At 42.2% G+C, this 282,948-nt stretch overlaps 14 protein-coding genes across 23 annotated transcripts; 5 read left to right on the forward strand and 9 right to left on the reverse strand.

Annotated features, from left to right (window-relative positions):
- Window positions 1-44,116: 44,116 nt before the first annotated feature.
- On the reverse strand, window positions 44,117-47,036 carry LOC132325767 (acrosin-like). The gene is made up of 5 exons (XM_059843340.1): window positions 46,966-47,036; window positions 46,001-46,243; window positions 45,425-45,690; window positions 45,018-45,163; window positions 44,117-44,533 (listed from the first exon to the last, which is right to left on the reverse strand). Exons 1-5 carry the CDS (start codon window positions 47,034-47,036, stop codon window positions 44,117-44,119), a joined length of 1,143 nt encoding a protein of 380 aa, XP_059699323.1.
- Window positions 47,037-59,198: 12,162 nt separating this feature from the next.
- Window positions 59,199-61,359, reverse strand: LOC132324385 (acrosin-like). The gene is made up of 5 exons (XM_059840430.1): window positions 61,289-61,359; window positions 60,768-61,010; window positions 60,200-60,465; window positions 59,854-59,999; window positions 59,199-59,369 (listed from the first exon to the last, which is right to left on the reverse strand). The coding sequence occupies exons 1-5, from the start codon at window positions 61,357-61,359 to the stop codon at window positions 59,199-59,201; spliced, it is 897 nt and encodes a 298-aa protein (XP_059696413.1).
- A 7,779-nt stretch (window positions 61,360-69,138) lies between these two features.
- On the reverse strand, window positions 69,139-71,488 carry LOC132325768 (acrosin-like). The gene is made up of 5 exons (XM_059843341.1): window positions 71,418-71,488; window positions 70,917-71,138; window positions 70,333-70,604; window positions 69,921-70,066; window positions 69,139-69,466 (listed from the first exon to the last, which is right to left on the reverse strand). The coding sequence occupies exons 1-5, from the start codon at window positions 71,486-71,488 to the stop codon at window positions 69,293-69,295; spliced, it is 885 nt and encodes a 294-aa protein (XP_059699324.1). The 3' UTR covers window positions 69,139-69,292.
- Window positions 71,489-72,608: 1,120 nt separating this feature from the next.
- On the forward strand, window positions 72,609-75,016 carry LOC132325769 (acrosin-like). Its single transcript, XM_059843342.1, has 5 exons — window positions 72,609-72,679; window positions 72,959-73,180; window positions 73,506-73,771; window positions 74,040-74,185; window positions 74,637-75,016. The coding sequence occupies exons 1-5, from the start codon at window positions 72,609-72,611 to the stop codon at window positions 74,820-74,822; spliced, it is 891 nt and encodes a 296-aa protein (XP_059699325.1). The 3' UTR covers window positions 74,823-75,016.
- A 4,902-nt stretch (window positions 75,017-79,918) lies between these two features.
- Window positions 79,919-87,063, reverse strand: LOC132324656 (acrosin-like). The gene is made up of 6 exons (XM_059841006.1): window positions 86,695-87,063; window positions 86,487-86,588; window positions 83,357-83,572; window positions 82,777-83,042; window positions 82,356-82,501; window positions 79,919-81,913 (listed from the first exon to the last, which is right to left on the reverse strand). Exons 2-6 carry the CDS (start codon window positions 86,516-86,518, stop codon window positions 81,728-81,730), a joined length of 846 nt encoding a protein of 281 aa, XP_059696989.1. The 5' UTR covers window positions 86,519-86,588; window positions 86,695-87,063; the 3' UTR covers window positions 79,919-81,727.
- Window positions 87,064-87,115: 52 nt separating this feature from the next.
- RAB3GAP2 (RAB3 GTPase activating non-catalytic protein subunit 2) lies at window positions 87,116-130,154 on the forward strand. 7 transcript variants are annotated; one of them, XM_059841019.1, is made up of 36 exons: window positions 87,440-87,526; window positions 96,147-96,211; window positions 96,971-97,116; window positions 99,416-99,539; window positions 101,058-101,139; window positions 103,024-103,071; window positions 103,175-103,250; window positions 103,396-103,497; window positions 104,550-104,649; window positions 106,276-106,374; window positions 107,196-107,344; window positions 108,276-108,355; window positions 108,460-108,549; window positions 109,597-109,736; window positions 110,332-110,548; window positions 110,855-110,998; window positions 111,255-111,337; window positions 111,652-111,716; window positions 112,111-112,201; window positions 113,959-114,086; window positions 114,803-115,016; window positions 117,280-117,377; window positions 117,793-117,898; window positions 118,821-118,981; window positions 120,736-120,952; window positions 121,312-121,485; window positions 121,604-121,710; window positions 122,674-122,740; window positions 123,383-123,453; window positions 124,762-124,797; window positions 125,345-125,419; window positions 125,631-125,849; window positions 126,936-127,025; window positions 127,114-127,332; window positions 127,861-128,019; window positions 128,296-130,154. In XM_059841019.1, exons 4-36 carry the CDS (start codon window positions 99,500-99,502, stop codon window positions 128,440-128,442), a joined length of 3,894 nt encoding a protein of 1,297 aa, XP_059697002.1. In that variant the 5' UTR covers window positions 87,440-87,526; window positions 96,147-96,211; window positions 96,971-97,116; window positions 99,416-99,499; the 3' UTR covers window positions 128,443-130,154. The 7 variants fall into 7 exon arrangements, with proteins under 7 accessions (XP_059696999.1, XP_059696997.1, XP_059697000.1 ...); XM_059841020.1 differs by having other exon boundaries at window positions 96,971-97,046; XM_059841016.1 differs by lacking the exons at window positions 87,440-87,526; window positions 96,971-97,116 and adding an exon at window positions 87,116-87,288 and having other exon boundaries at window positions 96,144-96,211; window positions 128,279-130,154.
- A 189-nt stretch (window positions 130,155-130,343) lies between these two features.
- Window positions 130,344-156,994, reverse strand: IARS2 (isoleucyl-tRNA synthetase 2, mitochondrial). The gene is made up of 23 exons (XM_059841021.1): window positions 156,761-156,994; window positions 156,207-156,329; window positions 155,219-155,375; window positions 154,097-154,245; window positions 153,957-154,006; window positions 153,751-153,860; window positions 153,575-153,665; window positions 153,089-153,204; window positions 151,845-152,014; window positions 150,978-151,068; window positions 150,634-150,785; window positions 149,534-149,694; window positions 142,103-142,205; window positions 141,395-141,488; window positions 136,012-136,120; window positions 135,135-135,237; window positions 134,051-134,176; window positions 133,547-133,678; window positions 132,867-132,973; window positions 131,913-132,058; window positions 131,568-131,758; window positions 130,845-130,989; window positions 130,344-130,732 (listed from the first exon to the last, which is right to left on the reverse strand). Exons 1-23 carry the CDS (start codon window positions 156,962-156,964, stop codon window positions 130,578-130,580), a joined length of 2,985 nt encoding a protein of 994 aa, XP_059697004.1. The 5' UTR covers window positions 156,965-156,994; the 3' UTR covers window positions 130,344-130,577.
- Window positions 156,995-157,194: 200 nt separating this feature from the next.
- Window positions 157,195-168,755, forward strand: BPNT1 (3'(2'), 5'-bisphosphate nucleotidase 1). Of its 2 annotated transcripts, XM_059841022.1 has the most exons (9): window positions 157,195-157,329; window positions 160,467-160,591; window positions 162,677-162,781; window positions 163,043-163,150; window positions 163,667-163,715; window positions 164,711-164,802; window positions 165,772-165,969; window positions 166,866-166,971; window positions 168,136-168,755. In XM_059841022.1, exons 2-9 carry the CDS (start codon window positions 160,475-160,477, stop codon window positions 168,282-168,284), a joined length of 924 nt encoding a protein of 307 aa, XP_059697005.1. In that variant the 5' UTR covers window positions 157,195-157,329; window positions 160,467-160,474; the 3' UTR covers window positions 168,285-168,755. The 2 variants fall into 2 exon arrangements, with proteins under 2 accessions (XP_059697005.1, XP_059697006.1); XM_059841023.1 differs by lacking the exon at window positions 162,677-162,781.
- A 3,165-nt stretch (window positions 168,756-171,920) lies between these two features.
- EPRS1 (glutamyl-prolyl-tRNA synthetase 1) lies at window positions 171,921-209,616 on the forward strand. Of its 3 annotated transcripts, XM_059841011.1 has the most exons (34): window positions 171,921-172,070; window positions 174,377-174,461; window positions 178,908-179,007; window positions 180,850-181,006; window positions 181,731-181,870; window positions 182,536-182,636; window positions 183,903-184,029; window positions 184,228-184,420; window positions 184,797-184,968; window positions 185,482-185,715; window positions 186,765-186,849; window positions 187,189-187,248; window positions 189,662-189,772; window positions 191,292-191,428; window positions 192,115-192,322; window positions 192,753-192,865; window positions 193,492-193,609; window positions 193,716-194,090; window positions 194,947-195,177; window positions 195,852-196,100; window positions 196,674-196,904; window positions 197,241-197,506; window positions 198,509-198,560; window positions 199,410-199,619; window positions 199,751-199,823; window positions 200,589-200,668; window positions 200,999-201,100; window positions 201,660-201,815; window positions 201,936-202,133; window positions 202,490-202,663; window positions 204,916-205,076; window positions 206,538-206,616; window positions 208,902-208,966; window positions 209,241-209,616. In XM_059841011.1, exons 1-34 carry the CDS (start codon window positions 172,025-172,027, stop codon window positions 209,389-209,391), a joined length of 5,040 nt encoding a protein of 1,679 aa, XP_059696994.1. In that variant the 5' UTR covers window positions 171,921-172,024; the 3' UTR covers window positions 209,392-209,616. The 3 variants fall into 3 exon arrangements, with proteins under 3 accessions (XP_059696994.1, XP_059696995.1, XP_059696996.1); XM_059841012.1 differs by lacking the exon at window positions 194,947-195,177; XM_059841013.1 differs by lacking the exons at window positions 194,947-195,177; window positions 195,852-196,100 and having other exon boundaries at window positions 171,922-172,070.
- Window positions 209,617-227,036: 17,420 nt separating this feature from the next.
- Window positions 227,037-237,404, forward strand: SLC30A10 (solute carrier family 30 member 10). Its single transcript, XM_059841007.1, has 4 exons — window positions 227,037-227,572; window positions 228,024-228,107; window positions 231,551-231,787; window positions 232,514-237,404. The coding sequence occupies exons 1-4, from the start codon at window positions 227,059-227,061 to the stop codon at window positions 232,978-232,980; spliced, it is 1,302 nt and encodes a 433-aa protein (XP_059696990.1). The 5' UTR covers window positions 227,037-227,058; the 3' UTR covers window positions 232,981-237,404.
- A 20,026-nt stretch (window positions 237,405-257,430) lies between these two features.
- LOC132325771 (acrosin-like) lies at window positions 257,431-260,300 on the reverse strand. The gene is made up of 7 exons (XM_059843343.1): window positions 260,230-260,300; window positions 259,708-259,950; window positions 259,128-259,393; window positions 258,713-258,858; window positions 257,976-258,237; window positions 257,749-257,894; window positions 257,431-257,550 (listed from the first exon to the last, which is right to left on the reverse strand). The coding sequence occupies exons 1-7, from the start codon at window positions 260,298-260,300 to the stop codon at window positions 257,431-257,433; spliced, it is 1,254 nt and encodes a 417-aa protein (XP_059699326.1).
- A 4,863-nt stretch (window positions 260,301-265,163) lies between these two features.
- LOC132324386 (acrosin-like) lies at window positions 265,164-267,325 on the reverse strand. The gene is made up of 5 exons (XM_059840431.1): window positions 267,255-267,325; window positions 266,733-266,975; window positions 266,166-266,431; window positions 265,820-265,965; window positions 265,164-265,334 (listed from the first exon to the last, which is right to left on the reverse strand). Exons 1-5 carry the CDS (start codon window positions 267,323-267,325, stop codon window positions 265,164-265,166), a joined length of 897 nt encoding a protein of 298 aa, XP_059696414.1.
- Window positions 267,326-272,072: 4,747 nt separating this feature from the next.
- LOC132324387 (acrosin-like) lies at window positions 272,073-274,261 on the reverse strand. Its single transcript, XM_059840432.1, has 5 exons — window positions 274,191-274,261; window positions 273,669-273,911; window positions 273,142-273,407; window positions 272,735-272,880; window positions 272,073-272,258 (listed from the first exon to the last, which is right to left on the reverse strand). The coding sequence occupies exons 1-5, from the start codon at window positions 274,259-274,261 to the stop codon at window positions 272,073-272,075; spliced, it is 912 nt and encodes a 303-aa protein (XP_059696415.1).
- Window positions 274,262-279,007: 4,746 nt separating this feature from the next.
- On the reverse strand, window positions 279,008-281,196 carry LOC132324388 (acrosin-like). The gene is made up of 5 exons (XM_059840433.1): window positions 281,126-281,196; window positions 280,604-280,846; window positions 280,077-280,342; window positions 279,670-279,815; window positions 279,008-279,193 (listed from the first exon to the last, which is right to left on the reverse strand). Exons 1-5 carry the CDS (start codon window positions 281,194-281,196, stop codon window positions 279,008-279,010), a joined length of 912 nt encoding a protein of 303 aa, XP_059696416.1.
- Window positions 281,197-282,948: the final 1,752 nt, after the last annotated feature.

Consider the following 282,948-nt stretch of genomic DNA (forward strand, 5'->3'; position numbering starts at 1 on the left):
CAGTGTTTTCAGGATGTTGCTGTTGAGGCCTGACTATAACAAGGTTTCCTAACTTAAGTCAGCAAACCAGGTGAGCAGCCTTCTGCAAGTCTTCTCCTCCCTGGCTGCCTGCATTTATCAACATTCTAAGTCAGGAAATGCATCCAGGATGCATCACTGATTTCAGACTGTTCTTTGTGCTGTCAGTTCTGCAGTTAGTCACTTAGAAAGATGGACAAGTCTGTGCAGTGGGCAGCCACCTCACATCACCTCAACCACCCTCAGGGCCAGCTCTGGCTTATTTTTCCACACATTGGATGCTCTGAGGCAGATATTCTCCATTCTGCTAATGTCTGCTCAGGGGAGACATAAAAACTCCCTGGTACAGGAGGCAGGGGGAGGAAATAGAGCAAGGCAAGCCCCCAAATCCAATATTAGTTTCTGATTGCAGCTTATTTTTCTCCTTTACCCATGACAGTGTCACCGTGCCACTTTCAGCTCTTTGAGTTCTAAGTCCACTGAGATCAATATGCAACAAATGTGGCCATGGGAGGACACATTCATGATAGGACAGGGAGAGGACAGTGAAAACAGCCTATTCACTATTGCACTTGGGGATTTGCCTCCAGAAACTAAGGTTCTTCCAGGATCCCTCTAGAAAGGAATTTGCAGCCACTGGGCACATACTCTTTCTGTCAATAATTTATTGTATATTGCCAATGAGGCAATGCAGCCTTTTCTTCATGTACAATGAGCTACTACCCAGGCAGATAAAGCCACACATGGCGTATTGTAAATGTGATCTTTAAACCCCCAACTTCTTCTGTGTTACTGAATCACCATCAGAGGAATCTTTCTTCTGTTGAACAGGGACTTGGATATGGGAAAATTTTCTATGGGGAAATCCCATATGCCATAAATAATTATCATATGCCATAAAGTGATAATGAACCTGATTATCTTCTAAATAGAGTCATAAAGAATATTTTCCATTTTGTTAGTAATAATCCACCTGTTTAGTTTGGGACATTAACAGGCAAAATTTTAGCAATAGCTTTTCACGCACCAATGCTTTCCTTCAAGTGAAAGGGGGAAAAAAATCCCTGGACTGGAGAGGCACACTGACTGGAACACAACTGCAGTAGCTAGACCAACATGAAAAACAGATTTTTTTGGGGGTTGGTTTTCTTTTTTCACAAAATTGTCTGTGGGACTAGCTCCACTGTAGATGTATTTCTGAAGATGACAGCCTCTGCTTTGCATCTGTTACATACAGAGCTGAACACGGGCTGTGCAGTTTTGAAACTGGATTTCCAGTTCATCAGAGTTCAAGGAACACTTGGGATTCTTTTGGCTTGGTTTCCATAGCTCATTAAATTGAGTAAAATCCTAGCTGTCTTGATGTCAATGGCACAAATCTCACTGATTTCAGTGGGGCAAGATTGTCACCTCTTTTATTTTAGAGGTCAACTACAGAAAAAACACTCCACAACAGCTCTGATTCTGACTATACAGTAATTTTATCTTCTTTGTTCATGCGCATCCTTGTCATGCTTTCAATTTACTGGTTCTATCAATTTCCCTCACTACATATTTATAAATGTTTCCCTGCCTGCCTTTCTGCAGTTCTGTGATCCAGCCAAGGGGTGTGATCTTCAAATCTAAGAGACAGAAAGACCTCTAGGAAGTAAATAAGCAGAAAATGCTGATAACTTTCTGGCACTTAAATTCCAGTTCCCAATGGGGTCACAAAACAGATTCCATTTATTTTAATTGTCTCTACATCAGTTCTTTTTAGTGCCTGAGAAGTACTGGACACCATCAGACAAGACATGCCAAAAGTGTTTGTCAGAAAAAATTGGCAATAATCTTCTATTTAGCTATAATATTCTACTTTTTTTTTTCTATAATCAGGAAATCTTCCTCAAATATTCTTACCCATATATGGTATGAATTCCTTGCCTTTATTCAGGAATTTCCTTTTCAATTTCTCTCTCTCTCTCTCTTTTCCTTTTTCTTTTTTTTTTTTTATAAAGGCAGCCTATACTGGGAAAACATGAAAAATTTCTTGAGTGTAATCTGGTCTCTTGCATTCTTATCTGATAAGCTGATGGCTCTGTGAGCCTCAGGCACTGGGAGAACATCATCACATTTATAGGGTTTTAAAGATGGCTCCTATAGTTACTACAAACATAGCATGTTACACCAATATTTTGCATAGAGTGGAGGGTTCTGCCAAGGCTCCTCGGTGTGCTTTCTCACAGCTGTGCTGCTGTCAGCCCAGAGACAATGCCTGCAGTGAGGAGTCCAGTATCCCCACAGATGCTCAGCTGACTCGAGGCTGGACCTCAGCCAAACGGCTTCTGAGCTGTTTCCATGGGCTGTGTTCTAATGCATGTTGCCTGCATTCACACAGCTTTTTCTAATGGGAGGAGGATTTGCAGAAGAGCTGCTGGGCTGGCTCAGAATCCTTTCTGAAAGCACATAAAGCAGAGAGATCCCCTGTGCAGAACTAACATTGTATTATTTTCTGTGACAGCTGTGAGTTCACACATATTGTCCTTTGTTACTTTGTTAGCTAAAACATCATCAAACTGTGTGGCATTTAAATACACCAAGCCACGCAGGTTTGTAGTACCCTCCTTGTTGACTGCTGTGTTGATGTAGCTGTGACCTTGTCTGATGGGATGGTGTGGTATTTTGGGAAGACGGCCCCTTCTGTGCCCCTTCATTTTGCGCCTGTTGGTTTCTCTGGCAGTACACCTTGGGATGGCCACCACAAAGTACAGAGTACTTGGAAATCAACATCCCTGCTTCTTCTTGAGTATTGATGATGATGAGGAAACTGAGTGAGTACTTGAGCAGAGCATTAATCTGTCACAGCTCTGATCAGTGCAACAGCACTTTGGGTGCAGTGGTGGGTGCATCAGGGAGCAGATACTATCCTGGGGCCACCAACCTCTGTTGCCAGAGGTCCCACTCCTGTCTGCATCAGTATCAGGTTCCCACACAGAGTTTCTCTCCAGATCCGGTTTTGCAATGACTGTTCAGCTGTGGATGTTGCTGTGCCACAGTCATTTGTGTTTTATGTCATGCTGCTGTATCACTTAATAGGACACAGCAATGCAAAGGGGTTTATTTGTAGCACTGCATTTCAAACAGTTTAGAAAAGGTCCTTTCTGACAAATGGGCTTTCTCAGGTATCTGCACCAGCTGACACATTAATGCTTTGATTGCTTACAATAGCATAAAAAATAAGATGACCACACAAAATTAAATCACATGCCCTGAGTCAAAGGTTCCTGCTTTGGTGCAGAGGTAATTTATGCAAACCGAAATTCCTTTCATGCCCTTCATGCAAGGACATCACCAGTGAAAATGGTTACTCTGAGTGGATTTTGACATATGTCAGTTCAGAGCTTAATACCATAATAGGAAAAACCACCTTGCCTGATGCTTCTCTTCTTTCTAAAACTTTTCATCATGCTAATTGTACAGAAGAAAACAGTGGTCTAATTCTGAACTATGGGTATGCAGAGTGCTGTGAATATTCTCCAGAATAGCTGAGCTCAGCAGCAATGCCTGTGTAAAAGCTGATGGTTCTTAGCATTGTCAGTTTTTCACGCTAATTGTCTGATGGCTTTTGCACATTTGTGAGTGTACGAGAAAGATGCTGAAGGACTGTGGGGATCAGGAGGTCAAGAGATCCTCTGGACATGTGTAAGCCAAAGAAAATATGCTGGCAGGCTGCGTCGTGTGGTCAGGGACACAAGATCAGGGAGGCATTATGCTCCCATTTGGAGACCAGAAAATAGTTGGGGGTAAGGAATGTCATGTTACCAAGATTATTTGTTTGCATTAACATTTGGAGTTAACAGCATGGAAGGATATTATGCTTTCAATAGGTGGTACTCCAATGAAATTGGCAGCTGGGTGGCACCAGAATAAGTTTATTTTTTCATAAGCAATTACAGAAAATAAACACAATACCAGAGGAATCGCATTGTTTCCTGAATAGCAAGCCCCTCCTGAACTGACCTTTTGGTAATGAGGCAGGTAAGCAACAAAGCAAGGAGACTGGAAGGTAATTGGATACAAATCAGGACCTCCACTGGAAAAGGGATCTGCAAAGAGCACACCACAGCTTAAGACTGACCAGTGTCAGTAATGCCTTTGTTCTCCTCCATCTTCTGGTGATGAGATTGCACACTGCGTGCTGTGGGGTGGCCCTCCAATCACCCCTGAATGTGTATCTTCTCCCGAGTGCAGTTCTCCGGGGTGCAGTCATTAGAGCCAATCACAAAGGAAGTTAATCCATGACATTCCTCCCCTCAATGCCTGTGTCAGGGCTCTTTCCAGGGCAATGAGCTCCATTTCAGTCCTTTGAGGATTCTCTGGGATATGCTTTAGGGCCTTCTCTTGGATTAGGTCCAGTAGTTGTTGGAACAAATCTCTCTCTTGCTCCTTTTTCTTTTTGAAGTACATATTGGTCATTCTGTCTGTGTGCACTACTTACTGCTTCAGGGGAGTTGTGGAATCAGAAAGCCTAAGACAGATTTTAGAAAAGAGGAAAGGGTTTCAAGATATACTTTCTTAAAATCAGTCCTCATGCTAAATGAAACAAAACTGCTCCCTCAACACTGGCCCATTTGAGTTCATGCTCTGGAGTCTAGGCGAGGCAGCAGAGTGTAATCCAGATTGCTTTCGCTTGCTGTCAGTCTTCATGTAGCAATCATGAGATGCTCTGGAGCATGGCAAGATGGGGGGAAAATTAGCTGGATGGGGTGGTGCTCTGGTGTCACATATAAATAGAGCACATCACTTGGGAGGTTGGCAATCCCACTGTACCCCTAGTTCTGTTTGAACAGGAGCGTGTTACAGCCTTGGGGATCAGAAAGAGCTTTGTAAGAGCCCTGTGCAAGAGAAAGGACTTTGTCACAGCATTGGCAGAGTGGGTTCTTCAGTATTCCTCTCTGTGCTGGGTCCATGTGCCATTTTCAGCCCTGCTGGTTTGTGCAGCACTGGCTGCTCTCATAAATCTCCTGACTGAATCCTAATTCATACACAAGATCAAAGGAGCTTGCAGAGAGGTTTATGCTGTTTGTTTGGTTGTCTTCAGTGCCTGTGCTGCAGCCTGGGGCATTTTGCAAATACACAACCACCATGGAACATTCAGAGCCTCTGCCTGCAATACCTGCAATAAGGTGGTCCAGCTACTCCTTTGCTAATTAATTCACCTGGAGATCTCCAGCTTTGCCTTGGTAGGGGGGCCAGTGTGGTGTGTTTGTTATTCCCTATTTGTCTTGAAAGTGTTCTCTAAAGGTGTCTGCATTCTGGGGCTTCTTCTGGGAGAGATTGCAAAGGTCTGTACAAGTGCCAGGGAAACTTTCTCTCTCAGAAAAAGCACACAGTGCAGGTAACTACTCCTCTTTAAAATTTTGAGTAGTAGTAGCAAGTTCACTCATAATGTTCCAGCCTGGGGTCTTCATAGACCCCAAAACTAGCCTCATATGAAGTGCTGACCCCAAACCTTCTGGCTTCTAATCTAAGTCTAGCCTGGGAACCTTGGCAAGTCCCAGCACTAAGCTCAGCTTGCCAACACACAGCACAGAGCTGCATGGCATGAGGTGGCAGGGACCATGGCCTGTATTTGAGCCCTCAAGCTGCAGCAAGAGTTGTAGGAAGCAGAGATATGGAGAATGTGGTTTTAAGTACCACATTCTGCAAGACCATTAAGATTTCCTTTCTTTTGCTAAGTTGCTCCTGACAGTAACCTTCTTAGAAACCTTGCATGCTACATCTGCTTGCTATTCCAATGGTTTTCATCTTATGTCTAAAAACTGACTTCAAAGACATCTTGACACAATTAAGCCTTGCTCCTTAGCACCATTGCAGGACTGCAATCTAAGAAATTAAGACAAATATAGGCAGTTACTGATAAAGGTGAGCAACATATCAGTCTTTTAAATACACCACTGGCTGACTTCACATTCCAGAGAGTCCACACAAATCATTCCCTGCATAATGTGGTGAATCATTTGCCCATCCCAATGTTTTGTTAGAACAACAGTTCTACCAGTCATCTGATTTGTCAGACAACTGGATGATGTCAGATTTCTCCTCTATGTCTCATTTTGTGCCCCAAGGCTGAGAAAATGGATTGATTTTAAATGGGACCTCTCGTGCCAAATTTCCTAAGAACTTCAAATGAATACTCTCACTCAGTCATGACAAAAGCCTTCTCAGATTCCAATAACATGTCCATGGTCTGCGTGCACCTCTTTGGTTTGAATAACAAAGAACCTCTACTCATAAAGGGATCTTTCAAGAAACTTTGTGTAAATCAATCACTGACAACTGCACAGTCAGTCTTCTTGGTCATGTCAGTTTTTAATTAAAAAGTTGCGCTAACAAACGATGACAGACACAAGCAGCACAGCTTTCTTCAGAAAGTCCAAATATGCCTAAAGGTGAGTACACAGGACAGGTTACTGTTCTGCTCACGGCATAACAGCCGAAAATGACCTACCACATAGTAACAAAAACCAAACTTTAAAAGATAGATTTCTGATTTGTGTATGCCCAAAATGTGCTTTCTAACATTTTGCCCTAATCCAGGCGTGTATGTAGCCCCAGAATAAAGAAGGTGTCTGGGTTTACCCTGCATCCTTTGATGACATGACATCATTCCCTCACCAGTGGCAGCTTACAAGGAGTCTGAAAATGATAGCTCTGTGTTTCCATCCATATATTTCCATCTCCTAAAAAGAACTTGGTTGTCTGGATTTTAAATTAATTAATTTTAAATTAATTAATGTGGAAGAAGAAAATCTCTGTTCCAAAGCTATCCAGCACTAAGTGTCTTTCCCTTCACTTCACCACCTCCTGGTGATTTCAACCACTGCATGAGACTTATTGACATACATCCTTACAGGATGCCAGCAGATGCTCATGCAAAAATAGTGAAGACCCAGAACTGGCAATCCAGATGATATGAGGTGAAAGGAAAGCAAGGCAATACTTTTTTAGAGGGTTTAGTCTACTCAGGATGACTTTCAACATCATAGAGTGGGCAAGAGAGAGAGAGAAAGAACAACTCCATTTAAAAGTATTTATTTTGAGACAGATAACCTTAAAAACAGAGAGAAGAAACCTGCTGGTTTTGGGCTTGTGAAATCTTCTGTTCATAGATCTGTATGAAACCTATGTAGTTTTCTGGTTGGTCAGGAAGCACAGATTAAGAAAAATGGACCTGATTCACAAGAAAATTTGAGGCTCATTTGGAGATTTCTTTATCTTTGACCCCAAATACAAAAGTTTGCATTTTTATCATTCAGTCAGCCAACTGCAGATTGCCTAAGACATAGGGACTTATTGAGGATTTATAGAAGTCTTTTCAAAAGACTTTTGTTTCTACACTATCAAGTAATTCTGGCTGCAACTTCAGATTTCCCCACTGGTTTTGTTTTTGTTTTACATAGCATAGCCTGGGAATAAAGTAACACAGAGAGAGTAGAACAACAATAAAAAAGGACCATTTCTCTTAACTTTGTCTGAGAATATTACATAGCCTTTTGTTTCTCACTTTTTATGGTGCCTCATCTGCATTTTTAGTTAGGGCTCATTTCTGCCTGTGTGTCCGGTACTATTGATGACTGCAGTTATGTGGCATTTTAGTCTCTGAGCCCTTTTTTCCTTGTGTTCTGAGTAAACAAAGTAGATCATGAGTAAAATGTAGTCTCCATCTCCCAATAAATTATTTTTCCCCTCTTTAGAGAGCCAGTACCTTCCCATAAATTATTTTCCTGAGGTTTGCATTACTGCTTTAAAAACCCAAAAGTAACTCTTTGGCTTGACCTGTAGCTTCTAGACTTTTCTGTAACTTCTATAATTAAGAGTAAAGGATAGTACTGTGGTCAAGGTATCGCATTTGGAAGCAAAGAGTAGGGAAACAATCCCCTAAAAGTTATTCCAGTCCTCCTTTGGCAGAGAGCTATAAGGCTTGTTTTCAAAACTGGCTTCTGATTTTTGTTGTTTGGTTTTGCTTGTCCAGTTGGAGGCCTGGCCTTTAATGCCTCCAGCTCAACGAGAAGTCAGTGGGACCTACAGTATCTGCCATGTGTTAATCAAGGTCAAGGTGCTCCCAGAGCAACCAGGAGTGGCATATTCCCAAATTAGAAGCTATGCTTGAAAGTCAGGGTTTTAATCTCTTGTGATAATTCAGAATACCTAATTTAGGTGGCAGGGGACTTAACTGACTCCATAAGGAGCCTAAGACTCCTATGTGCCAAGCCAGAAGCTTAAAGGTTGGCAGAGTGAATGTGTAATCCCCTGTGAATTGGGATGCTGGCCCATCACACCAGGCCACTTTGAGGCTTTTGAAGTGCTCAGAGCCTCTCAGGTGCCCATCAAAGACAACACATGGTAAAAGCAGAGTAGGGTACTGATGAGCCCTCAGTAGGACTGGCTGCAGGCACAGAGCTATCAATTCCCCCCCAGAAAAATCTCTTCAGTAGGGTCCTGTTTAAATATATCCAGAAATCACACCAGCATCCATGCCTTTACAGCAGGGATAAGGAATGATGGTGGGTAGCCAAGCAGAAGGTTAAAATATTAATATTAGGAGCTTAATTCTCATTCTTTTTTTATACTCATTCAAACCAAGAACACCTATTCTAAAACTGATAGTTTTGCCTCAGTGAAATTCCTTCAGTGAAAATGAAAAGTGGGCTCTGACTGATAGAGACTCCTCAGTTTCAGGTGCTATTAGGTAGGCAATAAGTATTGACAGCAAGAAAAAGCTTAAGTCCATTTTTATCCTCATAATCACTTATTACATGTTCTAGTGAGTTTGATGTCACATCGGGATATCATCCAAGACTAATAATAATTATAATACTATCACATGAAGGCTGGCTTTTACCCTTACCAGAGCCCAGCACAGCAGCATGGAGAAAAGAGAGGATAAAGGAGAAAGAGACCCTTAGCTTTTCCCTGTCCAGGCACAGGCGCTCAAGAAAAAACTCACTGTCTTCTGCAACACATACATGCTTTGGATGATGGACAATGAAAAGAATAATGTTAACACCAGCAGACATAACTCTGCCAAATCCTCTCCTGATGTGGGATTTACAAGAGTTATCATGGACTGGGGAAAAGTTTCAAAGGGCTTCTTCATTGCTATGGCCTGGGGCCAGGGGAATAAACCTTCTAAATCCCTTTACCTCAGGCTATTTGTTCTAACTGTGAACACAGAGCAGAATTGGACTTACCAGTCTGTCCCCTCCAGAGGATCCCCAAAGTCTCTTCTTACAGCACCTAAAGAAAATCAGCTGCTTCTGGAGATGAAAAGATTAGAGCTGAATTTGCCACTACCCAAAGTACATTGTGTAACACTGTAAAGGAAAAAGGATGGGCCAATGTCAGGGGAAATTTGTGCTCCTGTAGAAGCTGGACCAGGAGAGAGAAGCCAGAAACTGATTTCCCAAACATCATGTGAAACTCTGAGACCAGACTAGAGAGATCTATTTAAAAAAACTTAACAGATAATCTGAGCAATTAAAAAGGGGATTTTTTTTGTTTGTTTTGTTTCTCTGAAGTCTCTGGTCTGAGGCGAACACCCCATCCACTCTTTTGAAAGTCCCAGCCTTCCTTTTTAAAAATTATTTCTATTTCTCAGCAGATGGTTATTACTTTCTCTGAGTCAGACATCATCTCAAGATCAGGTAGGAGAGTTAAACACTGAACCTTCTTCTTCCTAAAAGGTAGGTATGGGTACTGCAGACTATGTGCAGTTGTACTGGGGCAACAAATGGGAAATTCCTCAAGATGGTGTTCCATATGGGAACACTACCATTGCCATCAGGACTTCTTCGAGGAGTCCAGCCTCAACAGAGTATCTCTATTCTTTTTTTCTCTCCAGTCCCTCATTTCACTGAATGCAAGAGGCTGCTGGATCCTCAAAGCTGGTAGATCTCAGCACATAATGTTTTTGCTTTCTAGTGGAGAAGTTCTAAGCTTGTACAATCTTTACGTCCCCGACAGGTTGACACAGTTGTGGTTTGCAAATGAAAGAAGGATAGAAACTTTCATTCTTTGCTGTCGCTAGTCACGAGGCTATGGCACAGTCAACCTGTTTTGATTGTGCTCTGTAGTGGGACAGAGGGACTCAGACACTGATTGGTTTACTGTGGAATACACTGAAGCCCCATTTTTTTCTCCCGCTTTATTCATTTTCCCAGCCTTTTCTTTCCACAACAACCAGAGCTGCCATTATATTTTGCCTAAAGAGAAAACCCCAGCCAGTCATGAAGCAGACAAGTGCTGGGAGTGGCCATATGCTGCTGTCAGCTTTAGTGCATATCCTTTTCATTGGTGTTAAAGCTTGGGATCACATGGAGCTGATCATCACAGGTTGAGGGCAGGGTAGGAATGTGCATGGGCAATCACAGTACTTATCCCTCAGTCAGTGGGAACACAAAGCCCATCCCAGTCATTCAATGTCCTGCCTTTGGATCACTTAATTAGGACCTGCTTTTGTATGATTCTGAGTACATCTAAACTCCAGGTAACTTCAAGGAAGCTAAGGGCATGGTTTCCAAGCACTGAGCACGAAAGAATAACGAGAAAACCTACCCCTGACCAGGTCTCATTGCTCAGTTTGTTCCTTGCTCAGAAGTGAGCCTCAGAGCAGGTTGTCTTCTCTTACATGGTAAGACCGGTGATGAAAAAGGTTTTTGCTGCAGATTCCACCCTGACCAGCTCCTTCCTGGAATCACTCCTGAAAATGAATTTACAGCTTCAAGACTACACCTGTACAGGAGATGCCTGTGGCAGTCAGTAGGGAATGTGCCTAATTAAATATGAGCAGATTTTCAAAGATTGCTTCATCCAAGAAGAAAAAGCTAAATAATTATATGGAACAAGATGATTACCTGGAACAAGATGATAAAACTCCTAATGTTCCTGTTTATGATATGACTTTTAAACTTCTCTGTTAAAGCTGGGATGCAATGCATTATCGTTTATTGTCTAATAATGCAAGAAATAATGCTGCTGGTACTCTGTGAGAATTGTGCTTTTCTTCCAAATAAAATTCCACTTGGAACTGACCCATCCAAGTAACTCTCACAAGTTTTCCTGGCTTATCCTCACCTGGCAGGAAGGAAGACAGGAAGGGAGAATTATGCTTTTGCAACATATATCAAATACATCTGACCTGGGAACTTTGGTAGGTCTTGAAGGAATGGTTGCATCTTTACAGAAAGGAAAAAAAACTCAAAGCACATTTCTATGGGATGACAAATTGCAGTGAGAAGGTAGATTTGTGACCCTGTGCAACCTCTTTTGTGGGATGAAAATGTGCTGATGCCATGGCCCCAGCTACCCCTCTCTCCTGGATTTTGTTATAAAATGGAGAGCTTTGCCACTGTGTGTGCCTGGTCAAAAGCTGCGGGAGATCTTTTGTTCCTTATTAGCCGGGAGTGTGATCGCAGGGTGTGCCCAGTCCATACATCCAGCCCCTACACAAGCAAACCCAGCAGTTAAAATGTTGATATTCAGGATGATTTAACTCCTCTGACCTCCCCATGGCTGAGTTCCAAGCTCTGTGCAGGCTCCGCTCTGATCTCCACCCTGCCTGTATACATTTTTATTTATATCCACTTTTTTTTCCTACCTTTCTCTATTTCTGTTAAAAAAATGTGGAATTCTAGGGAATAAAATAGCAGCTCATGAGAGGTGCCAATGCCTTATACCATGAGTATAGCTCAGTACAAGTGCTGTCTAAACTCAGCCTCAGTACTCACTGTATTTCACTGATGACCCTTTACAAGACATTAAATTACTGCTCGTCTCAAAAGCAACCCTTCCTCCTCCTTGAGGATGTCTCTCACATCTTCCCTAAAGAGATTTATAATCACCTCTGCAGCTTGGCTTCAAAAATGTCAAAGTATTTTGGCAACTGCTGCTATAACTGGTCTTCATGCTGCAGCTCCACACCCCTGTGAAACTTTCCCTGAAATCAATCTTGACAATGGGGACCAGCTCCACTGGGGTTTTAATGCACCACTTAGTTCTTTGAAAATTTTTAAATTTCTGTTAGACTGTTTACACCTTTACAGCTAAGTATGAGTTGAAAAGTCCTCTTGGGTTAGGACTTATGGTTTGACTTGGGATGGTATTTCAGGATTGGGACCTGCATTTCTATATGGCCTTTAGTGTGTCTGCCTAAAATTTCCTGCATGCAGGGATCCTGGAACCTCTGTGTTACAGGGCTGAGCAGCCCAATTCAAGTTAAAAAACTTTGAATAATAATGTCTCTGGTTTAGTTGCTGTTTGTTTTTAACCATTTGTGCAATTCTTAAAGCCAGTTGGCAGGATTAATTGGTTTACAATAATATATTAATTAATATCATAAAATCCTTTTGAAGGAAGGAAGAGCTAATTAACTACAAAGCATTAATACTCCAACTGGGAGAGAACCCAAGGGAAAAAGTCTACAGCGTAATTAATACAGAATACATTTTTTTCTTCCTGCCCTACAATCTCCCCCTAGTCCCAGACACTAATGACTTTCATTTGGCTTTCTGAAAGGTTTTCTGCTCTCTATCAACCTATCCCATGCTTAAAAATATCCAGAGATAATTTGTATTTTTTTTCTTTCTTGACCTTTTTTTTTCTGGCAATTCCCTCACTGCAAGGTATGAATTCAACTCTTGCCCTTGTTCCTCTGAAGTGCTTGTGAGACAGGTTCTTTCTGATATGGCCATGCTGGTTAAGATCCAATCTCCAGCAGTCAGTAACACAGGCACAGCAGGAGAACAGGGCAGCAACCCTTTCCATTCCATACTTTCTCTTCTTACTGCACATCCCACATTTTTCCTGTGAATGTCAGATGACTCACTGATTTATTACAGTCTTTTTAAAAAATCTAGTTGGCAGTCAATCTGCTTCAAACCACACTACATTTTATTTATTTGCTGTTCTCTAGTAATTCTCAAAAAAACCCAAAGCTAAACAAAATTACAAATTAAGGAGGGAAAATACCTAACAAATATGTGCTTGTTTCTGTAAAATTCCAACTGAAAGCATACTGCCCTGCTTTTTGTGCTTGGACTTCAACCACTTGCACAGAAATGCTTGTGAAAGTGCCCCCAAGTGAGAAGTTGGGCAAGGGCACACGATGAATTGCCCTAATAAAAACATATAGTGAAAATAGTTACAATCTCATTTAAAAAATACCTCCCTGCTAGAGTCTGGGTTGAGTCTGGGCTGATGGTATCCGGGAAATAAATGTTTACAAATGTCTAAACCAGAATTTATAAACATGCGACAGCAGCTTCAGTGAACTAGCCATCAAATCCTAAAATCTTTGTCCATATGAAAATGCTTGAACTACTTCAGTACAACTGAAAGAGTAAAACAAATAGACCAATAAAAAACAACTGTAGAACTGAAGCATTTCCATAGCATATGGCTTATTCCCTGGCAAGAAGCATCTGCAGCAATGATTATGCCTAATTATTCAATTTAAGAAAAAAAAAATTTAAAAAAGCCCAGGACTCCAATTTACACAGTTCTTAGGAGTTATGGCACAGTTAGTACAAACCATATGCCCGAGTCAGGTCTAAGTCCAACATGGGAAATACAGCTGTGTGGTATTGCTTAGGAGAGCTCTGTGTCATTAAGGAGTCTGCTCCTTCAAAGGAAAGGTTAAATCAAGCTCCCTAATCTCTGGATGAATAATCTCATTATTTTCCTGAGAAAACATCTCACCTAGCAAATACAGTGGAGTCTTGCCCAGACATGTTTTCTATAGGTGGGAATTGGTAATACGTGGATGAGGGCGTGGAATGGCCCTTCTTGGTGAAGTCTCTCTCCATTAATCATTGCATGTTTCATACTCGACAAAAAGTGTTGATGGAACAGGTTTAAACACACTTTTGTGTTAGAACAAAACCCATGTCACACCAGCTCAGCTAACATTGGGTATTGTGTTTGTAGTTGCCTGGTGTGATGCAATGGAAAATTGTGAATAAAATTCTGATGCGCTTTCAACTCCTGTGAGCTTTATCTGTAGGCAAGAGGGTGTCACAGAAACAGAGCAGCTCCCCAGGTCTTGCCACAGACACCTCCCTGGGACAGGGGGAGGAGAGGAAGACTGAGATTACTGTTGTGATAGGTGGTTTTTCCCACTAAAGAGAGTTTGGTTTTGAGAGATTTGCATCTTTATTTTGTTCAAGGGTTGAATTTCCTTTATCACCTTCTGTAAGTCTGTTTAATCCACATGGGCTGAATACACCTGCCAGTTTATAGAGCCAGACAATGCATTGTGATGCCTTTAACTGGCACTTCACATAGCAAAAGGTTCCTGCCACCTCTTTTGAGAAGTTCTAATACCTTCATTAATTGTTTCATGCTTAGTAATTGTTTCATGTTTGTTAGTTGTGTCACCCTCGTTCTTTTGGTAATTGTTTTCATGCTGAGAATAAAAATCTGGCAGCTTTGAAATCTGGCAGGAAGCAAGTGATCAGCACAGTAAATACCTCATTTTTCTTCTGTGAATTTCTCTTCCGGTGTTGCCACAACAGAAATGATTGAAAATTTGCCATTTCCCGACTCCTGGAGGAACTGCTGAAAGAAAAGGTATTGGCAGCACATCACATTGTAGCTGATAGCAAATATTCTCAAGAGAAGGATCCACCCACCACCAAGGCAGCTGTAAAAACCAGTGTGGCACTGGCAGTGCTTGGAAACTGCTGGAGCAGATGGAGAAGCAGGTCTGGGAAGCAGGAGCAAGTCCAAGCTTCTCTGGCCATCACCTGGTGGTGTTCCATGTCTGAAAGATGCACAGGATCCTCCAAGCTATTTCCTCCCCCCATCCTCTCCCACATTATTCCTTACCACATCCCTTGGGTGACCTGGAATAGGGTTTTCCTGGGTATACCCTACAAACTGCAGACTCTCCTGCTTGATAACGTGTCCTCATTCTCTTTTAGAGATTCTAGCCTATTCTGTGAGTCAAAAAATAAAACAACTCAAAACCCCAACTACCCCCAGCCCAGCCCCAAGTTTCGTTTCTCACCTGTTTTACCCAGGGTTGACTGGTTGTTGCCTGAGGGAAAAGCATTGCAATCAGGCACTCACCACTTATCCTGGCTGTCAGCCCAACCAGCAAGTCACCCTCAGCAGCCTCGGGAGAGAGCTAGGATAGGTTTGGGACTGGTGCCAGCTTTCCCAGCTAGGGCCTGGGAGGTGGAAATAGCCATGTTTGTTGAAGTAGCTGAGGGTCCCCTCCACTGGGATGAGCAAGTGTCTGCACTAGATAAGGAGTATTCACGGCTCACTGGGATGTTTGCACCTCCCATCTCAAGCTGCCTTCACACACAACTCACGAGGTGCTGCTCTGCTCTCTGACAGAAGGAAGGCAGCCCTTGGAAATGCCTTTGCAATGTAAATTCTCAGGGGAACAGTTTCAAAAACCAAACCTTTGACAAATCCTTACAACACTATTATTACCACACACCATCACCAGCAAATTATTTTACTGGAGTCCTTACAAAGTGGAAATACAAGATGGGCAGAAACACATTGAAAACAAAGCAAATCAGTGTCATAACAGGGTTCATCCAGACCTTTGGTGGTGGAAATGGAGGAGAGCCCATGCTCAGCTACGAGTGTTACAAAAGCCATTGCTCACTTTTCCTTCACATCTCGCCTCCTGGGCTTTTCCAGCTTGTCAAGTTTAGTGCAGGTGCATGCTCAGTAGCTGTGCCTGGAGCATGTTCAGTTAAACATTCAAACTGAAAAATATTTTTGCAAAAACTTCTTGCCATATTCACACAATTCCAGGGCCATTTTTCTCTATTTATTACAGGTAGAAAACCCTGTTGTGTATAACGTTTAATATAGTTTTTAAAATGTGGGGTTTAAACCTAAGGAAGCAAGTAACATCTTCTGCTTCTCTTGCCTTTTTTTTGGGGTCTGCATGAGTCAAGTTTGAATGTATGGCCAAAAAAATAATGCAGATTCATGAGTCAAAGGTAATATCTCTGACTTACTGGCACAAAACACCTTTTCCCTGCACATAGTCTACACTGTTTCAATCATTTGGCTCATTCCTTTTTAGCAGCTTCCAAAAGTGATAAAATGTATACTGCTACAATATACATTTTGGATGCACATTTTTGAGGCCTTAAGACCATGAAGTCATGTCTGTGTGTGTCATTCTTTCCATTAGTGATGAAACTGAGGTGCTGAGTTTATTCCTGAATCCAGATGGGTATTTGGGGCCTGTTTTTTCATCTGGATATATGATCAGATGCCTTTCCTGAGTGAACACATTTCTATATATCTATTGTTTGAGTATTCAGAGAAAAATATAGTCAGCTTTGTGTTACTACTGAATGTGACAAACAGTATTTCTTCTCATGCTGAGGCTAAAATAAGGTGGAACTGTAGTGACTGAACAATAAGTGAATAATTTTCACAATCTTCTGAAAATTTTAGTCTGTTATACGTCTTTTGTTTATTTTTTGTTTGGGAAAGAAAGTGCTGTCTAGACTCATCCCTATTGATGATTAACTGTTCAAGGGGAAACACACAGCAGGCATGGATACAAAGATTTGGATGGGGAAATTACTACATGTTTGCACACTGTATCCTGCTGGATAATTCTTTCCTTTGGGGATATGCCTAAGTACAGACTGCTATACGGTGCTACAAAGTCACACTGAAGTTGATATTTAGGAGTGTTGAGACTGCCCAGGCTCTGTGAGAGTCTGGGCAGCCTCTTGGGGCTTGTCCTTGAGGCAAAAGTTGCTGTTCCTGAAGGCAAGAAAATAAATGCACAAAGTATTTTCTCTGTTTGCTGTATACAGGCCAGCTAAGCTTCCTTTGCCTCGAGCTCCAAGGTTTGTTCCTTGTGCAGAGCGCTAGTTTTGACAGCTATCAATTTCAGTGTCACAGTAAAGAACAAATTGGGTATCCAGAATGGTCACAGTGGATTTTACATGCACCCCTGGCAGGCAGCACACAGGCCTTACAGTGAACATGGCAATAATGTCTGTAAAACGGGCATAATAATCCTTAATTGTCTCCAGCGTGGGAAGCTTAATTAGGAATTTCAAATCATCTTGAGCTCCTCGGAGGGATGGCACATATGCTGATACAGTGAGTAATTTGGCACAAATGCCTTATCACACCTACAACTCTATTACCATGTGAATATGCCAGGGCAAATAGAGCAACAAATGTCCCAAATGCTGTGGAGATAAACAGCTCTGGAATTGCCTGAAGACCTCTAGCAGGAAACAGGTATACACCTTCTGTGCAGAGGCTCTATTATAACACATACTGATATATCAGCAACCACAACTTTTCATCCCTATAGAAAAAGACATCCATAACCACATTCTTTCTGGCAGCACAGAGATACACCTACAGTTCAAAACCTTCTGGGACCCCTTGGGGACAAAGTCACAGCCACAGCTTACTGGCAATGCACAAAAGCTCTGTCTATAGTGTGCAGACTTTCTGGCAACACAGCTGCATTCCCAGAGCCTGGCTTCCTACGAGCAGTGATATACCAATCAGACCACATCCCTTAAGGCAGAGAGATGATACAGAAACACCTCACATTGCAAAGCGAGATGCCTTTGAAAAACATTTTAAAACCAAAAAACCCCCACACTAGATAACAGGGGCTTTATTGTTACTTAAGTGCCTACAATGTCAAAGCTATCTGGGCGTGAAGTGGATGCTCAGTGTTAATAAAATACATTCCAACTGAACAGTTTGTGTGTTCTGCTGAGCTGTACAAACCACAAGAGCTCTCTGCTCTCATGGTTTGTGTTCCCACCATGAACCCCAAATAATGAAAGCACTGACCCAGCAATCAGCATTTTGAGTGCAGGCCCTGAGATTGCTCAGCTGGGTGTAGTTTCTCTCTCTAGAAGAGAGCATGTAATGCAATTAATCCAGCTAGTGGTACAGTGTGTTAGGGGCTGGCCACTCTTCTGTATGAACAGAACAGCTGACATTCTAGTATTTCCTTACTTCTGAGCACTTGACTATCAAAGCTTATGGTGTTCTTTGACACAGGGAAGAAAAAAAGTAAGGGGGGAGTTATTTAATATTATACAGCAGATCCAGATTTGTTATTATTTAGGATTATAGCTAGAATGAAATACTGTGGGATTTACTTTAATCTCCACAAGGGACTAGGTCTGTTTGGAAATGTCAGCATGTATTCCCACATGGCTGATCTACTGGGAATCACTTAGACCCAGAGCTTTTTTTTTGTGGTGGTTGTGCTCATGTTATGCTCAGGGACTATTCAAAATGGGGTCTCCATTTCCAGATGTGTTGCTGGCTGTAGCTGAGTGAGGTGTTAGAAACATAAAGGAGTTTTCTGTTACCGTGTGGCTTCTGCTTTCAGCTGGGAGGGCAGCCAGGAGAGCTGGAGGTAAGTGGCTGCCAGACTGCTTTTTATCATCTTGCTCAGTCCAGGGCAGCCGTGCCACTCCCCCAGCACCACGTCCTTCAAGGATTCCAGGAATGGACAGAGCAGGACATCTCTGCAACTTTCACATTGTCAGAGGAGGAGGAGAGTGGAGCCAGAACTCTCTGTGCAAAGAAGAAAATTATCAGAAGTCATTTTTACAGCCTGATAAGTAATAAATCAAAATCACTTGTATTTTTTCTATCATGCAGCAATAAAAGGTGCCCATTACCCAGTCGGATGTGATACAGGAGGGCCCTGGATAAAGCTAGGTTAGTATTTGGAGTTGCCTGCTCAGAATTGCCTCCAGCAGCTCTCCCCGAGTGGCTCTGCCTTCACTCCAGCTCATTGCTATAGTCCAGCGGTCGACTGGCTGCACTGCACGGGTTGGTGAGTGCCTTCACTCTGCCTTCAGGTGTGGGTCTGTGTGTAAGGATGGTAGGCACTTGCAGATGATGCCCATTCACCTTCCCCTGTGGGTTGAAAGGCAGGAAAAAAGCTCAATCCATAGGCATTGAACAACCATAGTGGCAGTAGGATTGTCCCATGGAGCCTCCAGCATTGGAGACAGAATTATGAAGACCTGTGTGGGTCAGACTCAAAGGTGCTGCTTCCCTCAAGAGCCTGAGTTGGCATATATGGCTGGAAACATGAGATAAGCCCCTTCTGAGAATATCTGACAGGTCTGGAGAATGGCACTTGGCAGAGCTGCTTGCGTCACTGTAGTTTGCAGAGAGGTGCTACAACGATGGAAATAGGGATGGATGAAAGGAGATGGGTGCGCTGATTCATTCCATCCCACCACCTTCTCTTGGGCCTTTAGTCAGCTGTTTGCTGCACCGTAGTTTGGTGGTGGGAATGACAGCATTCTGTAGAGAAGCTGGTAAACTGCACTGTTCTGCTGTATGATAAGGCACTCTCAACGGTGTTTATAAAAAGAAAATATAGTCCATATATTTATGGAAAACTTGTAAAAGAAGTTGCCAGCACAGCTTGTACTTAATGGCAGTGAGCACCAAAATGGACAATAAAAATAATAGTTAAAAAAAACATAAAGGCTTATATCTTGGACAGGAAATTGAAAATGAAATATTTCCAGTTTGTTGGGTTATTCCTAAGTACAGTAGGACATGCTAAGCTGTGTCAGGCTCCATTCCTACTTCAAAGTTTACTTTGATCTTCCTTTATTTACATTAGCCTTTGCCACAGAATTCACAAAGAGTTTTCAATGACTGTTCCAAGTCATATATTACTCTCTGCTAAGACAAGTTTTAAGTCAGTATTGTGATGGTGCACATTATCTGGTGTAACAACAATACCCCCAGCAGTATGAAGCGTTACACTTATTCCTTTAGTACACACACACACCAGAATTTATACAACCTCCATGGTGGCTGCACATAGTTAGGAATGGGGTCTAATAAACCCTCCCCAAAGTTCTGTGAATGTTCTCTTACAGACCCAAACCTCATTCTCAGCATGCTTTTTCACAGAATGTGCTCCCTGAGGATGGTACATTGTGGTACGTAATGGTCCATGAGCAAACTCACAGGAACACAAACAATTGCAAGAGGACAAGCAGCCAAGGAAGCGTCAAGCCAGGCAACAAGTGTGGTGCCAGGAAGTGACTCTGCATCTCACCCATATGAACAGGGTTTTTACCTGTTTTGCTTAGGTATAAGCAATTTGCATGTTTGAGTACAACAGAAAATCCAGCCCAAAGCATAAAGTCTCTTCTGCATCTGGTAGCACTCCCTTGCCTGGTGCCACAGACCTGGGCAGGCAGAATGGTGGCTGGCTTGGTCATTCCCATGGAAATCACAAGGAGATGTGGCATCTCCATATTTCTGGACATCTCAAGGATGAGGCAGGAAGTGTCACAGCATTAGTTCCTGACTATTTAGGAAGTATCGTAACAATAGCTTTGTAACAAGTGTCATGATAAATTCCTTAGCATGCTAAATCCTAGATTTTTCCCCTCCCATTGGCTTTTTTAGGTAATTGGAAGGATGACATAGTGGAGAGACTGGTGAGATGATCAAAGCATCAGACCAAGAGTTTAATTTTTACTGAGGCCACCTTAGGCTCCTGTAGAGCCAGGGAATCGTAAACCAAGCAGATATTCCAGCAGTGACAGAAAGTGTGAGAACACTGTGAATAGCTTTGAATGCAGATCTTACTCTGTAATTTACACTAGTCAGAAGGCTACAATAACCATATCACTCACAGAGGGTGGGGAGTATGAATATTCCACCACATTTTCCAGAAGCCAGACAGCTGGTACAGAAGACATTATGCAAACACTAAGCTTCTTACTCCCATTAAGAATCTGTTACAATTCAAGTAATGTTCCAAACTTGAATGTGCTTAAGAAAACATATAATTCTTAAGATTAGAAATTTAGTTTTATTTATGTAGCAATCTACCATGTTTCCACTGCCTTTTAGAATAACAATAAGAAACCAAGTAATGCATTCTGCCATCCACACTGAGGGGTAAAGGGAGGAAAACCAACCTCACACCCTGCAACACCTGCACTGCAGACTGCCTGGGAAAAGAAATTTTTTATTTACCATAATGCCATTTTAGGAACATTTGTATTCTTACCAGTATTTCTGGTTGCAGTAAGTCTAAATGATACTGCATTTACATAATAGATCTTTTAAAACAAAACAAAAAGTTGCATTAATTAGTGAAAAATTACCAAATAGTAATAAATCAGTAATAAGTAGCTATGGCAAAATATTTCAATGGTTGTATTTGAAAATAGATCTGGAATTACTAGTTTGGGAGCTTCTGAGTTTTCTGTTGACTGGGTTGTTTAAAAAGGAATGTTAATCACTAAGTAATTCTCATTTGATACTATGCGGTGTGTGCAAATCGTGAAAGGAATGGACAGACAATCAGAAATCCAGGAATTTATATGTGACAGTGGACTCAGTTCAATTTTTTATGATTTTCTTGAATTTTCTGTCCTAATTTTTCTGTCTTTCAGTTTGAGAAAATAATGTGTTCTTATCTTAATAAAACATTCTGAGGTTCTCATATACAGTTTTATTCATAAATACAAACCATTGTAACTTCACATATAGAAAATACAGTCAATATTTGCATTGAATACTGACCATTGGGTTTTAATCTTCCCTCTGTAACATCACTAGCACTGTCCTGGGAGCACTGCTGACTATAAACAAAAGGTCACACCTTTTCTGCTTTCCTCATACACCTTGGTGGATGACATGGAGCTTGGGGAAAAAGCCCTATGGCAGTGAAGAGGTGTAAAACTGAAGTAGAGGAAGAGATGAGTGCCATATTCCAAAGCAGAAGTAAAAGTGGAACTGGACCACTTATTCTATTTGCCTCTGAAACCACTCATCTCCACCATCAAAGAAAAAAAATAGATGGGGGGATGCTGGATATTAAAAATCCATGTCTGCTGTGTTGTGCTGGGTCAGCTGGTTATACAATCAGGAGAGCACCTGGAAATAGGGCCTGTAGGAGGTATTGTCTGTGGGAAAGGAGACTGCAAATTCTGTGGAGCACAGAAGCACCACAGATTAATGACAGGCTATGCTCCTCAAGTTCAGATAGGAACATAAACACTCTGAACTTCAAGACTCCAGATTTGGATGATTTCCATTATAAAATACAAAGAGCTTTTTCAGAATCCAAATCAAACTCCATCAAGTTCATAAGAGTATGAATGAGAAGGTTTTTATACTGCAGGGTGTAATCTGCAGTCATGTTAAGTATTTGTAGGCCCATCAATCTCACCAATAATCTGACCTAAAAGTTTTAGCATTCTATTTTTTTCCTAAATATTTGTTTAGGAAATATTAGCAACATTGTCAGTGATGGACTGTAAATGTCAGAAATGGTTCATTAACCTCCCAATGTGTCTTGGTTTGGAAAGACAGGTGTCTGCTAAGGAAGGGAGGAGCCTCCCCTGAAATGGAGAATGCAAACCCTCCCCATCCCTCTGAATTGCTATGAATTTTAAATTAAGGGGCTTTCAGGCAAAAAATATGGGAGCAGGAAATAACAGTTCTTTAATAGGGAAGAAAAATAAAGGCATAAAATAAACAATGCAATACACTAAAACAACACTGACAGAGTCAGAACTCAACCTGACACCCTGTTGGTCAGGGTCTTGGTAGCAGACCAGTTGGAAAAGTGGCTGCAGTCCTCCTGGAGTGTCAGGTGTGCTTCTGTTGGAGCGGGGGGGTGGGGGGTGGGGGGGGTGGTCCTGTAGAAAAGGATGTATTCTTCCTCCAAAGACCCAGTGGAAGAAGAGGCAACTGCTGTTCTCTCCAGCAGAGAAAGCCATGTTGGTGTTCCAGAATCTCCAGCTTATATCTGGGTAGCAATGCTTGGCTCCTCCCTCTGGGTGGAGCATCTCACTATGGGATGTTATAGTTCTTATCAGCCATGCAGTGACATTCAATAGCTTGTTATCAGCAGATGTGCCCTGCTGAGGGAGGAGTGATTATGATCACTCAGGGAAAGAGATAAGGAGAATTGCCCACTTGACAAAAGACAGCTGCCATACAGATGGTAATGGAATACATCTTGCCTTGCAATCTGGAACACAATGGCACAGATTTCATTTTAGAAATGCATTAATGGAAAAAAAATAATGGCCATATAGCTCCATTCATGAATGCATTACAACCCGTAATAGGCAGGTAATCTTTTTTCCAAGATGCCTTTTTCTAGAGTTTTTATAAAATTGTATGAAATTATATAGCTCCTGTTTGTATATTTTTTTCCTCTTTCAAAACAAAAAAGCATCATAATTGCCATGAAAATTGCACTGTGCTGTCAGGTCTCCATCCTGGGCTGCTGTGACCAACAGGGGATCTTGGAAAACACTATTAGTCTGGAAGGCTCTTCCATAGAATGACAAAAGCTTTGCTGACCTGCCATGAAAGCATCTTGGGATGCACAAGTGCAAAGCAAAATGAGTGATGTTTTCAGAAAAGTGTAAAACAGGAAACCCTGTTATCCAGCATGTGTGGGATGCCCGCCTGTTTGTGTATCCCCCTGCAGCCAGCCAGTGCTGATTTTCAAAGTAAACTTCCTGCTGTGGAAAGGTTTAGTCAGGGAACATAAAAAGGCAATAAATAAAAACCTTCGAGGACCTGTGTCAATGAAATGATCAGCACCATCTTGTGGCATTAGCATTTATTCAACCAATTGGTCTTTTCTACTGTGGAGACTTCTTAACTCTTGTGCTTTTCTCACCTGAAACGACTGATCATTATAAAACAAGAGTACAGACACAGCTTCACTGACAAAAAGGTGTTGGACTTGCTGAAGTGGTTCTAGAGGAAACTACAAAAATGCACAGCGGGCTGGAGCACCTCTCCTATGAAGACAGGCCAAGAGAGTTGGGGTTGTTCAGCCTGGAGAAGAGAAGGCCCGGGGGAGACCTTGGAGAGAGTGCTAAACATTGGAACAAGTTGCCCAGAGAGGTGGTAGATGCCCTGGACACGTTCAAGACTGGGCTGGACAGGGCTCTGGGCAACCTATTCTCTTTGAGCAAGTCCCTGCTCATTTCAGGATGACTTTTAAAGGTCCCATCCAACCCAAACTATTCCATGATTCTGTGAGTAGAAATAGGCTGGGGAATAATTCTCCTTCTGATAGCCTGGCCAACATTCCTTTCTTTGTAAGCTGAGATGAACTTGGTGCCAGCTATTGCTGAAATAGAGCCGCTGCCACATTTGCTTACATAGCTGGTGCATGACCAGGATCTAAGTCATTGTTTGTAGAGTGCTGTGCAAGATGCTCTGCATAATTGTGTGTAGAAACCCACACCATGCTCTCAGATAAGTTTATAAAATACTCCCATACAGCTCCACGGCTTCAGCCCTGAGTTAAATTGGGTCAAAAAACGGAAAGAGTAATTTCCAGGAAGTCTTCCATTTTCTGGACTGGTTCTTCTTTGTCTTTGCTCAAACAACAAAACAACCCAGCTGAATTGCCTGGTGTTCTCCACATCTGTGTGTGAACTAAATTCCTCTATGAGGTGCTTGGTTCACAGATAAGATTTTATCCAGCTGAGAGGGAACTCTGAAAGCTCATGTTATAATTTCTTGCAAGCTGAAGTTTCTCTGTTTCTTCTAGTGCTTCTTAGCCTGGAATTTACAAGCCTGTACTTAGGAATAAGGTTTTAGTTCACTTATTCTTTGGCCTCTGCTGAGACTGATAAAACATTCCAACATTAAACAGCACCTGGCAGGGGAGCTGTTTGTTTAGTTTTCATATGGTTGCAGTATCATTACCAGATTAATTTCAGAAGTCATTGAATTCTTTGGTCTCCACACAAAAGCAATGTACATGGGTGTAGCTCCACAGACATAAAACCTCTTGAGGATCTGGCCAGAATTTTTTAGTAGTGGTCATAGCTCTGCTGCAAATATGCTAATACATAAGGCTCATATGTATAAGCTTTTTCTAATAAGTACCCGTGTACTTCTTGAACCTTAAGCTTTGAATTTTAAAGCTCATGCAATTCATTATTATGAAACCTTAAGTGGAAAAACAAAAAAAAAAAAATAAACCTAAGAACCAACAAAAAAAACCCCAAATAAATGAAAATACCCAAATAAAATGAAAATAAATAAAATTAAATATACTCAGCTTTTTTTTTTATAAAACAAAGTTAATAGCTATTGAATCTCAGATATAGTTGATATTTAGTTTAACTCTCATTCTACTACCTGTTTAAGTGAAACAAGGCTGTACTTTATTCAAGCCTGTAGGTACAGTAATTCCTTCCTTGCCTTCCACAATAAATCAGGCAAAAGAGAGCTCTGAAATAAGACACATGTGATGCATGATTTGTAGTCAGTGACCACTGAAAGGTATTTTAAATCACAGAGAAAGTGGATAAATTACTTTTCCAGAAAAATGGAAATTTAGTTGGGAATATATTTTAACCACAGGGGTGCCAGGAAGACTTCTCCATGCTTCTGTAAAAAATTGCTTAACAAACAGATGTCTGATCTCCAGATGAAGAGATTACAGAATAAATAGCAGATTTGTCCTTCTAACTGCAGCTTAGTGAATCATAGGTAATATGTCAAACTTGATGCACATCAATAAATTGACTTAATGTGTAAGTTGATGGGTGGGTTGTTTAGTTTTGGTATTTGTCAAATGGAATTTCAATCTGTCAGTAATAAAGTACCACAAAATACAGCAATGGAATACATTGATTTGCATGGAAAAATAAGGAAATTATCAAAATTCAGCATGGACAAAAACAGTGAACTGCTTTGGGCTAAAAGAGCAGACTGTAGCTTTATTAATTTATACAAGATAACTAAATGAATTCATACTCAGAAAAAAAAGGCTAAAACTACAATTTAAAATGTAATAGTGATAGATAACCTAAGTGAAGGAAAAAGTAATTATTTTATTTGCAAAAATGTTAAAGAAAGGTACATTATTCAGTAGTTAATAGTTGACAGAAATGCCTCTGAATGCTTAAACATGTTTTTAAATGCTTGAATGCCTGTGAATGCTTGAATATGTTTTTAAAGAGAAAATTTCTCTCACTGTTGCCTGTCAGGAAGTCTGATGAATGAAGACTCGATTTTTTAATGCAGGATTGCTGAAAATTAATTTTTTGTATAGTGCTACAGAGCAGCTACATTTACCTTTATAAATTACAATAAAGACATAGTATTGGCTTTGACAACAAATTTCTGTAATGCTGCTTCATACCCATCATCTGCCTGAGCCTGCAATTGTGCACTAAGGAGGTTTTCTCTGAGAATAGAAATGCACCTTTTCTGTGGCGCAGGGATGCCTCTCTGCTCTTCCTGGGATCAATGCTTGTCCCAGGATACTTTTGAAAGAGGCAATTATGTATAATTTGAAAAAGGCCCACACGACCTTACAACCAGTCTTAACAGAAAATGGATATGTTTGCTTCCTGTGACATTGAAAAGATTAACAGCTGATATTGAATCCTACCCCCTGCTATTAATCCACTGGGCAAGTAAACCTCCGAGTGAGCGCTGGCAGCTCACTCCAGAAATTATTCTGTTGTTGCCCTCTGTGCCTTAAATAATTTTCAGTATCAGTAACCATGGTGTGTGGCATGCCCACACTTCTGCAGGACACCCCCCTGTGGGATAGGGCAGCTCCTGCCTTCACTGGGTGCAGAATTGGCATTGGTCACAGGACTGTCCATGGCAGGCTGCAGCCAGTTTAATTTCCTTAACCTGGGGGGGAAAAAACTGTTTTAAAGTGCTTTTCTTTTGGTTTTCACATCCCTGATCTAGCAGGTGGCTGCTTGAGGTGCTGCAATGAATGTGAGAGTTACTTTCTCCTCACCAGTAAGGGGACTTGAGCTCTCCCTACCCTGTTCCCCAAAAGCAGGAGAGGACCCTCAGCCCCTCCTGGCAGTCTGAGCAGTGTGGCACTCTTGTATTTGGGATGCTACAAAATCATTTCTTGATAGTATCTCATGGAAATCTTAGTGGTATCATAAATGTTACCATGTAGGAACTTGCTGATGGTGGAGTATTCCTGTGGTAATCTTCAAGTGGAAATTTGCTGATGGGGTAATTCTGTTGTCACATTTTTCTTGTAGGAGTTTGTTGGTGGTGGAGGGCTCCTGTGGGAGTATTCCAGCAGGAATTTGTTGATGGTAGAGCACCACTGTAGAAGGACTTCTGGATTTATTTTGATGTGCAGCATTGGAGAGCAAAACAGTGGTTTGGCATGAGTTTGTGGAAACAAGAATCCTGTGGGTACAGCGCAGACAGCAGACCAGAGGTTTTCTGTGCAGGAGGGGAGAGTTAATGAAGGTGCTTCTCCAAAAGTGAAGAGAGGTGAAGCAAAGCTCTCTGCTTCAGCCCCTTCTGCCAGGGCTGAGAAAGGCTACATGGAGCTGAAGTGTTTCCCCAGTTTGAGGAAAAATCTCTTTCCGAGATGTAACTTCTATTAAACAGGCAATTAACTTCTCTCTGTATGGAGCAGATTTGGATAGAAGTGGCACTGTGTAACTTTATTTCAAGAGAGAATTTCAAAACATATTGAAGTTCATTTCAAGAGAGATCGCTCTAAATTATCAAAAAAATTGCTTCTTATAGTGCTGTTATGATACACTTAAATAAAGTTCAGAAAGACTCTGGACTTAATTAAAGAAGACGAAAGGCAACACAACTGTCAGCTTTGTAGTGAAAATGAAATAAAACCTACTTTTCCATGGAGGGGTTTTTTATAGTAATGCCTTGCAAACTAATTTATTTTGAATAATAGAGACTCAAAGTTCAAAGAAAATCTCACTTAAACCCAAGAAAAACCAAACAAAGCTGGCGTTAAACCTAAATTACATTCACCTAAGAGAAGGGTGGGGGCTTGAAACTGGGAGTGGAGAATGTTAGAGTCAAGAGGGAATTCTCTTTGGAAGAGGGAAGCTGTGCTTTTTGGAGGGATTGGGATGTGGTTTAGGTAATAAAAGAGCAACACTCAAGGCTTGCCTCCTCTTTAGGAGTGGAGGCAGTGCAATTGTAGAGGTGGTAAGAAAGAAGGAGTATAAGGGCAGTCTCCTCTTCAGGAGAGGTGAGGTTTGTGGTTCAGAACAAGTGCAGGTGGAGTGAAAATTAATGTTTAGAAAAAGGTAGAGACATGTTTGTCAGTCCAGGCCTGCTGAGCCAGCTGCCCACTCCCTTTGCATAGTGACCTGATCTGGAACCAGGACAGTGTAAAACAGTATATCTGTGCTGAGGAGCTTGCCTCATGAAGAGAAATGCTTGTATAGGCTAGTTAAATGAAAAAGTTCTCATGCATTTAGGAGTTGCTTGAGCAGAGACTTTCTCCTATGTGGCAGAAACAGTAAAACATCCCTGAAGTTAGGAGGGTTGCACAGTTGTATGCCAGGTTCCCTTGTGCTTGAAGTGCCTGTTGGCAACAGCTCAATTGTTAAGAGGCATGGGAGGCATTGAGAGCTCTAGAAAACTCATATGTTTGTAGTCTTTGCGGGTAGCTGGGACATGAGCTACACGAGTATGTGGAGAACATGCAGGATTGGACACTTAGAGCAAAACCCTAAATGATAAGAAAATTGCACTTAGTTCAAAAGATGTGTTCTGGACTCCAAAGGAAAACACTGTTCTCAATTGGAATACTGGTGCAAGTTTACTTCCGTGCTTGGCCAGGACCTCTCTGGTTTTCTTAAGTTAGTCTATTTGCAGTGGGTTTCTTTTCCTCCCTTTTGTTCATCCACCAAAAGAAACAGAGAAAGGAAATCTCCTCTGTAGGAGCTGGTGGTGGGTGGTGTTGGAGCAGCTCCTGTCTCCCTGGGAAGGGGAATAAGTGCAGCTGTGTGATCTTAGTACGCCTGCATTGAACCTTTTAATCTTCCCCTTGTGAAAATAAAAGCCCAGCCTTCCACCTCTAAGGATCATAAGTAAAACTATGCTTGATTTCTGGAGGGATTATGGGGTAATACCTGGAACAGCCTTGTACAGAGGCAAAAGAGCATTGTCGTCTCTGTTGCTCTTCTGACTCTAGATGAAAAGTGTTTTTCAGCCTTTGCTTGCAAGGGTACAGCCTCTGCTCCCTGGGTTAAAGGAATGTGCTTCATCTACTGGTTTACATTTGTGTGCTGAAGGCTTTTATTCTGCTGGTGGTCTGTAAAACTCAGTGTCTCTCATTTTAATCTGGTGTAATGACTTGACATTTGAGTCACATTCCTCCCATCTGCAGCCATAGAAGTCTCTTCCTGGCAGGAGAGAGTTGGCAGCAAAATGCAAACAGGTTCATTCCCTTGGCTCCAAAATGTAGTCAAGTAGGACAAAGTAGTTACAAAATGAAAGAGTAAAGTTTTAGAGGTCTCCTATAACTAATTATTTCCAGCTACAGCCTGCTCCTATGGTGACACTGGGAAAAGTTAAAGTTAATTAGAGGATATTTTGGCTGTCTGCTCAAATTATATTCCTCCATTTAGTTAGGTCAGGGCATCCAAACAATAAAAATGCCTTCTAAAAGTCGTGATGAATGGCTCTTTTATGGTCATGGCATTCATTTTTCAGAAATTACTTGAGCACATTTTGTGGTGAGAGGTGTAGGTGGACGCCTCTGGAGGGAGCAGCCTCAGAGCAGGACCCACTCTTTCTCCTGAACCAATGAGCTCCTGCTCCCAAGAGCAGTTACATCTTCCAGGCTTTCATTCCGTACTACCTGTGATGTACAACCAAGCCTAAAACACCTCACAGAGAGTTTTGTCTGGGGAAGAATCATCCCTGCGTCTGCTGCAGCCCTCCCATGCTTGCAACAGCAGGTGTGTGGCAACTTAGATTGCATGGAGTAAGGCTTCCTCTGGAGGAGGATCAGGCACAAAGCAATGGATGTTTCTTTCTTTTCTGTTTATTTAATATGACTCTTATATTCCTATCATTCTGAAACTGAAGCATCCATGCTGTTGTTTTGTATGATTCTGCTTCCTGAAAGTCTGCTGTGTTCTACAAATGCCCACAGGCACCTGCACATGTCTCCAAAGCTTTCTGTTTGTGTGTCCACTGGCTAAAAAGCATTAAAACAAATTATTGCTATCTACTCTTTCTCAGAAGGTGGATTTTTACCACCTTCTCAGGAGGTAAGTACCAGCAGTGGTATTCACATCTGGATGCAGCTCTATACACTACGAAAATCCAAGGGTATTTGTATCTGTATGGCAAGTTGAAGCTCTTATTTGAGAAAGCATCACTGTTAATTCCCCACCGGCAAGCTGGTCTCAGTGAACCTCCTGCAGAATTATTCCAGAACAGTCTCAGACTCTACAGAGAAACTGGTACAAAGAAACCTTCTCTCTCTTCTCTCTTCTCTCTTCTCTCTTCTCTCTTCTCTCTTCTCTCTTCTCTCTTCTCTCTTCTCTCTTCTCTCTTCTCTCTTCTCTCTTCTCTTCTCTCTTCTCTCTTCTCTCTTCTCTCTTCTCTCTTCTCTCTTCCCCCTCCCCTCCCCTCCCCTCCCCTCCCCTCCCCTCCCCTCCCCTCCCCTCCCCTCCCCTCCCCTCCCCTCCCCTCCCCTCCCCTCCCCTCCCCTCCCCTCCCCTCCCCTACTGGTTTAAACAAAGCCAAAACAATCTCACCAAAATCCAAAAAACAAACCAGCCAGCACATTGGCATTTTCTCTTCAGCTTTCTGATGAAACAAATTGCTTCTGCTATTAGTACAGAGCTGTTTCGGCAGTTGTGAACTAATTTCTTTAATAACACTATATGCATACCAAAAATACATCTCAGTTGTTGCTGTCACTGACCTTGGTGTAATACCTGTGCATCAGGAAACAAAGAAATGGATTAAGAAAGGACTTAAAAAATAGGAGACTGGGAAAAAGGAATGAGTTCTTAAATTACCAGGTCAGGCAGAAATGCTTAAGAGAAAAATAAGACACATAGTGAAGTAATTAATAATTCCTTTAACTGGTTAGAATAAAACTGGTACAGTGGCCTGGTTCTTCAGGATACTGGCATATTTAACCATATGATATTCAGTTTTAATGGGCTGTCTTATTAACCATCTGCAGAAATGTCAGAAAAGGAATGAGGGCAGGGCTAGATTACAATTCACTGAGCCTGAGCATTATCTTCATTCAACAGAAGAGCAGACAATTTCACCATCCTGGCCAATGTTAACCTCATAGTACTTTCCCCATTAGAAAACTTCTCCCAGCCCATTCTCTTTACAGACCATACTTTCCTTTGGCAGCCCCTTTGCAGACCCACTCCAACTGCAGCTCTAGGCTTACACTCAACCCAAACCTGAATCCTACCACTAAAAATAACCATAATCTCAGGATTATCCTTCCACACATGGCAATGGTAATGCCAAGTGGTCATTGCCCAGGAAAAAGGCTTTTACAACCCAGGTCTCTCCATAGCACACACTTGCCTATAGGTGCTCTTTTCTAGCCCCACTGCAGCTGCAGCTGTCTGGGCTCTCTCTTTCTCTTAGCCCCAGACATAACCTTTACTTAGGCTGAGCCTGTAAGAAATGCCTCCAGTTACTGTTCAGATGAAAAATTTCTCAAGGCACAATCCTCTCTGCAGACTACACTTCAGTAACATCCCTTGTGACAGGATTTTATTAAATATTGGCTTTATGAGTGGATGTTGCCCCTGCAAACCCGTGACTTTCTTCATTTCCTGTATTTATAAGGAAACAAATTCAGTATGTTTAATCGGGCTGATATTTTTGGGCAGGATTTCCAAGAGAAGCAGTTACCTTCAAATGAGGTAACTGTAGAAGGTTTCTTCTTTGGGCAAATCACTAATTATTTGTATAGCAGAAAGCTTTTGAATAATTCCTCCAAAGCAATAGCAATCAATGAAGTACAAAATCACTAAGAAACAATATCTGTCTTCAAAATAGACTCACCAGGAAAGAAGAGAAGGAAATTACTCTTGAACACACACATTTCTATTGAATATTTAGTGATGATGAGCAATTTCTAGGCAGTGTTTGCATTAATAAAACAACACAAATATCCCCAAAATCTGATGAAATAAGATTCTGAACTTAAAGGGCTAGATATGGAATAATGAAGAGGTTCACTACGTTATGTAAGTTCTTTTACACTGGTCTGCCCATGCAGATCAGCAGAAACTCTCTCCTCAATACATTTGTGTGAAAGCCCCTGAGTAGGAATAACCTGTGGGGCACAGCAAGATCATCTGAACTGCTGGAACTACTCCCTATGGCCTTGGGTTGCAAGAGCCCACATGAGGTTATCAAATACACACCTGTACTAAAATGGATTACTCCTTTGCCATAGTTTCTTTGCTGAACTAATACTGCTGGGCACAGATTTTCAAAGGTTTGCATCTACTTTCTCCAAATTAAAAACATGGCCTGCACAAAGCAAAGTTTTCTATTAGTTCCTTGTTGAATTTTCTTTCTCTTCCACAAAAACAAGGAAAAGTAGTCCAACAGTCCAATATACTCCTTTTATATAACTTTTTCATCAGCAAGATGCCCCATAGCCCACAAGAGGTACTAATTTATTTATTTAAATAAATCCAGAAATGAGTAATAGGGGGCTAAGTAAAGCCCTTCTGATTGGAAACGTTCTCCTTTAGCTGCAGATTGGAATTTCTAAAGAAATTACACTGAAACAAGACATTTTATTTCATCAGTCAATAAGATTTATTTATGCACGTCTTTCAAAATTTAATGAGACCGAAATTTTAAATCTCTGCACTACTAAAAGGACTTTTATCTTCATTGTCTGGAAGAAAAAAAAATTATTAATTTGTTAAAATAGCAAGTTAGAGCTTGACTTTTCTGCTATTTTAAGTGGAGTGTTTACCACTAAGAAGTTATTGTGCAATAACAAATCTCTTGAGATTTTAATACAACTCAGACTTATTTAAACTCTCACTCTTGCTCTCTCTTAAGCTGTTTAGTGTTGTAGCTGTTTCTAGAGGACAAGAAGCCAGAAAGGAATAAAGCATTGGTCTTTATATGCATGATTTTGGCTGCAATACCAGTAACTCCTTCCATTTTTTAAGAGGCAGGGGAGATGCTCCTGGCCTTGCCAACAAAGTACTGCTGTGGCCAGAGGAGAATGTACAGGGTCTGTGACTTCCCCACCAGCTTTGAGAAGCACCTTCCAAAGTGGCCCAGGCACTCTGTTATCTTCATACAGGCTTGGTCCTGCTTCTCCTCAAATCAGTGGGAATTTCTGAGGTCTATTGAAAAGGAATCAGGACCTGTGAGGTTTTGGGTCAATGCAGGTTCAACACAGTGATGTTCTTTTTAAAACAATGTAGAACTCAAGCACTTTAAAAGGTAAACAACTGGATTCAGAAAAGTCAAAATTAAAGCTCTGTACACAGCTTCCATTCTATTTTACACGTGTGCATTGCAATATGGCCTATACAATGATGTTCTGCTTTCTCCAGAGATGTACAGGACAGATGGAGAATATGGCAGGAAAGTGTTTGGGATGATTTGGTTTCTGTAGAATCTGTCTTACTTCACACATAAAAGTTGGTTGGCAGAGGATCAGTCATGAGATACGGGAAGAAATGTGCTGGCAGGTCTTAGCTATGATCTTACTTGTGGCATTTCCAGGTATCTCATGTTTGTTTATTTAGGTAAAGTAATAACAAGAAAACGCAGATTGATCTTGATGCTGTTCCCTTCATCATTTTTTAAAGCACATTTACCTCTATTCCACTGCTGTGGAATGAGAGCAGTGACTCTTGGCTTCATTTATTAGATTTCTTGGACTGTTGAGTTCAAGCAGTCAGTAAACAATTAAGCTGTTCCCTTTTTTCTGCATGCCACTTTTAGACAGAGAACTTATACTTTCCCAGAGAGTTTCTGTTTTGAAGACTTGGGTCTGAACTTTCTGATGCTTATACTAAAAATCCAGAGGAACCAGTTAAATGCCATTTTTCTAGAGTGATAGTTATAGGTATCAGAGTTAAGCATAAAGACAGTTTTTCTTTGGAAATCACTGTAGTCACATGGACAAAAATTAAATTGAAGTAAATTTCCTGTACTGTAGAACTGAATCTGCAGGACTTAGCTGCCCAAAGATCCTAGGCCAGGACATATAGGTCTGATTAATATTTTAATTAACTGTTAAATTAGCACCATTGAAAGAGTTGAAATTTAAAAGGCTTCCAGAAACCTAAGCCAATTTTTTGATTGTTTCCTTGCTTTCTCCCCACAACTAAGGTAACAGATGTATGATGAGAGCTGAAGTAGGAGAAGGTCATGGAGGTATCCTGCTAAAGAGAGTAAAAGCACCGTATTGATGGAATACCTGCAAGCTTTAAAAACACATATTCAGTAAGCTTAAGTAGTTTTATCAGAATTTTATCACAGAATTCAGTGATGTCCACTGACAGGATAAGGAGCAGTGGCCATAAACTAAAGCACAAGAAGTTCCACCTTGGCATGAGGAAGAACTCTACATTGATAGTAGCAGAGCACCGGAACAGGCTGCCTGGGAAGATCATGAGGTCTCTCTCTCTGGGGACATTCAGACCCCACTTGGACACATTCTTGTGTCACCTGCTCCAGGTGAGTTGCCCCCCTGCCTCAACAGGGGGGTTGGACTGGATGATCTCCAGAAGACCCTTCCAACCCTAAGGATTCTGTGATTCCATGAATACAGTATGTTTCTAAAAATTATAATAGGTCTAGAGTTCAGCACTACAGTTTTCTAAAAATCTCACTTCCAAATGTTAGAAACATCAGATGATTTGATGTGGCAGCAGCTCTCTGGCCACAGAGAGCAATGCACAACTTTCCCAGGCATTGTCCAGGGAAAGGCTGTGAGAAGATCAGAGAAAAGAATGAGAAACAATTCTTATCTTCACTTGCTGCACCTGTTGTTGTTCTCATGTGGAATGTGTTACGGAGATTTGTTTACCAAAGGTGGTTTCTTAATTGGCCAATGGTGATGGTGTTTAGATTGAAGGACCACTGCCCTGTCTGTAAGGGCAATGGGTTTCTTAATAAGTATAGTAGAATAAAGTGATTGATCAGCCTTCTGAGAAGCATGGAGTCAATGCTAGTTATTACCCAGCTGAGGGCCTGCTGCAACAATTTGAAGACATGCTTGGTAGGACTATTGCTGACATTAGCAGACAGATAAATTTTAGACTAATTGCCATCCCAAGGATGGTTGTAAAATTGTTCAAATTCTGACAAAAGCCTGAGTTGAGAAAGTTAGGACATGGAAAATATTAACCTGAAAAATGAAAACCTCAAACATTCCGAGGCAGCCAGACACAGAAATTAAAAGGAGTCTTGGCAACATCTCTTGGCCATTGCAAATGCCTCAGAGCCCCGGCAGAACTAAGTCATGGTGTCCACAGACCTAACTTAGGATATCTACTGCCCTCTAACAGCAAAATATAGGAATCACAAATTTTGGTAGTGAACTGGAAAACACAGGACCAGCTCCTGCTCTGAGCTGCACCCCCTCTTCTCTCCTGTACTTGCACAAATGTGCGGTGCTTCTGTTTTACTACAGCTTTAGCAACAACCTGTACATGGCTTTTGCCTTTCACACACTCTCCTCTGATTTTAATCAGCCCTCAGGAACAATAAGTAGATAGAAGGACGATAAGTAGATGCACAGCTTGGAGTCTCTCCCCAGTACCACATTTTAAACCAAAACCAGCTGTTCCAGAGAACAAAGGGTCTTTTGGGTTGTTTTTTTGTATCCCCTCCCTCAGTAGCTGTGGCTCCTGCACACAAAGTTGGACTGCTACTATGAGAATTGAAGCCGTTATTGTTTAAAAAAAACCAAAAACCTCCAAACTAAAATTCAAGGGCATGTTCATCTTCCTGAACCTGTGAAAAACAGTGTAGAGGCTAAGGTAGTAAGGCTAATGTCTGTACCACAGAACTCAGGATATCTTCTCCCTAAAATGGTGTGGATAATGTATAAAAAGAATTTATACAATTTCTGAGATGAGCATGTGAAGAGGGGCTGTGTTAGCTGCTCAATTTGCTTCCACTTTATGATTGCAATACTCTGATTCTTGAAAGGGTGAGAGCATAAATAGAAACAGGAAACAAAGTTTTCTTCCTGAAACCTATACAAGTACAGTAGCATAAAAAGGAAGTTAGTTTTTTTATGGTTTGAAATTAGTATAATAGGTGTATTCAGCCAGGATCCCCTTGAAATGTTTGTTTAAAATGCCAATTTAGAAAGCCATTTATGTAAGTACTGTAATTGCACTCTTGCTCTGCATGGTAAACACATGGTGTTCTGAGCAGGCAGTTTGAAAGAGTGAAGAGAACCTCTTTCCCTGCCAAGCTAATTTCTTTTGAGACTCTATTTTTCATGCTGTGTAGTTTTTCAGATCTGAAGGAGAAGTCTAGCTAAAATAATGACCAGCAAGACTGTCATCCAGTATTTCAGTTCCAGTTTTAGAAACTAAGCAGCTAATGCTAATGGGATTAAATGTTAGCCCACTGGCACATTTGGTGATTGTGACACTGGCCAATCTAACAAGCCCATGGCACTATGAAGGTAAATAAATTACATAGAGCTTAAAGTTAGCAGCTGCTCTGTCCTCCTCCTTTATCTAGACATTGTTTATTCCTCTCAGGAGGCACAAATCATGCCATTTTCATAGCTATAGCTGAGATCTGGATCCCTAACCATGTCACCCAGCTCAGCAGTACACAGCTGCTTGCTTTGTGCATGCAGTGCATCATCTCAGAGGTATTTATGGATGTTCTCTTTCCTTGTGTCAATGAGAGAATGACTGGTCCCTCTGCTTCTCTGGAGTTATACGCAGAAATAAGAAAAGTTAGCAAAATCCTGCAGAAACGAACAGATGAGTAATATCTTACCTGACATTAATTCTCCATTATTCTAATTGGAGATTTAAAAGACAAATTACCATTTGTTTAGCATTTGAGGAAAAAAAAAACCACGTTCACAGATCTTTATGTACACCTTCATAAATGGCACTCTGATTTTGCTATGATTCATTACCTCAGTTAGGTGGGAGGGTGATAAAAAAAGCACTTCAGCAGAAATATTATGCCTGAAGGCTTAATCCAATTTACAAGTCCAGTCACACTGACCACATCCACCAGTATTTAAAATAACAGGTAGTGTCAATTGCATTTCTGCTCTGGCGATGAACAATCACTGCCATGATCAAAGAGCCAAGAGGACTAGGAAAACCTTTTCCTTTCTAAAATATCCATCATTTCATGAAAGGAAATGAAATTTTGAGATTTCATCTAATTCCCAATCCTTCCCTTCCATTTCAATTTTTGATATTTCATTTCTTTCAATGAAATCCTTTCATGATTTTCCAGGAGCTCTAGATTTGTAACTTTCTCTGCATGTGTGGATAAGCCTCTTGCTACCTGAATAAAAGGTAGGAATAAAACCTCTTCTGAGGGTGAGAAATCCAGTTGTTTCCCTCTATAGGGTTTTTCCTCCACATGAAGAAAAGGAAATAATTTAGAGATTGATGCAGAAACATGAAAGACAAATTACAGACAACCTTGTGTGTCTGTGTATATCTCTAGGATTTGCTTCTCTCAGTTTTACTTGTGATCTCCTCTCTTTTCCTGCACCTAAATGTGTGAAATAATAACTTGAATGTGCCAAGGAAAGAAGAGTAGTTCACAAGGTGCAGTTTTGTAAAAAGGTTTTGGGTACTACCACTTTCCTCAGCTGGAAAGGGCAGTGTGGCTTGCAAGCAACAAATTTTGTGGTTCTCAAAAAATCACTGAGGTGCCCTGCTGAGGTGCAGTGCTGAGGACTTCTGTTCTTAAGCTGTGGACAAAAACCAAATATAATTCCTGGCTGTGCAGCTTTCTCTGGCACAGATGAAATGGGGATTTCTCCCTGTGTGTACAAAAACTTGTCTAATGACTGCTGAATATTTATTTCAGACAAAAATGTGAAAAGGCACTGTATAAAAGTATTTGTACAGGATCTGCTTCTTACTCTGTCACAGCCTACTTACCTCTGTGTGGAGTGGATCTGCAATCACAAGTATTTTCATATACTGTTCAGTTCATGTGAAAGCTACTGCAGAAAATAACTATATTCAGCTCTTACAAGTCACTAACTAGAGTCACCTTTTTGGCTGATAGCTGATGGAGAATTCCATTTTCATCATGACCACAGAAAACCAGCCATGTCAAGCTGTCTTGCACACCCCTGTGGTTTGGCAGCTCTGGCCCCCTTGCTGCTTTGCACTCCAGTGTAGATTTCCCTACAAGCCTTTGTGGGTGGCAATTTTCTCTCTAATCAGCTGTTACATTAGATGTTTTTTGTTACATTGTTCATAAAACTTTTGCACAAAGCCTATATTGTACGCACAAACTTTAGGGAAACATTTCCCCAATTTCTTATGAATGCCTGGGTAGAGATTGGATAGAGACTGGTCCACTTTTTTTCTTGTAACAATCACTGACAGGTGATATGACCTATATGACCATATTAACTATCACAGCATGATTTTTGTTAATTAACCACTCTTTATTATGCAGTATACTTTACTTCCCTCTTTAAAAAAAAAAAAAACAAGAGAAAAATACCCACCTAATCAAAATTGAGCAAAACTCCCATGTCAAGTAACGAGTCACAGATCAGAAACATATTGAAGAGATGGTAGAAGAAAAATTCTAGATCAAAAATTATTCATACAAACAATTCAACATGTTCTCAGAAATGAGGTCAGGTTTGTAAATAATTGGTGAACTGAACAACTAAGTGAAAATTTAACTGGGTAAGATTTTTGCAAAGAATGCTCTGACTACTGGAAGGTATCCCATTAGATCCACTACTCATGCTGAATTTCTCAGCCCTAATCCCCCAGATGGCACTCTGAACTCATTCTCTGAGATGGCAGATTTGCTCTGTTGACATTCAGGTTTTCTCTCATTAAGGATCATAAAGATCAGGCATCCTTTCTTTTCTAAACCTCTCCCTGATATTTCTCTCAGATCAGTGACATCAAGGTCTTACTGAAATGAATAAAGAATTTGAAAATATGAACTTTGCTTTGATTGGTACCATGGTAGCAAAGCAGGAATGATTCTGCATCCACGGATATGGCAGCTGCATTCCTAACCAAAACCAAAACAGAGGTCCCTACATTTTAAGCACGTCTCTAGAAAAGTCTAGCTTACATACTGAAAATCCATATTTATTGAAACAACCACTCTGTTCAAAAAAAGTAATTCAGAAATATGACTTATGTAAGAAAGCCATCCAGACAGACTCTATCACTGAATAAGCCTATGAGATTTATATATTTTGCCTTATTTAACACTCTAGGTAGTCTCTGAGAGATGTCTGAAGACATATTTGCAAATTTCTAGAAATATATTGTAGACCTCTAAAAGCAGGGAAGAAACAGAACAAGTGACTGGCTGATACCTACTACAAGCAAAGCTGCACTGGTGCAAAGCAACTACCCTTATTTATTTCTCTCAGCTTTTCTTTCAGTGCTCTGAACACCAGGAGACAGTGATAAGTTGGTCCAGATTCACTCACATTTTAATTACAACAAGCAGTTCTTGGCCTGTAAATTTTCCAGTCAAAATATGCAATATTTGAATGCTCATTCATATTGATTTGTCATAACTGGACCAAAATGTCAGTGGGATACACATATGCTACATGACTGGTGGAGCTGGAACCAATAGAATCACATTTATAGTACAGGGGTTTTTTTGGACAATGTTCTTCAATATTTGCATGCTTTTTTTCCTGAGAGTGCTTCACCCTGTGAAACAGGTTTCTGAAATATTAATGAAAAGTTAACATTAATGAGAATAAATACTATTGCAATGAATTAAGGACAAAACATTAATATGCTCAGAAAAACTTGCATAGTTTTTGCTTGGCCTTCATATCTCTAGAATAAAAATGTAAGATATCAAGCCAAATAGCCAATGCACTTTTTCATTGAATGCTATGATTCAGATTCTCAGGCCCCGGAATTCAAGCAATACAAAAGCATGGGATTTGGCCATGTTTAATTATCACAGAACATCTTATTGGAAGAAGAATTCTCTATGAGCTATCAGCATGAATGCTGAGTGACATCCTTAGGGTTACAAAAAATATATGGTGAGTCCTCAATCACTACACAGTCACCTGAGGTGGCTGCAACCTTGACGTCTCTGAAACAAGCATGACTTAAGAAGTCAATGGAGGTAAAAATTTCCCAGGACAAAAAATTGAACAAACAATTTCCAGCCCATTTCTTTCCATGTTCTTTATCTCCCATTAAAGGTGGCTGTGAGGCTGTGTTTAAGTCAGGACCAGTGAGAGACTGAGGTGAAAGGTTTGGTGGCAGCACTTTTTATTCACTTGTTTCTGATATTTTCCTTGAAGACCCCTGGATTGGAGCTTTGCAGTGTTAGATGATGTATAACCATACAGGCAGCACTTGCCCTGAAGAACTCTCATTCTTTATGTATTTCTTCCATTTAGGGCACATACATCATTTCCTCTTTGCTTTCAAAATTCCCTCCTCCATTTGGATACTCTCTGTTCTCTAGTGCAAACCACAGCTGTCTTTTATTTTACCTTTTTTCCTTTCTCCTGCCTGTTCTTCAGCTGTACCTTGAATTCACCAAAACTAATCTAGTTAATTCTTCATTTTCAAATCAGGCCGTGGTGCATGGTCCACAGCTGCTTAGCAACAGCTCCCTTTTGTGTGCAGGGATAAGGACACACAAGGAGGCCAGCCTGGAAGTCTAATCCACCAAGGTGAGTAAAAACAGGAACAAGACAGGTTGTTTCCCTCAGGGCTTTGGTGCTGCACATCCTACTGCTACACACTGGCAGAAATGTCAGAGGGGCAGGATTTGCTTTCATTACTAGAAATGGCTTTTCAAATAAAAAATCATGTCTCAGCACACAATAGGAATCAAGTATGCACAACTCTGGTATGTTCTGGATGCATGTATGGGTGATCCAAAACTATTCCTTAATTAAGCATTAGGCGTGGTTTACAATTACTCAAATCCCAGCACTCACAACTTCACCTAAGCCTGAAATGTACCAAGGAGTAATGTGTGTAAGTTTATTACACAGAATTTAGAGGACTAAGTGTTGCAATCTCAAACCAGGGGGTCTGGCATTTCAAGACAGATATGAGCGATTTATAGTATGGATCTCTCCCCAGACGGACTTCCAAAAATGCAGAGGAAACTGTGGGAAGTAAAAATGCTGTGGGCTTTTACCATCCTCTATAAGTATGTGCATGTGGGAATGTACCTTGTCTCTCTGTTAAAACTCTGTTTACATCACATTCTTGGGTGAAAATCAAGAAATGCAAATGATAGGGCTCTGAGGGAACGGCATTAATAACAAATATTCAATGATTTTAAAAGATCCAGGTTATCTTAAAAATCTTATTACTTCAAAAACATAAACCTGTAAGATGACTTTAGAATTCAGGTTATCTAGAGATTGGGTTAAAATATTCTTGTAACTGAAGGCCAGGATAGTAAACACTCCAGAGGGCTTTGTGAAAATCTCAAGAATAGTCAAATTGAGACACTAGTCTTCATGCCTTCCACACTGCCTCAAGTTGCAAAGAATTAATTTGGAACAAGGCGCAGCCAGAATTTTGTTAAGCCTTACAGGCTGTTGTAGATTAATTTCAGCTGGACATACCTGCAATGGTCCTAAGTATGTAGCGAGGAGAAAAGGTTACTTAAATCCAGACTTAATCCAGCTCAGAATGATCAAATGAGACATGTTGTCTGGCCCATCCCATCTTCACCCTTCTCTTGCCTTTGCTGTGAGTCAGAACACCCTGTCTAGGTACAAAATGGAAGGAATTTTTCCAGTATGTCGTTTTTTCTCCAAAATAAAGGTTTAGAATTCTTTTTCTATATGCAAGAAGTGCAATATATAGGAAAAGATAACTATCAGGTGCATCTTTCCATCCTCTGTTCTCCAAATACAGGAATCCTCATGCTCATAGTCCTGCCCCCATTCTGCCTGGTGCTCATGTATGAGCTTGCAACAAAGAATTCAATGCCTTGCCAGCTAAGTCTGTCACAGGTACCCGAAGAGAGAATACTTTGCAACAACTATTTTTACATATTTAGATACATATTTATGCTTTGTATACAGTACTTGCTCTCTCCCCATGAGAAATAGCCACATTACTCAGAAGGCATTAATGCATGTATTTGATAAGGTGATTGTATCAATTTGACATGATGGTGTAGATGTGTCTGTTGTAACTGTTACTAAATTGCTGGTTTAATTTTTACTTATTATCCAAGACCAAATGTGGAACTCTGCATTTGACAGTATATTCACACTCATTTATTAATGAATGACAGCTGGAGATCATAAGTGCTGATGAAGAAGGCAGAGTTTTGCTCAATGTCACTCCACAGATCTTAGAATCATGGTTTGGATTGGAAGGGATCTTAAGGATCATCCAGTTCCTATAGGCAAGAATATCTTGCACTAGACCCAGTTATTTAGAGCCTGTCATTGAACTCTTTGAGGGATGGGGAATCCACAGCTGCTCTGGGCAACCCATGCCAGTGCCTCAGTACCCTCACAATCAAGATTTCTTTCCTATTATCCCATCTGAAGCTATCCTCTGTCACTGTAAAGCCATTGCCTCTTCTATCAGAACCTCCCCTTGTAAGAAGGCTCTCTGCTGCTTTCTTTAGGCCCCTCTTCTTGCAGGATGAGGCTGTGCAGCCCCTGCAGAATTTTGCTGGTACCTTGCTCTCTGCAGCCTTTTTTCTGCAAGATTCTTCTCAAAACAGAATCACTCTGGAAGAGGGCTCCTTCAGGAAGCTTGTGTGTGCTTGGGTCAGGAGCCAATCCAGTCACAGCCACAGTGGGTGAGCAGTGAAGTGCCCAAGCTGCATCATTCTTCCTGCAGAAGTGCAGTGAAATTCAGATGCAGCACAGTCTGTGCTGGTGCCATCCGCTAGAGAAATGTCCTCTGGCGGGCTCCATGCCCTTGCTGCCAGTGAGTTCTATTGCTGTTTTGGGCTCGATCTAATGAGGGCACATGTGGCACCCTCATGCCAGGGTGGCCAGTGACATACAGTAATTGAATGCTGTACACAGAGGAGGATACTTCTGCTCTAATCCACAGGCCATTGTCCATGCCATTGTGCTGTGGGAAATTAAGGGCAAAAGAGTTTCTTTCCCATCCTGTGGTGATTATCTAAGCCCTCAGGCAAACCAGCACACCAAGCTGCAGTCTGTGTCTCTGCAGCTGGCTCTTTGATTGCTACTTCTCTCCACTGGCCATGTTTATACAGCCCTCTCATCTTCCTCAACTCCTCCCTTTCTCTGCTCTCATCTTCTCCCAAATATGGAGCCAAGCCCAGGCATCATTTCCCCTGGCTCACAGGTTGGCCATGCCTGTGAACAGCCTTGGTGTTGCAGGGGGCATTGGCCCACTCACCTTGGCCTTCCACGGAATTCCTGGTGTCCTCTCCTACTGTTCCTGCCAGGTTCCTCTCCCCAGAATGACCCCAGCTCTTCCTTTGGGTATCTGTGAAGTGTGACCACCTCAAACATCAATCCCCCTTTGCTGCCTGTGAAATCTGGCTCTGCCTTGGGGCACTGGCACTCCAGTCAGGAGCCAGGAGTTTCCTTTGTCATGCTTGGGAGTTTCCCAGATCTGTTCCCTTAGCCCAGGCTCTCACAGGTCCTAATCAGCAGCCCATGTGCATTTGAGCATCCCCCCCAAGGTGTCTGCTTTTTTCCTATGCTCTTGCTAGGCTTGATGTACCAGGTTCCTCCAGCCCATGGCGGCTCAGAGCACTCTCCTCTCTGACCAGGCACTTTGGAGCTCTTTGGAGCCACTCTGTCCCTTTGTGTCCAGCAGGTCTGGCCTCTGGCTCATTCTGCAGGTGCCAACCATGGAAGTCCTTGCTTTGCCCAGGAGTCAGAATTCAGTCAAAAAGATGGTTCCCTGTGACCATAGGCAACTTTACTTCATTCAGATAAGTCAACTGTGGTGTCTGAGTGCACAGAGGAAAGGAGTGTGGTCAGGACAGAGCAGGTTTTTGACCCTGAGGTTGCCTTTGGATCAGCAGGCATTGCCCCAGCAGGAAATAGTTGTGGTGCACTGCAATGTGCCCCGGACCATGGCTGTCCTGCTGCTCAAGATGTGTTCTGACCAAAGGTCTTCTGGAGGAGTTCCTTCACTTGAGTAAAGAATTCCAGCAGAATCTTGATGGAAAATGGGCATTTACCTTTGACAAATGTTGGTACTGGAATTGGTTTTGGAGAGGGGGTTGGTCTTGGCCATATCTTCTGAGAGGATTGTGGGGTGGGAATATACTGACTCCAGGGGTGTGAAGTAATTAGAAAATGACTACATGCCCGAGATGTTGGAGAGGAACTTCCATCTGGGCTCAGGTTCATGTGGAATAGGATCCAGTCATAGAAGTACTGAGTGGAGATGTAAATTCCAGGATGCCTTGCTCTGGCACAGCCTCTTCCCCAGCTGGTTATTCCAATGACCCACCAGTAGTCACTGTTTTTCTCTTGGCACATGAGAGGACCACCGCTGTCACCCTGCAGCAGAACACAGAGGAGTAAGGTGGTGTTGGTGGCACCAGCCAGCACTGGGGCTGTCTCCTTCTCTCTCACAGCCCCTGCCAGAGCTGTATTCTGGGCAGAGAAAAGCTCTGCTCAGAGGCTGGAGCCTCCAGAAGCTTGGCTGTGTATAGCATGGGGGCCTATAGGGTAGGGCTCTCTTTGTCCTATCTGCACAGCACTCCTGGATGTGCAGAAGATGGAACTTTGGCACCTGGACCTCTGCACTGCCAGGAGCGCTAGCTGGGCTAGCTGGGCTTTCTGGGCTTTTGGCACAAGGGGAGCCCTGGGCAGGCAGGTGTGGGTGGGGAGTGTGTGGGAAGCCCCCACAGCAGTCGGGGGGGAGCTGGGGCCGGGAGGGTCAATGAGTGGCCAGGCAAAGCAGGGCCTGGGCTGTGTTGGGCTGGTGCTTCCCTGGCTGCTGGTGCTGCTGGGGGCTGAGTGGCTTGTGGCACGCTCCTACCTGGCAGGTGTCGATGGTGCCCTGTGGGTAACCAGCACACAAGTTGTGGGTGTGGATTTTCCCTCCGTACCAGCCACTGCTGTTGCAGAGCTGGACATCGATGAGCTGGACCTTGGCCTCCTGCAGCTGATCAGTTGATTTTTGAGCTGTGAGCAAGAGAAATGAATGACCCCTAGCAACTCCTTCCCAGTTCTCCTCCCATGGCTGTCTTGTGGGGGATCCATGGCTTGGCTGTGCCTCTGCAGAGGAACTGGAACTGCTGCCAGCCTTTGGGAAGCAGGCCAGGCCCATCTCTGCAGAGGTGTACGTCCTGCAGCCTGACTCCAGCTTTAGCCTCTGCTATGGGGAAGCCCAAGACCTCTCCCCTGTCTGCTGAGTTGGCCCAGGAGTCACCCTTGGGGACTCACCTCTTGCAGTGGTGGCACCCCAGCCAGCCACCCAGCAGTTGATGAGCTCTGACAGTCTCAGTGTGGTGTCGGGCACACAGGCCAGCTGGATGTAGGGACTGCACTGGACAGGATGGTCCAATTCCATCAGGGCAATATCATAGCTCATGTCATCATGGTTGTAGTACTGGTGTATCAGCACCTGCTTGACATGGCGCACTTGGGCCCCATGGCCCGGCTTAGTCAACTGGGTGGCCCCGATTACCACATACAACATGCTGATTTCCCTAGAAGGCATGGAGAGAGAGATGAGAGAGCAGAGACATGTGCCACAGCAGCCCAGCAGTTGCCAGACCTTGGCTTGGCAAGGCAGAGAGGGAGCAGTGCTCTGGCAGGTATGAGTGCCCTCGCACACCTTAGGCTGGGGGAATGTCAAGCTGGAGGCTGCTAGGAAGCCTTGGCAGGAACCCAGGCTTATCCTGAGCAGTGTGACAGCCTGGCTGCCTGAGAGGAAAGGGCATGGGAGTAGCAGGTGATGTTGCTGACAGGGCACCTGCTGGTGTTGTGGGGATGTCCCCATTCCCTGCTCCTCCTTACGTGACCTCATCGAAGCAGTGGGCTGCTGTGAGGACCCACTGTGTGCTGATGAGGGACCCTCCACACAGATGCTTCAGGCGTGGTATCCAGGGGTGCTGGATGCTGACGATCCAGGGCCAGGCCCCTAGCTTGGCACCTGTGCCACCCACGACGCGTATCATGCCGGAGTCATAAGCCACGTTGCCGTAGGAATTATTTGTGGGGTGATAGACAGATGGCACAGCTCGGAGTCCACAGGTCCCTCTGCAAGCAGAAAGTTGTTTCCATGCTGCTTCAAGGCCTGCTGTGGCTCAGGCTGAAGCTCAGCCCTCTGCCCTCTCCACAAGGGCTTGCACACACAGCAGGCCAGGGAAGCCCATGGGGTGTGTGTCTGTCCGTGCCAGCACCTGGCTGCTGGCAAGGAACTGAGGCTTCCCATGGTGGGATCTTGTCCTACTGATGTTTTTCCCTCAGATGCTTTTACGGACTGTTTTGACCTCAGACGATGACAGACAGTATGCTGAGAAGGGGCACCTGACCAAGCCACACTGGGAACCATGGGATCATGGGAGTTAGTAGCATGCTTCCTATATTGCGTCAAGCTTCCAGTTTTCCTTCCCCTTTGGTCAAGACATTTTCTTTATCAGGTCATATCTTGAGTTCGCCTTTCTGACTGGACATTGTGCCCCTACATCTGGCTGCATCTGCCCCACCAAAGGAGTCTTTGGAACCTAGCCTCTGTACCTGTGTGATGTTTGTTATTTTCACTGTTAAAGTTCTTTATTTTCTGGATTGTTGCATTGTTCCCATCCCTTCTTATTCAGCCAGCTCCTCCCAGCCAATCCAGGGGAATCACAGCGAGCTTCTACGCTCATCCCCCATGGTGGGTGGGAAGCTGTGGCCTGGCCATGGGGGACAGGCGCGTCCCCTCCAGGGAAGGCCGCAAGTGTTGCCATGGCTCCCTCCCAGGGCCTGGGGCCACTTACCCACAGGTGTACTGGATGCTCTGTGCCAGCCCGGCCACGGTCAGCAGGATGAGGAGGCCGAGACAATTCATGGCTGCCAGAGGCACGTGTCAGCTGCAAGCACTGAGAGCTCCGTGCAGCAGCACAGCCACAGCCGCAGTGCCTGCAACAGCAGCGCTGCCCGTGGTGCCCTCGGCCCCGGGGCTGATGTCACAGAGAGGTGGGTTCCATGTTCTGGGCGCTGTGGGGTTCTGTGGCACAGGCCCCACTGGGAGAAGAGCTGCATGGAATTAGTGAGCCATGGAATGGTTTGGCCTGGAAGGAACCTTGAAGATCACATAGCTACAACCTGCTACCATGGGCAGGGAGTGCTGGCTTGCACTAGACCCACAGTGTTCACAGCTTGGCTCAGAAGCTGTCCTTGAACACTTTGAGGAATGGGACATTGAAGTACTGAGTCCTGATCAACAGGCCCTGACCAAGGCCAGAAGAACAGCCTTGACCAAGAGCTAGACTCTGGATGAGTCTACCAACCAGATGTTCACTCACTGGCAAAACATGGATTTACCTTTCCATACTTAGGGACTGGACAAGGTCCTATCTCGCCTTGTTTGGGTGGTTTAGGAACACAAACAGCTTCCTTGATTCCACCTGAAGCCCTCCAAGGCCTTGGGGGAATCCCAGTAGCAGACTGAAACAACATGTTTCTGCACTAGAAGTTTTGGTACATTGTTTATTCAATGATATAAAAACGGGAACCTCTCACAGACAGTCAGAAACCTCACACCCTGTAGGGGAAGGTACCTGCAGGATTTCCCAGTTGCTGTCAGTGGTTCCCCAGTCCTTCACTATGACAGTGGCTTCCCCCCAGTTGATGGGTAGGTCTGGGTGATGGTCAAGGATTAGGGTAACTTGTGATATGCCTTTCTTCATCACTGTAGGCAGTTGTTTATGGTAATGATTACATGCATTGCATAGTTTATCCTTTTGCAATTCTTTGTTAATGATTTGATGTCCTGCTTACTTATCCTTTTGCAATTCTTTGCTGGTTTGAATTTTGTAAATTACATTTGTTCATGAGGTTGGTGTCTGTGTCTTCTGTGCTGATCCTGCCTACATGAAAAACAGGCATCCACACCTGCTCTGGGTAAGCCACGCCAGTATATCAGCAAGAATTCCTCAAATTCCTCGCAGTCAAGAATTCCTTCACATGATCTCAGTTGAAGCTGCCCGCTGTTCCTGTAAAGCCATTGTCCCTTGTCCTTTTAGAACCTCCCCTTGTAAGAAGGCTCTCTGCTGCTTTCTTTAGGCCCCTCTTCTTGCAGGATGAGGCTGTGCAGTCCCCAGGGCAGGCAGCGGCTGAGGAATCCATTTGGGGCAGGGAGCAGCTGGGTGTGCAGCTGGAGTGCCAGCTGCAGACTGAGCTCTGGCTGGCAGCAGCCTGGGACCAGAGGCTGCGCACCCTTTGCATGACAGTGGGCACAGGGAGCAGGCCAGGGTAACGGACACTTATTGGAGTTTGAAATTTTTTCCCCCTCTCCTTTTCTTTTCTCTCAGGGAATTTGCTCCCATTTGTTGCCTAAGAGATGGGAACAACAGATACTTAAGAGAGGCAAAAGATACAGCCAAGGAGGAGTGGGAAGGGTGCAGTTTGCTACTGTCTCTGAGCAGTGAAGTTCTCTTGGGAAGTGCTGAGATACTGTGAGATTTTGGCTGGGGTTGAGGCTAGGCTCAGCTCGTCACTCTCACTCTCAGGGCTGGAGGGGAACAGTCCTGTTTGCTGCTGCTGTGGGGTAAATTTGCTGCCATAGTGGAATTCTGTACTGAACTGCTTTTCTCCTTTCTGTGGGTGAGCTTCTGCTCGCAAGAGTGTCTGTTGAACCGGGACCTTTCCAACACCCAGCCTCACTGGGAAGGTGATCCTGACTCCTTCCCCCTTCCCAGAAGGCATCTCCCAGAAGCTCGTGGCTGCTGCTTGCAGTAGCCTGGCAGCCACTGCCGAGCTGTGCTGTTTTATGCCAATGATTTAGGCTTTTCTACTACACATTAACCTGACACTCCGTGCCTGCCCAAACACTGAGCGGCTTCTAGCATGGCTCTGGAATCTTTGCTACACTTTGTTTGTCACTCCAGGATAAGCCTGCCACTCCTGTTCCAGTCTGTTTCTCCAAGGTTCCTGCTGCAGTCCATTCAGCTTTTCGAGTGGCACTGAGACTGGCTGCTTCCTGTGAGCTTCCAAAGGAAGCCCCTTCTCCACCTCTTTTGCCATTACCGTGTGAAGCAATGTGGCTGAGCTCATGCCAAAGCGCCCCCTGCAGCCGTGGGGGAATAATCGCACCCACCCTGCCTGGCCAGGAGCCACCAGCGCCCCTGCTGGCCGTGACTGGAACTGCAGTGAAAGGGTAGCACCTGCGGCCGAGATAAGGCTGAGACTGGGTTTCTGTTTCTGTTCTGTTTGTTGTTGCTGCTGTTGTTGTTCCTTGTTTGCCTTGTTAAACATACTAGTAAAGAACTGTTATTCCTGTTCTCATATCCCTGCCTGAAAACCCAGTAATTTCAAAGTTATAATAATTTGGAGAGAAGGAGCTCACATTTTCCATTCCAAAGGAGGTTCCCGCCTTCCTTGGCAGACACCTGTCTTTTAAACCAGGACAACACTGAGAGCTTCAGCAGGAGCCGGTGGCTCTTTATGGAATGAGACATCTGCAACTCTGCTGACAGAACCTCAGAGTGGAATGGGTACAGAAACCTGCTCTGAGTGGGTGAGAGTGGCATGGGTGGGTAATCGAACAGCGTACCTGGCAGCTCATGGGAGCAATCCTTGTCTCTGGAATGGTCACACAGGGGAGTTTCTTCAGCATTATGGTAGCCCGGATGGGAATGTAGAGGAGTACCTCTGGAGCCTCCCTCCTCCAAATACACAGCTTCTGGGATTTTCAGAGCAGGAAGGAGACAGAGGAGTAGTGTTATAACTCCATGTGCAGAGTCTGTGTAAATTATAAGGGTGCATTTGAGCCTCTCTATTGTTGAGAAATTTGATGTAGATTTGGTGAAATCATGGGTAGTGGATGGAGAAGGCATGCACAGCATGATCAGCCTAAGGTGGCCTCAGAGGAGTTGTGGAGGCCTCCATAATTTCTGAGGTGGAGAGGCTCAAGTCTCTGCCTGAAACTTTTGGAGACAGGCACAGGGAGAGCTTTGTGTCCCTTGTGCCACAAAATGAGCGCTAAAGCACACACAGAAGGGGGTGGAAACTCCTTCTTGGTGTTATAGATAGATAATGAGATAATTGGCTCTTGCAGTTAAGGAATTAATATCATGTGACTATTAAGACAAGCTTTACTGATGTATAGTTATGTAATTGTAGTTTAGATGTCCTCTGTTCTCCCCACAGTTCACTTCCCCCCCCCCCCCCCCCCCCAACTCTGCATTGTTACTATCAGACAACCTAGGGTGTCTTAGACAAGTAGAAAGAAGGCGTGTACATGTGCCCATTACCTTGGGCAGTTGGGAGTGGAAAAGCTTGTTGCTAAGGGGCCATGGCATGATAACACCTGACCCTCCAATCAAGTTACAAGAAAGCAGTCTCCACCAATAAACAGCAAAGAAGAGCTGTCTGACAGACTTTGGGAGGGGCCAGGGTTGGCTGATGCAACCCCCCCCCCCCCCCAAGAGTATAAAAGACTGAGCATCCATCTTGAAGAGGAAGCGGCCACGTGGGAGACAGCCACAAAGGCAGTTCCCAGCACTGCAGCTTTTTCCTTATTTAGTCCTTTTGTTGTATTTTTGTTAAGGTTTAGTAAACCACCTACAATTTTTCAAGTGAGCAGTTATCTCTTGCTTTGGCATGCAAAAAGGGGTTTCACATGCCTTGAAGTGTTTATGATGGGAAATATCCCTGGTTTAGATGAGGAGATGTCTGTGGCTGAGGTTATACAGAACTGTGAGAAATTGTTTGGACACTAGAATTTTGCCAAGACAGTGCAATAAGGTTGTTCCAGGATGATTGGGCAACTCTAAGATGGTCTGCTCACTGGACAGGGTAATGGCCAACTTCAGCTCTGAGTTACACTCTTGCACTCAGTGTCTTTAGTGAGCAGGCAGCTTCTGACATCAGGAAATATTTGAAGAAGCTTAAGCCGGGGTGGGAGGGACCAGTACTGATATGGGGTGGTTGTTCTGAAACAGAGTGAAAATTTAACAGGGTAAAAATCCATTTTGGATTTAGGTGAAATGTGCCATTTTGAATTACTTGGTCTGTAGCTTGCTTGCATAGATGAAATATGTTGTTTAGTCTCTTAACTCTGTGCTGTGCTTAAGACTGCCTGCTCTCGCAAAAAGCCTGTGCTTGCAAAGCTGTCTCAGCCAAGGAAAAGGAATGCGAATTTTCAAGCTGGAAAGAAAGTTAAGGGGGTGCCCCTTGAACTTTGAAACAAAGACGAGAGCCAAAGCTGAAGCTGCAGGAGATGGACAGGATGACCCGGGAGTTCTTTCTGTACAAGGACTGGTAAAAAAAACTAGCTGCAAGTGTAATGCAAAACCATGTAAAATGAATATGCATGAACCTATTGAGAACCTATGTGCATATATACAAGTAAGGGGTATTAAAAAAAAGGTTCGGAATTCTCAGGGGTGCACACAGCCTTTAGGGGGAACAATCCCCACACGTGTCCAGTGCAGTAATAAACATACCAGCTTTACAATTTTTACAAGTTGTGGAGTTAGTTTTTTTTCCGGAAATCATTTTGGCGAGCCAGCCAGAAGGCCATCTCTGTCCTCACAGGGGTGGAGTGGGGGTGGGCCTCCTAGGTGCACCCTGAGATTTTCCCTGGAGGAGCTCCGCTCTATCTTGGCTTGCCTCCTGCCAGGACAGGCCTGCTGGTGTGCAGATAAATGGTATGTATATCAAAGGGTCCCCGGGGAGAGAGAGATAGGGCTGCTGGTAAGTTGCTCAGTGACATCTGAGTGCACAGCCTTGTCTCTGTGCTTGCAGGTAGCCATCGGCTGAGAGCACAGTTTGTGGCGGAGATCCCTTAGTTGATGGAGTGATAGGGGGACTGGGGATGGGTGCATTGTTCGATAGAGTGACCACTAGCTACTGTGGAGGTGGGTCAAGTGAACCCGAACTTTGTGTGTTTGTGGTGCCTGGGCTTTGTGGTTAATGTTAATGTGTTTGTAACTGTGTGAGTGCATGATGTATGAGAAAATGAGTGAGGGTACCATGGTGTGCGGGGGAGAAGTTCTACCTGCATCTGAGGTGTCTGGGTGAGGCCCAGGGCACTGGCTGGGGCAGGCTGTGAGGGCAGGGAGCACCCTGCAGAGAAGTGGAACAAGTGGAGAAATGTGGGTGAGGACATTTATTGTGTTTAAAGGTGGTGATTTTTGTAGACTGTGCACATTTTAACCATGGCTAGACTAACTCCGGGGGTTCCTCTGCTCCAGTGGCTTGGACTTGATCCCTGGGAGTTTGTGAATCCAGTAAATCACTGGATCCAGTTAATAACTTTACTGTGTGCTGTTATTTTGATTGTGTCCAGAGTGTGTGAAGACCAGAAGAAGCTAATGTGGGTAGAGGCTGAAGTGTTGTATGCTGTGTTGTGTTGAGAAAAGTGGGCACTTTGAGACATATCCCTTTTTCCCAGTGAGTTTATGTGGTTCTTCCCTGGCATTGTGGTAATTTGATTCTTGGGATTGTATGGTTGTGTTTGTGGAGATTTTAGGATTTTGTTTGCAATAAGTGTAGCATTTTACACAGAAAAACTACAGTATGGTGATTTATGTTTAACTGTAGTAAAACGAACTAAAGGATTCCAGGAATTCCCCTCCCACAGCAACTTAAGCCCTTACTCTTGTGAATTTGAGATACTTTGAGATACTGGGGGGGGGGGGGGCGGGAAGGAAGGAGGAAGGTCTGTGTTTGTGGGCATATCAGAGTTTTTGCTGCATTAGGCACAGCCTTTTGTAAGGCAGCAAAGTGAGTGTCAGTGGAAGATTGAAGATTGCATTGTGCAGGAAGAGAACTGGATAAGACAGATTTTGTAAAGCAGAGTTTAGGTGGAGGAGACCAAGACAGGCTCTTTGTCATTTGTGTTATTTTAAGGAAACAAAGGCTACTCAGAGAGATATAAGAATTTTAGTAGCAACCGGTCACAAGAAGCAAAGAAGTAATAGGGTGTTTGAATTATTAGAAAAGAGAATTTCAAGTACTTTAAGAAACCCGGCACAAATAATTAAAGCTGAGTGTGCTCAGCCTATTTTTCTACCCCAAGACTTTGAATTAAGGCAACGAGTTTAGATGGAGTAGAAGGATGGGGACTAAGAAAATGGAATTTTTAGTAGACAGGGGGGCAACATACTCAGTGTTAAATAAAGCCTTGATGTCTATAACAGATGATTATGTTATGGTAAGGGGGCAACTGGCCAATCTGAAAAAGCATACTTTGCAAACCATCAAAATATTCATAGGTTTTTGCATACGTCCAACTTTCCAAAGGCCATTTTAGGTAGGGATTTGTTGGAGCAGCTGGAAGCAAAGATCACATTTAAAGATGGGGAGGTTATTTTGGAGGCAAAGGATCAACAATATGTGGACATACTAAACTTAATTTTAACAATTAGTGAAACTGAAATTGAAAATATGGATGAAATTAACAAGAAAATAATGGATCTGGAGTTTCCTGGGGTATGGGCCTCTAACATACCAAGGAGGGCAGAGAATGCACCTCCTGTGCAAGTTAAGGAAAACAACCAGTTAGGGTCAGGCAGCAAAAGCCTGATCTGCACCTGGTGGTGGCAAACCTTGCTAACATGTTTGACACCTGAACTAACCTGGTTTACCATTTTAGATCTGAAAGATGCCTTCTTTTGCCTCCCTATCCACGAAGCCAGCCAGAAAATTTTTGCATTTTTTTGCATTCCTAGGGCTTTAGGAAAAGCCCTAAATGTGGGCACAAAACCCAGTTCACATGGACTGTGTTGCTTCAAGGCTTTAAAAATTCCCCCACTCTGTTTGGGAAACAACTTGCAAAAGATCTAGAGTCCTGGGAAGCTCCACAGGAAGAAGGAAGGCTATTGCAGTACGTGGATGATCTTCTAGTAGCCACTCTGATGAGGGAAGCATGTATGGCCTGGACAGTAAGCCTTTTGAATTTCCTAGGGCTCCAAGGATACAGAGTATCAAAGAAAAAGGCACAGGTAGCCAAACAGAAAGTAATCTACCTGGGGTATGAGGTCAGTGCTGGGCAATGGACTTTAGGGCAGACTCTCAAGGAAGCCATATGCCAAACCCCAAAACCCCAAATGACAAAGGAACTCTGAACCTTCTTAGGTGTGGCAGGGTGGTGCTGGCTGTGGGTTTATAACTACGGACTGCTCATCAGACACCTCTATGCTCTTATGCCAATGGAAACAGAGATCTCCAGTGGACAAAGGAAGCCACATGGGCCTTTCACCAGCTAAAGAGTGCCCTCATGTCAGCTCCAGCTTTGGTTCTTCCAGATGTAAGTAAACCATTCTTTCTTTTTTCCCATGAAAAACAGGGACTTGTCCTGGGAATATTGGCTCAGGACTTGGGTCCATACCGGAGGGCAGTTGCTTACTTCTCCAAGCAACTAGATGCGACGGCCAAAGGATAGCCAGGTTGCCTCAGAGCTGTAGCAGCAGTCATGCTGAATGTTCAAGAAACATGCAAGTTTACCCTGGGACAGAAAATGACTGTACTAGTATCCCACACATTGTCCCCAGTACTGGAAGTAAAGGCGGCCACTAGCTTTCACCATAGAGGTTCCTGAAATAGCAGGCCATCATGGTAGAACAAGATGATGTGGAGATAGTGGTGACTAATATTGTCAACCCAGCTTCTTTCTCAGTGGAAATCAAGGAGAAGAAGTATACCACGATTGCCTGGAGACTATTGAAGCTACTTATTCCAGCCTCCCAGACTTAAAGGACACTCCTTGGGATGATGCAGAGACCTGGTTCACTGATGGGAGTAGTTACACTGATAGTGGAAAGTGACATGCTGGATATGCAGTCACTACCTGCAGAGAAGTAATAGAATCTGGACCCTTACCAACAGGCACCTCTGCACAGAAGGCCAAGATAATTGCACTGACCTGAGCCTTGAAAATGGCAAAAGGAAAGAGAATAAACATCTATACAGATGTTTATTCGAGGTATGCATTTGGAGCATGCACATGGAGCCATCTGGAGAGAGAAGGGACTGCTAACCTTGCAAGGAAAGAACATCAAACATGCACAAGAGATAATCCATCTGCTGGAAGCAGTTCAGCTGCCTGAAAAGGTAGCAATTATGCATATTAAGGCACACCAGAGAGGGAGCTCAGAATTGGAGGAAGGAAATGGACTGGAGGATAGAGATGCAAAGGAAGCAGTGGAAGGTGAGGTAATTATTGAAGGAGGTCTAATTCCAGATGGACAATTTTCCCTTGAAGGTAAGCCAGAATATAATAAGAAACACAGAAAACTAATCAAAGATCAAAAAGGGACATAAAACCAAGAGGGGTGGGCTACCATTGAAGGGAAGCTGGTAATCACTTCCTATTTGTTGTGGTCACTAGTAAGGGAGGAGCACCAGAAAACACACTGGGGAGTAAAAGCCCTGAACAACTATTTGATTGAAAAAATTGTTGCCAGGAATATATGTGCCACTATTGCTCAAGTGACCCGACAGTGCGATCTTTGCCTCCAGACTAACCCCAAGAACACCCCCAGACCAAAACTTGTTCAGACTGGGAGGGACTTGGGCCTGGACAGCAGTGGCATATTGACTTTTCAGAATTCCCAGAGAAAGGGGGGTATTGGTATTTATTAGTATTGACAGATACATTTTCAGGGTGGCCAGAAGCATTCCCCACCAGAACTATCCAGGCTCAAGAGCTGACCAGGGTATTATTACAAGAAATAATGGCACGCTTCAGAGTTCCAGCCACAATATCCTCAGATAGAGGACCACATTTCATTTCCAGAATAGTGCAACAGATACTAATCTGTATCCACCAGTAGCCACCTGGAAATAGATTGGAAATTTCATACTCCATACCCTCCCCAACTGAGCAGCCAGGTGGAGAAAATGAATAATTTGATTAAGCAGCAAGACTGGAGCAGGAAATTAATCTACCCTGCCCCCACTGGCACTGATGTGAATTTGAACTAAACCTAGAGCCAAAGAAAGGCTGAGTCCCTTTGAAATGCTTTATGGAAGACCATATGGAATACAAAAGGGGATGTCCACCCACATTGGGGAGGTAACATTAGCTAACTATATGGTGGCTTTAAGTAAACAGCTCAGATAAATTGAAAAACATGTGGCTGGAACTCGGAACAGGGAGCTATATGGACCAGTACATAAAATGCAGCCTGGGTATTATGCTGTAAGTCTCTTACAGAAAAGACTTTGGACCCACAGTGAGAAGGACCATTCCAAGTGCTTCTCACCACCTTCACCGCAATCAAGATCAAGGAGCAGAATGCCTGGATCCACCACTCTCAAGTGAAGAACGCCCCAGAAGCCCCTTGGAAAGTGACAGCAGGAGACAATGAACTGAGACTAAAACTTACTTGGGCAAAATGAATATATTGTGGCTGGGGGTAGTGTAATTTCATTTACAGATTTTTTTGGTGTATAATTGTAATTGGAGTTTGGGATTAGAGAATACCTCTATCCAAAATGATGCTGAATGGCCTTAGTCTCTGGCTTTTAATCAGTATACTGGATCCATGGCAGAACCTTCTGGGATAAAATATTTAAACCTATCCACTATAGTAATCCATGGGAATCAGATATATGAGGAGCAGGAGTGGCAGGAACAGGAACTGTGGACACTTAAAGGATCAGAGGAGAAGAAATAAGGGTAGGATGCTGGGTGGTCAATAGGACCACTCATGAGAGACCAAATCAAATTAGTGTTTCAGCCTCTCCTGTATACAGGCACTGGGAGGTTTGTGATAGCCCAAGTAAATCAGACTGTTTGTGTAATTTCACATTAATACAGCCTGTAGAAGTGATTTTCTTTGGGCTCATGATGCTATTGGGCTCTCATTTAAATTTAAAATAGAGGTCTTCCCTTCTACAACGGCAAGATGTCTTACAACTCGCTCCAGTACTCAAGCAGTTCAGACCCAAACCAAGCTTGAACCTAAAATACATGAAATAGACCCATACGTAGTGAGGAATATGAGTCAACAGCAACTGTTATTCAATCCAGAGTTATCTCTCAAATGTGTTGAATTGCTAATGCAAATTAACATCTCAGAAATCCAACCAGCCTGCTCCTCTTTCCTAAGGACATCCTTTGAGGGCTGGGCAACATGGTTACAGAGACAAGTACACCTCAGGAGCAGAGTAAGAAGGGATCTAACTGGGATATTAGGGGCAGGATTGGGAGTTTTAAATGGAATTGATACAAAAATACTGATGAACAAGCTGGCCACTGCAGCAGATGGTCTAGCAAAATTAAAACAGCCCCTACAGTCATCTCTATTGGCATTAGGAACTAGCCAGTGGCAGATTTCAAAAATAATGCCAAAGTGGGAAAAGGCCAGGGACCAAGACAACAAGTTAATAGTAGAAGTGCTTAGTACGGTTCAAGATAATGTGTCTTTAGCTTTCAGTTGTATACAAGCACAGCTATGGATGTAGGCAACAGCAGCTTTGATCATATGGGAAAGGGGTGAAGGTGATTTTTCCAGCTGAAATTTGAAAGATTGTCTGGGATAATGATTTTGAAAGAAAGTCTCAATCCTGGTGGACTATGGTAAATTTTACCTATGATCCTGCTTCTAATATGGCCATTGCATTTGTGCTTACTATATGTAATGCCACTGTTTATGTTATCCACCCCATCATTGCACTAGGATTAAACAATGAAAAAAACTGTACTCTACGCCTCAGAACATAGGGTGTGGTCGTGAAAGGTGAATGAAAAGCAGCAAACAGTAAACTTAGAATCTTGTGCTGCTAGGGAACAACTAGGATTCATTTGTGAAAGCAACACTATTAATGCTCAAGATGTGATTCTTGGCATTGAACAAAGTATTTGCAACTTTGAGATTCATCCAGTCATCTTGTCTTCACCTGGAAAAGACAGCTGAAAACTGCCTCAACAAGCCTACCCCATGGCATTCCAGGAGCTTCTACCATTCCCCCCCTCCCCAACCAACAGTATCAAAGTGTGATTGAAAAAGGGAAAAATATTGGTGCAAATTTGTAGAGTTTGTAGATGATTTGTTAATTAGTGAGTTGAGATAAGAAAGTTCTTTCCCATCCTGTGGTGATTATCTACAGCCCTCAGGCAAACCAGCACACCAAGCTGCAGTCTGTGTCTCTGCAGCTGGCTCTTTGATTGCTACTTCTGTCCATTGGCTACGCTTATACAGCCCTCTCATCTTCCTCAACTCCTCCCTTTCTCTGCTCTCATCTTCTCCCAAATATGGAGCCAAGCCCAGGCATCATTTCCACTGGCTCACAGGTTGGCCATGCCTGTGAACAGCCTTGGTGTTGCAGGGGGCATTGGCCCACTCACCTTGGCCTTCCATGGCATTCCTGGTGTCCTCTCCTACTGTTCCTGCCAGGTTCCTCTCCCCAGAATGACCCCAGCTCTTCCTTTGGGTATCTGTGAAGTGTGACCACCTCAAACATCAATCCCCCTTTGCTGCCTGTGAAATCTGGCTCTGCCTTGGGGCACTGGCACTCCAGTCAGGAGCCAGGAGTTTCCCTTGTCATGCTTGGGAGTTTCCCAGATCTGTTCCCTTAGCCCAGGCTCTCACCAGGCCCTAATCAGCAGCCCATGTGCATTTGAGCATCCCCCCCCAAGGTGTCTGCTTTTTTCCTATGCTCTTCCTAGGCTTGATGTACCAGGTTCCTCCAGCCCATGGAGGCTCAGGGCCCTCTCCTCTCTGACCAGGCACTTTGGAGCTCTTTGCAGCCACTCTGTCCCTTTGTGCCCCCAGGCTCATTCTGCAGGTGCTGAGCATGGCACTTCTTGTCTTACCCAGGAGTAAGACAATTGCACTGAAAAGATGGTTCTCTGTGAACAAAGGTAACTTTATTTCAACAACTAAATCAACTCCAGTGTGTGTGTGCATGCACAGAGGAGAGGAGTGTGGTCAGGACAGAGCAGGTTTTTGACCCTGAGGCTGCCTTTGGATCAGCAGGCATTGCCCCAGCAGGAAACAGTTGTGGTGCACTGTAGCCTGCCCTGGATCCTGCCTGTCCTGCTACTCAAGGAGCACTTTTAACTGTTTATACGCATGTTGTAATCAATCCAGTCATAGAAGTGCTGAACGGAGGTGTAGACTCCAGGCTGCCTTGGTCTGGCACAGCCTTCCCCAAAGCTGGTTAGTCCAATGACCCACCAGTACTCAGCATTGTTGTCCTGGCACATGAGAGGACCACCGCTGTCACCCTGCAGCAGAACACAGAGGAGTAAGGTGGTGTTGGTGGCACCAGCCAGCACTGGGCCTGTCTCCTTCTCTCTCACAGCCCCTGCCAGAGCTGTATTCTGGGCAGAGAAAAGCTCTGCTCAGAGGCTGGAGCCTCCAGAAGCTTGGCTGTGTATAGCATGGGGGCCTATAGGGTAGGGCTCTCTTTGTCCTATCTGCACAGCACGCCTGGATGTGCAGAAGATGGAACTTTGGCACCTGGACCTCTGCACTGCCAGGAGCGCTAGCTGGGCTAGCTGGGCTTTCTGGGCTTTTGGCACAAGGGGAGCCCTGGGCAGGCAGGTGTGGGTGGGGAGTGTGTGGGAAGCCCCCACAGCAGTCGGGGGGGAGCTGGGGCCAGAAGGGTCAATGAGTGGCCAGGCAAAGCAGGGCCTGGGCTGTGTTGGGCTGGTGCTTCCCTGGCTGCTGGTGCTGCTGGGGGCTGAGTGGCTTGTGGCACGCTCCTACCTTGCAGGTGTCGATGGTGCCCTGTGGGTAACCAGCACACAAGTTGTAGGGATGGACTTCTCCTGCATACCAGTCACTGCTGTTGCAGAGCTGGAGATCGATGAGCCGGACCTTGGCCTGCTGAAGGCGATCAGCTGAATCTAGACCTGTGAGCAGAGAAAGGAATAAGCTCCCAGCAGCCCCATGCGGGTTCTGCTTCCCTGTCCGGAAAATCCCTTTCCCTAGGGCCAGGCCCATCTGTGCAGGGGGATATGTTCTGCAGCCTGGCTTTGGTCTCTGCTGTGGGGAAGCCCAAAACCTATCCCCAGTGTGCTGAGCTGGCCCAGAAGTCGCTCTTGGAACTCACTTCTTGCAGTAGTGGCACCCCAGCCAGCCACCCAGCAGTTTTTCAAGTCTGAGACTCTTAGGGTGGGCTCAGCCAGGCAGGCCAGCTGGACGTAGGAGCTGCACAGGACAGGACGGTCCAATTGCATCAGGGCAATGTCGTAGCTGTAGTCCTTACGCTTGTAGTTGCGGTGTACCACCACCTTCTTGGCATTGCGCACTTGTACCCCAGGGCCTGGCTGAGTCAACTGGGTGGCCCCAATCAACACATACACCATGCTGATGTTACTGGAAAGGAGATGGAGAGAGGGATGAGAGGGAGTCACAGCAGCCCAGCAGTTGCCAGACCTTGGCTTGGAAAGGCAGAGAGGGAGCAGTGCTCTGGCAGGTGTGAGTGCCCTTGCACGTCTTAGGCTGGGGGAATGTCAAGCTGGAGGCTGCTAGGAAGCCTTGGCAGGAGCCCAGGCTTCTCCTGAGCAGTGTGACAGCCTGGCTGCCTGAGAGGAAAGGGCATGGGAGTAGCAGGTGATGCTGCTGACAGGGCACCTGCTGGTGTTGTGGGGATGTCCCCATTCCCTGCTCCTCCTTACTCAAACTTGTCGAAGCAGTGGGCTGCTGTGAGGACCCAGTCTGCAGTGATGAGGGACCCTCCACACCAATGTCCAAGGCCTGGAACCCATGGGTGCTGGATGCTGACGATCCAGGGCCATTCTGCTTCTGCGGCACCCATGCCACCCACGATGCGTGTTGTGCTGGAGTCATAAGCCACGTTGCCGTAGGAATAAGTCATGGGGCTGTTGAGAGGTGGCGGAAATCGGAGCCCACAGCTCCCTCTGCAAGCAGAAAGTTGTTTCCATGCTGCTTCAAGGCCTGCTGTGGCTCAGGCTGAAGCTCAGCCCTCTGCCCTCTCCACAAGGGCTTGCACACACAGCAGGCCAGGGAAGCCCATGGGTGTGCGTCTGTCCGTGCCAGCACCTGGCTGCTGGCAAGGAACTGAGGCTTCCCATGGTGGGTGGGAAGCTGTGGCCTGGCCATGGGGGACAGGCGCGTCCCCTCCAGGGAAGGCCGCAAGTGTTGCCATGGCTCCCTCCCAGGGCCTGGGGCCACTTACCCACAGGAGTACTGGATGCTCTGTGCCAGCCCGGCCACGGTCAGCAGGATGAGGAGGCCGAGCCAATTCATGGCTGCCAGAGGCACGTGTCAGCTGCAAGCACTGAGAGCTCCGTGCAGCAGCACAGCCACAGCCGCAGTGCCTGCAACAGCAGCGCTGCCCGTGGTGCCCTCGGCCCCGGGGCTGATGTCACAGAGAGGTGGGTTCCATGTTCTGGGCGCTGTGGGGTTCGGTGGCACAGGCCCCACTGGGGGAGGGGCAACATGGAATCAGTGAGCCATGGAATGGTTTGGCCTGGAAGGGACTTTGGATATCATCTGACTGTGATCCATTGCCTTGGGCATGGAGGAACAGCTTGCATGGAGAAGGTTGCTCAGAGCCTGGCTCAGAAGCTGTCCTTGAACACTTTGAGTAATGGGGCATTGAAGTACTACGTCCTGATCAACAGGCCCTGACCAAGGCAGGAACAACAGCTCTTGACCAAAAGTTGATCTCTAGATTGACCTTCCAACCAAATCTTATCTATCTCTGCTCACTGGCAAAACACGGATTTTCTGTTCCCTTTTTAGAAGCTGGACAAGGCAACATCTGACCTCCTTTTGGGGTGTAGGATCACAGACAACTCCCTTGGCTCCTCCTGAAGCCCTCCAAGGCCTTGGGAGCATCCCAATAGGAGAACAAAACCAGATGTTCCTGCTCTAGAAGTTATGGTGGGTTGTTTATTCAACAGTATAAAAAGAGGGCCCTCTCCCAGTGCAGTCAGAAACCTTGTTGCCTGTCGGGGGAGGCACCTGCAGAATTTCCTACTTGCAAGGATTGGTTCCCCAGTATTGTGATAGTGGCTTCCCCAGCTGAATGGGTAGACCTGGATGATGGTAAAGTATTAGGGTAACTTGTGATGTGTATTTCTTCATCATTGTAGGCAGTCTTTTATAGTAATGATTAGATGCGTTGCTTAGCTTATCTTTTTTGTAATTCTTTGCAGTTTTGGATTAGAGTAAATTACACTTATTCCTGAAGTTGGTATCTGTGTCTTCTCTACTGACCCTGACTATGGGAAAAGCAGGATTCCACACTGCCCTGGGCATCCTATGCCTGTGCCTCAGTGCCTTGGAGTAATTTATTATGACAGTATATTCAAAATTATCTTTCCAGAAATTGTTACTGTGTCTTCAATCCCAGGACCTTGAGTGTGTGAGGCAGGGGGGATGGAGTGTTTTTGTTCTGCATGGGTGTTTTTTAAAAGCTCCCTGCCCAGGCCTTTCAGGCCTCTGTATGGCATGATTTTATTGTGGCTGCCTTGGTTTTTTCCTACGCAAAAGTTTTCCTTTCCTTGTCTCGGAGAATCTGCAGTAGCATTTTTGGGCTGCCTTGAGGGAAATTGAGCAGCTGCTTGTCCGAGACCAGGGACATCACACTGGCAGGAGCGAAGCTTTCCTGCTCCAACCCAAACCACTGTGAACTGTGCCAACCTGTGGAAAGAACACACCAAATGGCTCCAGCCCAGCTATTTCACCTGCCATGACTGTTCTGCTGTTCTTTGCTGGGGGGAGGAGGCCAGCGTCAGATGAGCCACGAGGCCTTCATCTGCTGCTGGGCCTTCGTCTGCTCCATGAGGCTCCTGCCTTCCAAAGCAGGAGAAGTTGATGCCATCTTTTAGCATGTATCATGAATGGGTATTCTCCAGCATTTTGGGTCTCCTTTAGTTCTGGTGGGGTGGTGAGGTCTAACACTTTGATATGTACAAGTTAGTTACTTTTTATTTGTCCTGACTGTTGGCATTTGGTTTGTAAACAAAAATGTTGGGGTTTTGTTGGTTTTTTTCACTTTCATTTATTAGTATTCATTCCTTACCAGTGGAATGGGATTCTTGCAGTCTAAAGGAGATAACCCATATGGTTCTCTTCTAAATTGTCTCAGAATGAGACAAAATTTCTTGCCCAACTTAAGAATGCAAGAGAAAGTGAAAAATTAAAAAAAATAACACTCTTGTCTGAAAGACTTTGTACTGGGTACAACAGTCAATGTTTACCATGCTGCCTGTTCAATAACGGCTTCATGGAACCTAGGCATGTGTGCTTATCCATATATATTGGCAATCCTGGCCCTGGTATATATCTTCTTCATATCAGGGAGGCGAATCAGAATTGCTGTGTTGATATGCTCTGTGCTAATAATTTATGGAAAGACATCAGAGGTAATGAGAGTTATTAGGGAAGTGTAGTCACTGCTCTTTTCCTGTGCTGGCCTGGGCAGTCTTTTTTGGGGATTTATGAACAATTACACTCAGTCTGTTGGGGGAAAAGTAGGGGATGATTTTTCCCAGCCTTTTACCTCCTTCTTCCTCTTCAGATCTGGCACATCATCTTTTTAGAATATTCCAGTCCCTCTGGATGTTAAAGATACCATATTTTCTTTTTTAAAATTCTGCTAGCTCTCCTCCATAAGATCTACAGCACATTTAGAACCAGGGTTGTTATTTCCAGAGAGGTTGTCCACACATCTGCTCCAGTGGTAGAAAATCTTGAGTGGTGTGGGATGTGGGAGGACATAGGCCAAATCCTGAATCAATTCTCTGTCCCCGTAGTTTGGAACTTTCCCCCTGAATAAATTCAGAATCCAGCTGAGGTGGGGAAATACCTGAAAGAAAATTGTAATGACAGCTCTAAAGAGAAGAAGCTCATTGCAATGTGCTGGGCCCTGGTTAATGCTTATCACACACTGCTAGACACTGTAGGACAGCAAATACAGCCAGAGGGGCAGGAGGATGAATCAGCAGACACCCCAGGCGCTCTGGCTGCAGCTAAGCCAGATGGGGAGCCTAAGTCAACAGCAATTACCCCTGTCCAGAGAAGAAAACACAAAACCAAATCCATTCACCCAGTGGATGATGATGGGAAGTCAGGACCCTCACAGCCAGTAGAGGAATTGGAACCAGAAATAATCACCAAGTCTCCATCCTTATAAAGCCTTCACAATCTGAGAAAATATCTCAGCCAATGGCTTGATGAGTCTATATTATGTTGGTTGGTCCAAATCTGGGACACTGCAGGCTTTGATACAATTTTGGATGGTATTGAAGTGAGGCATTTGGGACCTCTGTCATGTGATGTGGGTATTGACCAGGGTATTGCAAGAAGGCCTAAACCTCTTGGCCTCTGGAAATAGCTCTTAACAAGTATGAAAGAAAGATACCTTCACCCAGATCTTCAGCTGCAGCAAGGCCTCTGGAAAGCCATGGAGCAAGGAATCTGACCCTTGAGAAAACTGGCTGTGCTAGAGGTCCTTTTCTCAGATGATGACCAAACCACTAAGAGTCCAGACATCATAAAATGTATGGCAGTGATGTGGCTCAAACTTGGACAAATCTGGCCACCCATGTACACCCCTGTCATAGCAATGCTGCAGTGGAAGGAGAGGGACGAGACAGTAGTGCTGTGTCAAAGAGGCTCTGGTATTATGAAGACACTGGCCCAACAGAAGCAAAAATCTCAGCTGTGGAAACAGACCTGCAGCATGTATACAGAAAATGGAAGACAGAACTGAAGAGACCCATCAGAAACTCAGGAAGGAGATTAAAGAGGACCTTCTCTAAGCCTCTTCAGTACAGTGCAGGTGCCCTCTTATCTGATGCAGATGACCCCAGCTAAGGAGAGGGGGCACATCCCACGAGCTGACCTGTGGTTCTTCCTGTGTGAGCATGGGGAAGATATGAGGTGGGATGGAAAACTCATTTCTGTCTGGCAGCACAGGTGTGTAAACTAAAGGAGAAAACTACTAACAAGAGAGTTCCACCATTAGGAATGCAGCTACATCTTCCGGTAGCTGAGCTGCCAGGTATAACAGAAGGGAGAATGATATGTCATTCCCCTTGAAGGAACCTCTGGAATGTTCAGAATGGAAGAGTCAGTGGTAGCCAGGACAAGAGAGGCCCTGGCCTCCAGCCAGGTAAATGCTGGGGAAAATTGGGTCTTTTGGACTGTGTGGATCCAATGCCCTAGCACAACTGAACCACAAAGATACAAGGCTTTGGTTGACATTGATGCACAATGTACTTTAATACTACTGGGACATGTGGGGGTAGAACCTGTTTCTATTCTTGGGTCAACATGGGAGTCGCAGCAGTTGACTCTGTTGGGAGTTGAGGTACACTTGACTGGAAAGGAGTGGAGTAAACACCCTACTGTGACTGGTCCAGAGGTCCCATGTATTCCGGGAGTAGATTTTCTCAGGAGTGGTTATTTCAAAGACCCTAAAGGACTCAGGTGGGCTTTTGGAATACCTACTGTGAAGACAGAGGGCATTAGACACCTTGCCTGGTGTCTCAGAGTACCCTTCTGCAGCAGGAAAGTAGAACAGCAGGTACCAATGGCCACCACTACAGTACATCATCAGCAACACCACACAAACTGAGACTCTGGGATTCCCACACATAATATGATCCATGGGCTGGAGAGCCAGGGAGTGGTCAGTAAGACCCATTCATTCTTCACCAGTCTCATTTGGCCTGTGTGAAAGTCTGATGGGGAATGGAGATTAACTGTGGACTATTGTCACCTAACTGAATTTACACCATCACTGAGCGCTGCCGTGCTGGACATGCTGGAGCTCTAGTACAAGCTGAAGTCCGAGGCAGTGAAGTGGTATGCCACTATTGACATTGCCAATGCATTTTTCTCCATTCCTCTGGCAGCAGAGTGCAGGCCCCAGTTTGACTTCACCTGGAGGGGTGTGCAGGACACCTGGAACCAACTGCCCCAGGGGTGGAAACACAGCCCCACCATCTCCCATGGCCTGATCCAGGTTGCACTGGAGAAGAGTGAGGCTCCAGAACATCTGCAGAACATCAATGACATCATTGTATGAGGGAACATGGCAGAGGAGGTTTATAAGAAAGGAGAGAGAACAATCCAGTCTTCTGAAAGCAGATTTTGCTATCAAATGAAGTAAATTCAAGGGGCCTGCCCAGGAAATTAATTTCCTAAGGGTGAAGTGGCAAGATGGATGCAGACAGATGCCAAGAGAAATGATTAATAAGATAAGTGCTATGTCCCCACTGACCAGCAAGAAAGAAACACAAGCTTTCCTAGGCACCATGGGCTTTTGGAGAATGCACATCCTGAAATACAGCCAGATTGTTAGACCTCTCAACCTCATGGCACGAAAGAAAAATTATTTTGACTGGGGCTGTGAGCAACATCAAGCTTTTGAGAAGATCAAGCATGAGATTGTCCATGCAGTAGCACTTGGGCCTGTCAGGACAGGACAGGATGTGAAGAATATGCTCTACACTACGGCTGCAGAGAATGGTCCTTCCTGGAGCCTCTGGCAGAAGCGATCTGGGAAGACTTGGGGCTGACCTCTTGGGTTTTGGAGTCATGCATACAGAATCTGAGCTACACCCCAACTGAGGAAGAGATTCTTGTAGCTTATGAAAGGGTTTAAGATGCTTCAGAAGTGACTGGCACTGAAGCACAGCTCCACCTGGTACCCTGACCACCAGTGCTGGGCTGGATATTTAAAGGAAAGATCCCGGCAATACATCATGCCACAGATGCTACCCGGAGTAAATGGGTCCCCCTCATCACGGTGAGCTCAAATAGGAAACCCAAATCGACCTGGGATCTTGGCACATCATCACAAACTGGTCCAAAGGCGAGAACTTTTGATTATCATCAGAAGAGGAAGAACAGGTGACATGTGCTGAGGAAGCCCCACCATATAACCAGCTACCTGAAAGTGAAGGATGGTACATCCTCTTCACTGACGGATCTTGCTGTATTGTAGGGACCTGTAGGAAATGGAAGGGAGCTGTATGGAGCCCTATGTTGTGAGTTGTGGAAGCTACTGAAGGACGAGGTGGATCCAGTCAGATTGCAGAGTTGAAAATTGTCCAGCTGGCTTTGGACATTGCTGTTTAAGAGAAATTGCCAACACTCTACCTTTACACTGACTGGTGGGTGGTAGCAAACACTCTGGGGATGGCTGGAAAGGTGGAAAAAGGCCAAACAGGTCAAAGGCAGTGTAGAGGAAAACCAAGTTTGGGCTGCTAAAGAATGGCAAGACATCGGTGCCTGGGTAGAGAAGCTGACCGTTAAAGTCTGTCATGTAGATATCCCTGTGCTGAAGAGTCAGGCAACAAAGAACAGGTGGATCAAGCTACAAAATCAAGGTGTTACAGATAAATTTGCATTGGCACCACAAGGGGAAGTTGTTCCTAGCTAAATAGGCTCATGATGCCTCAGGTCAGCAGGGCAGAGAGGCTACCTAAGAGTGGGCACAAGACTGAGAGGAGGATTTAACCCTGGACGGTCCTCCAGATTATCCATGATTGTGAGATGTGCTTATAGGACAAGTGACAGAGGGTAGCTTTGTACACATCTTCCCAGAGGAGTTGCAGGATGCCCTATCATTTATTTTTTTTCCCCAACATGAATATTCTGGGTGTTAGGAAAATTAATCCACAAACATCAGAAGTTTATGTCCAAAAAGGAGACAGAGCAGTCCTTTTACTTTATTCAAATAAAGGGAGAGGCCATGCAGCATTCCCATGGGATCTGTTAAATTTTTGAAGGACACAGCATTATTTTTATCCTAACGTCCTGGCCACATTTCCCTTCTCTCTTTCTGCATTGACTGAGGTACTTGAGAGGTACATACTTCCTGATTCACCTGATACCAAAGATTTCCCTCTAATGTATAACCCTCCCTTTTAATTTTTAATTCTTATGGAATTTAGGGGTTTTTCTTCCCCATTGTTTCTTTTATCTTTCAATGATTAATTTTATCAGCAAACCTAAAGTTTATTTGTAAAAGCAAATATCTTTCTCCATTCATCAATCAGTGGAATCCTTCCCATTGTTTCTTTTATCTCCCAGTGCTAGTTTTATCTACCAGCAGACCCACAGCTTGTTTGTAGAGGCAAATCCGCTATTCCTTTCATGCGGCTGAATAAATGGATATAAAATCTTGGGATGAATTTGTACAGAATGTAGATGATTTGTTAATTAGAAATTTAGATAAGAAAGTTCTTTCCCATCCTGTGGTGATTATCTACAGCCCTCAGGCAAACCAGCACACCAAGCTGCAGTCTGTGTCTCTGCAGCTGGCTCTTTGATTGCTACTTCTGTCCATTGGCTACGCTTATACAGCCCTCTCATCTTCCTCAATTCCTCCCTTTCTCTGCTCTCATCTTCTCCCAAATATGGAGCCAAGCCCAGGCATCATTTCCCCTGGCTCACAGGTTGGCCATGCCTGTGAACAGCCTTGGTGTTGCAGGGGGCATTGGCCCACTCACCTTGGCCTTCCACGGAATTCCTGGTGTCCTCTCCTACTGTTCCTGCCAGGTTCCTCTCCCCAGAATGACCCCAGCTCTTCCTTTGGGTATCTGTGAAGTGTGACCACCTCAAACATCAATCCTCCTTTGCTGCCTGTGAAATCTGGCTCTGCCTTAGGGCACTGGCACTCCAGTCAGGAGCCAGGAGTTTCCCTTGTCATGCTTGGGAGTTTCCCAGATCTGTTCCCTTAGCCCAGGCTCTCACCAGGCCCTAATCAGCAGCCCATGTGCATTTGAGCATCCCCCCCAAGGTGTCTGCTTTTTTCCTATGCTCTTCCTAGGCTTGATGTACCAGGTTCCTCCAGCCCATGGTGGCTCAGGGCCCTCTCCTCTCTGACCAGGCACTTTGGAGCTCTTTGCAGCCACTCTGTCCCTTTGTGCCCCCAGGCTCATTCTGCAGGTGCTGAGCATGGCACTTCTTGTCTTACCCAGGAGTAAGACAATTGCACTGAAAAGATGGTTCTCTGTGAACAAAGGTAACTTTATTTCAACAACTAAATCAACTCCAGTGTGTGTGTGTGCACAGAGGAGAGGAGTGTGGTCAGGACAGAGCAGGGTTTTGACCCTGAGGCTGCCTTTGGATCAGCAGGCATTGCTCCAGCAGGAAACACTCGCTGTGCACTGCAGCATGCCTTTGAGGCTGCCCATCCTAGTGGTCAAAAAGCACTTTAAACATTTTTTGTGCTTATGTGGGCCAGAATCCAGTCATAGAAGTGCTGAACAGAGGTGTAGACTCCGGGCCGCCTTGCTCTACCACAGCTTTTTCCCCAGCTGGTCACTCCAACAACCCACCAGTAATCAGCATGGTTGTCTTGGCACATGAGAGGACCACCACTGTCACCCTGCAGCAGAACAGAGAGGATTCAGGCGATGTTGGGTGGCCCCTGTCAGCACTGGGGCTGTCTCCTTCTCTCTCACAGCCCTTGCCAGAACTGTATTCAGGTGCCTGAGCCTCCAGAAGCTGGCTGTGAATGGCTTGGGGTCCTGTAAATTAGCACTCTCTCTGTCCTCTCTGCACAGGACTCCTGGATGTGCAGAAGATGGAACTTTGGCACCTGGACCTCTACACTGCAAAGAGCACTAGCTGGGCTTTCTGGGCTTTTGGCACAAGGGGAGCCCTGGGCAGGCAGGTGTGGATAGGGAGTGTGTGGGAAGCCCCCACAGCAGCTGGGGGGAGAGCTGGGGCCAGAAGGGTCAATGAGTGGCCAGGCAAAGCAGGGCCTGGGCTGTGTTGGGCTGGTGCTTCCCTGGCTGCTGGTGCTGCTGGGGGCTGAGTGGCTTGTGGCACACTCCTACCTGGCAGGTGTCAATCAGGCCCTGTGGGTAACCAGCACACACATTGTGGGTGTGTATTTTCCCTGAGTACCAGAAGGTGCCATTGCACAGCTGGATATTGATAGGGCGTACCATGGCCTCCTGCAGGTGATCCCTCGGGGTTTTATCTGTAAGCACAAAAAGAAACATCCCCTATCAGCTCCTTCCCAGTTCTTCTTCCTTGTCTGTGAGGGATCTCCTTCTGTAGGGCATGGCTATGCCTCTACAGAGGCACTGGGTGCTGTGACCCTGCTGCCTGCCTTTGGGGAGCAGGCCAGGCCCATCTCTGTTGAGGTGTATGTCCTGCTTCCTGGCTTTGGCCTCTGCTATGGGGAAGCCCAAACCATCTCCTCAGTGGCCTGAGCAGGCTCTGGAGTCCCTCTTGGGAACTCACCTTTTGCATTGGTGGCACCCCAGCCAGCAATCCAGCAGTTATGCTCCTCTGACACTGAAAACCCTAAGATAGCGTCGGCCACACAGGCTAGCTGGATGTAAGGGCTGCACTGGACAGGCTTGCTCAGTTCCAGCAAGGCAATGTCATTGCTCATGTCACGTCTCTGATAGTTTTCATGACGCAGTAACTTCTTAATTTGACGGACTTGTGCCCCAGGGCCCGGCTGAGTCAACTGGGTGGCCCCAATCAACACATACACCATGCTGGTGTTACTGGAAGGAAGATGGAAAGAGGGCTGAGAGGGAGCAGAGACGTGCCACAGCAGCCCAGCAGTTGCCAGAACTCTGCTTGGAAAGGCAGAGAGGGAGCAGTGCTCTGGCAGGTATGAGTGCCCTCGCACACCTTAGGCTGGGGGAATGTCAAGCTGGAGGCTGCTAGGAAGCCTTGTCAGGAACCCAGGCTTCTCCTGAGCAGTGTGACAGCCTGGCTGCCTGAGAGGAAAGGGCATGGGAGTAGCAGGTGATGCTGCTGACAGGGCACCTGCTGGTGTTGTGGGGATGTCCCCATTCCCTGCCCTTTCTTACAAAATGAGGTCAAAGCAGTGGGCTGCTGTGAGGACCCACTCTGCACTAATGAGAGACCCTCCACAGAAATGCTTTGTGCCTGGTATCTTCGGATGCTGGATGCTGACAATCCAGGGCCAGGCCCCTGGCTTGGCATCTGCACCACCAACGATACGTGTTGTGCCGTCGTCACGACTCTTGTACCCAGAGTGAGACACCATGGGTCGGAGGCCACAAGTCCATCTGCAAGCAGAAAGTTGTTTCCATGCTGCTTCATGGCCTGCTGTGGCTCAGGCTGAAGCTCAGCCCTCTGCCCTCTCCACAAGGGCTTGTACACACAGCAGGCCAGGGAAGCCCATGGGGTGTGCGTCTGTCCGTGCCAGCACCTGGCTGCTGGCAAGGAACTGAGGCTTCCCATGGTGGGTGGGAAGCTGTGGCCTGGCCATGGGGGACAGGCGCGTCCCCTCCAGGGAAGGCTGTAAGTGTTGCCATGGCTCCCTCCCAGGGCCTGGGGCCACTTACCCACAGGTGTACTGGATGCTCTGTGCCAGCCCGGCCACGGTCAGCAGGACGAGGAGGCCGAGCCAATTCATGGCTGCCAGAGGCACGTGTCAGCTGCAAGCACTGAGAGCTCCGTGCAGCACCACAGCCACAGCCGCAGTGCCTGCAACAGCAGCGCTGCCCGTGGTGCCCTCGGCCCCGGGGCTGATGTCATGGAGGGTTGGGTTCTGTATTCTGCTCCAGCTCCCTGCCCCAAATGGATTCCTCAGCCGCTGCCTGCCCCAGGAACTGCACAGCCTCATCCTGCAAGAAGAGGGGCCAGAAGAAAGCAGCAGAGAGCCTTCTTACAAGGGCATGTCCTAAAAGGACAAGGGACAATGGCTTCACAGTGACAGAGGGTATTGGTAATCACATATCCTCTGTACAGAGACAGACATAGCTCTCTCCGAGGATTTTCCTGGGAAGCTGTGAGAAAGCTCAGAGGAAAGAATGAGAAACAATTCTCCTCTTCACTTGCTACACCTGTTGTTGTGCACATGTGGAATGTGTTTTGGAGATTTGTTTACCAAAGGGTGATTTTTTTAAATTGGACTCTGGTGGTGGTGTTTTGGATGCATTGACCAATTGGATCCACATGTGTGTTATGACAGTCTGGCAAGGGTGATGGGTTTTTCCTAATAGTATAGAATAGTACTGTATAATAAAGCAATTGATCAGCCTTCTGAAATCATGGAGTCAATGCTCATTATTCCTGCGTTGGGGACGTCATGCTACAATAAGGATAGCTTCAGCTGGGATCATAGGAAGGAAATCTTGATTGTGACAGTACTGAGGCAAAGGCATGGGTCGTGCAAAGCACCTGTGGATCCCCCATTCCTCAAAGTGTTCAAGAATAACTTCTGAGCCAGGCTCTGGACAACTGGTTCTAGTGAAGGCCATCCCTCTGTGCCCAAGGCAAGGAGGTTGGACCTAAATGGTCACCAAGGTCCCTTCCATCCCAAACCATTCCATGGCTCACTGATTCCATGTTGCCCCTCCCCCAGTGGGTCCCCATGCCACAGAACCCCACAGTGCCCAGAATACAGAACCCCCTGCTCTGTGACATCAGCCCTGGGGAACCACAGCAACGCTGCTGTTGCAGGCACTGCGGCTGTGGCTGTGCTGCTGCACGGAGCTCTCAGTGCTTGCAGCTGACACGTGCCTCTGGCAGCCATGAATTGGCTCGGCCTCCTCGTCCTGCTGACCGTGGCCGGGCTGGCACACGGGACATGGGACAACTGTGGGTAAGTGGCCCCAGGCCCTGGGAGGGAGCCATGGCAACACTTACAGCCTTCCCTGGAGGGAACATGCCTGTTCCCCATGGCCAGGCCACAGCTTCCCACCCACCATGGGAAGTCTCAGTTCCTTGCCAGCAGCCAGGTGCTGGCACGGACAGACACACACCCCATGGGCTTCCCTGGCCTGCTGTGTGTGCAAGCCCTTGTGGAGAGGGCAGAGGGCTGAGCTTCAGCCTGAGCCACAGTAGGCCTTGAAGCAGCATGGAAACAACTTTCTGCTTGCAGAGGGATATGTGGGCTCCGACCCATGGTGTATGAGTATGAGTACATGGATCATGACAACAGCACAACACGCGTCGTTGGTGGTGCAGATGCCAAGCCAGGGGCCTGGCCCTGGATCGTCAGCCTTAAGCATCCTGCGATACCAGGCACAAGACACCTGTGCGGAGGGTCTCTCATCACTGCAGAGTGGGTCCTCACAGCAGCCCACTGCTTTGACAAGATCAAGTAAGGAGGAGCAGGGAATGGGGACATCCCCACAACACCAGCAGGTGCCCTGTCAGCAGCATCACCTGCTACTCCCATGCCCTTTCCTCTCAGGCAGCCAGGCTGTCACACTGCTCAGGAGAAGCCTGGGTTCCTGACAAGGCTTCCTCGCAGACTCCAGCTTGACATTCCCCCAGCCTAAGATGTGCGAGGGCACTCACACCTGCCAGAGCACTGTTCCCTCTCTGCCTTTCCAAGCAGAGATCTGGCCACTGCTGGGCTGGTACATGACTGCGCTTGCACATGTCTCTGCTCCCTCTCAGCCCTCTCTCCATCTGCTTTCCAGGAAAATTGGCATGGTGTATCTAGTGATTGGGGCCACTCAGTTGACTAAGCCAGGACCTGGAGCACAACTGCGACGGATTAAGAAGTTAATACGTCATGAGCACTATAATCCAAGTGACAAAAGTAACGACATTGCCTTGCTAGAACTGAGCAAGCCTGTTGACTGCAGCCCCTATGTCCAGCTGGCCTGTGTGGCTGACCCCGCCCTAAGCCTGTCAGAGCTGCAGAACTGCTGGGTGGCTGGCTGGGGTGCCACTGCTGCAAGAGGTGAGTTCCTAAGAGGGACTCCAGAGGCAGCTCAGCCGACTGAGGAGGTGGCTTGGGCTTCCCCATAGCAGAGGCCAAAACCAGGAAGCAGGACGTACACCTCTACAGAGATGGGCCTGGCCTGCTCCCCAAAGGCAGGCAGCACGGTCACAGCACCTCTGTGCCTCTGAAGAGGCAAAGCCAAACCATAGGAAAGGGGATCCCCCTAAAGCAGTAGAGCAGAATTGGCAAGGAGCTACAGGGGGATCATTCCTTTCTCTGCTCACAGCTCAAAACTCAAGTGATGTCCTGCAGGAGGCCAAGGTCCAGCTCATCGATGTCCAGCTCTGCAACAGCAGTGGCTGGTACGCAGGGAAAATCCACACCCACAATGTGTGTGCTGGTTACCCACAGGGCCGCATTGACACCTGCCAGGTAGGAGTGTACTATGAGCCCAGCAGCAGCACCAGCAGCCGAGACAGCACACCCCAACACAGCCCAGGCCCTGCTTTGCCTGGCCACTCATTCACCCTTCTGGCCCCAGCTCCCCCCCGACTTCTGTGGGGGCTTCCCACACACTCCCCACCCACACCTGCCTGCCCAGGGCTCCCCTTATGGCAGAAAGCCCAGCTAGCCCAGCTAATGCTCCTGGTAGCCCAGAAGTCCAGGTGCCAATTGTCCATCCTCTTCCAGAAGAGAAGCAGAAGCCCTATGCAGAGAGGACAGGGAGAGCCCTAAACTACAGGACCCCAAGCTACTTCCATTTCGATTCTGGAGGGTCAAGTGCCTCTGTACAGCTTTGGCAGGGGCTGTGAGAGAGAAGAAGACAGCCCCAGTGCTGACAGGGGCCACCAACACCACCTTACTCCTCTGTGTTCTGCTGCAGGGTGACAGCGGTGGTCCTCTCATGTGCCAGGAGGAAAACAGTGACTTCTTCTGGATTGTTGGAGTGACCAGCTGGGGAAGAGGCTGTGCCAGAGCAAAGCGGCCTGGAATTTACATCTCCACTCAGTACTTCTATGACTGGATTCTGGCCCAGATGGGGCTGAGCCCATTTGGAAGTGCTTCCTGAACAGCAGAGTGGGCAGCATCAAGGGCATACTGCAGTGCAGAGCAAGTGTTTACTGCTGGAGCAATGCCTTCTGATCCAAAGGCAGCCTCAGGGTCAAAACCCTGCTCTGTCCTGACCACACTCCTCTCCTCTGTGCATGCAGACCCTGGAGATGACTTAGGTGTTGAAGTAAAGCTGCCAATCATCCCAGGGAATCATCTTTTTGACTGAATTCTGACTCCTGGGCAAAGCAAGGACTTCCACGGTCAGCACCTGCAGAATGAGCCTGGGGGCACAAAGGGACAGAGTGGCTGCAAGGAGCTCCAAAGTGCCTGGTCAGAGAGGAGAGGGCCCTGAGCCTCCATGGGCTGGAGGAACCTGGTACATCAAGCCTAGCAAGAGCATAGGAAAAAAGCAGATAGCTTGGGGGGGATGCTCAAATGCACATGGGCTGCTGATTAGGGCCTGGTGAGAGCCTGGGCTAAGGGAACAGATCTGGGAAACTCCCAAGCATGACAAGGGAAACTCCTGGCTCCTGACTGGAGTGCCAGTGTCCTAAGGCAGAGCTCCCTTCACAGGCAGCAAAGGGGGATTGATGTTTGAGGTGGTCACACTTCACAGATACCCAAAGGAAGAGCTGGGGTCATTCTGGGGAGAGGAACCTGGCAGGAACAGTAGGAGAGAACACCAGGAATGCCATGGAAGGCCAAGGTGAGTGGGCCAATGCCCCCTGCAACACCAAGGCTGTTCACAGGCATGGCCAACCTGTGAGCCAGGGGAAATGATGCCTGGGCTTGGCTCCATATTTGGGAGAAGATGAGAGCAGAGAAAGGGAGGGGTCGAGGAAGATGAGAGGGCTGTATAAACATGGCCAGTGGAGAGAAGGAGCAATCAAAGAGCCAGCTGCAGAGACACAAATTGCAGCTTGGTGTGCTGGTTTGCCTGAGTTTTGCATATCACCACCACAGGATGGGCAAGAAATTTCTTTTCTTCACTTGCTAATTAACAAATCATCTATAAACTGTACAAATTTGCACCCTAATTTTAAACTCTTTCAATCAAATTTTGAAACTGGGAGCTGCAGAGGGAGAATGGTAGTGGATCTTGGGATGCCTTGGGGAAGACATGTGCCAAGTACATTCTCTTGGCTTCCAGGCCAATGGAGTTCTGTTTCACAGCGGGTAGCACTCTTCCATTTGTGTTAATCAAGATGGGCTGTGCTGAGAACAGCCATTCCACATCTGCACTGGTCCCTGCCATCCTGACTTAAGTCAGGGGCTGCTGGCTCACTAAAGACATTAAGTGCAAGAGTGTCACTCAAGGCTGCAGAAGGCCATTACTCTGCCCAGTGAGGAGACCATCTTAGAGTCACCCAATCGCTCTAGCACAACTTTACTGTGCTGTCTTGGTAAAATTCTGCTGCCCATAAGAATTTCTGCCAGTGTTGCACAAGCTCAGCCACAGGTGTCCTCTGAACTACAACAAGAATGTTATAAATGATCAGCCAGAAATCCAAATTAATAAATGCAAAAGTTTTTATTTTCACTACCAAAATACAGTCCTCAAAAAGCCATAGCCAAAGAGACAGTGTCGAACTCGGAATCGGTGCTGGGTGAACCTAGATCCAACCTCTATCACATCAGATCTCCCTCTGTTCAAGAATGTCATTTCCAGCAGGGCTCTTTTATACAGTTTTTTATGCCTGAGGCAGAGGTGCCCCGATTTCTTTTGTAACCCCACATATGTATGAAGATTTCTTTCACTGTGCAGGACAGGACAATTGCTGTTTCCTGAATAGTGGCAAGCGCTGATCATGTCAGGGGAAGTACTCAGATGTATGTTACTTGGCGACTTTGATTATCTTAATTGATGGTATCTACCAAGCAAGGATCACCCTTGGGTGTTCCCCGATGGCTCCAGAGGAAGCCCATCTCATGCTGCCACATTCTTTTATTAGTAAACAAGGCATTGTTCTCCTGCTGCCACCAGGAGTTTTCATAATTCCAGTGTAGTCATCTGTCTCCGGGCTGCTCCTAGTCAGAGGCTCGTTGGATTTTACAATTTTTATTTTATACATTCTCCCCTTAAGCATGAATTACTTTCTAATATATATTACAATAATATTTTCCGTCATGTCAAAAACCACAAGGGATGTGAAACTCCTTTTTCATGCCAAAAAGGGAATTCCACCCCCTTCTGTGTGTGCCATGGGGCCCTAGCACCCCAGCACAAGGGACACAAGGCTCTCCTTGTGTCTGTCTCAAAAACTCTTTGAGCAGAAAATCAAGTGTCCTAGCAGAGACTCAAGGCCCCCCACCTCACACTTTATGGGGGCCTCCACAACTCCTCTGTGGCCGCCTTACGCTGATCATGCTGTCCCCACCTTCTCCACCCTCCACCAGTGATTTCATCAAATCTGCACCAAATGCCACAACAACAGAGAGGCTCAAATGAACTCTTATAATTTACACAGAGACTGCGCATGGAATTGTAACACTCCCCATTTGGCTCCTTCCTGCTCTAAAGATCCCAGGTGAACTCACTTGCTGCCAACAGTTGCAGATTTCGAGGAGCAAGGCTCCAAGGGTACTTCTCTATGGTCCCATCTGGGCTGCCAGAGTGCTGAGGAAACTCCCCTGTGTGACCATTCCAGAGGCACAGGTGGCTCCAACAAGCCTGTGGTTGCCCTGTTTAATTCCCTACCCACACCACTCTCACCCAGTCAGAGCAGGTTTCCATACCCATTCAGCCTCAGGATGCCCCCAGCAGACTCACAGATGTCACGTTCCATAAAGAGCCACCAGCTCCTGCTGCAGCGCTCAGTGTCCATTCAAATCTTGGCCAATGCCACAGCTCCCTGTGCCCTCTCTTATGCAAAGCATGGGCAGTTCACAGCCTCTGGTCCCAGGCTGCTGCCAGCCAGAGCTCAATCTGTGGCCTATGTTAAGGGGGCCCGCTGGGGGAGGGGCAATATCAAACCAAGGAGCCAGAGAATCGTTTGGGTTGGAAGGAAGCTTGTAGATCATCTAGCTCCAAACCTCTGCCATGGGCAGGGAGGGATGGGGAGGGTCTTGCACTAGACCCAGTTGTCCAGTGTCGAGAGCTTGGCTTGAGAGTAGTCATTGAACAAACTCATTCCAGTGCCTCAGTACCCTCACAATCCGGAATTCCTTTTTATGATCTTGTTATAAATGATCAAATCAGCAGCCAAATTTATAAAAAATATTTTATAAATTTATTAGATCGACAACCAAAAACAATAGAATATTATAAAACTGCCGCAGCCAAGACAGCGTCAACCCCAGACTTTGACGCTGGGTGAACTTGGGTCGAACCGACGGAGTGTCAGCGTCTCCCCAGAATGTCACCCCAACTGCTCCAAGTAGCCAGCTTATATACAGTTTATTCTACCTGGAGCAGAAATGACCTAAGATTTCTGTACGTTCCTACATATGTATAACAGGAACTATACAGATGCAGTCCTGTATAAAAGTAAGTCCATAGGCTCGGATGGCTGTCTGGGCTCCTCGAAATGGTCTTCCTTTCAGCTGTAGCCAAGACATCGCTTGTTTTTTGATGTGATTTCTCCCAGGTGTTGTTTGGTGAATGTTCTGGACATTCTTGGGAGATGGTCGCTGATCACCCAGGAAAAACTCATTCACTCGTTAATGGCCATCATTTTATCTGGGCGAGTCCGGGAAAACTTTTGGAAATGAAAAGCCCTGCTTCTGGCCATGGGGGTCAGATGCATGGTTGGATCTTTATAATTTTTATACAATCTCCAAAGCATGAATTATCTACATCATATACTACAATCTCATCTAAAGCTACCTTCTGTCACTGTAAAGCCATTGTCCCTTGTCCTTTTAGAACCTCCCCTTGTAAGAAGGCTCTCTGCTGCTTTCTTTAGGCCCCTCTTCTTGCAGGATGAGGCTGTGCAGTCCCCAGGGCAGGCAGCGGCTGAGGAATCCATTTGGGGCAGGGAGCTGGGTGTGCAGCTGGAGTGCCAGCTGCAGACTGAGCTCTGGCTGGCAGCAGCCTGGGACCAGAGGCTGTGAACTGCCCATGCTTTGCATAAGAGAGGGCACAGGGAGCTGTGGCATTGGCCAAGATTTGAATGGACACTGAGCGCTGCAGCAGGAGCTGGTGGCTCTTTATGGAACGTGACATCTGTGAGTCTGCTGGGGGCATCCTGAGGCTGAATGGGTATGGAAACCTGCTCTGACTGGGTGAGAGTGGTGTGGGTAGGGAATTAAACAGGGCAACCACAGGCTTGTTGGAGCCACCTGTGCCTCTGGAATGGTCACACAGGGGAGTTTCCTCAGCACTCTGGCAGCCCAGATGGGACCATAGAGAAGTACCCTTAGAGCCTTGCTCCTCGAAATCTGCAACTGTTGGCAGCAAGTGAGTTCACCTGGGATCTTTAGAGCAGGAAGGAGCCAAATGGGGAGTGTTACAATTCCATGCGCAGTCTCTGTGTAAATTATAAGAGTTCATTTGAGCCTCTCTGTTGTTGTGGCATTTGGTGCAGATTTGATGAAATCACTGGTGGAGGGTGGAGAAGGTGGGGACAGCATGATCAGCGTAAGGCGGCCACAGAGGAGTTGTGGAGGCCCCCATAAAGTGTGAGGTGGGGGGCCTTGAGTCTCTGCTAGGACACTTGATTTTCTGCTCAAAGAGTTTTTGAGACAGACACAAGGAGAGCCTTGTGTCCCTTGTGCTGGGGTGCTAGGGCCCCATGGCACACACAGAAGGGGGTGGAATTCCCTTTTTGGCATGAAAAAGGAGTTTCACATCCCTTGTGGTTTTTGACATGACGGAAAATATTATTGTAATATATATTAGAAAGTAATTCATGCTTAAGGGGAGAATGTATAAAATAAAAATTGTAAAATCCAACGAGCCTCTGACTAGGAGCAGCCCGGAGACAGATGACTACACTGGAATTATGAAAACTCCTGGTGGCAGCAGGAGAACAATGCCTTGTTTACTAATAAAAGAATGTGGCAGCATGAGATGGGCTTCCTCTGGAGCCATCGGGGAACACCCAAGGGTGATCCTTGCTTGGTAGATACCATCAATTAAGATAATCAAAGTCGCCAAGTAACATACATCTGAGTACTTCCCCTGACATGATCAGCGCTTGCCACTATTCAGGAAACAGCAATTGTCCTGTCCTGCACAGTGAAAGAAATCTTCATACATATGTGGGGTTACAAAAGAAATCGGGGCACCTCTGCCTCAGGCATAAAAAACTGTATAAAAGAGCCCTGCTGGAAATGACATTCTTGAACAGAGGGAGATCTGATGTGATAGAGGTTGGATCTAGGTTCACCCAGCACCGATTCCGAGTTCGACACTGTCTCTTTGGCTATGGCTTTTTGAGGACTGTATTTTGGTAGTGAAAATAAAAACTTTTGCATTTATTAATTTGGATTTCTGGCTGATCATTTATAACATTCTTGTTGTAGTTCAGAGGACACCTGTGGCTGAGCTTGTGCAACACTGACAGAAATTCTTATGGGCAGCAGAATTTTACCAAGACAGCACAGTAAAGTTGTGCTAGAGCGATTGGGTGACTCTAAGATGGTCTCCTCACTGGGCAGAGTAATGGCCTTCTGCAGCCTTGAGTGACACTCTTGCACTTAATGTCTTTAGTGAGCCAGCAGCCCCTGACTTAAGTCAGGATGGCAGGGACCAGTGCAGATGTGGAATGGCTGTTCTCAGCACAGCCCATCTTGATTAACACAAATGGAAGAGTGCTACCCGCTGTGAAACAGAACTCCATTGGCCTGGAAGCCAAGAGAATGTACTTGGCACATGTCTTCCCCAAGGCATCCCAAGATCCACTACCATTCTCCCTCTGCAGCTCCCAGTTTCAAAATTTGATTGAAAGAGTTTAAAATTAGGGTGCAAATTTGTACAGTTTATAGATGATTTGTTAATTAGCAAGTGAAGAAAAGAAATTTCTTGCCCATCCTGTGGTGGTGATGTGCAAAACTCAGGCAAACCAGCACACCAAGCTGCAATTTGTGTCTCTGCAGCTGGCTCTTTGATTGCTCCTTCTCTCCACTGGCCATGTTTATACAGCCCTCTCATCTTCCTCGACCCCTCCCTTTCTCTGCTCTCATCTTCTCCCAAATATGGAGCCAAGCCCAGGCATCATTTCCCCTGGCTCACAGGTTGGCCATGCCTGTGAACAGCCTTGGTGTTGCAGGGGGCATTGGCCCACTCACCTTGGCCTTCCACGGAATTCCTGGTGTCCTCTCCTACTGTTCCTGCCAGGTTCCTCTCCCCAGAATGACCCCAGCTCTTCCTTTGGGTATCTGTGAAGTGTGACCACCTCAAACATCAATCCCCCTTTGCTGCCTGTGAAGGGAGCTCTGCCTTGGGGCACTGGCACTCCAGTCAGGAGCCAGGAGTTTCCCTTGTCATGCTTGGGAGTTTCCCAGATCTGTTCCCTTAGCCCAGGCTCTCACCAGGCCCTAATCAGCAGCCCATGTGCATTTGAGCATCCCCCCCAAGCTATCTGCTTTTTTCCTATGCTCTTGCTAGGCTTGATGTACCAGGTTCCTCCAGCCCATGGAGGCTCAGGGCCCTCTCCTCTCTGACCAGGCACTTTGGAGCTCCTTGCAGCCACTCTGTCCCTTTGTGCCCCCAGGCTCATTCTGCAGGTGCTGACCGTGGAAGTCCTTGCTTTGCCCAGGAGTCAGAATTCAGTCAAAAAGATGATTCCCTGGGATGACTGGCAGCTTTACTTCAACACCTAAGTCATCTCCAGGGTCTGCATGCACAGAGGAGAGGAGTGTGGTCAGGACAGAGCAGGGTTTTGACCCTGAGGCTGCCTTTGGATCAGAAGGCATTGCTCCAGCAGTAAACACTTGCTCTGCACTGCAGTATGCCCTTGATGCTGCCCACTCTGCTGTTCAGGAAGCACTTCCAAATGGGCTCAGCCCCATCTGGGCCAGAATCCAGTCATAGAAGTACTGAGAGGAGGTGTAGACTCCGGGCAGCTTTGCTCTGGCACAGCCTGTCCCCCAGCTGGTCACTCCAACAATCCACCAGGAGTCGGCATGGTTGTCTTGGCACATGAGAGGACCACCACTGTCACCCTGCAGCAGAACAGAGAGGATTCAGGTGGTGTTGGGTGGCCCCTGTCAGCACTGGGGCTGTCTCCTTCTCTCTCACAGCCCTTGCCAGAACTATTCAGGTGCTGGAGCCCCCAGAAGCAGGCTGTGAATGGCTTGGGGTCCTGTAAATTAGCACTCTCTCTTTCCTCTCTGCACAGGACTCCTGGATGTGCAGAGGATGGACCTTTGGCACCTGGACAACTTCACTGCAAAGAGCACTAGCTGGGCTAGCTGGGCTTTTGGCACAAGGGGAGCCCTGGGCAGGCAGGTGGGGATGGGGAGTGTGTGGGAAGCCCCTACATCAGTCAGGGTGGAGCTGGGGCTGGAAGGGCAAATGAGTGGCTGGGCAAAGCAGGGCCTCGGCTGTGTTGGGGTGGTGCTGTCTTGGCTGCTGGGGGCTGAGTGGCTTGTGGCACACTCCTACCTGGCAGGTGTCGATGTTACCCTGTGGGTAACCAGCACACAAGTTGTGGGTGTGGATTTTCCCTGCATACCAGCCACTGCTGTTGCAGAGCTGGACATTGATGAGCTGGACCTTGGCCTCCTGCAGGTCATCACTTGAGTCTTCGTCTGTGAGCAGAGAAAGGAATGAGCTCCCAGGAGCTCCTTGCCAGTTTTCCCCCTCCCCTGGCTGGACAGGATACCGTTCTCTTGGTAGCTTTGCCTCTGCAGAGGCACTGGGGCTCTGTGACCCTGCTGCCAGCCTTTGGAGAGCAGGCCAGGCCCATCTCTGCCGAGGTGTATGTCCTGCAGCCTGGGTTTGGCCTCTGCTGTGGGGAAGCCCAAGCTGTCTCCCCAGTGTGCTGAGCTAGCTCTGCAGGCAGCAGTTTCTTTTGGGAACTCACCTCCTTCTGTGGTTGTACCCCAGCCAGCAATCCAGCAGTTCTGCAGCTCTGACAGGCTTACGGTGGGGTCAGCCACACAGCCCAGCTGGATGTAAGGGCTGCACTGGACAGGCTCATTCAGTTCTAGCAAGGCAATGTCATTACTTATATCACTTCTCTTATAGTTCTCGTGACGAAATAGGTTCTTAATCTTGCGCACTTGTGCCCCAGAGCCTGGCTGAGTCAACTGGGTGGCCCCAATCACCACATTCAAGATGCCGATTTTCCTGAAAGGAAGATGGAGAGAGGGCTGAGAGGGAGCAGAGACATGTGCCAGCGCAGCCCAGCAGTGGCCAGATCTCTGCTTGGAAAGGCAGAGAGGGAGCAGTGCTCTGGCAGGTATGAGTGCCCTCGCACACCTTAGGCTGGGGGAATGTCAAGCTGGAGTCTGCTAGGACGCCTTGTCAGGAACCCAGGCTTCTCCTGAGCAGTGTGACAGCCTGGCTGCCTGAGAGGAAAGGGCATGGGAGTAGCAGGTGATGCTGCTGACAGGGCACCTGCTGGTGTTGTGGGGATGTCCCCATTCCCTGCTCCTCCTTACTTGATCTTGTCAAAGCAGTGGGCTGCTGTGAGGATCCATTCTGCACTAATGAGAGACCCTCCACAGAAATGCTTTGTGCCTGGTAACCAGGGATGCTGGATGCTGACGATCCAGGGCCAGGCCCCTGGCTTGGCATCTGCACCACCCACGACGCGTGTTGTGCCGGAGTCATGAGGTATGGATTCAGACACCATGGGTCGGAGGCCACAAGTCCATCTGCAAGCAGAAAGTTGTTTCCATGCTGCTTCAAGGCCTGCTGTGGCTCAGGCTGAAGCTCAGCCCTCTGCCCTCTCCACAAGGGCTTGCACACACAGCAGGCCAGGGAAGCCCATGGGGTGTGTGTCTGTCCGTGCCAGCACCTGGCTGCTGGCAAGGAACTGAGGCTTCCCATGGTGGGTGGGAAGCTGTGGCCTGGCCATGGGGAACAGGCATATCCCCTCCAGGGAAGGCTGTAAGTGTTGCCATGGCTCCCTCCCAGGGCCTGGGGCCACTTACCCGCAGCTGTCCCATGTCCCAGGCGCCATTCCAACTACGGTTAGCAGGACAAGGAGGCCGAGCCAATTCATGGCTGCCAGAGGCACGTGTCAGCTGCAAGCACTGAGAGCTCCGTGCAGCAGCACAGCCACAGCCGCAGTGCCTGCAACAGCAGCGCTGCCCGTGGTGCCCTCGGCCCCGGGGCTGATGTCACAGAGAGGTGGGTTCCATGTTCTGGCACTGTGGGGTTCGGTGGCTCAGGGGTCATGAAGAGCAGAACAACATCAAATCAAAGAACCATAGAATGCTTCAAGGTACAAAGGACCTTGGAGATCCTCTAGGTCTGACCACCCTGCCACTGGCAGAGAGGGATAGCTTGCACTAAATTCTGTTGCTCAGATCCTGGCTCAGAAACTTTGTTCTAAAGCACTTTGAGCGATGGGGCATCCACAGGTGCTCTGGGCAACCCATGTTGGTGCCTCAGCAACCTCACAGTCAAGAATTTCTTCCTAATATCTAATCTAAACTTACTCTCTCTCCTTTTGAAGCCTTTCCCTTTTGAAATTTCTTGTGTTGACCCCAAAGAAATCATTACCTGCATTTCATATAGTGTAAATCTGTATATAGCCTAATTATCTATTTTTGTAAACTGCATTAAGACCTTTGTTCACCAGCATGTATTCCAATGCAAATTATTATCCTTACTGGAAATGTATTGGTAATTTTGGCTCTTGTTTATCTGAATGTCTTTAGGAACTTCAATTAAAATTATGTCAGATGTTTTTCAAAGCACAGTTTTGTTTTCTGTAGCCATCCATATATGTATAATGAATCATTAAAAATTAGGAACTATTGAACTTATAACAAACACATGAAGGGTTAGTGCATAGCCAAAGTGTTAATAAAATTTAACTGTACTCAAGATGGTCTTGAAATATTAGGTTATTTGCTGAGTATTCATTGCCTTATTTTATGCTTTCATTGGTATCTTGGTAGTTCTTAACTTGACTTCTTCATGTACAGCAAACCAGACAGGGATATGACAGTGTTAAACTGTTCACTATTCTCCAATGAGGAAAATTTTCAAAATGTCATGAATGCTTCACTAAAGAATGAGAAATCATGTTAATTTAATTTCTTCCATACTCTTTATTAATTCAGTTGACATTACTAGTGACTGTGGATGTTACAATTCTAAAATGTTATTAAATGGTTTTCTTTACAGGCTTTATAAGATTGTTTAGAGCACCTGCAAATTCACCTTGTCTCAACTCTTCCCACACTGTGACCTTCTTTTTGAAGAGTATCCTTCCTATTACTCCACATCATGTAATTCTATGCTTGTTCAGAAAAACAGGATTGAACAACTTTTTGTTGAATAACCACAGGATTATTCATCTTCTTAAATTCAAGTCTAACCTGTGTATTGCCTGAGGAGCCACATATTTGAAATGTAAACATAAAATGTTCTTGTAGTTGCTAAGGGCAATATTACTGAGCCCTGATTACTTGTCCTGGGTACAGAGGAAAAGACAGATGGAGTTTCTAGCACTCCTTAATTCAATATCTACTACCTCATTGTGGGGCCATGGCGTCAGCAGGAAATCTGGGGTCCTGGAAGCAGAAAGCTCCTATCTTTTTACCAGGCTCGTGGAAGGGTCTGGGACTGTGTGGCTGCTCAGCACTCAGATAAAGCCACCATGGCCACCGTAGAGTCCCATTGCTGCCACCTCAGGTATATTTTATATAGAATGAATTATTCATTATGACATATTATTAGATGAAAGATCTTAACTAATACAAAAGTTAAAACTACTAGTAGTGTATAGTACCGGGTAATATAGTGCACTATATCAAAGCAATTATTTTAAAGCTAGCAAAAAGAAACAATGCCAGGCTCTCTCTCTTCAGGAAGTGTTTGTGTTTGTTCCATGCTAATACCCTCTTGTGAGTATTGCCTCTTTTGTGCCTTCTTTTATTGGTACTGCATTTATTACAAGCTTTTCAGTAAAATTTTGATTCCTGCTAGTGTTTTGTCACTTGTTGGAAGAGGGTGGAGGAGGAGATGCAGTTCAGTGGGTTACCTTTCCCACTAGGTTTTAAACAAGTACATCACTATAACACAATAGAACAGCTGAAGACATTAAAAAGTTGTCAAAGTAAACGAAAGCCAGTTTCTTTGCATATCTCATAAGAGATTTTCTGGCATTTATAACCTGTTATAGTCTCTGCCTTTAGGGTAATCCAACTGGAGCCCATTTGGCATGAAATTTCTCTTAGTAAAAATTTGTTTAATCTTAGAAGGTATTTAGAGACCATGTAGAAGACCTAGACCACAAACCAAACTTGCAGAATAACTTGGACTTTCTCAGTTATTTCTGCTTTTCTCAGTTATATCTGCTTTTAGCTACATAAGACACACATTGCTATCTATCACATAAAAGAGCCCCATGAGAAAACAAGAAAGAGTTCTTATATACACACATACATACATACATATATATATATATATATATGTATCTGTACACATATAAAAGCTAGTCAAGTAAGATCTATTAAAAATTTGTCAAGTCTTATGCAGAGGGAAATTTTTATTTGCTTGGGGATCAGAAAACATCCCTTGGTGTTCTTCTCACACATTCTTCTTTCTCCTTACCTGAAGAGGAGGTTTTGGAGGCTGCAGGTCATCTGTCAGCATTGTACCAATGTTACTCCACAGCAAATCCGAATCATCACAATTGTTGCTATCACTCAGATGCTGCAGTGTCCAGAGAAGGAATAGAAATGGGTTGACAATAAATCTAAATAAAACCTTTGTATTTACAAGAGCAATGAAGACTGAAAGGAACCCTGTTCTCACTAACCATAAAAGGTGTTTTCTATTCATCGAAGTTACATGGGGGTTTCGGGCTATGCTGGTTCAATATTAGGTCCCGATGGTAAAATCCAGCTGAGGGAGTTGGGGTTGTTTAGCCTGGACAAAAGGATGTTCAGCGATATCGCATAGCTCTCTACAGCTATTTGAGAGGAGCTTGTGGGATGGTGGGCGATGGCACTTTTTTCCTAGGCAGCTAGCGACAGGACAAGATTAAATAGCCTCAAGGCCTCAAGCTGCGCCGGGGCAGCTTAGGTCGGCCGTTGGGAGGAAACTCTTCACAGAAGAAAAGGCCGACAAAACATGGCAGCAGCGCGCCCCGGAGGGCGCTGCCTTCAGCACTCCCACCTCAGCACCTCCCCTTCGGGCCCGCCCTCCGAGGCGCATGCGCCGTGCGCCGTTCCGCGCCGGGCCGGAGGGAAGCGGCCGAGCGTTTCCGGGTTGGGCGGCGGCGGCTCTACCGGCGACGGGAGCATGTCCTGCGCCCTTGTCCCCTTCGCCCACTTCCAGGACCTGGAGTTGGCCCGCGACTTCCTGAGCCCGCACCGCCGCCAGGGCAGCGCCGCGGTTGGCAAGGAGAGCGGTGAGTCCGGCCCCCGGTGCGGGGCTGTGCCCGCCGCCCCCGCGGGGCCTGTCCGGCCGTGCGGCTGCCCTGTGGGCGCTGTGCTCGCTCGGCGCCGCCCTGCCACCCCCGGCCCGCTGGCGGGGGGCCGTGTTATCCCAGTGCTCGGGGTCGCTCCTGTGGCGCAGGGTGGATGTCTCGCCATAGCTGCCACATCTCACCCGCAAAGTCAGACTTTCCTGGCGTCCAGAAGTTTCAGGTGCGCAGCTGTTCGCAGATGTCACTCCTTATCCCGTAGTGTGGAGGTGAAGTTCTTGGGTTACTGACCTTGCGTGCCCCAAACTTCAAAAGTTTGTAGTTTTCTTGCTGGGAGTGCACCTGTCTGAAGACGCTCTCCTAAAGACAGCACACGTTGTGCATGCAAGGTTATCTAGGAACGCAGAACGTGCTGAAAGTGTACTAAAGGTTTAGCTTGGCTGCTTAAAAGACAACCAGTCTTAAAGCACTTACAGTCTGAAGTTGTGGACCAGGTTTCTGCTGTGTGAGGCAGTACAGGCTGAGTTGCCTGACACGGAAGCTGCGTTCTCAACGGATCCATGACCCAGCTAGAAACCACAAGGAATTAAAACACTGTTTCTTGTATTTGTTATTGCATACTGTGTTAGCTGTATACTGTGTGTATATAGATATAAACCCCCCAAAATATATAAATATATCTGGTTGATGTTTTTTGGTTTCTGTCAACAGTAGGGAGGGAAAGTGTTTGAAGAGGTTAATGAGGATGCTTGTAAAAACTCCTCACAGCTGTGGACAGCTTTAAGAGAAAACATCGATGTGCTTATTTTAAAAGTCTAAAATGCCTGTGGGAGAATTAGAAGAGGGGAGATCATAGGATGGTTTTTGTTTGAACTGACCTTTAAAGTTAATCTAGTCCAACCCCCCCTGCCATGGATAGGGACACTTTTCACCAGACCCAGCTGCTCAAGCCCTGTCCAGCCTGTCTTTGAACACTTCCAGAGATGGGGCATCCGCAACTTCTCTGAGCAACCTGTTCTAGTGCCTCATCTTCTTTATTATTAAAAAATAAATCTTTGTAATATACGATATAAATCGTAAAAATAAATATTCCCCATTTAAAGCCATTGGTCCTTATCCTGTAACTACAGGTCTTGTTAAAAAGATGGCACAACAATTGTTAAAAACCTTTAAAAGTACATTGTATGTTCAGCTAGTTAATTTTGCCACTAAACTTCTGTGTGCAAAACTTTTGGTAGAAAACAGTTTTCTGCTGCTGCTTGTTTTGTAACTCCAACAGTTTTTGAAAAATGCATAACAAGTTCCACATGGCTTTTCTTTTGTATCATCTGTATCTAAAGGAGGGATTCTGGAAGCAGAAGGCGTTGGTTAGTATCTCTTGAATTCTGAAGATAAAAGCAAAGGATTGGAATGTGTTTGTGTTTCTAAAAGTAGGTGTTGAAAGAAATTAAAGTTTTTTTCTCTTATTTGATGATACAAGAGAGGTGTTTGTGTAAAAAAACTTGGATATTTTATTGGAGTGGATTTATCAAGTGGCAGCCATAAAGAGAAAATGTTTAGTATGTTGTAAAACTACGAAAATAATAGAAGCAAAGAAGATGCATGGCTGCTGTTCCATTTTAATGAGTTGGCTGTCTTCTGGACTATTTTTATATTTGCTTATTCAGTCATTGAGGCAGAAGTGAGTGTTTTTCAAAATAGCGCTCATTTAGAGTCATTGAAATCTTTTGGATTTGTGCCTGTAATTTTTTGCTACCACAGCTGTTTTCATGGTTGAGGAAAAATAAGTATAAATGTCCGCAAGTGAGAGTTCCCAGAGTGGCTTAGACATAAGATTGTAACTTAGTGATTTTTGAAGCAGAAATTCTTGATGCATTTGTGTTTGACAAGGGGTTTGACAAAGTGCTGCTCCAACTTGCCTCGGTATCTTAAATTTGAAGTGAGTAAATTGTGCTTTATATCAGGGAATGCTTTGCTAAAAACTCTTCTGTTGACAGAATGTACTGTTTTAAAACAGTAGTTTAATAAGGTTGCATGTTTAAAAACTTGCATTTTAATCTGTTTTTATCTACAGGGAAAAAAATGAAGTCTAGGGGTTTTTTGCTAATAAGTTGAACAAAGAAGATGTTAATTTGCTTTCAAATCAAACTTTAGTTCTCAACTTAAACTGTGCTAATTTTTATGCAAACAATTATATAAATACTAGCAAACACCTGTCAAAACTCTTAAGGTTTTTTGTTTTTTTTTTTTTACCTGAGGATGAGAACCTTTCATCTGCTTTCTTGTTTTTAAAGCTAAGCTTCATTTGTGTGAAAACTCTTGCTCGTTAAGGTTGTAGTTACAAATTACTAAGGTTGTAATTACAAATGATGTCTACCTTAGGGAAATAGATATATATTAAATGTTAAATATTATTAAATATTGATATATATTAAATATTTTAATTTAACAAAGCACATTTGAGTTAACAAATTATTTTAGTCATAACTTAACATTTCAAGTGTTTAGTAGAATTTTCAAGCATTCCTTTCAAGTTTTGGATAATAAGTGTTTTTAAACAGGTACCTCTGGAATCTTCAATGTGTGGGATTTAGGGTTTTTAGTGGAGGCTCTAGGCCTTGTCTTTTTTTGTTTCTTAGTTATAGGGCAAAGAAGATTTTAATGCTGCTTTAACTTTGGCCATATTTTAGGTGTAACAGAACTAACCAAATTATTTTCTGTGAGTGTATTTGCTGCAATAAAATGTAGGGTTATTATTATAAAAGCATTTTTGCAGTAACATTTTAAATGAAGAGAATTTGCTTGCTTCAGAAAATGCAGACAGTATACATTTCTAAATCATGATGTGATACTGTGACTTCAGTTTTGAAGTTAGATGTCTTTAATTTGAGTAAAAAACCTGTAACTTGTCATCTTGTATTTAAAACAGTATATTTCATTTATATAAAAGCTAATCTAGGTTGTCAATTTCAAATTTACCTTGAAAGGCTTAGCAAAGTGTTGCATATATTAAAAATACAAATGTAGGTAAGTAAAAAACCTGGATTTTTATTACAAGGGGACTTGATTTTTTTTTCCCCTTTCTTTGTACAGGTAAGCATTTAAACACATTCTACAGTAGAACGAGATGATAGGAAGCATCCTATCACCTACAACTTCACTTAAGTTTTTCCTGTAGCCCAACAAGTTGTCTTGTTTGTGCAAAGCCACTTGTCTGGTAAAATGGGAGAAAAAGGGAGCTGTCCTCTTCCTCTGAGCTTTGTGTGAAGTCACTTCTGCAGGTGCCTGTATCCTGCTTACTCAGTAAACACTGGAAGAAAGGGTTCATGTGCTTCGTGCTTGTGTTATGCAGTCATCTATTAAAATTGCCACTGATGGAATAATGTAAGAAATGTTGACAGACTACTTGAGCTGACCATTGGTTTGCCATGAAGCAAAATATAGCTACTTTTTATTGTCAGTATTGGAATAAAATAACAGATGTTGGGTTGCACCTTGGCTCACATGCTTTAAGTAAATAAACCCAGTGTTACAGAGTGAGCTGGTTAAAGATACTTCGTATGGACTTGCTGTATCTTTATTCTTTAGGAAAATAAAGTTTGGAGTGCTTTTTCATATGTTACTGAGGAGGACTTAAGCATGAGAATTTAAGAGTCTTGGGAAGAGTAATGCTGCTAATGAGGCACAAATCCTGTGTGGAACCTGAGCCTAGTAGTGTCTAAGTGGCTCTGAAAACTGTTGTTCTAACTATGCGAGTACTGGGAATTGGAAGTGTTTGCACCATATTTAATTTGATATCTTGCTGTGTTGAAGAGGTTTTGGGCAGCTGTTGGCTGGATCAGGAAACAGCTGTAACAGTTAACTTTCTTATAAAGCTGTCTAAAGTAAAGGCATGCATATGAAGGAAAAAATCCATCTCACTTGCAATATGTGATAAAGCTTTGCAGGCATGACAGAATTTTAGCATTCAGAAATTAATTAATGGATATTTACCTGAACAGGGCAGAAAGTAGAGCAAGACAGATAAAATTTCCTATAATCTTTATAAATTGAAGAATTTAACTACAATTTATTTAGAGCAATGTGTGTCTCTGTTCTTCCAGTATACTCACAACTCGAACTGTGTTTTAAAACATTTTATAGGCTTGATGACAGCAATTCAGTGACATGGCCAGGTAGGACTGCTGCTAGATAAACTGAGGGGGTGTTAAGATGAATCAGAAAAATCAGTACTTTCTTGATGTGCAGATAGTTTTTGTTCCAAGATGTGTTTATCTTCTGTTACCTAAATTAAATTAATAAGGAAAAAAGTCAACAAACCCAAACTTGACCTTGAGAGTTCCCAAGTAATGATACCCATATTTATGATAGAGAGTTTGTTCTTATTCAGGCAAAGAAAAAAATTGATCCCCTGACCTGAGGGCTTCCTCAGATCTACAAGGTGTCACTTTGCTGCTTCTTTTTGCAGTAGAAGTGATGGCTTAAGCCTATGAGAGAAACTCCTTTCCAAAAATCCTGCCTTGTTACATTGACAGCATCCTGAAAGGTGCTCTTCAGCCTGGTTCCTCTAAAGAACATCTTTGGACTTGTACAGTTTGCTTTTATCTGGATCAGCTGATTTAGTTCAGAAATACAGAAGGCCAGGCTTTTTATTTCAGAGTTGCCAACAAGGTTACAAAGAAAAAAATACATTACAAAATTAAATTCTAGATTGCATTTAGCATTAGGGTTGTTGTTAACAGCTTCCATATCAGTCTTATTTAATCAGTTATATTCCTGTTGAATACTCTTCTTACAAGCTCTTTTTCATTTCCTCTTTAATCAGATTCTCCCTTTCCAGATTGTAGTATTGATGTTTATTATTCTTTCTTTCAGTTTTCCTGTAAAGGGTCATTAAAATAGGCACTCTGCATGAATTGGGTTGCATCTGTAGCAGTTAATACATCTTAGATATGGGGAAGAGTAAATGACATGCTCTCAGCATACCTGACAGAATGCTGTCAGAGTACTTCATCCAAATTATCTTCTCATCTGAGTTTTTTGTTGCTTTAACACCTCCTTTATAGCATAGCCTTCATTCTTTCTTGCTCTAACTTAAAGCATTGCTTACATCTGAGAAAAAGTATGGAATACTATGTTTTGTATGTAATCTGTTTAATTTGTCTCCTATAGCCTTTGTTTTTTTTCCCCTCTGGTATTTCAAAATTTGGGGTTGGGGTTAAGTTATGGCTGTAAGCCATGGAGCTTTACACTATTACTTTAAAAAAAAAAATCTATGTAGTTCCTGGATTGTTTTTAGTTTAGTCATGTAGTAATTTTTCACTTTGTCAAAAGCAATTGTGACCTCCTTAAGGAAAAAAATGCTCAAGTGGTTATTTTTGTGATTAGAAGACTAACTTAGTTTTGCTTTTGGGGTTTTTTCCCCCACTTAAAGATGCCTGAAGTGAGAAGAGAGAACAAATATAAAACTAGTCTTAAGAGAGGCTTCCTTGTAATGTTGGCAAAATAGCCTTATGTATTTGTCAGTCCTCATGTTGGAGGAGTGAACTTTGGGAATAAATGCTCTATGATTCCTGAGTAGCAAGAAGATTCTAAGCTGTTTCTAAAATTCCTTGGCCTGAAGAGAAAAGAAACTGCTTCTATTTCTTTCGTAATTATGCAATCCAGTGGCAGTAAACATGCATGGAAGAAAATCTGCAACTCTCACAGTTAAGCAATAATTTTTTGCACTATTACCTAATAATGTTTTATATTCATAAAGCATGGATGGGACTTCATTGCATGTGTCCAAGCGCATCTGCCAATAACCTTCTGCATGGATTTGGAATGTAAATGTGAGGGCAGGAAGGAAAGGCTTCAGCCACTTGCCCCAGGTCATGGTGCTGCTCTGGAAAGAAAGGCACTGGTAGTTCTCTGTGCTCAGATGTCTGTTCTGTAATTTGGGAAGTGAGTGAAAACATCTTTGATACTGAATTTGACCTGTTAAATGCCAGTTAGATCTCAGTCGTCTCAATCTGTTGTGATTTTTTTCTCTCTCCTCTGTTCTTGTCTTTTAAACAAAACATGCTTATGGGTAAAAATTGTGCTTGTAAGTATTATGTTTAATGATAAATGTGCTTAAATGAATTCTCTTATGTATTAAAACCAGTGTTGCACACGTGCAGCATTTAAACCAGCTTTTAAGTTTCAAATGTGCTGATGCTATATGCTTCAAATTAAAGAATTAAGGGGTTAATGTAAATCCAGTAGATGAACTTTTATTTTTGCAATCTCCATAGTAAAGCAAAATCTGGAATATTGCTGCTGCTTTATCCAAGTAAGGAGAACTGTTTATAAGACATCTACTACTAGTCAGAGATAGAGTTGAGTGGAAATAAAGATTTGTGCAGGAAAGTTTGTTTTATTTTTTTAATTTTTTTTTTCCTGAAGAGGGTTTGGAAAAAATGATCATGTTGCAGCTGTTTAGGGCTTGCTTGGGTATTGGTTACTAGTTAATGTGTTATGTTCCACCGATGCTAGTTTTGATCTGTAATGTTACTAAAGGAAATGGTGGGGATAATTTCTTAAAATCTTCATTGTAACAGAACTTGGACCCTGTGGACTTGGACTCTGACTTGACCAACCTTATCAAGTGCTGCTGGGTGGGAAAGGTTGTGCAAGCTGGCAGCCTTCATGGAATACTTTATAATTCTTTGGCACAGGTGAATAACTGGTGCTTTGAGTTACTTTATGACAGTGTCTCCTCTGTCCATTATTCCAGGGATTGTTGTCTATTGTTTCATGCCTTGCTTCACTATTCATCTCATAGCTGAAACATCAAAATAATAAGAATGATGTGCATAAGAGAACCACCTTAATTTCATTTTTTCTTAAATAAGAAACAATCTGTGGAAGGAAGGCAAAATGGATGCAGGCCTTGAGAAATACATCTGATGGCACATCCTGGGATGATCTATCCAATGAGGAGGATGAATATGAGGGAGCAGGCGTGTAAACACTTGCAAGCCGGAGAGGGTGCTGGCTTTGCAGAGGAGGAGAGGAGGCCACACACAGTTCCAAAAGACCTCTGCAGTTTCGTCAGTGGAATGGTGACTCACCATTACATCATTTTCCCATCTTTTTTCATTTATCTAGTATCATCCCAGCATAATGACAGCTACCACAAAATTGGGGCTATTCACAGAGGCAGCAAGAATCATCACAGCTGCAGTTTTATGTTGTGGGTGTTTAGTCTCAGAATTGAAGTGGCTGAGGTTTCTGAGGAAGGTTGGTCTGCTCTGTCCTGCAGGAAAGACATTAGCCCCAGCTGTGTTTCTTAGGTGTGGTTCTGTTTCTCTCTGGACCGTGGCACATGAACAGATTTCTTTCCTCCATGAATTTTATAGGAAGGAGATTTTTTAAAAATCTTTTTAGATAAAATGCAGACAGAAGTAGAGTTTTATTAGCTATCTTATTCTAAATGTTGAAGTTAGCTATTGTTTTCTTCTTATGGTTACTATTTTCAACAGTATTTGCCATAATTTTCCTTTATATGTTTGTACACTCCCGAAATTTTCAACCTCAAATACAAGATGAGACTGTGACCCTTGGAAGCTTGTTCCTTATATGGTGGTGTCTGAAATAGTGGTGCAGTTATATTGCATTGATGATGATGCAGTAAAACTGTTTGGCTTGCCCATTTTGCAGATGGTACAGACCTTTCCATTTTACAGAGGTAAAATGGAGTGGGCATTTTGTCTTCTACATCCTCCTAAAATACCTTCTTGACAGCATTGGGGAAAAGTCTGTCTTAAATGAAGACTTTTTTTTCCAAGACTTTTGTCTTCTTTAGCCATACAGAAGATTTAAAATCTAACGAAACAGAGAGATTGCAGATTTCTGTTTTGTTGTTCAGCCTTTCCTTGCTTGGTGGTAACAGAACTACGAGTTTTTTGACCTTGATACAAACCTTCTTGTCTGTTCTGTTTGGCCATCCAAAATAGCAGAATCTTGCTTGCTTAGAACTAAATTTGAGCTCATTTGAGACAATGTACTTAAACTTCTTCTAAAGGTCATATTTGCCGTGACAACAGTTAATGGAAAAATTTGAAAGAAATCCTTGGAAAACTCCTGGAGTCAACGTTACTGCTTCAGATTTCACTCCAGTGCATGCTTGGATGGAAGTCAGTCCTTGGCTTTTCTACTGAACTACAATGATGTTTGTTGATATGTTGAGGGTCCCAGGGGTGGTAGTGTCTGAGAATTATACATCTGCTACTACTAAATGTCTGTGGCTTTTCAATTTATTTCAAGTTCTGTATTTTTGGGTGAAAAAATGAACTTCCGAATTCACTCTTACAACTAAAGAAGTAGGCCTTTCTCTATTAATTTCTGTTTTCTCAGGTGTTTGAGGCATTTTGTGAGCTTTTGCTTACTCTGAGATTTCTGAATGATATAATTGAAACTGATCAGTGTCTCATTAATTTTTCTCTCTGTTGTCATGCAAAGATGTAAATGACCAAGATCCTTCTTCTCATTTTCTCATCGGAGGTTAAACCTTCAGCTTTTGCTTTGCTGGTGGGAACTACATTATTATGGGCTCAGATGTTTTGTGGTCACAGATGAATTTCCCTGTACTATTGTTCCCTTTTGTATCTTGGATACACCTCTTGTTAATATTCTTCCTTAGTGTCAAAAATGAAAGTAAATAAAATACAGAAAAATAAGACACTTCAGGGTTCTTTCAGTAGAACTCCTTTAGTATCTGTCATAAAAAAGTTGTAATGCATTAGTGGGGAAAGGAAAATGATCATTTTGTTGCCTATGCTGTATTCCTGTGACAAGTCTTTTTTCACTTAAAGCAGGCAAATCAACAAGCTGGGAAGATGGTGGCTGGGGAGCCTGGGATGAAGCAGAATTACAAGAACCTGTAAGTTCATATGTATGTGTGCATATATATTTATTGCTAACTTCCCTATTATAGAGGACTTTTCCATTAGTTTGTGTGTGTGGTGTTTTGGTGTTTTCCTCCTATGTAGCTCACCTAGGCAAGAAAGGTCTTGACTTGTGTTTCAAATGTGACTCCTTGTTTGTCCCTTGTTCCTGTAGTTTTTTTCAAAATATAACTTGGATGTTACCTATCATGATAATTGCTCATATTCTTGTGTTCTGTAGGGCTTTTCTCACCAAAGTATACACACATCTTCCTGTGATGCTGCATCTGAGGGCATCCTTTTTTTCCTGTAGCTAGTCAGAAACAGTAGGGCATGGCAGTGAATAATGGATTAATACAAATTAAAAAATCCTAAAGAATGAATGACTGGCATAGACATCCTCCTAAGGATCACTAGTGCTCCTTTTATGTTGTGATGTGTGGATGGCGCTGCAGAAGGGTTTAAACTACCTATGTGGGATGGAACACCACAGTTGCTCTTTAAAAGGGGGAAAAACATTCCTCTGCACAACTCGTTTTACTGAGAGTAGCAGAGATGGTTTGTTAATTGTTTGTAAAGCTGAGCCTTCCAACACCCAGCTGACTTGATGAGATGTCAATGAGGCTGCTTGTAGAAATCCTTTGCACCTGAATGAATCATCTCAACAGAATTACTTTATTAATTCTTTCTAAGAGCTCTGAGGAATCCATACCTCACCTTGCTAACAAACCCTTTATCTGCTGTCTTTTTCTCAGTGTGTAGGAAGGATGCCCAAGCTGTTGGACAGTATCCTTGTGGCTATTCAGCAGAGAAACAGATTTTTCAGCTGAGGTGACAGACAAATTGAAATGAGCATGATGTCTCCCAGGGATGAATCACTGACACTGTCAGGAATGACAGGGTATAAAACCTTTTAAATAGGATGGGTACTCAGCTGCACTATAATTGTTATGAAATGAGTGTGTTTCTCAGGCCACATCTTTTTTTAGATATGCTGTAATGTTTATAACTTCCTGAATGAGTGGAACAAATACTTTTCTAGTTTTGTTGTAATTTGATAGAACCAGGAAGCATTTCTAAATTGAAATAGTTCCATTTTCACTCTTTCCTTTAAATGTCACATTTTTCTGCTAGGTGATTCAAATCTTTCTTGCATTCTCTACTTGCAAATTTTCCTCTAAAGTTACCAGTGATTCCTGGCCAAACTTCAGAAAGGGTTTGCTATCATACACAGCAAAGAGGTTGTTCTGTGTAGGAGCAAATAAATACAGGAGTCTGTGTGCCTGAACACACAGCAAAATGCGTGAGAATTATTAGTAAAATATAACGAGTTCCCTTGTTTAAGCTTTTGACTCTTGATTTGTATTGTAGTTGGTGAAAGATTAATTGTTTCTTAAAATTACTTATGCCCTGGACAAGTATCTATTTCATGGAACATAGCAATTTCTGAGAAGGCACTGAAAATTAAAAAAATTCTCTTTTTTATAAGGTGTCCTTTTAATGGATCTGATTAGTTGTTTTGTAGGAATGATGATGTCTTTTCTTAAATGCAGATTTTTATAATTCTGTCTTTCACCTTTAAGTTTGTTTTGGCAAGTTCAGAGCCTTTCCTGTTTTAACCCTTAGCCTGTTTTTGTAGCTAAATATGGGATAGTGATGTTTTATGTCTTTGCATTTCAAGTTCTTTGTCCATGCTTACACATAATTTTAGATTTTCTGCCTGAAATAGCGTTGTAATTCCTTTTAGTCTTCCAAAAAGCCTTTAATTTCTGTTTCTTTTTCTTCAGTCTGAAAATCATGACATTAAAAATTATTACAAGGCTTTTCTTTAGCTTTTGCTTATGTTTTTTTGCGCATGACACATTTATCTATGCCTTGAGGAGTTAAAATTGTCATTAGTATCTCAGATAACTTCACTGCCTTTTAGTAAAGTCTTCAAAAATGCCAGTAAATGGGGGGAAATTGTTGCTAAAGAATTTGGCATCCATCAACAGACAGAAATCATGTGAAAAGAGATTCTCTTACACAAGTTAGGAGATTGTGTGGACAACGGTAGTTAACAATTTTTGTAGCGTGCTAATGTAGACTTTATCATGGATACAGAGTGTATTTCTGTGTGCACAGTAACCATTTTTATGGTACAGGCTTATGCAAGGAAATCGATACAATGAATAGCTGATTAAGAGCATGATATGCAAATTCTTCCTACAGTTTGGTGTTTATTTTTCTGCTGGGAGTAAATTGGCAGATTTTCAAGCAGTTGGAACTTTTCTGTAACAGAATAAATAGAATGAATCAGAAAACGATCACACTGAAGTTGCTGTTTTTTTTATTTGTGCATATCTGATTTGAGATATTAGAGGATGGAATAATATTTTGCAGAGCTAGGAGGAGGTAGGGTTGGATAAGGAAGTGGAAAGGGAGTCTGTGGACAAAGCAAAGCATGTTGTTGTGATTGGATAAGAGGATGAATCTAACTAATCAGGAATATCAACTCTGAGACTTTGCAGCAGTTCACTCCAAGGCTGTTACTTCCTGACTTTGAACTATGATTAGCAGGAGCTACTTTGTTTGTGCCACAATAAAATATTTGGCTTGTTGCCCCAAGGAAAACAGATATAATTTTTTTGCTTTTATCTTATGAGGATGGTATTTAAATTTTTACTTACCCATCTTGCTACCATTGAAACTTGTCACCATTTAGTTTGGAATTGTTTCCTTCTGGAGTTACTCTGTGGAAAGGCACCTGATACCTGTGCTGTGTGAATACCAGCATAGTTACCTTCTTCATATGTGCATGTGTTTGCTTAATGCTGGTCAATGTATGAGCTTGGACAAATTCTTCATTTTGAGTACGAATTGTAATGAGAATAACTAAAGAGATTCTCTTCACTTTCTAACCAATGATTTTAAAACTTTAGATCTCATTCTCCTAGTGTCTCTTTTAAAGGAGATGATTTTGAGTAGAGCTAGTGATGAGTACTTCTTTGTTTTCTGTTTTGTAAACACAGAGAAGTTTAGTGCAAGGCTGATGCATTTCTCAGGGCTTTTCATGCAGGTTTGAGCTGAAGTAATGTGGTCAGTAATAAAAAGTCCATTCAGTGCTGCTATGGAGGGCAAGCCAGATTGTTCTCATCAGTCTTGCAAGTTCTGCTGTGTCTAAAAATTGTTGCATCCATTGACTAAAGCTTTACCTGTAGGAAGAAGAGGAATCTAATTCCAAGAACCAGCGAAATTACTGGCTTCAGGACTGTGTGTTGTCCTTGTCACCAACCAATGACCTGATGGTAATAGCTAATGAACAGAAAGCAGTCTTTTTAGTGCGTAAGTATCCATTCCACTGAATGTTTATGCTAGGACAATTTACAGTAACCAAAGCAAGATTTGTTTGCCCCACTCCCTTCTGTTTATCCCCCAAGTCATACCTTCAAGAATTTTGAAGTGTTTTATAGTACACATAATGCATTTTCTAGGTGCTGCTTTTCAAGTAAATTGCTTTGTCTTTACTTCTCAGCTGTGTTTTGATCTGTGGAAACTGGTTTGTCACATAAAATGCACACATGTTATAACTACCCAGTTGTTTTAAAATGCTCAGAGACATTGACATTAATTTTTCTCAGTAAGAAAAACTAAAGTTTTGGTTTTAGCCATTAGAAAATGCTTGACCTTAGTTTTCTTTTCCCTTAAAAAATTACCTAAGCCAGTATCCCTCTTGGAAAGGAGTATTAATGTGAATATTCTTGAAATTCCACCTCTGATAGAAAATTCTTGAATACAGTCTTGAGCAATGGGTGGCTTTGTATTTTAGTCTAAAGTAGGGCTCTGAGATTTTTAAAGGTATCACTAGTAATATATGAACACTGATCAGCCAGCTGCTGTTTATAGATATGCTGTTGTTTGGGGTTCTGGTCTTTTGATTGCTGTAGTGGGTGTTGTGAGGAAGATGAAGAGAAACATCCTGATATGGGGAGTATTATGGCATTTGAAAACAAAAAATCAGAGTGTTGAAACTCAGATTTGCGTAGTTGGGCAGATTGTATTGAGTCGTCATACTGCTTTGTCATTCCCTGCAAAGCTGTCTATTCCAAACCTGTGTAGACCAGTTGCTAATTTTTTATCAAAATTGGAAAAACAGCAGTACTCCTCATTAAGTTCTTATTGGATCAAACGTAAAAAAGTGATTTAAATTGCTGGAGAACTGCCTCTGATGAACTTTACAGTGACAACTGTCCCCCACTGGGCAGAAGTGTCCCTGTGCCTCGGTTTTAGGTGTCAGACAAATGGCACACAATGCTGCCTTAGTTTTGGTTGTTCATTGACACGTGGGAGATGATTCAACAATCAAATGCCAGCTGTAACAGCAGCCTGTGAATAACAAAGTACGGTGTCTTCTAACCTTGAATTATGATTAAAGATTGTCAGATTTAGTGTGGGTACTTATGTTCCTTTTGGCAGTTAAAATTTTCTATTCATTGTAGCTCATGTTCACTAGTGTTCCCAGAAGTTTTTTCTTCCTTAGTACTTCTTTCCTAAGGATCCCTGTTTCCTGAATTCAGCCTTTTAAAATTTGATGGATTACTGTATGAGTATTTTTAAACAAAACTAGATATTTCAAAATTTTAGTGTCTTATTCCATGTAAATTTCTAAGAAAACATAGGAGTCCTTTAGAAAAGTCACTAAGAGTATATTTTTACTTTTATGCACTTCAAGGTTTGTAATTGGCAGTTAATCTAAGTGTAGTAGGATGCATTGTACCAAAGAGAAAAAATAAAAATAGAACTACGTTTGTGAGATGCAAAACATTGGAATTTTATAGCTGGTGTTTTTATCCTTCATGGCAGCTAAATGGAAGCACAGTGACAAGGGAAAGGAAGAAATGCAATATGCTGTTGGCTGGAGTGGCTCTCTGAATGTTGAAGATGGGTAAGTGTTGAAATACAGCTGTGATTAAAATGTCATTTTCTTGTTTAGCAATTAATAACCTGCTTTTTGCTTGTTCTCTTTTTCCTTGCATCTGAGTGCATTTGTGGTTTTATGTATATTAGTGTTGGAAACAAATAGAGTAACATGGCTCATGAGAAGCAGTATCTGTAAAGCTCACTCCTATGTATTGCGTGGCATAACAGAACAAGTTCCTACAAATTAAAAGAATGGTTCTCTGCAAATCAGTGTATTTGTGTGTAATTTAGACATGCTTTTTATAAGTTCAAAAAAAAGTATTTTTTGAAAAATCTTTTATAGTAGAGATTAAATTTTCTTAGGGAATGTTTCAACTGGAAGTTTATGAAATTGTTTTAGAAATACTTCTCTTCATTTTCAAAACCTCATCCAAACAAGCATGAAGTCAAGTCTCTGATCAGAATATGATTTTGGGCTCTAAGTCACTTAGGGACTTGGAAAATTTGCTTTGGTTATACATTTGGTATTTATACAATATTTTTCCTTCATCTATCTTCAAATAACCAGACAGATGCTTTTTTGAATCTCCCACATAGAATAAGAGTTTGCACTTTGCTGGTTACATTTGCAGCCTTGAGTTGCTGTCTGCCTTTGAACATGCTCCCTAATGCCTTCAACCTTCCGTTTGCTGCAGGAGTTGACTTCAGCTTCTCTCCAATCTGTAAAAATCATAATCCTTTTATAAAACTGCTGTTGCTATGCATTTGAAATTACCCTGACATCTTTTGTTAAAATAAAAAAAAAAATCTCTTTGAGGGTTTGTTTCTTACTACTGTTACAGCCCTGAGGAATGCTACTCTATGAAACAGGTAGCTCTGTTTAGATAGGGGCACTTATATTCAATACATTTTGATTTAATATGTTAATTGCTGTCCAATTGTCAAAAGACTTGACTGGATTTGGTTTTTTGGTTGTAATTTTTTTCCCTTTCCCCAAAGTGGCCTTCAACTGAGAATGTTCTGTGGTGGCTAAGTTTTGCTATTGCAGAATGAGATGTCACTCAGATATTTAATGTTGCTTTGAGGTTGTAATGAAATTGCAGCTCATCTCAACCTTGTATTTAGAAAGCTTTCCTTCTCTAATTGTCTACCCTGCTTATTTAGTCACTCTTTGGGAAATGGAGGTGACCTGGAATGTAAATAATAAACAGTACTGCTGGCATTTTTGCTGCAAGTGCTGTTTGGGACGTCGTCTTGAATTCTATGCTGTCTCATAAAACTTTTGTACTGCTTCTGTTTCCCCAGACAGTGTAAAACTTTGCATCATGGTAACAGTTAAATAACTTCTGAACTGAGATTCTGAGACCTGCTCATCTGCTTGCCTTCTGCATGCTTTGCCTGTCACTGAGCGTGCTCAGTTATTGCATTAACTGGGAAGACCATATTCAAATGCTCTCAAATTATAAGGCACTGAAAGGCGGTATATATAAAATCTCCCCAATTGCATATTTCAAAAATTTATTTTGATACGCAGGGTTCAGTTAGCTCTTTTTTTTTTAAAAAGTGGTTTTTTTTATGACATATTGTTATATATCAGAAGAAATAATTTACCTTTAGGCACATGAAATTCAGCTTGAATCTGCTGAACAGTAGTGACAGAAATATCACTGTGTGATTTATGAAAGACAGCATTAACAAGATACAAAAAGTCTGTTTGGGCACTCGAACTTAATAACTGAAAATGTCTTTAAAATGGAGGGGCTTTTTTTTCTTTCTTACTGTGAGTTTGATATATGGTGTGCTGCATTAATAAATTATTAAAACTTTCAAAGTGCTGACATGGCAAGATCTCTTGTGTGGAGTAAAATTTCACAAGGGAAAACCACTAATTTTGTGTTTCTGTTTCTAGTGAATGTGTGAGTAGTGTATTGTGTATTCCACTGGCAAGTCAGAAGAGGTAAGGATGTATATGCATCACTAGTGTCCTTACATGACACTTTTCTATGTCTCTGGCTTAGAATGGGATTTGTTTTTAACTTGAATGTATCTTTGTGAAACAGGAGCTCCACAGGCCGCCCTGACTGGACATGCATCGTAGTTGGCTTCACTTCTGGCTACGTTCGGTTTTACACCGAGGTGCGTTTCTCAACAGGACAGGACAAGGGAACTCTTGGCATAAACATCTGGGTGTTTTAAACTTTGGTCCCTACAGATCATGCTTTTTTGCCTTCCTCAAGAAAAGGGACATAAATGTTCATACTTCTTATTCTTTCTTTTCTAGAGTGGAGTACTGCTTCTTGCACAGCTTTTGAATGAAGATCCTGTCCTACAGCTAAAGTGCAGAACCTATGAAATTCCCAGGCATCCTGGTGTCACAGAACAGGTTTTGTCAGATTATTTCAAAACCTAAGTGCCAGTGTTATGGGGTATGGAAGGGAGTATTTTCTGTGAATCCTCTGTGTCCTTTATCAATTTTTGATGGGATGGACAATTCCTTAGAACAAGAGACCCTTGATTTCTTATTCTAGATGTTTCTATATAGTTTGAGGATTCAGAATGTCTTTTAGATTATTAGCTCTATAGATTTGTTCTGTTTTTCTCTGTTTGCAAAGTAATACTTCATTCATTTTCTGTTTATTCATTTATGTGCAAGAAACATGGTAATGCATTGATGAAGGGAAAAAATGTAACTTGACAGGTGCCAAGAGCTATTCATACTCATTCGTAAGAACTTATCTTAATTATTTCACAGAGAGGATAGCTAGAAATTAAAAAATATATATAGGGCTAGGAACCTGCATGTCATTATGTGTTTCCTTTAGAGAAGGCTCTGCAGAACTCAGACTATTTAGTAAAGAAGGCATCTTTCTTTCCTTTTGGCTGAGTTGGCAAGCTTTGTGTGGAAAATGAACAAAATCACAGAAATTTCCAAGTTTTCTTTGTACAAATACTCACATGATTTAGTGTGACATTTTTGGGATCAGTTTTGAAATACAGAAGCATTAAGGAATTTGACTCTTGGATTTGTATCACCAGATTAGCATTTACGTGCCCAAGTGGTAATTCAGGCAGGCATTAATCCAGTTTCAGAATTTGGCTTCCTAAAACTGTGATATTTACATTCTAGATGAACCTATTTTTCTGTTGCCTTCAAAAGCTGCTGTAACTTGCATATTTTCTTCCGAGGCCCTAAGATATATTAAGGAAACAAATTATTAAAAGAAGTAGAAAACTAGGTGGCTAAAATGATTTTTGGGAGAGTTTAATACTGAATTTCTCTAGTTTTGTCTTAGTTGCCTATGGCATGTTTGATATGAACTCTCTGGATGTAATCCTCATCTTTGCATAGTTAATAATATAAAAAGCCAGAAAATAAGCTGTTCTAACAGTAGCAGTGATCTATTTTTTGTCTCCTTTTTCTCATTTTTTCCCCAGAATGAGGAACTAAGTATTTTGTACCCAGCAGCAATTGTGACAATTGATGGCTTCAGCCTCTTCCAGTCCCTTCGTGCATGTCGCAATCAGGTAGCAAGAGGTATGTGTAAGGGGAAATGCTTATTTTTCAATCTATTAGTAGTTCTTTAGTTTTTAGGAAATTTACTTAGGTTAAATATAAAATCAAGGTGGAGTTTAGCTCTTCCTTGCTTGTTCATTGATGCATTGACACCTACTGCATTCAGGGATGTTTCTTCTTTTAAAGAAAATGTTCCCAGAGCCCAAGTTGTCCAAGTAGTATTGACTGTCTTCTACATGCTCACCATAATACTGTACACTGGTTTTGGCTGAGATAGAGTTAATTTTTTTTTCTAGTAGCTAGTATGGGGCTGTGTTTTGGATTTGTGATGAAAACAGCACTGATAGCATGCTGATGTTTTAGCTGCTATGGAACAGTGCTTACTCAGTGTCAAGGCTTTTTTTGTTTTTCACATTGCCCTGACAGTGACCAGGCTGGGGATTACCAGAAATTGGGAGAGACACAGTTGGGACAGCTGACCCCAACTGACCAAAGAGATATTCTGTGCCATATGATGATCCTTCTGGAAATAAAAGCGGGGAAAAGAAAAGGAGGAAGGGAGAATCTTCAGTTATGGCATTTGACTTCCCAAGCGACTTTTATGTGTGATAAAGCCCTGCATTCATGGAAGTAGCTAAATACCTGCCTGCTGATGTGAATTAGTGAAGAAAATGTATTATTTTGCTTTGTTTCATGCTGTCTTTATCTCAACCCACAAGTGTTCTCACTTTTTCTCTTCTGACTCTCTTCCCCATCCCACTAGGAGGGAGTGAGTGAGCTGCTGTGTGGTGGTCAGCTGCCCACTGGCATTAAGCCACTGCATACTGCTGAGGTGCTTCTTAGCATGTCACTGTCACTGGAATGTTCTTCTTCCCAAAAAAGACTTTATGGGAAGTGATAATGCTGGGATGATGGCAGCAGTGGTCCCTGCTCTTTGTGTTCATGTCTAAGAGCTTTTCATACCTTGTTTGATTGTGCAGACTTAGATCCTTTTCCTTTAGTACAGTGCCTGTTCATACTCTAATTTGGAAACAAGCTCAGTTTCCAGGGGATAGAGGAGAATTATGTGGCAGTATTGTGTGATAGATGGCACAAGGATGGTGTTGAGAAGGACTCAAAGCTTGTTGCAATATCTGCAGCTGGAGTGCTGTATCTTCCTTCATTCTTGATCATCAGTATTTGGGGTAATAGACATTTTCAAAGTGACATTCACTGGTTTAGTCTTACCACTGTTCTTACCTCCCACTGTTACATATCCAGTGAGTATTCTGACTTTGCAAGTACTTGGGTGGAAAAGTTTCCACTTAAACATGCCCAAACCACAGAAATCAATTGTAGTAACTTTTTAAAATTGTACAGAGTATTATACCATAATAGCTAGTAAATACTATCTGCAAGTACAAAATGTATTTATGATGAAATATCATGTGCAGTTTTAATCAGTTAATTTTTTAAAATGTTTTAATTTGATGATGGCAAGTATTTGAAAAGGCCATTTTAACAGATGTTCCAATGCATGTTAACTTAAAACTAGGTTATTTTGTGTCTTCAGATTGCATCAGGTGGTTTTTTTTTCCCTCTCTGTTAAGCTATTCCTTCGTCTTTGACTCAGTACAAATTTTTTTATGCTTTATCGACTTTTGTCAGCTGCAGCATCTGGCAATGAGAACGTTCAACCTCCACCATTAGCTTATAAGAAATGGGGTTTGCAAGATGTGGATACGATTGTTGACCATGCTAGTATAGGTAAGCATTTCTGTTTAGTTTCAAGAATTTTAAAAAATGAAATTCATGATTTTGTGCAGTTAAATTCTGGTTGAGAGCGCTTAGTGATACTGGTTGGATAGTAGTATACAGTGAGTGAAGGCTGTCATAGTGAATGATCTCATTAACCACTATCAAAAATATTTTTGATTTTCTTTTCTAGTCTGATTGAGACTTCCCTCTTACAGCTGTAACTGTATTGTTCTTTGTTGCTTGGTAAGAAACAGCTGAGAGAGGCCAGATCAGATGCAGTTATTTCCATTTCTGTCAGGTGAAAGAACTGTCTGGCAGGCAGGTTAAGACCGGTGTGGGTCTTTCCTGAGTCTAGCACATAAGGAAATTTAAATTTGATATGGTTCCTTTCCAAAAAGGACAAATTGTCTGATAGACTGTCAAAGACTTTTACCCTTCAGGAATTTGCAGAAGCCTCGGTTCTTGTCAGAGAGGCATATCTGAGGGATAGTAAGCTTAGTTTCTCTTCCACCCTTTCTACAAAAGCAGCTAAAAGGTCAGAAGGCTGCTATCAAGGCAGGTGAAGTGAGTTTGGTACATGTACTTTTGCTGCTGAACTCTGCTGAATTTTTTTTCTTCTGAATGAACCATATGTGCTTTATAGTTAACCCAAGTCCGTTAGGTTATTTCTGCCATGTTGTTTGGCATTTCTATGGTTAAAGCTGTTCCTTTTCCCTTGCTCCTGAATGCTGCCTGGTCAGTCAAGAAGGCAGGAATATATTTATGCTTTTAGAGCAATTGCATGCCTCTGTTCTGAATATGTAAGGCATTCACTTTAATGTTTTTGTTAGGCATCATGACACTGTGTCCTTTTGATCAAATGAAGACTGCCTCCAATATAGGAGGATATAATGCAGCTATAAAAAACAGTCCACCTGCCATGTCCCAGTATGTTACCGTTGGAGCCAATCCTTTCACTGGGTTCTTTTTTGCCCTGGAGGTATGTACTACAAACCTGACTCACTGAAACTTTGAATAATTAGTCTTTCTTTTTTTCTGTATGAGTATTTCTGAAGTATTCTTATGTTCTCTTTATGTTGACATTTCCCCTTCTCGATCTTCTGGAACTAGAGTGATTTGGAGTGGATGTCATAGTAGTGTCTAGCATGGGTTCCTGCTACTGAGATATTTTATTTTTTGTCTTAAATTGAGTGTGATAAATATTTTTTTCAAATTTGTTAATTTATTGCCAACTAATGTTTTTGAAAAATTATGTTTGTATTGTGTAAACTGCATCTTACGGATATTTGGAGGTCTTTAGCCTTTGATTCAACCTGAGTACATTGTAGTGATTTCTTGTAGGAGAAAACTGCAATTTGTGCTTAACTGTAGCATATTTACATAATTTTCTGTTGTATGGGAGGAAAAGAATGTCAGTGTAGCTGTGTCTGTATATTCAGACCCTATGTGTATGCTGTCCTTACCAGGATTGAAAGTTAATTGTAAATGCTAGAATTGGAATTTTGGTTGTTGTACTTGCTTTCCAACCGGTTTGTGAAAAAACTGCTTACGTTGATATTTGCAAGGATGCCAAAGCCATACACCAGCCAGCTCTCTGTAATAAAAGATACACAGGGGTTTTTTAACTTCTGTTGCAGACAAACATACTGAGCTACCAATGACTTTCAGAGGATTTTTGAAATGGTAGAGATGTCAGAATGGCTTTTCTGGGGGCAATGAATTTAAATTTTGCAGTCTTAAAGCTATGTTTTCTGAGCTGAAAGTCCATAGGAGGCCTGAAAAACTAATCTGCAGTTGAATTCAGTGTAAGAACTATTTCTTGGCTTTCTAAAGATTTTGTTGCTTCATTTCAGAGTGATTCACAGCTTACTATTTATTGACTTTCTAAACACTTTATTCCTGTATTTCAGGGTAGCTCACAGCCTCTGTTGTCCCATGTTGCCTTAGCAGTTGCAAGCAAACTGACTTCAGCATTATTTAATGCTGCCAGGTAATAAAATTTTAATTTTTTAAAATTATTTTTATTTTTAGTTGTAGCTGCATAATATTTTTAGGACCATTAATGTAATTCTTGTTATGCTCTTCTGTTGCAAGTGGTTGGCTTGGTTGGAAGACTAAACATGAAGAAGAACCTGTCCAAAAACAGAAACCAAAGGTGGAACCTGCTACCCCATTGGCAGTGAGGTAAGTTGGGTTTTTTTCACTGTCAGTTACTTTTCATGTCTTGTGTTTTTAATTGTTTAAATTGTCTGAAAGATGTATAATTGATGAACATGTGACTTTAGCAGTAATGGTAGTTTGCAGGTCATTTGTTTTAAGCTTTGTTTCATTTCAGTTTATCATTCTGGACAAATAATTATTCATCTTTTCCTTCCACTTCATGGATTCATTGTTACTGTGCAGTCATTGCATGACATGGCAATCACTTACCCTACTTTCTGAACTTTGCTTTTTCAGTAGGACTTAGGCAGAGTTATGATATATCTTGGTAAACAGAATGTTTTGGTTTGAAAGCAAAACCAGTGAAAGACTCCAAGTCAGAAATGCAATTTATTAGGAAAAGGGAAAAGAAAAACCAAAATACATTCAATAATACAAAAGAAAAAAACCACTGACAGAGTCAGAATACGACCTTGACACCCTGTTGGTCAGGGTGTTGGTAGCAGTCCAGTTGGATTGGTGGCTGCAGTCCTCCTGGAGTGGCAGATGTCGTTCTCTTGGAGCAGTGATCCTGTAGAAAGGGTGTAGTCTTCCTCTGAAGATCCAATGGAAAAGATAGCTGTTCCTCTGGGAATGCAGTGGAAAGACTACTTGTTCTGTCGCAAATCCCAGATTATATCCAGGTAGGGATGCTTAGCTCCTCCCCCCTGTGTGGAGCATCTCACAATGGGCTGATATCGTTCTGAGTCATGTGGTGGGTCCATTAAACAGAAATGGCTCCCAGAGGGAGTTATGTCTGAGTCCTGTGGCAAGACATTGATGGGCCCATTAACAGGAGATAAGGAAAAAACAATGCCCCTCCTGGTTTCAGCAGCTCTTGAGGATGGGAATAGAATACATCTTTATATTGTAAATTAGGACATAGAACAAGAACTTTTTTCATTATTTCCTTGTAATTTTATCCATACTTTCTGTTACCTTAAAAAAAGTCTTAATCCTCAGAAAAAAATCTAACTATTTCTGAAGAAAAGGATGTGTCTAGTGGCTTTACTTCATTATTATTTTTTTTAGATTTGGACTTCCTGACTCCAGGCGCCATGGTGAAAGGATATGCCTTTCTCCATGTAACACTTTGGCAGCAGTAACAGATGAATTTGGAAGGGTTATTTTGCTGGATGTTACTAGAGGACTCGCAGTTCGCATGTGGAAAGGTATGCTAGTGATGTTAGTATAGCAAATAATATTCTTCAAAACACTGGGGCATCTTATGTTCAAACTTAGAATTCCAAGAATTTTAGTACATTGCTTCATTACAAGCCAAAGTCAGGTGTAATATAAAGTCCATAAGGGTAATTTTGCAAATGCCTGGAATACAGTTAAAATTTGGTCTGTTTGGGTTTTTTTTTGGAAGAGCTTTAGCTCTATTCAATGTTCTTTCTGTTGATAGGCTCTAGTACCCTTTTTAATTCTGCTGAGAAGATAAACTTTGAAAAATCAGTAAGAAGACATACAGCTTGTTAGATTCTCCTTTCGTCATGATGCCTGCACAACAAGGGACTCCTCAGTGTCTTGCATTAGTTTTGGGGTTTTTTATATCTTCTTCTGAAGAATTTGCTTCTCCCCAGAGCTTTGCCAAGGGCTATGTTTGGCCACTCTCTGGTGGGTCCTGTTCCAAGTCAGTGGACCAGAGTTCTTTACAGGAGTCAAGAGTTGCACAGTTTGAAACAAAGCTTAAGATTACAGCTTGATGCACTAATCCTGTATTAATTTCTGCACACTAGTGACCTTCTGTCTTCTCTTACAAAGGATACCGTGACGCAGAAGTTGGTTGGATACAGACTGTGGAGGACCTTCAGGAAAGGGAAACTGAGAAGATGGATTCTTCTCCTTTTGGAAATGCACAGGGTCCAAGCAGGGTAGCTCAGTTCCTTGTGATCTATGCTCCAAGAAGAGGCATTCTGGAAGTGTGGAGTACACAGCAAGGACCTCGGGTTGGAGCCTTCAATGTGGGGAAATACTGCAGGTAAGAAACAGGTAGCAGGTACTCATGGTGGCTGTGCTGCTGCAATAAAGTGATATATGGCTATGCCAGGGTAAAAGTGGTAGTGGTGCTGGCAAGAACTTCCTGTGCTGCCCAGTGTTTCCACTGAATGCAGCTTGTTGTTCTAGAGGTGGGAATATATTGTGATATTTCATCTTTCGTTTACAGTCTTTTCTGATAAAGGTGTATTGCAGTTCTTAAACCTTAGCTTCATACCACTTACTGCCTCTTTATTTTGTTTGTGGACAGGGAAGGTTGCTAATTTTGGCCAATTTTTTAAAATTTCAGGTTGTTGTATCCTGGTTATAAAATAATGGGTCTAAACAATGTGACCAGTCAGGGATGGCAGCCCCAGACTTACCAGATCTGCCTTGTTGATCCAGTCTCTGGAAGTGTAAAAACTGTCCATGTACCTTTCCATTTATCACTGAGGTAAGAACTTTTTATGCTCTATATAAGTAAATTAATTTCATTATTGCTTTTGGAAACAGTTGGAGACAGCAATTCTAGTGTTCCTTTTCAAGCTGAATAGTACTCTGTAATACTCTCATTGGTTTGTATGGATTAATAGGATTTTATTTATTGGGATGTTACTTAAAGTAGCATAAATAATTAAAAAACCACAGTTTTATTGAATTATTACTTTTAGTTCTCTTCATTCATACAAATAAAAATTATTTTCCTTCAGTGATAAAAAGAGTGAACGAGCAAAAGATATGCATCTAGTGAAGAAGTTAAATGCTTTACTTAAAGCTAAAACCTCAGATCCAGGTAGGTTCTCTTGTATAATTTTTTAAGATTGTGTTATCAAGGGCTTCTTGGATTATCTGTGTTTTAAGTATGCAACCACAAGTACAGTTGTGGTGCATTCTGACAGCTCTATGTGCTATGAGCTATGATCTTTAAGTAGCTTGGGATTTCTGTTATTTTGTTTATTTTCCTCAAGCTTATTTTAGCAGCTTTTGCAACAGTGTCTTCATCTTTGTCATAAACCCACAGGCACCTTAACTGTTGTACAGGCTTACTTGCTCTTCAGAAGGCATTTGAGAAATATGAATTTAAATTGTGATTGTCTTTATTTGCAGATTTAATTGAAGCTGAAGCAAAGGAATTAATACTTGATATCAAATATCCTGCTACAAAAAAACAGGTGAACATCTAGCGTATACTTTAATATTAGAAAAATAGTACTGAATTGTCAGAGTGCTAAATACTTCAAAATAAGTTGGGTTTTTTTTTCCCCCCTAGAATTACTTGAAGCAAATAATTGAGCTGTTTAGGGTTTCTCTGTGGTTTTGCTGGGTAGTTTTTTTACAACATATTGACTAGAATTAACTTTGACTTGTGACTTCCCCAAGGCATTGTCTGTGAATAATAAAAAGAGAGAAGACCTTTCTGTAGGAGCAAATTATGCCACAAGTATATGTGAAGGTGAAATACAGATGAAAAATTGTGGTCAAAGTTGTGCTATTGTTGGCTTAACTTGCATGTTTTTACAATGAGATTAAGTGAATGTTTAATTCTCTTGAAAATCTGCTTAACAGGCTTTGGAAAGTATATTGACAAGCGAACGCGTGCCACTTTCATCTCTCACAATCATCACTCAGACATTAATGGATAATTTAAAAAAACAGGGTAGGTGGATATTTATTTTGCAAATATAGAGAGGTATTTGCACTTTGTATGCAGTGCTGTAAGACTATTACTATTATAGAAATGTTCTGTTCCACAGGGAGACCAGGCTTGGTCTGCTTAGTTTCAGTGCTAGATATCACAAGATGTTGCTTTTCTATGTCTTTATTTAATGCAGACTACAAATAGCTTGCTGGTAAGTATGTTTGGCTAAGCTTGCTGGGTGCCTAGTAACTTGTGATTATTTTTTTTTTTAAAAACCAACAAAACAAACTCAACAAAACTGGTCTGGGTACTTGTGTCCTGTAAAAGCATCCTTTAGAAAGAACGTTTATAGGCTTTTGCCTGTAAGTGTTTTAATTTATTCTCTCTCCAAAGAAGGAAGTGAAGATGTGGCATGATCTGTGAATTTTAATGTACTTGAAGCACAGAATCTTTATTACTGAGAATCTGAGCTGTCACCTCATCTAGTATCTTTTTTTGGTAAACTTTGCTGAAATTTACCAAATACTTCATGTTTTGGTAGAGATTTCAGAATTTATGTCAGGAAATGCCATTGCCAATTCAAAATCTTGTTGCTGAAAATCAAAGAAATCTCTCCTTCATTTCTTTTTATGGTGTTCTTGAAGTACATAGAGGAGATTGAGACCTTCACACATGCAGTTCTCTACCTAAATTCTCAACCTCATTCTAAATCAATAGTATTATCCATTTCTTTTAGAACTCCTAAAAAATCCAAAGGAAAACAGAAACATGACTTTTAATTCTGAAGAGAGGATGACAGGGTAGTATATTTCCTAAGGTCTGTGTGTTTGTGCATTTTTCATCATTAATCTCATGTCAAACATTACATTATTTCCCCACAGTCACAATATACAGCAAACTTGGGTGATGTTCCAGCCTTCTAATTTCACAAGAGTAGTGTTGTATTTCTCCACTTCTGTCTAGTAGGTAAAAGATACTATGAAGCAGATCCTGGGCTCTGTGAATGCTGTGGTTGTGAATTCAAGGTCAAGTGGTTCTGTGACAAGCTCTTTGTTTTCTCTTTTTTTTTGGTAGGATTTTAATAGCAATGTATCAAAAGTATTTAAGGGTTCATAAACGAAAATCGTGTTTAGAAGCAGCTTCAGGTGAAAATTATGTATTCAGTGGAATCTTTTATATAGAAAGCCTTCCTGAGAGATTGTAAAATGACCTTTCTTTCAAGACTAATAAGCTGAAATAAAAGGGTTTTTTTGGACATGTCAATGTTAGTTTTTTATGTTGTTTGCTTTAATTGTTACATGAATTTGAATGTCAATAGATACATGAAATTTCCAAGACTAAGATTGCAAAAATACAGGAGGCAGTGTCTTGCTGAGGTGAAATTTAATTCATATCGGTAGTTATCAAGCCTTCTTCAGATGAGAGGAATATGCTTAAAGTGTCAGAATGGCTAAAATATTATTGATGAAAGAAAACCGGAACTGTATTTCAGTTTTTGACAGTCTGTGGTTTGGCCTTAAACCAGAAGACAATAGATTTTCTTTGTTCAGTTTCACATTGTCAACCTCCAGTTTTAAAACAAGCTTCATAGCTTTCTTTAATACCTCTTGTAAAAATAATTCTTATTTTATGCTGCTCTGAATTGAATGTAATGATTGCAAACAGCAGTGCATCAAAAAATGACAGTGAGTTTCAGAAATCCTCCAGTTCTGTGTGTGTGTTTCACTGTTCCTGGCTATATGTTCAAGTTCAAGTGCAGTTTCATTTCTCCTCAGAGCTGGAGTGGGTGGATGAAGGACTGCTGCAGTTCTGTGCAAACAAGTTAAAGCTGTTACATCTTTATGAACTGGTTAGCAAACTAAATTCTCAGAGCATACAGAAAGAGACGTCACCTTCCAATAATGTGAGTAAATTGAAAATTCAGTTGTCTTTTAATGTATTCTTATGCTTAAATCAAGTGATGATTTAAGCATAAGAATACGTTTTCAAAACCTCAGATAAAGTAAGTAGGTGAGCAAGTTCCCCTTTTTATGCTGCAGCTTTTAATGAGGTAATGACTTATAATACCTTCCCTCCAGCCTCATGCAAGTGTCTGGTAATTCATCTACCTAGTATTGTTTAGGAGACACAAAGTTGAGATACAAGTGAAAATAAAACCACAGTCTCCTGTTTTCAGTTCTTTATTCAAAGAACTGGTACATGGTGTATTCTTCACTTTGGTTTTGGAGGGACGTTTTGGGACCTGTAGAAGTTAAAAATTTTGATGCTTGCATAATTTGGCATGCTTTTGTAAAGCTGCTTATGGATTTACAAAACCGTACTGGTATTTTATAGGCTTGTTTACTTGATGGACGATTGTTATGCTGTGGGTTGAATCTAAAAATGGGAAATGCATCTGTTCTGGTCCTTAAAAAGGAAGCTAGACCAGCTCTTCATTTGAGCAATGTGAATAACTGATTTGGAGATTATTTTAGCCCTTCTCAAAGATGTTTTTGATGTTAGAAATGGAATATTTTGACTCTTCTGGCTTTTTTTCATATTTACTATGTTTTGAAAACTATCTGCTTGCATAAGTCTTTTCTGAGATGAGATTTTTTTTTTTTTGCTTTTGCTTTTAAGGACTTGGCTAAACTGCTTCGTCTTGAAGAAAAAGATTTTCATAGGCTTGAAACTTTACTGGAGAACTACAAGAAAGAAAATACTCAAACTACCACTCAGTTGACTGATGAGAAGGATGACATGTTGTCTGTGAAAATATTCTTAGAATATCTAGAATATGAAAAGGATGTGATTACTGTAAAAAATATGGAAGATGGCGAATATGTGGCTTTAGGTAAGAGCTGTTGAGCTCTGTTATAGTACTCAGACTGATTTTAATCTAAGATGGTATAAATATTTTAGCCCTAATTTGAGGCCTTAGCAATGAAGTAGTGTGTAACTGCTCCTTTTAGACGCTAACCTTTAGCTGTAGGACAAATCTTTTACATGAATGACTGTTAATACAAGTTAATTGCATCTGTGGATACAATTACCCTAAAGCCATGTAACCACTGTTCATTCATTTATTAGCACCACTAAATTGGGCAGTGGTAACTGGAACTTCACAGAGCAGCTGTGCCCTGCTGCTTCTTTTATGTTCTCAGCACTCTAAGAATTGAGTTAATGGCAGGACTGACTTCAGCCTCAGAGATGAGGGAGCTGACCAGAGGCAGCACAAGGCCATTAGGTGAGGCAACAAGGAGCCCTAATTTGTATAGTTGAGATTTTCAATAAGGTCTCTCTAAAGTGTCCAATGATTTCATTTAGTCCATGGCTGTGGGTTCCATCTGTCGTAGTTGTCTTCTAGGGCAGAAGTGGTGTGTGGTGGTGTATTGTTGCATGCTGAAACCAGTTCTGGTTCCATCACTGCTGTGCTTGTCATTTTATAGCATCACTGCCCTTTGGCAGATTCGTCAAAATTAAATTGTCATTAATCTTGGTAATTTTTATTGTAATAACCGTTGATACGGCAGATATCATAGTAGTGATGACATACAATATTATATAGCAATTTGCATACAATTCAAGTCATTGTGTGTTCTCATCCAGAATCAAATCCCCTTGAAGTACACATCAGACTTCCCCAAGTGCATCCAGGTCCTTTAGCAAAAGCAGTTCCACAAATGGGAGAGAGGAGCAACATAAACTCTGTTCTCCAGTGTATTTTTATCCCTTTCTATTGTACAATAGAGTTTTGATTGTGCAGGGGTAGTTTGATTTGCAGATCCCATAGTGCTGACCAACCAAGTGACCTTAGCTACCTCTGTATCCCAGTATTAGAATGTCTTAGCACCCACTGCATCTGCATTCCATATACCCTTTAAAAGCCCATTGCATCTTTCAATCATTCCAAAGGGTGGCTTCAACCTGTTCTGTACAGTCTGGATCATTCCGCTTGCCTGGGAGATGTGTAATGCATTCCTTAAAAGGATTCCTTCCCTTTATACTTGGGAGGAGTTGCCTCTAGAGGCTGAGGATTTGTGCCCATTTTCCAATTCTGTTGTCAATGCCCTCTTTTCTAGAAAGGGATCCCAGCTCTTTGGCTTCCTTACCCTCTCATTTCAGAATATTGGCCCTATTACCCCAACATAAGAACAGCTGAATGACAGCCTACTCACCTGGATTTTGGCTGAAATCTTCACGGATATCTTGCAGCTCCCTCAGGAATAGAGATTTTTTGATTACTGCCTTGTTTACCAATTCTTCCTCTTCTTCCTACCTGAGTAGTGAACACCTCATTCTACTGCTCTCATGCTGGCCCTACTTTGGAGTAGCCTCCCTCATCCACCTCCTTCTCCTGTTCCTCCTACTGAGTGAGCTCACTTTCACTTCCAGTATTTCTTCTTGTATGGAGTTGTCAGTGATTTCAGTGTCAGCGTTTCTGTAGCTCAGCCACAGTGCAGGTTGCTGGGCTCAGAGTAGCCACAGTATGTCACTATGCCATCAGATCCAGAGGCTCTCTCTTCTCTCTGAGTATACCGAGCAGTGTTGAGCAGAATGATTGTAGTTCGGGTGGAGGAAGGCATTTTCCTCTGGATGGGCCCTTGGAGGAGCCAAGGTGCAATTGTGAATCCTTCCCACTGCACAGCGCCCGAGGGCCGGAGCCGGTGGCCGAAGGCAGCCCAGTGTTACGACAGAGATCTTACCATGCCGTGAGCCAGAGTTACACGGTACCTGGTAACCAAAACCAAACCCCCAGGGGTGATAAAGCACAACAGAGAATATTTACAGCAATTTACGCTGCTCTGGCAGCAAATCTGTCAGTATTGTGACCATTGACTATTAAAGTAATTAATCAATGCTTATGACAAGTTTGTTTTAACATGCTCTAGTCAGATCTATCTTTATCTCAACCCTCTGTGTCCCTTGTTGGGCATCAGAAAAGACTGTTACAGTTAAGCTGGCAGGCAGGTGAACACCAGGTGATCCCGAATGTAACCTTTTCTTTTGTATTGCACTCACTGGAACCTGATCAATAGATTGCCTTTTGTCTAAGTGTAAGGAGAGGGATTGTGGTTTTAGATAATGTTCATAACGTCAACTAATTCTTGCTTCAGGCAGCTTTTTCTTCTGGAAGTGTTTATGTGGGGAGAGTTCCACAGAGGAAATGTGCCATGCACTGGAATCAGCAGGTTTTAGCCCACAAACCTTGTTGGTAAGATGTTTATTACGTGCTTCAAAACTTTGATTTAGTATTATGAAAACAAAATACTGAAAGGAAAATTTCTGCATGTTGACTTTTGGATTACTGCTGTATTTAGCCTGTGTTCAAATATCCCTGTATTCAGTTCTGTAGTTACTCATATTTACATTTCCCAGTTAAGCGATATCAAAGAAAAAAAAGAAGAAAATATTCTAGTAGAAAATGTGGGTGTTCTGGTGGGAATGTCTAAAATATTCATTAAGGACTACAAGCGTTCTAAATTTTCAACTATAATATTATAACTCGTAATGTTTGCCAAGTTGAGTTTTCAAAGAGGAGTGTTTGAGAAACTGTTTGCATTAGTGTGTTGCAATATTGTTGCAATATTCATTTTACTGCTTCAATTCCATATTTTCTTTTTTTACAGTCACTTCTTCTCAATTTATGGCTTTCCAAGGAAAAAGATATTCTAGACAAACCAGAATCTGTCAGTTGCCTTCACTCTATGCTGTCACTTCTGAGCAAAATGAAAGGTGAGATGTGTGTTTAAAATACTCAAAGGCAGCTGTTGTTACTATTAGAGTTTTGCTACTCTGACTAGAGTCTGTTATCATTTTGGGTTCCCCCCCTCACAAATTATGCAGCAAAACTTTATGCTGCATGTTCATGGACTAACTAATCATGCCATGTTTGCACTCTCACTCTACACCAAGTTGACACAACTCCTATTTGGCACCAGAACGTGGCTGTCCAGATCGCTTTCCTAACATTTTTTGGATGTTTAGTCCCATCTCTTTAATTTGTGCTGATTGGCTCTCAGACATCCTTTACTTTACTGTTACTTTAGCAGCACTTGTAACTTGAGTACTCTATAAAGTCAGTTTGCCATAATTTGAAGTAGGTTGTACCTATGTTGTACATATGAATAAATGCTGATTCTCCTACCTCACATACAGCTGCTGTGGATAAATCTGTGCCCGGTTCCCTTATTGTCTACTTCTCCATAGAGCAGCATTATCAGCTTGAAATGGGAAGCATGAACAAGCTACTGTTGCTGTCTGAGTAAATTAATGTTGCTGAACACAAGGCAGCCTGAAGGGAGACAGCTTGAATGCATTGAATATGTGTGGCATATTGAAATCACAAATGAATCTGTCTGCATTGTGAAGTGTAACATCCCTTAGATCTTTTAAGCATGCAGCAGGTTTGCTACCTAGTGGTTCAGATCTATTGTCTGTTTGCTGCAAATGAGTTTTGAGAATGAGTAATTCACCATCTATTTTAAACTTGAGTTGCAATCCAAGAGCCCGTGTGCTAAATATCTGGAAAATGATCATGTAGAGTAATCAGAAATTGCTCTTCGTGGACAAACTGTGTTCACAAGTGCTGGTTCCTGGGTTGGTTGGTCCTGCGCAGTGACCCCAGCTGAGTTTCCCGCTCTCCCTTTGCCTCCAGTCGCTATAGACGAGTCGTGGGACACGCAGTCGGTGTCCCCCTGGTGGCAGCAGATGCGCACGGCCTGCGTCCAGTCCGAAAGCAGCGCGGCTGCCCTGCTGTCCGCTCACGTGGGACACTCTGTAACCGCAGAGGTAATCGACAGCGTGACTGAGAAAAAGGTAACTCATCTCAGACCTCCCCTTCTCTCCTAGTTAATGTATCGCTTTCCTGCAACTGTCCTGGTAACAGTAACATCCTCAGCATTTGCCCTCATTCCAACCTGGGCACAGGCCTGACATCCTGCAGGCTTGAAAATTTGTGTTCATATTTCACGAACGTTAAGCTGAGAGGAATTAATGATATGTTAGGATAATTTACTAAACTTATTTAAATATGGAAACTGTACATTGACTTTCTCTCCAATAGCAAAAGATGTTGATGAACTTAAAGCCTGCACACTTTCCACATAAATTTGAGAAGTCCACTGAACTTTGGATGGTAAACCTGTTTTAACATAGATGAGATTTTTTTAAGTAACTGTTGAATTTTTGTAGTACCTATGTTACTGTCCCTTCTTAACATGACGGATGCTTGGTTTTCTTGGCAGTAAATACCTTTACCAAGTTGTGATTAAGCCTGTAAAACTGCATACAGCATTTCAATTCAACATGGCAAACATTATTGCATTTCCAAATAGCACCAGGCAGATGTGTCTGAATTAGATTTGGTGGGATGTAGGTAGTGTTCAGTCTTGTAAATAGAACCAGAGCATGGTTTGGCTTGGAAGGCACTTTAAAGATGGTCTTTTCAGTCCCTGCTGCCCTGAGCAGGGGCACCTCCCACTAGGCCAGGTTGCTCAAGAGCATCATTATCCTAGCCTTGAACTCTCTGGGGAAGGGGCATCCACAACTTCCCTGGGCAGCCTGTGCCTACTGCCCTCACAGTAAAGAATTTCTTCCTAATAGCCAAACTAAACTTCCTTATTTGTCTTTAAAGCTATTCCCCCTTGTCCTGTCACTACCTGCCCTTGTAAAAAGTTCCTTTCCCGTAGACCCCTTTTAGGTACTGGAGGGGCACCCTGGAGCCTTTTCTCTTGGCTGAGCAATCCCAACTCTCTCAGCTGTCTTCCTTCATAGGAGAGATGCCCCAGCACCCTGATTGTGTCTGCCTTATACATTTTAACTAGAGAACTGGAAGTGTTTCAGTATTTTTGCACACTCACCTCAACTATTGCAATTCTATTTATCAAAATGGTCAGTGTTGCAAAATAGAGATGTTGATATGTTTCAACATATTATCCTTTACCTTCATGCCTTTGTCCCTTTTTCTTCTCTTCTGCTTTAAAAAAAAAGGTAACAGATTTATTTCCTTCAAGATTTCCCTTCCATAAATCCATGTATCTTCCCCACGCCCTTTTTCCCTACAAATCTGGAAAGATTGTTTGGTTTCCTGGCAAAGCATTTGCTGATAAACATGGTAATTAACAAAATAGTGCACAGAACTGCCATGTGGTATGATCCAATATTTCTGGGTACATGATCTATATTTTTTAATGTGATTGGAAATGGAAGTGTAGGTGGATTAATCATATACTTGGGGAAGTATATAGTGGAGGATTTAAAATTAAATATTTTTAAGGGATTCTAGCCCACTTTTCAGCTAAATATGAACTTAAAAATGAGACTGTAAGATGATTCTTCAGGTCCTTTTATTTCCTTTGGGCTTTTATTTAAGGATGTGTGTAACTTGTGAGCAGTGTGGGATGTTAATTGATCTTTGCAAAATAGTTAATGCATACTTTGAAGTAAATTGTTCTTTAAAATGCATTAGCTCTTGGGATATAGTTTTGAATGTTAATGCTATGCATTTTTTATGAACAAAATTGTGGTGCTTTAAAATGAACAGACCTAAAGCAATTCATATCTTCTATTAGTTTTCCCAAATAACTGTAGGTTCAGACACAGAATCCTGGGAAGCACTCTCCCTTGATACTGAATATTGGAAACTTCTGCTGAAACAGTTAGAGGATTGCCTGATACTTCAAACACTACTGCACAGCAAAGTGACCAAAAGGACAAAAAGAGTTTCATCACTCCAGACTGAGCCTTTGGGCAGACTGTCTGTTAAGAAACTGCTTGAAGCTGGAAAAGGTACAATTCTTTTTCTTGGAGAAATTGTTGATTTTCTTTCTAATAGACTTGTGAGCCATCCTTACCTATTTAATGATGTACTCTACACTGGAAATTGTTTTGCCAGATACCATTCTTAATTTAAAAAGCAATGCAAATCATGTAGAACCGTGCTTTAAAATTGTTAAAAGCTATTACTGTAAAGACTGCATTGTAAGTTTCTGATCAGTAGGTTAGGAAATTTTTTAATTGATAGTTACCTGTATGTAATTAAAGGTAGTAGTTAAAAACCCTATATTGCCTCTTGTACTTAGATTGTCAGCCATAAATAATCTGCAATACATTGATTCTACCTCTTGCTTTTCTTTTCAACATCCTAGGAGGTATTGCTGACACTGTAGCAAAGTGGGTTTTTAGGCAAGGCTTCAGTCCAGTTATACTGAGTGTGGCCCAGTACAAAAACACTACAGACAGTACTGAAGAATCTGTCGAAATGCATAATAATCTCTTTCTTGAGGAACCAGAAGCAGCAACAGGCTTGGAAAGAATCCTAGGTAAGAAAATAATGTCAATTTTTCAAATTATAAAAGTCTGCTGAGACTGTTGTTATGGAGTAGCAGAAGTTTTAGTGGGAAGAGGTCTGTCTTCTAACTTCAAATTTTGTTTTTCTAGAGCTGCTGCAAATAGCATATCAGCAATTTCCATGTAGTCTTGAAGTGGATGTACTCCATGCACATTGCTCTTGGGAATGTATAGTGCAGTGGAATAAGGACCCAGAGGTAAGAAAGTGTCTTTTGCAGGAAATAATGGTTAAGACCAACTCAATAGAAGGAGTTTCACAAGTTTCTGGTAGTTCAGCAAAACATCAACTAATAAGACTGACTTTGAAAGCAGTTACTAGGTGCAATTTTTCTGTGGCAAGTGGAAATTGAATTGAGAAAATGAGAGTATGTCCTGAGGCTGAATGGCATGTCACTGTACATTTCTAGGCTATCAGATTCTCAATACTGGGAGTCTGGAAACTGGGTTCAGTTTTAAAAAGGTTTTTGGCTGTTTGTACTGCAGATACAAAACAGTTTCAGTACTCCAAAACAGAAGCATATTTTTCTCTGTTCTAAATATGTTTAAGCAAGTCACAGAATACTAAATTTTTTAGAACCCGTTATATTGTGGGAGGAAGGAGGGATTTCTTGAATGTTCTCAGATTCCCTGGCCACTGCTGTCAGTTGTCATAAGAAAGAAAATAAAAAATTTCCTTTTTTCCTTTCTTGTCCTTTAGTTTCTCTAAGGGAAAATGTTGTGTTAAGTTTGGATGATTCTAAAAGTTAAATTAGAACTCCTTAGAGCTGTGCCACATCACTTGATGTAGAATAGAATGTTCGTCTGAGACTTGTTAAGAACTTACTCCATCATAGCAAAATTGAGTAAAAATTACTCTTTCTATCAAAATGGATTTTGTGTTTGAAAAATTTTTGTAGTCAGTGGAGGTGCCTTTCAGCAAAGAGTATGATAGCAGTACTTATACTAAAAACCCCTGAAATTACAGTTGGCTTCATAATGACTGAAACATCTGATACTAGTAGAGAAGATTGCTACAGCAGAATAATTTAGTAGTTTTATAACTGTTAAAGTAAAAGCTTTAAAATAATCTACCTGGGCCCTTTAAGAATTAGAAATTTACATTTAAAGCAAGTTTTGAATAATGTATTAACTTGTACTTTCATTTATTTTTTTTCCATAAGGAAGCATGTTTTCTCAATAGGTCTATAGATCATCTAAGATGCATCATTAATGCTCACATTCAGCATGGTGAGTACAGAGCTCTTTGTAAAAATTATCTTTGTTGAAATTGTAAAACAGATTGGATGTTTGACTAAAGTAAATGAATGCTGTTCGTGATAGTGATGGCCATTTTGTCTTAAAACCACCAAACCACCCCAAAACTTTCTGCTGACATCCACACTTCTCTCTTCTGTGGTGAAATTGAGTTTCCGTCACAACTGTGAAAATAAGTTAATTGGATAAAGTTGATGTATTCAACTAAAAGCATTTTAAAATAAAATTGCACTGAAATGAATTTTTGCTTGTATTTAAATAGTGGAACATCAGTTGCAGTCAATTACTTTTCCTGCATACTGATACCCCGTTTCAATGAAGGTGATGACCATTTTCTTTTTTGTTGGCTATTTATGTATGCAAATAAGGTGCTCTCTTGATGCATTTAAACTTTAACTTAAAATGCTTAACCCAGTCTGCATAATAAAATATTTTTAACAAGTTATTAATTGCACTTATGAGTGTATTTGATCACCAGTGTAATCTCTTCCTGAGAAATCTAAACTCCAAGTATAAAGCAGTGAGGATAATTCACAGTTCCTTCTTGTTTTGTTCACCATCTTATAAGATCTATTTTCTATTCACCTGGAGTTTACAAGTCTGTGATTGTTCTAGGTATTGCTCTGATGATGTGGAATACATTCATAGTAAAAAGGCTTTCCTCTGCCACATATCTTATGGACAAGGTGAGTGCAGTGTCTTGAGGCTGCTTTTGTTACTAACTGAAAAGTGAAACCAGTATTTATAAACAATTTCATTTTGGTGTTTTGTTTTAAAAAGTATTTTGAATATCTTTGATTTAATTATGCAAATTACCACTGTTTCTTTGGCTTTTTATAAAGTTAACATTTCGAAGTGATGATGAAATGCATATTTTAAAATGATTAACTGGATGCAGCTGATCAGCACTGGGTGATGTGTTTTGAAGACTTAAGTGCAGTTTTTTAGCTTGTATTTACTAAATAAGAAATATTTGTGAAACAGTTTGAAATTATCTATGTGTGCATATATAGCATTTTGTTAGAAAACAATAAGTATATTAAAGTGCCTGTTTTGTTAGAAAACAATATATTAAAGTACCACGGATCTACCACAAGTCAAGATATCATATATATGAACTCTTATTCTGCAAAATAGGGAAGAATTTTTGGATGTTGTTGAGCACTTTTAACTATTGCTACTATTGTAAATTAGCTTTTGTTCTAGTGTGTAACCTGTCTGCTTTGAATTTGAGTGGTCTTTTGTCCCTGCTAAGCTTCAGGGTTTTTTCATGCTTTTTAACTATGCAGTGGGGCTGTTTACTGGAAGGCAGTTTAGGAAGAATGCTACTAGTAAGTGGATGGGGACTTAAAGAATACAACTCCAACAAAAAATTTGTAAGAATTTGCTCTCCTGTCTTGTCTTCCTTCTCCTTTGCTCCTCTCATTTTCTGCCTTTGCTTTTTGTTTAGCTCTCTAAGAACTGGAGAATATCCTCTTCCCCATTCCTTCCAGCAAATAGGCTCAGTTGTGTACAGTCATAGGAGGTGTTGCTTTTGCAAAAACCCTTTTCCAGTCTTCCTGCATGTGTTTATGCAAATCCTTCACCATAACCCTTCTACCTGAGTTAACACCTGCAGGAGAGGAGAGAAAGGTTTTTATTAACTAACTGATTTCTTTGTAATATCATGCTTGGTGTTACAGCTTTAGGCCTGCATTCTTGAAATCCCTAGGAATTTCTTAGCTGTCTCTGAGATTTGAATGAGGATCTTATTTCTAATCCTAGGCTTTAAGAAGGATGAACTAAATATGGGCATCAAAGATGTTCATTCCTTTACAATCTATATCAAGTCTTTTGTTGAAAACAAGATATGCAATGAGCTGCATCATGTAGCTGTAATTGAGCTATTTTCTCATTTTATATTGGGAAAATAGTAACAAAAGGGTAAAATGTGGGTAACAGATATCATAATGAAAATTTAGTTGTCATACATTTTACCTTTTTTGTAAAAACAGGTTGGAAAAGCTCCGAAGGACCGATTATGTAGACGGGCAAGTAATACTACTTTTGTCTGAGTGGGAAGAATTAATTAGAAATTTCTTAAATTGAATATTGGTTTGTGATTTATTTTTGAAAATTTAAAGAAAAATGGAAAATGTAGCCCTATTTAAAAAATGTTACAAATTTTAAGTAGTATAAATTAATTTTTATCCAAAAAAGCAGATTAGAACTGTAGAAGGTAGGCTTGAGACTATAAGATGACAAATTACTGTTGCTTTTCGTGCATAAAATCATTAGTTAAAATTTCTTTGGAAGACAACTGATGTGATCAGAAAATTAAATTTATTAGGTGGCATTACTTGATTCAGTCTTCATTGGAGATACAGTATTGTAAATGGCTACATTTACTTTATTCCAAATTCTCCTGTTAATTCTTTGTTGTACTTCAGTATTTGTTTTCATTTAAATATAATAGGTTAAGAAACTGAACTGAACTATGTATTTCATGTCAACAACTGTCTTCTCAGACATAAATAGCTAATGAAAGCCTGTTTCAATTCCAGCTGATAGAATTTAAATCTTACTGTTTGTTACCAGGATGTAGGGATGAGTGACACAGCAATGACAGCTTTTCTTGGCTGCTGTTCAGAACTTCTACAAACTTTGCTAGAGGTAAATTTTTATTTTTCCCATTGAAAGTAAGGAACTGATGGGTTAAAATCTATTTTTGAAGACTGTTATTATACTAATTTCTGTCCTGTTCAGTTCAGATAAATGTTAATGATATTCTAAACAACATGAAGTTTTCTTTTTAATTTCACTGCAGAGCAGGCCAGGGTAGGAGGTTTTTAGTGTATGACTGCTCTGGTGTGTTGCTTGGCAGGCAGACGTGAGCAGTGATGAGATGCAGGCCCCTGTGCTGGACACTGAGGACGCCTGGGTGTCGGTGGAGGGCCCGGTGTCCATTGTGGAGCTGGCCCTGGAGCAGAAGCACATCCACTACCCGCTGGTGGAGCACCAGTTTGTGCTCTGCACCATCCTCTACGCCATCATGAGGCTCTCACTCAAGGGTGTGAAGCCATTGTCACTGTTTGACAGCAAGGTATAGCTTAGAAATTAGATAATGAAATGCTGCCTTAATTAATACTCCCTTCCTCTTGCTATCTGGAATATTTGCTGGCTTTCACTCTTTAAACAGATCCTGCATGATTTTATGAAAGTCTTTAATCCACTGTGGTGCATTGACAAAATTGTCACCAGAATTCAGGCCAGAGACCCAAACTTGGTGAGGTTCTTTATGAATAAAACATTTGTAGTGACCTCAGTTGCATGAATATTCACTCTTTAATTATTAGCTGGCCTGAAAATACTGCATGGTCAGAACACTGGATGACAGGTTTTTCTGGTTGCTTTGAAAAGTGCCAGACCAGTGGAAACATAAGTATTTAAAGGTCAGAAATGTTGTTAGTGCCACTGTTGTATCCATTATTGCTCATGATTATTGCAGAATTCCCAGCACCTCAAAAAGAATGAAAAATTTTTCATTTAACCCATACAAACTACGTTGAAAAATCACTGCATTTAAAATGCAGTATGTTACAATCAGAGCTTGATCCTGATACCAAAAATTGAGCTTTCCTCCTCCTATCATAACCACACTTCAATTCTAAGAGAATTTAAACACAAAGTACTTGTGTAGACTGTGGTTTAATTCCTGCTGTGGATAAAATAGTTTAGTGCTGTAACACTGTTTAGTTTTTTTCCTAAATGATTTACTGGAAATTTATAAATGCAGAATATTACTTTCCTTTTGATGTAGGCTCTTGTCTGCTAGGTCTCATCAAGCATTTGAGTCTGATTTTAGCATTTTACCACAGGTCAAATTCCATTTGTTTTGTTTTGGGTTTTTTTGTTTATCTGTTAGCAGAAAACATTATACTACCTTTTGTATTTAGGAGTGCATATTATGGCTTAAGTAAAACCAGATCCTATTCCTGTGCCTCCATTCTTCTACATACAACTGTTACTATTAGCCATTCTCTTTCTGTCTTCACTTACTCAAGGTCTCCATTTGCTCTGTGAGTAGATGCAGTACAAAATTAATTTAAGAAATAAGTGGGCTGTTTGGAATTGGGTCAGAGTGAATTTGTAGTATTGCCTGACACCTGTCTTTCGTTCTCAATTTTAGGGCAGAAATGCATTTTTCAAAGACCTAACATCAATTCAGCTGCTACCTAGCGGGGATATGGATCCAAATGTGTTATCCATACGACAGCAGGTAGGCAGAAGTTCTGTACTGAAAGTTCTTAAACCTCCTGATGTTGCAGGTACTCCTGAGGTAATAATCTGTGATTTTTGCTTCAAAGTTCTTGCTCAAAGTTGTGAGTGCAGCGGTTCAAACACTGTGTTCGTCACAGAAGGACAGAGAAGTCTCAGAAGAGGATTATTTTCCTTTTGAGAAGGGAAAGAATTGGCCAACTTTGGCTGCAGACCTGGCTCAGTATCTTCAGATCTCTGAGGATTTGGTCAGAAGGCACTATGTCTGTGAACTGTACAGTTATGGGATGGATCATCTTGGTGAAGAGGTAAGAACAGCTTTTAACATTTTACAACACTGTCATGTATTCTGCTAAAATTACTTTTCACTTACTTAAGATGCCTGGAAGGGTTTGGCATGATTTATCAAGCTCAGAAAATCCCCAGGCTGAAAAGTCAGACACTATAAAAGTACCTTTTCAAGACTAATAATTCCTTTATTTTTCCATTTTTCCAGCAAGAATTTGCGTAATGCAACTAGTGGAAATGTGACAGGGAGTTACACTACTGGTATAACTAGCGGGGCGGGGGGGGGGGGGAATTATGTTGCTGGACTATGAAACATCGTGTGCTCCTGCTAATCTCTATAAAGGACCGAGTAATTCTCTATGTTGTGCTGCTCTGAAGCTCATAATTTTGTGCTTTGTAACAGTAATACATAACACAAGAAACAGTCTCAAAGACTATTTGTCCTTTTAGTATCAAGAACTATATTTTGTTACAGCTATTCAGGCCTCCAGCTAAGTGAGCTGTCACACTGAAACTTTCTCTAGTCTCTTCGGTTTCTCTGCTTTCAGGCCTTCCTGCAGGTTGCTGACAAAGAAGTGCTGGCATCCCAGCTGCTCATGCTGGCTGGGCAGAGGCTGGCCTTTGCTCTGCTCCATGGACAGATCAAGGATGGCATGGAACTCCTCACCAGGCTTCCTCCAACGTTGAGCACTTGGCTCAAAGCTATGGTAAGTTAAGCTCCAGTTTGGAAAACAGGTTGATTTTCTGAGGTTTGTCTTCACCAAGCCAGAGATTACATCTGAATGGCCCTTTCTTACTCATGGAAATAGGTTTTTTTCCCCCCATTTTTCCTCATGGTAGTTCCATTTCATGGAGGGTAGAGCAGTTTTGTGGATCAAAGCATCAGCTTGATTGTGTTTATAAACATTAGCAATCGGTCTTATAAAGGTTCTGGAGGGCTTAGGTGTGACATGACTGAGATGCTAGTTTATTGTTTCACACAGGACCCCCAGGAAATTCAGAACGTGGAAGTGCCAGTTGCAACTACAGCCAGGCTGGTGAGCAAGGTGATCGAGCACCTGCCCGAGAACCATGGGCAGTACAGCCTGGCCCTCAACCTCATCGAGGCTGTTGAGGCCATTCCCGATTGAGTGCTGACAGAGCAGGGCAGGCTCCTACACAGAGCCGAACTTAATGGGAAGAAAATTCCACAGGGATCTGGTTAAGCAACAAAAAGAACAATGCTCCCCATCCCAGAATTTCAGAAGGCAGTTTTAAATTGGAGTATATTTTAAATTCTGCTCTAGTAAGAATATGTTTAGTTTCTAGTACACTTGTCAGTATCTGAACTGCTTTGTTATTTATTTCTGACTTGAGCGCTTTATGCAGTTGTTTGAATTGAGTATATTTGACAGCAGTTTTATTCTCTCAGCACAATCACATCTTGTGAAATTCTGTATTTCATGTTGGCAGTAACTACTGCACTTTCAATGTTCCATGTATGATTTGTTTTCCAAAAGCAACTTAGAATTAGACCCAAGAAGAACTTCAGTCTCTAAGTTACGTGTAAAGCCAATACTGCTTTTTCAGAAGCTCGAGCTGGTGTTGGGCTCACGCCTTGTAACTGCATTATGTGACAATGACAAATGCACTTGATGTAGGATGAAGTGTGCTGGGGCCTTAGGCAAAAGGGAGAAACAGTCTGGAAAGGAGGACCCAACTCTCCCGACATATGAGTATGGACTTCTAGACCAGCTTTCCCTGTGCTGTCTCTGGGGTACTGAGCTTCAGCTACAGATGGCTTTATATCCATTATTATTAAGCTCTGCTGAGTTTAAGTAGGTCAAGGAATGTCTTACTGTAAGATTTTTCCTCCATCTTATCACTGTAGGAGATGTACTATGCTATGAATCTCTGCACATGTTAACTTGTAGTCAAAAATGCTTAGAAAGTTGATCCAACTTCTCTGAAGATTGATAGTACTGAGTACTTTAGCCTTAAACCCCACACTTTATTGATGGTACCTACAGGGAATCCTCTAGTGAGTATCTTCACTATTGGAATGTTGTTGAACATGGTTATCTGGCATTGGTGACTTCTGTTCACTACTTGTCTGAAGGAAGCCAGGAGAGAAAAATGAAATTGGTGTAAACTTTTTGTCAGGTGAAATTACCAGCTCCACCCTGTAACTTGCTCTTCCTGCATTATATGTAAGAAACATGTGGAATATTCTGCCTTGCTAGAGACAGAATTTGGAATTGAGTCTTTTCTTTCTGAAGTATGTGCTGCTGTTATCAAAGGGTTTGACTTTCCCGCAAAAAGGTGATACAAGTGGCTTGCTTCACACAGCCTCCTCCATCTGTTCTGCAGCCTCACTTCCTGATCACTGCACTCCAAGGCAGCTGGTGAAGGATTCTTGCTTTGATACTCAATGTTTGATTTTCTACAGACAGAGTCACAGTGCCAGTAAAATTCCCTGGTCTATGTTCTATTGTACTTCTTTACTGACTTCCATAACTGAGGTTAAAACAGCTGTAAAGGAGAAATGGAAGAGATGGTATTGTACAGGTGCCATGATCACCTTACCTGACAGCACCTCACATTTCTGCAGAAATGAGTGAGCGTGAGATTTGGTCATCATGGAGCCTGAGGAAAGCAGAATGTTCCTTAGCTGCATTACATTCCTCTATCCTCCTACAGCTGTGGAAAGGAATTTACTGTAACTGAGTATTCATGTCAGAGCTGACACACTACACCAATCAAACCTGTAATGTACTGTAAGTAATACTCTGTATATAGTGCTATTTTGTGCTTATTTTGCTGTGGATTTGTGTAAATTGATTAAATAAAATTTGAGGTTTCATTGTGTCTTTTCCTTCCTTTTAAGCAATGGTGGTCACCATTTTCTCTTCTGTTTCGTAGAGAAGACTGGTTCTCTGGGGTTATTCTGAACTACCAGCTGCCAGTATAAAAATTAAACAAGAGCTGGTTCAGATTTTCTCTTAAATGGAAGCGAACTTCCAAAGAACACAGGTTGCTAAGAACACGTAAATCAGTTATTTTTAACCACCCTTTTTATTAAGTGATATACACAAGTAGTGTGTGTGTATGTATATATATATATATATACACACACACACACACACACACACACACATATAAGATTCCCCAAAATACATGATACTCCTGCTCAGGCTGGGGCTTAAGCATCTGCTTCTACAGGTTCCAGTTCGCAGACCTGCTGCTTCAGCCACTTTGGAGCAGCTTTTGCATAGGCATTTTGTCTTCATGTGCTCCCCTTTCCACCAGCAAGGACTTGGAGGCACCGTGGGCAGGGAGTGCTTGAGGACTCGGCCGTGTATCTCCTGCAGCGAGGGCATTTTGCTTTGGCAATGGGTTGGGCTATAACTTTGTATGAAGACTGTTCACAGATGTCACCACCTGTCAAAGAAAGTGTAATTGCTGAGAGAGAGGCTGGAGCTTCAGGTAAAACTCAAGCCATGAACAACCCCTGTGTTGTAGTGCAGGAGTCTCTCTGGAATGGTTCTCTTACCTTCCAAGTTAATCAGAAAGGTCCCTTTTATGATGTTTGCATCTGAAGGTATTTCTTTGGGGAGCTCGCTCAGCAGGGTTGTTTGGGAAGCCATCATTATCTCATTCAGCTGGGAAACACCGGAAGTTTCTTCAGCCTGCAGTGCCTGGGGGACAGAGAGCTTTCAGACTTGGAACTTGGTTTTGTTTCTCAGCACTGTCCAGTCTAGAAAATAAATACTGAACTGTGGTTCCTAATCACAGTGGATGGTTTGAACCAAGAGTCTGATTTACTCCTGCCAGGAGGAGGAGAACAGACTTGAACTGCAGTGGCCAAGAGAAAGGTGCCTGAGGGCCAAGCAGCTGTGCATAAGCCAGCATTCTGCTCTCCCAAGGGACAGGGACAGCAGCATCCCACCTTGGGATGCTGTACTGGAGCACTGCCAGCAGGGTAAAGGTGCTCCTTCTCCAAGCAACCAAAGCTGATTTTTTTATTGTGAGGGTGGTGAAATACTGGAACAGGTACTCCAGAGAGCTGGTAGGGTCTCCATCCTCAGAACTATCCAAAAACCAATGTTGAGAGGCCTGGGCAACCTGTTCTAACTAAGCCTGCCTGAGCAAGGGGCTGTGCTGTACAGGCTCCAGCAGTGCCTTCCACCTCAACCATTCTGTGATTCTCTGGTAAGTAAAAAGCAGAGGGAAGTTTTCACACAGACAACACTACTCTTAGTTGCATTTTTTTTACCTCCATTAATTCAAACAGCAATCCAGGCTCAATTACAATGATGACTTCATATTCCAAAGCATTCTTGCCAGAGATGGACCCAAGGAAGGAGTCTCTCATTGCACATGCACCTTCTATTGCTTCCTCAATGCCAGGCTTCTTCCATGCTGAGCTTGCATTAATCCAGCCAGTACGAAACACACCCTCTGAGTCTTGAAAGGAAAACAAAGCAATTCTTATTTTAGTCTATTTGAGTGTTTATGAAATGAATAAAAAAGAATGGCATATTTCTGTAATTGCATTCCTTGTAACCGTGCAATTGAATGGTGCACTAAAGGAATGGATTAGCAGTGGTATGTGCTTTACCTTTCTTGTAAGGGATGTACTGAAAAACCTCCTCTGCCAAGTGGGGCAGGATGGGTGCAAAGGAGCGGATGATGACGTCCAGAGCCTCTGCCAACACGGTTTGACACGAACGACGCTTAGGATCCTTCGCTTCTTCGCAGTAGAGCCTGCAAGACAGCAGGGAAAGCTGGAAGGTATTCCTATGTTCATGTTTCTGCTCAAGAGCCACAATTTTATGACTGCCAGTGGACGTACAGAAGTCTGACCCACCTAGCCTTTGTAAGGAAAGCTTTTCTGGAGTGCCCTTCCCTAGGAAAGCAAAGTGAGCTATAGACAAGACCATCCACATCTGCAGCCACAGGAAAGGAGTTTGTCACAGGAAAGGAGATTCTCTACATGGTAATTTGGGGAGAGAGAATCTGTCCTTAGGGAGCTGAGCCTGCAGCTGGTCAGCCCTTTGCTCTGGTTCACCTGTAAACCTCAGCATTAGGGCTTCTTTTCCCCCCACTCCTTTACTCACGTTCTGACAACTGAAGATCAGTATAACCTCTACCCCTCCTACCCCATGAAACAGCCCTTGCACATTTACACAGGTATCTGTCACAGCCTTAGGATTCTTTCACTGATCTAAAAAAACAGATAAATACACTCAGTTGCACGGCTAACTGCTAAAAGCTCTTCCTCCTGTCTTCCCAAATTCAGATGCACGCCCTTTCTGGGTAAAAATATAGATCCAAGACTCTGTCTTTAAATATTTATTTGGTTTTAAATGTGCTCATTTGATGACCTTTTAAAGTGTTCAGTACCACTGCTGGACAGAAGAGAGCACAATGATAACAACCACTCAGCTGAATGCACTGAGAGATCCTCAGAGATACCTGTGTTCACTCAGCATTCACCTGGAATCTTATTACCTCCATCTCAGACCCATTCCTTTCTTTTTTCCCCTTTTAAAGGCAGCAGGGAGGAACTCACCTGTCCTTGATCATGTTGAAATAGAAGTTAGACAAGCTTCTGGAACAGAATGCTTGCAGCAGTCGAACAACTTTACTATAATCATATTGTTTATAAGCTTCTGTAACCTGGGAGAGGGAGGTAAGAACAGTGCATTGGTTTGCATCACACAACCCCTGATAAACTAAACTTACAGAAAACAGAATGAGTGGCAAAAGGTCTGGCAAAAACTTTAAAAGGTTGTTGGAGGGGAAAAAAAGTTGAGTTAACAGTTCAGCCAAATAAGTAACTTCCATTCAAGTTTGAGTGGAAAGAAAAGGGGAAACCCCAGAAACAATTTTTCAGGATTCAGCAGAATGGTTCTGAGTGACAGAAATGTCAAAAGTTCTGTACAACAGCAAATTTCCAAAGCTCTAGTTTTTGGGTTTGTTTTTTTAAATATCTATCTTTAACTATTTTTAAAGACTTCTAATTTGAGGCCTTGGGCAGTGAGTGGGAAAATCTGGTTGATGTCCAAGTTAAGAATGTTAAAATTCTTCCTCAAAAATTGAGATGGGCTTAAGGGAGTGCACATTGCATTGAAGGATCCTTTGTGGTTGTAATGTGCCTGCTTGACACACACACTTTACTCACACACCTAAAGAAAATAAAGCCAATGGAAAACACTACACATATGTTCATCTAAACACAATTCCCCTTACCTTGCTGCCATATTCATGCAGTAAATGCAGCATGTATTGATCCACTATGTACATCTCTGCAGGGGGGATGGAGTCTGTCTCTGGGTTGAAGCCCTCCACATTTCCCAGCATGAAGCGTAGTGTGTTCCGGAGCTAGAACAACCCAGAGCAATTAAACATTATTAGCCTTCACTTTAGATTAAACACAAAATGCTCATGTCCCATCACTAACTAAAATTGACTACTTTTCAAAATGACTGACTGAATAGTTACAAAGGCATCATAAAGAACATGGCAAAAGGACCTACAGAAAAATAAAGACTGGCTGTTACCAAAGCACAAAGATGTGAAATGAGTCTTTTTCTCAGCACACATTACTATTTGACCCACAGGTGTAAAAAGCAGTAGTACCTCCCTAAATAAGCTTGGAAAAGCTTTCTTTAGGCACAAGACTGGAAAGCTTTGCAGGCAAGACACAGAGGACCTGTTGATGGGATGAACAGTATTGGCAGTAGTGGCTCTTACCTTGTTGATGTCATCTCTGGCAGCATTGAGCACCACAGGCCCAATCATCACCTCCGTGAAAACATTGGATTCCGCCACCCACCAGCGGAGAACATCGGCACCATATGGAGGATCCTTGGTGTGATCCTGAGGACAGACAGGAAAGCACAGAGCCATAAAATATCTCCAGCTGAAAGGGATCCATAGGCATCATCCAGTCCAACTGCCTGTTCCTCGCAGGACTACCTATACCTCTGTCTATGTGCCCAGAGGCTGCTGTGCTTGGAGGCTTCCCCCTCTTTTAGTAACCCACACCTGCAGCACTATGTGTACAGGCAGTGCTAGAACCCAGGTAAGCTGAGAGAAATTCATCTGCAGCCTTAAATCCTTTCAATGCTTATCATTAAAATAGCAATGTTAATATCTAAAACTACATAGGTTTTTCTTCCTGTTCAGGCTGTTTTCAACTCTGAAAACGGCTAATCTCCTTTGTGAAAGAATAGGAACAATTGTGTGTTTTAATTAATCAGATAAGCAAGCCATGCAAAGATTGATTCTTTGTCTAGTGAGTTGCAAAATCTGCTCAGCAGCCTCAGAAAGAGCAACAGTGGGACTGGGGAGGGAGGGAAATTCAGAGCATCTGAATGCACCAGCAGTGCAACCTCCCTGATCAGGGAATGAAGTTCCCAGAGTCAATAATAAGAGTCTGAGAGCAGAGGGATTGCTGGGGTGCAGCTGCTACATCTGACTGCTCCACTGCCAGCCACACACAGTAGGCTTCAGTCAGTTTCATAGCAGAGGTTCAATATTTTAATTTTTTTGTTTGTTTTTATTATTCCTCTTCTCCATTACTCCATCAACACTGGTAAAAAGGAACCATCCTACATCCTCTGCATAATTTTCTTTTCTCTTAGTAGAGAATTAAGGTGAGGGGTTTTCTTGCACTACAGCAGAAGCAGCGCAACTCAAGGTTTTCAGTCCAGCCAAATGGAACTGCAGTATAGCCAAAGAAAAGCCTGACAGAGTTCTGCCACAAGACAGCAGCAGAATCTAGCAGTGAAAGGTTTTAAGTGGCAGTTCTGAGAAACTCAGGAGTTTGACCTACTTCGCCTCCATTGATGACGACATCAGGGTCAATCACATTGCCAACAGATTTGGACATCTTCTCCCCTTTCTCGCCAACAGTAAAGCCATGAACCACCAGAGTTCTGCAGGAAAGATTTTAGTGAAAAAAAAAATCCCAGGGAAAAACCTATGCTAAGAATTGATTTCTAATGAGGATATTCTTAAGTCAAAGCACACAGAAACCCTGTTTTGGTGAGCCTGAGGCTTCATCCCCTGAGTTCAACCAACCATGAATAAACCCTGTACTACCATCCAAGGAGAGCAAACAGCTTTATTTTCCTCATTTAATTTTGTTGTGCAAGCAACAGCTTGTTTAGATATCTAGGGTATGAGTATTTCAGATTAATTAAAGACTAAAGTGTTATTTACTTTTTAAGCCAATACATTTCCCAAAATTGCACAGCCTCCTTGCAGCTGAGCCACATTCCCCTCCTGTATGCTTTCCATCTTCCAGGAGATAAATGGCGTGCCACAGCTCCAGCAGAACACAAGCACACAGCTACTCCCAATTCCCTACAGCCTAATGTTGAATTCACAAGACAATGATCTTGGGAGATTTGCACACTGCACTTCCCAAAGAATTTCTTTAATTGTGGCAGTGGGAGACATAGCAAAAAGCCAGACTTGTATCTGATAATTCCTAAATGACTAAGAATGAAAACATTATTAGAATTATGATAGAAAAACGTTTAACAGTACAATCTAATATGAGAAAAACTTTATACTGAAAATGTAAGAACACAAATCAGATACTTGGTACTGGTTTGATTTCTCTTGTTTATACACTACTGTGTACACTTCCAAAAGCCCAATATTCAATAAATGGACTAAAAATGTATTTGCAATCCAACACTTACTTGTATGGTGCCTTTTTCCTTGCTGCCACACTGGTTAAGAGAGAGGACTGAAACCAACCTCCCAGCTGGTCTTTTCCTTCAAGGTATGTATCTGCTCTCTGATCTGCACCTTTAAAAAACAGAACATTTTATTTGAAATATCAGACCTTGTATCTTAAAACAATTAACACACAAAATCTCTGAAAGTGATTAGCAACATTATCCCGCTTTTTAAACCCAGTAGGTAAGTTACTTTTCTTAAATGGTGTGTCCTTACTTAACCATGATACAAGGGATTAATTAGTATTGTAATTTTTAAAAGCATCCAAAACTTGCCACACTCCAGAATTTAAGAAATAAGCTTGCTCTCTCCTAAGCTAAATAATAAATTATGAAAAAAAGCTCTCATGCTCAGATTGCTTCACAGAAGTTCTCAGAATACTTTTCAAGTGCTCCTTAACAAACTGGAATACCCAAGAAAAGTCCACATACTTTGGAATTATTAAAAATCTATGCCACCATCCGAAGCGCTCCCATATGGAATTACTCAGGGCACAAAGCACAGAGGTAAGGTGTCCAACTAGCCCATGAAAGGCATTTATAGAGGACAGCAGGTAGCTTTGGCAGTGACCACAGCTCACCTGTGACAGAATTTACATTTTTGGTCACTGGTGTTCCAGGAAGATTAAAAACTTTGGGAAAGAGTAGGACAATGTGGGAAACAAGAAAGCCTGTTGGGGACAGAGGCATCTGGAAAAGCCTGGCTTGGGAAGGCTGAGTAGAAGTATTATTCCCTGTAAATACACACACAGAACAAAAGAGGAATGGTAGGGAAGAACAAGTGCAGCTAATGAGTACTTTAGAGGAAAATTGGACTACAAGGCAGGCAGGGTATTAGCTGACTGCACATTAAAAGCAGAAGAGCTAACCCAGCTCTTCCACAGGGTTGAGAGAGGACAGCACAGTTTAAATGGCTTTACTGGTGGAATTCAGTCACTGTACAAAAAGGTACAAACTTGTTGACTCAGAAAGTCCCTCCTTGTCCTAAGCAATCCTAGACAGGTCACCAGAGTGAGAACAGAGTAATGTGAACATAGGAGAACATGCAAGTCAAAGCCTACAAAGGTGCAAAACCATGCACGTATTTGTCAGGAGTTTAGTTATGATTCCACAAGTTGTTGTTGCTTTCTCAATATTCAGACAGAAGTTTCCCTACTCAATTTTTATTCACTATCTCCTCTTTTCATCTTCCTATGACCCCTGAGACAATGCTTCTTTCTGCCACTGACACACTTGATTTATTTGTTTAACTTAATAGAAGTTTCAATATTTAGATCCATCCTGCAATAAAGGGAAGTTCAACATTACAAAGGTCAAGGCCACACAGTTCCAGGTAGCACAGGAAAAATGTGTGGGTGGATATCATGGTTTTTACACATCTGCTTATTCAGTCAAGGAAATCTACAAAGAGTCTGGGGTTTAGAAGTACAGTAAGTAAGGAGCAACCTTTGTATTAAAAGACTGCAAAAATACCTGTGAGGACAAGATAAAAAAAGAACATTTGTGGTAAGGAAGACAGTAACATTAGAAAATCTGTAACAAGCCATTTGTTACTTACAACTAGTTTACTAGCCACTGGTTTTAGAGAAGTGAACTTTTCATGGAAATGCCAGTAGTTAGAACTTAGAGGTGAGAGGAATTTCAAAAAACAACTGATTACAAACAGCAAACTGGATTGGGCTTTTCTGACAGGAACTAGTACATCTGGCAAGCTGGCTACTGGTGCTTGCAAAGTTAACAGAGGCCTGAACATTTTATCTGTAAAATACGAACATGGGGTTTGCATATACAAAACCTGCCTTATAAGTAGCTCCCCTTCCTCAGTTTTGTTAAAATTGTGATACATAAATTAATTACAACAGTGCTCACTTTTTTTCTTTTGTAAATGGAGAAGTATGTCCAACAACCCCAAAGAGACTTTTCTGTTGTTTATTTTAACTGAGGTATAGTACATAGGTCGTTAAAGAGAATTACAATTTATGATCCTTCTGGTTTGGATTTCAAGATTCCATATCTTTGATCTTACAGACTTTGACTTTTAGATTAAACATAATGTATTTTAATGCCAGGAATGAACCAGCTAAGATAAATTCAAGCCTCTCAGTCAGCACAAAAGTTTAAACACTTAGATAGGCAAGCTGTAAAATAATCACATTCATTCAGTTAAAAATTACCCAATAAGATAGGGAAAAAAAGTTATGATGTTGAAAACTACCATAATTGCAATACCCACAAAACTGTGGGTAAAAAGCTGTGTGACTTTTACCAGTGGCAAATCACACCACAATAAAGTCCAGTATGCATTTTTATACGAAATATTTTAAAAAATAATCATCTCAAAGTTGTAGTGAAGATGGTACTCTGCCCATGAGGAAAACGTAGGAGAATTTTAAGACATTTTAAGACATCTCTTAAATGGATGTTCCATAAGGAGCTACTGAAATGAGCTCTGTCAAAAGGCTGAACTTCAAAGCAAAAGAACAACAGAACAAGTGCTGGGAACCACAGCATTAAGTATTTAAAATTAGCACATGCTTTAGAACAAAATTTTGCTTTTACCAAACTTTCTTTTTGGAAGCAGTGTATTATCACTCTTCTACCTCACAGCAGCATTGTGAAAATGCAGTTATCCGCATCTGAAGCATTTGGAATTTAATTTTAACATTGCATAAAACATTTCTTCAAAAAAAAAAAAAAAAGTCATGTGTAGCAAGAAACAAACAGGATGAGAGGGCACAACAATAAACTGTTCAGTGAAAACAGTGTTACAGTGTTAGGCAAACAGAGCATTAACAAATCAAACAGCATCCCTAGGAAATTTTAGGGGATTTCAGAGAACGTTACACTTGTGGATCTGCTCTCAGTGATGCCAGTGAGTGGTGTTTATTTCACACAGTCTGCTTGTAGCTGTACAATTTTGGGTTTGTGACTACAAATCTAGTAGCCAAATCTCTGATTTTAGTGTGTAAGTTGCACCTGCCACACTGCTGACATAGAATGGTTGGGTTAATCTGTCATTTGGTTAAGCTACAAGTGGTACCTTAGGCACACCCAGGCTGGAAAAAGGTAGCCAACCATAATTTAATGGAACAAGAGTAACTTTAAGCCATGTCCATCAGAAACAGGCCCAATCCCTGGAAGGAGATGCAGCAGGGCAAGCATTAGAAACAGGACTGTGCAAGGGCAAAAGGTAATGCAACATATGATTTACACCATTGGGCTCGGCTGTCACTGAGCAATTCCTTTAACCTCATTCAGCAGAATCTCTCTTTTTGCCCCTCTTCACCCCCTTCCCAACCTGCTTTTTTTGCTGACAGCAATCTGTGTGTGGCCATCAGCCAAAGGGATTAATTTTGTAACAGCTGCACCTCCTTTAGTAAGCTTGGACACAGCTGGGTCAAGTGCATTGAAAACTCACGCCAAGTTCTGAGTCGCAGAGATGCTGAAGAGAAGGAATTATTTTCACAAGACTGGAACTGACAGGGAAATCTGTAACATCTGTTATTCCAGCTAGTTACTAACAGATCATTGACTTAGAATTTTCAATAACTTGAGTTCAGGGCAGAGTGAAACAAACATTAGTCTCAGTTTTAGCCATCTTTTATATCCTGCAGTTGCCTGAAAGTAACTCATGCTGTGAAAGAACCTCTGCCACCAACACTGATATCAGAAGGCAGCAACAACCTCTGCTATCACTCATCTCCTACCACAAAATTAGTTCTTCACATAATGACATTCTCTAAGCAATCTTGTATTTCTCCATGAATTCCATCTTTTTTTCCTCCAGGAGTACTTTGGAAAACAACCCCACCCATTAGTCTGTCTGTAAGCCTTGCTTATTATCATTGATATTGGAAGAAGTTCTGCAAAAAGCTTTAAAAACTGGAGCGTATTTGGGAAATAGATGACAAAATTCTTAATTCAACAACTTCTCTTGCAAAGCTTCATAAAAGGTGAGTTAAACCAGTAATTTGATATGAATCACAGACTGTACTTCACTTCTGGCAGTGGCTGGAAGCCTCAATTACACAGAAAAAAGGTAATGCAATTTTTGTGTCATTTCGGAGAATAAACAGGGTTAGGCGGTTACAGTGCTGGTTAGCCAGTCCCCAGCTTTGACAGCAGTGGGGCCACTCCAGTTATGTCACACAGCAGAAGAAGATGCCTTACACACACCAAGCTCGAGCAAATTTCATTAAAAGAGAGGACTAGGTAGAGAAGAGCAGCTTGTAATAGTTCCATGAAAGAAGTCTATATTGCGATAACCCCAACATTTATTAGACACAAGAGAATCCATATGGGAGCTTTACACAAATTAACAACGAATCCAGAGCCTTGATTCTGCTATTCCTTATGAAAAGTTATCTCCTTTACAAAGGATTAGAGGGCTGAGGTGTTCAGCTCTTTAACAATGTAAGTTTGTAACTGCATAAAATACCACTACTTTGTTATAGCTTTCAAAATCAAACCAGAAACATTTTTAAAGAGCATAAACCTCAATATATGTAAAAGTCCTCTAGAAAATTAATGTTTGCTGATGGTACTGTTGCCTGACCATGTTGCTAAGAAATAAAACTCTGGTACTAAGGTGTTTTATAATTCAGCAGATTGTTATCATGCAATTGTGTACAGAGGGTTTAAAGTCCAACAGACTTGATGTATGGGACCAGACTCCTCCTTTAGAAAAGACTCCTGACTTTGTACCATCCTTCAGGCAAACAGTGTGTATTTTACATCTTTTTATACAAATATCTATCTCCTACCTACTGAGTAGCAACTACTGGCAGTAGGAGCCATAAATAGCATATAGCAAGTATAAATATTTTAAGCCACAATACACTGCTTTAGTTACTGAAAGTAATCAGAAGTGAAAAAGCACACCTACACTGTTAAATTATCAAACTTAGACTCAGCAGCTGATCTCAGTCTTTGCTGTTTGTGTGTGCTATTTGCTCCAAATAGCACAGACAAGCACAGACTGAAATTTGTTAACTAAAAGCAGTTTAGGAGTATCGACGAGCAGCAAAGTACCTTGGGTGTCTGTGTCATGAGACTTCTCCACTCAAAGCAGGTATGAGGCGATCAGCAGTTACACAGTACACCCACCACACGTCAGAATCATTAGAGCAGCGTATTAGAAAAACCTCAACTTTAATTATGCTGAAAATGAGTTTGCCAACATTAAATCCTTATCATTACAAGTAAAAGCAGCTTTAAAAGTCACAGACAGCCCGCTGATGGCATAATCTGCCTCAGTTTTGCTGACACCAACACTGTCACACAGAACAGTTATATTTTGCTCTCCAAGTATATTAAAAGAAGGAGCAACATAGGAATTCTTTACCTTCCAAAACATGAGCCCAGGAAGTTCCACTGTCAAACCAAATGTCTAGGACATCCTGTCCCTTGACATAATCCGAAACATCACGACCGCCAGCCTAGAGAGCAATTGAGAGAACAATTATTAAATAATGCAAATAGAATACTCTAATTGATCAATGTTTTTCAAAGCTAGAAATAAAGAAAATTTCAGTTCTGGACCAGTTTTGTACAGGTTCTGTTACCAACTTTGTGAGTAAACACAAAATAATGTAGGTAATTTCTGACAAGAGTGTTCAGATAATTACTAATGGAAACTCAAGGCAGGGCAAGGAAAAATTACAAAGAAAATCACAGATGGCACAGTAACACTACAGTTTTGTGATAGCTTAAGTACACAATTGTTAAAGAACAATAAAAAGTTAGGAAGAACTAAATAAAAATTCTAATCCATCTTAATGACCAAGACCTAATACATATTTGGGCTCATTATTCGGTTAATTGGGACGTCACTTTCCTCCTGATCTAAGAGGAAGAGGATGGAGATCTCTGCCCTGAATTAACAGCACAAACAGTGTGTGTTCTGCTCCTTTTAGATCTCACTTTTTGAACACTCCTTTCACAATGAAGATAACAAGACTGAAGAGGATCATGGGAATAAACAAAATTTTTCTATTGTTTCCCATCACTCAATTGTCTTGAGCACCTGCTGTACCTGAAGTCAGAAGTTTACCTTTGCTACAGCCTCTTTTGACAAGAGCTGTTCAATAGGGAGGACCCACCATGCATCTGTTCCTTGTTGCTCCACTATTTTGATGACATCTGTGATGGTTTCACTGGGTTAGGAGGAAAAAAGAGGTTTATGAATGGAGGAGTTAATCACACCTTTCCATAAGTATCCCAGACCCAAAGCAGTGAGAGATGCTGATACAGAGACCAAGCTATTAGAACCTGTGATTTTCCAGCTTCTAATCCATACAAAACTTCACAGAGCTTTCTGCCTGCATTAAATACTTTCTGGCTTTGCCTTCCAAGATGGGAGGATTTGTACAACATACAAAAACACACATGGATTCCAACAATCTTGTTCTGCAAATGCCTCATAATTGGGGCACTCAGAAAAGATGCCAGCAGCTTGGAAATTTCTAAAATCCTTTTTATTTGCTATTTATTGACGTTGAATTTAAAGAAACTACACAAGTATTTCCCATCAAAATATCTGCTCTTTTTAACAACAGGTTTTTTTTCCTACTGGATAGAGAGACTTTGAGAACTCACACGGAAAGGAGTGAGGAAATGACAGCTTTTCAAGTCCACGCACACACATATACACACGTGTATATAAATATATCTGTCTCTATTTATCTATATCTTAAGCTTCCAGTTGCCTGAATTGCCCAAATTTAGCAATATATTTTTAAATTGTAATATATATAATTGTAAGGGTAACAAATATATTTATATTAATCCAAATAATGTAAGAAACTGAAAATTCTGCACCCATAGAGGAGTGATAATAAACCATTCACTATACACTCTGAAGGCAATCTACGAATCCATATCATATAGCACCAGCCAGGACAAAGGTCCTGAAAATAAACAGTTATTATGGAAATAAGAAAAATTAAGAAGTTAACTAAGCATTTTTCCGATCTGAACAGATAAGGCAACTTCAAGGTGTGCAGTTCTGTGCACTATTTATGACACATTCAGTCTTTGGCCCCAGTAGGTAAGGCTATGAGGAATTTATTTTTAATATTGCTTAATATCAAGTCTAGACATAAAGTATCTTAAAAAAAAAAAAGAGGAACCCCACACACTTTGTCTTGCTGACTCACAGAGCACTTGCTAAAGAGGTGATTTTAAAGACATCTGCTGTATTTAAGGAGTACAACAGATCATCCTGACCTGCCAACTTCAAACTAAACCTGCTGTGTTACCCAGGATACCAGAGATTTGTTTATAACTCGAGAAATTAGGATTTAATCACTTAACTAATTTCTTAACACAGTATTGCAAAAGGGGGAAAAGTAAAATAATTATCTGGCATAATTATCTTAAAAACACAGAAGGCAGATGATCTTCTTCAGTCTTCACTCAGTTTTGTGTTTGGTTTCCAGCACAGTATTTTACTGCACCGCTAGTAAGCTGAGCTACATCACTAAAACATTTAATGGACTCTTACACTCAGGGTTTAAGCATGAAAGCATGTCCTCCAAGAAGCTGTAGAACAAATCACTCCAGTTCATGATACGAGGTGCAATGGTAAGAAGAAAATCCAGTTTTGCTCTTGACTGCTCAAATTGCAATGACAGAATATCAATTTTGTATCAATCAATCAATCATCAATTAATCAATTCACTTCTCAAAATAAATTTCTGTAGAACATCTCAGCAGATTCTCTGCAGGGAAAGGTCATTAAGCAGCAATACTCACACACCGACATCCCTGTGGCACCACCACCATTCTGCCCCTTTCAAACCAGCACAGGCATCATTCACCTTCCATTTCAATGGTAGTAGGACACAATTTATGGCTTTGTAATGTATCTGCTAACACTTATCTTGCTAAAACAACACTGAAGAGCTCCAGTTGTGAATGGTATCCCTTCTTTACATAAATTTTAGCACAGAGGCCTGTTTGGTTGGCTATACTTCCAGTTGTGAGAGTGTAACCTTTCCAAGACAAAAGCTAACAACCCCAGTACAGGTACAATTCCTGACAGATAGCTGATGTGCAACCCTTATGTCTTGCCTCCTTTACCCTAAATCTCCAAATTCAGAAAGCTCACAGGAAACACTCAAAAAAAATTTGACTCAGTCTGGACTAAACTATTCCACTGAATTTGTCTTTTGTAGGATGAGTACCTTCCACTGACAAAGCTGGATTTATACCCTGACCTTTAGCGATGATACTGCAGCACCCAGGAACATTTTAGAAAAAGAAATACACAATATTATTTTTCACCCTTTGCCCATAGAATTTTTCACCTTGGATTCTCCTCAAATACACTATCAGTGTATTTTTAAAGACAGTTATAGATAACCAGTTGTCTTCACCTGAGGATTTCAAGAGCTCTCTCCACAGTTTCAACACCTTCCTCTCACTGGCTGAGTCTTACCCATGGAACTCAACAGCAGAAGACAAGAGTAGCTAAATTAAAAAGAGGATGATTTACCCTAAAATATGTTCATTACCATGTAAAATATTTGTGTATGTTGAGTGATTCATGCAAGAAGTAATTCAGCACTCAGCTAATAGCTCTGGCCTCAATGAGAGCCAGAAAAATTCTCTGAATAGGAATCATACCCACAATTAGTACAGAAAAGCTACCAGCACATCCTATAAAGCAGGAAATTTAAACAGGAACTAAGCCTGTCTTCCACATAACTTTTTCATATTGCAAATACACTTCAGTGGAGGGACATAAACTCCAGTGATGAATTAATTTTAACCTATACATTTTTAAAATATTCAACAGGTATTTCACAATATCAATATTTGGAGGGATTTATAAAAGCTGATAAATCCAGCTATAAATCCAGTTATCTTGGACAGCATGTAAAAAGATACTCTTAATAAACTATTTTTTTCTTTCCATCAGAGGTGGGGGAGGGGAGAGAGAAGAGGGAAATAAACCCTTGCTATTACTCTCCCTTGGGAAACCATAATAAAATGCCTGATTTCATTTACAGTAAGTATTGCCAAAGTCACACAAGACTTGTGTAGCCTTGTAGATACACCATTCCCACAAAACATATAATGAGCTAACCTTTTATCAAGTATATTGCCATGCAATGCAAAGATTACCCTATTAATTTACAAAGAGCAGATTTTTTTAAAGACATTTTTGTTACACAAGAACCAACAGGTACAATTATGCTACAGATAAAAGTTTTCAGATAAGTAAAAGAAGGTCAGATTTGTGCTATCAATCACTTACAAGAAACAAGGAGTCAAGGACTGTGAAGTCAACTTTTTATTGACCAATATTCTCAAAATTCTATCATAGTTTCAATTAATGTTTTAAAAAAACCTAATGTTTTGGCAGTGAAAGTTCTTTTTAACTATACATCATTTCCCTAAGGAATATATGTGAACATTAACAAGCATTTTATAAGAGGAGGTAGTTTAGATGAAAAATTTCCAGGGTACCTTTTCAACAAATCTTTCTTACTCCTACAGTTTGAAAAATACAAGACAAACAAACACAGCTCCTGTACTTGTCTCTGCTCTTCTTGCAGGATCCTTATGATTAATTTGACTTCAAGACAGAAATAAATTTATTTAAGTTATCTGCATTATATAAGGAGAAGGACTTTTGCAAAGTACTTTTCTGTAAGGTGCAAGTGAAAACCACCTTGCTCAAATAACTACTCATCACTTTATAATCTGCAGCCTTCAAGGTGAGCATGATAATTCCCCGAGTGAGCCATAAACATAAAACTTTGCCCTTTATTCAGAGGCTATCTGGAAGAACTTGCATTACGTGTTCCTGCTACGCTCTGACACCCCTACGGCAATTCACACTACCACGGCTCCAGCCAATCACCCGGGAGCCAGATATTGATTATGCTGCACACTTATTTAATCTGTTAACAGAAATTAGGCAGCATTAAGATACAGTCAAGAGCAGAAGAATACAGAGCCTGATGTTCTCTCCATCTCCTTTCCAACAGCAGCAAAGAGGGAAAGTTATCTTCTGCTTTACAAGAATGTCGATACTACAGCTGTAAGTATTTAGAGGATGGTAAGCTGCTATTAATTGCAATCCACTGAAATGTCTTATTATTTTAAAAAACAAATTAGAGCACAGAACAGACCTCCTTCAAAAACACATTGGGTTTTTCTTTTTCAGAAATTTGATTTACGTGTTAATCAAAGTCACAGAGAAGTGGACAAAGGCTGTGAGGCATTAGAACAATCTTTCCAATACTATTATTCATTACCAATATATGAACAGTGAATTTGTAAAGCAGTTATTGCATGAGGTCAGATTAAAGTATGTATCTCACATTTATTACCTGTGCTGAGCTACTACTGGAAATACAATACTCATATTTTAGTTTTGGAGCTCTTCTTTTCCATGAGTTACAGAGTTTCTAGATGGAGAATGTTTTCTCTTCAAATCTGTTAAATGCTGAAAGCTGTCACACAGCATAAGCATCTATTTGTGCATGTACTCTAAATTATTTAAAGTCTTTTTTCTCCATTTGTGCAGAAAAATCGCACAAAATCTCACCTCTGTATTCTTACTGAAAATGGCAATAATGAAAAAGTGCTCTGCTCTCTCTCCTTTTTTACACTCCTGGTCATAATATGATGCAGCATACTCTGCATAAAAGAATTTAAACATCATTGGTATATTAAATTTCTAACCATAGATGACAATGTAATTGAATCAAATATCTTTTAGGGTTATGGGGGGGGGGCACAGCAGCAAGGACTCATGGAGATTCTGCATTGAACATTACAAACTACCTCTTGGCTTTTAAGCTTGAAAGACTGGATTGCTGGTGTGGCAATAATACTGTTAGAGAAAGCAGTTCCACCTTGAAAGAAGGGCTTTCAGAAGTTTTTCATGTGACAAATTCAGGGACAACTCTCAGAGGGAAACAACAGTTTTGTTTCTTTTCTTTTCTTTTCTATTTTTTTTTTTTTTCTTTTTTAAAAGTCTTTTTACAGGTGATACATGAACAGGATCACTCAAGATCGACCACTGGTGCTCTCATATGTAACAGCAACTCCATGTGGACTACACTGACTTCCAGTGGAGATGCTGTTACTTTTGATAGTCACGCAAAAACTCCACAGCAGCTATTACTGAAAAGTTGTTTATCCAGCATTCAAGTTAAAAACAGCTCATGTGTTGAAATGCAAGTTATTTACTGGTGTTTTAACTGTATTGATTATTCACACTGTCTAAGTCTGAAACTTAAAAAGTTTCACATTAAAAAGTATGTCAGCAACCTGTTGTAAAATTATTTTCAAAATGATAAGGCAAATGTAACAAACAGTCAGGCTTAGCTGCTGTTTTCAATAAGAACTGGTGTCCAGGAAAATGACCTATGAATTGACAGACTGTCTTCTGCATTTGCCTGTCACTTCTATAGGCCAATATTCTGTGCACTTCTACTCCAGTTACAGAAGTCTCTTACAGCTAACTTTACAAATATTTAAGCTCAAACTTTTTAGAATATTTAATGACTGCTTTATACTTTCCTTTGAAAATTCCATCAAGAGTAAGTAAAGTCAGAAGTAAAGAGTACTGGCTATAAATGACTATCTGAACCTGTCAGTCAAATGGAATAAATCTCTTTTCAAGCATAGTGAATATGTCTGTTTTTTTTTCCTAAATGCCTCTCTTTCCCCAGATCAATTCTACCCAAACATGCTATGCTGTCCCTTTGCTCAATCCCCTACAATTCCCACTGCTGGGCCAACACCTACACACAAAGGTGGAGGTGTTAAGCTGTGGCAGAGTTTACCACATCACAATGCTGTGATTGCCACATTTTGCACAATTTCAGAAATAATCTCACACAGCTTGAGCACTCACAAAAGGCAGGGGCTTTAATACAGGTTACAGCCTTTCAAAGTGATATCACTAAAACCTAAAGGAATTCCCATGTATCCCTCCTTTCAAATGCTTTCTGTCCCAGCTCTTCCGAGTTCAGAAGGAGCTCCTGCTTCATGGTGCCCTTCACATTTGAGTGCTGAACTGGTCTTCATTACACTTTTTTGCTTGTTAAACTATATATTTAACCATTTTTAAGCAACACACACACTCTCAAGTCTACTCTTCAACCAGAATACAAAAAGAATTCCTCAGAAATAGTACTTTTTTATAGAGACATACACCTGCTTTTTTGCAGGTAAAGTGGTTTTATGTCCCACAAATCTTCCACCCATTTATTTCCTGATGTGTGTCAGCATTATCCAGGCACTATAAATGACATTGTGGCTTCTGTGGTCTTTTCTCACAGTTATTGCCTACAGTGAGAGTGTCAAAGTACACCTCTCTGCACACCTACACACCCAGTCACACCAGGTGAAGCTAAGGACTACCTGTCTAAAGTCCATTACCTGCTCACCACACCCTGAGCCTCACCTACTACTGTCCACTATCTAACTGCTTGTGTGCTCAGTACAGCCTCTGGAAAACATGCTAGACTCCAGCAGTATATTCAACACCAGAATAAAAAAAAAGTTATGCAATAGTTTTCAAGTTCAGCTGTAAAAACTTATTATGAATTTTCACAAAAGATTGTAAGGATAAGGTGTACAAAACTGAGTTACATCAGCATATCTCAAGGCAGAAAAAAATTATGGAACTAATTCAATGAACATGGAACTACACAACACTCTTTTTACAAAATCACCTCTTAGAGAGCATTCATAACTGAAAACCTTTGTTTCCCAAAGAAGTCAAGGCAGAATGATATTACTCCTTACAGGACAGAAAAGGATCATATTTGGTTAAGTTTCCTTGTTTTAAAGCATACCTTGGATTTCCTCTGCATTATGTTGTTTATAACTCCCGAAATGCAGTGTTTGCAATATCTGTATACTATCAACCAAAAGATGGCAGAATCAGGCTAGCATCTGAAGATCTGGACATACCAAATCATATATCTAAGGGTCAGTTACACTTGAGGCTGGTCTTCAAAACCACTCTAATTTTGTTTTGAAACAAAATGTGCTTATTTATTCTGCAACCAATGCGGTTATTCCATTTCAGATCTCACTGTCACTTAACTGCAAAAAGCTATTTTAACACAGCACCTGGACTATTTAATGTACAGTGGTACAATTACAGTTGCCATCTATTCTAACCACAACTTGCATTTCACTGCTTGCTTAAATGGAAAGGCCAGTCATGACTGTCAGCTCTCTGAAGATGAGGGATGAAAACAGCAATTAATTTCAAAAGAAGTCTTCAGGTAACTTAAGTATGTAAGTAAATTGATTCCTATTACTTATACGTAAGTCACTTCCAGCCACAAGCTTTTGATTGTTTTAACTTACATCTAAATTAGATCTGCATATAAACAGCTACAAGTAAAATACTTGAAATAATAAGAAGTTTTATAATATCATTAACTGCAACACAACAGACAGTGCTTCTTCTGTCATTTCTCAGCGTCTAAGGCTAGGCAGGTACCTGTTTATCAAGCATTCTCCTGTGCTCTTCTGATAAAAAGCAGGAATAGGGACGCCCCAGCATCTTTGCCGTGATATGCACCAGAACGTCCTTCTGTCCAGCATCTCCAGCATCCTGTTCACTGCTGATGTAGGGATCACTTTCACTTTTTTCAGCACATCCTATGAAGGAGACAGTGAGCTGTTGAACATGCTTCAGCCTTCCCACAAATAATGTTTATGCTGCCAGTAAAATATGGTACAGATCTACTCTCCCATTCCCAGTATCAAACAACACATTCTCAGGCAACTGCCCGCTGCACTTCAATAACTTATTTGAACACTGCATATACTGTGTATTTCCCAACCAAACCCCAGTTCTCTGATTCACTAGCAGACACACCCTGAAAATGAGTTAAAAATGGCATCAGTGACTGAATCTGAAGTTTAAAAGCTGACTGTATCTTGTACTGTTTTCTACTTTGAAAACCTACCTTGATACAAACTGTCTGTAGAGGGCTACCACTCACTCCCAGCCCTGCTGAGTAAACACTGTTACATTCTAGATAAAGATGAATATGGAATATACACCTCATGCCCTAATTAGAATAAAATCACTGTTACCCTAAGGTGCTGGCCTGAATCTTCTGTGTGGATCTACATAACTTCAAAGAGCAAAAGACCCCAAGCTTTAAAGTTATCTAAAATAGGACTGTGACAAAATTAACAGGGCAGCAAACAAAGCTAGCCACACAAGGCTAGCCTAACAAAAAAAAGTAATTTTAGCAGTGATAAAATTGTCTCTTCTAATTTAATTCCTTGAAACATCATCTTTTAAAAAAATATTTTAGGGAAAAAAACATCAGTATCTCTAAGAAACTTCTGCATCTGTAAATACAATGAGCAAATATACCAGTCAGTGTAGCTACCCTGGACTATATAAACATTGACAAAAGAATTGACAACATATTTCACTTCAACAAGTAATTAATGCTTTTCAACTACTGTTCATAAACCCTAGAGAAGATCATATTCTGGAGGGAGCAACAGCAAGATTTTTTTTGTTGATTCCAAGTAGCATCAATTGTCTTCAAGTGTCTCATAAGAAAGCAAATTGCATACCTGTGCTGCAGCCTTCACATCTGCTGTGTTTACAAACCACTGTTTGCTGGCACGAATAATAATTGGTTTTTTCGTCCTCCAGTCATAGGGGTAACTGTGCACATATTTCTCCTCTTTTAACAAACTTCCAGCCACTTGAAGCATCTTAATGACTGAGAGAAAAAATGAGGCAAGATTAATTTTCAGTTTTGAACATATGGCTGCTGTTAACCTCAACTTAGTCCTTTCCATAATCAACACTTAGCAAGAAATGCCAAAATATGGCCAGTTTATACAAACTCTCAAAATATACCTGCAGGACTGTAAATGATGAAGTAACAAATGGTCAAATATCAAATACTCACCAGCTTCATTCCCTTCTTCAAGGACATTCTTGCTTTTAAGTTCAGGACCTGCTGCTTCTGTAAAATACCCACTTTCATCCACAAGGCAATCCTGAAAATAAATAAATTAATCATGTCAATAAAATATCATGTGACAATTTATTATAATTTTGGTATTCAAAAGTGAGTTAAATACTCTACTGGGTGATTCCTTTTCTGACGAATAACAAAATATTTAAGTACACTTCAGATTTAGTGAACTGCAGTTTAGTAATCCACCAGGTAAGTGAATTTCAGGTGTCAGAAGAAACGAGTACCAATGCATTTGCACACATACCACAACTATTACACATCACAGTCACTGGTATTTCAGTTACTTTTCAAACAAACAAAGCAAAATAAAAGCAAACCTAACCTTCCCCATGCCCCATATCTTGAATCTTCACTCCCATTAATCACAAACTGGCCATACATAAATGAGCTGTATTTATGTATGTGTTTAAAACAAGCTTTGCTGAAAAAAAAAGTAACAATGACCTACATAACTGGTGACTTACTGATCTGCATGTAAAAGACAATTTTGAGTAGTGAGAGTCAATATTTGAGAAGCATTTTCTGTGTTCTCCTTTAAAAAACCAAACCACATAAAGAGCAGAAAAATCTGATTCTAACACCTCCCCATAAGTTTTAATTAGCAGAAGGAAACTTCATTCTTTTATCCTGATACACACTTTCTTAAGGTTAGTCTTGCATTCCTGAAGGCCATTAGTGATACTCACACTTCTGTGAATGCTTCAAAATATTTTCAAGTTTTGCACAAATCATTTTAGTGTCACACAGTTAAACAGTTGCAGGAAATCAAGAGCAACAGCTGAAAATATAAAGTACCGTGGGTAGCTGATGGTGGGAAGCTACGCTGTAATCTTCCATACCATGAGCTGGGGCTGTGTGAACTAATCCTGTCCCTTTTGTCATTGTCACATGATTTGCAGGTAACAGGGGAGAGACTCTGCCAGGAATGGTGGGATGAGCACAAGAACCATCTGCCAAATCTGCACCTGAAAAATACAAACAGAAGATAAAATAAACACAACTCACACGTTCAACTTCTTCTATCAGACAGCAAAAAAAGAACAAGTGGTTAAAAAAACACAGAAGAAATATTATTATTAAAGCCTTGCTGAAAGTCAAGAATCACAGAGCTTGAGGAATGTGCCATAGGACAAAATGGTGTTCAGAGAATGATTTTCTCCTAGAAGGAACATGATTAAGAGCTGCCATCACAAAGTTATGTATACAAATACAGAAAAGCAACAAATATAATTAATTGCTGAATATATGGGAAGTTAAAAAGAACAGATTCCAATATGAAATTTCTTTTTAAGAAGATTCAACTCTACTAGTCTTGGATGTTATCAGTAAATTGCATGATTCAAAAAAGTGAAAGCTGTGAGAAAAAACACCCCCAGTAATTTCATCATTAGGTAAAAACAAGACTTCCTCTGAAAGAGAAGGCATGGAAAGACAACAAAGACACACACACAAAAAAAACCAAAAAAACAAAAGATCATAGAAACACATTCCTCACCTTCTTTACAAATGCATATTTCCAGCACTGAATCACTGATGGGGGCAAATGAATAAAGCTCACAAATGACACACCAAATCCCAACTTAGGACACTGAATCCCAAGCCTGTCTGTTAAGAAATGCCACTATGCAGTTTGTTAGGATGCCAACTCAACTGCTTTCGTTTGTCCAGACGGACAACAGCCACTTACAATACCTCACCAGTCATGCTTGTAATTAGCCCCCTCTTGTCATCAACAAAGGACGGAAAGACAAACTGCAGTGTAATTAAGATTTTGATACTGAACAGACTAGCAGACTAGATGTAGACTTACACTCTACATCTCATTTTTACAAACATGATGCAAGATTTTAAAAATTCATTTAAAATCCATGGATGATAATTTGAGCTACAATAATTTGAGCTACAATACATCTGACAGACTCCTTCTCCTTGTATTATTTTAGTGAAGCATATTCTCAAATTATAAACACATTTAAATGAAGCAGTTTTCAGACACCTACCAGCAGATTTCTAAGCAATTTAACAATTTTAATACCTACCTTTACACGTTGATACAACTTCAAACTGTGTGTCCAGTACAGCAGCTGTAGATTCAACTCTATCTGCAGCAAGGATGTAGTGTTGTCCAGTCGTTACACATTTTACAATTGAGTATCTGCAATGCAAACATGAATTTGTGATACTAAATAATTACAAACACCACAAAGCTACCAATTTGTGAAATTCTTCATCTCTAAAAGACAGACAAGTATGCTTAACATGTCCAATTCACTCACAAATCTCAAAATTCAAGGTAACCTTGCCTCATGAAGAAGAAATAATTTAATAAAATTTTAGGCAGAAATTAATATATTAGTAGATAAAGAACAAAGCTTACAATTGCAACACTTAAAAACAAAATGACAAAACAAAACCTAAAAAAGATGCCTTAAGTAAACTGTCATGGCAGCCCAGAATGTTTTAATTTCCTGCTAAATACCAGTAGAGACTGACATAGACAACTGAACCAAGTGGAAGACACCTACGCTGAGTCAGGCATGTAACAAACTGCTTGATTGGCTGGCACAGTCCAAGGTTGCGTGGTCCAGACTAGCACACTAGCAGGGGATGATCCATCTACAGATGTAAATTAGAAGTACTTTACTAACAGTTATAACAAAAATCAAAGCTGTCAGTCTCTAAAGCTACAGAGAAGTCATACCTATCACAGAAGTCAGCTTAGGTGGCGACTTCAGCAGCGGAAATTTCATGTACACAGAGCGACTGATGTGCTGCTCGTTGTACTCCAGTTCTGCCTCAGCCAAGGCTGTTCTGATACACATCAAACACAAGTTACACGCTGCAACATCAAAAGCTACTGGCATCCTTGCTAAAATTTTGAAGACAAAATAGTAAGCTGATTCTTACTTTGTTGAAGGGGACCAGAACACAGGTTTATAGTCCCGGTAAATTAAACCCTAGAGAGGACAGTGAGGGGAAAAAAAGAAAGTTAGGAGAAAGAAAACACATGAAAAATCAATACAGACTTCCACAGAAGCTCAACATACCTTATCATACATCTTGTAGAAGACTCTCAGCTGGTTTGCTTCATACTTTGGATCAAAAGTAAGGTAGCAGTTGGCCCAATCTGCCATTACACCCCAACGAATGAAGGCGGATTTCTGTTTCTCAATTGCTTTTTCTGCAAATGCTCTGGCTGAAGGGAATGGTTCCATTAAGCACGTGGTTTAGCACACTAAGATCAATAAAATATCACTTAAAATGCACTATTGATTTTTTTTTTAGAAAAGCCAGAGCTGAATGTAGTGAACCTGTGCCCTAAACATTATGGTTCAAAATACATACATTTCAGATTGGTTGTTACAAAAAATGACTGCAAAGAGTAAACAGGCTTGGCACTTTTTCACTAACACAGGAATATTAAGCACATGTCTTTAGACTACAAACTTTCTCTTTAGAAAGGGGGGGGAAATATACTTTGTTAGGAAGAAAAATTTCTCAAAATAAGTTCTCAACATAAAACTAGTAAGAGTGAAAGTTAACTCCCTCTGTTTATGCTGATTCAAAATTTTCTAAGTAACGTACATCTGAAAATAAGTTTGTCCATTTCATTACCACAATTTCAAATCAAAGAAGTTTCAACTGCTCATTACAAAAAGCTTTGCAGCTGAATGATCATGCCTTTCAACCCATATTGTATTTGAAATTATTTCTTCAAAACAGTTTCCATATAATACAGACTTTCTTCAAAAGGATCCACCCCTATAGTTTTGTAGGATTGTTAAAAAGTTAACAAATACATTCCGACTTGTGATACTGAGCTAAGCTGTCCTGAAGGAGCCTGACTTCCACATGCATCTTTTCAGTTCCTAATCAAATTCAGCCTTCAAAAACCAAAAGGATGCTAATCTGATAAATTGCAGCTTCCTGCCACTATACAGTTAATCAAAGCAGACATCCAAATCCCCTGCCCTTCTTTTGTTTTTTTAAACTGAGGGTCAATGCTCTGCATGCCCATTACAGCAAAGAATTACGCCCGTGCGAAATTATCCCATTTCATCAGATTCCAGCCTGCTCCATCTGCTTGGCAAATACACCCAGTGATCACAGAAAATGTCACCAATAGCTAATAGAAAAGGCCACAATGAAGTCTAAAAGCCTTCATTTACCTCTCTGCCGAATTTCCATTGGTGAAAGATTTTCAGCTCCTTTGACTTCTGACAGTGCCTTCAACTCAATTGGCAGCCCATGGCAATCCCACCCTGGCACATAATGCACTTTATAACCTCTCATCACATGGAAGCGATTGGTGATGTCTTTCAAAATCTGAAAAGCCACAAGGGTCTGTTATCACTTTAGCTCCCCCACATGGAATAGCCACACTTGTAATTAAGCTCTTCCTGCTTAAAAAATACAATTATCAAAAGCTGCAGGGTAAATTTATATTTAAGACCAGAGAAGCTCTGGGTGCCCCATCTTTGGAAGTGTTCAAGGCCAGTTTGGATGAGAGCAACCTGGTCTAGCGGAAGGTGTCCCTGCCCATGGCAGAGGGTTTGGAACTAAATCATCTTTAGGGTCCCTTCCAACCCAAACCACTCTGTGATCCAAAGACTCCGCATTTTTTATTTTTCTCGCCTATCATTTTGTACATTGGCAGAATGTTAGAGGACCTCTGATCCAAGGAGTTCACAACCAGTGTAACTGAGAGATGCACCTTATAATCTCACAAGACTTGAAGTGAACAAATCTGACTTACTCTCATTTTTAAAACACTGAGCTGGACCTACAGCACTGGCCTAGACCACATTGCTGGAGCCCAAGCTCTGGCACCAGGACCGTGACAAGCTGTGGGTGACAGCTCACAATTTGAGTCTTTCTCACTTGGTGGTCAGCATAATGCTGTGAATCTCAAGGATGAATCAAAAAGAACACTGAGCATTCAGTACATGGTATTTATGTTGAGGTATAGTATCTATGTCAACATGGCAAAATATGGCATCCACATAACCATACCACTGTTTTTTAAAAGCCCCAATTACCAAAATCCCAAACATTTTAAAGTGTAATTGATTTAAATGGGAATGGAGAACACAGAGCACATGACAGCAGGTTTTTTACCACTTCACAAGAATAAAGTATGAATAAGTAAGTATTTACTTTGTTTAATGCATGGCCAACATGAGGGTCTCCATTGGCATAGGGTGGTCCATCATGTAAACAAAATTCCTGTTTTGTCTTCCTTTGCCTTTGCCATGAGTACAGTTCCGAGAAACCACATTTCTGTAGAAACAAGAAAAAGACTAGAATTATCACAACTCTCTGTACTTTCAAAAAGTCTGGATGTAAAATTTACAACAAAAGCAGGCAGGCAAACAAATACAGTTTCTAATTCCACAAGAGCAGACATTAGTGGGTTTTAAGTATGAAAAAGCCCGAAGAGGATGAAATATTAGGCCTGAGATTATTATCCTAGCACTTCATTACCCGGACGGTCGTTACTCTCCTCCAAAACAAAGTCTATAAAATTTATGACTATCCAAACTAAAATTACCTCAAGAGCCCGAGCCTTTCTAAAAAAGAGCCCGCACTCGCCAGAAGTCCGCCCGTCACGGCGGGACGGAACACCCCCGCCCTCCGGCGGGCCAGCGGCTCGCCGCGCCTGGGCCAGCCCCACGCTCCCCCCGGGGGAACCGGCCCGGCCCCGGCCGCACCTGCTGCGTCTTCAGCTCAGTCTCGGGCTGCAACCGCCCCGGGAGCTGCGCGGGGAAGCGGCTGCGTGGCAGCAGCACCGTGTCCCGGTACCGGGAGTCTTCCCGGCTCTCGGCCGCAGCCTCCGAGGTGGAGGAGCGCGCCCAGCCCCGGGCGGCCCCGGCCCGGGCCCGCTCCAGCGCCGGCGCCCACCAGGCCCGAAGCATCCTCACGGGCTGCGGCCGCGCTTCCGCCGGCGCGACGGGCCCCGACAGGGGACACGCTGCGCTGGGCGGGCTGCACGGCGGCTGCTCGGCGCTCCCGACGGGCCGGGCGAGAGCTTGAGCCCCGCCCGGAGCCGGAAGGATTCGGGGCCTTCCGAGATGGTTTGGTAGAAGCAGCGAGTCCTCTCTGAAAGTGCCGGCGCAGAGGCCTCGGTGCGCTGCGGGCGGGGAGCGGCGGTGCTGGGGCGTGGGTCCCTCCTTGGCACGGGGAGGAACGCGAAGGGCTCGGAGCGCCCCGCACGCTGCCGGCGATCGGTGCCGGGCCGAGGAGGCCGGCGGAGATCCCAGGACAAGCGAGGCTGGACACGGTGAGTTGGCGGCTGCGCCAGCAGAGCAGCTTCTGCCATCCCCGACTAGCCGTGGTATGGCCGGCCGCGCTCTGCTGGGTGCGTTCGTGGGTACCGCTCCTAGCTCCGGCTGCGCTGCCCTGCAGGCGCTTTGCCATCGGGAGTATCATGGCAAGAGAATCAGGAACAGCCTTCCCTTTTTTTCCTCTTTGGTGAAGTGAGGTAGCGCACCCCTTTCCCACTTGGAAGTCTGTAGGTGAACCTCAGTAGGGTTCCCACTCCGAGTCCTAGCCTGCTTCTGCTGGGTAAATATTGCTCCCTTAATATAATGGAATATTTAACTTTTATTAGGTGTGGGCCGAAGTTTATTGTAAAGAAATAGGGAGCTCTGGTCGCTTAGGCATTGAAGAGTTCCAGGAACGAAGTCATGGCTTAGCACTTGGATTTAAGGACATGCTCTGTATGATGTCCGCTTTCTCCTTTCATCAGGCAAAACCATAAATTTAGAAAATGGAAGTTTGAATAAAAGAGAATGAGAACACCAGCAAATCTGTCGTGTGTGCTTTGATAAGTCAATTGTTGTCAGCCTGTAGTACTTAAATACATCAGAATTAAAAAGTAGAACAAGAACTCATTAATTTTAATAGGTATCAGAATAGGCTGATTTGTCAAGACCATTCAACAGTTTGGTTGCAGGGCTAGAAGAAAGGAGGGAAGATCTTTAGAGGAAAATTATACCCAAATTTAGCTTGAGGGATAATTGCTGTGCAGTATTTGTAAACTGCACAGTTTTCTAGGAGTCAACTATTTTTGTCCAAAGCAAGCAATATATTCTTAATATATTCTAATGTATACTTTGTGGAAGTATACATTAGACATTGCCCTCATCAGAAAGAATGTGCCATAAACCTATAAATAAGTGAACTTGAGATCAAAAAGTTACAGAGGTGAAAAACTTAGAGGCAACTACTGCATTCACTTATCTAATCAAAAAGGTCCAATACACCAGAAAATGTGCCATACAGGAGATGCAGCCCTGTAAAAATCTGAGGCACCTTTGCACTAATAAAATACTTTGCAATTCATTAGGTAATTAGTCCAAAGTGATGAGGAAGGGGTGTTGAACCTCTCATTTCAGTTTCTTTTACTAAAACTTATTTTATCATAAAAATATTTTAAGGTTTGCCAGGAGATCCTGGGTTCGCCAGTGAAAGTATATTTGTGTTCTCTAAGTATGGACAAGAAAAATGAACCTAAAAATACCTTATGTCAAGCTTCAAGAATGCAAGATAGTATTTCTGTATTGTTTTCTGAGTATTTTGAAATTTTATGCAAACATAAAGTAAGTCAAGCCTTTAAAACACTTAAGTTTTCATCTAATTTTTGAAGTAGGGTCATATGTACAGTAAGAGATCAAATGACTTTTTTTTGAGCAGCTGAGCAAAGAATGTTAATTTTGTTAATCTGATAATTCATTTAAATTCTTTAATCCAAACTTTCCATCTAATATGCTACTTTCTTAACTCCTTCTCAGAAATTCTCATATTCCATATATTTTGATTATGGAATAAACTATTTCCTTTCCTGCTAACTTGTTTCACATGATGGTATAGACTTAAAATAGTATATGGCTTTCCATGTGTTATGACACATATTTGCTCTGCAACTTTTAATTTTTTAAGACCTGCTTTTTGCCACAGGTACCATTTCCAAAAGTTCCTCTGTAACCATTGCTACTTGTCCAGGGTTACTTTAGGTATGGACCTTGGCTATTCTACAGAACTCCAGTGCACTTTGCTCCCATCAATGAGCTGGAAATAATAATTAACATTAGCAACTGTGCTTTTTGAGTGTGCTTGCACAGTTGCTGTACTCTTTCAGCCTCAGAGTGCTTCTGACTTTACTGGTACAGGTATGGTGTTACTAAAGTGGTCAAAAAGTTCTTAAATCAGCTAAACTTGGGATTCTGATACCTCTGACATTGCTGTTTTGTGAACAGCCGTGAACTTCATTTGCCAAGGAAGAAAGGAAAGGTATTGTATAATGACCTATTGCCACTTAAACAGGACTTGCTGCAATTGCAATATTTATGATATGATTGTTATATTACACTTCCCCCATAATATATCTTCTTTTGTGAGGTGATCAGTGAGTTCCTCTGTATTTTGTTCTGGCTTTGCTCAAGTGTTTCCTTGGCCTCCAAGCCAAAAAGTGTGTCATCTACACAGACAGAAACAACATAAAACAGCAATTAGCTTTATGATAGAAAAACATTAAAAAGCAATTAGCTCTGCATTAAAAAAAAAAAAAAAAGCAGTGTGGTTATCAGTACCTCTTTTTCCTGAGCTACAGAAAAGCTGTGAGGAATGCCAGCCTTTCCAAGAGTGATGGCTATTCTATTGGTATTCTTATTCTATTGGTAACTGAAGGTCCAGTGAATTGTGCTGGTTTGTGCTGGAGAACAGATGAGGAAGACAATGCAATATTAAGAATGACAGGACACAGAGTGGTGAGGGGAGGCAGGAAGATAGAAATTGATTTCCTTAAAGAAATCATGAGAAGTTAAACAAATACAGAAAGGACAGTTAATTTCAGATGGCTAAGTTCAGCTTTTACATACAAGTTAGCAGTATCTGCATATCATTAACCTACTTTGTGTGCACAATTGGCCATCTACACACCTCTATTTTATAGTTAAACATAGGGGAATAATAAGTGAAGTTGCTGATGTCATCCTGTGTGGTAGTCTTGTGCTTGGGTTCTGAGCCCGAACCAACTGTAGGTTCAGTTCTGAAGAAATGAACTTATGTTCAAAGTGTGCAAAAAATGTGCTGTGTGTAGACTCTTCTTTTACTTAATATTTATGATAAGAGTTTCTGCTGCTGCTGTTGTTCTTTTTAATGTCATTCTATTTTAGTGAGAACCAGGTTCATTGTCAGACAGAACCTGGGTATTTGCAAGATCTTTTCTACAATCGATTTATATCCTTATAGTTAGTTAATTGTATTTTTAAAAAATCCAGAGCTCAACTCACTACCATTTACTGGCAGTAACCCACTTTCCGCTTTCTACTCTGTTGAAATGTTAGGTAAAATACTCTACCATTTTTCTTCTGTTGAAGAGAGAAATGTTCTAGTTTGTTTTTTGTTTCTTTTCAGCATTCAGCATGGCTTCTCCAGCCCTCCTCATGCGTGTGGTGGCCTCAGCATATTCTGTTGCAGAAAAAGCTGCAACAATTGTTAGAAATGTGATGTCTGCAGGAGATCTGGGCATAGTTGAGAAGGTATTACTTTTTACTTTGTGCCAGTTTAATTTCACTTGTTAATCTTGAATTAGATACAAGCCAAAGTGCTATTTTTAAAAATCAGCAACTGTGGGAGGAAATACAGCCCTCACCTCCCCCGCCACCACCTACAAAAAATATTCCTTTTTAAAGGATTAAAACAGCCCTAGGAAAGTGTCTTTTGACCAGTACATCTAAACAACATTTGCACATTTAAAAGAAACACCATAATTTTGTCCTGATTTCCCTCACAAGATGCAAGGTTTGCATAGCACCTCAAAATTCATAAGAAAGTATATTTCCTGTTAATTTCTCTACCTATGCTCTCACATCCATAGTACAGCTTAAAATACTGTGCCCTTGATGAATTTTGGATTAGAATAAATCAGTGTTTGATTTCCTAAATCAAAAAAGTACCTTAACTTTGATTTACAATAAAAGCTTTCAAAATAAATTCAGAGCTTCAAATTTAATTCTAAAAAGAAAACAAGTATTAAATTTCTTAATTTGCTGTAATTTAGTAAGTTCCACTGATGAGCCAGGATCTTTGTTTTGACTACAGTACTAGAATAGGTTTAATTAACTTTAGAAGTTAATTCTAGCTTTACAGATATGTAACAATATTAAGGGCATCGTTAAATATATATCTATTGTTTTTGGTCTTTATATTGAAGGTACTGCTATAATTTACATTATTCAAAAATCATCACATGTAACAGGTGATATTGGTTCTAAGGAAGATTGGTTTTACATACTTTTAAAGTTTTTGAAGAATGAATACTACAAACACACAAAATTAGATTGAAACAATGACCAATAGAAGAGGTTCCTATTTGAGGGACTAGAGATCTTGAAATTCCTGCAAGCTTCTTGCCAAAGGTGGCTGCTGAAGGAAGAGGAAGAAGGCAAGAGAACTTCTGCATATGCCTCTGTTTTGCAGTCTGAAGGGAAGAGATGCAGAACAGAAAGGAACAGAAGTGCTGCTTCTCATCATTCATCCTCTTTCTGTAGCCAGCAAACATCAAGACCAATTCCAACTGGCCTTACTGAAAGCTTTAGAATTTCTGGGAAGGGAATGTTCCACCTTTTCTCTCAACATAGTGACCCTCCATCCATTTATCTAGTTCAGGAACACCTGAGTTTTTAGCCATCTCCTCTCCTGATATCCTGAGTTTTCTTTCCCTCATTCAACTCTAAGCTCTCCATTTATATTGCTTTTCTTTGTAGTACTTGTATTTTCCCCCCGCCCTCCACTTGGGGTAGACACTTTTGTCCACCCATTCTTACATTGAAGAACTACTTACACTGTTTTATTGGGTTCATGTCCTGGAACAAAGGACATTCTCTGCAAGAAATTGATCTTATTGAGTCTAAATTCAGGACCAATTTCAACCAAATTAATTAGGGGATGAGAGGGAAATGTCCAAGAAGCATGTCAAATTTCATAAAATTAGCACTTGGCAAAGGGACAGGCTAGTTTTGAACATGCAAAAATTAACCCATTACATGATTCTAAATAGAATATCCCATTCCTATGGCTAATTCCTGTAGCTGGATAAAACACTTTTCGTGTTGTCAGCAAGTAAGATACAAGCAGATAAATTTTTGTTTGATACAACTAAGATGCAACTCTTAGATGAACTGTCTTTCTAAATTCCAATGCTAACAGAATTATTTCTTACTGGGATTCTATCTGTCTCTGGACCTAAAGGCTTAAAAAAGTATTAGTAAGTTATCCACTTTCACATGTAGCATGTTATTCACATTTAAGAAATTACTGTAACACATGTAGCAACACATGTTTGGCTACACAACATTGGGAAGGCTTGCAGTCGTTTTTTTTTATGTCACCTTGGGGCACCAAATCCACTGTTCTATTGTCAGGCCAGTCTGTCTTAGCTCTGGAGTGCACAGGAAAACTCTGCTTCTTGCAGTTCTAGCCTGCCTTTCACAAGGTCACTTACTGGGTTGAAGATTTACCAAATTAGACTTCTTTTAGATTACAAGTAGATATTCAGAATGCTGTATGGGCCACTGTGCTGCTGTATTTTTTTAGTACGCAAATTCCTATCCACTCTTGGACAGGCTGGACCCAATGACTTGCAGACCAAAGCTGACCGACTGGTACAAATGAGCATTTGTGCTTCCCTGGCACGGAAGTTTCCCAAGGTGACAATCATAGGAGAAGAAGTAAGTACGTGCTTTATTTCACACTAACAGTTTATCTTGCTGTAGCTTGCACTAGAATTTGCTTTGGCTGGGTTTAGGAAAACATCATTTTTAATTAAGAAAAAAGAACCCAAAAAGCAACAAACAAAGGTATTTCCATCCCATTTCACCTTTCCATTTTATTAGCTTTTTCAAGCTGCTGTCAAATACACAGCTCTAAGGCAAAATGAGGTGAGTGAGTCCAAAATATTTTTCTAATAATTCTGAGAATTCTTTTGTTAGGAGCTGCCCACTGATGATGTAACTGAGGATTTAATTGAAGATGGTCACTGTGAAGAAATACTGAAGAAACCTTGTCCTGCTCAGTACACAGGAATTAAAGAGGAAGAGGTAATGCTTAATATTTTACATTATCTATACTACTTTCTGATTTTAGCTAAGAGTGTACAATGAAGAAAGGTTTTTTCAATGTTGCCGGTTTCTCTCTTTTGTTTGAAAACTGAAATGTAGTCATGAGAATTACACCTCCAGAGCTTACAAATGCTGCATGCTCCTGTCTGCAATAATGGGAAATGAAAATTGGCTTCTTACAATTTGTGATTCAAATTAATTTGGCAGAAATCTGGTTCGGACATATAAAGGAATCTCATTCTCCATTTCAGCTTAATCCTTCATACTTCTCTTAAGAGATTTACTGAGACATTCCAGTAAATATTTAAGCTTTTTTTTTTTTTTGGGTGTAAAATACTATTATAGGCTTCAGCCATATAGTATTATTAAAACATTGGATCTCTTTATTTCCTTAGTAACACAAGGAAATAAAAGCACTAAAGTAAAATATATACTTTGCATGGTAAATTACGTGATTTGTATTTGTTAATTTTTCCTTATTTTTTATTCTTAAAGCTTGTAATATGGGTTGATCCCTTGGATGGAACCAAGGAGTACACTGAAGGTTGGATTTTCTTTAATTCTCTTGATAAAAAAATAGCAATAGTAATAAAGTAGCATGCATACGCATAGTTTTATCATAGGAGTTATTTACAATATGGTTTCATAAGGCTGATGTTTCTGTACTTTTTTGAGTGCTTGGAATGTATTTATTCACTCTATTCAGTTCTAACCAGTACTCAATATTCCTGATGGGCTACTGAGTGCTGACCAGTTTTTATCACTTCAGAGTACAACAAGCTGCCTTTGACTGCTGGCCGGTTGTCTTGAGTTTTTAGTTAAATTTACAATTTTGCATATCTTTGAATTGAAGGACTAAATCTCCCCCTCAAACAAGAATATGCTCAATTATATTTACATCTTCCTCTCAAACAACCCAAATACCACAGCTGTACTTGTAGCCCTTTCAAAATGAAACAAACATCCTCCCACAAATCATGATTTTTCAGTCATGGGAAGAAACTGTCCTCAGCAAAGCCTAATTTCTATCCATAGAAATAGACCCTAAAATGAAAAAAAGAAAAAAAATAGAAAGAAAAGCCTCTAAGAAACAATATGCTGAAATGTGCTTTTGCCTCTTAATGCATCTTTTAGTTGATTAACATAAAATCTTTTAGGCAGATTTTTTTCTCTTTTTGGGGAGAGAGATGTACAACTGTCAATAAATTCCTAGTTTTGAATAGCATTAAAGAACTCACACGACAATTACAGGAGAATGTCATCATATACTGCTGTGTAGTTGTATCTTTAAATGTCCTTCTCATTATGTGCTAATTATAACATAACTCTATTAAAAGAACTCTATCTGGGGCATTTTTTAGCAGACCTCAAAGCTAAATTACTAAAAAGTAATAGCAGCATCTGAGAATCCTGATTACTATTTGCATTTTTAGGATAGCACTCTGCATATTGATTTGTGGACTTTTACTGAAGGTTTATGTTTTTATTAAGATCTTTCTCTTTTTCAAGCCTAACAACATTCCTGTTTTTTCTGTCCAGGTCTTCTTGACCATGTAACGGTTCTTATTGGAATTGCCTATGGAGGCAAAGCAATAGCAGGAGTTATTAATCAGCCATATTACAACTATGAGGTATTAAATAATTGATTTATTTAGAAGTATTGTGTGATTTCTAAATGTTACTACTAAGCTATTTCATTTAGCACACTTGCAACTGAAAAGTGGCATGTAGTGGAGTTAATGTTGTAATGCAAGGTATTGGGGTTTTTAAATTAAATATATATATAATTTTAAATATTGGTTTCCAGGAATTGAATGTCAGGAACTTACTAACAACCATACTGAATCATGAGGCTAGTGTAATGCACTAATACAGGATATATTACGTATACACTGTGCAAATTACTACAGTCCTTATAAAGTACCTACTGTAAAACAAGTACAGGTCAGTGGTGTTGCAGTCTTTGCTAGAAATCCTTTAGTGAATGCATGCAATGGGTGCATTTGCAATGTGTGGTAACTGCTATAAATCCACAGCCCTAAATAAATCAAGCATAAATTGTCACTGACAGCTGGGTTAGAGTGTATCATGCCGGGCTTCAGGCTTCAGGATGGTCAACCTACAAATATTTACATATTTGGAGATTATTTCAGTATTATTGGGGGAGCTTATGATACAGCCTGGTTAATTAAATTTATTGGAGTTAAAAGAAGAAGCCCTTGAGCTGATGTAATGCTATCATGTTTTGTGTGACGTGGATCACAAAATATTTTAAATTAAAAGATACTTTCAGTTACAGATTGTGCCCCGAGTACAGAAATATGCAAATATTAATCTGCCAGTCACTGAAGGCAAGATGTAATGCACCACCACAATGTCACAGATAAGAAAAGGGTCAATGGTGTCATTGCCTTTTAGGGAAAGAGAACTGATTTCTCATTCTGACCTCTCAAGGAGTTCTTTTTAAGTGCCACTGTTTAAATGTACAGCCCAGTATTGTTAGGCTCCCTGATATGCCAAGATGCATCTAGGTACCCTTTCTCTTTGTGCTTTAACTGCTGATCAGTGTGATCAACCATCACTCTGTGCCTTTCTTGTAGGCAGGAGCTAATGCTCTGCTGGGCAGGACAATCTGGGGAGTGCTGGGCATGGGTGCCTTTGGCTTTCAGCTGACAGAAGCACCTGCTGGCAAACACATCATCGTTACCACCCGCTCCCACAGCAGTGCCCTGGTGAATGAGTGCATCACTGCCTTGAACCCAGACCATGTAATCAGAGTTGGAGGAGCAGGAAACAAGGTATGAAACCCCCAAATCTTCTGGTTTCACTGGGAGGTAGCACCTTTGGAAAAAAAATAAAAAGACTTCCTCAAGAAATTATTTGCTTACTTGCATGGACATACAGGATAGACTTTCTCCACCTTATCCAGTACAACTTCTCTTCCTAGCATTCAGTCTGCTGTGAGGTTGAGAGAATTTGGCACAGAGGTATTTGTACTAGTGCCAATGCTGGTCATGGCTGAGGTCTGTCTTCCCCAGTATTCTGTTTCTAGGGGTGAAAATAAAAAGTTGTAAGACCAGAATGACTAAATGGGAATTCAGTTTAATCTCTATTAAACTCAATTAATTAATTAATTAATTAATCTCAATTAATTGGACATGTACTCCTGTTTGTGTTAATACAGCTTTTGTTCCAACTATCTAGCAGCACATTTGAAAGGATAAAAATATAAGCACATAAGTGATATTTCCTTTGTGAAATTTCTCTGCATACAGGGAACACTCATTTGGTACAGGTTTTAAAGCTGTTTTGTCATAGCTGTCAAAAACACACCCTCTCATCTCTTTTCTCCAACATGTGCAAGGCCCAAAGTGGCACTAATGCAACATGTATATATTTTCCACTTTATTTTTTAGTACTTGCACAAGAAGTGAATTCTTGTTTCTGAAACTGAGAGCAGATTTTCATCCTATAGACTGTAGAACAATCAAAAATATTGAAGTGGGAATGGTGATACAGTATAGATTCTAAATTTTAATACATTTATTGTAATATTAATAAGGAAATGGCTAGTGTTCCTTTCCTGACTATCAGTACTTAAATAAAGAGATTGAATCCCTACTTCCTGGTGTTATTTCTGCCCGTTTCTAAATGCCTAAATCCTTTGCAATGATTGGAACTCTATTCTTAACAGATCATTCAACTCATAGAAGGCAAAGCATCTGCTTATGTATTTGCCAGTCCTGGGTGCAAGAAGTGGGATACATGTGCACCTGAAGCTATCCTGCATGCTGTGGGAGGTAAGTTAATAGCATTCAAAGTTCCAGGATAAGTGAAACTGCATTAATTTGAAGTTAATTATGCTTTCCATTGAAAGAAAAATGACAATACATGTGTCAATAACTGTCACATAATTTAAAAAGCCAAATACCCAAATATGGGGTATATTAATTTTAATATTTTCAAAACAAATGCCCCTTTTTTTCCTGTTGGCCACTATCTCACAGTAAAATCTGCTGTCCTACTGACAGGGTATAGTAGTTTATTATTAGTAACATGTTATGTAATATGTGGACATTGAATTCTTTAAACCAACAAAAATAGGTGAAATCATGCTGCTGTTATCTGGATGTACAAACTCCAAAATTGAGTCATTCATATAATTCAATAGAGTTAATGGTCTCCAACCAACACTTCACTTATCGAGGGCCTAAAGGGGTTGAAAAGTTATTAAAAGACTCACTACTGAGGATTTGAAGTAGAATTATTTTAATTCTTCTTTTCACAATAATAGGCCTTTTACCACTATATGCTAAAATTATGGGGTTTGATTCCTAAATTCTGTCAAGCAAGGATAACAGCCTTCATAATTACACTACTGAACTCCTCTGCAGCCTGTAATGTTCATAACTGTGGGATAATTTTAAACAGAGTTAGCTCAAGCACAAAGCAACCCAACCAATCTGGGACAGCACAGTGCTGTATTTAGCCTCTTTGGTAGGTAGGAATCTCCTGGTTAAACTAGCTTGAATAGAGATCTGTCTTGCTCTTGCTAAGTGATACCTAAAATCTCATTTAAAACCAGCTGGGGTGTTTTGACATTATGTTAGAGTTTGTGGTATAGAGTTACCCTGGTTTTTACTTGAACTGAGGATTTTTCTTTGCTGCTTGTCAATGGCAAATGTAAAAGCTACTCAGAAAGCATTTTAAATAATCTGTGAGAGAGAGATGTTTTCCTTTTTCTGAGACACAAAGAATTTAAGTATTGTTGAAAAAAAAGTAAACCCACTAGTTATTTGATTTCAGTCAATATAAAACCTGTTGAAGACAGGCATGTATACCACAAAGACTGCTTTTAGTTATTTCACTTGAACTAATAGACTCCAACTCCTTTCCTTTTTGCTGGAATATTTTTTCTTTTTTTTTCTTTTTTTCTTTTTTTCTTTTTTTTTTTTTTTTTGCAGGCAAGATAACTGATATCTGTGGAAATTCATTTCAGTATAACAAGGAGGTGAAACACATGAATTCAGCTGGGGTCCTTGCCACTTTGAGAAATTATGACTACTATGCCAGTCGTATTCCAAACACTGTGAAAGAATCTCTTGTGCCTTAAAGCAGGGAGGAGTCTTCACTTGGCCTGGAAGGCTGAGAAAATGAGCTTGGTAAAAAAGAGAGGAAGATTACTGAGCATGAAATTCTGTTTCATAGAATCTGAACTGAATTCTTTCAGTAAGGTTTTCAATAATTTCAAAATTATACAGAATCTCTAAGTATCTGTTGGATCAGATTGTTTGGCTGTGTTGAGCAGACAACATCAAAACAGTCACGTTTCTTCAGTAGTTGTTTTCTATATTCTTTGGGAGTTTTACTTCCTTGTGACTGAGTGTAATATACTGCTAATCATAACACTGCAGACCAAAAAACATCTTCATATTCTGGGCACAAAATCATGTTAAGTCATGTACCTGATCTTGCTCAATGATTTTTGTTGTCAATGAGGGTTATTGTGTTAAATACAAATGGACTAAGCATTTGCCTGAATGGATGATCCCATTTGTTATAAAGTTGCCAGTTTTGATTCTTAGAGGGGCATTTGAATTTTTTTTGGTCTGCACTGAGTTTTGGGATGGCCAGTTGGGGTTGTCTGAGTTTTGCAGGAGGCAGGACACAATGCAGCTGGGCCTGGAAATCTCAAATAAGGGTTCATGGATCACTGGATTCACTGAGGATCAGTGAAGTGTACATACAGCAGAGGTCAGAACAGCTCAGTTGGGAACCCAAGGAAGCATGACAAGGGCAGGAGTTCCTAGCACCTCTGTGATGATTTGAAATGATTTTTCAGGGTTTATGCCACTGTAGTCTTGGAGCACTTTGGGCATCCAAAGCCAAGGCCACTTTGGCATACTTGGGAATAACAGAAAAGTCAGACTTTGAAATTTTCCATGTCCAAATTCTGAGATAAAGCAGGTGCCTTTCCAACAGCCCCAGAGTTGAGGAAGTTGACAGTACCATTTCCCCCGCCTGTGGAACACAGGCATGTTAGAGGAGGGGAGAGAACAGGACCAAGATCACCTAAAATTAACTTTGAATTGGAGATCCTTTTTCAGTCAGCTTTCCCATGGGTGTGGCTGTTAGGAAAGTAGGATTAAATTGCCCACACATTTGAACACAAAAGAGAAACAGCAGTAAATTACGTATGACTAAGTAAAATTGGAAACTTAGACAAACTCTTTTGAAGTCTCTTCAAACTGAATTCAGGATTTTGGAATTACGCTCTTGAATCAGGGAGGCATCTGTGCCCTTTCTTTTCTCCAGATGTTGTGACTCAAGTACCTTACTCTCAAATGAAGGAGTCCTAGGGTCTCCTTTTCCCTTATCAATGTGATACATACTGAGGCATGCCAGTTTCAACAGAGTACATGGAGATTTGCTTTTCTTTCTGTTCTCCTTGTGGAGAAAAGAGTGACATATGTCAGGTTTTCTGGCAGGTGGTGTCAGGGAGGGTGTCTGAACACAGCTTCTTGCTTACATAAAGACTGAATCCCTAAGCTCTCATACATGATTTTTTTTCCTTACCCTCTGCTGGCACCATGAATGCCAAAGTAGCCTGCAAGATGCACTGCACCCTTTCTCACTTCCTCTCTGCCCACAAGATTAGGTCTTCTAAATAACTACACTCTTCATCCACACAAACTATCTTTAAATGAGTGCCTCAAGGTACAAAAAGTTGTTTTCCATACAGAAGAAGGTTTTGAAATTCAGTTTTCCAGTGTGTTCAAGTTACTTCATTCTCTTGTCATCGAACAATATATTGAACTTACTTAGAGTCCTTAGATTAGATCCTTTCCTCACATTAGGGTTACACCAATATGACTTCTCTGGCTTAAAGCCAGCTGCATTTCCAACAAGCAGGAACATCTTGCCACCAAAGATATGAACAAGGCAACTCTTGCTGAAGTGTTCCTGTCCCTCCATGTGCACCCGTGGAAGAGAATCTAAGGAATCTTTTCCTTAGCGAGGTCATCTTAGCCTAACATTTACAGATAAATTAGCAAGATTAGCATTTACCTCATTCTAGCATGACACTGGATTAGAGCTGCATATATAGGAACAATATGTGCTTCTAATCCCTTGATCTAAAGCCTACCTTTCGTCTCTTCCTCAATTGCATAACTGGTAAGAGCATGCAATGCAGATTCAGCCTGCTTTAATTAGAACCTTCTTCATATTTTGGCCCATTATAAGTTTAGTCATTCCATATACTGATTGTGACTGAAGTTTGAACCACATAGCAAGTACAATGATTTCACTGTTTGTTATACATAATTTTTACTTTATTGTATACAGGATTCTTTGAGTTGCGTGCTGTAGCATTCCCATCAAAATCTGCATGTGAATTTGCAAAACATTTTAAGATAAAATGTAGAACAACGCAGGCAACATAAAGGCCTGCCTTAATCATTCTTTTCATGCAATCATTAAATATAAAGGACAGAACCCATTCATAGTAATCTTCATCTACTGCCTCTATAACTTTATTTTCATCTGAAACTTGCAATAGGTTTGAAAATCTCTTCAGCATAAGCCTTTCTAATTCTGCTGTAATTTCTGTCAGCTCATTTAGTTACTTGAATGGGAGTAGAACACACAGCATGTATCAGCTTCTGTATGGTGCGGAAAGATACTTATGTATGGAAACTCTTGGAAATACTTTCCATGCTTACAGAAACTGTAGAACCACTAACACAGGAGAAGAGTAAGGAAGGTTGAAATTAAATCCAGCAGCAGGAATCAAGCATAAAAACCAGCACGCAATGTGCAGTCTGGCTACACCACTACCTCCACTGCACAAAAAGCACTGGTTCACCAATCAAGCATTTGATAATGTTTCTGTTAGCGCATTAGGTGCTACAGTAATATCTATAAAATAGATGGGGGGGAATCACAGGGACACTGCATTGTCCTTGCCACAAAGTGAATTTGAGCCAGTCTCCTGTGAAAACTCGGTGACGCAGCATTTTGTAATTCATTCCAAGGCTCCAGAAGGTGGCTGGGCTCTGGGATAGGCTCTCCAATGAAGTGGTCACAGTGTCAAGCCTGCCAGAGTTCAAAAGCGTTTGGACCACGTTGTTCAAGGCCAGGACTTGAACTCAATGATGCTTGAGGGTGCCTTCCCACTCGGGATATCTAGGACTCATTTGACCCGCTGCAAAATCCGCACGTTTGTCAGAAGTTTAACAAGTGACATCCTACAAAACCAGAGGAGTGAAACCACCGCACTCAAACGCGTCAGCGTGTGTTGCGCTGATCGATTTGTTTGGGTCATCACACATAGGAAAGAGGCTGGAGGCATCTCCACGTCTGCTAGCCACACATCCAGCTAAGGGCTTTGGCAGGCAGCGCCCGCAAAGCCGTAGGGAAGGCTCAGCCGGAGGAAGCCGTGAGAAGCGAAGCACCGGCATCTGGTTTGCGGAGGGGCAGGGCAGCCCTCACCCTGCACCCATCCCTCATCTCGGCCGGCTCCCCAGGACTCCACCGGCGCGGCCGGGAGGGCCCCGGTAGGGCCTCATGCTCCGCCCGCTCGTCATCTCCGGCCGGCTCCGGCTCCGGCTCCGGCTCCGGCCTCGCCGCCTCCTCCGGGCGGGCTCCGGGCCGCGGCAGCGAAGGGACACACCGAACACCCTCACCTCCCGCTTCGCCGCCTCTACGGCTTCTCCTGCGGAAGTGACGAGCGCTTTCCCTGCCCCGGGGCGGGTCCTGCCGCGCCTCCCGGGCCACGCCGGCCCCTGCCGAGCTGGCAGCGCTGCGCGCCCCGCCCCGCTGCCTCCTCCGGTTCCGGCGCTGGCGGCGGGAATGGCGGCGCTGAGCCTCACCGTGGACGCGGGCAGTCCCCCGCTCGGTAAGTGCAGGCCGGATCTCATCCCGCGCCGCCCCGATCCCGCTCTGCCGGGGGGTCCGGCGGGGCTCTGTCCCCTCCCCGCCTCCCTCGCTCCCTCCCGCCTGTGTTGCATCATGCGGCGCCGGCCGTGCCCGCGTGCGGGGCCGGGCGAGGCGGCACCGGGGCCCGTGCCCGTCCTTCCTATTTCTCCCGTCCTTCCCATTCCTCCCGTCCGTCCCATCCCTGCCGCCCTTCCCTAGGGCCGTGTGCTCTCTGCGGGTCCCTCTGGGCAGCTGCTCGGGCCGCGGCGGTGCGGCCGGCGCTGGGCATAACTCTGGCTGCGGGAATTCGGGCACGGGTGCAGCCTCGGGTGACTTGGCACGTTGAGGCTGAATGTTCAAGGCAGCCCTAGTTCACATCGCCTGGTCGTGAGCTCTGCCGCTGTCTTGCCATCTTTCATTTTCAGTTCTAATCCGCTGCTGAAATTCCCCTCTGGGTGGCTGTCTCGAAGTTCTCAGTTGCTCCCTGCCCTTCGATGTTATTTTGCTTTTAAAAATGTGAGAACCTCCTTCATTGCACTTTCACCCATCTGGAAACAATCTTTTGTATGTGTTCCTTAAAATTTCTCCATTTCGTTGTAGCTGTTCAAAATAAATTTTCTTCCTATTCTTCATCGTAGTTTATTGATTTCTTTTTATTGCTGTTACTCCCAAATGGATTTCAGAGTTGAATACAACTTGCATGATTACTGATTCAAGGTATACAAACATATATGTTTTAAATAAAATTTCTCCTGAGACTTGTTTATACTGATTTGCCAGAAAAGAAAATGATGCAGTATGAATTATGATTAACATCAGCTTTAAGGGCTTTGGAGACTTATTTAGTGTGACAGCTTGTGTGTGGCACTGGAGGTTTATTTCAGGAGATTGCATGATTGTATCAGAAATGTTACATATTACAGATTAAACATTTATATCAAGGAGACAAGCACACTCATCTTACTGATCCCTACTTCATACTCTTCATTGTGTCTGCTGTGCAAGAAAAGTGTAGTAGTTTTTAATGTCATCAGTATTAATTACATAGCTTAGTGCACATAATACTTGTTATTTTCAAAGCATTTCCGTGCATGTTATTAAAATACTTACGTGTCTTACTAACGTATTGCATAAGGGATGTCACCCTGAATTTCACAGATGGATAGCTGAGGGATGAGAAGAACCACCTTGACTTACTCTTAATGCCACAAGAAGGGTTTTCAGCTGAGCAGAGGTGAGAGCTAGGGAATTCCTAGCTCCAGTGGTTTGTATTTAGGCCAGTGTATTAATAGCTTCTAGTATCATCTGCCTTGGTAGCTAGAGCATTGTTCTAGGGAAGGTAAAGTGTACAGCATGCTGTGGAGACTTTAATAGGTTAGTTAGGTGGCTTTCCAGACCTAAAGTTCCTGTTTTGCCTATGCAAAAGCTTGCTGCCTTTATACGTGCTTCTGAGCAAAGTTAGAGAACACAAGCTCCTCTGCTTATGCTCAGCAGGCTGAGTCTGGAGCAGAGCCAGTGCAGAAATGCAGCCAAGTGAGCTCGATGCTTTGTTTGAGCTGCTGTGTCGTGCTGTAGAGCCTCGAGATCAGAGCAGGTTTGCATCAAGCCTCTTGGAATGTGGGCAGAGCTGTCTTCTTCAATGGTGTAGCCTAAAAACTTCAGTAGTTCTTTTCTTTCTGGAGACCATTTTTTACTGTCACTTGTGAACTACTTTGAAAACCCAGTGTAAGCTTTCTGTGCTTTTACATGGATAAAATTTCTTGGTTTTGAATGGCTAATCTTTTCATGAACTTCAAATCAGGTTAAAAATAGTCTCATTCTTGTTCAGAAAGTATATTCAGTAATTGATCTCCTTTAATGCATGTGTCAGGGCTGCAGTGGAGTACATTAGTAATGCTGTTCAATAATTAAGAGCTTTTTGATTACGTTCTCCTCATATAGTGGGGGACAGGACTAATTTTTACCATACCCTTAGGAAGCAAAAATGTATAGCAGCTAACACTTGCTGAGCTCACCGCAGATCCCTGTGTGCTGGACATTATCAATTTGAGGCTGTAAGGATTGCCAAGAAGCCTCTTGCATATGAGACTGAACATTGATTTTTTTTTTTTTTTTTTTTTTTTTTGTTTTGTTTTGTTTTGTTTTGTTTCCCTGGGCATTCTCACTTGAAGGAGCCTGTTCAGTCGCCTGATCCTAGTGGATAGGAGATGTAAGTGGTTGGTTGTAACTGTGAAAGGTATCTCTCCTGGAAGGAAGTTCAGTATCTTTTTCTCTTGTTTTTTTAAGGAGCTCTGCTGACAGTGGAGCATGTGAAGAATGATGTTGAAATTTCAGTGCAAGAAGGCAAAGAAACCATCCTCTCTGTGTCTGAGTAAGTGACTTTGCATCTCTCCTTCTGCCTTTGGGTCAGCAGTTTTAAAAATCACGTGGTTCTAGCATTGACAGTAACCTTTTGAGGTAGGAGGAAAAGAAAACAAACACAGTTTTATTCATTACTGCATTATTGATGTCTCTAGCACAGGCAAAACATTTACAGTATATTCTGAACTAGATTTTTATGGAAAAACTCTTTTTATTTACATGTACTTATGTATAATATTTATGCTGTACCAGTCACTTTACTGTTTAGGACTTGGTGTTTTTCCATGCGTTACCAATACCAATTAGAGAGTTTTGATAATACAAGATTCCTTGGACTTGTACATGTGTGGGGAACTGAAGTTTGAATGTTTAGATGACATCATTTTAGGCTCCCTCCTGTGTGTGTATAAGCAAAGGCATGATGTTATGTCAGGAAACTGCTAATTAACTGTGCAGTGCTATTCAGTGTATCCATCTGCACACTGTGGAAAGAATATTGGAAATTTTTGTAGTAATCTATTGTCTGTCCTTCTGAAAATACTCTGCCATTGGAATGGATAACTTCAAGTTTGGGACGCAAAGATGGTTTTTACAATCTGAGTAAGATCAAATGCCTATCAGAAATGCAGGACTAACACCTAGTTTTGGGAAGCTGCATTGTCATCTTCAATTTCATATGAGTTAAGACATCTGGATATATCAGGAGGAGACATCCTGCTGTCTGACATATCAGTGGAAACTCAGGCATTTAGTATCTGCAGTAAGGAGCATATTTGTACACATGAGCATTGCAGTTGTAAGTTGAAGTATGGTAACACCATGATGAATTTGGAATTACTGATTATACCTTTAGTTTTTGAACATTGATTGTTTTTTTGAAGATTGGGGGGAATTTGTTGTTCACAGACTTGCTGGCAAACTCTCATTTTGTGAGCTAATTCAGTAGAAGATGCTGTTAAAGCCAGCAATGCATCATAGACTGGAATACCTGCTTGTCTGTAGAATGGCTACAGAAGCAACATATTTCATCTTGTATTGCAGTTACTGACTTGCTCCTCATAAATTAACGCTGACTGAACATTTCCATGTCTTCTAACCTTAGGCAATAAGCTTGTCACTATGTACATATATTTGCAGAAAATCAAAGCACAGAAAGATTCACAGCCTTCAGTCATGGTTGTTTTACTGGTTGCAAATATTGTTTTCTGTTTAAAATGTTAGACCTGAACTCAGATAGGGGTTCTTGCATAATCTGATATTTCATGTTATCTTTTGCTGTGCCTGGTGGTGGCCCTGAATTTGTGATTTTGAATGAAAGCAAGAGAAATATGACAGGTTATATTGGGATTTAATTGGTACAGCTTTAATAATCTTCAGTGTGTGTTTTGCACATGTGGGATACAGCTTACATAACAGAAAGTTAATTGGATATATTTTACTTGCAGGAGAAAGTTTTTCCCCTAAGTAGCCTTAGTCAGGTTTGGATTTTGTTTTACTTTGACTGTTTGGGCAGTGTATGGAGATACATATATATATATATCAGTATATGTGCGCGTATATATGTGTATGTATATATGTGTGTATATTTTTATTTATTTATTTATTTATTTATCCATATATGTGCTCCTGTGACACTAGGAATACTTTTAATGCATATTGTTTGCTTTGAAATAATAATTATTTCATTAAATAATTTAGCGTTGCCATGCCTTCTTCCCACTGCATTGCAAAACCACTCATTTTGGCTGTAATGGAACTTGTCAGAAATGTAAAGCAAATGCTCTTTTTCTTGGGCGCTTTCAGGGCACTTTGGCCCTGGGTAGATAATGTCTAGAATCATGGGCCCATCAGATGGAAATTTTTGTGTTAGTGTCCTCTCATCCCTGGCATTGGCTTATGTTCAATAAGTTATTCCAGACCTCAGTATTGCATTAATTTTCCCTTGCTTGGTTGTACAATAATTTCGAAAATTGATTCTCTGCCTTAAAGCCTGTTAAAAGTATATCTGCAATGTGAGAGGCATCGGCTGAACTCGTATCTCAGCTAATGCTTTTGCTAAATGGATTTCATGGCATCAGTTCTGCTGAAGCATCTTGTTTTGGCATGTTGTGAAAATCACTTGGGATGTTTCAGATTTTGATATTTTTTTGGGAATCCATTAGTTCTGATGACTTCACTTGAACAAGAAAGAACATTTTATTTGTGATTCTTCTGTGTTTGGTTTTGAAGCTCAGTTAAAATCTGGTGACAAAATTTTTAGCTAACTAGCTGAAACTTAGCTGTCAGCCTAAAAGGTTTATCACTCATTTGAGATGATGAATTTTATTTTAAAGGTTATTTTTGAAGACTTCGCTTCAAAACTTCATGTAGTAATAGCTCCTAAGCAAGCTATTATGCTAAGTGCTGATGGCTTTATGGAAAGTTTTGGTGTACCAGTGTCTTGTCAAAACAAGCTGCAGTACAGCTTTTGTGTGGTGAGCACATGCACATTTCAGAGTAGTTATTCTTCCCAGGCAGATCAAGCAAAAGCTTTTAGCAAATCAATTCAGCATTGATTTATTATGGTTGGAAATAATTTGTGTTTTGGGGTTTTTTGTATTATGTGTTTGCTTTTGTTTTTTGGTCTCTTTTTCCCATCTTGTCTTCTTGAACATTTGCCCTGGTATTTAATTATGTGGCATTTCATGTCACTCTCAATAGCGGCTCTTTGCCTGTAACATTGCATTGTCTCCGTTCATTCTTCCTTGCTTAGCCCTGGAGTTAGCAAGCACTGGCTGCAAAAAGTCTTTTATAACTTTTTCAAAGAGGTCAATTAGTGATGTTTGGGTGGGAGTATTTTGTTTTTCCTGAAGAAAATAACAACTTTTAAAGCATAAGTAAAATTTACTCAGAGTAACATTTTCCCATTTCATACATGTATCCAGTTTTGCTTGAGTAATCAAGGGATATTTGTTTTGGTATGAATTAGAGAAAACAATAAAAGTGCATTTCACAGACTTTTCAAATGAAAATGTATTGGAAGTTATTTGTTTTTCTCAGTTTATAAAAGCTTCCTTAAAATCTGATAGTGGGAAATTAGAATAGGCCACATTTTCAATTACACAGTAAGGTATAATTTAAACATCCTGCAGTGACTTTTGGTTTTAGTTACATTTTATGGATCTTCTATATATTTACTGGATCCTAGATGCTTGGAAAGCAAGCAAAATTAGAAACAAGCAAACCAAAAATCCCCTCCCAATGAACTATATTCCTTAGGTCATACTGCAATTAGCCTAATGAGACTGGCTGGTCCATTTGTACTAAAAATGGGACACATTCTAATTTTTAATATCTCAAGTACATTCTGTATAATTTTCAGAACTTTTTGTTGATTTTTGCAAGGCTTGAGGGCTGTCTGAATTCTTTTAATTTTATGAAGGATGCAGTAGGTAAAAAGGGAAATAGAGAACAATGACAGAAACAGAAGTGGAACTTTGGTTATACAAGTTGGAGTATAGCATTCAGTCCATTAAACTGAGTAAATGCTTAAATAAAACCACTTTTGTTGATATCAATGCTTGATTTAGAAGCAATTGGAGCTCTGTTTTTGCAGTCTGCATCCATGTGGGACTGTAGAGTAGAGATGAGTATTATCTGGAGAACTGATGTTTCTGATGCATCTTTCTTCCAAAGCTCTTTAGCAAATATTAATTTGTCTTAGATGAACTGGAAGCTAGATTTCTGACCGTGTACAGCTGTTTTTGATACTGTACGTAATGTAGAAAAGGGACATGAAAACAAAGGAGTACTCCCTTTGGAGAGCCCTTCTTCTGCGGATCTCTTGAGGACTTTCATAAGTGGAATGGGGACAACAAATTCAAATTAGTCTGTTATCTGTAGGAGACTGGGTAAAAAGACAAATACAGGCAGGGAAGTTTGTTCACCAGGGGATGATTTCTGTGAAGTGTGAATTGAGTAAAGTAAATAACAAATGAACAGGGATTTTTTTTCCCCTGATGCTAGCCCTTAAAACCATGATGAAGACCTCTCAGTTCTTCTGTTGATTCACTAGGAATCCTCCTCAAAGTGATCCTTCTTTTATGAAAAGAAAACAGATATTGATCAGCTCCTTATAATCTGGAAAATCTGTAGCTCAGGTTATACTTATGAATTCTTGTATTTGAAGAGTATTTGAAAGAATAATCAGAGTCTTATTTTCTTATTTTCAGCTTAAACAAAATTCTCGCACATTTAGTAGCTTATTATTCCATCTGGTGATAGAAAAGCAAGGACTCATTCTTTTGCTAGGTTTATTTTATTTTTGTTTTTCTACTCTGGTGACCTGGTACCTGTTGACTCGCCTGGAAGTTAATTTGTGTTTGCTTTGCACATGTTTCAACTATGTATGTGCAATTAAAGTTGAACTGACTGGAGGTAGTAATTTACCTTTGCCTTGCCCCTCTCTTTTTTTCAGGCAAGTTTCATTTACTGATGTGAATTCAATAGCTCGGTACCTGGCTCGAGTTGCTGCCTCTGCTGGGTTGTATGGCTCGAATCTGTTGGAACACACTGAGGTGAGAAGAAATCACAGATTCCTTAGTGAATCTGTGATTCCTTAGATTCCCAATAGTTTGGGTTGGAAAGGTCCTTAAAGACCATCTATTTCCAACCCCAAAGACCATCTGTTTCCCATGGGTGGGGATACTTTCCACTAGACCAGTTTGCTCAAAGCCCCACCCACCTTGGCCTTGAATCACTCTCTTGCCTCTTGGGTTTTTTTTTTTCCTTTTCCCTTTTTGTCTTTTGGCCTGTTCTGAGTTTGAGGGCGGGGTGGGGGGGTTTGGGTTTGGGATTGGGTTTTTTTTTGACCTTGTGTCTATTGTTCTGCATTTTACTGTTAGACTGAGGTTCCAGCTATGTGGGATGCTGAGGGGTTTGCTTTGGTGAGCTTCCTCCTTCATTTAAGAAATATAAAGACTAAGAAATCTGAACTTTGGAAGGGTTGCCCTTGCCCACCCCTGCAACAGCAACTCCTAAGCAGTTTGCTAATATAAAATAATTCAGCTTGGAAGGTAAAACATGGATTTTCCCTCCTCACTTCCCTCAGCTCTGTTGCCATCAGTGGCTATCTTGTAACACTTCAGTATAACACCAAGGAATGCTGTGTGGCATTGAAATCCTGAGGCAGCTTTTGCTGTATATGATAGTCAAAAACCCTGACCCTGTTTTCTTCCTGGGTCTAGCTCAAAATAATCAATCATATGCTGAATTTTAAATTGGTAACTGAAACTAGCAGACAAGTTGAAATTTACTTCCTCTGAAATTTGGGGAGGAACTGAAGGATTTGATTCAGGTCTTTTCTTCTTGAAGCCAGTGGTAATCACTCTTCAATCACTCTTCCACCCTTATAGCTGGTCTCAAGGGGAGTGTTGTCTTACTACTTTGCCTGTGAGGCATTAAAAAGATGTAAGTTATCTTGTGGCTATTTAAAATTTCTGTCCAAATCCCTAGTTTTTAAGTTAAACCCAGACCTCAGCAAACACACTTTCAGGGCTGGTACAATACTTCTTTTCACTTCTGCGTCTTTCCAAAATAATACTGTACTTGGAGAAGTACAGGGACAGCTGCCTTTGTGGTACACGTATTTTGGCATGCAACTGCAAATGACTGAACCGAATTCTGTGGAGGTTGTAATTACATCTGTGCTTGCCACGTTGGCTTGAACGTTGGAAGGATTCCCGTTGCAGTTTGCAGAACAGTTACACATGAAATAGGACCAGAGAAGAGACACTTAGTCTCTTGCAGGATTGAGGGATTCAGTTTATATACAGGGTTACGTTATTAACTAGCCTAATTCTTAATATATTTTGTGTTTATTTACAAAGATAGATGGAAAAGACTTTTGCAGGAGTGGGGAGTAGGACTTGTGAAGGTCACAGATTTGATTTCTTCAAATCTAAAAGGACACGAGGAAGGTAAAATAGAGACTGAGGGGAAAATGGTACACTAACCAGCAGCAGCACCAGGAAGAGGAAGTAGGTCACAAATATGATAGGTAAATAGCTAAAGGACAGGCATGATTTTTATATACTCTTGAGATAAGCGAGTACCTAAGAATTGCTTATTATTTTACCAATGGGAATAACTTCAGTGAAGTTGATGTTTTCAGCAGTTTGAATTCATGCTGAAGGAAGAAATTAAATTTCACTATTTAGTATTGTTCTTGGTGAATTTTTCAGTATAATTTATTTTAAGTATTCTTTCAACATATGTTATGATCTGATATATTTAATTCTAATGTTCCTGTTAATATTTTCTGTTCAGTTGTTAGATCAATTGTGTATTATTCAGTTATTTAACAAGCTTAATTCCCATTCCTTTGGTAACTTTAACTGTCTTTTGTCTCTTCAAACAAGATTGACCACTGGCTGGAGTTCAGTGCTACAAAGTTATCCACTGCCAGCCAGTTCCCTTCAGCCATCCAAGAACTCAACCACTGTCTGTCTCTACGGACCTACTTGGTGGGAAACTCTCTGAGTCTTGCAGATTTGTGTGTCTGGGCTGTACTAAAAGGTATTGGTTTATATTCTCTGTTTCACTGGCTTGCAATATCAATATATTGATACTTAATCAATATACAACAGGAATCCCCAATTTTTCTTTTTTGTGGATGCTAGCAGTGACTCCTAGCTCTACGACAGACTGTGTACTGTCATGCACACTGCTGTGACCTGTGCATCACTAGTGATGGCAATAGTATAGCTTAGGAAATCCTAGATTTTATTTTGTTTAATTGTTGTTACATTTGGAAGTTTATGATCTGTAGTCTCTAGGTGGAACTTTTTCTAATTTCTTTTGTGCTAATAATTGCAAGAACATCTTTTATTACCTGTTTCCTCAATAGGAAAATGTGCAACGTAAAATTATATGCATCGACCTTTCTGTGACATTATCTTAGCAGAGGAAATTTCTTCAGTGTTTACTTTTAATTATTAAAAGAGGTAGATGTCACTCTGCAAAATACACTTCAGTGGTTAACGAAGCTTTGATGATCTGTTTTTATGGATTTGGATTTTATTTTCTCTTAGCTCTGTATCTAAAAGTGATAGGTGATGATCTATCATTCAGTATAACCCAATTCCACTTGAAAGTAAAGGGAATAACTAGGATTAAAAGCCTGCAGCTTTTGGGTATTTTTTCAATGTTGCTGCTCTTAAGAGCAATCTGAAAAGCTGCTGTTGATAAGAATAATTTTATTTTTATAATTTAATTGTTTGAAAACTTTTTTTTCTAACAGATAATAGTACGTGGCAAGGGCAGTTAGAGCAAAACAAAGCTCCTGTGCATGCAAAGCGATGGTACACCTTCCTTGAGGTACAACATGCTTTCCAGTCAGTAGGAGCCAAGTGGGCTGCTGGTACACCAAAGGTTAAAATGGTAAGATTTACTCAGATCTTCTGGAGAGAGTAGCTTTATTTCTGTGAATACATTGCAAGAATTTTTTCTTTTTAAGTTAGAGAATTAAAAACTGAATGTAAGCAGTCATACAGTGAACTAAACTTTTGTAAACTCTTATTCACTGCTAAAGCTGTTGCTTTCAAATTTAAAAGGGCATGAATTGTCTAGTCCAATGTGTAGATGGAACTGTGGAAATATGGCACCTCTTCTTTTAATCAGCACTGCTCTTTAGATATATTGTTTGCTTTTTCTAAAGACAGTTTGAGATCCTGATGGACCTGCAAAGATTGCTCTTTGACTGAAAGTTGACTGAAATTTGACTGAATTTGTTAATCATGTTCAGGTTAAGAACACCAAGATACAAAACCTTAACTAGCAGTTGTTTTCTTCTATGGAATAAATTAGATAACTTAGTGGGACTTTTCAGTCCTGGACCAGATTTGAAGACAAAATTACTTAAAACTCTAGAATTAATCTTTATTTAGAGTCCTTGAGTAATGTGAAAATTGTGAAGAGATGAATTTGGGGTCCAATATGGCAGCTTGTAGGTTTGAAAGGAGACTTTGATGCAGCAGTTGTTATCTAGAGTTTTATATCTCATTTTACAGCTAATACAATCTGTAATTATGTCTCTTTTCAACAAGGCAACAGAAAAAGAAAAGAAAGCAGATGTTGGGAAGTTCGTTGAACTTCCTGGCGCAGAGATGGGAAAGGTCATTGTGAGGTTTCCTCCTGAAGCAAGTGGGTAAGAAACATGAATACTTTGACAAGGTTCTATTTTGTTTTTTCTATTAAAAAAAAGTATTTTGGTGAGGATGGTAATCAGCTTATCAGACAAGGCTGTTAAACCAAATGAGTGTTTAAAGCTTTGTCTCCACTAGAGCTGTTCATTCAGTTCTCCTCTGTACTTCATTGCGCTGTTGCCTGGACTTGGAATAGGGAGTTTAGTTGTGAGGTGACATTGTGCAGCTCAGCAGTGGGATGAGGAGAAGCAGGAGGATAGCATTTGTATGGGTAATGGATGTGTGTGTCCTGCCAGGAGCTATGGTGTGGACATGCAGTCCTTATGAATTGGGTCAAGTGACTCGGTGCTTCCCAAGAAAGCTTAGATTTGAGAAAGGAAAGATGTATGGGATAGCCTTCCTTGGGGAAGCTTGACGCCAGATGTGTAATGGAGGGCCAGGGGTGCAGACTGTGTGGAATACCAAAGCACAAACTCCTTAAAGACCACACAGAGATGTGATGAGCCAGTATAATAAACTCAATTTTCAGATGGCTTTTCATTTTCTGTTTCTTTTTGGAGTTGCCTGATGGCCTATAAAATTTCCATGATTGCATTTGTTCATTAAACTGGCTGTTCAGCATCACAGGACTTCTGTAGTTGTGTTTCTTACTCTATTAGTCCAATATAAACTTTACTCAAATATTGTAAATTATGTATTTTGTATATGTATGTCTATAACATACATTGTTCTCAGCTTACTTTAGTAGTTTTTAGCATCTTAATCCTGGTGTTTTAAAACACTGTTCTTCAGTGACATGTTACTCTCTTTTTGTAAGAGATTTTATGGATTTGGGGATTTATATTTAGTTTAAAATGTCAGTAGCTTTATAGCTTATATTAAAAAATACACAGTAATCAGAAAATTCCACTCTTGTGTATGTGGTAGTTACAGATTATCTGGTAGCTACTACTGGGTATCATCAGCAGTTGGTTTAAGTTAGTCTGTAAAAATGGAGAAAATTACAGTCCAATCTTTATATCCATAGTAACACTCTAATTTACATATTTAGTTATTTTTAACAGTCAATTACTGAATTTGTAATAGGAGAAACATAATCTGTTTTCATAAACATTTAGTATTTCAGCAAATATCCTAGGTTTGCTGTTTGTTACACTTAGGTATTGCTTTCCATTCTTTCTCCTTCCTTCACAAATAAAGAAGTCTAGCTGAAGTAGTTCTGATATTTATTTATTAATTTTATATTTATTTTTTAATTTCCTTTTTAGATATCTGCACATTGGTCATGCCAAAGCTGCCCTGCTAAATCAGCACTACCAAGTTAACTTCAAAGGAAAACTTATTTTGAGATTTGATGACACAAATCCAGAAAAAGAGAAAGAAGACTTTGAAAAGGTATGATAAGATAGCAGAGTGATAATAGGCTGTGAAACAATGATAAGTGTGTGCCTCTCTTTTCTTTCATGCTTATTCTTATGGTTTATCCTTCTTGGACAATGGAGTATTGAAACACCACATCCTACATGAAGAGGATAAAGATATAACAAAACTACCTTTTCTGAATATCACAGTGTACATTTTCACACTTGGCAGGTTATTCTCGAAGACGTTGCCATGCTGCACATCAAACCAGATCAATTTACCTATACCTCAGACCACTTTGAAACAATAATGAAATATGCTGAGAAGCTTATTCAAGAAGGGAAGGCGTATGTGGATGATACTCCTGCAGAACAAATGAAAGCAGAGCGTGAGCAAAGAGTGGAATCTAAACACAGAAATAACTGTAAGATATTTTAAGCTTTGGTCTTGCTTTCTGACCTTTTTGATTCGGTATCAAAGCTTGATTTTTCTTAACAGATATAAGTGAGATTACTAAATTGCATATCTTCAAGGTCCTTATGGAGACTTGAAAGTGTTTAGGGCTTTCTTCTACAAGGCTGAGTGGATTAAGTACACATTTAGACCAGGGCAGTAAACTTGTCTATGTATGAATTCATCACCATTCATTATCACTTAAAAAATTCACAATGTAAAATGTGTGAAAATTAATTCGTGTCCAAAGAGGGAGTGTCACTGATTTTTGTTGCTGCAGTAATAAAACTTGATTCTGTATCAGCTTCATAATACTTTACAAAATGGTGTGTTTTTGTTGTTCTTAGGTGTTAATAAGAATCTACAAATGTGGGAAGAAATGAAAAAGGGAACAGAATATGGACAAACTTGTTGTCTACGAGCAAAAATAGATATGAGTAGTAACAATGGATGTATGAGGGATCCAACTCTTTATCGTTGTAAAAACCAGCCTCACCCTCGGACAGGAAGTACCTACAAGTATGTCCACTTTCTCGTTGTGTGGCCTGTAGCTTTTGCTCTTTCCAGGGCATTTACAATTCCTTAGGAAATTTCTTTTAATACTTGGAACTTGCTAGCATTTTTCAACTAGAATATGCAATGAGTCTCTTGACTTTCTGAAACTTGTGCAAATTACTTTTAAAACCTGTGAGATGGCCATTATGGTCAACAGTGAATATTATTTCAGTTTTAGTCCCTATATGTGTTTGAAAAAAACATTAGCAGTATAGAGGGTTTTTTTTAGGCTTGAATATTAAGGCTGTTACAGTTTTTTTCTTGAAGGCTTTCTTCATCTTAAAATTATATTGCCCTCTGGAACTTTTTGTGGACTACTAGTTGTGTATGTGTTATTTTAGTCTTGATCTGAAAGTTTTCAGGATCATAGGTTAGAAATATTTGTAATGCGTGAATATAAACTGTACTTAGTTTAAATGTTTAGGTGGGAGGAAAGTGTTTTGTTGTACCCTGCTAACCAAAGATCTTTTTCGTCAGTGTTTATCCCACATATGACTTTGCCTGCCCCATTGTTGATAGTATTGAAGGTGTCACACATGCACTGAGAACAACTGAATACCATGACAGAGATGAACAATTCTACTGGATTATTGAGGCTCTGGGTATAAGGAAGCCATATATATGGGAGTATAGCAGGCTAAACCTCAACAACACTGTGCTCTCCAAGAGAAAGCTCACGTGGTTTGTCAACGAAGGCCTTGTGGATGGATGGTATGTTCCATGGCTGTAGGTCAGCCCTGTTCCCTAAGATTCTTGTGACTGGCACATTCATTTTTGCTTTGGGGTAGTTTGAATGAATATTTAAACAATATTAAACAATACAGATTAATTAAATTGGCTTGTGTATGTACAATGTGTCTGTTTTCTACTCTACAGTAGCTGTGTACATACATATTCATGGCCTGTAAGAAACATGAGGCAGCTTATTTTTGGACTCTGGCTCTTGCTGTGGGTGGCATTTACATGTTTTCCACTCTTGAGTCATTGGTGGTTGTCATTGGAGTCATTCCTAAACAATGCCAGGAGAGGGCCTGGATTGAAGTGTTTCTGGTACTGTCCATACTGTCCATCCAGTCAAATCCATCCCACTTCTCTCCAACCTGCCCTCACCCTCCTACTTTCTGTTAATTTTTTCAGATTGATTTGATTTCTGCAGACAGTGTTTGGTGGACTAGCTGTCTAGTTGTCAGTTGAGTTGGAAGCTTAGATTCCTAGTTTATGCATGGAGCCACTTGGCTAGAGCCAAATTTATCCTTCCTTGCCCCTGCCTGGTTTTTTCCCCTAGAGGTGTAGCTGATCTTATGATGGTCTTTACCTTTCCTTCCCTAAGCCTCCCTGTTAGGTCCTCAGTAAGGTTTGATTCATGTTCCCACCAAATTCAAAGGTTACATTGCAGATCAGGCCTTTTTATTTCTTCCATAAGAGAAAAAAAAAAAAAAATAGAATTGTATCATTTATATAAAGAGGTAGCATTGTCACTTCTTTCCAGTAATATTTTCTGGGTGCCCTTGGAAGGGAAATAATGGATAGGGACATAACTTTTGCCTTGCTAGTTTTAGAGAGACCTGACCTGCAAAATACATTTTGTATGGATAAGAGCTCAGTCTTCTCAGTTAGGTGCTCTTACCTAGCTGGGAGCTCAGTGAGTAAAATACACTGATGCTGTGCCTTTCATGTGTGGCAGTATTAGTAAAGTTCTTGATAAGTGCAGAATTTGAAAATTTAGCGTATGTCACTAATGGAATACCTTTTTCCACTAGGGATGACCCAAGATTTCCCACTGTGCGCGGTGTCCTGAGAAGAGGCATGACAGTTGAAGGGCTGAAACAGTTTATTGCTGCTCAGGTGGGTGTTTTCTTCTGATTCTTTGAATCTCCCTCGATAAGTTTAACAAATTTTTGTGAAGCTTCACTTAATGTACTTGTCACTGGAAGGTTTCTGCTTTTGAGGCTTTGCTACTTTGACATGTATTGCTTCAACAATGGCAGCACCTGTGAGTAGGTGTTAGCAAAATGGACTTGCAGGTTTCTTACTTGGAGAAGGTTTATTTTGCAAGCTCAAAAACTGGTTTTGATGAAAACAAACCATAGAGAGTTTTCAGTTTAAAGAACTTTGTTTTAAATTAGTCTAAGGGCTAGAATGTTTATATTAATGTGGTGTTGGTTCGGATTTTATTTTATCCAGGGCTCCTCCCGATCTGTCGTGAATATGGAGTGGGATAAAATCTGGTCCTTTAACAAAAAGGTATGTGCTTGCTCAGATTTGATGCTACTCCTGATATCCTCTTTCTAGGATATGTAGAGAATCCAGTGTTCATTGGAGTGCTTATCACAACAAGTAGCAGTTGCAGTATGCTGCATCATTTGGCACACTCTCAGGAAAATGGAATGTCCCCCCCTTCTAACCTGAAGAAGCACTAATCCTATTGATTCTTCTATACCAGTACTTACTTGCCTTCCTTAGTAGTATGGGAAAGGATAATGGTATTTGTTGTAAATCTGATCTGAAAACTGCATTTCATTTTTCTGCTTTCAAGCTGCGAGCTATCTGTAAGAAGGTATTGCTTAATGCTTTTTTACCTTAGCATATAGCTTACAGTGCTGTAAGCATACATAGCATAAGCTATCATTTTGCAGCTTCATAGCACAGTCAGACTTGCTTGTATAACAGGAGCTCTACAAACCCACTGAAAATGCATTATTCCTAGTTTTCAAAGGATGCCCACCTCTGGTTTGGCTGATTTGTCAACATAAACACAAATTTTCCCTGATTTGGTTCACGCTGGCCGCATTTCCTTTCTGTGGCAAAAGGATGAACGCACTGTGTGCTCTGTCTGGGGAGATCAAGTCAGCACTGCTGGAGTTTCTGACTGAATGGCAAATCAGGAATATTGCATCTTGACATGATGAGTTGCTTTTGGCAGCAGATGCTTGGACACTATAATAAGGCGATTTGTTTTCATGAGGATTGCATATTTTGTGTGATTGTGGAAACACCTGTTATTTTGCATTGGGATTCCTGCTTGGTTTTGCTTAGATAGTACTCAGATCTGTTCATTTAAATAGTTTTTGCTTGTCTGGCATGTGTCTTGTATTTCTTCATGTATTTTGCATTTGATTTGCTACATACATGTAGGTGTATGAATTGGTTCTTTCTGTTGCTGCATAAATGCATTTATGACTAACAACTGATTTGAGGGGAAGAATCCACAATGGACTGTCAAGGATCATTTTTTTAAATTGACTTTTAAAGTGAGTTTCTTAGACCTCTGACTCAGCTCCTTGTACAGCACCATATTTATTAGCCAATTTTATTTACATGTTGTTGTGCAGATTGAAAGCTATCTGCAATATGAGAAAAACCATTTGGCTGCTTACAGGTAATTCTGAGCTCAAAGACTTTATCAGTGTGACAACTCATATTTTATACGTGATCCTGTAATTTTTAGCGCCTGACAAGGGATTGCGAGTTTTAAAGAATAAAATAAAGAGCTTGGTAATAACACTATAAAATCTGGTCATTTAATTATCAAAATTATGATATTAAATCAAATAATACTCCTGCATTTTGAGATATATACACAAGTCCTTTTTCAAAGTCTAACATTTAGGTGACTTCATTTAGGTGACCGACTTCAGTGACTACTAACTTAGAAAAGTGTGTCTTCTTAAAAGTATATCATCATATCACTTTATTATCTAATATCAAGCAGCTAGAGCTAAATACTTTTCTCCAAAATATAGAAAAATATATAGCTGCATAGCTTTTCATTTGAGAAGGCATAAACCAAGGAGAGCAAAAGTTACTTCATATTAATAAAAGCAGGTGCTTTCCTTTGTGTCAGTTTCCAGTTTACTGGGTAGATCTTGGATATTCCTTTTGGCCTTAGATGACTGCTTTACTTGAATTATGTATTTAACTACTTCTGAAGAGTTTGACAAACCAGTATTTGAGGTATAAAAAATGCTGTGAAAAACTACAGCTGCTAAGTTTGATAATGGACAGTAAAAATACAGGAAGACATCCTAGTGGTAGTTTTTCTTGCCAAACTCATGTTGTAGAAATCTGAATGAAGTCAATGTTATGGTATTGCCTTATTATAGTATCTGATGTGTCTGTAGTTAAATTGTAGACTTGATTGGTGCCTCCTCTACAGCCAGTTCTGTCACTGATTCTGCTGGAGTACTGGCCTGGAAAATGAGTATGAGATCAGGTCTCGTGCTGCTGGAAAAAGAACAAACTCCACTTAAAAATTATTGCTTTAAATTTAGTTAACTAGAGAAAAAGCGGTTCACATGTAATAGCCTATGTGCACAGTAAAACTGTATCAGAGTACATTTTTGTGTCTTCCCCATAGGGCATTGGGTCATAATTTTAGTTACTTCTGCTGTCAGTAGTACCCAATCCAGTTTTTACTCAGAGTATCTTAGTAAAGATTGGAAATTGTAAAGTATTACCATTATTTTCTCACTATTCTGTAGCTTTGGATGAAAGTGACATTAAAGCAAGCTTTGAAAAACTGCAGTAACATAAAGAATACCAGTTAATATTCCTTTCTTTTTTTTTTTTTTTTTTTGGTGTGGTGATTGTTTTCTAAAGCATCTTATTTTTGTGTCAGTGGCATATATTCATGATCCACCTCATTTGTTTTCTGTAGGTTATAGACCCAGTAGCACCTCGGTACACTGCTTTACTGAAAGATGCAGTGGTCCCAGTAAATATTCCTGAAGCTCAAGAGGAGATGAAAGAAGTGGCTAAACACCCAAAGGTTCCTGCTTTACTCTCTTAATATTCTTGTACTGCAACTCAGTAAGGCGGGGAAGTACCTTGGCATGAAACAGTCAGGAAGGGGAGTCCTGCTTTTAGCTTGCTTAGAGAGCTAATCTGATAGAGATCTATCCAAAGGGTACTTTTGTTTTGCCTCAAAATTGTCAAAAACTGTGCAACTACTAAACATGTTTGTTCTTGTTAGAGGGAACTCTTTTTGTAAATATATAGAGGGCATATAAAAGGTGCCCTAAAAGGCCTCTCTGGGAGTTTTCAGAAGAGGTGAGTCATTACAAGCCTGGAGTGCTACTCAAGCTGGTTTTCCTGTTGTTTGATACTAACTTTCACAGGGGTTAAATATTAAGTTTTATTCAAGCTTTGTGGCTATAATACAGCAAACACTCTTTATCCATTAACAGTGAGGTGTTTTTTAAGTGGTTTATGAAATCAGGTTTTATATGGAGAGGTAACATATTAACTTGTTGATTCTGTTAATCTCTGGATTTTTAATATGACTTTTAAATTTGTATAGCAAATAATTCTTATCAAAAGCTAAGAACTTGCTGATTTGATACTTTTAGTATCCAGTAAACAGAGTAATATTGCTTAATAGGGTAGTGTGTTACTGATACAACTCTTTCTTGGTGCTATGAGTAAAAAGATGCTTTCCTTTGAGTCTGATGTCTCAAATTGTGCTGAAATGTCACTGAAAGCATCCCTTAGTTATACTTACATACACTTACACTGAGAAATGAGTGAATATTGCTGAGGCTTTGCTTCATTTCTTTGTTTTTTGCTCTGAGTGCTCCTGTAGCCATTTCTTGTAACTAAGAGTTGGACATTGGGTTTCCCCTCTTGCCCATGGCTGATAACCAGGAAACAGATTTTGAGCAGATGTAAGTGAGAGCTGTGACTCTTCAGGGTTCAAAGACACTGAAGTTTGGTCAGATACAAGCCACCATATTAAAACATTGATAGTACCAGTAAATGCTGCCTCCAATATGTAATGAAATAAATACTGACTGGAAAAAACAAACTGAAAACTCCTGACCAGCTGAGAAAGTCTGAACTCACAGCAGTCAGCCTTTTTAGAAAATAGAAGTTTATCTCAATTGTAGAGATACTTTAAAGCTGAATATTTTATAAGTGATGTAGTTCTGGTTTCTGTCTTTACAAATCGATGCAGCTAAAAGAAGCTCCATATATATTTCCATAATAACCTTATAAAAAACAAAAATGAGAGTTCTGAAATTAGTTTTGAAGGGAGTTTGCATAGCAAAATGGAAACTTGAGAAAAACTTTGGGTTTAACTGTGAGATCCTAAAGATGCATGGAACTTAAGGAAATGAAATATGCTGTCAGTAGATTTTTTTTGTGTGTATTATCAGGGGAATGTGGACAACACCTGTAAATAAGAAAGTGGAGAGAGCTGTGGAAAAACATTGTAGCTTTGCATTACTGTTATAATTCTGTCTTCTGTCTTCATCTGTTGTCTTTGAAATGTAAATCATTATTCACAGAATGTTGATGTTGGGTTGAAGCCTGTGTGGTACAGCTCCAAAGTCCTCATTGAGGGAGCAGATGCAGAGACCCTGGCGGAGGGAGAGGTGGTTACATTCATAAATTGGGGCAATATCATCATCACCAAATTAAACAGGTAACCTGTACAGTGGCAGATGAAATTAATTTTTGCTTTTCAGCTTTTTGTTGCCTTTTCTTTTAACAGGAAGCTTGTAACAGTAAAGAATTAATGGTTGGCCATTCAATGATTCTATGTCTATAAATCTACTTTGAAACACCTCATGAAACTACATGTTAGCACAGGGTGTATATTTCTGTAGATTCAGGTTGGAAATCATTAGTCAGTCCTGATACTGCATGTCCCTCTCATCCAGTGCTCTCCATGATTCTGTGGCAATATTGCCATGGTAAAACAGCTTTTACAGACAGATAAAAACCACCTGGAATGTTAACAACTTTCACCCCGTAACAAATACTGCTTTACATACTGAGAAACTAAACCTGTCACAGTTTCAGTTGCACAGCTGTTGAGGTCCATTTAATATCTCGTGGTATCTTTGAAGTGGTTGTGTTGAGACAGTGCCAGAATGGCGTGAGCTCTGATAGAGAACATAAATATGCAAAGATTTTTCTCCCCATGCTTTTTATTCTATATTGATATTTAAGACAGCAAAATTAATGGAGAACTTAAATGGCAATGAATGCACTCTTTCATTTTCTGTGATTCACACTTCAAAAATGAACTCTGAACACTTGATTTTGCTGTACTGAATCAGAACTGATCATTTAGGCTGTACCATTATAATTTCTGTTTTCCTCTAGAAATTCAAGTGGAAAAATTGTGTCCATCAATGCCAAGTTGAACTTAGATAATAAGGACTTCAAAAAAACTACTAAGATCACTTGGCTGGCAGAAACTCCACGTGCACCCCTCATTCCAACTGTCTGTGTTAATTATGAGCATCTGATCACTAAGCCAGTTCTAGGTAAAGATGAAGACTTCAAGCAATATATCAACCAAAATAGCAAGGTGAGTTATACTTTTGTCCTCTTTAATTCCACAAAACTTCATGCTGTTTGGTTTTTTGGGTTTGTTTTTTTTTAAATTCATTCTTTCTAGTTGTGATTTTTAAATAGAATTGTTTTTTTGTTACACAGTTTATCTGTTTATCTAGTTTCTGTGTTTCCATGTAACCTGTCATAATCTCAAAATTAAAATATGACTCTTGTTTATTCTCAGTTGTTACCAGGCTTTTACACATCTGAATAGTTTGAGGTTTTGTCTTGATACATTCTTATGATGTCGCATCTTCTTGCTAGTACTTGATCTGCTGTTGCTGGAATTAAGTAACATTTTGACACTTTGAAAAGGAGGAAACCACCACTATCCTTCTACAACTCTATTTCTTGCTGTTCCTTTGCTCTGTTAGGCATGGACTGATTTCTTTTAATACTTACAGCAAGAAGAACTGATGCTGGGTGATCCATGCCTTAAGGAGTTAAAAAAAGGAGACATCATACAACTTCAGAGGAGAGGATTCTTTATTTGTGATCAGCCCTATGAGCCAGTGAGGTAAGTTACCTGAGAATGGCCTAAACAGACTTCACAGAATTTGCTTTAGCTTGTTGTGTTTTAGTGTTTTCACACATGCACATTGGCAAGAGTAATGTCGTTCTGCAAATATTTACCCATTTCCATGATCTTTGTGAGGAAAATCTCTGTGGACTGGCATGGCTTTTATTTTTTATTACATTCCTGCCTCTTCAAACTATCTTAAGCCAAGTATGTGGTACTTGAGATGCACCCCAGCTAACCTGGACTTGGTAATGAGGTCATGGTTTCATTGTGACTTGCAGTATAGAAATTAAGTAACAGTGCTACAGAATAAACCGCATTTTTCCAATTAGGGTGTGCACATACTACTTCATTGTAACACTTTCTTAGCAATCTATTGAAACATCTACATGCAATTATAACATAAACATAAAAATATTGTAAAAAAAGGAAAACGTTCATACAGGAGGAATCATTGCAGATCCCTTATTGTGTAAATGTAGATAATTACAGCTGTGTATCAAAGATAAACCTGCAGTTGTGTGAAAGCATCTTTTAGAAAGAGTAGCTCATTTGTTCAATAAATGTTTGATATTTATCTTTTATTTCCTTTACTGTTGTATTTTCTATAAATCTTTTTATAGTCCTTACAGCTGTAAAGATGCCCCGTGCATTTTGATTTACATCCCTGATGGACACACTAAAGAAATGCCAACATCTGGGTCAAAAGAGAAGACCAAAGCTGAAACTGCAAAGAAAGAGGTAAACTGGTGGTTTAGGAAAGTACCATAAAATGTATTACTATACATCTCTTTCTGTACGAGATTACATGCTGAATACTTAACTTTTTTTTTTTTTTTTTTTTAAGGCTAGTTCAGCTGTAAAAGGAAAATCTGCTCCAGTTGTTGGTCATACCTCTACTCCAGCCTGTACTGAGTCATCTGAAGGTCTCTTGATCATCTACAAAAAGGTGGCTGCACAGGGTGATGTAGTTCGTGACTTGAAGGCTAAGAAGGCAGCAAAGGAAGATATTGATAAAGCTGTGAAACAACTGCTGGCCTTGAAAGCAGAATACAAAGAGAAGACGGGCCAGGAATATAAGCCAGGAAATCCTCCAGTATCTGGAACTGCACAGTCATCAAAGCTTGAGACCTCTGGTACCTTGGACAGTAAAGCCCTGTATGATAAAGTAGCAGAACAAGGAGAAGTGGTCCGAAAACTGAAAGCTGAGAAAGCATCTAAGGTGATGATTAAAATAATCCTTTGGTTTTGTCTGTGTTTGCATAGCCCGTTGTTCTCTCTCTGTCGAGGTGAATGGGTGCTTATGGATCCAGGGATTTTATAGTGGTCATCATTTGGCCTGGGCTCTGTTTTGTCAAGACTTGTATTTTCCAAAACTTACTTCTTCAGTTAGATTTGTATGACCAAGTTTGTATTGGTGAATTCCTGTATTTCTTAGGCTGGTGCTCTGAAACATGGACAGAATTTACCCAACAGCAAGGGTTGATTAAGTATCCAAATCAAGTCCTTGAGATTAAAATGCCTTGGCAATTTCTTCATTTGTTTAACTCAGTATGGTCAAATTATGGACTTCACAGGATTGAATTGTTGCTGTTTAGACCTTGAAACAAAGCTCCAAAACCAGAAAGGAAGGATCCAAATGCCACAGATGTTTTTGAGAATCTTCCTGTCTGTAACTGTACAAACCTAGCTACTGTTAGCTGTGTTATTTCCTTTCTTTCTAATGCAGAGCAAGAAGAGAGGGAAAATAACATAGTTTGCCCAGTGGTTAAATAATGTTGATAGTAGCAGTGTCTTGATGGCACTATAAATAAATGAGAAGATCTAAATTAATTTATTGTTATAATTTTACTTAGGACAGTTAAGGTTGTACATCCCTTAAGAGGAGTTACTTTGTTAAAACAGGAAATTAGTAGAGAAAACTTCTCTGAATAACTCCACTAAGTACTTAGGAAAATTGAATCGGTGCACATAAACTGCAGGTCTTTTTATGAAAGTATTTATGGTACTCTTGACAGTCTTATGTCTCTATATCTTTGTTCCTCCCTCTTTCTGCCCCTCTTCCTTTCTTTTTTCAGGATGAGATAGGTGCTGCTGTGGAAGTCCTTTTATCCCTAAAGGCAGAATATAAACGACAGACAGGCCAGGAGTACAAGCCTGGAAGCCCACCTGTGGTCTTTGTCCCTCCTCAGTGTTCTCCTGTTCCCACTCCTCCATCCCCATGTCCAGTAGACAGCAAGGCTCTGTACAGCAGAGTAGCTCAGCAAGGAGAAGTGGTCCGCAAGCTCAAATCGGAGAAAGCTTCAAAGGTGTTCTGCCTGTGGATACTTCTGAGTGGAATAGTGTCTTCAGTTTAGGCTAAAACTCAATGGCAGGTTTTGTGAAAATTGAGGAGCAGAACATAGGCTAGTTCCATGAAGTGCTTTCCCAAATTCTCATGAGCTGATGATATGGCTGACTGCATGAGTTCTGTGTTAGTGCATGGAAAATAAATAAGTTCTTTTTTTAGTCATGCAAGATAAGTGAAGCAGAATATAGGCAGTAGCTTGAATGAAGGGCTGTAACTTGGAGCCAGAAAGGCAGCAACAAATTTGGGAATTACCTGATCATGCCCAAAGAACCATTATTTATTCAGAGTCTGTGTATTTGCTGCTATTCTCCAGTGTGCAGCTCATAGACTGCTATAACTGGAGGGGACTAAGCCACATAAATGAGAGGCTTTTATGGCACAGAAATCAGCCCTTACCTGCACTACCTGATTTGGTCCTTCGATGTACAATGTGTAGGTATTCTGGCTAAAAAGTTTTACCACAGAACTTAGTAATAACAGCTTATACTCGCTGGAAAGCTCTAGAAGTTTTATTACAACAGCTGTGTTAGTGCCATTCTAGTAAAGCTTGTGTTAAGCTTACCTCAGCTATTGTGTTCACCTCTGGTATTTCTAGCCTTGTCTGCAACTGCTGTTTTTTCTCTCTTGCTTCAGGAACAAATAGATGAGGCTGTGAAGATTCTTTTAAACCTAAAGGCAGAATATAAACAAAAGACAGGTCAAGAGTACAAGCCTGGAAATCCACCCTCAACACCTCCTTGTCTATCTTCCAATGCACTTCCATCTTCTGTCTGCTGCAGTAACTTGGCAAGCTGTAGCTTAGTGGATGGCAAAGCACTTTATGATACTGTAGCTGAGCAAGGGGAAGTGGTACGCAGACTCAAGGCAGAAAAGGCTTCCAAGGTACAATAGGCATTAGAGTGAGCAATCGTAATTGTAATCACATTTAGCCCCTGGGGGGAAATCTTTCACCAAGTAGTGATCAAGCTCCCCTATGTCCAGGTCATACATGCTCTGATTATGCCAAACAGAGCTGCTCTGGTGCTGGATACTTTACTGACTCAGATATATGAAGTCAAACTTAACCTCTCATATCTAGGTGAATAGGGACGAGCATGGCAGATATTTACCCTGCAGAAGTGTTTAATGTATTTTACTATCTCCTGCTGTATTTGGGACAAATGACTGTTCAGCTGTCTCGTGTGCTGCAGCAATAGCAAGACCTTTCAAAACGAAACAGATTCAGTGATGGTTGTGGAAAAGAACATGAGACAAACCTGCAGCTTTTTAGGTGCTTCTGGGAGGTGGAGGGATTTCTGCCTGTATTTCCACCTTGCAATATTTTGGTGTTGGGTTGTTTTTGGGGGGCTATTTTGCTGGTTGGTTAGGTTGGTTTTGTAGCCTGATAATCAATGCTTCTGGCTAGTTCTCGCTATAATTCTCACCAGTAAATCTTGATATTTGTCCTCCACACAGGATCAAATAGATGAAGCAGTAAAACTCCTCCTTTCTCTAAAAGCTGACTACAAGGAAAAGACTGGGCAGGAGTACAAGCCAGGACACCCACCAGCAGCTCAGGGGGCTTTGCCTCAGACATCAAACACAGTACCCAGTGGTCCAGACACTCTTGAAGCTAAAGCCCTGTTTAGCAAAGTAGCTCTTCAAGGAGATGAAGTTAGGAAATTAAAAGCAGAAAAAGCAGACAAGGTAATAACATATACACTGTAGTGTAAAAATGTAATATATATATTTAAACCTAAAACTCTCTTTGAAATTTAGTGTGATTATGGGAATTCGACATGTAAAAAAACACCTTTAAAATAGGCAGCATTTGAATTCTAAGACCTGAAACATTCTTTTTAAATTACATATGCTGTCAGGTATGATCCTATAAAATGTCAGCACATTAAAATTAAGTACTGGCTTATGCAGATTTTTCTGCCAGCAGTCTGTGAATGTCCATAAAGCCATATAGATAATTTTTTTAGATAGAGCCATATTATTCCAGTGATTTCTCTACAATTTTCTTCTTTTTTCTCCAAGGAAAAGATAGATGTGGCTGTTAAAGAACTTCTTCAGTTGAAGGCCCAGTATAAGTCTGTTGCAGGAGTTGACTATAAACCAGTGTCTGCTAGTGGTGTAGATGACAAAGACAAAAAGAAGAAAGAGAAGGAGAACAAGTCTGAAAAGCAGAGTAAGCAACAGAAGCAAAGTGATGGCCCCAAAAAAGAACCTTTGCAAGGACAGAGTGGTAATGAGCGCTCCTCAAATGGATCAGGAGAGGGCCAAGGCCCTAAGAAGCAAACCAGGTAAAGATGCAATCTTTAATCTTATTGGATAGAACCATCAACTATCTACCTCTGTTCAGATTTAGAGTTTGATATGTGTCTCATTTCACTTGAAAGAGTGAACATTTGCAAAATAACTGTATTGATTTTCATATTCAGGGTTGAGCCAAAAGCAAGTTACCAAAGTTTATTTAGTGTCAATTGTACCTCAGCATCCTGTATTGTTATTGTCACTGAGAATTTTTTGTGCTTATTATTTGCTTCTGTAAATGTGCTACTGTGTCTTGCTGAAAGTTTAGAGGTCTTTTTAGACCATGTGTTATGCAGCACTATGTATTTACTGTTTAATGTACATAAACCATATATTAGAGACAGATATGCAGTTATTTTGTGTGGAAATAATGCCAGAAAAAATGTATTTCCCTCCTTTAAAACTTCTCTGTTTGTAGAGATATAAAACCTTTACTTTTGTATTCTGTCATTTAAGTCTGGTGAGTTTAACCTTCTTTAGAATCCTTTAGTTTTATTGCTAATCTTTATTTTGAGGTAGGGTCAGTTTTCTGTCTCAAACAGTGTGACTGACATTCACATGAGTGATGAATTCGAATTGCATGTCTTTCCTGAAATTTTAGCTACTGGCTAGGTAGAAAATATTTAAAATAAAGAGTAAAACAGCTTACACACAGGTCTGGTTAATCTTAGGTTCTTACTGGACTGCTTACTGGTGGTTGGGTTTTTTAATGTGTTGCTGTGAGGTTCTTTGATACAGCCATAGTGAGAATTAGAAGTGTTCAAACCATACAAAACAATTGGTACTGTTCTTATTAAATATTCTTGTTAGGATAAGGAAATACTAGGAACTCCCACCAGCCAAAACTTAGCCTTTTGATGTAAAACTAAAATATTCTCTTCCACCTTATTCCATGCCCCCTGCCCCAAAAGAAAAGAGAAAGAAAAGGGTTAGGATGAATTTCATGGCTAAATGCTGAACAGCAGAAATCTGGTTTTTTTGTCATACCATAGGCTGGGTCTAGAAGTTAAAAAAGAAGAAAACCTTTCAGAATGGTTCTCTCAGGTAAGTGCACATCAGTTTGATTTGATTGTTTCATTCTGTTATAAATCAAGGTCTGTTTGGGATTTACATCCTTCTGATTGAGATTCTTTTTTTTCAATACAAAGCAAAGTATTTGCTCTTTTCTATGTCTTATGTTATCATGGTCTTAAATAGAAGTACCTTGGAGTGAAGACCTGAAGAAATTTAGTAAGCTGTAAAAAGGGTGAGTGTCAACCACCCAACCTTATTATATATAATACATATGGTTTCCTTTGTTTCATACTTGAATTCCTCTTTTGTTAAGAGGAACTAAAAACTTAGTTGAAATTATAGGAATTTCACAGACTTGGGAATTTTATTTCAGCTCCAGGTGGTGCATAACAGAAGTGAATTTCTGTTGATGCTTAACAGTTTTGCTGGCTTGTGAGATTGAAAACAGCCCAGGTCGAGATGATTAGTTTTGGTTAGTCTTGTTATGAGAGATTGTAAATAGCTGTCAGTGGTGTACATTTCCTGGCAGAAGTACAATTTTTGCCTTTACTCTAAGGAATAAAAGTCTCTTGACATCAGCTAGAGACATTTCTTACAGAAGTGCAGTTTTTTTTGTTCCTGGAAAGCAGCTATCGTCTCTTACTTGGGTTCATGAAATTCTGTTTTAGTTAAGTGTTTACAGTATTCAGACCTATTCTTAAACTTAGTGTTCCTGGTTAACCTTCTCTGGGTAACACAAATGACAAGTATATCTTAGCTGCTAACAATTTGAGCAGTTTATGTAGGAGACTTCTCTTGAGTTGCATGACACACACTTGAATTACTGAATGTTCTCTGTGTACAAGCTGAAACTTCAGTCTCTGCTTAATCTTTTGCAAGGTGATCACAAAATCAGAGATGATTGAATACTACGATGTGAGTGGCTGTTACATTCTTCGTCCTTGGGCTCATGCTATTTGGGAAGCCATCAAAGACTTCTTTGATGCAGAGATCAAGAAACTTGGAGTGGAAAACTGCTACTTCCCCATGTTTGTGTCCCAGGCTGCCTTAGAGACAGAGAAGTCTCATATTGCTGACTTTGCTCCTGAGGTACACTTCAAAACTTCATTTTAATCTGACTGAAGAAAACCCAACCACTTAGTCTGCAGCTTGGTATGAAAGTAAGTTTGGGGCTAGAGGACTTTTTCCCAAACTTGTTTTTTATTTTCTCCTTTTTTTAGGTTGCTTGGGTCACAAGATCTGGGAAAACAGAACTGGCTGAACCAATTGCTATACGTCCCACAAGTGAAACAGGTGGGTCTCTTTTCATGTAGTTTGCCTGTAAACTTCTATGTGAAGTTTTATGTATTGTGCAGCTGATAGACAAGAGTCCCCTCTGAAAAGTGGAAGCCCCCATTATTCAGAATGTTTTCTATAACTCCTTAGAAAAATTTCTTGATCTTGTTGCTGCTCATAGCAAATCCACATTATATGTTCCCTTAAATAGACACTTTTAGGAAATGCAGACTTTTCCAGAAATTTTTTTGTTAATATCCTGAAGACTGACTTACTTTGTGTAAAAACACATTTTATTATTTGGTTTATAGTGTTTATTAGAAATTTTTTTCAACTCATAATTCACTTTTGCATGTGTTTTGACTGTAACTGTTCCTCTGAGTAATTTAAACAAGCATTTTAAGACCTAAGGCTGGATGAGTTTTTAATTGAGTCAAGTCTAGCATAGCATCCTAAAATCTTCAGATCAGGGAGTTCCTATTTGTGAACCCAGGTATATTTACCATACTGTAAGTCAGTGATTCAAACCCAGTGTCATTAAATAATAAGCTTTGGATTGTACTTTGAGCAGCAGCAGCCAAGCTCTTTTGCAGACACTTGGGATGAAGTGGAAGTACTCTGGTGAAAATTTTGTATTAAGACAAAAAAATGTATTTTAAAGGAACTAAAACATAACAGCATAATTCTCACAGCAGAGAATGTTAAGTTTATACGTAGCAAAAGGAAAAGTTTGACATAAATGTCTTTATTGTGTGGAGACTCAAAGCTGCTTTCTTTTTGCAGTAATGTATCCTTCCTATGCAAAGTGGGTACAGTCACACAGGGATCTTCCTATCAAGCTTAATCAGTGGTGCAGTGTTGTGGTATGTGTACACAATTCCTGAGTACCTTGTCTTATCACAAGTGCAGTGTAAGACAGTTATTCTCTGTAGACTTGGCATGATCATAATGATCACAGCACATATTTCAAAGCAAAATTATTACCATGGTTTATATATGATATGTTTTTCTCAGTGTTTCTAATAAAACATGCTTTATCAATGTCTGTGGTTGATTGTATTAAGTAGAAATCTGACTAGTTGGCTTTTTTATTTTTATTGAGGATTTTCTAATACTTGCTTAAAAACATTATTTGTAATAATGATTTGACACTTCATTGTGTTAATTTTTTTTTTTTGCTTCTGCCCCTCCAGCGCTGGGAGTTCAAACATCCTCAGCCTTTCCTTCGCACTCGTGAGTTCCTTTGGCAGGAGGGTCACACAGCATTTGCAACATATGAAGAAGCAGCAGAGGAGGTAAAAACAAATGCACTGGTGCTTCTCCTTTCAGGAAGTTATCTTACTCCATAGCAACACAAACAAATCTTTGTACTGAGACCTCAAAGAAATCTTTTTTTTTGAGCACCCTGCTGAAAAATGCCAAGTTTATTAGAACCCATTTTTTTCTCAGATGTACCCCATTCCTGAGGCTTCATTCTCTACCAAAATATGGGGAGTTTGAAGAGTGTGATGTATAGTGTGTGCTGCCCTTAAAATGATTTTTCTTAAAAATACTTAAAATCAATTTTCCTTAAAAATTTAAATAAGGCATCCATGTTGTACGGCTAGAAGTTTTAAAATTTTATTTGCCCAGTTTTAAAACTTTTTTTCTTGTTTTCTGTCATGACTTACAGTTGTTGCTTTTTGGTTCAGGGAAAATAACATCCAAAGTTTAATTGAAGAAATCTTAGTTTCTAAACAAAGTCTTGAGAAAGTGTTAAATCTTAGAGATTTCAGACTCTGTCATGTAAAAATATTTCATGATGTAACAAATGCAAAATACTGAGTAATTCTGAAGATAGGTTGTTTATCATAGGTGCTGCAGATACTTGATCTCTATGCTCGGGTGTATGAGGATCTCTTGGCAATACCTGTTGTGAAAGGAAGAAAGACAGAGAAGGAGAAGTTTGCTGGGGGAGATTATACAACCACTTTAGAGGCATTTATATCAGCCAGTGGAAGAGCTATCCAGGTATTTACCTATTAAAATAATTCTTTTTTTCATTAAATATAGGAAGATGAAATATTTAAACTGATGCTTGATAGACTTAGCTTTCCATTGAATAGAATTTTCTGTGTGCATCTATTTCAGGGAGCAACGTCACATCATTTAGGGCAGAATTTCTCGAAGATGTTTGAAATTGTGTTTGAAGATCCCAAGAAGCCAGGAGAAAAACAGTTTGCTTATCAGAATTCCTGGGGCATTACAACTCGGACTATTGGTGTAATGACAATGATTCATGGGGATAACATGGGATTGGTACTCCCACCTCGTGTAGCCTGTATTCAGGTGTGTAAAAATGTTTTCAACTGCTTTAGTTTCCTTTCTTGTCTTGGAATTCCTAAGTATTTCATGTCAGGCAGCTGGAAGACTTAATATAGGAAGGAGCTGTCTAGTTACAGAGTAGCTGTGTGATGTTAATACAAATCATTAGGATACTTGTGGTGGACCAGTCCCCTTTGATAGTTCATCCATTTGAAGTAGTGTTATCTGTGCCATTAGTATGAAAAGGGAAATATGTCCTTCATTTCTGAGAGCATGAAGGAAATTACTGGAATATAGGGCCACTATATTGGTTTCAAGTTTTTTATAACTATGAGCTAATTTGTTTTGTAGCATAAAGTACATGTCCTGTTCTATTGCAGGTTGTAATTATTCCCTGTGGTATCACAAACTCCCTTTCTGAAGAGGACAGAGAGTCTCTGTTGAAGAAGTGTAATGAATATCGTAGCAGGCTGCTTGCTGTCAACATCCGTGTCCGGGCTGATTTAAGAGACAACTACTCACCTGGCTGGAAGTTCAACCACTGGGAACTTAAGGTACTATGCTTTCCATGAGGGGTTTTGAAGCTTAGGTGAGGGGAATATATGAGGTATGCGATGTGTGCCCTCTGTTCTGAAGGCAAATGTGTTCTGTAAATTAAAATCTGCTGCCTGATAATCAGTGATCGCTTTAGTGAATAAATGAAGAAAAGGTGTTTTCAAAGACTTGGTCTGTTTGCTAGGATTTACCTGTCATTAGGGATTTTAAACCTCCAGGGCTCTACTTATATACCTAGAAATTTAAATTAGGAGAATAAATTACTTGCATTTTTAGAAATGTGCACTAATACTTCAGTGTGTCCTGACTCACAGCAGAGCCTTCTGTGCATACAGCAGAACAGAGAAGATAAACCTGGAGTGTCAGAAAAGAAAGGAGCAATTTTTTTGTTTCAATATTGCCATTTTCCCCTCATGTAGTATTTGAGAGGAACAGTTCTGCTTCCTCTAATATAAGAGGCTTTTATAAAACAGAAGTAATGATCATAATAAAACAGTGGTAATAATGGTAATTAAAAATTGAATGACAAGTTGATTGTTGTTATGGAATCATATTTTTATTCTGAATTTAAAATCAGTTGCAACATGTTAATCTTCAAAGTAACCTGATAGAAGTGACCCAAATTGTTCAAAATTCCCATTGTCTCAAAGTTCTCTTCCCTTTGTGTAACCTTTTCTTTTAATGGAGCTCTAGTACTGTGAAGCCATGTTGGAAAACTTTTTAAATAAAATTAGGTTTTTCAAGGAAGCACACAGCATAGGGTAAACTTGATGTTTTTCACAAAATCTACTAATGTGTCCACCAGAATAGCTAAACTGCAACTTCAGGCTCATTGCAGGAACAATACACTCCTTTTATTGAATGTATAAGGAATTTTGTAGGGTAAAAAATACAAAGGTGCTGGAATAAGAAATAAAAGAATTAACTGGAAAATATTTTGCCTTATGCACTTGTCAGCTTAGCAGACTTGTGATGTTACTTCCTAAAAAAACCAAGTCAGCGGTACTTTTGTATTGTCTAGTATTAGTTCCACTGCTTTCTTGGGAAGTCTTCTTAAGGGACCATGATCTATTCTTTCACTTAGCAGCATTACAATTAGAAGTTCTGGATGCTCCCTTCCAAATTTTTATTATGGAAACAATGCTTTTTTGGCATAAACTAGAATGTTCAGTTTGAATTGCTTGTCAATAACAGTTTTGAGAAGCTTTTTATGTAGCTTTGCAGGAGTAGTAGATAGTTCATTGGTCAGATGGATTTTACTGTATTATTCACTTTTTAGCATAATTAGTGTAGTGGGGGCAGAGGGAGTATCGGGAATCACTTGGAAGCTGGGAACCTAAAGAGATCCCAGAGTACACAATGCATAGAAAGCTTGGTACAGGTTTTGATTCTCCTGTTCATCTCTTGAACACCGTTGAATGGTTTTAGCTTATAAACCTACTGATTAAATATCCTTGGCGGGGGGGAACAATCCTCCAAAATGTTTTTTTATTCACTCTTTTCATTTCCTGTGAAAGAATGTGTACACTCTGGGGAAATGTTAGGATGTAGAGAACTTAAGTTACATGGTAGACTCTTAACTGACGCTTTTCAGTGACATGGAAAATATTTTTGTCTGATGGTGTATGTGGGATGAGAAATTACATCTTACCACCAAAGTTTATAAACTTTGATAAACTCTGAATTAGTTGAAATCACTTGCTTTGCTAAAACAATTAGCTGTTTGTAGTCAAATATTCAATGCAATTAATGTTGGTATTAGGGCTGTATTTAACAAAATTTCTGCTGTTTGCTGTTAAAGCAATACCTGTTTAATGCTATTGAAAGCATTTTTTGAAAACAGAATTAAATGTATTATTGGGTGAATTAGAACATTATAATTGCTGTGGAAGTCTTAATTGTTTGGACTTAAAAAATCTGATTTGCAGTATATGGGATAACTTAGTGCAGTTTCAGCAGTGCTTCAGTATTACTTGCATGCTGGCACTGATGCAGTCTCCAAGCTAGTGAAGCAAGGTAGAATGCACAAGTGAAGAGAATGTGAATGGGAAAGACAAAAATGCATTAAAGCTTTGGAATATATTGTGATTTTTTTTTTTCCAAAGGAACTTAAATTAATCAAGTGAGTCTATATTAAGACTGGACTTTAAAACAACCAAAAAATCTCAGAGAGAGAGAGAGAGAGAGAGAAAATGAACTATTGTGAGAATTACTTCTTCATCTTAACTTTTATATTTTTTTTCCCACAAAGGGTGTCCCAGTCAGAGTTGAAGTGGGACCACGAGACATGAAGAGCCAACAGTTTGTAGCTGTTAGAAGAGACACAGGGCAGAAGCTGACATTGTCTGAACATGAAGCAGAAGAGAAACTTAAGCAGATCTTGGAAGAGATCCATGCAAACCTTTACAGCAGGTAAACTAAGAGTTACAGTAAATGGCTCTGCTAATCACAGATGCCCTTCATTTGTCAGAAGAACTTCTCACATTAATAGTTTATCGGTGCAGAAGGGTAGGTTAGGCTCATCTTCCTGTTTGTCTCATGTAATTTTCTGCCTCTTAAACTCCTTCACATTCACCAATAGGAGTTGCCTGTTGTTCTTATGAAACAGAAGGTAAAAGGTTGTGAACTTATTTTAAAAAATATATCCGTGAGTTCATGTGTATTATTAATAAATAGATACACCATAAAGACACCATAAATAGGTGTGACCCATTGGTCATTTTGTGACCAGTGACCTTAACACTGCCCAAGGAAGGGCAGAAGAGTTTTTCAAGTGTGTAGAGCACAAATCCTGTGAGGAGTGGCTGAGGGAGTGGAGGGGTGTTTCTTCTGGAGAAAGGAAGCTCAGGGGGGACCTTATCACTCTCTACAACTACTTGGAAGGAGGGTGTAGTCAGGTGAGAGTTGGTCTCTTTTCCCAGGTAACATGTGGCATAATAAAAGGAAATGATCTCAGGTTGAGCCATGGGAGGTTTAGATTGGGCATTGGAAAAAATTTATTCACTGCAACTGTGGTCAAGCATTGAAACAGGCTGCCCAGCGCAGTCATGGAATACTCATCCATGGAAGTGTTCAGAAAACGTATAAATGTGCTTATGGACATGGTTTAGTGGTGAGCCTGGCAGTGTTGGTTTAGTGGAGGACTCAATGATCTTAGAGGTCTTTTCCAGCCTAAATAATTCCATGATCCTATGTACAGGACTCATTTGTGAAAGATGCTTTTTGGTGCAGAATTTTGAAAGACACAAAGCTGTCCAAGTAACTTCAGTAGCTGAAATTCTCTGTCCAGAAGTATATTTTTTAGACCCTATTGACCTTCACAGGATAGCTTTCTTGTAAGCAATCAAATACTTTTGAAACTGTCTTTTGCCTTATTGCAAATACCAAAATCCCTCACAGGTCTGTCACTGCAGATTTTTGCTCGTAAGTCCACTGAGAAGAGCAGGGTGTTGGCACGGCACTGTGGCAGATGAGCTTTTCTATTTCCTTCTCTGGTGATCAAAATTGTTTACAGGCAGAATATTTTTACCTAGTTCAAAAGCATCTTGTGATTTAGATTTAGAAGATAATTTTAAAAGCAAAATATATATCTATAGTATTTATTTCTGTCTGCTTAAGGTCAGTGTTTAACTGATGGGCACAACAGTGTGAATGAGCACAGTGAAATGTGCAGCAGCCCATCAGCAATTAATCAAAATTTTACCTCCTTGAGGATCAGTAGTAAAAAAACATTACTTGATTAGGAATATTCTAATGAATATATAGCTCTTTTTGTAACCTTTTGTTTTTACTGGCTCTGAAAACTCAGCTTATTGGGCCAGTGAGTTTCTGTGAATAAATCTGCCCTGACTAAATTTTTTTCCTTTTTCTTAGAGCATCTGAGGACCTAAAAAGTCATATGGTGGTAGCCAGTAATATGGAGGACTTTCAAAAAGAGCTTGATTCAGGAAAGGTAAGGGGATTTACCACTTCTGTTCTTATGCTTCACACCCTTTTAATCCATTACAAATAATGGTTTTATCAGAGTAGGCTTTTAGGAGAGAGAAATGTAAACATTTCATTCAGGTTACAAAAACCTCACTGTCATTATTCTAATACAGTGACAAAGCACTTCTTAAGTCTCGTATAAGGGTCCAGGTGAGAGTTTAAAGTACAAGCTATTTACATCAAGGAAGTTTTACCTTTATGACCTGAGTAGAAGCCATTGAGTTCATTAAGAATTACTGCAAGTCAGTAACCTCCTTAGATTTATAGTAAAAATAACCCATCACGTGGATGAGTGAGTTCTACTTATCTAAACATCTGTGAAAAGGTATTGAAGTTCAGATGAGAGATTAAGTCTTCAGCACAGAAATGAGCTGCTGTTTCTTTTACAAAGAACTGCTGACAGAATATTTTAACCCTGAAATTCTGTCACAGATCAGGTTGGGAAATTGTTTATGTGTTTGGATTAGTGTGTTCAAGAGGTAGGATCCCCAACATTAATTAGTAAGGTTGTGTATTTTATAGAGGGAGATCAGGGGGTTGTGTACCAATTAGATCCACTTTGAAAATGTCAAAATTCCTGATGAAAAATGTGCAAGTGCCAAGAATCTATAAATACTCTGTTAAACTTCAAAAATAATTTTAAGTCATTCCTGGTTAGGCTTGACCTTCCATTATACTATTTTCTTGTATTTCTATTGCACTTAAATTCAATTTAGAAAAAAATTTAAAGGCATAATCATGAACTTCAGAGGAGGGATTGATTTAGCAATGTCCAACACTCACTGTTGTGTGCTGCTAGATTCTAGATATGACAAAGAGAATTAAGCTGTTTTTATAATGCTTAGAATTCTAATGTAATCTAAATGTAGTTAAGCTTGGAAATGCGAATAAATAATTTTACATTCCATGTTGGACACTTCCACTGTTTTGGTACTTAGGTTATATGAATTTATTGTGAGCTGCATATCTGAATTAAAAAAAAAAAATTGAAAAAATATGCCATTTGGTGTTTGTTTCATTCTTTACCTATTTTTGTTGTATTAACATAATTTTATAGCATATGTATTCTGAATTACTTGAAATTGCACTCTGTCAGCACTGACTGCTGTTTAGGAGGAAAATTTTTAAGATTAAATAAGTGCTCCTGTTTAATTCCTGCTGCTGTTTTTCCCTTAATGGAATTGCAGACTCTTAGCTCTTTAAAAATGTGGACTGTTTTTCATTTCACTAACAGAAAATTAATGCAAGAACAGTGTAGTAGAGTGGTTCCTTTTTTCAGTTGCAAGAAAGTGAAGCTATAAAGTGAAGTCTACTAAAGGTGTGTTCCAGTTAATGGCAAATTGAGAATTTTGCAGTAAGAATGTAAATTAGGTAAAAGAAAGATGCACTGAGTAAACCTTATTCACGGTTTGGATAGAATTAAAATGAATGAAGTCTGAATTCAGTGGCTGAGGTTGCCCTCAGCTATCAGCATTTCATGGGTGTTCAAATGTTTGTAGGGGGTGTCTTTTTAACAGTAGTGCTACCTCTTGGTAGCAGACTGAATTTTCTCTGTGGATGTCCATTAAAAATAAAAAAAAAGCCAGTAAAACTGAATATAAAACTAGGGGCAAGAGATCTGCTCCAATAGCTAAGAGCAGTACAGAGAGGAGTGTGTGACATTATCATTTCAGCCTTACTCTCTCAATTTTCTTCAGTTACGCTGAGTGAAGGAAAGAGCAGGAAGCTGCACACCCACCCCCATGCCCCGCCCCCCCCCCCAGAGAAATGTGCTGTTGGCGATTCTGTTTTCTTAAAATCGTGTATGCTCAGAAAAAATGAAATTTCATAGTAATGGAATTAAAATGGGAACTTTGTTAGGGCATTATCTTACAGTGTATAAGGTGAGCATCTGCTCACTAGTTTGAAAATTTTAAACTTTTCCTGAAAAGCAGAGCATTTGATAAAAAAAGAGTGTTTATACATTGCACAGAAGAAAGATGTATTTGGTTAAAAAAAAAAGTTTAAATTTAAATGGTGCTTTGGGTTTGTGTAGGATTTTCCGTACTGCACTCTGGGGGGATGGCTGTGCTTATCTATTGCTCTGTTGAAGAAGAGCTATTAAAATTCAGTTGGAACAATTGGAACTTTTCCCAGTTTGAGATCTGTATATGAGATCTGAAGGTTTAGGAATCTTCCAAAGACGAAGATGATTTTTTTTACGTGTATAACTGTTGGGTTTTTCTCTCTCCCCTCCTCTCCTCCCTTCAGATTGTACAAATCCCTTTCTGTGGGGAAATTGAATGCGAGGATTGGATCAAGAAGACCACTGCCAGGTAAAGTATAACTGAGCTTGAGAGTATATACCAAGATCAAAATCAAAATGGTTTGAATACAAAACAGGAATGCAAGATGCCTTTGGGTATAACACTTATGTACAGACTCCTGCTATCCTACATAATTCAATATATTTATTTCCTTAGCTCTGGAACTTTGAGAATAATGAATGTGGTTTTAAGATTTATGTATAATACGCTTTATTACACTTTTGTTTTTAATAGAAATATTTATTTATGAATATATTTATTTAATAATATCTTTTTATTTCAGGGATCAAGATCTTGAGCCTGGTGCTCCATCCATGGGAGCAAAAAGCCTCTGCATACCTTTCCAGCCACTCCTTGAACTCCAGCCTGGAGCAAGATGTGTGTGCAGCAAAAACCCTGCCAAGTTCTACACCCTCTTTGGTCGTAGTTACTAAATCACTAGTGAAAGAACCTTCTCCTTTATCTGTGAATTGAACTTTTTTTAATAAGACTGAAATAGCCCCTTAAACTTCAATCAGTTTTGTGACCTTTTTAAATAATTCAAAGACAAAGCCATAAACCATAACCTGGCTCCCCAATGGTCAGTCTTAGGCTAGCAGTAATTCACAGACTTTTCTGTAAACATCTCCAATAAAATAAAGATGTATTGTGAGCTGTAACATGTTGTGGTGGGTTTTTTCTGTGTTGCTCAGTAGGGAGGAATAGGTATCCTTTGCTCATGTCTTTTTTTCTGATTTGGTGCATGTATTATTTTCTTATTTTGTGGTTTGGTACATTGAGAAGATGCTTGAAAGGTTGGAGACAATGTCATAAAAACTACAGTACACTTCAGCGTGCTGACGTCTACTTTCTAGATAAAACATCTGCTTTTAATTTTGCCTTCAAAATTTTCAGTAGAGACTTGATGCTAACCTGTAGGCATAGTAATTACTACCTTTAGAAAACTCACCTCTGAAGCCAGGTCTTTCAAGGAATATTTTCATAAAAGCATAAAATCATAAATGGCTTGAAAGGGGCCTTAAAGATCATCTCGCTCCAACTCCCCTGCTGTGACAGGGACACCTTCCACTAGAGCAGGTTGCTCAGTGCCCCATCCAGCCTGGCCTTGAACACTTCCAGGCATGGAGCATCCACAACTTCCCTGGACAACCTGTACCAGTGCCTCACCACACTCAAAGTCAAGAGTTCCCTCCTAGTGTCTCATCTGGACCTGCCCTCTTTCAATTTAAAGCCATTCCCCCTTATCCTATCACTATTTGCCCTTATAAGTCCCTCTACAGGTTTCTTGTTGGCTCCTTCAGGTACTGGAAGGTGCTCTAAGGTCTCTCTGAAGCCTTCTCTGCTCCAGGCTGAGCAACCCCAGCTCTCTGGAGCCAGTCTGCACAGGAGAGGAGCTCCATAGCTCTGTGTCTCTTTATCACCCTTATCTGGACCCATTCCAGTAGCTCTACATTGTTCTTATGTTGGTGGCCCCAGAGCTGGACACAGCACTCCGGGTGGGGCCTCACAAGAGCGCAGGTAGATGGAAGAAAACACCTCCCAGATTTTCACCCCCTTGTAAAGCAAGTTTGAAAGATTAAATATGACACCTTGTAGCAAGGTGCAAGTGGTGGCCATTTCTTGCAGGTATTTTGCCAAACTCTGTTTTTCTTATTTTGCAAACTGGCCTTAATTCCTGGATGACAGTGATACTGCAATGAGTAATGCTAAGGCAGTCTGAAGAGAGTTAAGTTCAGAGCTAGAGATTTTAGCTTGTGGTTATATCTGCAGCATGTTTCATAAAACCTTTTTTGCTTTTCCTGCACTTACCAAGTGTTGCTCTAGCAGAGGAGGCTGGATGTTACAGAGTTGCAAAATTAACCCTGGCACAAAACAGTGGTTAGATGACACGCACCTGATTTACTTTTTTTCCTCCTGTATGTTTGAAGGCTGTCTAAATTAACACCTTTCCCTGAAACGTGCATAGTGAAAACTTGGTCATTAAAAAGTTGGACCAGTAAGATCCTCCCCAAACTCTTCCTGGCCCAACACTATGTGGCTGCCTGTTTTCAAAAACCTGGTTCTATGAAGCAGCCATGGTCTAAAGCATGCAGGAGACCTGGAGTGCTATTGCCAAATCTCTGTTTTTCAAAGACATGCAGAATATTTGCTTTTCCCCAGATTCCTGTGGTCAGCCTTCCTAGTCAAAATTTTGAATGTTAAAATTTGAACCTGGCCTGTCCAATTTAAGATCATCAAGCCTTGTGCTCCAGTTTTTCCACAGAGAAGTGCAAAAATTTTTTAAATATTTTATATCAGCTTTCTCGGAGTGCTTGAAACTTGGAAATTCTCTGTGATATTCTTTGGATGGTTAGTCCTGAAGGGTTTGTTTCAATTGCATCTTAAAATCATCTATCTTGCATTTGTGTAGATACTTTCTCAGGTGTAGTAATGGGCAAAGGATTTAAGGAAGGATTTGTCTGTGCCTGCATTTGTCTTTGGATACAGTTGACAAAGCAGATGAGTGACTTTAAGGTCTGTATCCTGGTGTGCTGCCTCTAATGCTGGCTGGGATTGTACTTTGAGAAAGAGTGAGCAATAGTGCCAGAGTGATGTTTTCACAGCCTGAAATGTCGGGTGACTAAGAGTAGCCTGGAGAGGGATGTCTTAGGGTAAAAGAGGCAGGAATGTGCCCAGATTTTTTGGCAGAGCAAACCAAATTTTTAGAATAGATGAGCACTTACAGTTCCCACTGAAATGCTCTACAACACCCATATTTTAAAAATCAGATGTGGAAGCTCTTAGTACAAAGGAAAGGCAAAACTAAATGCATCCTCTGACCTTACCAGTTTGAACGAACAGCCAACCTTCAACCAGTTGACTGGTTCAAATCTTCGAGTAAACATGTTGACACACTACTCTTAGAAATGAGTTGCTCTGAGCCAACAAATGGGTTTGTTTGAAGACAGATTTCACAGAAAGCCAGCTTTTTTCCTTTTTTTTCCTCCCTCCCCCCTCCCCCCACCTCTTACTTTTCCTGAACATGTTTCTTCCTGGTCATAATAAGGCTTGAAGTGTCTGAAATGTTGATACCTCACATGCAGATGTCCCTGTGATGATCTTCCACAAGAAGGCTAATATTTGCCTGGGAGAGATAACATCCATGTCAACTATCCTTTTGTCAAAAGCACAATCTGAGCTATCTCTGAAGCATTATAGAAAAAACTTTCAGACCCTGAGTAGATTCTGTCTGTAAGAAAAATAGATATATGAATTAGAATAATACACTGCTGCTGATTAAATGATATTACTTTGTGTTTACAATAGAATTGCAAAATTCTTGGTGCTTTTTAGTTCTTCTGTACTGATAAATTTTGAGTTACATTGTAAAGGGGGTGTAAGGGAAGTGCCTTAACATAGTGGTAGCAGCTCCTTATTGGAAATGAGCACAGGTGAACATTTTAGCTCTGCTGCAGAGGGAGTGCTTCATTTATCTCTTGTTTCGGTAATCACAACCTTGTGTTAGGCAGGGCTTTTGAGACTGCTGAAGCTTGACCTCCATCTGTACCCACTGAAAGGAGAATAACTTGAAAAACAATTCTCACCTTTCATGCTCTGTAGTTCAGGTAAGAAAATAAATAGTTAAACATCACTTTAATACAAGAAGGAGAAAAAAAACACCGTGGAAATAGCTGGGGTGGAAGTGGTGACACAGGTGTGAGATGAAAAGGAAGATAAGTAAGTGCCAGTTTTCAATGTTGTAATTACTTCTAGTAATCCACTCCTCCAGGCTTAATGATGTTCTTAAAATGCCAGGAGGAGGGGAGCCCTTGAGTTGCAGCTGCAGTGTGTCGGTAGGCAAATGACCAAATGTTAAAAATTACGCATGTTGGCAGGAAAGGCTTCTAACAAACTGGACTTTGAACATAAATATTTTGATTGTTGAAACCCTGTGAGTAAAAATCCAGATGAAAAGTGGGGATGGGTGTTTGTTTTTAACCTAAAGTTAATTCACCTTGGGAATCCTAAGGCCAGCAGGGACAATTGGTCAGCTCAAGTTATCAATATTATCTTATCTCTCCATGGCTGTACTGCATGTAATTCATGTAATTTCCTTCTGTCCTACCTCATAACTAACTGTGTGCATATATGTACACAAATGGGCATTTTATATAAAAAGCTAGATCATCATTTTTTCAAGGAAAACACCTGGTCTTATGGCCCATACTGCCTGGTATGCCATTAGTGGTAGTTTGAGAGTTAGTGTTAATATGGGGACACTCAGAACACAACAGGTCAGTGACAGAACATGTTACTGCTTCAGGATCTATTTTCTAAAAATGGCACAAAGTACCAGCTAGGACACCAGCAGCTTGAACTTCTGGTTGTTCTTTCCCCAATTCTGACTTTTATGTGCAAGCATATAAGAATTGCTTTGAGATTTTGAGACAGGTTTTCAAAATGGGAAAAAAACAATATGCTTTGGGTTTGTTGTTAAGCCTCAGCTCCCATGTCTACTGGCAGTTTGTTTAGAAAATGACCTCCGAAATTTCTCCATATACGTGAGCAATGTTAAAATGTGCTAAAAGTACAAGAAGTTGTAGTATGATTGTTGTATTAGGTTGCTAAAATGGAAGATCAATGCAGTTGTCTTAGAAGATTGTTCTACGGACAACATTTTCAGTGAGTCTCACAAGAAGTTCATGTTCATTGTGCTCTTAAAAATCATGTCCACCCAACATGGATTTCAAATGTCTTTTTGCTCAGGTGTATAGTAAAACTTTTTCAGTACTAAAATTACTGGCAACAGAAATGACAGGAACAGACATGAGAGGAGAGTTTTATGCAAAAGAGAGGTCTTTTCTAACCACTTAAAATTCTGAGCCACCTTCTTATGCCCTCCTGTCCGGGCCTTACTCAGTTTTTCAGGACACTGACACTGAGTGGAGTAGCAAGTGCTGGTGCTCCCAGTAGTCTTCCTAGGTTTATTTTTGGTTTTGTAAGAAAAAATGCCTCCTGAGGGCGGGACACTTGCAGGACTGGAGCTCTCAGTGTCTTCCCATGACAAATCTCGCTGAACTGCCCTTTAAACTGATTTATTGTTTTACTGCTTCCTATAAAAGTGGCTCCCAGGCCTGAGCAGCACTGACAGCTGAAGGGCAGGATCGCAGGCAGGGAGCTGCTCCCCGCTCAGCGCTGTCTCCGCAGATCCCAGGAGCAAGGGCAGGGAGCCGCAGGAATGGGCCGCTACTCAGGCCGCAGCAGCCGCCTCATCCTCATGTGCGTGGTCAGCCTCGCCATTTTCGCCATTGAGATCTCGGTTGCCTACGTGGGCAATTCTCTCTCCTTGGCCTCAGACGCCTTTGCTGTTCTCTCCCACTTGATCTCCATGATCATCGGGCTGCTCGGCGTCCGGTTCAGCCGCATCAAGTGGCACAAGGCCAGCACGTTCGGCTTCAGCCGGGCAGACGTGCTCGGGGCTTTCGGCAACTCTGTCTTTGCCACTGCGCTCATGTTCAGCATCTTCGTGGAGGCTGTCAAGAGGTTTATCAACCCTGAGAAGACTGAGAGAGCGCTGCTCGTTCTCATTATTGGGGTTTCAGGTCTGTTCTTCAACCTGTTGAACTACGTTATCTTCATGGAGTGCTGCTATTGTCATGCAGTCTCCGGGGACGCCGAAACAGGTAAATAACCTCAGGTGGCTGCTCTGCCCCTGGCACTTCTGCTTGGTTATAGGGACTAATTGCTGCTTCTCTGGGATGGGCAATGAAAATGTAGTTTTCTTCACTCTTGTTAGCAAGGGTGATGGGTTTTATGCCTGAACCTATGCATTTTTCCAGCTGTTGCCACAGGTGTTTATCAGTAAGTAACAGGCAAGCAGTTTAAGTGTTGTCTTTCCAAAGCAAGGGAAATTTCCTCCCTAATCCACTGGCTGGCCAAAGAGAGGACAAAGCGTGCTACCACCCTAAGGAGATACTTGTTATAAAATACCTAATCCTGAAATACCAGTCATCCCCAATCTCCACCTCTCAATATTTTAGTAGTTCTTTGGTAACTTTTATCAGAGGTTATCTTTAGAGTAGTGTTCACTGTTTGCAGGAGACAAAAGAATAGGTAAGTGCAAAAGGAGAGTCTCACCCTTTCTTGTTTAGGGAATATGTTGTGAAAATATTTGGATGCTGACTGAAAAGTCCTGTGACTACAGTGCTGAGGATTCTTTACTGATATTTTTTAACCCGTCCGTGGGAGACCATGCAGAGGAGAACTGGGTGTACTTGGCCACAGAAATATTTTGCAGGACTTTCTCTTCATAGTGCATAGAGTTTTTGTCTTTCAGTTTATTTTTCTTAGCGTAGGATTTAAAAATTTCTGCATTTGGGAGGAGAGATGAGGGCTGATATTTTTATTCCTGGAGAAACTCTCTCACTTCATTTGATGTAAGATACATGTGAGCTCTTTTTCTCTCTTGGAATGTTTTTATATACACCTGAAAATGTATTTCTTAAAACTAGAAATATTTCGGTTGAGATAGGAGCCAAATATTTGCAAAGTGTTAACTGGATGGGCTGGGGGGAAGCTGAGAGCCTGGCTGAAAAGGCAGCTGCTCATGCATGCTGCTCTAGGTGAGGTAAGGTAAGTTCTGTGTTTGACTTCCAGGCCGGACAGGGTTTTGGAACTAGCAATTAAAAATTTGTTAGCTTGTGTTATAGTGCTTAATGTGTTTTCTGATGGACTTTTAAATTAGAAAATATTTCTGTCTATTATTAAAGGTATTTCCAGATCATATTAAAGCTTTAAATTTGTTGCAGCTTAACATTAAAGCCAGATGCATAACTGATTTTGGTGCCTGCTTGTTTATATGCCGACCTGTTAAAAATTGAAGCTTCTCTAAATTTCTGATGATATGTAATTTTCTGGGGGATTTGATTAGCTTTTGTGCTGGGAACTCTCAGCAATTTGTGACAAAGTCTCTATTGATGATGACTTATTTGAAGGCATCTTCTGAAATTTTGCTTCTGAATGAAGTCAGGGAGGAGGAACACATCAGCACTTACAAAGGAATTAACTGAAATTAATGGCAATTGTGTAGCTAATGATGATCTCACTGAATTTCCAGGATCCTGCTCCTAATAACTTTCTGGGACAACACATCCATCCCTCTCCCTCCAATAGACTCATGTCCAAAGACCCAGCAACTTGACTTTGTTTTTCAACTGAATTTAAGTTGCATGAGCCAGGGATGAATTTTGTACTTTCCCATAAATATAGTGTGCAGATTTGCTGGTGGTTTTGCCTCTCTGTTTCTGGTACAGTGAAACTTCTCTGCTTCTAGTAGTGCCTTCAGGAAAGATAGTGCTGTTTTATACAATAGAGGAAACACTCTTTTCTTCTGGAGTTAATTTTGCAATTCCCAGTTAGGTAAAATTCCACATTTATTTCCTCTAATCCTCTTTATATTCAATCTGAGTGGGATTTTATTACATTTCTTTCAAAAGAAAGAACAGATAGCTGTAGTCTGAAAAGTATACTTGCATGTTTCACATATATTTCCAGGATATATTAAAAAACATGAAAAAAGTGGAATTCCATCACTCTGCCGCTTGTCATCCTGCATATGAAGAAAATATGCTCTTTCCTGGAGCAGTAAGGCAAGGTGAATTTTCTAGTGTGTCAGCACCATTAGCAGAAATTCAAGCAGATGGACATGGTCTCTGAGTGCTGCTGGTGCTGTCCAGCTTTCCATAGGCAACACCTTTGAAGACACCTGGGCAGGCTCCAGACATCAGTGATGGTTTGCTGGAAGGTGAAGGTTTGTAGAGTAGCTCTCTACCTCTTAAGCTTTCCAGGGAATGAAGACAATTGCCTTCACATCTCTCTTCCCCAGGCAGGAAATTGATTTAAACCACCCTCTTGTTTTCACCACTTTGAAAAAAAACCAAAGCAAAGATTGAAGAGAACAGGTCCATCCCCTTGTGCTGAACTGTGTGTGCTGAGGGAAATAGGGGCATCTGAATGCACTGAAGCAAATTCTTCCATGTGTATTAGTGCCACTATTAATCACCACAGGGAGCAGTTCATCTCATTGCACTGTTGCAAGGCCGACCATTAGGGATGGAACAATTAGTTGGCAGGTTTCCTGGATGCTGCTGAAAGCAGAGGCAGAGTGACATGTGTCTATAATGAGCCCAGTGGATTCCGAGGGAGGTGTTTACAGGTGGCAACACAACTCTCCATTTTTTCCCTTGTTCTATAGCTGTACTCCTCATTTAACTCACTGCAACATCCACTCCCCAAGTTCTCATCTTAGTACGAATATTCTTGTTGAGCAAGTTATAAATGTGTTTTTTCCAAGTCACCATCCCTGCTTACCCAGGCAGAGCCAATTTCCTCTGTCATGCATTTTCTAGGTTTGTTTTGCTTCTCACCCCGAACTCTTAAATCCCTCACCCTTCATTTTTCTGGGTTTTGCTACCCTTTTGCTCTGTGTCCTATTCCCTAAGTCTTCATCTGCTGCCATTCCCCTTTGGCTCTCTTTCTCAGTTGTTTAAGTTACAGCTGTCCAGCTGTAAACACCTCTCTCTTCTCAACAGGTTGAATTCAGGTCTCTCTGTTCTCTAGGTCCATCCTTGTGGATCATTGGACTAGATTCAGACAAATGCAGTTCCCCACACCAAGTCAGGACTAAGAGGAAAGGTCAGCAAGAGAACAGGGAGGACATGCCCCTGTTCGTTCTTTTGGTGCTGGCCCAGACCAGCCTCTATTAGGAATAAAAGTATTTATATGCTCTCTGAAGGAAGTGCTATGTAGAGGAGTTTGAGCCAGCTGGGCCATCAGCAAAGGGCATCACAGACTAGTTAGTACTTCAGCTTAAAATGTAGGAAATACTTGTTAAAATACAGAAATATTAAAACTTCCCTGAGAAATTTTTCCCAGAAATTGAAATTCACAGAAGACTTTTTGTGCTGCTGCTGTTGGAAATGACAGAGCACCTTCAACTAGGGCTTTCTGACACTTTTGAGGTCTTGTATCTTACACAGAAAGTTTTGGCACAAAGATGAAGAACATGGCTGAATAGCAAGCAAATGAAAATAAAAAACATCATTATCTCATAATAAATACCAGACAATTTTAATACTGGCCATACACCTTACAATCAGTTGTGAAAATACAGAAGCCTGTTTCGCTGCACACAGAGACCCAATTACTCTTGTCCATGTAGGTCAGTGCAATCGTCCCTTTGACTCATTTATACACAGTTATAAACCATTAGAGGAACCATAGCTTGAAAAGCACCACATTAGTCAGATCATAGTAATTCTCTCTTGTTTGTCTTGAGAAAATAGTCTGATTATAGTAATTCTCTCTTGTTTGTCTTGAGAAAATAAATAAAGGTTTAACCTGGAGAAACCATTTGTTCTGTTGTCTTGTGGTCTGTACAGGGAGGTGGGGAGGGAAGTAGGAAATCAAGATGTCACCCAGCCCAACCCACCTGACACTGAGCCGCCCATAAAATGTCTCAGACTGGGAGAAACAGCTCTCGTCTTCTCATGAGACACTTCATGGTCTTTGCACAGCTCATTAAATAAAACATGTTCTATGTTAGCAGCTAAACACCTTTTGCTTTTAATGTCCCTGTTTGTGCAATTTAGCAGGTATGTGAGCTTTTGGTGTGGCATCACTGCTGGGTCTTGATTCTCCTCTTTCAGTGTGCACCAGCAGCTGCCTCTCAGACAAGAGCTGGAAAGTAAGCTAGCAGTCACATAAATGGAGAACATACCTTCTTTCTCCTTATGGGCCTATGCAGAGTGAGTTTCTTTATTCTGAGGCTTGAGGTGAGGTAAATCTTTTTTCCAGGCTTTGCGTGTAGGAGACATATGGGGGCAGACGTGTGAATGAAGAGAGGCACTCACTTTTACTGGCTGGGTGATTTGGGAAGGCTGTTACTGTAATATTCTGGAATAAATATTCACATCCGTTGGTGTAAACATGCCTATCCCAGGGGAAGTGAGAACATTTATAAGTGAATAAAACAAGTGAATAAATGGCTGCTAATCTGTATCTTAATGTCACAGACCTTCCCAGTGGAGACCTGGTGAGCTAAAACATGCAGGTATCAAAAAACAATTGTATTTGTAGCTGTGCTCTCTGATTCAACAATTGCAAAAATGCATCTTGCAGATGGCAAAAATGGCCTGGGAATTAAAGTTCCAAAACAAAGGATTTCAGTTTCTTAGGTTGTCAGCCTGAAAAATTTAACGATGACTTAATTCAACCCCATTTAGAAGAGAAAAATAAGTTCTCTGGTTGGAATAGCTTTCTTTCTCAAATGCACTGCTGAAAGTGTGACAGACGTTGCCAGGTCATGATGACTCAGAGACATTTTTAAGGAATTAGAAGGAAGGAACCCTGAGTGTAACACCTGTAACAACAAACCTCTGGCTTACTCTGCTTTTCACACCTGAAAAGCCTAAAATCCTTTCCTCAAGATCAGCATTATTCCATGTTTCCTTCTTTTGAGTGTGTAATCAGCAGGTTGATTTTATTTTTCCCTGAAAGCACCAACCCTTCAGTAAACCCTTCATGCCAATTCATCCCCTGCTGCGTTCTTACAGACGACTGTAGAACCCACAGCACCAGAGTGTGCCAGAAGACAGCTCTGTCACGCAGTGCATACTCATCCTCAGGGTTTTTGTTGCCTCTGTAGTGCACTGTGACATCCCACTCCTAAACATTATATATAAATGCAGGAATGTATGCTTTACGCTTTTATTTCCACAAATCCCAAAGGTGTTAATGCGCTGGCATGCAGGTAAACAGAGCCTACTGTAACAATATAGATTTTATGGCTTTGCTGGATATAGTCCTCTCAAATGGAATAAAAAGGCCAAGGTACAGTCTCAAGGTAATTTTAAGTGTTTATCAAATGTTTAAGACTGAACACAGATTTTTCTGAAGATCTTTAGTTTAATGTGGCAAATAGTCCTCATCAAAATTTTCCAAAGCTTTTCTGAGCAGCCACTGAAAAGGTAACCTGATTCGTGTTAATTCATGTTCAGTGGAGCTCTAATACAAAGTGTTTAAAAAGAAAAGGGAAGAGACTGTGAAATTTTACTTAGCAATGTCCTTCTCTCAGTTTTCTTCACAATTTTGAGCGCTCTTCAAAGAGAATTCAGAAGATAATCTGGGGATTAGTTGTCAAAGAGAAAATTGTGCATCAAAGCAAGTAAAAGCAAATGTTTTAGGGCTACATTGCGTCCAAAATGGAAAGTGCAAAATGAAAAAGTGAAGTCTCTGGGTAAAGCAAGTAAAGCGTCCCTGGATGGTTTATGCAACAAGATAAAGGTGAGATTAAACTCTCTGAACCTAGATTCCAACAGTGCTAGTGCTGCTGAACTTTGGGTACCGGCCTTCACTCTCAACCTTGAACCAATTCCTTAGGAAGGGCATGAACAGACTCTGAGTTACATCACAGTATCTGGGGTGAGCTGTAAGGAAATCAAAGGACTAAGATGACTGAGTTCAAAGTCATAAACAGTTTCAATACAATGGGGTTTTTTAAGGTTGACATGTGTTGTATGTTAACTGCAATTGCTTTATTTGGATGTTCTGCAGACAGTTTGACACAGGCATAAGTCTGGTATCAGTTTCAGTCTAGAAACGCTTCTGATATAGAAAAAGAAGCTTTTGCAGTAGGACTCAATTTACAGTGATGAAATCAGTGAGTGGCTTTTTCATCATCATGTTCTTTGCAGTGGGCTGTGCTACCTGGAAAAGGTCATATGTAGGTATAAATATACACAAAAGTGCATTTATATGGGAAACACAAGAAAATGACTTTTTTTTTTTTAAAAAGTGAAGCATTTGAAATATTTCAGGAAGCTTTATCCAGGTGATAGAGAAGACACTGACTAAAGTATGCAAAAAGGTTTTTATGCTGGGTGTTAAGTGCAGAGAATGGTGATTTGCAACTAAAAAACTGAACAACCATCTTTAAATAGGGAAAAATATAACAAAAATAAGACATTACAGCCTAGGAATTAAATAGTCCCACAGGTTCATAATTTCAGATTGACCCACCAGTATATTCAAGTGAAATTTAGGAGAACATGAAAAATACGTTCCCAGGCCAAACTCCAGGATAGAGTCTCTCCCCAGGACAGTTTCACGGCTGTCATGAAGAGTAGCAGGTGTGATTAAAAATCCAGCAATATTCACCTCTGTACTCTGCCTAGGACACTGATAAAGCTCGCCCCCAGTCTGAAGTCTTGCTAGTCTAGGTTTCTGCTCCCTGGGTTGAAGTAGACCTAAAGACTTCCCAGCCATTCCATCTTTCAGTCTATGCCAAGAAACCCCATCTTCCTCTTCCAAGTGTGAAGGGGGGCACAAATAAAATGAGCAAGGAATGAGGAGCAAACCACCTTCCATAAGTAGGTCTGTTGGCTGGTGTTTATTTTGTTCTTCATTTTGTGGTTGAATTTATCTGTGGCAGAAGCCAAACACATGGTTTCCATTTAGATTTGCTGTAATTTAGTCCACGATTCCTAATTTAGAGAGACAAGCTTCCCAGTTAAGGACCAGGTCTTCTTGGAATGAGCCTTAAAGGCCCTCTCACAGCTACACATTGCGTTTCAGGCTAGGGATGCTGCCTTAAAATGTCATGTGCCCAGGATCAGCCTCAGCTTTTTTAGTACAAATGTAATATTTTCCTTCCCACAGCCCTAGAGCTTAGTAACTCCTTCATTACATACAGCAGGTTGTGGGTGTTGGCTTCATTCATTCTCTAGCTTCTTCCAGGTTATTCCTGAAATGCGTGTTGTAAATAATTTTTATGATGGGTTAAAAAATAAAGTCTGGCAGGACTTTGATAAGCAGAATGAAGAGAGATGTCTCTTAATGGTAATGCTAATGGTTCCTTATTTTCATGATTCTTTTTGCTATCCAAATTCTACAGAAGCACAAGACTATGAGTGACCTTATTTTCATTCAGTAGTAAAAGAAAATTACCATCATTGCTGCTGTTATTATTGTCATATTTCATAATTACAGAGATATCCTACTTTCAAAGGCTGCTGATGGCTTCTCTGGAAGGAATTAGGTAGATTTTTACCTGCCACCTTGAAAATGAGTAAGTTAAGGAGGATGTGGCACAAATGTGCAAAATTAAGTGTGTCATAGGGAAGGCCAGTAGCTATTGGATGTTTGTTCTGTCTTCTGAAACAAGAACATGTTAAGTGAAACTACCAGGAATCAGATTCAAAACAAGGGGACAAAGGTGATAGGCTGTGAGAGTTGCGGCTGTTCAGCTTGGAGAAGGAAGGGCTCTGGGGAGACCTCAAGGCACCTTGCATTATCTAAAGGAGCCCACAAGAGAGCAGGAGAAGGACTTTTTACAAGGGCAGGTAGTGACAGGACAAGGGGGAATGGCTTTAAACTGGCAGAGGGTAGTTTAGATTAGATATTAGGAAGGAATTTACTCTGTGGATGGTGAGGCACTGGAGTACATTGCCCAGAGAACCTGTGGATGCCCCATCCTTGAAAGTATTCCTGGCCAGGTTGGATGGGGCTTTGAGCAACCTGCCCATGTCTCTTCCTGTGGCAGGGAGGTTCCAAATTAAACTATCCTATGGTTCTTGTTTCCAATTAATGTTGAAGTCTGTGTTTCTTAGTGAGAGCCTGGACTAGGACATGAAAGAAAAATCCACTGAGGGCTACAAGATACAGATATCTAGCTCAGAAACTCACTTGGGCTGGAAATACCTGAAGAATAAGAGGGTATTAAGGGAAAGTGTACTATATACTTACCCTGCTTCACTGTTACATAAGCATCCCTTTATGGCCACAGGTGGGGACAGACTCTTGGCTGCTTACAGGAGTGCATTGCATCTTTGGGGTTCAGAAGGGAAGTTTTCTTGTTTGTAATAATTTTAGAAGTTCTGAAGAATTTTTCTAATTTTTTTCCTGATTAGGATAAGGAAACTGCAGCTTTTCTAGCAGCATTGTAGCTGAAACGAAAGTTTCGTCATTCAATCATTCAGAAAACTAAAGTGCTGGATGACTTTTTCTGAATCTCCTAAGAACTTGTTCCAACTCAGCATAGTCAGAAATGGGGAGCCTGGGATATTTAGGCTGCTTTTTTCTTTAATAATATGTAGCTTGTTCAGGCCATCTCAGGGCTGGATGAATAAGTGAAATCATAACATTCTACTGTTGAATGTCTACAGTCAGTGTAAAACACACATGGATGCCAAGCACACTGCAGAGCAATCATATACATGGTTCCTTTCTGAAAGAATTTGAGACCAAATGTTCTGATACTGCAGGTGGATTTGTACAGGCAGAATGGAAGTGCCAGAAAGGGGGAAGAGCCTGAGCGAAAACACTGGTAGTGGAGTCAGTGACTCCTATGTTCAGGATCATTGCTTTCTTTTGGACTGTGTGGAAGGAGATCAAAGCAGAAAAGAGCTACAGGGATAACACATATTTTATTCTGAAGATTCACCTGAATTAATTATTCTTCTTATTGAAAGCAACAACTTCTTGAAAGAAAATGATTGAGGTAACTTTGCTCACCTGGCAGTTTTAGGAGCTGCTTGTCTTTAAGTGATTGTGGCACCTGGATAAAGAGAGAACAGGGAGGTTTGGATGCATAATGAGAAGACTAAAAGCTTGGATGTCTAAGAGGCTTCTAAGTAGTCATAGTGCAAAGGCCCTTGTATGGATGAAGAGCTGGTCAGAAGTTGTCCTGGTTTTGGCTGGGATAGTTCATTTTCTTCACAGAAACTGGTACAGTACTGCATTTTGGATTCAGCATGAGAAAAATATTGATGGCACTCAGATGTTTTAGTCGTTGATAAGTAGTAGTTACTCCAAGTCAAAGAGTTTTTGGTTTTCCATGCTCTGCAAGTGAGGAGCTGCACAAGAATCTGAGAAGGAGCACAGTCAGGATAGGCAGGACCTGGACTGATCAAAGGGATATTCCATACCATAGTGTAATTTTCAGAACATTAGTTGAGAGGAGGTGGCCAGGAGTCACTGATTGCTGCTGGGGGATGAGCTGGACATCGATCAGAGGGTGGTGAGCAACTGTTTGTGCATCATTTGTTTCCTTGATTTATTTTTGGTTTGTTTTGTTTCTGTGGGTTTGTTTGTTTGTTTGATTTTACTTTGCTTCAATTATTAAACTGCTCTTATTTCAACCCACAAGGTTTCTTTACCTGTTTTTCTGATTCTCCTTCCCGTCCCACCTTGGGCGGGGAGAGTGAGTGAGTTGCTGTGTGGCACTGAGTTGCCAGCTGGGCTTAAACTGTGATTGAAGATGAGAACAGAGGGATTCCATAGATGGAACAGATCAGTTCCAAAAAAATGTGTGCTAAATGTTCAGAAGAGAAAAGTGAATCAAATGTGAGACCATGCAGGGAAAGGAGTAAATGAGACAGGACTTTTGCTGTTCCTTACTATCAGTGTATCTGTGTATCTCCTGTTCCTCTGTATCCGCCCTGCGTTTTGAAGGCTGTGCAGGTTTGGTTCCCTCATCTCCCAAAGGTGTAGATAGGAACTGGAAAGAGTCCAGACACACATCTGTGGTCTGACCCAGCAGACACCGCTCTGTTCCTGTGTCAGTGTGTGGCTGTTTTGTGACAAGCAGATGGAGATGTGTGAGCTTGACAGAAGGAATAATCAGTGGATCAGCAGATCCACTGTCAGAGCTGAGGCTCTGAACACATCCAGCTTCTGACACCTTCAGAGAGTCAGCTGTAATTGTGCTCCATGTCAGAGGACTTAGTCACAGCCTTATTTGCTGAAAACAATATTTTAGACACTATGTCTTCAAAATAACTGTGATATTTTTATGTTTTAAAGTGAGTTCAGGGCTACGAAACTTACTTTTTTTTTTTCCCAAAGAGGCTTGATATATATTTTTCACAAGAGGATTAATGATGTTTCAGCTACTGTATTATGTCTTCCTAAAATAAAAGTCACTAGGAATTTTTTTCAGTTCTATGAAGGTGCAATTAGCTGGGCTTCAGAGAGCTGTTATTTTTATTTTTGTTTTTGTTTTTATTTTTATTGTAAGTGCCAAAGGCAGAGTTTGCTATAATTATAGTAAAGAAGATATAGTCTTTCATTTTAAAATTTATATCTGATACTTCACTTCCCATAACTCCTATTTTTCTTATTATTGTTCTACCTATTTGCTTTTGATTTGGCCCATTAAGCATTTCTTATCCTATGTCAGTAGGTGCAGTTCTAGAGCTGAAATGTGTGTTGATGTAAGTTATTCTATCCTCTCCCACAACTCTGTTTATTTTTACGGTAAGGTTCATTTCAATACATTTATTTTCATGCATTTGTCGATTTGCATGTTGCAGGATATCAAGTGTGTGAATCTCTGCTTAACTGGGAGTTGTGTGTTAATTCCTTGCAGGGGAGACCACCCCCTGAAAGGCTGCTCAAGTCCACTCCAGAAGTTAATACACATCTTGGGTTCTGTGCACAGAATTAGGTGAAATGGAGAGGCCTCGTGTAAAAGATGTATTCAAGCAAGGGATCAACTCAATCAACAGCAGTAACAATGCAACTGCTTCAGAGTTAGAACAAAGAGGACATTCCTGAGGTCCTTAAGGAATTACTGGTTGTAGAGAACACTGCCTTAGGTAGGTGGGACAAGATAGTGTTCCCTGACCTTGCTGATTTAAAATCTGACAGCAATGGGTGTTTTGTCAAGTGTGGTGAAATGTGTGATACCTCAGCGCTGGTTTGCCTCTGGCATAGCTGAAATGCTCCTAACTCTCACAGAATAATGTTTTAAGAACCTAATTTTCTCTAGGTCTTACATATTTTATTTATTATTTTTTGGGCCCAGTTCTGATACTGAGAACCCCAAAGTAGAGGAAGACTTGATTTCACAGCAGCTGCTTTAGCTGTTCAGTTTGAAATGATGTAATATTAGTCCAGCTGTCTTTTTTTCCATTTGCAAGTGGGGCTGTCATTTTTTCAAGAACTGTCATAAAAACAACAGCAACAAAACATCTGCAAATAAAAGACAGAGGTTTACTATCTCTTCATGGTTCTTGTAGGTTAAAAAGTGCATGCAATTATTTTTCTTATAGGGTAATGATGGAGTTGTGAACACTAAGGAACTATTTTCATAGAACAATAAAATGTTAAGGGTTGGAAAGGACCTTAAGGATCAAGTTCCAACTCCCTGCCATGGCAGGGACACCTCTCACTAGACCAGGTTGCCCAGAGCTCCATCCAGCCTGGCCTTGAACACTGACAGGGATGGGGCATCCACAACCTCCTTGGGCAACCTCTGCCAGTATCTTACCACCCTAAAATTGCCTCTTTCAGTTTGTAACCATTGCTCCTTGTTCTGTAACTGTCACTTCTGATGAAGAGTTCCTCTCTGGCTCCTATGCAGCCCCCCTTCAGATGCTGGAAGGTTGCTACAAAGTCTCTCCACAGTCTTCTCCTCGATGAACCGCCCCAACATTCTCAGCCTGTCTTCACAGGTGAGGTCCCCCAGTGCTTATCAAATTTGTGGCCTCCTCTGGACTTGGTCCAACAGCTCTGTGTCCTGGCTATGTTGGGGGTCACCAAATCTGGACTCAGCACTGCAGGTGGAGTCTCATCAGAGCAGAGTAGAAGAGAACCACCTTCAAACTTCAGGCCACGCAGCTTTGGATGCAGCCCAGGATTCCTTTGGCTTTTTGACACACCTTTTTAAAGGCAGGTGGCTGCAAATGAGCTGGCTCAGTATATGGCACTCCGTCCTGTGGTTTGGCACTTTCCTCTCCAATAAAGCACCAAAGGTCAGTAATTATTGGATCCTTCGCTGGAACTTCACCATCTCGGCGTGCCAGGCGCGCAGGCAGCACATCCTTAGGTAGCTCTGCCCGCCCGAGAGGGCCCTTCCCACGCCGCCGTGCCGGTTCCGCGCCCCCCCGCCGCCCATCTAGCTTCTCTTTCCTTCAGGTTTGTTTGATTTCGTGTCGCCCGCCGTCGGTGCCCGGGGCGGGGCGGTGCCCTCGGGCGGGGCGGGCCGGGCCGGGCCGGCCGCACTTATTGCGGGCGAGCGGCGGCGCTGGCGCGGAGCGTTACCGGCCGAGTGCGCGGCCGCCATGGGGCGGTACTCGGGCAAGACGTGCCGCCTCATCTTCATGCTGGTGCTCACCGTCGGCTTCTTCGTGGCCGAGCTGGTGTCCGGGTACCTGGGCAACTCCATCGCGCTGGTGTCCGACTCCTTCAACATGCTCTCGGACCTCATCTCCCTCTGCGTGGGGCTCTCCACCGGGCGTATCGCCCGCCGCAGCCGCCGCGGTCCCCGCGCCACCTACGGCTACAGCCGCGCCGAGGCGGTGGGAGCGCTCAGCAACGCCGTCTTCCTCACCGCCCTCTGCTTCACCATCCTCGTGGACTCCGTCCTCCGCCTCGCCCGGCCCGAGCCCATCGACGACGCCCAGCTGGTGCTCATCGTCGGAACCCTCGGCCTCGCCGTCAACGTCGTGGGGCTCCTCGTCTTCCAGGACTGGGGCGCCTGCTGCCGTGGGCGACGCCCGTGCCCCCCTCCGCCCGCGGCCGCCGCGCTGCGGGACGTGCCCGGTGGCATCCCGAACGGCGAGGAGGATGAAGCAGGTGCCTTTCGGCTGCACTTCGCCTTCCCCTCGTGTCCCGCCTCTCTGCCCACCCCTCCCTCCAGCATCCCTCTCACCCTCCCTCACCCTTCCCCATCCTCCCCCCCCCCCCCCCAACCCCCCCGTCTCGTTTTCCCTCGGGATCCGCCGGGCTGTTGGCCCAATCCTCTGGGCCCCTTCAGAGCCCCAAGGCCACTCATGGGCCCCGGGGGGGTTTCACTAAGCTCACTCAGGCACCCGGGGCCTCTTTCACCTTGTACTTTACCCTGGGCTTTTGGGCGTGTCCCCGGGAGGGTGGAAGGAGGTGTCGCCCAGGGAGCTGCATGGGAAATGTTTTGGATTGTTTTTGGTTTTCTTCTTGTCATCTTTAATGTAAGTTGGTTTTGAGAAAGTTGATGTTTTTTCTGTTTGTAGAACTTATACACAACACAGCGTTTCTTCTTTGAATGCAGGTGATTCACCAAATGACCAAAAGAGCCCTGAAGAGGGGTCTGAGAAGAAAAAAGAGAAAAAGTCTGAAGCCTTGAACATCAGAGGTATGGCATAGGAGTATACTGCTCATGTTAAATTAACTTCAAACACTTTATGGTTTCCATTTCAGATTTACATATGCACCCACAAATATCAGTAAGAAAGAGAGAAGTCCAGGACTCATCCATGTAATTGGATCTAGTTATTCTCTAGCGGAAAAATTTTGATTATATGGAATAGCATAAGTAGTAACAAAACAGTGTCATGCTGATTTGGCTTTGAGTGTGCTCGTGTTTTGATTTTTATTTGTAGAAGAGTGCAGCTGGACATTTGGAAAGGACACAAATCCTGCTGCACTAAGCTCAAGTCATTAGAGTCTTTATAGGAAGGTTACACAGGGAGCTGTGAGGTGAATCTTTGTGTCACTGATGTAGTAGGAGTTGAGCAGTTTTCAACTTTAAAATGCTTTTGGGCAGAAAACCTAAATCCTTCTAAATCCCAGGGCTGGTAATGTTTTGTTGTCAGCATAAGGAAAAGGGTTCTGAAACTGGTGCTTCAGCATGGTATTTTTGCAAGTGTGAACCCGTTCCTGTGAGAGTGTGTGACAGGATCAGCCCTTCCTACATTGTAATTTGGCAGGTCTCTAGGAATCTGTGGAGTGAAACATAAAGCTACTCCTAGGAATAAATTACCCACACGTTTCTCCCTGTCTGTGTAGGTGTTTCTCTGCATACACGTTTATGTACCTACTCTGAGCAGAGCCAAAAGCAAATGTCTTTGAGGATATGAAATATGGAGTTTGTCCCCAAGGAAAGGACTCTCAGAAACCTCAATTAGAACAGTAGTTTCAGGTTTCTTATGGTCACTGATCAGCAGCTGATATTCCCCCAAGGTTGTGTGAGTTTGCTTTGCATGAATTCAGCTTGAGAGGTCAATGTGGCAGTCAGGCACATGGGTTTGCTGGTTTTATTATTTGTGTGTGTGTCTGTCTTTCAAAAGTGCTTGCAGAACTACACAAATGCATCTGTAAGGGGAAGATGTTTTGGAAAATCAAAGCATGTTCTAGAGACACAACACTTGCTTGAACGTCTAGAATTTGGTGTCACTGGATATTATGGCATTATAATGGTAAGGTTTTTGGAGAAGGATGAGCAAACTGTCACACTCAGGGATGGAGTAGAGAAGAGTAAGGAACCACTTGCTTTAGAGAAGACCTTGCTTGCCTGAATCACAGTGCTTAGATATAAAGATGCTGGAAGCTTTCAAAAAGTGTCTGAAGGATAAAGAATTTTGTGACAGTTATTTTAAGATATGGGTCATCTTTGATTTTTAAAAAGAAATTTTTAAGTGTTGCTTTAGTATGTCACATTTGCAAAATCTATTTTCATTGTCTTTATGATTAGAGGTAAGGAATATTTACAAAGATATGTGTATTTGAAATTCTGTTTCACTCCATACTTTTCCTTTTAAGTTAGTTACAAGCGGTAAACTTCATATTCACTTGGCAAAAAATTCTTTTGTTGTGGAATGGGAGCCTCCCTGAAAAACATGGTTGAACGAAGTGGATTGGCAGAGGAATGGTTTCCTTGATTTTATAACTGGTAGGAACAGGAATTCATAGATTCTGCCTGGAATCTGCAGGATTAATTATTGCAGTGTGAAATTATTCCTTTTGCTGCTTGAGCATACACGGAGTATTTCAGTTAGACTTTGGAATGCAAGCTGTTAGAAACTACTGCCTATGGTCTTACCATAATGACTTCATTTAGTAAAAACTAATTTTTTATTCCAGCTTATAATCATAGTTTTGGAATTTGATAGGGAAATGGACAAATTTCTGTCTGAGCCCTAATTCTGTGATGCATTACCAGGGTATGTGTGTTAATGAAGTTAAGAATGTAAAATAAACATTTTTCCAAATTCTGTATTCTCAATTACTAATTCATCAAAATTCTGACATATTTTTTTTTCTTAAAAAAAATCATATTTTTTAAATTCATTTTTTCCCTTAACTCAAAAGAAGGCTTTCTGAAACATTTTTCTGTTCTTTGTAAGCTGTGCTCTCTTGTTAGTTGCCTGGGCAATGCAACTGCATCCTGCCTGTTCCTCTTGTTAGTGCAACAGCTGATATCCCGTGCTGAATCAGGACTATTTGTAAATGAAAAGGAAACACTGCAACACTGTTAGGAGGAGTAAAACCCTGTGGTAGTCTGCCAAATGGGGCAGAACATGCCTGACTCCAGCAGAAAGAGCTGGACTTACCAGGAGCTGGTACTTTCTTATCTGACCCAAGTGATTTGGAGGAACTCCAGAGGCTGTGGCCTTCATTTCTTGCACAGATCAAGGTGCATGTACAGAGCTGGAAAGAAACAACAGCATGGGCAGCGTTCTAGGGCTAATCCACTATCCAGCACCATCAAAACTCTTTGCTGTGTTAGTGAGTTTGGGGGGAGCCTTTTACAGCTTCTCACTTGAAAGTGTATGTGATAGGGTTGTTAAAAAGAGGTGGTTCATTTTCTTCTCTCACAGCCCCTAAACAAAAAACATTGACAAAGAAATTAACTTCATACAGAGAGATGTTCTGAATTCAGGCATGGGTCGGAATAAAATTGGAGTCTGAACAGTAAAATCTAACAAAACTGGATAATGTTTGAGCACTGGTGGGAAGAGGGAAATTTATGTAAAGTAGTAAGAAGAAATAGAAGAAAAAGGCACGTCTTGGATTTTTGTAACTCTGTAGCAGAAAGACTGCTTTGGTCATTGTAGGTTAAAGAGCAGCTCAATATGTTAGTGTAAGAGCCTGTTACCTTTTATACAAAGCCATCATTATAAGATGTAAAAAAAGTACTCAGCATTCCTCTCAGAGTAGTCCAGGCACTAAACCATGTGACTGACTCTAGAACCAGATTCTGATATTTGGCAGGTCTGAAGGCTGGTAGTATTGATGTAGTTTAAGATGTCTGGTAATCTAGTTTGATCTAAAAATTGGAGTCTGAGGGTATTTGGAGCCAGCTTAGATTTCACTTAGACAATTTTTCAGATTTCAGCAGTGTCACAGAAACTGGTGGGGGAAGGTAACTGTTACTGGGGGTGATCTGCAGCTCTCCACTCCTAGGGTAGAATGGATAGATTTAGTCATGAATTTTTAATTTAGTTTTAACATGCCAGGATCTGTTAATAGTCTTCATGCATTTTAAGCAAGCACATTTTGTGTTACCATAGCATTCCAGCTGGACAGCAGTTGCTAGCATACCCTACATGCTTAATAATGCATCCCACTCAAACAGCAGTGCTTCAGAGTCGGTACTTTCTTGCTGTTTTTTCCAAAAGCTGTTACTGAAAACTTTGGTTATGATATTAATGGCTGGAATATTGCATTCTTCATGTCAAGTGGAACATACTTGAAAAATGCAGCATTACACCTCCCCCTAGAAAAAAAACAAACACTAAAACAAAGCAAAAAACCCCAAACCCACCCCACTAATGGAAATTGTGCCATTTGTTTCAGGTGTTCTTTTGCATGTTATGGGAGATGCACTTGGATCTGTGGTCGTGGTAGTTACTGCTACTATCTTCTATGTACGGCCTCTGGGGGATGCTCCATGCAATTGGCAGTGCTACATTGATCCGAGCCTGACAATAGTTATGGTGCTCATCATCTTGTCTTCTGCATTCCCACTTATAAAGGAGACCTCAACTATTTTGTTGCAGATGGTCCCCAAAGGTGTTGATATGCAACTACTGAGTAAGTCAAATTTGTTGTTGAAATGCTGTTAATTTTAATGGTGTATTTCAATGCATATGTTATTGGTGGAATGACATGCTGGGATTATTTATTCATAATAGCTCTAAATTCTCAAGAACTGTGAGAAATAGTCACGTGCCTGTGTCCTAGCAACATGATTAAAATCTCTCTGGATTAGTTAAAGCATGCGTTTTGAGAATGTGGTCTCCAACAATACATCAAACATACCAGATCTTGAGCTGTTAATGCTTTGTGTGGGTTATTTGTGAAAAAAGCAACTTTGAGTTACAATCTTTTCCAACCCTGCAGTGGCTGCTTCCAAAAAGCTTCCAAACATCTTTGACATTTCCATTAAGGTTAATTAACTTTGTAGCTCTTAGGTGCTGTTCACACTGGTTAATTGTGGAGTAATGCTGGATATTTTTGGAATTCCCCCATGCTCAGGGCTTAAAGAAACCAGAAGATGTGGGGGTCTTGATGGAGGAAGTGATGTAATATTTCCTCTGTGAACAGCTGGTAGATTGCCAGGTGAATCCAAAAGGAAAGGTGCTATGTTCATCACCTGGAGGCTGAACTGAAGGCAGCTGGGAGTAGACACATTGTACCAAGTACATCTCCTATAAAATGGTAGTTTTGACGCTGCTGCTTTTGGATAGGGTGCCTAGTGAGGCAGCTGATAATTAGCCAGTGCATCAAAGCCCCTAACCTTTCCCTTATGCCTTCCAGCTGACAGACTAGCTCGTGTACCAGGGGTGAGCAGCCTCCATGAGGTGCACCTCTGGGAGCTTGCAAGTGGGAGGAACATCGCCACTCTTCATATCAAGTGCCAAACCCCTTCTGATTACCAAGGTGCTGCTTATCAAATACGGAAGGTTTTCCACGAGGCAGGAGTCCATTCCGTGACCATCCAGCCCGAGTACGCTGACCACAAGACCTCACATCTACTGTGCAGCTCACCCTGCATCTCAAAAGCCTGTGACTCTCATCTGTGCTGCAGCCAGAGGGAGCCCCCCCGGGCTGAAACGAATGGCTACATGGAGAAAAGTGAAAGTTCCCTTTCTGCACAGCACAAAGACAATAGTTCAAGGAAAAGCGACATTGAAATCCCTATGGAGGACCCAGTGGCAGAGGAGAATGTAAAAAATTGTGATGTGTCTGGTGACAAATCACAGTTGGGTAGTACACGATTTTAGGCAATTCACTCTGCTCTGTGTTGTTCTCTCATGGAGCAAACATATCTTGGCTGGGAAGGGGGACATCGGTGGTTGTAGCTGAAGTTGGCGTGGCAAAAAGATTTCTGTGCTTTAGCTGTAAACCAAAATGCACCTAAAACCACCTTGTACCTGAAATAAGGATTAAGATTTCCACCAAGGCTGCTGCATTAATGTGATTTTTGGGATGCAGCCTTACCCAGTTCCTTACCAAACTAAGGCTGAATTCCTACTGTTAGAGTGGATGGGGTATGTCACTCTCTGTCTGCACTGATGTTTGCAGTTCATAGCCAGTAGCAGTGGGAAAGAACCTCTGGCCTTTCCTGCTGGAGCGAGCTGTTTCTTGAAAGCCCCGTGGCCAGTTAATGATTGTACTGGGCTGAAGTACTGTACATTTATAAAGGACTTCAGTAGAGATGCTTTACTGATCCTTAAACCCCATTTTTGCATGGACAGTTCATTTTTAACAGTAACAATTTTGGCCAGTGGAGTTTGTGAATGAAATTAAGAGTGTCTAAGGGGAAGCACTCAGGAATTATGACTTGTGTTATTTTCTTGATTGACTTCTGTATTTTGGGACAGAGCAGAAGCTGGTTTTGCTTCTCTACTAGTAATACTGGAGTCCCAGCCTAATCACAGATGAGTGTGCTAAGGAACAGACTGCTTGTCATGAAAGCAGAAAAGTACCTACTAAAATTGTCTGTACTGATTCTAGCAAATGGAAATGCAGGCAGTCATCCAATTAACTTTTTTCACTGTTGTGATTGTACAACTCAGTCTTTTAAAATTCTTGTTAGCCTTCTCCTGACAACACAAGTTCCAAGAGCCATGGTCTTATTTCATCATTATGCAGGATAATTGCATTATCTTTAACACTGAGTCTGTCATTATTCATGCTGAATAAATAAGCTGATGTGTTTATTACGAACAGTTGAAATTCTACAATTCTATTATGAAGGCATAATTTAATATTGCATTAATTAAGGAAGCACCTTTAAAGTCTTTTATGCAGTATTATCACTTAGAGGGAGCTTTAAAAAATTTAAACCAGGAAATTTTTCCGGGTTTAGTCTCAATCATTTCTTGTTGGCTGGTTTTAAAGGTCTTGATGCCTTGAACCCTACCCTCTGCCCTAGTCCTCCTCCCCTTGTCCAAACATGTATCTCAAAGTGTATTTAGTGAAGCAATTTACTACATTTTTGCTACTTGTTCTTTCTGAAGGTATGCAAGGGTGCTCTAAGGAAAACAAGGTGATGAGCCCTGTCCGCAGTGCTGGATTTCAGTCCAGTGTGTTTCACAGGTTTCTGGGAGGAGAAACCCACTACTCAGTTCACACTGAGTCTAGTGCTTGATCTCCCTGGCTATGCAGATCAAATCCAGAAGATTCCAAATACAATTTGCTGGCAAAAAGCAGCCTTTCAATGGTCTGTGTGGCCTGGACAGGCTATTTTATCCATTTATTCACGGGGACACCTTTGTAAAATAGTTGTCTTTGCCTCAGTGACATCTTAACAGAAAGGGCAAATTGATTTCCAGCCTGGGCTGGGAAAATACCAGGGCCTCCTTGCAGGGATAGCTTAAAAGCAGCCAACTCCTTATTAATAAAGATGATTGCAATAATTCAATGAATATTGAAACACACAGCAGGATATTTTACTGCTTGGAATGTAGTATTTACTGAAGCAGTGATTTCAGTCTAAATAGAACATTTCTAGAATTATAATTATCCCTTTAAAACAGATTTTTGGATGAATTAAGATATTTTATACCATTTCATTGTAAGTTTGTATCATATAAATTAACAACCTACTTCTTAATATAATTAAGAGCTTGGTTCTCCAGCCTCTTTGATTTCTTTGGCAGCAGCAGCAGGATATTGCTCAGCAGTTATTGCATGAGTTAATGTAAATCAGGAAACATCGTAAGAATTTCTATCTTTTAAAAGCATGTGCAATGAAGTAAGACAGCCCTTTCTTCTGTTCTTTCCCCCCGCCTCTTTATTTTCACCTATGATGATGCTTAGGTGTAAATAACAAATGTATTTATTATGGTTTTGAGAACTGGAATAGAAATCTCCCGAAATAACAACAAAGACCTTTCTTCCCAGATAGCCTTTAAAACAAGCACCCTTTTGTAATTATTTGTGTCTTGAATCAGGTTATTTGATTTATATATATATATATATATATACACACACACACACACGCATACATATTTTATTAAATGGTTGAAAGCTGGAATGGCAGTATTTACTCTGGGATTAAAGAAAACTAATATGTGTGATATTGGGGCATTTGTCAAAATGGACAGTTTTTATTCTTCCAGTGTTAAAACTGTGGCTATGTATTTTTTAATACTTTGAAAAGTGTTGTAACCTGAAAATACAATGAAATAACATTCTTAAACTTTATTTTCTCTTGTCTGGTTGAATGTACTGTAACTGCTGCCTGTCAATAAATGGGAAAATACCAGGGATTATAGAAATCTTCATATCTAGAAAACAGAAAGATTTTAAATTTGCTTCATTACTTAAGCAAGCAAAACCAACAGTGCTATGTTATTTATGAAATAAACCTTGTTCTTTTTTTGTGTTGGGACTTTCATGGTATTCAGCTAAGGTTTCTGACCAGCATCTTTGCCTTCCTTTGAGTAACAAAATATTTTTCTCCTGTACTGTGTGTCCCCGCTCTACTTCTGTGGAAGACTTCATTCCAATCTGTGTGTATTTTGTATTGGCCTATTTCCCTTCAGTTCTTGGCATATCTCTTCTAATTCTGTTGAAGCAGGCTTCCCTTATTTTTGAGATACAGTTTATTTCCATGTTAGCCCTTATCTATGAGCACTTGTTCTAAATTCAGTTTTGTAGTCTATTGCACTGTCATAAAGGCTCTGTTCTGGTCTCTTTAGCTGAATTACTTTGTTTCCCTCCATGACAAATGTGGGTAGATTGTGCTGCTCTGTCCGCTTCAAACACTGCCTTGTGATTGTTTTTCTTGGATTTCAGGTCCTCTTGCCATGACTGTCCCTTCTGTCCATTGCTGCTGGTGGCAAAGGAAATCTGCTTAAATTATGTGTGACTTTCAGCTGGTTGTCCAGCTCCTCTGGATGTGATCCATAGCCAGTCATGAATGTGACCTAGCAGAATGATGACAAAACCTTTGCTAGGCTTGCCAGATCATTCTGCAGTAAAAGTGAAACCTGGAATAAGTTAACATGACATTGAAAGCAAAAGCAATTTACTGGCCTTCATTAGTCATGTGCCTTTTCTTAAAGGGAATCAATTCTTTGTCGCCTTTTCATATGTGCCAAAAGTGCCCATTTGATTTTTAATTTTTTTCTTCTTCTGAAACCCTCTAAATGAAGGCATTTATTCTTCATTATAAAGAAAACTGCTACTATTTTCAGGAGTATTGCCTTTGTTTTGCCAGTTTTCAGTTGACTTCCTTTTCATTGTCTTCTTTATAGTACTTACCTTGACTCATAGTGCAAGTGTGTTTTTTCCCTCTTAATGTTTTTTCTCATTTTCTCTTCCATAAAAGCAGGATTGCTTTGTTAGCCTGGTCATGGTGGTCTACCAACAATACAGTTTAGAAATTCCTTTTTATGCACTGGTTTAATTTTTGCGCTCCATTCTATTAAAATACACCCACTTTCTGGTTTTGCTATGTGACATACCTTACCTTTGCAAACCAGTTTTTGACTTTCTTTATTTTTTTTCCTATTCTTTCCCTCTGATTATAAGGCTTGCTGTTCTGAATACCCCCTTTTATTCTGAACTTTGAAGGGAACATGCCACCTGAATTTTTCCTAAAGAGAAGTTCACTGCCCAAGTTCTATAGATGGCTTGATGTGAGCTACTCTCGGGACTTTTTTGTGTCCTGTGGTCTGTGTAGAAGTGTTATCTATGTAGTCATCCTGAGATATGAACATGTGTTTATGTATAATTAAACTCTTTATAAACACTTTACGTGAATCAACTTCTTAAGAAAGGTAGATTTCTAAACCTGGGAAGACACAATGAAATCAGGAGGGTTCACTGATCATTTGTTAACATCTTGAGGGAAAGCTTGGTAAAAGATAATTCAAAAGCCATGAACATTCCTAAGTTCTATTACTTTGCTGTACAGTGGAAGCACTTTCTACATTAAATACTTTATTTGAACAGTGATACCTTGATGTGAGGATGTCACTATATAAGATTGTTACATATATGGAGCTGTGTTGCTTAAAAGTTTCCTCCAGTTTTTCTGTTCCTTAAGTAATTTAATGTGCCAAAATGTAATTTCCATGATTGCTGAACCTCACTGTGATTTTATTACCCATTAGTGAGAAATGACATAAGGTTTTATGTACAGCTATCAAAATGAAGTTTGAATGTCTTGTAAATAAAGTATTTTTAAATAAAACTTTGTTCTGAGCTTGATCTATGCTAGCAATAGGGAGCTTGTGTCTCTGGATAATTTTATGACATTTCTATGAGTGAAATTTGTTCTCATCCTGTGAGACAGTTAATGTTGCAAATTTTGTGTGTATTTAGAATAAAAGGGAATCAACACTCAAAAATTTTTCTTCTGCAAGCAGCCTTGCATTTTGCCACATGGAGAAAGTTGAACATGTATATTGTAATTCTCACTCCTAGGTTTCATGACCTGAATTTACGTGCTAGAAATGGGATGAGGTCTACAAGTTTAGGTGCTTGTTTTGGAGCAGCAATCCTGGAGGTGTCCTCATATGTTTCTCTGTTCTTAGCATCAGTATCATGTGTCTGCCACCTAGTTCCTACCCTGTTGTGTCCAATTGTCCAGTTGTTCATGTCCCTACTTATTTGGTTTACAATAATCAATAAGGAGGCAGTGGTCATTGTGCGTGGCTTTTTTTTTTTTATTATTCTTTGAGTCTGAGTGGCAGATGCTACATAAGAAGTTTAGTTCATGTTTGGCCAATACGTTGCCTGTGCTTTTGTGCGTGGTCGGTGTTACTCGGCTTGTAGATGATGGACGACTAGTGGTTTGGAAGACAGAACTGAAAAATTTTTACAGCAATTCCTGACAAAGTTAAAATTATACATAGATTTATAGAATGTTAAGGGGTTGGAATGGACCTTAAGCATTACTTAGTCCTGCCCCTCCTGCCATGTGCAGGGATACCTCCCACTTAACCAGGCTGCTCAAGGCCTTACCTAACCTAGTCTTGAACTCCAGGTTTGGGGCGCCCAACAAATTCCCTGGACAGCCTGTTCTAGTGTCTAATTACCCTCACAATAAAGAATCTGTTCCTAATATCTAACCTATATTTCCCCTTTTTCAATTTGTACCCATTATTCCTTGTCCTATGACTGCAGTCCCACAGGAAGAGTCTCTCTCTGGCTTCCCTGTAATCCCACTTCAGATACTGGAAGGCTGCTATGACATCTCTCCACAACCTGCTCTTCTCCATGATGACCAGCCCCAACATTCTCAGCCTGTCTTCTGAGGCAAGGATGTTCAGTTCTTCTATCAACTTTATGGCCTCCTCAGAGTTGCTCCAACAGCTCCATGTCTTTCTTATGTTGGGGTATAGTAGCGGCGAGCCCTTGAATGAGGAATAATGAGCACTGACTCCATGATTGCAGAATGCTGATCAATTGCTTTATTACTATACTATACTATACTATACTATACTATACTATACTATACTATACTATACTATACTATACTATACTATACTATACTACACTATACTATACTATACTGCACTGCACTGCACTACACTACACTACACTACACTATTATGAAAAACCCATCGCCCTTGCCAGACAGTCTGATACAGCTTTGACCTAATTGGTCAATCCATCAAAACACCATCACCAGAGTCCCATTAAGAAACCACCCTTTGGTAAACAATCTCCATAACACATTCCACATGTGCTCAACAACAGGTACAGCAAATGGAGATAAGAATTGTTTTCTCTGAGCTTTCTCACAGTTTCCCAGGAAAATCCTGGGAATTATGTCTCTCTCTGTTCAGAGGATATGTGATTACCACATTGGGGTCCCCAGATCTGCATGCAGCACTGCATGTGGGTCTCACCAGAGCAGAGTAGAGGAAAAGAATCACTTCCTTTGATCAAGCTGCTTTGGATGCAGCCCAGGATATGTTTTCTTTTCTGGGCTGCAAGCAACATTGCCAGCTCTTGTTGAATTTTTCATACACCATCGCCTCCAAGTCTTTCTTTACATGGCTGCTCTCAACCACTTCTCTGCTGAAACTGTGAGTGTGTCTGGGATTGCTATGACCCAGGTGTAGGACCTTGCGTAGGAGCAGTTTCCCTGCTGCAGACAGACATAAGGCACTTGAAATTCCAGGACTTCTCTACACAGAGGCCCTTATTTTGTATCTTGGTCCTTTTGGAACCTAAGGTGTTTTTCTACCTTAGAGGGCTGCTACTGTTTTGGTACTTTTGTACTCTCCAAGAAGCTACAGAAATAGGATGATTTTGGGCTGGATGTGATAGATTGTGTTTTTAAAAACAGCTTCTCAAAAAAAGTCCAGAATCTGTACAGCTTCTTATACATTCAATATTAATTTATGAAAAATGTTTATGCATTCAAGTTATAATATATATTTGGAATTACAATTTGTTTCCAAATGTGTGGTTTTAAACCCACACCTCTCTGTATGGACATTTTAGGTGGCTGCTGTGGATTCCCCACAAATGGGTGCATGTCTTTCTGCTGAGGGAAAGCTTTTTCTGATTTGGTGGAAATCTTGTTCTGACCCAAAGCTGTAGTTAGAAGTGAGGAAATAGCAGTGATCACAAATGGGGGACGAAAGATCAATTAAATTCTCTGACAAATTTAGAATATATTTGGGGGGCAGTAAGCGAATCTTCCAGTCAGGATAAGGTGGAGGTTCAGTAAAAAAGAGTAGGAAATGTGCAATGAAATGCCAGTGGAGGTTAATGAGGTATTCATCAGGGATGAGTAAGCCTCTATCACTTCAAGGACACAAGCTTTGCCCTCTGATTCAAATATGGAATTTATTGTTGAGTCCTAGTTGTATTTTACAGGCAGAGACTTATTTTGCTATAAAATGGTAGCTAGAAAAGCATAATTGCAATGCTTACCATCGGCTCTCTAGAGAGCCGATAGAGGTTTGTGGTTGAATCTGTCTCTGCTGAGGCGACATTGTCTGATGAAAGAAGCATGTATCTTGGTCAACAGAGATAACAGGCATTTGAACAATGCCTATTATTGATTTGTTATCAACTACTTGTATATTAGTCAATTACTTATACCAGGGTACATTCCCAGGCACACAGAGAGCAGCTGGTGCACAAAAGCTTGTATCTATGCTAGGGAGATAGATACTCTGAGAGAGGGTAGCTCCCTGCTGAGGGCCAGCTCAGATTAAATCCTTGACTCTGGGCTGTGCCTGGGAATGGCTGGGAGAGCAGTAATTGGCACAGGCTGTGAAATGCATGACCACCTTACTAACACAGATGATCATGATTCATTCCCAGATTTGGTTTAATTTGCCAATATTGATGAGGGCCTTGGTCCCTGAGCCTCCACTCTGTTTTGCAAGGTAGCAGAACCTGCAGGTAGAAAAGGAGATGAGGCTGATGGTAGTTTCTTGGGCTCTAGGGTGGAAAGGTTTCCTGTCTTTCCTCTGTATCAGTGCACAGGGCAAGCTGGGTGGGGAGAGGCTGCCCTGATGAGCAGTGCAGTCAGCAGATAATGCTATCACCCCAGCTACTTGCACGGCTCTGGAAATTAAAGGCGCAAGGCAAGTGGCACGTTTGATATGGCACTGCCCTTTGCTTTACCTCTTTCCAGTTCTAGTACATTTTTTTTTTTTTTCCTTTGATGTTCACCCTTGTTTAATTAAGCTCTGTGTCTGTTTAACCATACATTGCTGGCCACTCTATGGTGAGGAGGAGGGAACCAAACAACGGTAAAGAACTTCAGGGTACATGTGGGGAAATAACCCAGTGATGACATTACACAAGTCATTGACATGACACAGTAGGTCCACAGCCTAGAGTATAGAAAATTTTTCAAGTAAAAGATTGTATAATTCAAGTGGTAGAAAGCAACTCTTTTTTAAATAACACCTTAAAAATCAATCTTGTAAAAAGCATCTGATGTGGATAAGCTTATCTCCTAAGCTATAAAACAGGAAGTACAACAGGCAGTGGGAAATCAGCACAGGGAATGCCATGACATCTTGCAGAGCAACATTCTCTTTAATTTGCTCCTTCTTTTTAGAGTTCCCATATGAAATAGGAATGGTGGCCTTTCTGTACAGAAAGTTTCCTTTGCCCAAATTGGTCACAGAAAGTGTTTTTTATGACTGGGCTTTAAGTGCCCAGCAGTGTCTAGGGTCTACACTGTGACAAAACACCTACCAGCAGCAGAGTACCTGCAGCTCTTTGTGCTGGTTGGTGCACACTTCAAACAATTGTGGTGGACCATCTGCACCACACTGTGCCTGCATCCCCCAGGACAAACTGGGATGGGGGAAGGATTTGCTGAGTCTTTCAGAGAGGGAAGAGTGGGAGCCTGGGGGGCTCCTTCAGTGGTCCCCACAAATGCTGTTCTCTGAGTGCCACCTGTGCTTTCCAGCATAGTTTCTGAGGCCATCTAGAAGTGGGCAGTAGCGTAGGCATCTTTCTGCCTCCTGCTCCTGATGCTTTTTGCTCGAAGGGAAACAGCTTGCTTGAAAATGTGTTGAGGCTTTTTTACAGTTTCCCTTGATTCCTATTGTGTCCAGAAGGAGTTTTTTTCGCTTGCTTGCAGTAGCTCCTCTTTGCCTCTGCCCTTTATTATATAAAATATTAAATCTGATCTTAACCAGCCAGCTCCTTACACTCACAATGATAGCAAGTCCATCTACCCCTAAAAGTAACACTGGCACAACTTTTATGCAAATGTGCTGGCACTGTGTGTGTGAAAAGAAAGAAAAAATCAAAAGCAGAAATCCGAAGGTACAGTACTCCTAAGAGCTGTGAAATTCTACAAATGATGAAATGGATTATACTTCCTCCTTGTTGTAAGGCAGGGTATTGCTACCCCAAGAAGGAAACTGATCTTTTTGTGTTAGTGGTTGGGCTGACATGAAGGCTATTCCCAAAGCCTGCCTTTAGCAGACTGAGCATCAATGCCTTTGTGCTTCTTTGCCAGCTCAAGAAGGAAGGGATTTGGCTTCTGGTGCAGGAATACAGGAGAAAGCTATCTGCTGTTGGAAGCAAGTGGAAGTGTGTTGGCTAGAAGGAAGCTCTGGCTCTTTTCACCAGCTGAAAATCTGTCCCTGTGCTCTGCTCTTCTCCACGTGGCAGGGAACCAGGCGGCCAGTACAGCAAGGAGGGGTTACACAGCGACTCAGCTGTCACCTTAAGGGGATGAAAATTTATATTTCTGGCTACAGTGAGGATCTCCAGGGACCATGGAGCAGCAAAGCAATCACCCTGTACTCCTGCAGGTTCCTGTATATGTATGTATTTATTATTTCTGGCAGACGTCAAAGGCTTCCACAAATTATTTTGTATTTGCCACCCCCAACTCACACTTAAGTTTCCTTCTGAAAGACAAATACTGTCTCTCCAAGCACTTTGTGTCTTGGCCAAAGAATAATCATGTGAGGCAGCAGCAACAGGAGGCTGAGGGGAACAAAGAGAAGCCTGGTTCACAGAGCTCTTTCAAAGCAGTTGTTCACTTGGCCAAAGAGTTCGGCAGCGTGCCTGTGCCTTCTTTGAATCCAGCATCTCTGTTCAGCCCCATGCCTGCATGGGTCAGGGGAACCTTCTTTGCATGGGACACACACAAAGCAAAAATCATTCTGGGCAAATGTGACTTCAGGACAAAGATCCATAAGGAAGAGATATATGGAGCCTCTTGTAGGATGGAGGTTGTTTCCACAGCAGTGGGTCTGATGAAGTGGAGAAATGTCTCATATTTAGGGCACATTCACGTGTATTTATTTTTGCATGCACACACACATATGATACTGACTATATATGGCCATATTTATTACCATGGCTCAGCAAATACAAGTTCTTGCTTTAGTCAGAGAGCCATAAAATACGGTTTACTGGGTATCCCTGATATTTTCTCTCTGGTGTCTCCTTCCTCTTTATCATTTTGAAATTGGACCAATTTAGTATGTCAGGATTTCACAGTTGCCTTGGGTGTCTGCCTGGCAGAAACCCTAACATCAGGGTTTTGTGTATATTTGCTATATTTTCTGTACCATTATTGAATACTGTCATGTGGATCCCAGCTGTATGATGCATCTTTCTGCTAGGTACTGAAACTGTGTCAAGGGTAGAGGCATAATAAGTGGAAATTCATTGTCCTGGGGCTCACACTGATTTTCCCTGCTGTGAGTGGTCTGGGTAGAGAGGAGCACAAAGGTGTTGTTTAAAAGTTAATGAGATGTGTATAGGGAGAAAAGAAGAGGGCATGGATAGACAAATAGAGCCAGTCCCCTTGGAAAAGTCCTCCTACTGCTTTGTTCGGTGGGTAGTTACTACTATAATACATTTTTTTGGCTGGAAACAGCCCCAATCTGACAAGCTCTTATCACCCCTCCACAAGCATGCCGAGCCCTGCTCCACCCTGGCTCTATCTGGGCACCCCAAACTTTGGCCCCTCCAATTCCTTTTATTATTTTCCTTCTGCTTGCTCTTCTCAGATGCTCTCTCCCCTGTCATCCAGGGGCCCCCTAATCTCCTTTCTTCCTTGCTCATCTGTTCAGGGTTGCCAATCTCTCCCTCCTCAGCATGCTGCTGGCCAATTTGCACTTGCTGTTTTTCTGCTTGGAGACCTCCTTAACATGGTCCTGCAAAAAATCTAAAATGGAATCATTCAAAGTGACTAGGTCTGGGGCTTGAAAGTGCAGTGAGCTTGCAAACTAACTTGCCCTTTACAGAACTGCTGTTCAATTATATATCTAGATCTGGACATTGAATTTACATTGCTGGCTAATTTTCTCTTTTTTACTGAAAACTGACCAGAGGTTAGCAAATTTGAAGATATGGGAACTCAGCTTGGTTACTGTGGCTAAGCTGAATTGTTTTTTAACACTACTACCACCACTACCACTAACATGAAAAGGCTGTGGTGACTTGTTTCAAGCAATTTGGAGAAAAGCATCAATACAAAGATATTCTGCAATACTGCTGCTTAAGGAAATACTTGTGAGCCCTCGAAGATTTTGTGGGAAACCATGTAAAATCAGAGGTATGGGAAGTGTTGGACTAGAATGTTTTCCACAATCTTCCTTCAGGGTCACATAGTGACTCCAAGACAAAGCTCTCTCCAGCTGCTGAGTGTTATCCCTTTGGCAAACACCACAGATAACCTCAAGATCATCCTTGAGGTCCTGCTCATGCACAGCACTGACAAACCACCTCTTTTTAAAATCTGGTTTTTGCCTTATTTAAGACCAGGCTGGCTAGACTGCAGGTGGGTCTGCCAAGAGGCTGACCTGTGCTCAGCCCATTCCTGCCTTTGCCACTTTGATCCATCTGCCCCCAACAGGAGTGCTCAGAAAAACTCAGAGCATCTTCTGAGGCATGATTTTTCTTAAAACACTGAGAGCATTTTAGAGCACTTGAGGAGAGCACAAGGTCCAGAAGAATGGTGTGGCATTTGTCTCTTGTTCTTTACTTATTGTTTGGGGAAGAAAAGAGGGTGTTTTGGGTTCAGTGACAATAGAGGTTTATACGTGTTTTTTACTCAGCACTATGTGATCTAGCATAAACCTCTTGACCCCTGGAGAATTGGCTCTGTCATGATAACAAGCAGACATTATAAGTTAATGCCTATAATAACCTTTCATATAGTAAAAGATTTCCAGGGTTTACAGCTTTGAACCTATTATCCTACACCAGATTAATACAACTGTATTTACAAAGTGATTACAAGGGCACTACTCTTGAGATAGGCAACTTTTCTTGTTTGAATGATTAAAAGATTCTGACTAATTTGACTGCTGTTACACATTTAAAGAAAAGAAATCTAACAGATCTTGAGCAAAGATTCTAGGCACTTAACCTTTCAATCTAATTAATTAAAAATTAAGTTCACCTGACATAAAAGACTGGTGGTTATTGAAAAATTAATTTCAGCTGATTTGAAGGACTGATGATTCCACCTTCACTGGAAGATCTCTTTACTGTGATCATGGGCACGGTGGGACTGAACCTCATGAACTTCCACTGTGGCACCCATCACAGCTGTTTATTTCTCCTGGCTGAACCAATGGCTCTGTCCTCTTGATTATTTTCTTTTTGATCCCCTCTCTCCTTTGGGCTTTCAGTGATAAGACTGTTAATAAGGCTGAATTTTGTTTGCCCAGCTGGGCATTGTAAAGGAACTCTCTGAAGTCTTGTTTGTTCACACACTAAGGGGTAAATGCTTAGAAACGTTAATCTATATAGAAATACAGTGAAATTTATTGCTCTAAATATTGATATTGTTTCTATATTAGAAGAGCATCTGAGAATGAAGGTCAGATGTGCTAGTAACATAAAATGAGTTGGTGGTTCTGAGCCTGAAGAGTTTATAATGTAGACCAAATTCTCCCACTTCTAGTTGATTTGAGAATTTTTGATGCGAGTTTTGCTTTTTAATGGTGTTTGATGTGGTTAGCCAAGCTAGCTATAATGAAAGGGGTGTCAGGAGCATGTTGTTTCTTGGTTGCTTTGTCTTGACTTCAGATTTAGTGATGCTGAATCCAATTATGAGTTAGTACATTGGGATTTATGCATGTTGTTTATTTTAATCAGCAGACTCATTAATTTCAGTGGTTCTATAAACAGCTTAGGTTTAATAAAGAGGCTAAGAAGTTAATGAGTCTACAGCATTGAAAGGAATGTTCAGACTGGTTCCCAGTCCTGATGCTTATTGCTTCACCTGTGGATTCAGAAAGGAAGTTATTTGGTCCTTGGTCACAGGCTTGCGGCAGCCAAGGGCCAATATCCTTTTGTAGGTCTTAGGCTGGCAATATAATTCAGTTAATGCTTTCCAAGAAATATTTCATAAAGTCCTACATGAAAAGTAATGACCTTTACTTTTATGGAAATTGTGCTGAACTGGAGTTGCATGGGAGCAGGGGTCTGTGCTATGAGGAATTTATTATCTGCCTGAAGTACACCCTTTGTTTCTTATCTGCTTATCACACTGTGCAGCCAGAAATCTCCTTTCTGTAAGCTGTACTCAGAACAACTTAAGTATTTATTTTAAGCTATGTGGGTTTCTTAGTGAGCAATTAATTAGCTACTTAGCCACCTCCTCTATTACATTGCCCAGGGATCAGAAAGTGTTCAGTAGTGAGAGAACCATACATTTACATGGTAGTTCCCTGGCATGTCTTGTGTGATCCTTAAAAAGCATGACCCTGATGAGCTGCCCTCCCCTACAGGTGCAGTCTGACACTTGCATCTCAGAATGGAATAAGGTAACTTAATGTAAACCAAATCACACTTGAGTTTTTGTTCAACAGGAAAAATCCAAATGAGCAAATGGCTGTTATCTTAGTGCAGCCTATCTTTGGCTGGACATGCATCTCTCTGGGCCTGATGTAACTAAGCAGGGTCCACTTCAGTGCTTGCTTGAGAGACATTAAAAGTGGCCTGCTTAGACTTTGGGTTTATTTCTGAGGAATGGAGAGTGACTGCTGTCTTTTGTCCCCATCCCCCACCTATGTCCAAAATCCTGCAGGGGGAGGTGAAATGTCAGTAAAACAGAGAAATCAAAGGGGAATTCATATGAAATGGTAGAAAGTCAGACTTCAGCTTTAGACTGAAGATCAGCATAATCTCCAGAGCCATTATGTAAGATCCTGGCTCTAAGTGTTGCTCTCTATGCCTTGACATAAACTGGAGATGCAAGCCTGATAAATACTGTACTGACTTAAATCTTTCACTTGCTCTGGTTTCATATTGATGTTGCAAATGGAATTTATCCTGATTAGTCCTGAAATAAATCAAGGTAGGGTCTGGGCCATGGTATCTTGAATTCTCAGTAACAAGTTTAGTCTGAAGTGCAATAGATTTAAAATCCTAGTGAGCTTACTAGGTACTGGATCATGGTCAAAGTTAAAGCTTTTGATGACACGTGGAATTTTAGTATCAACAAAGGGTTCGTTCCTGAGTCAATAATAATTTGTAATAATGATTCATAGAAGAGACAGAAAGTGGTGATCAAAGGTGAGATGAATCATGCTGCCAGTGAGGCTCCATTTTGCCACTAATTCATGCCTTCCAAAGCTGGAAGAAAGCTGTTTTTCAGAAAATCACTCTATGAGAGTTGCTTCAGGAAATCCACAATTTTTAAACTACCAATGCTTTGCAAACAAAAGCATACTGAACTTATTTAGAACCAGCATTTTCTTTCCTCATTGCCCCTCCTTGGTTCTCTACTCTTCTACACAAACTGCATACAGAGTGAGACAGGCAATGCTGCACTGTTGGTACCACTGCTGTTCCTCCAGCACTGCCAGGAGGAGCTGCAGTGTGTAGCAGGTTGTGAGGTACCTGGAACTGTGCTAGCTGCTGTCCCTCTGCCAGGGCAGGCATGGCCTCATAGTATTTCCTGCTTGCTCTTCATTTTCATCTCTTTTCTCGAGGTGCTGCAGGCTAAATTGTCACTTGTGTCACATTGCCATCTGCAGTACTTCTGTTACACAGGTCTTTGCTAACAGCGGTTGAATTCAGCTTGTTGATGATCCAAGTTCCTTTAGGTTCCTGTAGGGAGTCACACATTGCTTTCACAGGGACTGGCAGGTAGCTTTACAGGTTTTTTGGATGTGGGAGTGACCTCTTGCTGGACTTCTGACTCATCCTTTTGTTTAAGTCAATATTGCAGGGGATGCGTTTGTTCAATTTGTTCAGGGTAATGTGTGCTAAGACCCCCTTCCAAAACAGCACCTATGTGTGCTCAGTAAAAACAATCCCAATATAATAAACCCAAATATTTCAAGATGTTTTTAGATAAAAGCAGATGAAAGAGCGTAGGGGAGACTGGTGCTAGTTGTCTTAGGCTGACTGGTACATTGTGTCATAGTATCCCTCAGACACGGAAATTATAAAGAATAAACCAATGAGGGCCATCCTTCAGGTGAAGTATGAAGCAAGGCTTAAAGAAGTATGTCAGGGAAGATCTCTAAACAGTACTGATCTTCACTTCCCTTTCCTCCAAAATATGATTTTTAAATCTAGTTAGTGAAATTTCTGCTGCAGAAAGAATGTCCTTTAGGTATTTATTACAGCATTATAAACAGTACCTAGCAAGCACAAGTCTACAAGATTACTTAATAATGTATTTTATAAAACATTCTGGTTATTAGTGGGCAATGCTGAAAACAGGTGGTGTTAAAATAGTACTTATTAGGAGAAAACTAGTGCTGCAAGTACCTGAGATGAACACAACAAATGTCAGGTCTGAAAATCATAAGTTAAGGTGGTCTTTCTTAAATTAGATCTCTGTCTCAAAGAGGATTGCCTGAAAGAGCACATTTCTTCTTTGCTGAAGGGAAAAGGGTTTTTTCAGATATCTGCCCATTTACCACTAAACTTTGGTGAGTGTGGAGTTAAAGGATTTTCAAGATACATTTCTGCATGATATGAATACAATCTGGGAGATGCAAATAGTCCTAGGAAGGCTATTTTTTATTTGATTGCTGCATTTTAAGATCACTAATTATCAGCAGATTAATGGGACATAGTGATGATGGAGTTAAGATCAATGTGCAGGGAAGACTGGAAAAACAAGCTTCCAGAGAAAGTTAAAGTTTTTACACAGTAAAAGTGGTAAAATATTCCAGGTCATAGAACCATGGAACATCTTGGGTAAGAAGGACCCACAGGTATCTTCCAAGTTCTGGCCCTGCCCAAAAATACCCCTGCTACTATCCAAACAAATCTTGAGTTCTGTCAGGCTCGGTGCTGTGACTGCTTTCCCAGGAAGCCTGTTCTGGTGCCTAAACACCCTTTGAGTAAAGAACCTTTTTCTCATATCCAACTCAAACCTCCTTTGACGCAACTTCAGTCCGTTCCTTCAGGTCCTGTCACTGGTCACCACAGAGAAGAGATCAGTGCCTGTCTCACTCTAAAGCAAAGGTGTAAGTATTAGAAAGCAGGATAGAGTAGAAAAAAAGTATTTCAAAGTCTGGGAATTATTTAAGGAAGAGGTATAAGAAATATTAGCTAAAGTCTATTCATTTTCCTTCATCTGAAACCCTTCCCAAAAAACTTTCTGAAATTCTTTGCTGAATATTCCTCTGCTTTAGGGCTGCCTACCTCTGAGCTGGGAGAAAACTTGGCTGTTCTAAAGGTCAAACACAATTATAAGTTAGAAAATAAACCAGACATTCACCCCCCCCCCCCCCCCCCAGTTCATTTAATTATGGGTATTTCAAATATATTTTCTTCCAGTGTGTTGAAATTAATTTTGTGCCCTGATATGCATGACAGTCCTAATTCATTTTCTGCTCTAGAAAATTACAGATTAGTTATCATTGTTGCATGCAGGCATAAAGGTAGCAATGCCTGTGACACAGGTGTTCACATTATAACATTTGAAGCATTTTTAATAAGAGGAAGTGACATGGAAACTAGGGAAGTTTACACAGGATAATTAACAGTTTGAACCCAATAACTCTCATAACTGTAATACACAAGAATTTTCCATTGCACTTTCTCCTCTGCAATGGACATATCTGATTTTCTTTATAGGTTATTGAGGTGTCACTGACCAGTCATAAAATATGACCTCTTTTCCCTGCAAGGAGTGGAATGTCCTGGACAAGTTACATACATCTTCTGATTGCAGAACAAAGCAATGCTTCTGAGTCTTCCTTGGAGGCTCTTCTTTTGACCACTGCGAGACCATTCTCTCTGTTAGTTTTCTCTAGCACAGTATCAGGGACAATCTGAAGTGGAAGTGATTTCCCTTACAGAAAGCATTCCTTACTTGAGATAAATGCCGAGGAAAAATGGAAAATTACTTTGCTATAGCCAGGAGATGTGGGGTAGGGATTTGCAACTGGAAGTCAATGCTGCAGAGCCTTTAAAAAAAAAAAAAAGTTTTTTGCTGAAAAAGACCAATAAAACAGAGGAAGAATGAGACACTTTTCTACCAAACAGCAAGATGTCATGACAACCCCTCTGCAGTTCCATTCAGACCCATGACGCAGATCCTGGAGCCCATTTGTGCCAGTTATTGGAGCAATCTGGGGGCACTGAGTTTGCTGCTCTGCTATCAGCCTTTCCTGCCGGCAGTTGGGTTCACCGCATGATTTGAGTTCACTTATGAAGTGGTTAACAGCCCTTTAAGAATTTGCTCTGTGTATGTAAAGATGGACTGTATACCCTGAACTCCATTAATCTCTGGATGCTATAAATGGTTGTATGCCCTTGACACAAACAGTTTTTTTGCAAGCAATGCCCATTCAGTGCTCACCTTGAACGAAGGCACCCACCTCTGGGCTATCTGCGTCCACAGGCTCATTTTGTCTGCCTAGGCCAGAGATCACCTCTGGGGCACTGTCAACATCCATTTGACCCATTCCTGCCTCCTGTTGGGGCATTTCTCATTGCCCTGAATGAGATCAACCTCTCCCTGTATGGACAAACAAGAAATCATTTGCTCCAGGGCCAATACCAGTTCTTACAACTGGTCTTTTTGCCTCATTTTAGAGTTGCTTTTCACCAAAGGTTCTGAGCACAGCTCCTGAAAAATCAGTAACAATAGCAAAGTTGCTAGTAGATGTTTTAGAGTGCCTGGTATTTCACACCTTGCAGAGAAAACTATTCTTGACTTGAGTCTTTATCTGCCTTCGATTTCTTTTTTTTCGTGCATCACTTTCATTAGTCTCATTTTTTAAAGGTGTTGTTTTGAGACTACACAGGCTTTGCTAGGAGCTTGAGGTACTGCATACTGGGGTATGTTGTGAGCACTGCAAGGCTGGATAGTCACAGTAAAGGGGAAAGGATCCCTTAACCTCCAGGATATGTAGATGTGGCACTTAGGGATAAGATTTAGTGGTGGACCTGGCAGAGTTAGGTTTACAGCTGAACTCAATGATCTTAAAAGTCTTTTCCAAGCTGAATGATTCTATAATTCAGTGATGTGATTACTTCAGCTTTTTCGGTTGGTTTTGTGCACTACCAGAAGCGTTAGAAACATCTTTTCTCCCAAATGAAAGCTGAAACCACCCATGGGTTTATTAGGTGGGCAATTTAATAAACCCCCGCAACAAGAGGAGACTTGCCATGATTTCATGCCTGTGGCTGGCACTGAGGTTTGTACAAGCAGGGCTGTGAACTCCAAGGGCACAGTGCTGCCTGCACCCAGAGGTGGATAAGATCCTTAAGGCCACTTTAATCTCCAGACAGCAAAATCTTTATTCCATTGTTCGACTCTGAGACTAATTTTTGCATTTTACATTTCTTGAAGGAGACTGGAAATTTTACAAGATGAAGAGCTACTGCTTGTTCAGTGAGTTTTCACTCAAGCCTTCAATTTATTTCAGTGGGCTGTAAATACCTATTTTTATCCCACCTCATTTAACTGTGTTTCAATGCCAGCTTGTATCAGTCTTTTATTCTGATGTCAATTTTAATTGCAGATGTAAAATACCTTGAAGGACTCAGTCGAATAATTTCCTCTCATAAACCAGGCAATAAATACGTATCAGGTAACTGAGCTATTTGCAAACCATAACTACCCCTCAACAGCCCAAAGGCACATGGGGGCTCCAGTGTGGTGGTTGGACTGACAGGGATGTGGATGCTGATGAAGAGGTTTGCCTTCCGTGCCTCTGAGCCCTATGGAAATGATCCCTCTAGTGGGGACTTGGAAAATTAACTGGTGGTCCTGCTTGGCAGAGCGGGAAGGCTAAGAAGGGAACAAATGAAAAAGTTGCACAGTGTTAGGGGGGAAAAAAACCCCAAACAATGAAAGAGACAGCTGTATTTTCCTAAGCTAAAATTACCACTGAAATAAGATTTTAAGGTAGTTATTGTGAGACGTGGTAAACATCGCCAGAATGCTCATTCAGTGATTTCTGCAACACACTTTAAAGCAGTTTTATTTAGATTTTTTTCATTGAAATAATAAGATTGGTTTTTTACGTATTATCATCTCCTTGGGAGAGAAAAAGAATAAACTATTTATAAAGCACCTTCTGAATGATCAGAGGAAAATAAACCCTTGTGATTTCTTCCTTAAGATGAAAGCATTCAATCTTTTTATGGAAACAACTTTTCAATTTTTTGAGAATTCAAAAATATTTCCAAGAGATTCAAAGAATTTCCTACCAGGAAAAAAAGCCAGGATTTGTGCTCTAATTGTACGTGCTACCTTCTTCTGGTCCATCGTCTTTACTCCTGGTCCACTGTCATTACTCACAGCGCCTCTTAAGAGCAGGGCATAAAACATGGAGCTTGCTGTTCCCCCTTACACAGGGGTGTGTTCTGCCTGAGTTTGGAATGTGTGACATTCCTGGACAATGTCTGATGGAGGCCGAAGGCATCTGTTAATTAACTGTACCTGCATTGAAAAAACAATTTGTAGTTAACATTTTCTTGTAGCTGTTACTGTGAAAAGCCTTTGTGGCAGCAGCAGGTTCCTCCCTGTATGACCTGGCGTTATATCACTCCACACTTTCCTGAAGGATCAACAGTGTAACCCTGTGTTGCACCAAGTGTTCCCTTGTGTAAGAATAAATCTGACAACTTTTGGATAAACATCCAGGTGACCCTAATGCCACCGCTGGATCACAGCTCCTGTTGCAGACCCTTGCTTGGCTCACTGGAAGAAGACATGGCTGTAGACAGTTATGATACCAAAATCTGGCTCCTTTTGGATTTGTCCTTTATCTCCCTTCAGCATCTCCTATGTCTAACTCAAGTTCTTCCCTTCCCAGGTCCTCCAGCCCACAGCTGCTCTGTGCCTCCCACTTGCTGGGGTGTCCTAAGCAAACAGTGGAGCCTCCTCCACCAGGTGAGCCACAAAACCCGCCCTTTTCCTGACCTGGTGCAAATTCTTGCCTTTACCCAGCTTGGTGCCTGGCCAAGGGCAGACCTCTTGAGCTGTTCTTGTCTGAGCCACGTTGCTAACAGCTCTTTTCAAGTCAGAATTTAAAATGTTTTCATTTTCAAACATCTCTGCTTTCAGAGTTGAGATGTGAGAAGGTGTTTGTGCACTTGTCAGGCAGCCAGTGGCAATTTCATCCCCTTGTGTGTGGCTACACAGAAGGTGTGTGCTGATAAGTTGTGCCACTTGTGAATCATGCTTGTCCATGCTGCTGCTCCGTGAAGCTTTGGTAGAACAGATCTGTTCTTGGAACTATATTGAAGTCTTCAAGTATAATCCAAAAATGCTTCGGATCTCCAGATATGTTATTGTGCTTTCTCATTGGAGAGTGTCTGTCTCTTTTGGGAGCTGACATAGAAATGCTCTTTCTTTTATATTCAAAAACTAGAAGTTGTCAATGAAAATTAATGTCTACTTGGGGGGCATACAGATAGAAAAAGTAAAAGAGAGGAGGGCATAAAATAAAGAGAGTACCTTGTACCTCGTCACCAGCCTGAGGCTGTGTGGTGACTTAATTTCATTACAAAGCCTTGAGTTTCCAGAAATTGTAAAGCAACTTCAAAGAGAGAGGTCAGCATGGTTTTGAGTGGAACAGTTCTGCCCTTGTGGGTAGCATGAAGAGTTCCACTCTTAGGTATTGAATATTAAATGCTTCAGAATAGAGATGCCTGAAGCTCTGACAACAGCTTGATGTCATATGCAAGGTTAGTATTAGTTTGGGTTAAAATCATGTCTGAGCTAAAGGAGTTTGGCATGTTTGTGACTATGGAGTCACTGAAATGTATGGAATCAACTCTTTGTGGGTATTAATCACAGCATAAATGTCTGGATCACTTATTTAAACTGCTATTGCATTAGAAAAAAAAGTGTTTTTGGAAAAAAACTTGTTCTGCAAAAAACTACAAAAGTATTCCATCAAGTTCTGACTTCAACACACTGGTAAGAGTGCAGTTCCAGTGAGTGATGCTGTTGGAGTTCTCCACTCATCTTTGCAGAGAGGATGCTTCTATGCGAGTTGTGATTTTTTCCTCTCCTAGTCTGTAGATTTTTCCAAGGTGCAATGGAAACAAAAGGATTCTCATGACTGTTTTACTTCATGGGAATAATTTTTGCAGACATTATGCTGAATTCAGCTTCTTATAGAAACACTGTAGAGGACATTCCATGCCACTGAGAGCAAAACAGTGTGAGTTCGGACAGCAGTGTCTTTTACTCTGGCAGGATAACGAGTGACCTCTTCCCTCTGTCTCTGGACAGGGGCATCTTGCAGTGATTCTTTCAGGTAGAACGTGGCTTACATTGTTGGTTTTGTAGAGGTTCCTCTGTCATGTGAGGAGACTTTTTTGTTTTGCTGCATATTTTTGTTCTGTTAGTAAAGGTGCAAGTTTAGTAGCGACTTTTACTAGAAGGAACTGGATCAGGTTCTTGCAGAATTCATTGGCACAAGTTGATTTTGTGTTTGGGACTCAAATCCAGGGAAAATAAAGTCTAGTGTCCTGTCTTGAACAGGTAAAATGAAAACTAGTGAAGTTTACAGTGCATTGCCTGCTTATCTGAAGACTTATAAAATTGACTTCTATGCAATCTATTTTTGCAAACTTCAGTGGCTTTCCAGTACCTGAAGGGAGCCTACAAGAAGGATAGAGAGAGATCATTTACAAGAGAATGTAGTGACAGGAAAAGGGGGAATGGCTACAAACTAAAATAGAGTAGTTTTAGATAAGCTATTAGGAAAAAAAATTTTTACTGTGAGGGTGTGTGGTGAGGCACTGGAACAGCTTTTCAAGAGAATGGATGTGGATGAGAATGGATGCCTCATCCCTGGAAGTGTTCAAGACTAAGTTGGATGGGGCTCTGAACGACCTAGTGTAATGAATGTGCCCCTGCCCATGTCAGGGGTTGGAAGAGGATGATCTTGAAAGTTCCTTCCAAACACGAACCATTATAGAATTCATTACCCTTATATGATATAAGCCCTAAGTAATCAGCAGTAATATGTTAATTAATGTAATTACATGTTTGTGCTAAGGAATAGGTTATATGGGCTAATGATGCCCAAACTCTGTTCTTTGATTGTTTTGAGTTGTATATAGTGAACAGAAAGTGAAAGCAATTTATGCAATTATGTGGATGGTGTAAACAATCAGACCTGACAGATCATGGATTTCTGGGGAGTGCTGTTATATGCCTCAAACATACTCTTAGGCTGGCAGTTGAATCCAATGACCCAAAGAACGCACAGACCACCTCAAAATACATCACCACAGGGTTTCCCCATGGTTGAGAGCTTTTGTTGGGTTACTGTTTTTATTTTTTTTTTTAATTATAGGTTATACCCTGGCAGAACTAGGGCTGCAATGTAACCTTGTAATAGGCAATCACAAAACTCTGCCCTGCTTTCTAAAATGTCAACAATGTACTCATCAAATGCTCTCAAGGTTGCCATAAAGTGGAGCTTTTGTGGGGATTTTTGAAGCACAGGTGAAGTTTTGGTTCCAAGCAAAAAAATCAGCTCGGTTCCACATTTTTTATATATATGAGTTCTTGGTAAATATTCTAATTGAGCAAGAGTGTTGCTTTGCAGGGTTGAGGATGAAAAGCTGCAATTAATTTCTGAGCACAGGTGAAAATCCAGTCTTTGAAGGTTTCATTGCACTCAGATGACTGGAGTATTGAAAGGACCAGATTTGAAAATATCAGGCTCAAGACAGGGCAGTTTGGCAGAGCAGCCATGTGAGTAGCTGGAAAGGCTCCAGGGGACAGACTCAGTTTGGGCTGTGTTAGCTGAGTAAGGCATGACTAAAAAGATTTTTTAACAAAGCATTTTTAGAGTCTGTTGAAACCATTGATTTCCCTTGAAGAAAATTAAACATTAGCAAGTTTTTCCACTAATTCTAAAATAAAGCTCATGGTCTCACATTTAGCTTGTGTGGTGGGGAACTCCCTACAGTTCACTTTGGAAACCTTTCACTTTGGAAACCTTTTTAGGATTTAATAATCATCAGTGAATTGAGCTACTTAGGTCATTAAGCATTCAGCTGTTCTACCATCTCAGTGTACAAATGGGTGCCTGCTTTTCATGTCAGCTGGGGTTAGAATGTTGGAGAGAAGAATACTGAATTAATTGGAAAATTAGCATAGATTGAATTACTCTTGTGTGAGTTGTCAGTGATTTGGATGGGGAGGCCGGAAGTGTTTACTGGGGGATGCAGTATTGTGGGGAGTGGACATGGGCTTTAAATACATGGGGGCAGGAAAGTGTTTTGGATTGTAGTACTTCTTGAGATGGAGGACAGGTGGAATTTGTGCACTGGCATAAATAATACATGGCATAATATTTTTTTTTTCCTTTTCCTCTGGTGGCATTTTTGGTGCTAGGCATAATGCAAAGGGTGACTTCCACTGAATGCAAGTGTGTTTCAGCAGGCTATTGATTAAGGGTGTAACAGGATTGGTTTACTTTGTTTAAACTTAGTAGGTTCTGTATAGGGCTGGGGGAATGGTTTTAAATGGAAACCGTAGATTTAGAGTAGATATAAGGGCTGGCTGCAACCAGCTTGGACATGGGAACCCTCAGCTTTCCTCAGCCCCAAATGACCACAAGGTATGGAAATTTAGGTTTGCTTGTGCTTATGAATGTCACAGCTCAAGCTGTGCTCTGTGTGGGGGATTTTGAACTCCCTCCCCTAAGTTTCCTCTTCTATTAGGATTTTAAGAGAATAAAGCACATTTTGGACACTGGTGAAATGTGAAAATTTGACAAGATAAATGAAAAAATAAAAGTAATAGCATTAGTATCTGTACTGCAAAGCCCAATGCCTATTTTGCCACTGAGGAGAGGGGGAAATGACATAAGAGAGAAGTGTCAGTGTTGTAAAAAAATCAACACTTCTCACAAATGGTTACTATGGGAAGAATTTATCTTCAGTACAGTGAGGCAGTAATACCTCCTAGGAGTTTCAAACCAATACTGAATCATTAACAAAAATATTTTCCTATGCTCTTGCTAGGCTTGATGTACCAGGTTCCTCCAGCCCATGGTGGCTCAGAGCACTTTCCTCGCTGACCAGGCACTTTGCAGCTCTTTGGAGCCACTCTTTCCCTTTGTGTCCAATGGGTCTTGCCCAGGAGTTGGAATTGCATTGAAAAGCTGATTCACTTTGAGCATAGGTAGTTTTATTTCAACAATTAAATCAACTCCAGTGTTTGCCTGCACACAGGAGAGGAGTGTGGTCAGGACAGAGCAGGTTTTTGACCCTGAGGCTGCCTTTGGATCAGCAGGCATTGCCCCAGCAGGAAATGGTTGCAGTGAACTGCAGTGTGCCCTGGATCCTGCCTGTTCTGATGCTCAAGCTATGTTTTCTCCAAGGACCTGATGAAGGAGCTTCTTCACCTTAGTAAAGAAGTCTACCAGCTTGTTGAGTGGAAATGGGCAGGAGCTAGCCTCACCTGATGGTGTTGGCTTTGGAGTGGAGGGTGCTGTTGGCCAAGGCTTTTGAGAGGGGACTGGTGTCGGCAATGGCTTATAAGTGGGGGGTTGTGTTGGCCATGGCTTAGGAGTGGGAGAGGGTGTTGGCCATGGCTTAGGAGTGGGAAGTGGTGTTGGCCACGGCTTAGGAGTGGGAAGTGGTGTTGGCAATGGCTGAGGTGTGGGAGGCAGTGTTGGCCATGGCTTATGAGTAGGAAGGGGTGTTGGCCATGGCTTATGAGTGGGAAGGGGTGTTGGCCATGGCTTATGAGTGGGAAGGGGTGTTGGCCATGGCTTATGAGTGGGAAGGGGTGTTGGCCATGGCCTAGGAGTAGGGGGTTGTGCTGGCCATGGATTAAAAGTGGGAAGTATTGTTGACCATGGCTTAACAGTGGGAATGGGACGTGTCGGCCATGGCTTAAGACTGGGAATGGGACGTATTGGCCATGGTTTCAGAGTTGGTGGGGGAACTGTCGTAAAATGACTCCAGGTTTGTGATGCTGGAGAACCCCTTCCAAGCGTGCTTGCGCCTGTGTGGACCAGGATCCAGTCATAGAAGTACTTAGTGGAGGTGTAGACTCCAGGCCGCCTTGGTCTGGCACAGCCTTTCCCCCAGCTGGTTATTCCGACAACCCACCAGTAGTCAGCATTGTTGTCCTGGCACATGAGAGGACCACCGCTGTCACCCTGCAGCAGAACACAGAGGAGTAAGGTGGTGTTGGTGGCACCAGCCAGCACTGGGGCTGTCTCCTTCTCTCTCACAGCCCCTGCCAGAGCTGTATTCTGGGCAGAGAAAAGCTCTTCTCAGAGGCTAGAGCCCCCAGAAGCTTGGCTGTGAATCAGTTGTGTTCTTGTAGGGTAGGGCTCTCTCTGCTGTTCCTGCACAGCACTCCTGGATGTGCAGAAGATGGAACTTTGGCACCTGGACCTCTGCACTGCCAGGAGCGCTAGCTGGGCTTTCTGGGCTTTTGGCACAAGGGGAGCCCTGGGCAGGCAGGTGTGGGTGGGGAGTGTGTGGGAAGCCCCCACAGCAGTCGGGGGGGAGCTGGGGCTGGGAGGGTCAAGGAGTGGCCAGGCAAAGCAGGGCCTGGGCTGTGTTGGGCTGGTGCTTCCCTGGCTGCTGGTGCTGCTGGGGGCTGAGTGGCTTGTGGCACGCTCCTACCTGGCAGGTGTCAATGGTGCCCTGCGGGTAACCAGCACACAGGTTGTGGGTGTGGATTTCCCCTCCGTACCAGTCACTGCTGTTGCAGAGCTGGAGATCGATGAGCTGGACCTTGGCCTCCTGGAGGTGATCAGCTGAATCTTGAGCTGTGAGCAGAGAAAGGAATAAGCCCTAAGCACCACATTGCCCATTCTCCTCTCCTGACTTGAGAAGGCATTCTGTTCCCTAGGGTTTGGCTTTGCCTCTGCAGAGGCACTGGAGCGCTGTGACCCTCCTGCCTGCCTTTGGGGAGCAGGCCAGGCCTGTCTCTGCAGAGGTGTATGTCCTGCAGCCTGGCTTTGGCCTCTGCTGTGGGGAAGCCCAAACCATCTCCTCAGTCTGCTGAGCTGGCCCAGAGGTTGTTCTTGGTACTCACATCTTGCAGCAGTGGCACCCCAGCCAGCCACCCAGCAGTTTTGCAGCTCTGACAGTCTCAGTGTGGTGTCGGGCACACAGGCCAGCTGGATGTAGGGACTGCACTGGACAGGATGGTCCAATTGCAGCAGGGCGATGTCATAGCTCATGTCATCAGGGTTGTAGTACTGGTGTATCACCAACTGCTTGACACTGCGCATTTGTGCCCCATGGCCCGGCTGAGTCAACTGGGTGGCCCCAATCACCACGTACAGCAGGCTGATGTTACTGGAAAGGAGATGGAGAGAGGGATGAGAGAGAGCAGAGACATGTGCCACAGCAGCCCAGCAGTTGCCAGACCTTGGCTTGGCAAGGCAGAGAGGGAGCAGTGCTCTGGCAGGTATGAGCGCCCTCGCACGTCTTAGGCTGGGGGAATGTCAAACTGGAGGCTGCTAGGAAGCCTTGGCAGGAGCCCAGGCTTCTCCTGAGCAGTGTGACAGCCTGGCTGCCTGAGAAAAAAGGGCATGGGAGTAGCAGGTGATGCTGCTGACAGGGCACCTGCTGGTGTTGTGGGGATGTCCCCATTCCCTGCTCCTCCTTACTCAAACTTGTCGAAGCAGTGGGCTGCTGTGAGGACCCACTGTGTGCTGATGAGGGACCCTCCACACCAGTGCCCTGGGTCTGGAACCCATGGGTGCTGGATGCTGACGGTCCAGGGCCAGGCCCCTGGCAGGGCACCGGCGCCACCCACGATGCGTGTCATGCCGGATTCATAAGCCATGTTGCCGTAGTAGTACGTCATGAGGCCATAGTCCGACACCACGGCTCGGAGTCCACAGGTCCCTCTGCAAGCAGAAAGTTGTTTCCATGCTGCTTCATGGCCTGCTGTGGCTCAGGCTGAAGCTCAGCCCTCTGCCCTCTCCACAAGGGCTTGCACACACAGCAGGCCAGGGAAGCCCATGGGGTGTGCGTCTGTCCGTGCCAGCACCTGGCTGCTGGCAAGGAACTGAGGCTTCCCATGGTGGGTGGGAAGCTGTGGCCTGGCCATGGGGGACAGGCGCGTCCCCTCCAGGGAAGGCCGCAAGTGTTGCCATGGCTCCCTCCCAGGGCCTGGGGCCACTTACCCACAGTTGTCCCATGTCCCATGTGCCAGCCCGGCCACGGTCAGCAGGACGAGGAGGCTGAGCCAATTCATGGCTGCCAGAGGCACGTGTCAGCTGCAAGCACTGAGAGCTCCGTGCAGCAGCACAGCCACAGCCGCAGTGCCTGCAACAGCAGCGCTGCCCGTGGTGCCCTCGGCCCCGGGGCTGATGTCACAGAGAGGTGGGTTCCATGTTCTGGGCGCTGTGGGGTTCTGTGGCACAGGCCCCACTGGGGGAGGGGCAACATCTAATTGAGGAGCCATAGGATGGTTTGGGGTGGAAGGGACCTTGGTGATCATCTAGCTCTGACCCCCTTGCCTTGGGCATGGTGGAATAGCTTGCACTAGACCAGTTGTCTACAGTGTACATGCCTGGCTCAGAAGCTGTCCTTGTACACTTTGAGGGCTGGGCATTTAGGTAGTAAGTCCTGATCAACAGGCCCTGACTAAGGCCTCAACAACAGGCCTTTTTGCCAAGATTGGCCACTAGATGGACCTTCAAAACAAATGTTATCTATATCTGTTCACTGGTTGAAACATGGATTTATCTTTCCATACGTAGGAACTGGACAAGGCCACATCTGGCCACATCTGGCCTTGTTTTGGGAGTATGGGATCACAGACAAATCTGTTGGTTTCTCCTGGAGCCCTCCCAGGCCCTGGGAGCATCCCAGTAGCAGAATGAAGCCAGATGTTACCATGCTAGAGGTTTTGGTATTTTTGCTTGTTCCTCAGTATAAAACGGTGACCTCTCACAGACAGTCAGAAACCTCACATCCTGTAGGGGAAGGTACCTGCAGGATTTCCCAGTTGCTGTCAGTGGTTCCCCAGTCCTTCACTATGACAGTGGCTTCCCCCCCAGTTGATGGGCAGGCATGGGTGATGGTCAAGGATTAGGGTAACTTGTGATATGCCTTCCTTCATCACTGTAGGCAGTCTATTATAAAAATGATTAGATGGAATGCCTATCTTGTCCTTTTATAAATATTTGATAATGATTTTATGTCCTGTTTACTTATCCATTTGCAATTCTTTGCAGTTTCAAATTACAGTAAATGACATTTATTCCTGAAGTTGTTGTCTGTGTCGTCTGTGCTGACCCTGGTTATATGAAAAACAGGCATCCACAGCTGCTCTGGGATGCCAGTATCTCAGTAGCCTTACAGTCAAGAATTCCTTCCCAATATCTCATGTAAAGCTACCTTCTGTCACTGTAAAGCCATTGTCCCTTGTCCTTTTAGAACCTCCCCTTGTAAGAAGGCTCTCTGCTGCTTTCTTTAGGCCCTTCTTCTTGCAGGATGAGGCTGTGCAGTCCCCAGGGCAGGCAGTGGCTGAGGAATCCATTTGGGGCAGGGAGCAGCTGGGTGTGCAGCTGGAGTGCCAGCTGCAGACTGAGCTCTGGCTGGCAGCAGCCTGGGACCAGAGGCTGTGAACTGCCCATGCTTTGCATAAGAGAGGGCATAGGGAGCTGTGGCATTGGCCAAGATTTGAATGGACACTGAGCGCTGCAGCAGGAGCTGGTGGCTCTTTATGGAACGTGACATCTGTGAGTCTGCTGGGGGCATCCTGAGGCTGAATGGGTATGGAAACCTGCTCTGACTGGGTGAGAGTGGTGTGGGTAGGGAATTAAACAGGGCAACCACAGGCTTGTTGGAGCCACCTGTGCCTCTGGAATGGTCACACAGGGGAGTTTCCTCAGCACTTTGGCAGCCCAGATGGGACCCAAGGGCAGTACTGCTGGAGCCTCCATCCTTCAGAGCAGATACTGGTGAGTTCACCTGAGATCTTTAGAGCAGGAAGGAACCAAATGGGGAGTGTTACAACTTCATGTCCAGATTCTGTGTAAATTATAAGGGTGCATTTGTGGCATTTCATGCAGGTTTGGTGAAATCACTGGTAGAGGTGGAGAAGGCGTGCACAGCATGATCAGTGTAAGATGGCCACAGAGGAGTTGTGGAGACTCCTGTAAGGTGTGAGGTGGGGGGCCCTGAGTCTCTGCTAGGGCACTTGAGTCTCTGTTCAAAGTCTTTTGGAGACAGACACAGGGAGACCTTTGTGCCACACAATGGGTGCTAGCGTCCCAGGGCACACACAGAAGGGGGTGGAAGTCCCTTCACAAGGGACTCCTTCAGAAAGGGGTTTCACGTGCCTCGAGGTGTTTGATGTGATGGGAAATACCCCTGGTTTATTTAGGTGAGGAGATGTCTGTGGCTGAGGTTGCGCAGAACTGGGAGAAATTGTTTGGGCAGCAGAATTTACCAAGACAGCACAATAAGGTTGTTTCAGGAAAGTTGGGTGACTGTAAGCTGGTCTGCTCACTGGACAGGGTAATGGGCATGCCCAGGCCTGACTGACACTCTTTCACTCAGGCAGCCCCTGAAATTTACTTCAGGAAATATTTGAAGAAGCTTATGCCAGGGTGGCAGGGACCAGTAGAGACGGGGGATGGCTGTTCTCAGCACAGCCCGTCTTGATTAACACAAATGGAAGAGTGCCACCTGCTGTGAGACAGAACTCCATTGGACTGCCGATGCTCAACTGATTTTTGCCTTTTCTCATTTATATATTCTCTGTATTCCTTACACATATATTTGTAGCTCTGTAGCCTGTTGTTGTATCTGTGGTTAGTTTTCCCAGTACTTTTCCCTACCTTTTCTCTAAGTTGAAGGACAAAACATATTTCAGACCTCCAAGCTCTGAGAGTATAAGGCCCCTAAATCTATATTGTTTCTTGTTATAAATTATCAAATTGGCAGCCAAATTTATAAAAAAAAATTAACAAAGTTTTATTAGATCAACAACAAAAATAGATTTTCGAATAACCACCACAGCCAAGGCAGCGTCAACCCTGGAAGTTGGCGCTGGGTGAACCTTGATTCGACTGACAGAGTGCCAGTGCCTCCTTAGCGGTTCACCCTGCTTCATGCAGCTGGCTTATATCTCGTTTATTCTGCCTGAGGCAGAAATTATGGGAGGTTCTTTTGTGTCCCTTCACATGTAGAACTGGGACCATACAGATGCAGAAGTATACAAAAGCCAGTCCAGAGGTCCTGATGGCTGTCTGGACTTCTTCGAAATAGCCTTCTTTCACGGTGTAAGGGGAGGGAGTGGTGCCGGTGCTTGAGCTGGTAGATGCTAATCTCTCCAGGTGCAAGTTCTCATGAAGGGCTCAGGCATTCCTGGGAAATCTTTACCGGATTTGATATTATCTTAACGATTTCCGGGAACTAGTTGAATAGAAATAAGACTCTGCTCCCAGCCAGGGTGGTCAAAGACATAAGTTGGATCTCACAAGATGTTATATACATACACAGCATGAATTATCTCTACTGTATACTACAGTTCTTCTTGGAAACCAAGGCTGGAAACAGCTGAGACCCATTTTCATAAACAAATTTTAGTTTCCATCTGGGTAGAGGAGGATTTAGAGACTGTTGAACAGATGAAGGAATTACTTCACCAGGTGTGGTCCTAATTGGTGATTTTTGTCAAATATGCTAATTTACTAAACTTATAAAACTGTACTCACCTCATGTAGGGGAGGAATTCTATGGTCATTTGCCATATCTGCTACTGGAGGCCTCCAATAAAGATGAGCCTTTATATTACCTCCTATGTGGAAAGTGTGTTTTTTTGTTTCTAGGTTGTTTAAGGCATCTCTTGAAGCCAAGAAGAGTATGTGAAGCCGGCAGAGTGAGACCCAGCCCAAGGCAATTTGAACCATTCCATTAGATGGAGAAAGTCAATGTTCACTTGCCTTCACCAGTAAAAGACAGGTGAAAACTGCCTTCAACAAGTCTACCCCCATGGCATTCCAGGAGCCTCTACCATCCCCCCCCTTCCCCATCCAACAGTATCAAAGTTTGATTGAAAAGGGAATTAAAATTTGGTGCAAATTTGTACAGTTTATAGATGATTTGTTAATTAGTGAGTTAAGAAGATTCTTTCCCATCCTGTGATGATTATCTACAGCCCTGAGGCAAACCAACACACCAAGCTGCAGTTTGTGTCTCTGCAGCTGGCTCTTTGATTGCTCCTTCTCTCCACTGGCCACACTTATACAGCCCTCTCATGTTCCTCAACCCCCCCCTTTCTCTGCCCTTGTCTCCTCCCAAATATGGAGCCAAGCCCAGGCATCATTTCCCCTGGCTCACAGGTTGGCCACGCCTGTGAACAGCCTTGGTGTTGCAGGGGGCATTGGCCCACTCACCTTGGCCTTCCATGGCATTCCTGGTGTCCTCTCCTACTGTTCCTGCCAGGTTCCTCTTTCCAGAATGACCCCAGCTCTTCCTTTGGGTATCTGTGAAGTGTGACCACCTCAAACATCAATCCCCCTTTGCTGCCTGTGAAGGGAGCTCTGCCTTAGGGCACTGGCACTCCAGTCAGGAGCCAGGAGTTTCCCTTGTCATGCTTGGGAGTTTCCCAGATCTGTTCCCTTAGCCCAGGCTCTTACCAGGCCCTAATCAGCAGCCCATGTGCATTTGAGCATCCCCCCCAAGCTATCTGCTTTTTTCCTATGCTCTTGCTAGGCTTGATGTACCAGGTTTCTCCAGCCCATGGTGGCTCAGGGCCCTCTCCTCTCTGACCAGGCACTTTGGAGCTCTTTGCAGCCACTCTGTCCCTTTGTGCCCCCAGGCTCATTCTGCAGGTGCTGAGCATGGCACTTCTTGTCTTACCCAGGAGTAAGACAATTGCACTGAAAAGATGGTTCTCTGTGAACAAAGGTAACTTTATTTCAACAACTAAATCAACTCCAGTGTGTGTGTGTGCACAGAGGAGAGGAGTGTGGTCAGGACAGAGCAGGTTTTTGACCCTGAGGCTGCCTTTGGATCAGCAGGCATTGCCCCAGCAGGAAACAGTTGTGGTGCACTGTAGCCTGCCCTGGATCCTGCCTGTCCTGCTACTCAAGGAGCACTTTTAACTGTTTATACGCATGTTGTAATCAATCCAGTCATAGAAGTGCTGAACGGAGGTGTAGACTCCAGGCTGCCTTGGTCTGGCACAGCCTTCCCCAAAGCTGGTTAGTCCAATGACCCACCAGTACTCAGCATTGTTGTCCTGGCACATGAGAGGACCACCGCTGTCACCCTGCAGCAGAACACAGAGGAGTAAGGTGGTGTTGGTGGCACCAGCCAGCACTGGGGCTGTCTCCTTCTCTCTCACAGCCCCTGCCAGAGCTGTATTCTGGGCAGAGAAAAGCTCTGCTCAGAGGCTGGAGCCTCCAGAAGCTTGGCTGTGTATAGCATGGGGGCCTATAGGGTAGGGCTCTCTTTGTCCTATCTGCACAGCACGCCTGGATGTGCAGAAGATGGAACTTTGGCACCTGGACCTCTGCACTGCCAGGAGCGCTAGCTGGGCTAGCTGGGCTTTCTGGGCTTTTGGCACAAGGGGAGCCCTGGGCAGGCAGGTGTGGGTGGGGAGTGTGTGGGAAGCCCCCACAGCAGTCGGGGGGGAGCTGGGGCCGGGAGGGTCAAGGAGTGGCCAGGCAAAGCAGGGCCTGGGCCTGTGTTGGGCTGGTGCTTCCCTGACTGCTGGTGCTGCTGGGGGCTGAGTGGCTTGTGGCACGCTCCTACCTTGCAGGTGTCGATGGTGCCCTGTGGGTAACCAGCACACAAGTTGTAGGGATGGACTTCTCCTGCATACCAGTCACTGCTGTTGCAGAGCTGGAGATCGATGAGCCGGACCTTGGCCTGCTGAAGGCGATCAGCTGAATCTAGACCTGTGAGCAAAGAAAGGAATAAGCTCCCAGCAGCCCCATGAGGGTTCTGCTTCCCTGTCCGGGAAATCCCTTTCCCTAGGGCCTGGCCCATCTGTGCAGGGGGATATGTTCTGCAGCCTGGCTTTGGTCTCTGCTGTGGGGAAGCCCAAAACCTATCCCCAGTGTGCTGAGCTGGCCCAGAAGTCGCTCTTGGAACTCACTTCTTGCAGTAGTGGCACCCCAGCCAGCCACCCAGCAGTTTTTCAAGTCTGAGACTCGTAGGGTGGGCTCAGCCAGGCAGGCCAGCTGGACGTAGGAGCTGCACAGGACAGGACGGTCCAATTGCATCAGGGCAATGTCGTAGCTGTAGTCCTTACGCTTGTAGTTGCGGTGTACCACCACCTTCTTGGCATTGCGCACTTGTACCCCAGGGCCTGGCTGAGTCAACTGGGTGGCCCCAATCAACACATACACCATGCTGATGTTACTGGAAAGGAGATGGAGAGAGGGATGAGAGGGAGTCACAGCAGCCCAGCAGTTGCCAGACCTTGGCTTGGCAAGCAGAGAGGGAGCAGTGCTCTGGCAGGTGTGAGTGCCCTTGCACGTCTTAGGCTGGGGGAATGTCAAGCTGGAGGCTGCTAGGAAGCCTTGGCAGGAGCCCAGGCTTCTCCTGAGCAGTGTGACAGCCTGGCTGCCTGAGAGGAAAGGGCATGGGAGTAGCAGGTGATGCTGCTGACAGGGCACCTGCTGGTGTGGTGGGGATGTCCCCATTCCCTGCTCTTCCTTACTCAAACTTGTCGAAGCAGTGGGCTGCTGTGAGGACCCAGTCTGCAGTGATGAGGGACCCTCCACACCAATGTCCAAGGCCTGGAACCCATGGGTGCTGGATGCTGACGATCCAGGGCCATTCTGCTTCTGCGGCACCCATGCCACCCACGATGCGTGTTGTGCTGGAGTCATAAGCCACGTTGCCGTAGGAATAAGTCATGGGGCTGTTGAGAGGTGGCGGAAATCGGAGCCCACAGCTCCCTCTGCAAGCAGAAAGTTGTTTCCATGCTGCTTCAAGGCCTGCTGTGGCTCAGGCTGAAGCTCAGCCCTCTGCCCTCTCCACAAGGGCTTGCACACACAGCAGGCCAGGGAAGCCCATGGGGTGTGTGTCTGTCCGTGCCAGCACCTGGCTGCTGGCAAGGAACTGAGGCCTCCCATGGTGGGTGGGAAGCTGTGGCCTGGCCATGGGGGACAGGCGCGTCCCCTCCAGGGAAGGCCGCAAGTGTTGCCATGGCTCCCTCCCAGGGCCTGGGGCCACTTACCCACAGGTGTACTGGATGCTCTGTGCCAGCCCGGCCACGGTCAGCAGGACGAGGAGGCTGAGCCAATTCATGGCTGCCAGAGGCACGTGTCAGCTGCAAGCACTGAGAGCTCCGTGCAGCAGCACAGCCACAGCCGCAGTGCCTGCAACAGCAGCGCTGCCCGTGGTGCCCTCGGCCCCGGGGCTGATGTCACAGAGAGGTGGGTTCCATGTTCTGGGCGCTGTGGGGTTCGGTGGCACAGGCCCCACTGGGGGAGGGGCAACATCTAATTGAGGAGCCATAGGATGGTTTGGGGTGGAAGGGACCTTGGTGATCATGTAGCTCTGACCACCTTGCCTTGGGGGCATGGTGGAATAGCTTGCACTGAACGTGTTTCCAGAGGTCAGCTCAGAAGCTGTTCTCAAACACAGTGACCATGGCTCCCCCAGTTGATGGGCTTGCCTGGACGATGGTCAAATATTAGGGTAACTTTTGATGTGTCTTTCTTCATCACTGTAGGCAGTCTTTTATAATAATGATTAGATGCATTGCCTATCTTATCCTTTTAAAAATATTTTCTAATGATTTGATGTCCTGCTTACTTATTCATTTGCAATTTTTTGCTGTTTCTGGTGCCTTCTATTTTAGCTTTTATATTTTTCTGATTCTCTGCTGCCTTGCTGTGTAACTCTGAACTTCAAATTAAGTGGTGAATAAATCTTTTTACAGGGTAGTTAGACAAAACAATCTCTTTTCATCTTGAGAATCAAGGACAATCATTACCCAAACAGCAAAAATAGCAGCGAAGTGAAAGGGACAAGCCAAGAGTTGGAGACTTCATGACCTGAAGCTGTAATTAGACAGTTAACTACTATATGTAAATGGACCAAATTATAAAAGTGTAAAAACTCTTGGCCAAGATCCATCTTAGATCCAACCTGCATGCAACCCTGGCCAGGCTCTTGTACTGCCCAAGGTGTATCCCTTAAAGGCTTTTCAATAAATACCAACTTTATTCATTTAAATCTGTCTAGTCTCTGTTCCAGATAAAACTCCTCAGGCATAATTTTGAATTACACAGTAAATGACATTTATTCCTGAAGTTGGTGTCTGTGTCGTCTGTGCTGACCCTGGTTATATGAAAAACAGGCATCCACAGCTGCTCTGGGATGCCAGTATCTCAGTAGCCTTACAGTCAAGAATTCCTTCCCAATATCTCATGTAAAGCTACCTTCTGTCACTGTAAAGCCATTGTCCCTTGTCCTTTTAGAACCTCCCCTTGTAAGAAGGCTCTCTGCTGCTTTCTTTAGGCCCTTCTTCTTGCAGGATGAGGCTGTGCAGTCCCCAGGGCAGGCAGTGGCTGAGGAATCCATTTGGGGCAGGGAGCAGCTGGGTGTGCAGCTGGAGTGCCAGCTGCAGACTGAGCTCTGGCTGGCAGCAGCCTGGGACCAGAGGCTGTGAACTGCCCATGCTTTGCATAAGAGAGGGCACAGGGAGCTGTGGCATTGGCCAAGATTTGAATGGACACTGAGCGCTGCAGCAGGAGCTGGTGGCTCTTTATGGAACGTGACATCTGTGAGTCTGCTGGGGGCATCCTGAGGCTGAATGGGTATGGAAACCTGCTCTGACTGGGTGAGAGTGGTGTGGGTAGGGAATTAAACAGGGCAACCACAGGCTTGTTGGAGCCACCTGTGCCTCTGGAATGGTCACACAGGGGAGTTTCCTCAGCACTTTGGCAGCCCAGATGGGACCCAAGGGCAGTACTGCTGGAGCCTCCATCCTTCAGAGCAGATACTGGTGAGTTCACCTGAGATCTTTAGAGCAGGAAGGAACCAAATGGGGAGTGTTACAACTTCATGTCCAGATTCTGTGTAAATTATAAGGGTGCATTTGTGGCATTTCATGCAGGTTTGGTGAAATCACTGGTAGAGGTGGAGAAGGCGTGCACAGCATGATCAGTGTAAGATGGCCACAGAGGAGTTGTGGAGACTCCTGTAAGGTGTGAGGTGGGGGGCCCTGAGTCTCTGCTAGGGCACTTGAGTCTCTGTTCAAAGTCTTTTGGAGACAGACACAGGGAGACCTTTGTGCCACACAATGGGTGCTAGCGTCCCAGGGCACACACAGAAGGGGGTGGAAGTCCCTTCACAAGGGACTCCTTCAGAAAGGGGTTTCACGTGCCTCGAGGTGTTTGATGTGATGGGAAATACCCCTGGTTTATTTAGGTGAGGAGATGTCTGTGGCTGAGGTTGCGCAGAACTGGGAGAAATTGTTTGGGCAGCAGAATTTACCAAGACAGCACAATAAGGTTGTTTCAGGAAAGTTGGGTGACTGTAAGCTGGTCTGCTCACTGGACAGGGTAATGGGCATGCCCAGGCCTGACTGACACTCTTTCACTCAGGCAGCCCCTGAAATTTACTTCAGGAAATATTTGAAGAAGCTTATGCCAGGGTGGCAGGGACCAGTAGAGACGGGGGATGGCTGTTCTCAGCACAGCCCGTCTTGATTAACACAAATGGAAGAGTGCCACCTGCTGTGAGACAGAACTCCATTGGACTGGAAGCCAAGAAGAATATCCAGAAGCAGACTGATTGACACAGAGCCCAAGGCATTCTGAGGCCTTCCATTAGATGGAGAAAGTCAATGTTCACTTGCTTTCACCTGGGTAAGACAGTAAGTGCCTTCAACAATACTTGCCCATGGAATCCCTCTAACATTTTACTTTCCCTCTCCCACCACTCTAAATATTGAGCTTTGATTAAAACTATATAAAATTAAGGGGAGAATTTGTACAGTATGTAGATGATTTGTTAATTAGTGAGTTAAGAAGATTCTTTCCCATCCTGTGGTGATTATCTACAGCCCTGAGGCAAACCAACACACCAAGCTGCAGTTTGTGTCTCTGCAGCTGGCTCTTTGATTGCTCCTTCTCTCCATTGGCCATGCTTATTACAGCCCTCTCATCTTCCTCAACTCCTCCCTTTCTCTGCCCTTGTCTCCTCTAAAATATAGAGCCAAGCCTAGGCATCATTTCCCCTGGCTCACAGGTTGGCCACGCCTGTGAACAGCCTGGATGTTGCAGGTGGTGTTGGCCCACTTGTTATGAATTAAAAAAGGCTGCCCATTTTGTTTAAAGTTGCAGAGTTCACAACTTAAACCAATGGCTGCCAAGTTGGAGTTCTAACTATTTATTGTTAATAATTTCATGTTGTACTCTCCTGTTAACAGTTTCCTTTTAATTACCTGTTCTTAACATTGCCCTGAGCCATCCCGCCGCCGCCTGGTGACACGGGAGCGGTGGCACGCCCCTTCTCTCAAGCACGGGTCCCGGCAGGGCCGGGAGGAGCCCCGCCCTAGGAACGGCGGGCCCCCCCCGACCGCAGCGCGGGTCCCGGCCCAGCCGGGGGAGAGGCCCGCGGGGATGGCCCCGGTGGTCCCAGGGGCGGGGACCGGCCGGAGTCGCCGTTTCCCGCAGGGGCAGCTGCTGGGCATCGCCCGGCTCTGTCCTGGGAGATGGCACCCCGACGGTGAAAGGACGAGATTGATATGAAAATGTTAGGTCGTTAACTACCTATTGTTGAGAGTTCCCCTTTTTTGTTATCAGTACCACCCTGCCTGGGCCAGGTAGATGGCTCTTCTCGGACAGTGAAAGGAGGGGACATTGAAGGACATGCAAAATAACCTCAGACCCAGCACGCCACGGGAAGGACCCTCACCACCAAACCCAAGAAGGAACCCCTAAAACAATGAGCCAATATGAACTTAAGACATCAAAATGGTGTCTGGACATCAGAGGTGGGGCCTGGAGCCGGCAGAGATGCTGGGGGGGGAAAAAAAAAAAAAAAAAAAATCTTAGTTGCCAGTTGTCCCTCACCATAACCTAGAAGGATGTCGATTGGAGCCAGGAGCCTGGACGGCAAACCAAAAGAGATTTAGGAGTATATTCCTACTGCTCTTGTGAGGTCAGAATCCTCAGCTCTACCCCAGAGTGTGTGAAGTTGCATTTTTCTTTTCTTCTGGGCTATTTCTTGGAGGGAACATGGCAAGGCTGTAGACCAGTTGGGCCTCCCAACCTTAAGCTGATCATTTTTAAAAAGGGCAATAAAAAGAAGAAAGATCTCCTCTCCTCTTTATTTCACCTCTCACCTTGGCCTTCCATGGCATTCCTGGTGTCCTCTCCTACTGTTTCTGCCAGGTTCCTCTTTCCAGAATGACCCCAGCTCTTCCTTTGGGTATCTGTGAAGTGTGACCACCTCAAACATCAATCCCCCTTTGCTGCCTGTGAAGGGAGCTCTGCCTTGGGGCACTGGCACTCCAGTCAGGAGCCAGGAGTTTCCCTTGTCATGCTTGGGAGTTTCCCAGATCTGTTCCCTTAGCCCAGGCTCTCACCAGGCCCTAATCAGCAGCCCATGTGCATTTGAGCATCCCCCCCAAGCTATCTGCTTTTTTCCTATGCTCTTGCTAGGCTTGATGTACCAGGTTTCTCCAGCCCATGGTGGCTCAGGGCCCTCTCCTCTCTGACCAGGCACTTTGGAGCTCTTTGCAGCCACTCTGTCCCTTTGTGCCCCCAGGCTCATTCTGCAGGTGCTGAGCATGGCACTTCTTGTCTTACCCAGGAGTAAGACAATTGCACTGAAAAGATGGTTCTCTGTGAACAAAGGTAACTTTATTTCAACAACTAAATCAACTCCAGTGTGTGTGTGCATGCACAGAGGAGAGGAGTGTGGTCAGGACAGAGCAGGTTTTTGACCCTGAGGCTGCCTTTGGATCAGCAGGCATTGCCCCAGCAGGAAACAGTTGTGGTGCACTGTAGCCTGCCCTGGATCCTGCCTGTCCTGCTGCTCAAGGAGCACTTTTAATTGCATTCATACGCATGTTGTAATCAATCCAGTCAAAGAAGTACTTAGTGGAGGAATAGATTCCAGGCCTCATTGATCTGGCACAGCCTGTCCCCCAGCTGGTCACTCCAACAACCCACCAGTAGTCAGCATTGTTGTCCTGGCACATGAGAGGACCACCGCTGTCACCCTGCAGCAGAACACAGAGGGTTAAGGTGGTGTTGGTGGCACCAGCCAGCACTGGGGCTGTCTCCTTCTCTCTCACAGCCCCTGCCAGAGCTGTATTCTGGGCAGAGAAAAGCTCTTCTCAGAGGCTAGAGCCCCCAGAAGCTTGGCTGTGAATCAGTTGTGTTCTTGTAGGGTAGGGCTCTCTCTGCTGTTCCTGCACAGCACTCCTGGATGTGCAGAAGATGGAACTTTGGCACCTGGACCTCTGCACTGCCAGGAGCGCTAGCTGGGCTTTCTGGGCTTTTGGCACAAGGGGAGCCCTGGGCAGGCAGGTGTGGGTGGGGAGTGTGTGGGAAGCCCCCACAGCAGTCGGGGGGGAGCTGGGGCCGGGAGGGTCAATGAGTGGCCAGGCAAAGCAGGGCCTGGGCCTGTGTTGGGCTGGTGCTTCCCTGGCTGCTGGTGCTGCTGGGGGCTGAGTGGCTTGTGGCACGCTCCTACCTGGCAGGTGTCGATGAGGCCCTGTGGGTAACCAGCACACACATTGTGGATGTGGACTTTCCCTCCGTACCAGTCACTGCTGTTGCAGAGCTGGAGATCGATGAGCTGGACCCTGGCCTCCTGGAGGCGATCAGGTGAATCTTGAGCTGTGAGCAGAGAAAGGAATAAGTCCCCAACAGCCCCATGCCAGTTTTCTCATCTCTCACAGATCCCTTTCCTTAGGGTTTGGCTTTGCCTCTGCAGAGGCACTGGAGCGCTGTGACCTTGCTGCCTGCCTTTGGGGAGCAGGCCAGGCCTGTCTCTGCAGAGGTGTACATTCTGCAGCCTGGCTTTGGCCTCTGCTGTGGGGAAGCCCAAATCTTCTCCCAGTCTGCTGAGCTGGCCCAGAGGTTGTTCTTGGTACTCACATCTTGCAGTGGTGGCACCCCAGCCAGCCACCCAGCAGTTGATGAGCTCTGAGACTCTTAATGTGGGCCCAGCCACACAGGCCAGCTGGATGTAGGAGCTGCACTGGACAGGATGGTCCAATTGCAGCAGGGCGATGTCGTAGCTGTATATGCTAGGGTTGTAGTCCTGGTGTATCACCACCTGCTTGACGTTGCGCACTGCAGCCCCAGGACCTGGTTGAGTGAACTGGGTGGCCCCAATCACCACGTACAGCAGGCTGGCGTTGCTGGAAAGGAGATGGAGAGAGGGATGAGAGAGAGCAGAGACATGTGTCACAGCAGCCCAGCAGTTGCCAGACCTCGACTTGGCAAGACAGAGAGGGAGCAGTGCTCTGGCAGGTATGAGCGCCCTGGCACGTCTTAGGCTGGGGGAATGTCAAACTGGAGGCTGCTAGGAAGCCTTGGCAGGAGCCCAGGCTTCTCCTGAGCCCTGTGGCAGGGCACCTGCTGGTGTTGTGTGGATGTCCCCATTCCCCACTCTTCCTTACCTCATACCATCGAAGCAGTGGGCTGCTGTGAGGACCCAATCTGCACTGATGAGGGACCCTCCACACAGATGCCCTAGGCCTGGAGCCCATGGGTGCTGGATGCTGACGATCCAGGGCCAAGCTGCTTCTGCGGCCCCTGTGCCACCCACGACACGTGTATTGCCGTAGTCATAAGCCACGTTGCCGTAGGAATAAGTCATGGGGCTATATACAGATAGTGGAGCTCGGAGTCCACAGGTCCCTCTGCAAGCAGAAAGTTGTTTCCATGCTGCTTCATGGCCTGCTGTGGCTCAGGCTGAAGCTCAGCCCTCTGCCCTCTCCACAAGGGCTTGCACACACAGCAGGCCAGGGAAGCCCATGGGGTGTGCGTCTGTCCGTGCCAGCACCTGGCTGCTGGCAAGGAACTGAGGCTTCCCATGGTGGGTGGGAAGCTGTGGCCTGGCCATGGGGGACAGGCGCGTCCCCTCCAGGGAAGGCCGCAAGTGTTGCCATGGCTCCCTCCCAGGGCCTGGGGCCACTTACCCACAGTTGTCCCATGTCCCGTGTGCCAGCCCGGCCACGGTCAGCAGGACGAGGAGGCCGAGCCAATTCATGGCTGCCAGAGGCACGTGTCAGCTGCAAGCACTGAGAGCTCCGTGCAGCAGCACAGCCACAGCCGCAGTGCCTGCAACAGCAGCGCTGCCCGTGGTGCCCTCGGCCCCGGGGCTGATGTCACAGAGAGGTGGGTTCCATGTTCTGGGCGCTGTGGGGTTCTGTGGCACAGGCCCCACTGGGGGAGGGGCAACATCTAATTGAGGAGCCATAGGATGGTTTGGGGTGGAAGGGACCTTGGTGATCATGTAGCTCTGACCACCTTGCCTTGGGGGCATGGTGGAATAGCTTGCACTGAACGTGTTTCCAGAGGTCAGCTCAGAAGCTGTTCTCAAACACAGTGACCATGGCTCCCCCAGTTGATGGGCTTGCCTGGACGATGGTCAAATATTAGGGTAACTTTTGATGTGTCTTTCTTCATCACTGTAGGCAGTCTTTTATAATAATGATTAGATGCATTGCCTATCTTATCCTTTTAAAAATATTTTCTAATGATTTGATGTCCTGCTTACTTATTCATTTGCAATTTTTTGCTGTTTCTGGTGCCTTCTATTTTAGCTTTTATATTTTTCTGATTCTCTGCTGCCTTGCTGTGTAACTCTGAACTTCAAATTAAGTGGTGAATAAATCTTTTTACAGGGTAGTTAGACAAAACAATCTCTTTTCATCTTGAGAATCAAGGACAATCATTACCCAAACAGCAAAAATAGCAGCGAAGTGAAAGGGACAAGCCAAGAGTTGGAGACTTCATGACCTGAAGCTGTAATTAGGCAGTTAACTACTATATGTAAATGGACCAAATTATAAAAGTGTAAAAACTCTTGGCCAAGATCCATCTTAGATCCAACCTGCATGCAACCCTGGCCAGGCTCTTGTACTGCCCAAGGTGTATCCCTTAAAGGCTTTTCAATAAATACCAACTTTATTCATTTAAATCTGTCTAGTCTCTGTTCCAGATAAAACTCCTCAGGCATAATTTTGAATTACACAGTAAATGACATTTATTCCTGAAGTTGGTGTCTGTGTCGTCTGTGCTGACCCTGGTTATATGAAAAACAGGCATCCACAGCTGCTCTGGGATGCCAGTATCTCAGTAGCCTTACAGTCAAGAATTCCTTCCCAATATCTCATGTAAAGCTACCTTCTGTCACTGTAAAGCCATTGTCCCTTGTCCTTTTAGAACCTCCCCTTGTAAGAAGGCTCTCTGCTGCTTTCTTTAGGCCCTTCTTCTTGCAGGATGAGGCTGTGCAGTCCCCAGGGCAGGCAGTGGCTGAGGAATCCATTTGGGGCAGGGAGCAGCTGGGTGTGCAGCTGGAGTGCCAGCTGCAGACTGAGCTCTGGCTGGCAGCAGCCTGGGACCAGAGGCTGTGAACTGCCCATGCTTTGCATAAGAGAGGGCACAGGGAGCTGTGGCATTGGCCAAGATTTGAATGGACACTGAGCGCTGCAGCAGGAGCTGGTGGCTCTTTATGGAACGTGACATCTGTGAGTCTGCTGGGGGCATCCTGAGGCTGAATGGGTATGGAAACCTGCTCTGACTGGGTGAGAGTGGTGTGGGTAGGGAATTAAACAGGGCAACCACAGGCTTGTTGGAGCCACCTGTGCCTCTGGAATGGTCACACAGGGGAGTTTCCTCAGCACTTTGGCAGCCCAGATGGGACCCAAGGGCAGTACTGCTGGAGCCTCCATCCTTCAGAGCAGATACTGGTGAGTTCACCTGAGATCTTTAGAGCAGGAAGGAACCAAATGGGGAGTGTTACAACTTCATGTCCAGATTCTGTGTAAATTATAAGGGTGCATTTGTGGCATTTCATGCAGGTTTGGTGAAATCACTGGTAGAGGTGGAGAAGGCGTGCACAGCATGATCAGTGTAAGATGGCCACAGAGGAGTTGTGGAGACTCCTGTAAGGTGTGAGGTGGGGGGCCCTGAGTCTCTGCTAGGGCACTTGAGTCTCTGTTCAAAGTCTTTTGGAGACAGACACAGGGAGACCTTTGTGCCACACAATGGGTGCTAGCGTCCCAGGGCACACACAGAAGGGGGTGGAAGTCCCTTCACAAGGGACTCCTTCAGAAAGGGGTTTCACGTGCCTCGAGGTGTTTGATGTGATGGGAAATACCCCTGGTTTATTTAGGTGAGGAGATGTCTGTGGCTGAGGTTGCGCAGAACTGGGAGAAATTGTTTGGGCAGCAGAATTTACCAAGACAGCACAATAAGGTTGTTTCAGGAAAGTTGGGTGACTGTAAGCTGGTCTGCTCACTGGACAGGGTAATGGGCATGCCCAGGCCTGACTGACACTCTTTCACTCAGGCAGCCCCTGAAATTTACTTCAGGAAATATTTGAAGAAGCTTATGCCAGGGTGGCAGGGACCAGTAGAGACGGGGGATGGCTGTTCTCAGCACAGCCCGTCTTGATTAACACAAATGGAAGAGTGCCACCTGCTGTGAGACAGAACTCCATTGGACTGGAAGCCAAGAAGAATATCCAGAAGCAGACTGATTGACACAGAGCCCAAGGCATTCTGAGGCCTTCCATTAGATGGAGAAAGTCAATGTTCACTTGCTTTCACCTGGGTAAGACAGTAAGTGCCTTCAACAATACTTGCCCATGGAATCCCTCTAACATTTTACTTTCCCTCTCCCACCACTCTAAATATTGAGCTTTGATTAAAACTATATAAAATTAAGGGGAGAATTTGTACAGTATGTAGATGATTTGTTAATTAGTGAGTTAAGAAGATTCTTTCCCATCCTGTGGTGATTATCTACAGCCCTGAGGCAAACCAACACACCAAGCTGCAGTTTGTGTCTCTGCAGCTGGCTCTTTGATTGCTCCTTCTCTCCATTGGCCATGCTTATTACAGCCCTCTCATCTTCCTCAACTCCTCCCTTTCTCTGCCCTTGTCTCCTCTAAAATATAGAGCCAAGCCTAGGCATCATTTCCCCTGGCTCACAGGTTGGCCACGCCTGTGAACAGCCTGGATGTTGCAGGTGGTGTTGGCCCACTTGTTATGAATTAAAAAAGGCTGCCCATTTTGTTTAAAGTTGCAGAGTTCACAACTTAAACCAATGGCTGCCAAGTTGGAGTTCTAACTATTTATTGTTAATAATTTCATGTTGTACTCTCCTGTTAACAGTTTCCTTTTAATTACCTGTTCTTAACATTGCCCTGAGCCATCCCGCCGCCGCCTGGTGACACGGGAGCGGTGGCACGCCCCTTCTCTCAAGCACGGGTCCCGGCAGGGCCGGGAGGAGCCCCGCCCTAGGAACGGCGGGCCCCCCCCGACCGCAGCGCGGGTCCCGGCCCAGCCGGGGGAGAGGCCCGCGGGGATGGCCCCGGTGGTCCCAGGGGCGGGGACCGGCCGGAGTCGCCGTTTCCCGCAGGGGCAGCTGCTGGGCATCGCCCGGCTCTGTCCTGGGAGATGGCACCCCGACGGTGAAAGGACGAGATTGATATGAAAATGTTAGGTCGTTAACTACCTATTGTTGAGAGTTCCCCTTTTTTGTTATCAGTACCACCCTGCCTGGGCCAGGTAGATGGCTCTTCTCGGACAGTGAAAGGAGGGGACATTGAAGGACATGCAAAATAACCTCAGACCCAGCACGCCACGGGAAGGACCCTCACCACCAAACCCAAGAAGGAACCCCTAAAACAATGAGCCAATATGAACTTAAGACATCAAAATGGTGTCTGGACATCAGAGGTGGGGCCTGGAGCCGGCAGAGATGCTGGGGGGGGAAAAAAAAAAAAAAAAAAATCTTAGTTGCCAGTTGTCCCTCACCATAACCTAGAAGGATGTCGATTGGAGCCAGGAGCCTGGACGGCAAACCAAAAGAGATTTAGGAGTATATTCCTACTGCTCTTGTGAGGTCAGAATCCTCAGCTCTACCCCAGAGTGTGTGAAGTTGCATTTTTCTTTTCTTCTGGGCTATTTCTTGGAGGGAACATGGCAAGGCTGTAGACCAGTTGGGCCTCCCAACCTTAAGCTGATCATTTTTAAAAAGGGCAATAAAAAGAAGAAAGATCTCCTCTCCTCTTTATTTCACCTCTCACCTTGGCCTTCCATGGCATTCCTGGTGTCCTCTCCTACTGTTTCTGCCAGGTTCCTCTTTCCAGAATGACCCCAGCTCTTCCTTTGGGTATCTGTGAAGTGTGACCACCTCAAACATCAATCCCCCTTTGCTGCCTGTGAAGGGAGCTCTGCCTTGGGGCACTGGCACTCCAGTCAGGAGCCAGGAGTTTCCCTTGTCATGCTTGGGAGTTTCCCAGATCTGTTCCCTTAGCCCAGGCTCTCACCAGGCCCTAATCAGCAGCCCATGTGCATTTGAGCATCCCCCCCAAGCTATCTGCTTTTTTCCTATGCTCTTGCTAGGCTTGATGTACCAGGTTTCTCCAGCCCATGGTGGCTCAGGGCCCTCTCCTCTCTGACCAGGCACTTTGGAGCTCTTTGCAGCCACTCTGTCCCTTTGTGCCCCCAGGCTCATTCTGCAGGTGCTGAGCATGGCACTTCTTGTCTTACCCAGGAGTAAGACAATTGCACTGAAAAGATGGTTCTCTGTGAACAAAGGTAACTTTATTTCAACAACTAAATCAACTCCAGTGTGTGTGTGCATGCACAGAGGAGAGGAGTGTGGTCAGGACAGAGCAGGTTTTTGACCCTGAGGCTGCCTTTGGATCAGCAGGCATTGCCCCAGCAGGAAACAGTTGTGGTGCACTGTAGCCTGCCCTGGATCCTGCCTGTCCTGCTGCTCAAGGAGCACTTTTAATTGCATTCATACGCATGTTGTAATCAATCCAGTCAAAGAAGTACTTAGTGGAGGAATAGATTCCAGGCCTCATTGATCTGGCACAGCCTGTCCCCCAGCTGGTCACTCCAACAACCCACCAGTAGTCAGCATTGTTGTCCTGGCACATGAGAGGACCACCGCTGTCACCCTGCAGCAGAACACAGAGGGTTAAGGTGGTGTTGGTGGCACCAGCCAGCACTGGGGCTGTCTCCTTCTCTCTCACAGCCCCTGCCAGAGCTGTATTCTGGGCAGAGAAAAGCTCTTCTCAGAGGCTAGAGCCCCCAGAAGCTTGGCTGTGAATCAGTTGTGTTCTTGTAGGGTAGGGCTCTCTCTGCTGTTCCTGCACAGCACTCCTGGATGTGCAGAAGATGGAACTTTGGCACCTGGACCTCTGCACTGCCAGGAGCGCTAGCTGGGCTTTCTGGGCTTTTGGTACAAGGGGAGCCCTGGGCAGGCAGGTGTGGGTGGGGAGTGTGTGGGAAGCCCCCACAGCAGTCGGGGGGGAGCTGGGGCCGGGAGGGTCAATGAGTGGCCAGGCAAAGCAGGGCCTGGGCCTGTGTTGGGCTGGTGCTTCCCTGGCTGCTGGTGCTGCTGGGGGCTGAGTGGCTTGTGGCACGCTCCTACCTGGCAGGTGTCGATGAGGCCCTGTGGGTAACCAGCACACACATTGTGGATGTGGACTTTCCCTCCGTACCAGTCACTGCTGTTGCAGAGCTGGAGATCGATGAGCTGGACCCTGGCCTCCTGGAGGCGATCAGGTGAATCTTGAGCTGTGAGCAGAGAAAGGAATAAGTCCCCAACAGCCCCATGCCAGTTTTCTCATCTCTCACAGATCCCTTTCCTTAGGGTTTGGCTTTGCCTCTGCAGAGGCACTGGAGCGCTGTGACCTTGCTGCCTGCCTTTGGGGAGCAGGCCAGGCCTGTCTCTGCAGAGGTGTACATTCTGCAGCCTGGCTTTGGCCTCTGCTGTGGGGAAGCCCAAATCTTCTCCCAGTCTGCTGAGCTGGCCCAGAGGTTGTTCTTGGTACTCACATCTTGCAGTGGTGGCACCCCAGCCAGCCACCCAGCAGTTGATGAGCTCTGAGACTCTTAATGTGGGCCCAGCCACACAGGCCAGCTGGATGTAGGAGCTGCACTGGACAGGATGGTCCAATTGCAGCAGGGCGATGTCGTAGCTGTATATGCTAGGGTTGTAGTCCTGGTGTATCACCACCTGCTTGACGTTGCGCACTGCAGCCCCAGGACCTGGTTGAGTGAACTGGGTGGCCCCAATCACCACGTACAGCAGGCTGGCGTTGCTGGAAAGGAGATGGAGAGAGGGATGAGAGAGAGCAGAGACATGTGTCACAGCAGCCCAGCAGTTGCCAGACCTCGACTTGGCAAGACAGAGAGGGAGCAGTGCTCTGGCAGGTATGAGCGCCCTGGCACGTCTTAGGCTGGGGGAATGTCAAACTGGAGGCTGCTAGGAAGCCTTGGCAGGAGCCCAGGCTTCTCCTGAGCCCTGTGGCAGGGCACCTGCTGGTGTTGTGTGGATGTCCCCATTCCCCACTCTTCCTTACCTCATACCATCGAAGCAGTGGGCTGCTGTGAGGACCCAATCTGCACTGATGAGGGACCCTCCACACAGATGCCCTAGGCCTGGAGCCCATGGGTGCTGGATGCTGACGATCCAGGGCCAAGCTGCTTCTGCGGCCCCTGTGCCACCCACGACACGTGTATTGCCGTAGTCATAAGCCACGTTGCCGTAGGAATAAGTCATGGGGCTATATACAGATAGTGGAGCTCGGAGTCCACAGGTCCCTCTGCAAGCAGAAAGTTGTTTCCATGCTGCTTCATGGCCTGCTGTGGCTCAGGCTGAAGCTCAGCCCTCTGCCCTCTCCACAAGGGCTTGCACACACAGCAGGCCAGGGAAGCCCATGGGGTGTGCGTCTGTCCGTGCCAGCACCTGGCTGCTGGCAAGGAACTGAGGCTTCCCATGGTGGGTGGGAAGCTGTGGCCTGGCCATGGGGGACAGGCGCGTCCCCTCCAGGGAAGGCCGCAAGTGTTGCCATGGCTCCCTCCCAGGGCCTGGGGCCACTTACCCACAGTTGTCCCATGTCCCGTGTGCCAGCCCGGCCACGGTCAGCAGGACGAGGAGGCCGAGCCAATTCATGGCTGCCAGAGGCACGTGTCAGCTGCAAGCACTGAGAGCTCCGTGCAGCAGCACAGCCACAGCCGCAGTGCCTGCAACAGCAGCGCTGCCCGTGGTGCCCTCGGCCCCGGGGCTGATGTCACAGAGAGGTGGGTTCCATGTTCTGGGCGCTGTGGGGTTCTGTGGCACAGGCCCCACTGGGGGAGGGGCAACATCTAATTGAGGAGCCATAGGATGGTTTGGGGTGGAAGGGACCTTGGTGATCATGTAGCTCTGACCACCTTGCCTTGGGCATGGCGGGATCATTTGCACTAGAGCTGGTTTTTCACAGCCTGGCTCAGAAGCTGTCCTTGTACACTTCAAGGTGCTGGGCTACCATAGCTGCTTGAGGCAACCTGTGCCAGTTCAATCAATATCCTCACAGTCAAGAGCTCCTTCCCAATATCCCATCTAAAGCTACCCTCTGTCACTGCAAAGGCATTGCCCCTTTTCCTATCAGTACCTGCCCTTATAGTACCTGTAAGAAAGCTCCCTGCAGCTTTCTATAAGTTCCTTTTCTTGTGGTATGAATGTTTGCAGGCCCTGAGGCTGGCAGCGGCTGTCTCGTGTCACTGCCTGCTAATATCTCACAGGAAAACACCTAGCATGGCATCAGATCTTCTTTGAAATTTCACTGCCTTCCTGCTTCTTCGCCTCTCTGCTCTCTGCAGTTTTTCCCCATGAGATGCTTCGCCAAAGAGTATCACTCTAGAACTCCTTCAGGAAGCATGTGTGTGGTTGGGTCAGGAGCCAATCCAGTCACAGCCACGGTGGGTGGGCATCCACATTGGAAATGTGGATATTTGGAGGGCAGCTGTGAATGCAACTGCTTCAGATTCAGCATGGAAATTGAAAAGAAAAAAAATCTGTCCTAATAGCTTTTAATGAACAATCTGCTACTTATTTAGTTTGATGTTGACAAGTTGGCTTAATTTCTCAGGTGGAAGCATCCTAGAAGGTGTTAGTGGTTTTGAATGAGGAACATTGTTTGGAAGTTACACTTCTAAATATTTGTAGTGATATATGTGGTGATTGTGAAATTTTTTTTCAGTGATTTTCTTCTAGAGATGGAGTCATGAAATGTAAGCATGGTAAAATATTTAAGATTTCACATAGCTTTTTATTTTGAGAAATGCTGGGTTTAGTGAGTCATGACAGGGATGATACTGACCTAAACTGAGTAGCTGACTTTATTGCTCAGAATCTTCACTAGTCTTAAAGTACATCACAATTCTCCACAGCATGGGTTTGCCAGAAAACTTTGAGAACAATGCTGAGTCTTGCAGAATTTCAGCAGCTTGTCTGGGAACCCTTACCTGGTATTTCTGGAGCAAACAGAATTTCATCTAAGACCATACTGGCCTTGACTTCTGCAAGTGCTTTATGTTTGGCACCCATCTAAAGTAGCTCTACTTTGGAGCTCTATGAGAAAATGGGGTGAGAGGGGAGGAAAAATGGTTAATTGCTTTGCTTCTCATAGGCAAGATTTTTTTTCTTTACAGGGACACAGAACAAGAGATATTGGAATTTTCTATTTTTTAGAAAAATTCAAATGGTTGAAATTTTATTTCATATTGGAAATGAATTTTCTTCAATGTATTTTCCAAGGAATTGCAGATGTCTGTAAGCATAGAAGGGCTGGGAAAAGTTAGGTTACATGGCAAATCTATTTATTTCTGCTGTTTTTTATTAAACTACATCCTTCAATATTAATGTAGACTTAGAAAAAGATTT

This window comes from Haemorhous mexicanus, chromosome 3, assembly GCF_027477595.1.
Source record: "Haemorhous mexicanus isolate bHaeMex1 chromosome 3, bHaeMex1.pri, whole genome shotgun sequence".
NCBI classification, from domain to species: Eukaryota; Metazoa; Chordata; class Aves; order Passeriformes; family Fringillidae; genus Haemorhous; species Haemorhous mexicanus.

Bases quoted from the DNA above. Each gene is read 5' to 3' on its own strand.
- LOC132325767 (XM_059843340.1), bottom strand. From the start codon at position 47,036: ATGAATTGTCTCGGCCTCCTCATCCTGCTGACCGTGGCCGGGCTGGCA. The intron at 45,691-46,000 runs GTAAGGAGGAGC...CATGCCTTCTAG, and splicing joins CACTGCTTCGATGAGGTCAC to GGAAATCAGCATGTTGTATG. The intron at 44,534-45,017 runs GTAGGAGCGTGC...GTTCTGCTGCAG, and splicing joins GCACCATCGACACCTGCCAG to GGTGACAGCGGTGGTCCTCT.
- IARS2 (XM_059841021.1), bottom strand. From the start codon at position 156,964: ATGCTTCGGGCCTGGTGGGCGCCGGCGCTGGAGCGGGCCCGGGCCGGG. The intron at 153,666-153,750 runs GTATGACTTCTC...TTACATCTGTAG, and splicing joins TAAGCTGACTTCTGTGATAG to ATGGATCATCCCCTGCTAGT. The intron at 141,489-142,102 runs GTAAACTTCTGA...ATTGCTCTCTAG, and splicing joins CAAAAGAGGCTGTAGCAAAG to GCTGGCGGTCGTGATGTTTC.
- LOC132324387 (XM_059840432.1), bottom strand. From the start codon at position 274,261: ATGAATTGGCTCGGCCTCCTCGTCCTGCTGACCGTGGCCGGGCTGGCA. The intron at 273,912-274,190 runs GTAAGTGGCCCC...TTCTGCTTGCAG, and splicing joins GGGACATGGGACAACTGTGG to AGGGACCTGTGGACTCCGAG. The intron at 272,259-272,734 runs GTAGGAGCGTGC...GTTCTGCTGCAG, and splicing joins GCCTCATCGACACCTGCCAG to GGTGACAGCGGTGGTCCTCT.
- SLC30A10 (XM_059841007.1), top strand. From the start codon at position 227,059: ATGGGGCGGTACTCGGGCAAGACGTGCCGCCTCATCTTCATGCTGGTG. The intron at 227,573-228,023 runs GTGCCTTTCGGC...CTTTGAATGCAG, and splicing joins CGGCGAGGAGGATGAAGCAG to GTGATTCACCAAATGACCAA. The intron at 231,788-232,513 runs GTAAGTCAAATT...TATGCCTTCCAG, and splicing joins TGTTGATATGCAACTACTGA to CTGACAGACTAGCTCGTGTA.
- BPNT1 (XM_059841022.1), top strand. From the start codon at position 160,475: ATGGCTTCTCCAGCCCTCCTCATGCGTGTGGTGGCCTCAGCATATTCT. The intron at 163,151-163,666 runs GTAATGCTTAAT...TTATTCTTAAAG, and splicing joins CAGGAATTAAAGAGGAAGAG to CTTGTAATATGGGTTGATCC. The intron at 164,803-165,771 runs GTATTAAATAAT...CCTTTCTTGTAG, and splicing joins AGCCATATTACAACTATGAG to GCAGGAGCTAATGCTCTGCT.
- RAB3GAP2 (XM_059841014.1), top strand. From the start codon at position 87,180: ATGTCCTGCGCCCTTGTCCCCTTCGCCCACTTCCAGGACCTGGAGTTG. The intron at 104,650-106,275 runs GTATGTGTAAGG...GACTTTTGTCAG, and splicing joins TCGCAATCAGGTAGCAAGAG to CTGCAGCATCTGGCAATGAG. The intron at 108,550-109,596 runs GTAAGTTGGGTT...TATTTTTTTTAG, and splicing joins GCTACCCCATTGGCAGTGAG to ATTTGGACTTCCTGACTCCA.
- LOC132325771 (XM_059843343.1), bottom strand. From the start codon at position 260,300: ATGAATTGGCTCAGCCTCCTCGTCCTGCTGACCGTGGCCGGGCTGGCA. The intron at 259,951-260,229 runs GTAAGTGGCCCC...TTCTGCTTGCAG, and splicing joins GGGACATGGGACAACTGTGG to AGGGACCTGTGGACTCCGAG. The intron at 259,394-259,707 runs GTAAGGAGGAGC...TCTCCTTTCCAG, and splicing joins CACTGCTTCGACAAGTTTGA to TAACATCAGCCTGCTGTACG.
- LOC132324656 (XM_059841006.1), bottom strand. From the start codon at position 86,518: ATGACCTGCAGCCTCCAAAACCTCCTCTTCAG. The intron at 83,043-83,356 runs GTAAGGAGGAGC...TCTTCCTTTCAG, and splicing joins CACTGCTTTGACAAGATCAA to GAAAATCGGCATCTTGAATG. The intron at 82,502-82,776 runs GTGAGTTCCCAA...CTCTGCTCACAG, and splicing joins GGGTACAACCACAGAAGGAG to ACGAAGACTCAAGTGATGAC.
- LOC132324388 (XM_059840433.1), bottom strand. From the start codon at position 281,196: ATGAATTGGCTCGGCCTCCTCGTCCTGCTGACCGTGGCCGGGCTGGCA. The intron at 279,816-280,076 runs GTGAGTACCAAG...CTCTGCTCACAG, and splicing joins GGGTGCCACCACTGCAAGAT to CTCAAGATTCACCTGATCGC. The intron at 279,194-279,669 runs GTAGGAGCGTGC...GTTCTGCTGCAG, and splicing joins GCCTCATCGACACCTGCCAG to GGTGACAGCGGTGGTCCTCT.
- LOC132325768 (XM_059843341.1), bottom strand. From the start codon at position 71,488: ATGAATTGGCTCGGCCTCCTCGTCCTGCTGACCGTGGCCGGGCTGGCA. The intron at 70,605-70,916 runs GTAAGAAAGGGC...TCTTCCTTCCAG, and splicing joins CACTGCTTTGACCTCATTTT to TAACACCAGCATGGTGTATG. The intron at 70,067-70,332 runs GTGAGTTCCCAA...TTGTGCTTACAG, and splicing joins GGGTGCCACCAATGCAAAAG to ATAAAACCCCGAGGGATCAC.
- EPRS1 (XM_059841011.1), top strand. From the start codon at position 172,025: ATGGCGGCGCTGAGCCTCACCGTGGACGCGGGCAGTCCCCCGCTCG. The intron at 174,462-178,907 runs GTAAGTGACTTT...TCTTTTTTTCAG, and splicing joins ACCATCCTCTCTGTGTCTGA to GCAAGTTTCATTTACTGATG. The intron at 200,669-200,998 runs GTATGTGTACAC...CTGCCCCTCCAG, and splicing joins ATCAGTGGTGCAGTGTTGTG to CGCTGGGAGTTCAAACATCC.
- LOC132325769 (XM_059843342.1), top strand. From the start codon at position 72,609: ATGAATTGGCTCGGCCTCCTCGTCCTGCTGACCGTGGCCGGGCTGGCA. The intron at 72,680-72,958 runs GTAAGTGGCCCC...TTCTGCTTGCAG, and splicing joins GGGACATGGGACAACTGTGG to AGGGATATGTGGGCTCCGAC. The intron at 74,186-74,636 runs GTAGGAGTGTAC...GTTCTGCTGCAG, and splicing joins GCCGCATTGACACCTGCCAG to GGTGACAGCGGTGGTCCTCT.
- LOC132324386 (XM_059840431.1), bottom strand. From the start codon at position 267,325: ATGAATTGGCTCAGCCTCCTCGTCCTGCTGACCGTGGCCGGGCTGGCA. The intron at 266,432-266,732 runs GTAAGGAAGAGC...TCTCCTTTCCAG, and splicing joins CACTGCTTCGACAAGTTTGA to TAACATCAGCATGGTGTATG. The intron at 265,966-266,165 runs GTGAGTTCCAAG...CTTTGCTCACAG, and splicing joins GGGTGCCACTACTGCAAGAA to GTCTAGATTCAGCTGATCGC.
- LOC132324385 (XM_059840430.1), bottom strand. From the start codon at position 61,359: ATGAATTGGCTCGGCCTCCTCATCCTGCTGACCGTGGCCGGGCTGGCA. The intron at 60,466-60,767 runs GTAAGGAGGAGC...TCTCCTTTCCAG, and splicing joins CACTGCTTCGACAAGTTTGA to TAACATCAGCATGGTGTATG. The intron at 60,000-60,199 runs GTGAGTTCCAAG...CTCTGCTCACAG, and splicing joins GGGTGCCACTACTGCAAGAA to GTCTAGATTCAGCTGATCGC.